The sequence below is a fragment of the Phocoena phocoena genome, chromosome 17 (assembly GCF_963924675.1).
Source record: "Phocoena phocoena chromosome 17, mPhoPho1.1, whole genome shotgun sequence".
Lineage (NCBI taxonomy): Eukaryota > Metazoa > Chordata > Mammalia > Artiodactyla > Phocoenidae > Phocoena > Phocoena phocoena.
Genome location: NC_089235.1, coordinates 74,389,306 through 74,633,098, shown reverse-complemented (window position 1 = coordinate 74,633,098; position 243,793 = coordinate 74,389,306). Strand labels below are relative to the sequence as shown.

Genomic DNA, 243,793 nt, shown 5'->3' with positions numbered 1-243,793 from the left:
TAACCAATCTAAGTCATGCGGTATCAATACTAAAATGAAGAAGTATAAACTAAGCACACTATTTCAGAGAGCACGGGGGGATCGTGGTTTCACTGCTGAAGACACGGAAGGGAGGGCGTGGGGCCGAGTCCTGAAGGATGGGCATGGTTTCTAGGGGCAAAGGCCTAGGGGCAGCAAGTGCTGGTGTGTCATCTACCACCTCCATCTATGCTGAACCACTTGAGCGTAAGGTCCATGTCCTATAGATCTTTGTGTTCCTGGTGCCTCCTTCGCATCTGGGGAAGAACTCGTGCTCAGTAAACGCTGTCAAATGAGAAGATACACGAATCCCAAGGGGGTAGACAAAGGCCAGGGGAAAGATCTGGGAAGGATGCAGGGTGTGCTCAGGGACAGGAGGAGGCTGCTTGTCTGCAAGTCCTCCTATTGAAACAGGGAGAAATGAGGCTCAGTCGAGTATTTGCCAAGTAAGGGAAGCCCTAGAAAGCCAAGCGGAAGAACTCCTGTCCAAGAGCATTCCTGGTGGTTCCTGACCTTTCTGGCTCACAACCCCCTTTTTACAGTCCAATGGAGCTGTGGATTATTTAATAAAATGAAAATAAACATAAAATTGAACAAGTCCCATGAATTAGCTCTGAAGACTATCTGGGGATTTACCCTCCAGGGACCTGTCCAAAATTTCTGATTAAAGAAACCTACGCTTACTATTCAATATGCCAATTCCTAAAAAAAAAAAAAAAAAATTACTTATTAAATAGTGAAAAAATTTCAATATAACATCGCGAATTGAAAAAATATGTGACATACCACATTCCCTTTCTGCACAAGAAGAGAAGCACCAAAAATAAAAAAAAAAAAACAAAAACAAACCCCCCAAAACAAACAAACAAAAAAGAAACAAAAAAAAAACCAGATCACTTATTTTGAGTTATGAGAGTGAAAACTATTTTCTTCCTAAGAGTAATTTAATTATCTCAGGTTAATTTTGGTGATTAAAGGGAAAAAAAAAAAGCTCATATATTTCCCCTTCATACGAAACATGCATGTTCAACTTCAACAATTAAACTCTGCATTCCTGTTATCACCTTCCAGGTTACAACACACTCTCACAACACTGCCTCACTTAATGCTCAGAGCAACTGCGAGAGATGAGCGAGGTCCTCCCTGTGCTGAGTCCAAAGCGGGTCTTGGCCAGTGTCACCCAGTGAGGGGCAGGGCTCAGATACACACACTCTTAAGTAAGATTCTCTGGAACGTCGGGGCCTAAGCAGTGTTTCTGATGGTGTAGGCAAAAGCAAGAATATCTAAAAAGTGAGACCTGATTAAGGACACCTTTCCTTCACAGATCCCTATTTTTAAAATTTTATGAAACGATTTTATAAAATACACCTTATCATATCTTATTAAAAGCAATAATCTGTTTTGCAAAACTCAAAGTAGAAAAGGACACATACACAAATCATACTTTCACAAGCTTAAGATGACTACTGTCAAAAATTTCCAGCATATCCATGTAATATTTTGCCTATGAATATATAGAGAGAGAATATATACAGTCTATTTTTTAAAATTAAAATTGGGGGCTTCCCTGGTGGCGCAGTGGTTGAGAATCTGCCTGCCAATGCAGGGGACACGGGCTCGAGCCTTGATCTGGGAAGATCCCACATGCTGCAGAGCAACTAGGCCCGTGAGCCACAACTACTGAGCCTGCGCGTCTGGAGCTCGCGCTCCGCAACGAGAGGCCGTGACAGTGAGAGGCCCGCGCACCGCGATGAAGAGTGGCCCCCGCTCGCCGCAACTAGAGAAAGCCCTCGCGCAGAAACAAAGACCCAACACAGTCAAAATTAAATAAATAAATAAATAAAATAAAATAAAATAAAATTGGGACGACAGTATCGCTAGCAGTAAACTGCTTTTTCACTTGACACTTTTGAAAAATTTTTCATGCTACCGACTAGCCTGTCACGGTTTTACTGAGGAAAGTAATGGAGTTACTTACACAGTGTGACCGGCCGAGCCTCCCACCTCTGCAGCTTACGCAGAGCTCCCTGGGTCTGACTTGCTTACATTCAGGAGGTTAGTTAGCCACAGTCACTAGTGCCGGTGGTGGGAACAGTGTGGGAAATGTTCCGCGCGCCTTCAGAGAAGCACATCAAATGACTGGAACAAAGGCACTCACCTGTGTCTGCTGGACGGACACAACCTTCCTTTCACTTTCCAAGATGGCCAACACTTCCTAACAAAAGAAAAGACCTTTTTACTCAAAGAGAAGGAAACCCCTCAGGAAACAAAAATTAAACATTTTACATAATCTACAATTAAAAAAAAGCTTAGCCAAATGATTAAAGAAAAACTTTATTAAATATTTGTCAGTTTTAAGAAGTGCCCTCAATTACTAACCAAAGAATGTATTACAAACAACTAGTTATGAGGTTTTACATTTGTTTAATAGGGAATAATTGGCCCCAATTAAACTGACTAAACTAAGGCTTTTTAGATTACTAAAACAAATTAAACTTTTTAAAATGAGAATTTAGGTGATCTTAAAACCTTTCTAAAATGGATAATGAAACTTGCTAAGTTGTAACCTCCCTGGTTTTATTAGTTATATTAAGATAAATTAAGTGAGATTAAAATCTTATTTGATTTATTTACCTTTGAAAATGAAGACCGTTTAAGGGTTACACATCCTCAGCCTTGGCGAGTGCGACCTCAATTAGTCAAGTCAGAATGTCTTTAAAAGCTTTGTGCTTATTGCTTCCAGCATGGAGCGAGGTGTTCATTAAGGTACCAAAATTCTCATAAAAAATCCAAAGTTGCACTAGTGAAAAAACGCTCAACAAGATGAAAACTGATCACATCTTTTTCAGAAAATCAGTAGTTATTTTAAAAGCAGTTTTTAAACAAGATTTGGTTTTGCGTAGTTTTTAACGTGCCACTCAAGCAGCTTGATACCATTTGGACTCTTTAAACAGCATTTAAATCTACGGTGAGTATATAATGGTACATTTAATTTTCTACCATGTTTTAAATAAGTTGTACAATGTTTAGTGTGACCCTTTTTTGACGAGCGTTGTTAAATGAATCCTTTCCCTGTTTACGACTATTTATGAAGGCCTTTTTAAATAAGAGAGACATGAAATTGTTAGCTCACACACACAAAATTTCTTTCGAAAGTTTATTTAGTATCAAGCGAGAGGAGGCTTTGCTTAACACTACAGAACATTTCAAGACTTGAGTTACAAAAGAATACCACATTATCTGCACTTGTAATTGGCTTCCCTTTTTACGCATGTTGGCAAGAGAAGAAAAAAAACTAGCATATGGCTGAAAGATAAAATAACTAAATTTCTATGGAAACCTTTAAAATGAAAGGTGAGGCTTATGTTAAAAGGATGGATTAACATATTTAGTAAACCTATCTTTTTTGTTTAACACTAGTTAATCAAAGTTATTTTTTTTCCTTTTGATGACCTATTTTTTCATATACAGACTGGAAATAACAAAATTTTACATGTCTTTTTTTTTTTTTTTTTCTGCCCAGGTTGATGTTTCAACAAAGTAATTTTAAATTCCATCCATTCAGATGTTAAGCATTTTGATTTATTTAAAAAGGGATTGTTCATAGAAAACAATTACTTTGAACAGTATACAGGACTGGTGGAGACTGGCTATGTCACAACATCAGACAGTACAATCAGTATCTGCTGTATGGCTGGTCTCTGTAGACGCCCTTTGCTGTCCTCGCCGAGGGTGCCTTGTGTCTTGAGTTTGTCCACTCCTCTTGCCCTAAAGTCAGTCAGATCAATCACAGTTAGACCATTGCCAGGGATCCCACTGTCTTCATTTTTCAGAATCTAACTTAGCCCTGAACCAGCAGTAGATGCCATATTGAAGGTATGTATCCCCCGAGGTCCTAAAAAAACCCAAGGGATTTCGCTTTAAAAAAAAAAAAATTACGAACACAATGGAAAATGGTCCTCTCACTAGCAAAACCTACCAGCCTGGGAAGACAAATAATTTTTGTATCTTAAATGGCAACCAACTCTGCAGGAACTTCCTTTCGGCCACTCATTTAACAAATGCAAACTCAAGCAGCAAATTGAACTGCCTCTTGCTAAACGTGAAGACATCTATGGATGGGAAAGAGAATGGGAAAAGGGTCACTTGGATTTCTTTTTCAAAAACAAAGAAAACACAGATAAAAATTTGTGAAGGCAAAAGGAGCGCAAAATAGAAACAGGCAGCTTGGGAGGGGGAAATGATGCCTCGTTCTCCACACGTCCTTCAAAGAGTCAAGGAAGGTTGTATTGGGTGGAGAGTTATGCCTCAAAAATACTTCCTGGATATGAAATAATCTCAATGACATAATGTCAAATTGCTTTCATCCTAATACTAAATCCATACCGAACGATGTTATTTGTAACAGAGGGACATTCAATCACCCCCTATCTCTGGGCCGTCAGTGAGCGTGATCTGCGGGTCTCTGACAACAAGCAGTTAACATCCATGCTGCAACACACAGCGATTTAAAAGCCATGCCTCCATGGAGACCAATTTAAAAAAGCTGTGAAGGAAAAAACGCTGAAAATGACCTCTTAGTTGATACAAACATGCAATCAACGTCATTCCCTCAAGCTAACTTGCATCAGTTTAAGTAGACAGCATTCAGCAAGCCAAGGTATTTCTCTTAAGCGTCTGTTACGAATAACAACAACAGAAAAACCAAGGTGCGCTCATCAAGGCTTAGGGCAGGTGATACAACAAAATGCACTTCAAAGGGAACACGGGCAAATGGTTTTTCAGTTATGTTCGGAGGAATGTCATAACATCCATTTAGCGGGAATCCTGATTCACTTGCACTGGGCACGAAGCATTCATCAGAGCTTTGCAACTGACTGAAGCTTCACATTCTCTGACCTCTGCCCCGTGGCAAAGGAGCTTCCTAGTATGGTTAAGTTGCTGCCGCCAATTCTTTTAATTAAACCTGTCGTCCTTCTGCATGTTGAGACTCTGGACATGGGTTCCCCGGCATCTCAGCCAGCTCCCACTGAAATGAGTAGGGTTTCGATGTCTCCCTGTAAGCCTGAGAGAGCCGTGCATCTCCTTCCCGGCTCAGTGCTTCCGTAACCTTTACTGAATGATTCTCACCGTAACGTTTTTAGAGGATTTGAGATTGCGAATAAATTAAAATACAAAGATGGGGGTGGTGGAATCACTGTAGTAGGGCTGTAGTCTCAATTGCTTCATTTTCTTTACCGTCAAGAAGCAAAGACACTTCAAAGAGATCCATTCTATCAGGTGTCTGCACTTTGGCACACTGTTCAATAGTGAGAACATCAGCACATGGCAATCATCCCAAACAGAAAATCTAAGTTTAGAATCTGAATTCCTGTAATCTTCTGCAAGTCTTTAGTCCTCTTTAAAAATTAAATTTAAACCTTAAGGAGCTTCTGTAGATAGCTAGATAAGCACAGATGAACCGAGAGGGAGCTGCTGTCTCAGTTTCGGTCTGTATGAGATTTCCCCTGAGTTAAGATCTTCAAGCTGTTTCTATGACCTTTTCTATTTACGGCTCCACTCTGGCCATTTACTCACCGTAGGAATCATAAGTCTCTTCACTGAGTCCGTGTCCATAATCATAGTAATCAGCACCACTGCATCGAACAGAACGAAACAAGCAGAGAAAGACGAAAACACAGTTAGGACAAACGGACTTGCCTGTGAGTTTAAATCATACTCGAGGAAGAATTCTAAAACTTAAAGATAACTAATAAAGGGCAGGGATAAACACTGAAAGGAATTCCCACAGAGAAGACAGAGGCCTGTGGCCTGAGAGGAGACGCATGTGCGGTGGACAATCACAGCCTGTGCACCCGGAACCTGGGCTGGGCTCGTGTGAGGGACGGGAGGAAGGACAGCCACGGCTTCTTTCCAACTGATGCAAAGTTCACGGAAGGCACAAACCTACGGACCAGACAACTCGATGCTGTGTGACCCGTGGGCAGTTCACTTTACAATAAAGTAACAACATAACGGGATGAAACGTTTTACTTGCCCAGCACCATCCCGTTACCATCGGGAGTGGCTGCCCAGCAGGAGGACTGTGTGTGACAGGGGTGGGAAAGGCCCCTGCGGTCCAGTCACCAGCCCTGGCCAAGTCTGTGAGGACACAGGCCAGGAATCTTTCCAAAGCACAGGCACAGCTGTATTCCAAGGCCGCAACATCCCCGAGACACCGGGAGGGAGGGGGTCTGGCACCACGGCCATTCTGTAGATGATGCAAAACAGGCTACACACACACACACGAAGGATGTGAATTAGGCATAACCTTTTACAGGAACGAATCTGTGGAAAATCTGGATGACTCGACTACGGCGGGTATGATCCAGTTTCTAATGCTATTCTGAGTATCGGAGGAGGGCTTTCACGCACTCTCTCCTGCTCTCCCCTTTCCCACTCTTCTTAATTTTGTAGGGAAACAATCATCCTGAATTTGTTATCTTGGATTGTCCTGGAAATAAACATTCTCATTATTCCAACTTGATGCAATCAAGTAAGAAATTCTAATCAAAATGGAAAATGATCCAGCTCAGCTCAGCAACACCCAGGAAGCCACGGAGTGCGTAATAAAATCCATGCTGTGGGTGTCGCCTTGCACCAGCTCCGAGCAGCCGTCACCTCAGCTCCTGAGGTGAGAAAGCAGGGCTGCCGTGCCCATCTTACGGGCAAGGATACTGCAGATCACAACAGCTGGGAGGCCAGCCTAAAATCTCACAGGGAACATACAGGCGACACGACCGGCGAGACCCACACCTGGTCCTCTCCTCCCACCTTTGGTTTCTCAGGTAAATATCCCCAGAGGCTAATCATCAACTCCACTGACTACAGCCCAAGGAGGCAGGTCCTATGAGGGAAAGGGCCCGAGGCGGAGAGCTGCGTGCCCCTCTGCCTCAAGCCTGTGGGGATGGCGCCTCCTTCTGCCAGAAATGTTCCCCTTCCCTCTCCTTCCAAGCGCCTCCCACCCACTCTTTAGCCTAACTGCCGCTTCCTCAGAGCACACTGCCACCTCCCAGGGTTGGGTGTGTCCCCATCACAGCCCTTCCTCCGTGTCTCACCCCTCTCCTGGCCCCCACGGGCCCTCGCTCTCCAGGAACTGAGTGCCTGGGTACAGAGGAAGGGGCACCTCCACCCTCTGCTGTGTCTGGACAAGACGGCGATGCCTGAGCATGTTCTGAGAGCCCTGGTGAGGCTGAAGACGGGGTGAGCGGTGGGCGCGGCGTGCCGGGCACAGAGGCGGAAGCGGGCCGCAAGCTGAGCGTCTGTAAGGAGTCGTGTTAAGCAGGGTGAATAAGCATTGATAAAAGGCTGCGCTGGGGTGTCCCTCAGCACACAACGCTTCCTCCACGTGCAAACACAGGCCAGATTCTTGTTATCCTGGTTTCATCACGTCCTCAGAAGCTAATCGATACACTGCACCAGGCCGGTGACGGTGTGAGCTTTCTGGCCTGGAGTGTGCTGGGGGCTCCCGCTGGCTGCTTTGACTGGAGCCCAGGAACAGAGCAGTCCCTCCCACGGCCGACCTATCAGACCAGGAGGCGATCTGCAATTTTTCCGAGGACAGCTGAGAGCTGGCACTCGCTCCTAGAGAACCCCGGGGAAAGGAAGGGAGCCTGAGAGGAGTGGACTTTCCTGAGCTGGACCCCTGCCGTCCTGACAGCTTCTCCACAGGCACGAGCCCACGGGTCTACGCGGAATCTCTGTGCTTCTACAGACGAGGCTCAGTGAGGGTGCCCCCCTCCCAGAGTCACACAGCTCATGGGGCAGCAGCTGTGCTCAAGGCTCAGGACGCGCCTCTGCCTTGTGCTGAGCACCTACCCACGCTAGAGGCGGACGGCGCTCGCCGTGCCCGGCCCCCTTAAGCCGGTGGTTCCTGCTTGACTCCCACCTGCTCTGCCACTCTTCCAGAATGTCCTATTCGCTCCCCTGGGGCTTACGTGATCCCTCTTCATGCTCGGAGACAGAAGTCAGGGTCCACGCGAAACCCAATGCCATACGATCACGGCAAATTCTAACTGCCTACTTCTCTCTCTGGTCTCAAATTCCTCCTCTTCCTCTCTGTAGTCCTAATTTTCCATCCAAGTATTATACACATTTATGGCGAGAAGAAAAGAGGAAAAGGAACAGAGAGACCTTCATATTCAAGAAGACCTGAAAAAGGAACAGAGAGACCTTCATATTCAAGAAGGAAAAAAATCCAGCAAAAACAAGCAACAGCAAAAAAAGACGGCATCCCTACCTCTTAAGGTTTAATAGCTTTCAATATGAGAACCGCTATTAAAGTAGAAGGTTTTTCTCGTCTTGTGGACAGAAATTTAGAAGCGAAACTTTTGATAAAATGTCATTGCCAAATACGGGTCAAGACATCTGAGTCTAAAACCTGGGCCTCCCAGGGCTGGGCAGACTTGGGGCAGCTGCCCACCCTCCCGCTGAGTCTGAGTGCCCCTCCCCCTGCCGAATCCCCCTGCGCTGGACTGCCCAGACTCTGGGCAGAGCAGCCCTAACGTTCTCCGTGGCTCATGTACAGCATCTGGACACAAGCAGTCAACATAAATTCTCATTCTGTTGAAAATAAATTGGCTATTGCTTCTGGAAAACTCAGCACTAAATTAAGTGAACCTCAGTCTTCTTTCCAAAGGTCAGAAGTTACATCATAATGGCTCCTTAGACAAATAAAGCTGCGATGCTCTTTAAAATTTTCTCTTCGTGGCACAGAAACAATGAGAGTGACCTCTTCATAGAACTGAAAAGGATTCTCTTTACTGAGACAGGTCCCCACTGTTTGACTTGGAACCGTCAGTGACAGGTACTGAGACCTATAAACAGGAATCAAACAATTGCCTTCCGACCAAACTAAGTCCTCTTTATTAAATGAAGTGAGCAGGAATGAACATCAGTGTCGACCGGAAATCCATCCATGAAGTGCTCTAACGTGGTTCAGCATAAAAAAATCAGGGGTGAAGAATGTTTCCCAATGAACAGGAGAATAAAAGGTAGCATGATTTGGTCCCGCAATGGTTTGGTGATAAGACAGTCTTAGTTTTGACAAAGTGAAAACTTTAAACTGACATTTGCTAACACTGCACCCAGCTTCTGATTATTTATTTCAAGACTGTCGTCAAACCAAGAAGCTGGGAGCAGCTGAGCCCCAATTCTCGTACCTGTCAGTTCCATCCGAACTGCTTTTGCAGCATTTCATCTCGCGCACCTCAAACGTCTATTAACCAAAGACGTGTCCTATTTCCCAAGGATAAACTAAAAACCCAACATATGGCAAAGGGGAAAAATTCTAAAAATTTCTTCATTTATGTGTACAACACTTACAATATTAATAATGTGTTAGGCTGACCACGCCGCAACTCCATCACAAGGGGTCAAGGGAAGCCCCCTCCCTCAATAGATCAAGAATGGGCTCCCCTCACTGGCACCAGGGCCACGTCTCCCCAGGCCATCGACAGGCGTTCAAGAGGAGGACAGAGACTCCGGGCTCCCACATCACCCTGTCTCCACGAACGGGATTAACAAGGGACTCCTGACACGAATCTGTCCCATATCCCTTCAACCTCTTCAAGCCTCTCCAGAATTTCTAGTTTAAAGTCGCTGGAACTAATCTCATTAGGCCCCTGCTTGTGTTTGTGTAGCTCGGGGAACTCTAGGCCACTAGTTACCCTTTATCTCCAGTACTTGTAAAGTTCTGCCCACCCCCATCTGTCCTCATCTCCATCCCGACCGTGCCCTCTGGAATTCCTTCCTGGCTCGTCGTGGGCAAAACACCTTACATATTCTCAGCCTCCTCTTTGGACATTCTCTTACCTTCTTCCTCAATGGAAACTTGCTTCTCCTCTAATGACAGCTCTTACCTGGCAGCCCCGCCCTCTTCTTTTATGCCCCACAGCCCACATACCACTGGGAGCGCGGGAAGGGTGAGTATTCTCTTTGCGACCACCGCCGCCCTACAGACACACCACTGCCACTTCTAACCACGATGCTCCACGCCGCCGTACAAACACCCAGCTCTGAACCTCCCGACAGTATCGCTGTCCTAAGTCCTGGTGCTTTCCATATGCAGGCAGACAACCCTTCAAACAAGCTGGTCTCTCGAGTCCCTGGACCACTCTTGTCCACTGATCCCGTCTCTAGTCTCCTCTAGCCACCAATTCCCAGGTCACATCCTAGACCTTGTCATACTGATGACTTCAGTCTGCCCCCACCTCGCTCCAATTTCGTATATTCCACTCTGACTACAATTTCCTCTCTCTAGTCTCACTCCCTCCCTCAAAAGGATTATGCTGACCACGCTTTCCAATACACTGCAATCATCCCCACTACTGTTCTTAAAATTTTCATCCCTTGTCAAGGTAACCAATGAACTCCAAGCTGCTAAATTCAATGGTTAATTCTCAGGCCTGTCATGTGACTGGTCCGTAGATGTGATACAGGTGATCACACACAGCAGACGCCACCTGAGGGACTGCATCCTGGGCTGGGGACTACCAAGTGCCAGGGTCCTAGGGAGGCGCGTTCTTGGTCCATCTGGGACCAGGAAGGCAGCGCAGCTGGAGCAGAGGGGATGAGGGGGAGGCAGGGGTGAGTCATGTAGGGTCACGCAGGCCACTGAAAGGCTTTGGTTTCTTTATCCTGAGTAAGATGGGAAGTTACTGGACGTTTCCATGGCTCCAGGGAGAAACGATGTTGCCACTTCCTGAGATGGGGAAGACTGAGGCAGAAAGCGCTCTGGGTGGGAAGCCATCAGGAGTCTGGCCTGGGAGAGGCCAGGTTTGACGGGCCTCCCAGACCTCCCAGAGGAGGCCACCGGGAGGCAGCTGGGAAGAGAAATGGAGAGGTCAGGGGAGAGGTCTGAACCGGACACGTGACTCCGCAGTCATCACCATATAGAAGGTACTCCAAACCACGAGGCAGGATGCGATCCCTTAGGGAACACGTGCAAAGGGACAGAGAGCTCGGATCCCGGATTAAAGGTTCACTTAGTTTTGAATCTGTTCTTCCATTTGGAAGTAGTGTGATCTTGGACAGGCAGCTGAGTCTTTTTGAGTTGCCGCTGCTACAGGCGTCTGAAACGTGAAAGGTGCTCAAGAAGAACAGTGACAGGGACGAGTGAATGAAGCGTGTGCTGCCCAGGAGGTGGGGAGTGCAGCGGCGCCTCCCGTGACAGGGCGACGGGCAGTGAGCTGTGACTCAGTGGGCTCGCACACAGTGCCCCTCGCCGCTGGCCACTTCCTCTGCACAGAATAAACGGCGGTGACTGCTCTTAACCCTGGGGTTGCAATTCAGTTTGCAAAGCCTCATTTCAGATGGAACAATTACTTCGTCAAATAAAGAGATTTTAAATGTTAACGTACGTCTGCCAGAGAATCAGAGACACGCGGTACGGTGGATCTTCCACCTCTAGCGTGAAAAACTTCTCAATCTGACCTCACTATAAAGTGCAGGAACTTACTGGTACTTGCCTGATCAAAGGGGAGAAATCGGCCTTGAGAAGTCATGTGATCCATCCTCCGGGCTTCAGGCCAAACTGTCTCAACCATCTGAGAGAATGATTCCCTCGCGCTTTCAAAGACTTCAGAAATAGAGTCTGAATAACCTGTCACAGTAACACACGTGGACCGGCCTGCCAGAAAGTTCCATGTTTAACCTTAATCTCTCATGAGACACTCAGAATCCTTTTCTCGTATTCTGTTCTCCTCAGAGCTCGAGAGTACCACCTCCTGTGAGAGACCACTCAGGAAGACATCACACAGCAGTTTGAAGCACGTGCCTCGGCAGCGACTGGCAAACCTAACTTAAAGGACCTACGTCAACTACCAGCATCGGGTGGTGGGCAGAGGCATGCAAGCAAGAGCTAGCTGACATAATACTAATAATAGACACTATCATATAGTATCTATTAGATATTATCAAAAGCCTAGTAGGAGCCTTCTATTGTGCGAGGTACTCCACACAAATTCTCTCATGTTTAAAACAAACTCGCAATCTGGTATCATCTCTATTTTATAAATTTAGGTTAAAACCAACATTTTTGCACCATTTAAGAGAGAAAACTCTCACTTCTTACACTCTCTTGAGAAGGATGCTCTCGGCAGGGATTTATGAAGTTCGGATATCTCCTTGTTTCAACATCCGTTCAGCAGATATTTCTGGAACACCTACCATGTGCTGGGCACGGGGGCTGCAGCAGTGAACAGGATCTGGTCTTTGTGATAAAACACGTTTGGTCTAGCGTGCAAGTCAGGCAGCCGTAAATAGGCCAGTGGAGTACTGTGACCCCGAGAAGCCCGGAGTTCTGAAGGAACTCAGGGGTGGGGTGCCTGAACCTGCTTTGGGATCTAAACTGCCACCTAAGAGAAGAGCCAGACAATAAGGAAGAGAAAAGCATCCCAAACAGAACAACACTCCGTCTGCCTCGGGGACGGGAAAGCAGCGACTGGCCACAGTGCCGGGGAGTCAGGATGCGAGGCTAGTTTCTCCCACTCCCCCAGGTGACTTTCACCACTGTCTAACTTAACTACCAATCACTACACTCGCCACTGTCTGTCTAACTTAACTACCCATCCCTACACTCGCTGGAATCGCTTTCTTGGTGACGTGCGTGACTCTGGAAACATTCACTCAGCTACGTACGTGCTTCAGGTAAGTGTGAATTTATGCTCTTTGCTGTACGTACATTATATTTCAGACAAAGGAAAACAAATCTAGAAGAAGAAAGCTAACATATATGTTAAAAGGGAAGGATCAATGTGCAGTTGTTGCCTCTTTAGTGAGCACTTTCCCTTTCTTTCTTACCAAAAGACTCCTTGTAAGACTGAGGGTGAAGTGCTAGTGATAACATATCAATCCACAAAACCCCGTTTCTCGCCCATTTCTGCAGATGAGGCCACCAACGAGACAGGAGTGAGCTTCAGGAAGTGAAGCTTCCAGGAAACTCCCTAACAGAAGGCTGACCTGCCCAGGAGGTATGGCTTCCTCTTCCTCTTCCTTCCTGCCTGAACCCCAGCCTGGTGGCTGGGGCCGTGACAGCCACCCTGAGACCGAGGTGAGCCTAAGGACACAAGGCAAGGGTGAGCATAGTGAAAACAGAGGGAGAGGCCTGGGTCCTTAGTAACCACAAAGAGTTCCCCATTAGTCTGCAGCTGCTAACATTCTTGCACGAGAGACAAAAACCTCTAATTCGTTTGAATTTATGGTTAATTCAGAGCTTATCCCAGTCCTAAAAGGTGGTGCAAGAATTCTGAAATGAGGGATGCTGAGTATCTGTATTTTTTTTGCTGCAGAGATATCCAGTTGCGCTGACTTGAACAGCACTCTGGAAGCTGCTCTTCTCTAGCTGGAACACTCTGTCGTGCTATTTCTATCAAAAGGTGCTTAGGTGTTGCAGATGGTTCTATACAATTTTTAAAAACTATGAATTTTGATTATATTCCAAGCAAAATGAAAGAGTAAAAGGAAAAGAGTTTTGTCTACACGAGTCTCTTCAGTTCACTCACTCTGTGTCTTTTTCTCCTTCCCGCACACCTGAGGCAGGCACACACGCAAAGAGGCCTCAGTGATGCTCAGGGTGTGTGTTTCACAGCGACACGTACCGAGGCTGTGATGTGATGTGTATGCAATGCTCAATTTACTCTGTACACTCATCTTCACTTTCCAGCAGTTTCTTGTCTTATTATAATAATTTTGGAGGACGATATAGAATTAATAGTTAAGAAGCAGGCTCTGGAGTCAGGCAGACACATCGTCAGACTCTAGGCTCCAGCATGGACCTCTGTGTGTTAAGCTTGGGCAGCGTGAACTCAGTTTTCTCATCGGTAAAACAGGTTTAAAAATAAATCTTTCATGAGATTGTTGTGAGGTTTAAATAAGATAACGTGTTACATACGTATATTAAGCTCTTATTCACGGACAGCCGTTACCAATATTATTGAAGTAGAGGTTCTTTCTAAATGAGTAATATTTGTCCCACAGTCTTATTTGGATGTTATGCAATCTATTTCTGCTTATTTGCTAGAGTGAGGAATGCACCTTCAGGGATACAAGTCTAACAAAAATACCAACAGGAACTAATAATTTCCTTCTATTTGCACAGTTCTCTGCAATTTCATAATTTTAACTTTCAGGAAAGTAAGTGCTATTTCGTCCACTCACTTTATTAATTAAACACAAGGATCCACTGGGTTCACTGGTGGCTGGCTCCAGGTCACACGCTACATGACCGAGCTGCGATTCAAGGTTAGACCTGTCTTTGAGTCAAGCTTCAGTATCTCTACTATAGCTGTTACTTTCAACAATGATTTAATTTCTCTGAAACACCAACATTTAGAACTAAAATTTCTTATGAAAAAACCAGAAAGGAACAGACCTATTTTTTATAACACTTTTCTGGCAAAAAGATAATTTAAAAATTTCCCAGTAACATATATCATCACTAGACATCCCAAGAAATTTTATTGAGAATTCTTTGCATGGAGTATCAAAACTGCAAATTGGAACGTGACAGAACGTGACTGCCACCACAGACTGCCGGGCAAGTCTTGAGAGTGGGAAGGGGGTCAGGGATGAGTCACCATTCAGAAGGAGGCTAGGAAGGCTGCTGAGATTTAATCTCTAACCAATGAAATATGTACCTACAAGTTTAAAAAACATAAAAAGATTTTTGGACAGAGAATAAAATGGACATTGGGTTCACTGGCCTATTTATTGGTACTTCTCTCTGTCCGTACCCAAGTCCAACTACACGGGGTGCCAAGGCATGTCAGCTTTCAATACTGGATTCTTAGTCCAACGACACTGAGTGCCAAGGCGTGTCAGCTTTCAATACTGGATTCTTTGGCTCTTTGAAGAGCATTTGAAAACAGCCCATCAACACTTCATGAGCAGTTTACAGTATTTCATGGGATCATTTGTTAATGAGATTTATTTGTGGCATCTTGAATTTGTTTTTTCAGTCAACTTCTCCACCTGCTATATTGAGGTATCCTTTCTGGGAGATTTCCGATCGATCGGTTAGCTAGATTTTGAATAGTTAGATTTCAAAGCCATTGTCTATTACTCTTTAAGGATATTTGACTGTGATCTACACTATTTATGTATGTGAAATACATATATGAGTGTGGAAGGAACCCATGTGACTTTGTAGGGGACGGTCAGCACCCTTGTCTCAGTGCTTCTGGAGACCGCGGTGGCACAGTAACTTGCATCAGTTTGCATATCAAATGATTCAGTCTCACTCTTCAAATAAGCAGAATTAAAACGATTTAAACTATACTACCTATAGCAACTGTATATAAATTCCAATTCAACACTAGGAAATTCAGATAGGAACACCTACTTTGTCTTAAAATTACTGATGTGAAGTAAAATTCTACCTCCCCATATTTATTCAACAAATATTTATTGAGCTTTTTCTATGTTTCAAGCCCTGGGATAGGAACCGAGGGTTATGACAGTAAAGAAATTTAAATTAGACAGACATTGATCAGAGAATTACTTCAATATAAAATTGCAGTTATGAAGGGTATTATGGTATTATGACAGCACAGAATCATAACACATTTGGGGGAAAAAATCATTCTGGCTACAGTATGAAGAAATGACAGGAAATGGCTCCAAGTGGAGACGGGGCAGACTGCAAGCAGACTACTGGCGCTCCACGAGTTAAGGGGGCGTTGGGTGGGGCCCCATGGTGGTGGAGGGTACGGAGAGCACCCTGGTCTGTAAGGACAAACTGGCTTAGGAAACTCTTGAGCCTGGTATCAGGCTCACCCTCCTCAGGCAACCCAGACTGAGGCTATGGCCTGCGCGAGGGACTAGCTAGTACCAGCACATACCAAGTCAGTTCCCTTCATGGGACCGTTCGACGTTGTTTGCTCCCTTCTCCTCCTGTTTCGCCTACTAAAACGTTCACGTACTATTAGCGACAGTTACGGGGGTAACTACGAAACGATAACTCACTCACACGGAAGGCCTTGTAGGAAGTATGTTTTAAAAGTTTTCTTATGGTTTCATCTATGTTACCGCAGCGACCACGACTTTATTCATTTTTATTGCTGAGTGGCATTCCCTCACATGAATACATCACAGCTCATTCCCCTGTGGAAGGGCATCTGGGCTGTTTCCAGCTTTGGGCGGTTACACATAAAGCTACGCTGAACACTGTTACAGAAAGCTTTTCCTGGATTCACAGTCTCACTTCTCCTAATAAAATTATTAGGAGTGGAATTACTGGTTTACAGGGTAGATATACGTTTAACTTTTTTAGAGAAACTACCAAATTTTCCACAGTTGCGGCATCTCACGCACGTATGAGAGTTCTAGTTGCCCTGTAACTATGCCAACGTTTGGTGCTGTCGACAATTTCGTTTCAGCCATTCTAGTGGGAGGGCAGCGTGTCCGGATGAGGTTTCAACTTGCATTTGCGCTTCCTTGGTGACCAGTAATTTTGAGCACTTCTGCATATTCTTCTTGGCCATTTGAATATATACACTTTTACGCGTTTCTTATTGAGCTGTACAGTTTCTTTATATAGTTTACATAAAAATCATTTGTCAGATATGTGTGTGTTGCAAATATGTTTTCCCTGGCTGTGGCTTATCTATATTTTTTCATGATGTCCTCTGATTACATGATGTTTTAACTTTTTTTTTTTGAGATGTTTTAACTTTTGATGAAGTTAAATTTGTAACTTTTTTCTTCTGTGATTTGTGTCTTTTTCGATATGCTCTTCTTGGAGCTTTATAAATTTAACTTTTAACCTGAAGTCATGAACCACCAAAATCGTGTGAGGGTGGTGCGTGTATTTGGCGGGGGGCAATCAAAGCTAACCTCACCTACACATACATCTAATTGTTACAGCATTACTTATTGAAGAGACAATTCTTCACCCACTGAATTGCTCTGGAGCCCTTGAAAGCAATTAAGTGCGAGTCCATTTGTGGATATTCACTGACCTGTGATCTATCCTTTCATAGTACCACAGCGTGTTGATTCCTGTGGTTTTACAAATCTGGAAGTCAGTATAGTATTCCAAATTTGTTCTTCGTCATCAAGGTTGTTTTGGCTATTCCAGGTCCTCCGAAGTTCCACATATTTTAGAACCATCTTGTCATTTTGCACCAAAAGAAAAAAAAGCGAGGGAGAGAGGGGATGGGGTGGGGGGGGAGGGAGAGGGAGGGAGGGAGGGAGGGAGGGAGGGAGGGAAAGAGGGAGAGAGAGAGAGAGAGAGAGAGAGAGAGAGAGAGAGAGAGAGAGAGAGAAGCCTGCATGGGTCTTGATTAGAATTGTACTGAATTTACAGATAATTTCAGGGAGCATTGATATCTTTATGAATATTGAGTCTTCCAATTCAAAAACATGGGGTATTCTCCATTTAGTTTGGTCTTCACTACTTTCTATAAGCAACTTTCTTTTTTTAAAAAATTTGTTTATTTTTGGCTGTGTTGGGTCTTTGCTGCTGCATGTGGGCTTTCTCTAGCTGTGGCGAGTGGGGGCTACTCTTCGTTGCGGTGTGCGGGCTTCTCATTGCGGTGGCTTCTCTTGTTGTGTAGCACCGGCTCTAGGCACATGGGCTTTGGTAGTTGTGGCTTGCAGGCCGTGGAGAGCAGGTTCAGTAGTTGTGGCTTGTGGGCTGTAGAGTGGAGGCTCAGTAGTTGTGGCACACGGGCTTAGCTGCTCTGCGGCATGTGGGATCTTCCCGGACCAGGGCTCGAACCCGTGTCCCCTGCGCTGGCAGGCGGATTCTTCAACCACTGCGTCACCAGGGAAGCCCACAATGTTTTATTAATAGTTGTCAGTATAGAGGTCTATGAACATTTTGGTTAAAATTATCCTTAAGAATCCTCGTGCACCACTGGTGGGAATTTAAAATGGTAGAACTACTTCGAAAAACAGTTTGGGCAGTTTCTTAAGAAGTTAGACATACAATTAATATTTGACTGAGCCATTCCACTCCTAAATATCTATCTAAGGGAAGCTAAAACAAGTCCACGTGAAGATCTGCACATAAATGTTCAAAGCAGCACTATTCACAATAGCCAAGCAGTGAAAAAAACCCCAGTAACCATCACCTAGTTAATGTATAAACAGAACGTGGTAGACCCATAAATGGAAAACCATTCGGTAATAAAGAGGAATGAAACACTGATGAAAGCTATAATGTGGATGAACCTCAAAAACATAATGCTAAGTGAAAATACCTGATGTAAAAGATCTTATATTTTGATTACATTTATATTTCTTTTTCCTTTGGTTGCTCTCAATCTTTTCTCTTTGTTTTATAGCAATTGGTATATGTTATACCTTCGTGTGTTTTTATTCATATCTATCCTGCTTAGGATAGTTCTCTGCACTTCGCGGATCTGTGTGGTGGTGTTTTTTGTTAATTTTAGAAACGTCTGTCGTTATTTCTTCTACCCTGCACTTTCTTCTCATTCCGCAATTCCAATAACATGTTAAACTGTTTCACCTCATCTTGCAGATCTCACATGCAATTTTCCTTTTACTCTTCATTTTCTTTTTCTCTTTGCATGTTTGGATACTTTTTATTAATTTGTCTTCGAGTTCTCTTACTATTTCCTTTATGGTGTACAATCTGTTAATAAGCCCACTGAAATAATTATTCACCTCTGACACTGTAATTTTTCAATTCTAGCATTTCCACTTGGCTCCTTTTTACGAGTTCTCTTGGCTAGATTCTGATTTGTTCGCTCACGCCGTCCACCTTTCGCACAATATCCTTTAGCATACTGAACATACCAATTTTAAGACCCTGTCTGACAATTCTAATATCTGGGTTGTTTCTCTTGACTGACTATTTTTTCTCTTGACTCTGGGTCATATTTCCTTACTGCCTAATTTTTATTCATAATTGAATGCTGGCTGTTCATGAAAAAGAAGAGAGAGAGAGAGTTAGATAAATAAGATTTACATCTGTAAAGGACATCTCTCTTCTTCCGTCAGGCTGTTGGTTGCCTATTAATTTTCTATTTCTGCTGTCACAGATGACCACAAACGTAGCAACTTAAGCAGCACATACTTCATAATGCTATAGTTCTATAGGACAGAGGCTTGCACACAGGTCTTCCTGGGTTAAATCAAGGTATTGGCGGGCCCACATTCCCTTCTGGAGGCTCTAGGGGAGAATGTGTTTTCTTACCCATCCTGGCTTCTGAAGGCGGCCCACATTCTTTGGCTTACGGCCCTCATCCTTCATCATCAAAGTCAGCAACACTGCATCTTTCTGTACCTTTCTTCCATAGCCACCTCTTCCTCTGACACTTCTGCCTTCCTCCCACCTCCATTTTTGAAGACCCTCGTGATTACCATGGGCCCGCTCAAAAAAGAACCTGGAGGCTCTTAACTTAATCATACCTGCAAGTCCCTTCTGCCATGTAAGAGAACATATCCACGGGTTTGGAAGATTAGTCTATGGATATTTTTGAGAGCCATTATTCTGCCTACCAAAGTTGCCACAGGCCAAGATATCAGCATGTACAGGCCACAGTCTTCTCCTGTAACTTCACAGTTTTAAGTTTGCAAGCTCCTTTAATCATACTGGGATTAACTTTAGATAGGAAAAAGTTATTACAACACATTCCTGAAATGCTAAAACATTTTCTTCCAAACTGTTCAAGAATACCTTACTCCAAAGGGAAATCTCAAGTTTTCTGTTAGGAGAAGTTGAAATTACAAATTCAAATGGAAGAAAATGATAACTTCAAGGATTTCAGAATACACGAGACACACGCCCATCTGACGGCTTTTGCACAGACCACTGCTCCCACAGATATACCCTTAGGCAAACCCTTTCACCTCCTGCAAGTCTTAAATCATCCTCTCAGAAGGCTGAACACGCCTGCCATATTCAAACATGACCACCACTAGAACGTAAGCTCTACAGGGGCACATTCTTTATCCGTTTTTGTTCACTGGTACTTATCAAGCACCTAGGATGGTTGCTGGCACACAGTAGGTACTCAGTAGTTTGCTGAATGAACGAATGGAAGACATGCCAATGATTTATTTATTGGGGAAACAAATATTTACTTAGCGATTATCTGCTAGGCACTCTGAAAAGTGCTTTATGTATAATATCTCATTTGCATAGTACTTACTGGTCAAGAAGAGTAGTTCTCAACCTTGGTTGCTCATAAAAATTGACTGTAGAGTTTAAAAATTTTCAGATAGCTGTGCTATACAAAGACTCAGATTAAAAACAATAAACAGGAGACTGGCTTGGGCACCTACTTTTTTTTTTTTAGGCCGTATAAGTGACGCTTCCATACAGCCCAAGTTGAAGGAGGGCTACCTGCATTTTCACATTAGATGTTCAATGGTATCAGACTTCTTTTTAGAACAGATGCAGGATTCTTGAATGTTATCAATTTAAGTGAAAAACACAGACAGGTCACTTCTCTGATTGGCACTACACTAGGTACTGGGGATAAAAGGATAAATACAAGAGGGTTTCTGCCACTGAGGGCCTCTCTGTATAAAAAGGAGAGAGGTTCTCCAGTCCAGCAGGTACTACTGGCCAAGAGAGGCAAGCATACAGTATTGTGGAAACACAGAAGACTGGCTGAGTACTTAGTAAACATGGGAGGGGATGGGAGGGGCAGAGAGAGCATCAAGGAAGCTTGTGGGATGAGGTTAACTACCGAGTCAAGGAACCTCTGCTCTGCTGCAAGCAATCTAGCAAGCACTAAAATGGAAAGAAAAGCAAATTATCCTGTTTGCACCATTGTGGAAAAGTCTAAGAAACACTGCGTGTAATTTTTATAGAAATGTGTCGAATAACTGCAATGTCTTTAAAAGGTGTAAGCGAAGAAAATGATTGAAGGGGCCAGGAAGAATCTGACGGAATTAAATTTACTCTCATAGTTATGCCTTGAGATCTACTTTGTGTGTAACTGAGCAAATTATAAATGAGTCATGACCGAAAAATTCGATATAAGGTTAGATTGTATGAGTGGGTGACTTGACATGAGGTAGGGAAAGATCAGGGCCAGATCAACAGAAGCCCTGCTAATGTGATGGCTTCTAATAGAAGGGAGAGTCCTGTTATTAATCCTTAAATCTGTACTGTTTAAAAATTAATTGCTAGCACTAACCATTTGTTGTACTTGGTAGGATTACAAACTGCAAAGGCTGAACACCAACCACCCTCCCCTTCAGAAATCCCCTTGTTTTTCAATTTGCCATATATGCTTTCCATCCCTCTGTAATCACATCTTCCTTGATCATAAATGTCAAATAATCCAAGGGGCAATCACTGTCCTGGAGAACCACAAACAGACACCCACCCCCCGCCCAGAGTTGTATAACACGTGGAATGTAACACACTATCTTTCCAAAATTCAAAAATTCTACGTCTAAGACACTTATAGCCCCAAGGCTTTTAGATAATATACTACAGAATTTTAATGATAGCTCATGATAGCATATACAAAGTGCCAGGTGCTTTCCACATATTGAATATTAACTCATTTAACATGACAACAACCTAAGAGGTGGTTACTATTATCATCATCCCCATTTTACAGACGAACAACCTGAAGCACAGGTAGAGTAACTTGACCGCAGCCGCACTGCTAGCAAGTGGCAGAGCTGTGATGCAAACCCAGGTCTTCCCGCCCTTCAGGCTCATTTAACCAAGTCTGGATTCAGCCTTAATTGAGGTGCTGTTTTATCTACATTACTTTGGCCAAGACGATACGCATAGGTTGCTTTTTTTCCCCCATATCTAAAGTGCCATATTACTTTCCCTGAACTTTGCCAGAAACATTTTTAAAGAGGTCTTAAATATGTTTACACTGTGAAACACTCGTTATATACTAAGTTCAGACACTTATTGTGCAAATACTGGGTCAAAGGTTACAAACACTTTCAAGGGTCTTGATGGACACTTGTAAATTACTTTCCAAAAGAACACATCCCTTCATGATGTCAAACAAAAGGGAAAAACACCATCCACATCCCATGCGAATTATTTCTGCTTCTGGAGTTGTGAGTCCAGTAAATGAGGTTTGACTAGATTCTGAGAAATTCAAGCACACTGACGTTCTCTACTATAAATCATTCTTCACAAGTTACTTCAAGCTTTGACCTCAAGTCTGTGCTTCCAAACATCTTAGAACTCTAAACAATCTAAATTAAAATGAAGCCTTTAATACGTTTTTATTTCACAAATGGGGAATCAAAGTGGCATGTATAATTTTATGCAGGTTGTTTCTGTGTTGAGATTTTATTGACTCGAGTCTTCCTCAGGAAAAGACTGTACAAGTTGCTAGATGGGATAACTAAACTGATAAGAACAGGTTACACGGAGAGGCAGTACTGCAGAGGGCTTAGACTGCCCGCGTTCAATGCCAGCCCCAGCATTTACTCTCCAGTAACCTTAGGGAAATTCCATAACCTCTGTGCCTCAACTTCCTCATCTATAACATGGGATGATAATAATAGTAACCTACTCATAAGTAAGGCTGTAAAATGCTTAGAACAGCGTGCGGCACCCAGTACGTTATCTTTCCAAGTTTACTGAACTTCCACTATGTACACTACATCTGCTATCTCATTTAATCACAACCTCACAAGTCAAATATTCTTGCCGTCATTTTACAGATGAGAAATGAAGACTCGAAGAAGTAACCCGGCCAAAATAATACGGGTGAGAAAGTGACGCAGCTGGGATTCAAATCCAGGTTTGTGTGGTTTCACAGCCCACAAGCCTTTTTAACTAAATCACGTGACTAACTGTAAGAGTCAAGAATTATACAAAAGTTCTATCATTTTCTTTCACTAGAAAGAGGGCAGAATTCGTCAGGAAAGTTATTCTAAAGCTAATAAAAATGCGTTTCAAGAACGTATGAAACATGGGGAAAGAAAACACGGGAGATTCACCAAGTAGATCCTTATCTAACAGAACTTAAAATTCTATAGTGAAGATTTTAAACTCGTGGTGTGATAACCAACAATCGCACTTATTAGAAAGCCCCTGCCACACAATCTACACTGTGGTGAGGAGCCTCGTTTCCGGGAATGCTTACTCTACTCCCCGCAGCATCTGTCACCGCCATGAGTGGGTGATCATAAGCACCACTGTCGTCTTCTTGATGCTATTAAGCAGATGGCAGCGCTAAATCCAAACGATGGAGGACATCTCCCCGGTGGACTCTGTTTTCACATACTACCATTATTCCACAATCCTCAGTGATCAATCTCATGTATTCTCAAGAACATGAACGAGCGAACCGACAGTGGCAACCGATTTACTGCCATTAGCACGCCTTGGCCCTGCTGCTGTTTCATCCACTTGCGGAGATCATGTCTGAAGATTCCACGTGGCCAATTCAGGCGTTCTGGTATTCTCTGTATTTGTAGGGACCTCCCCCCCACCCCCCATCTTAGTTGCCTTCAGGTTAAGCAAAAGAACTTGATCTTAAAGAGAACTGGATATGAGGCCTGACTGCTACTTATTAGCTATGCGACTTTGGTCAAGCTCAAACTCTCTGAGCATTAGTTTCCTTATTTGTAAAACTAAAAACTGATAATCTTGCAGAATTAAATAAAATGATAGGCATGAGAGCATTTAATATAGTAACTAACACTTGATAAGCACTCGATAGATATCTCATTCCTTCAAAATTTGTTAATGAATCTTGAAAAAAGAAAAGTGCTGAGGGCGGTGTTTGCCCAACTTCAGCCCTTCATGGACCACTTCTGGGACTTTTCCCATCCATGTCCAGCACTCATCCTGTTAGTGACTTCATATTACTCCCTATACTGATTTTAACTTAAACCTACTGTAAGTTATTTATAGCAATACTATTCATAAAATCATGTGCTTGATATGGTAATCATACTTTTCCAGAAACTTTAAAATCTAGTTGTTAAAACTGTAAAAAAAAAAGTCGGCCACGTACCACCTGAAATCACGTTGTGAAGCCTCAGTGATAGGTGTACGACTCTTTGAGAAGCACGACAACAGGAGAAACAAAACGGACTGAGATGAGTAATGTCACTAAGTGTGTAACTCAGACCACTTACTAAACCTCTCTCTGTGCCTCAGTTTTCTCAAGAAAAAAATGGGGATGAGAATATCCATCTTTTAGAGTTAAAATTAAGACCAGAGGGGATAATACATGCTCGTGTGCACACACACACACAGAGACATGTACACACACACACAGACACACACTTATCTAGATACAACCAATGCTGCAGTAGATGTGGTCAACGCACAGTAATTATTATTAACAGCAATACTTATACATGTTAAAACTTTGGCCCTTGGGCTTTTCCCTCCCTTTTCCCTTTTAGGTTGTAGCTTCGTTTTCACTATAGCCATCTCCTTGTTTTTTCTTAGCATATGGTCCTTGACTGAGAATTTAGATATTTACAGTTTTACAGTATAATCTGGGTTGCTGTCTCTGTTATTTGGTCAACGTCTTTATAATACTGTGTTAGAAGTAACTGTCTGTCAATAGCGATACGGCTTAGTTTGTGCTAAGAGACTCCTTCAGCACTTGTGCTGCAAGTAGCCAAAAACCCAGGCTAGGTAAAAGTATATTTCACAAAAATATTGCAAGGCGTGGTTAATCCAGGCCAGACCATTACTGCTTTTAAAAATCCAAAACAGCCAACCCTGATACAACACAGCAATATCTTCCAAAAGACAGTTTTACTGATGTTTAAATGTTACATCCTAAACTAAACACCAGGTCATCATTTCCAAAGTGAAAATTCCAAACTATATTCAGACCTCTACAAGTCAGCTTTTGAGAAGACATTACTGCACATACAGTGCTAAGGCTGCCGACAGAAGTAACAGCAAACTAGACAGCTGGGCATACGGCAACACTAATTTCTGTCTCATTGCGTTCCTTGGAACTGGCACCTGAAAACACACCAAGAGTACTCGTAGCTTCTGACAGTTTCCATTACTCTGCCTATTTGGATGAAGGGGCTGAGGTGTTGTTTTGTCACAAAAACAAGTCAATGATTTTACATTTAAAATTTTTTTAGCTGGATAATGGTTTTTAGTGTCAGACAAAAACCTAAGCTTCAGTACTCTTCAGCAGCGTACTCTCGGGAAAGTCGCTAAACATCACATCTTCAACTTCTGTACATGGAAAAGCTTAGCACGTAGGGCCACTGTGAAAACTGGAGATAATGTATAGAAAGGATGCAGATGGCTGAGTGCTAGACTTAACAGGCTCTCCAAAACTAGCAGCTATTATTTCTAATTCCCTTTTTCAGTATTTCTAAGTGTTTTCAGGAAAATCATAGAGATTCTGGAGGATGAAAGGAAATAGGTACTCAAAAATACCGTCAAGCCACAGAGTGCTACGGGAAATTAGCATGTCAACATTAAACCCGCAAGAAAATAAACTTTTTATTACAGAGCCATCCACTTATGCTCAGGGGGTTATTAGCACTTTTTGGAAACCCTTTTTGTTCTACGTTCTTTATGACTGATCATCAGAGGAATCAAATATCTCCTTGGAGAATTTACAATTATTTGGAAACACAGATTAAAATATTGTGAAATTTGGGGGCTTCCCCGGTGGCGCAGTGGTTGAGAGTCCGCCCACCGATTCAGGGGACACGGGTTCGTGCCCCGGTCCGGGAAGATCCCACGTGCCGCGGAGCGGCTGGGCCCGTGAGCCATGGCCGCTGAGCCTGCGCGTCCGGAGCCTGTGCTCCGCAACGGGAGAGGCCACAACAGTGAGAGGCCCGCGTACCGCAAAAAAAAAAAAAAAAAAATTGTGGAATTTGAAATAAAAGTTGTACATAAGATACAAAAACATAGTGAAATGATTATTACAGTCAAGATAATTAACAGATTTTCTCACAGTTACCATTTTCTCGTGTGATGAGAGCACCTGAAAGTTACTCTTAGCAAATTTCCAGAACGCAATACTGTATTATTAAGTATAGTCATCATGCTATAAATATCAAATGAAAACTAATTCCACTTAGTTTAGAATGAAATAGATACATTTACAAAGGGTTTCCAGGAGTCAGACTATGATCTCTGTGAAGGCTCTAGTCATGTCAGGGCAGGTGCGACTGAGGCCATTTATCACCTGCTCTTTTTTAATTCACCGCAGCTACTCCAGAGCGGTGTGCCCACAGGAATGAATCAATAACTATCTCTGAGCCAATGTATATTAGAATAACTCCAGTATTGTAAAGAATAGCTCATATTTCTCCTCACAGTAATAGATGACAGCTTGTTACTCATTAAATGTGTGAAGTTAGATAAACAATGCCTTGTTTTACATTTTGTTTTACGCTATGGGGGCCATCACAAACATCGATGGGGAAACGTAGCTGAACTATGCTGAATTTTCTATTTTCTATGTAGGGCGGGCACTGGGGCTCCCTCAGCGCTACGCTAACCGCCTGGTGGAATGTGGAACTACGCCGCCGGGGAAGGTCTCATTTAGTCCCTCACAGAGAAGACGCTGGGCAGCCCGCCTACCTCCAGGCGGTTCACTAGGGCTGTGGGCTTTCCTGTCTCGTTCAACCTTCAGGTCGATCCTCCAAAGAAAAAACCAAGTTACACATTTTACAAATGGAGGCTTAGAGAGGTGAAATGACTTGCCCACAGTCACGTAACCAGTAAGCGTTAAAAGTGGGACCTAAACCCAGCTCCGTCAGACTCTTACCCCGTGGCCTGGGTCTGCAGACGTTTCTGATAACACATCTGCATCACAAAGAAATGGTTTTTGAGCTTGTAACTGAAACTATTTATGGGTAACATGTGTGCTATAGTGGTAGTAACATAGTACAAAACTTTAAAATAGAAGTTTCAAAAGGATCAATGTTACTGGACACTCTCTACTTCTCTTTCTGCTCCTGGTGAGCTGACTTGCTTGCCCCGAGGGTGCACTGTCCTGAACCTGAGACACAGCTCCTCTGTGCTGGTGCCAGAGACACCGCCATCTTTTAACTCTGCGCTGTCCAAGGGAAAATTGTAATTTAGAGTTTTCTAGTAGCCACGTTTAAACAAAAAGTAAAAATAAACAGGTGATGTTGATCTTAATCGTGTATTTATTTTGCGCCCTTTATTTTGCGTCCTTTACTTACTCCACACCGCCTTTGGAATCGGGTATGTGCCTGACACCCCCAACACATCCCCCTTTGGACTAGACACCGTTCAAGTGTTCAACAGGCGCGTGTGCTGGAGGCTGCCAGGGTGGACAGTGCGGTCCTAAGAACTTCTGCTCTGTGCTCTTTCCACTACGTCTTGACATGTCAAAGAACATTTTCAGAACAGCTTGTAATCTAAAAGGAGACCAAGTAAAGAATTCGGCAGTAACGCTGAGCTATATAACTACAGCACAGACAGTACTTTCAAATTCTGAATTGAGAGAATTACTGAAGTTTGAAATAAATTTTATAGAACCTGGACTGTAAAAACCAAGAAAATTTAGACCCCAGAATATCAAGTGTTACATGGTATTATCTGTTAGTGGATACTAGGTTGTTTGCTCCTTGAAAGTAGTGGCCGTGAATGTCCTTTGCTGAAAGGATCTCACGTAAAATTGGAAAAACCAAGTTCTTAATTTCAGTCGTCTTAGCCCGCAACATTAATATGCAGGATAAATGAAATTCTTAGGTTTGATTAAGGCATTGCAGTCTGATAAGGCAACAACAGTTCCAGTTCAGATGAAGGCATGATTCCTAAGGGATTTAAGCAGCATCACAAAATATCAGGTCTTTGAATACTGTATATGGAAAATATTAATAGGAACCAGTTTCAGTAACTGAAATCAAAACCATGACAAAAGGAGAGTTGAAAGGCAACGGAAGTACAAACGAGGATGCTTGGGGCCAATGTGGATCTACCACTGCTCAGCCTTCTGAGTTTGGATAAGCGATTTAACCTCTCTGAACCTGTATGCAAGGGAATGGCGTGTTTAGACTTGAATTTTGCAATAGTTCAGGGCATGCTGAGGGGGGAAAGAATCTGTGTGAAGCCCATGGTATAGTACACCAAGCACACAGCCAACGTTCACTGCTGAACATGATGTGATGGTGACTTCCTGGTCGACACCCACTACTCAATCCTGGGGATGATCTCAAAAAAATCTGCTCTAACTGGTTTATACTAGATTTCTAATTATGAGATACATAGTGTTGTACTTAAACCGATGCTATAATATGTGCATGTTATAGGCTGAACGGTGTTTTCCCCCCAAATCATATGTTGAAGCCCTGACCCCCAGTACCTCATAATGTGTATCTGGAGACAATCAATCATCTTTAAAGAGGTGATTAAGTTACAATGGGGCCTTCTGTGGGCCCTAGTCCAATCTGACTGCTGTCATTACAAGGAAGGGAATTTGGACACAAAGAGAAAGCAGGAATGCACGCGCACAGAGGACACAGTGAGAAGGCGGCCAGCTGCGAGTCAAGGAGAGGGGCCTCAGAAGAAAGCAGATCTGCCAACACCTTGATCTTGGACCTCCAGCCTCTGTAACCTTGAGAAAACAAATTTCTGTTTCTTTAAATACAGTCTGTGGTATTTTGTTATGGTAACTCTAGCAAACTAATACAGCACCTGGCACCATTTCTTCACGCTGCTCCATAATATAGCTGCTTCGTTGTGATTTACAGTAGACGGTGAAGAGGGAGACAGACAGACAGACCGAGGTGCTCAGTCGGGCCCCTTCGCTTGTAAGTTGCATGATCTTAGGCAAGTTACCTAATTTTTGTAAAAACCAGTTTTTCTTCTTTAAAAGGACTGACACTTATTTCACAGGTTATGAGGATTAAATGAATATTAAGAGTAACCGACCAACAGTGACTTCCGCACTTGCCAACGTGTGGCATTCTCATGCAATTCTCTGTGACTCCTTCAGGTAGCACTGAAAAGATCACTTCCGGGCAGGTGGGCTGGCTGTCATGAAAGGTGTTTCTTTCACGTGAGTCTTCCTGACATTTAAAGGGCTTATAATTCGGAACGTGCCAGCCTCCTAATGGATCTCTGCCTCCAGGCTCGCCATCTGCCAACCTGGCCTCTCTACCGCCTTCTAATCCATTTCTCTGAATCCAGGTGTGAACACACTGCTCCCTTGGCTCCCCGCTGCTGCCCACGGTCCGGAGCCTGCTCCCTGAGACTGGGGAGGATGCGGTCACTCCCTCTCCTGCCTCATCTGTCCCGTGTGGCACGCCCTCCAGCTCAGGCAGCACTTCTTGTGTCAGGCTCTGTGCCTTGCTCTGGCTTTGGGAAATGTCCTTCCCTGCCTGTACCCTGGTGACCCCTACTTGCCCTTCACTTTCTCAGTGAATGTCCCCAGTGTTCCCAACCAGACTTGAGCACTGTCTTCTTATGGAAATACTGTGTTTTTCCTCAGACTCTCACGTGATTACCACATTACATTGCTTTTAAATATTTGTATTTCATTCTAGCCTGTGAACTTCCCAAGGAGAGGGTCTCTGTCTCAATAATCTTTGTAATCCAACATCGAGCACAGTGCCTACGTTTAATACACGTAGTGGACATTTAATAAATGTTGGCTGAATGAATAAATGACCAAAGGAACGAGTGCGTGTGATCAATCATATTAATACGCTATCACAGCTTAAAGTGGGAAGACTACAAGCTTTCCAAGTCTGGTTCACATTCTGGGTGAGTTATTTACTTCTCTGAGCCTCAGTTTCATCATCTGTAAAACAGGCACATTAACTCCTGCTGTTGCCGTTCAGATTAAATGAGACGTGTGAGTCTTTAAAGGATTGCACTCCATGTGTGATTTCCGGCTAATTACTTAATCTCATGCTCTGTGCTCCTTCCCTTCATCTGTATAACGGGAACAGCCCCACATACTTCGTGACACTGCCGGGACAGCTATACAGGGTGAGACACGTAAAGTCCTGTCTAACGTCCACTGTGTGCCAGTCACCCCCGGGGCGTGCCAAAACCCGCAAGGATGCAAACACCACGCACAAGGCTTCCCGTAAAGAAGACCAGCTGGGAGTCAAAGTTTAAAGGCTACTTAATTGTTATAAATTATATAAGTAAAAAATCTGGCATGAACAAAAAGAGAAAAAATTATATCCCTGTCAACCTCAGCACCAGGGTGCCCGTCTGTTCAAAGCTTGCCTGGCTCCGAATGAGTTCAAAAGTGAATTTATGCTTCATCGAAGTAACCACGTAGTCCATATTTATTTCTGCTTCATAAAGCCAGTATTTGGGTTTGCGTATGTCTGTCTTTGTCTACCACTCAGAATTTTAAACATAAAACAAGAGGTTTCTAGGCATTCAGGAAAACATTCTGAACGGAACACGGATTTCATGTATCAATGGACATCAAGGTCTACTATCAGAAGACGTAACTATGAAGCTGTGTTTCCCTCTAATAACACTCATTTCTAAGTCAACACTTCTTTAGAAGACAAATTAGAACTCACTCATTTTTCACAAACAGGAATTTCAAGTTGCTAGAAAACAGAAGCACTGCTGCGAAGAAACAGCAATGATCTATGAACACCGAAAAAAACTTTTGTCACTTCCATCCCCAGGCACTGACAATGCGGGATATTTACGCATTTCTGATATGACTCTGGGCCTTAGGACTTGAAGAGCCACAGACTTGGTAGACACTGTTCTTCCTTAGAATATACTGAAAGCTTAAGTTAAATTTTTAGAGCAAATAAAATTTCAACTTTTATTTTCCAAGACTCATTGCTTTAGCACTACAGTCAAGTTGAGAGCAATACATGCTATTCGGTAGGATAAGATAGTGCTTCTCCGATGAAAACAAACAAAACCAAAGCAGGCCGAGTCAAATCACCGTCACTGGCCAATCACCACCCTGTTCCCAGAGTACAGCAACTGTGGAAGGGCACAAGTGTCTGCTATGGAGTCTGGCCATAAAGATTGGCTCTTACCTTTGGGCTGGGGCGCTATAGCTGTTATCATAGGAATCATAACTCTGTTCATCATAAGCAGTGCCATATCCATCATCATAGTCCTAAAATATAACAGGAGAAGACAAAAAAGTTCAGAGAAATTTCTGGAAAGGAAGACGCATTCTGCTTTCGGTGAATTAATTCGGCGACCATTTAACTATATATCCAATTATAATGTAAGGAAAAATATAAAAGTGACATCAGTGAAAATGATAAGAGTAAGAACCTCCAAAAATTCTCCTGAAAAAGCAGAGAGAAACCGGCAAAAATGGTTAGAATCAACATTTTTAGATGCCTGGAAGTTAACCAAAGGCTTGCAGAGATCTAGGGAGCATTTATATTTTAAAAAATTGGCCGCACCTTGGAATGAAGGGTGAGCTCGGTCCTATTCCCACCCCTCACCCCCCGGCTCTGCAGGAGCCGCAATCCAGCATGCAGGAAGCCAGCAGGCTGGAGGTCACTGGAGGGGGCAGGGCAGGGTGGAGGCTTTCAAAACCCCAGCCCCAGAGGACTGCCTTTATTTGACCTGACCGGGAGCTCCTCCAGTGAGCAAAGTCTTTTCCCTCAGGGTATCTGAAGAAAATAATCAGAGGCAATTGTTTATGAGATTAGCTGCTTGAAGTGGTGGAGAAAGACTGGAGCAAATAACAGGCTAACCACAAAGCTTACAAGGAAAAGTGGGGGAATGAGATGTCCCTACCAGCTCTGCAAAGTTCTGACATATTTCTGGAATCTCAAAGGCTACAGTGTCAGGTACTTGCCCAGGACAGACCTGAGAAGGCCCTGAGCTCTCCTCTGGCTGACCTTGAGGTTCAGTATAAGAAGGAAAGTCAAGGCTAAGCCAGTTAGTTGTAAACTGGTTGGCTCAGTGTTGAAGACAAGCTCCAGCAGGTACCCACGGCCTCTTGGTAAAGACTACACACTTCATTTCCAAGCATTTGACAAAATCTCTGTCCAACCATTAGCTGACCACCAAGGCAAGAGAGAAAAGACACTTCTGAGGCAACACATGATAAGTATCCACTTTACAATATCAGTTTGGAAAAGTAATTAAAGCAAGAAAAAAACAAATCCTAGGGAGGAAGGAGAATTTGATTTTCGCACAGACACACTATAGTAAATGTCCAGTTTTAAACAAACAAAAACCATTATGCAACATGCAAAGAAAAAACAAAAGTATAGTCTATACACGAGAAAAAAAAAGTAGTCAGTAGAAAAACATCCCTGATGAAGCTGAGACACTGAACTTACTGGACAAAGACTTTATTTATTTTTATTTTTTATTGGGGTAGAGTTGTTTTACAAGGTTGTGTTAGTTTCTACTGTACAGTGAAGTGGAGTTCCCTGTGCTAATACGGCAGGTTCTTATTAGTTATCTATTTTATACATATTAGTGTATATATAGGTCGATCCCAATCTCCCAATTCATCCCACTAGACAAAGACTTTAAATCAGTTATTTGAAATATATTCAAGGAACTAAATGATAGCCTGTATCTAAAAAGCTAAAGAAGGGTATTAGAACAATGCCGCACCAAAATCGAGAATATTAATAAAGATATAAGAAATACAGAAAAGAATCCAAAGAAATTCTTGAGGTGCAAAGTGTAACAACTCCAGTGAAAAATTCACTAGCCAGGTTGAACAGCAGAAACACAGGTGTAACTCTTTGTGACCTTAGTTATTAGTTTCTTAGATATGCTAACAAAAGCACAAACAACCAAAAAAATATATAAATAAAACGGACTCCAGCAAAATTAAAGACTTCTGTGTCAAAGGACATCAGCAAGAAAGTGAAAAGACAATCTACAGTACGGGAGAAAATATTTGCAAATCACCTATCTGACAATGGTCTAGTGTCCAGAATATATGAAGAACTCTCATTACTCAACAATAAAAAACAACCCAAAAAGAGCTAAAGCCATTCTCCTAGTTCTACGAGGACATGTTGCAGATGTGATAACAAGTACACTATGGTTATTTTAAAGGTATTTTGAAACTGAAAAAGGTCCAGAGAGATGATCATTCTGTAAGATCAAATTAGATACGTTGCTCAATGACATTTATATCTATGAAAGTGTGAAGCCTACCCTACAACTGATTTCTAAGTTTCTGGGGATAATCAATTACATAGTGACTTTGGACTTACTGGTATCTACTTAATATTTAAAAGAGCCAGGAAATAATCTAAGTATTTTGGAACATCAGTTTTATCAATGGTAATCAATTTAATGATCATCACCAGAGCTTTTGAAGTGGAGAAATGTGGTCAAGGGGTAAGAGAAAAGATGTGGAGTCAGATGGGCTTCTGCGTTTTACTGTCCCTGATCTCAGTCAAGTTCATCCACTTCCCCAGAATCTGTTTCTTTACCTGTAAAATGTGAATCCTTAATAAGTATCCTGAAAGGATGAGAAATTACATATACATACGTATGTATTCCAGCAAAATGCCAGATATGTATTAAGAACTTTATAAAGAATAGCTTACATTGTTAACTATCCTAGTAAAGCATTACCCTTGCCGACCTCTCTCCTGGATTTCTAAAATGATGAGACTCACAGGTGATGAACGTCAGCAGCCACTACACACAAGGGGAGGAGCCAAGTGACTGATTTTAAAGTGCTGACCTTAGCTACTCTCTTTTAAGAAGCATCTACTAAATAGTATATCTCAATTTATTTGATTTAGAAAAGCAAAAGTATCTGAATGGCAAGGTATATTGTAATGTGCTCCATTTTGTAAGACAACTATTAATCTGAAGGGATGATACTACCTTTGCAGGGGTAAGGCTTATACAATTTGTACGTGACCACCTTAAATTTTTAAAAATGTTTTCTCATAAAGGAGGAACTGAATATTTGCTGAAGAGCTATGTGTTCAGAACTTTGAACGTGGATAGAATCTAAAAGGAATACTCATTAAATAGGGGCAGAGGAAGACTAAAGGTCAAGAATATCCTTAGAACATATTGGTAAGCCATGGTATCCCTTGCAGTAGCTGAAGGCAGGTTACTAATATAGCTATGATCTTCCAGTGACCAACGCAAGGAGGAGAAAGCTCTCAGATAAGATTCAAACAAACAAAAATATTTGAGTTGATTTTAGTTACAAGTAGCAAACTGCAGGTATTACAATTCTGGTGAATTAACAAAAGCAGCTAGCATCTCAACAAAAAGAAAGTAATCTTACCGCGTTAAAAAAAAAAAACAACCCAAAAAACAAAAACCAAAAAAAAAATCCTTTACTTAGCCCCCTACCCTGTGGCTGGCACTCCTGCTAGACACCGTGGCGGGAAAGGGGTGTCCTGTCTAGTGAGGTCGCTGGCGGGATGGAGATGACAGGCGACTGAAGAGAACTATCAGGCAACGTGTCACACGCTGTGGCGAAGGGAAGCACCCGGCGTGGCACCGGGAAAGGGAAAGGGGAAGAAAATTTCCCAGAAGTGTTGAAAGCAGAGAAAAGCAAAAGCAGCTGGGAAAATTTATTAAAAATTCGGCGGAATGAACAGCAGGTGCAAAACAGTGGAGGTACAGACACAAGAACCCTTCTCACCCAGGGTTCAGGTGAGCACACTGTGGAATGCACACGAAAGGGGAGAGCAATGAGCCGGAGACACGCATATACCAGACCATGCGTGGCCAAGTTACGGAGTGTGGATTTAGATTCCGCACTTCGGGACTGTCTCTGGAAACTGTGGGCATGGAGCCGGGAAGGTCAGTCTGGAGGGCGGGACTTGCAACTAGGTCACTGCCTTGAGCACGTAGCTTGGCAAAATGCAGAGCCCACGGCTGCTTCAGTCATTTGTTAGTAGCTGAAAAAAATATGGCTTCACCCATGCAGAGTTCTCTTTCTATGCTTATTTAAAAGAATCAAGACTCTTTAAACTCCAGTAAATGACTGGAATCTCCTTAAGTAACTGAAATGTAAAGTAGCAGACTATTTAAAACCTACACTTATGTCATTCATTCCTTGTTCAATTATTCTGTCAGATATTACAATGCTAGTTTATTTGAATTTTCAAATTGTTTAGGCCACTGAATTATTGACTTTCATATTTTACAGTGAAGACTTTAAAGATTAAAAATGCAATTTTCACAATATTTCTTTCATGACGATGATTTCACAGTTGGATTTGGCCTTGGGGGTGCAGCCTCTTCCATCACAAGTATTGTCTGTTCAATGGACAGGACGTGAAAAATATAGGAAAGCATAAAAGCAGACTGGGACCCGACAGAAGAAAAAGGAGTGTGACTGTGGATGAATGTGTACGTTTCTGGGAGGGAGTGGAGGGGATTCTTGCTGATGACCTGCTATTTTATTGCAAGAAGGAGATGAGGTCATTGGCTAAGAACAGCTGGGGAGGTCAGCCAGCAAAGGATCAACAAATGGTTACTACAGGGAAGGATGAGGGTGGCGGGCTGCCTGAGGGCTTCTGTCTGAGGGCTGGGGGATCTGAGGCAGAGCAACCCTGTCTCTCTGTCCCTCTTCTCCTAATGCTCTTATCTTCCAGTGTCCCCAACAACTGGCTGCTTCCCTTTAAATAATCTGACATTATGAAACTCCTCTTCGTATTTTTCTGAGGCTAGTTAGAAATTTTAAACAAGAGTGAGTGCATTCTTTGTCACAAGTTCACAAATAATCGAGTGGAATCATCCATCTAGTGTAGCGGGGATGCTGCTGACCTATCAATAATTCCATCACAGAGAAGCTCAGAATCCACTCCTAAAAGGCGCCAGGACCTGGGACGGGGACTCAGGACTCCACTGTCGGCAGAGCTCAGATGTGCGGAACGATGTCTTTTTACACTTGACGTCTTTGCGTAACTTCTCGTATTTCCATTTTCTCCTAGAGAACGCTCCCCTTCACGACATGCCGCAAAGTCTCTGTGTCGGCCCCCTGCTCTGCAGTGAGTCCGGCGCTTCACGTGAAAGTTCCTTCCAGTTCACATGCTGTTGCCTGTGAGTCTCTGCACCTGCCTTCTCTGCCTAGTCCATTTTTCACGATGAGGCTCCAGTGAACCTCCTCCTCTGTCTCTCCCACAAACGCAGAGTCCACCACACCTGTTACGCCAACAATGGACCAACATATGCCGCTGTTACTGCACAGAAACGACTGACTGGCTCTGGCCTCACCTACTGTTTTTTATGAGCACGGACTGTGGGGTACTGATTCTTTTGCACAGAGTAATGGCAGGGCCGGAGCCTGAGGAGGACCACTCAGCAAGTGCTCGTTGGACGGCTGGACTGAACGCTGCTGAGGAAAGCGCGCCAAATCCCGCCTGCACCGGGTCCTCTCAGCTGCCCCGAGTTTGCCTCCGCCTGTCTACACATCTCTGGAGCCATTCCTCAGACGACCCAGAGTGAGGACACTGGGCATGATAAACTCCTTGATTCTAAGCAACTTAACTGAATTTCCTCTGGAAGAAGCTTAACAGAGCTCCTTTATGTTGTTAAAATGCGCTGCAAAGATCCCCCTTCTTTGCACTTTAAAAACAGGGTCCTGTACCTGTGAGTGAGGCAGTTCTGCAGGCACGCCTCTCTAACCAAGTGCTAGGAGACCATCGGTCTGCACGAACCTCTGAAGGACTCCTGTCCTAGACAGAATCCATGCCTCCACTTTCCCATCTCACCACCATTCCACCTGCCAATCTTTCTTTATCTCCTATTTCTCTCTCGTATCTTTCCTCTACATTCCCAACGTGACTACATTAGAATCACCCAGAAGCTGCCTAGTGCTTCTTCATCTAACCCTTTCTCCAGAATTATCTGCTAAAATGCAAACCTAAGCTTGTTGCTTCCTTGCTTACAAATCTCCACTCCTCCCTCCTGGCTCCTACGAGAGAGACAGTGCACTGTAAGCTTCATCCACACGTTAAGGGCCCTGAGGAAGCCTGTCTGTTTCATGCTGCAGTTTCTCCGCACATGCTGTTCCCTCTTTAGGTCTTTCTCTGGGAGACTCCAGGCTGAATTATCACTCCCTTCTCTGTGCTTCCCTGATAACTGATAACTTGCACGTACTCAGTGCCCACAATTATTTCTCTGCCTCCTTTCTCTCCCCCTGGTCTACAAGGTCCTTAAGAGGAAGGAACAGACCTTGTTCTCCTGTGTTCTCAATGTCGGGAACACAGTAATGAATAAAGAAAGGAACTAATTAAAGACCAAGCGGCAGGAAACATAGCAATAGCTTCTCTAAGATGAATGCGAATTGAGGAGATGTGCTAGAGTAAAATGCAATATTTACTCAAATAGTGTAAATTTTGATAGGGAGACCTCACCTGAATTCTTTTTGCAAACGTTACCTATCAATCTTACATTCCCTGCCCTCAGGAAAAAAATTTCCCAGTAAAATTCTGTATTCGGGACTTCCCTGGTGGTGCAGTGGCTAAGACCCGTGCTCCCAATGCAGGGGACCTGGGTTCGATCCCTGGTCCAGGAACTGGAGCCCACGTACGTGTCTCAACTAAGACCTGGCACATCCAAATAAATAAATATTAAAAAAAAAACACCTCTGTATTCTATTCCTGAAAGTCAGAACATTATTAAAAAGAGTGAACAAAGATGGACAAGAAATAAACATGTATTAATAAACATTCTTGAATCATTATAAGAGACTTATTCATCAAGATCCACTTCTGAGTTTTTGTCTTCGATAAGGAAAATGTCTAAATGGAACTGACAGGGTGACCTGGACACTTGATAGGTGTCAGGGGGGGTCACATTATGGCAAAACATGCCCTAACACAGGCAGAGGTCCTTCATCTGCCATTCCCGACCTGAAAACTCCACCGACATATGGCCCAGCACCAAAGAAATCTTGCTCTGAAGAGAAAAGATTTTCTAGGATAAAGGAAACAGCGTTTAATTCTATTTCTGTCACAAGTAAAATCAAGCATAAAATTTAAGCTGGGAAAAACCATTTTAAACAGAGAATTTACAAAAGTGATTTGAAAATAATGTTTAGGTTTTGAGTCCTTTTAAAAGGAGACAATTATGCTGACTACACACCACCTCACCAGGGTGAAACCTGGTCATTTCAAAATGTAAAAAGTTTTCACATAAAATAGAGTGCTAAAAGATTATTTAAGTTTATTCTTACCATGATTATTTTGAGTTTATAAAACACACACATTAGCTAAAAATAGTCTTTTGAGAAATTCATTCTTGCTGGGGTTCTGAATAAACTAATTTCCTCGTTGAGTACCAGAAATGACCGTGAACACATCACATAACCAAGTTATTTTATAATTAAGGACAAAACCACAACATTAATAACAATGCTAAATAAGAATCTGTCCCCCATAATCACTTAAATAAGACATCATTAATTCAACAATCAAATTGCATCCCCACGTGCTGGTCTATGGCTGTGAGGAGTATATTATGCAGCTTCTAGACTCATACAACTTCTTCATCTCGGTCTTTGGAGTCTGATGCCCACGTTCAAATTCCAGCTCTGCCTCTTAACTGGCTATGTGGCTTCGGGGAAATCACCTACCCTCCTTCCACCTCAATTTTATAATCATAATCCACATCCTGGCTGTTTCCAATGGGTGTGGGAGGATTAACCAAAAAAAATCTATGAAAGCTGTTTGGCACAGTTCTTGCCCAATAAAGCTAGTTCCATTTTGTTGAAGACCTGTTCCCTTTAACACTCTCAAGCTATTAGGCCAGAGAAACATCAGAGCTATCCAGGTATTTTTCTTTTATTGAATGTGATAAATTCTTAAACTGTGATGTCTACATTTTCATTCTGCAAATACTAGTATTAACGACTACTGTGGTTTTTAGATAAAGGAACGGCTGACCAACAGTAGTTGTAATTCTATCCACATCTGAACACAGCTTTTAAAAACACATCTACATCAATTATTCAAAGTCTTCTCTTCTCTCAGTTTGTATCTGAGATAGAACTAGATTTATCTAGATTTGACAAGAAATACAATATAATACAATACAGAAAATAACAAAGAGTTTAACCCAGAAATCCCACAAAGGGAAGGGAAAACTTGTAAATAGAAAATTAAAGAAAATAAAATTAAACCAGAAATTCCACAAAGATGAGAAAAAGGGGGATAACTAAATTTTATTAAGCCCACATTATGTAACTCATGCTAGGGATTTTGGTATCGGTTTTGCCATCTTCCCCAGGAAGCAGGCATTTGTTGAATGCCTACTGCTCCGAGCCCTTGGGGATATCGTGTTGAACAAACAAAACAAAACGAACACCTCTGTCCTCATGGGGCTTACATTCCAGCGGGGAAGCAGACAAACGTCAATGCTCACATACACAGCGCGTGACACAGGGAGAGCAAGGAGGAGCTGGAGATCTCGGACAGCTGCCAGAGGCGTCCTCACAGAAAGGACCGCAGACAGACGTGAGCCAACGGAGCAGCGAGCTATGCTGGCATCTCAGGCAGAAGGAACAGCGGACACAGAGGCCTGAGCGGGGGAGCCGGGGGAGAAGTACAGGCGCCGCATCACACCTTTGGGGCTTGAAGGGAATGAGGTGCCGCTGGAGGCTCTTGTGCCTCACGCGATCTTCTGTGTCGTCCAGGTTTCTGTCTTTCTGTTTCACTGGTTTAACCTCCAGTACACTATTTCTTCCCTTAACTGTGTCTAGTCTGCAACTAAAACCATTCCGTTTTTTTTTTTTTTAGTTCTAAAATAGCTGTTTTCTATATTTTCCAGTTGTCTGCTTAAATCATCAACTTTATCTTCTAATTCCATGATTATAAAGAGCATAGTTATTTTAAAGTTTGCGTCTGCTATATGAATCTATCGTGGTCTGTTTTTTACTGTCTCCTCATCTTGTATGCCTGTAATTTTTGATTAACTGCCATTACATATGAAAAATTAAGAGAAATAATTTAAGGCCTACACTGTTCTATTTCTCTAGAGAGACTGTGTACCTGCTCTTGGTGGGGGACAGAAGAATTAGCAACCTGCACCCCACACAGGACTGAGATGATAAGCCTTCCTCTGGGAGTATAGCTTTTCTGGGTTCTGATCCAAAGCCTAGGGGATTAATCAGCCCCCTAAACCCAAACTTGGGGAGCCTTAAACTCCAACTATTTTGTTTTATCCTTCCCAAATTCTGGATTTCTTTTAAGGCTCAATTCAGCTTCTCAGCTACCTCTTCAGGAATTGGCAGAAGCGTTCACAGCCTTTCTCAACCAGGGTTCCACCAGAGAGTGAAGCCCGGTGCCCTAAGGTGTCCACTCTGTATGAAGTGAGTTCACGTCTCTCCTTGGCATCTAGAACAGCAGTCGTTTGTACTCTGCTGTACAGAGCTTCCTGGGAAGCTCAGGAAATAATTATGCACATCATTTTCTGTGTTCTGTGGGCTCTGGAACCCCAGTTGAGAAAGGCTGCCCCAAGGGAAAATCAGCCAGAAATGCTAAAAGGGTCTGACAGCTGATTCCTATCAGCACCCAATATATTTGATTATTACCTATGTCCTCCACTGGAAATGCAGTCTCCCTGAGAACAGGGGCTTCGCCTACCTTGTTTACTACTGTGTCCCCAGTGCCTGGCACAAGAAAGCATTCAAGAAGCACTTCCTGAATGGATGCCTGGCTGGCAGCGACGGATTTATATGGGTTCACTCATCCTTCCAAGTGTTCTTATGTGACTGGCCAGGAGAGAGGTAGCAAGTGCTTCCAGTCCCGTGACGAAGGGGAAGGGGCTCCTGGCCCACCTAGGTGCACACCTAATTCATGGTGCAGAGGTTTCTCCACAATGAAAACATCAACTATCAGAGTTTCATAATGTTAGGATTAAGATAACTCCTTGCTCAGCTTTTAGACTCACCCAGAAACCTTCAGATTCTCATCTGGTTTAACAGCAGAGAGACCAGATGTGCTGAAGGTTTGTTCGGCTTGAACAAATCTGCTTGAAGGAAGACGTGCTGTTCTGTTATAAACAAGAGTATCTGGTCTGTCTAATACAATGTTTTTAATACACAGACTGATCACATTTTTAAACTTTTTATTCAAGCATAAAATAATTCATAGAAAGGTACAAATCCTAAGTGCACAGCTTAGTGAATTTTCACCAAGTGAGCACAGCTATGTAACCAGCACCCGGATCAAGAAAGGCAACATCAACAGCCCCCAGTAGCTCCCCTTGTGCGCACCCTCAGTTATTATTATCTCCCCCACAAAGGAACGCCATCCTGACTTTCAACACCACCAGGGAGGTTAACTTGCTCTCGAGCTTCACAGAGATGGAATCAGAGTGGCTACCCCTTCGTGCCAGGTTTCTTTCAGTCAACTGCGTGCCCGTGAGATCTGTCCACGGTGCTGCAGGCAGCAACCCCTGGTTCCTTCTTGCTGCGTGAAAACTTGGTCTGTATGGTTGTACTACCACTTCTTTATCCACCCCAGTTATGAATACTTTGCTTCTTTCTAGTTTTGCCTGCATGCCTCTTAGGCACGTCTTATGGTGCATCCACGTATGAGTCTCTGTTGAGTGGTTCCCAGAGCAGAATCTCTGGCTCTTGGGGAGGCATGTTTTCGGCTTTAACATGTGGTACCAAACATTCTTCCAAAGCAGTTGCATCGACTTACATTCCCACAACAGTGGATGAGAATTCCTATAGCACCCCATTCCAGCTAACACCTGAAACTATCTTTTTAACTTTAATCTTCCTGGTGGGTGTGAATAGTACTGTATATTTTGTCTTTCAAATATTAATGTTTGGGGCACAGTTAGCAAGAGTTGGCCCTGAAAGTTGGAGCAATACTGGTAAACTGAAGAACTAAATATTACTTTTAATGTGCCAGGCGCTATTCTAAATACTTTCCATATGTTAATTTACCTAATCTTCCTAACAACCCCATGTGATAAGCACTAATATTTCCATTTACAGACTAGGAATCGAGGCACAGAGCAGTCAAGCAACTTGCCTAAGGTCACACAGCAATTAAAGGCACAGCAAGGATTGCAAACTAGTGAGTTCGGCTCCTGACTTTGCTTTTAACCACGGATATTCTGCCCGACCCTATAAAACTGAGGGTCAGACCCTGTACCTTAATGAACTCCCCAAGATAATGTCACACTAGGAGGACATATCGAGATGGCCAGCTGGTCTTCCACTTGTATCACCCAACCTGATGATGTGGTTTTACTTTAAACTGCGTTAGCCCTAAAGTATCGTTCAGGATTCCATGTACTGCTACGTACCTCAGCTCTATTCTACCTATGAACAATCTGAATAGAATAAAAATAAAGGTATAAATAAAAAGACTCTAGTAAACCTCATCAGTCCTGTACCAGCAGTGTTCTGGCTGTCCCTGCACACGCCTGCACCTATGCCTTTGAATGTCATGTGAGCCTTCATGCAAAGTGCCCCCCCGCACCGCCCCCCAGCTCTCCCTGTCTGAGTGCTGCCAGCCCCTTTTCCTGTTTGGTTTACACAGTTTCCTCTGGAAAGTCTTCCCACGTTAGCCTTCCTTCCTTCCTCTGTCCTCCCTAAACACTCTGCATGTAAGTCAATTGCAGGTGTTCCTCTCCTGAATAATCACTGGGCTTTGTTTCTGAATCAAGAAATCAAACATTGATTACTTACTCAATTCTGGGCTCTGTGGATAAAAAGGGATGGCCCCTAGCATCAGCTTAAAATATAATGGGAAAGAGTAAGACAAATAAAGGAGCGATCACATCACTCTAAGGTTAAGTACCCCAAATAGGATGTACACACGTGGATCCAAATAATGACCACCTGACGCTTCCAGGGGATTGTGAAAGGCTTCAGAGTGAGGGTGATAACTGTTCCTTCGTAGACTCTGGTCTACTTGCAGGCGAGGACTGAGTTCTACACATGCTGGTGAAAAGCTCAAGGAAAACAATAAAACGAAGATGGCAGGTTCTTGTGGGAAATCCACTGTAACAGAGGACTAGTCTAGTGGTTCTCAAGTTCCTCCCGGCCTCTGCCCTGATTCACCCAAGGGATGTGACACGCCCCTCACATTAGCTCAACTACAATCGCTCGCTCACCTTACTTGGATGGGCAAGCCTAGTTAGGGAGACAGAATCTGCTTTCCATGCCTTAGAGACATTGCCACTTCAGAGTCCTCTACTCCCTTATTAATAAAGCACATTTTGGGGGGTTGTTTTTGCTTAAAGGAGGAAAAACAAAAACAAAATCCCTTCATATTCACAACTTCAAAATCTGAAATTATTTCCTAAGGTTTTACATTTCTACCAAAGAGGTCAACTTTTCAAGCAATTTAGGAAAGAGATAGACTCGTGAAGCTCCTGATAGACATTTCAAGTAAACTGCCCACTGCTCTTATTCTTGCTTCTGGTAAAATGGATATAAAAAATTACAGAACCTTCATCTTTTTATCTAAAATAAAAATTTTAGATAAATTTTTATCTAGGCTTTTCAATCCACATTTAAAATGCATTTTCATAAATAACCTTTTCACAATCTGTAACTGTTTTAATTAAATTTCTCACTGTGGAAAACAAGATAATTGAAGCAGTTTAGAGATCACTTGTCAAAAAAATTACGCCAGCAGTCACTGCAATGGGAAAATTTGCTGTTAGTACAACTCTCACCTGGACCGAAACTCCCAGACTAGTCATACAATTAAAACTTCAGGTGAGCTCTCAGAAGAATGACAAGGAATGTGACTTCCCTGAGTCTTTAAGCAAAGTCTACATTACAGAATTACGTGTACATTTTAAAGATATATTTGGTTTTCCCCTACAGGCTTTCACTGATGTTACTAGTTGACAAAATTTCAGAAGAGTTTATTCTTAGGGCCGACGGAGAAATGGTGGTCCCCGTGGAGCCATTTTTATAGACAAGGACACTGTTGATGGCGGTAGCAGCGTTTTTCTTGAGACAAGTTTCTTTTCCTACAGCTTTAATGAGTCTGATGCTACAGAACAGGCAGGAAAGGCATGTCTTTGTGTACAAACACAAGGTATAGATTTCTGCTCCCATTTAAACTGTCTCTTTGACCCTTCACACTTGGGTTAGGTTAACCAATGGCAGAAGTCCTATGAGGACACACCCTCCAGTAGTTGCAGAAGGACTAGTAAAACCAGCAACTAACCAATCATGGGCCTCGTGCTCTAAGTTTCGCATAGGAACCCTCATGTCTGAAGTGATGAAATAATTTTTCCCATTCACTTGTCAGTTTCTCTGTCCGCAAGCAAACAGAGTTTTAAATTAGATGAGACTGACCTGTCCAGGAAGCACCAGATCCTGGTTAAGAGCGTGGGCTCTGGAGCCAGACTGCTGGGCTTTAAGTCCTAGCTCTGCCCCAATCAGTTGTATGACTTCTAGAAAGTACTGATATCTCATGTGGTGTTTTAAGGATATGACAGATCCACGTAAAGCGCTGAGCAAAGTGCTGGTTAAGAAAAACAAGGGCATGTGGGTTTCATTACTTACTAGAAGTGTGATTTGGGAAAAATTAGTTAATCTCTCTGAACGGTCTGGTGACCGTGTTTACCTCACAGGACTGAAGTGAGGGTTGAATAAGATGATACAGGAGAAGTGCGCGGCACACTATGTTCTGTAAAGTAAATACCCAACAAACGGCGGCTGCCTTTTCTTCCATCAACTTCTAAAAGTTGCAGAGCACACTGTTCTCCTGTGGTTACGGAATCAGAAAAATATGAGAGGACTAAAACAGTCAGGAGAACACTGTCCTACACCCTTGTGATCGCTTCCAAATGAAGCCATCTCCTTCAGATACTGTCCTTCCAAACATGTAATAAATTAAAGCAGCAACTTCTGACCTTAAGACTGAAGTTGATGATTTTACAAAGAAGCACCTAGGAAGCTCAGGATCCTCTTCAGTCAGTCAGACAGACCAGACAAGGGCATCAATCTGGAAGAAAGGTCCATGGCTAGGGATGCCTCCGCTATACAGTTACGATTGTGTCTCTGGCTCTGGTTCTTATACTCTTTCCTCACTTATTTTCTCACTTCTTCTAGGTCGTAAACACTACACAAGCTAGAACACTGTGAATAAAAGCTTTAGACCCCGGGTTAGGGAACCTGGGATCCAATCTCAGTTCACCCACTTCTCATCCCGCAGGCCACTGGACGGGATGTCCACCCTTGCACAGGGCAGGCTGGGTTATCCCGTGTGTCTGTGGCTTAGTGACCTTCCTTCCTTCCTTCCTCCTGTCTGGCAGAAGACACCACCCGGCAGCACTGTGAGGGCTGGGGCAGCAGCGTACGGGGAAGCACGGGGGGAACACGTGCTCCACCGCACACCACATCTCCCGTGGGGAGGCCCTGATCGGAGGATCTGAAGAGAAAAGCGCCTGGTGCTCTAGTCAGATGTACTTGGCTCTGCTACTTCCTACGGCCCAGCAGCCTACGGCCCAGTGCACATCCTTCTCTAAAACGTGTAAAAGTCCTTCGTGTGCCCAGCCATCCCCTGCCTGGCTCAAGTAGGCACTGCCACACCAGATGGGGTGGTTTCAGGACAATTCCACATTCTGTTCAGTAAACATCATACAGCTGGATAATCAGAGCATTTTAAGGACCTGAGAGAGCTTTCATACTCTGATGAACTCCTACGACTTCATCTAGAACGCCCCACTGCACGTATGTTTAAGGTGATTAACCCATCAGCTCAGGCTCAAAAGCTTAGAATGATTACACAATATTAAGATATCAAGGGATATTAGTGAATGGTAAATACCTCCCATGAATAGAAGGCTGATGCAACCATAATTAAATGAGTTAAAAAATAATATGATTAAAATTTCTAAGACAATTCTAGTTTATACATCTTGAAAGGTGAGGTTGCATTCTAAAAAGGATCTCACTTTTAAAATTATATTTCAAAACTTGTTTCAGAATTCAAAACATTCAGAGCCACTCACCTTTAGCTTGTTTCTCTCATTAGAATGTTTGCTTTGTTTATTTTGTGACTTTCCTTTCAATATCAAGATTTCTATTTGATGAAAATACAATTTCTTATTAAAAGAACATGTTTAGGGTGAGTGGAAACTAAGTAAGTTTCAGAAAACAACCAATTATAAATTTTAAAGTTGGAAAAGAGGTTAGAACAGCATCTGGTCTAACCTGCTGATTTATAGGTAAAGTACCACCACCTGCACTTTGCAGATGAAGAAACTAAAAAGGTTAAATAGTTTACAAAAGAAAAAAAGCAGACATCATACAGACAATAAGGAGGATTAGAAACCAAGTATTTTACATCTCAGAATAATAACCTCTTTATTAAATTGCATTGTCTTTCCTATTTATTAGGTCACTAAATGTCTGCTAAAATTGGCTTTAATTTTATTTCACTAAGTATGTTTAACAAGGCACACGACACACGGAATGACAGAATTAGCTGGCATTAATAAAAGCCATCCTCCATATGTTTATTTAGTATCTCCAAAATGTCAGGCCCTGTGACAGGCTCTGGGCAAACTAAGATTTAAAAAAAAAAAAAAAAAAAATGACATAGTTCCTGCCCTGAAGAAATCCAGCCTACAGGGGACAAAGACAAGTAAGCAGACACTGAGGCAGGCACCACGTGCACCCAGGGGTGCCTGAGTAGGACCAGGAAGGCTTCACAGCTGAAGAATAAATAGTAAAAAGAACTGGTAGGGACAGAACTAAAAAAGGCATTAGAAGAGAAGCAATAGTACATACACAGATAGCCACACAGTCCTGTTATGTTTAAGGAACTGCAGTATAGGTACTGATTGAAATAAAACGATAATGTGGGGAGAGCAGGGGGTTAAGAGGCTGAAGAGGGCAGTCAAGAAAGCCTTCAGACATCACTCTGCAGAATCTCGACTTTATCCTCCTAAACTTCTCAACTAGCTCTTACGTTCTGGGGCTGGCGGGGCAGTAGCATCATCAGACTTTGGATACCAGAAGTGATACGAGTAATACATCATTCAAGGGAAGGACCCAGGGTTAGGGCAGGGCCACAAGCAAAGGTGGGACTAGGGAGGCTAAGGCAATCATCTGTCTGTGTGTCTGTCCATCCATTTAAACAACCAGCGTTAGAGGGCAGACAGCAGAAGCAAGAAGAACTACAATCCTGCAGCCTGTGGGAAAAAACCCACATTCACAGAAAGACAGACAAGATGAAAAGGCAGAGGGCTACGTACCAGATGAAGGAACAAGATAAGACCCCAGAAAAACAATCAAATGAAGTGGAGATAGGCTACCTTCCAGAAAAAGAATTCAGAATAAGGATAGCGAAGATGATCCAGGACCTCGGGAAAAGAATGGAGGCAAAGATCGATACGATGAAAGAAATGTTTAACAAAGACCTAGAAGAATTACAGAACAGACAAACAGAGATGAACAATACAATAACTGAAATGAAAACTACACTAGAAGGAAGCAATAGCAGAATAACTGAGGCAGCAGAACGGATAAGCGACCTGGAAGACAGAATGGTGGAATTCACTGCTGTGGAACAGAATAAAGAAAAAAGAATGAAAAGAAATGAAGACAGCCTAAGGGACCTCTGGGACAACATTAAATGCAACAACATTTGCATTATAGGGGTCCCAGAAGGAGAAGAGAGAGAGAAAGGACCCGAGAAAATATTTGAAGAGATTATAGTAGAAAACTTCCCTAACATGGGGAAGGAAACGGCCAGCCAAGTCCAGGAAGTGCAGAGAGTCTGAGACAGGAATAAACCCAAGGAGAAACACGCCGAGACACATAGTAATCAAACTGGCAAAAATTAAAGACAAAGAAAAATTACTGAAAGCAGCAAGGGAAAAACAACATATAACATACAAGGGAACTCCCATAAGGTTAACAGCTGATTTCTCAGCAGAAACTCTACAAGCCAGAAGGGAGTGGCATGATATACTTAAAGTGATGAAAGGGAAGAACCTACAACCAAGACTCCTCCACCCGACAAGGATCTCATTCAGATTCGATGGAGAAATCAAAAGCTTTACAAGCAAAAGCTAAGAGAATTCAGCACCACCAAACCAGCTCTACAACAAACAAATGCTAAAGGAGCTTCTCTAAGTGGGAAACACAAGAGTAGAAAAGGACCTACAAAAACAAACCCAAAACAATTAAGAAAACGGTCATAGGAACATACATATCAATAATTACCTTAAACGTGAATGGACTGAATGCTCCAACCAAAAGACACAGGCTTGCTGAATGGATACAAAAACAAGACCCATATATATGCTGTCTACAAGAGACCCACTTCAGACCTAGGGACACATACTGACTGAAAGTGAGGAGATGGAAAAAGATATTCCATGCAAGTGGAAATCAAAAGAAAGCTGGAGTAGCAATACTCATATCAGATTAAATAGACTTTAAAACAAAGAACGTTACAAGAGACAAGGTAGGACACTACACAATGATCAAGGGATCAATCCAAGAAGAAGATATAACGATTATAAATATATATGCACCCAACACAGGAGCACCTCCATACATAAGGCAACTGCTAACAGCTATAAAAGAGGAAATCAACAGTAACACAATAATACTGGGGGACTTTAACACCTCACTTACACCAATGGACAGATCATCCAAAGTGAAAATAAATAAGGAAACAGAAGCTTTAAATGACACAATAGACCAGAGAGATTTAATTGATATTTATAGGACATTCCATCCAAAAACAGCAGATTACACTTTCTTCTCAAGTGCGCACGGAACATTCTCCAGGATAGATCACATCTTGGGTCACAAATCAAGCCTCAGTAAATTTAAGAAAGCTGAAATCATATCAAGCATCTTTTCTGACCACAAGGCTATGAGACTAGAAATGAATTAGAGGGAAAAAAACGTAAGAAAGACACACATGGAAGCTAAACAATACGTTACTAAATAACCAAGAGGTCACTGAAGAAATCAAAGAGGAAATCAAAAAATACCGAGAGACAAATGACAATGAAAACACGACAACGCAAAACCTACGGGATGCAGCAAGAGCAGTTCTAAGAGGGAAGTTTACAGCAATACAAGCCTACCTCAAGAAACAAGAAAAATCTCACATAAACCATCTAACCTTACACCTAAAGGAACCAGAGAAAGAAGAACAAACAAAACCCAAAGTTAGCAGAAGGAAAGAAATCATCAAGATCAGAGCAGAAATAAATGACATAGAAACAAAGAAAACAATGGCAAAGATCAATAAAACTAAAAGCCGGTTCTTTGAGAAGATAAACAAAATTGATAAACCATTAGCCAGACTCATGAAGAAAAAGAGGGAGAGGACTCAAATCAATAAAATTAGAAACGAAAAAGGAGAAGTTATATGGACACCGCAGAAATACAAAGCATCATAAGAGACTACTACAAGCAACACTATGCCAATAAAATGGACAACCTGGAAGAAATGGACAAATTCTTAGAAAGATATAATCTTCCAAGACTGAACCAGGAAGAAATAGAAAATATCAACAGACCAATCACAAGTAATGAAATTGCAACTGTGATTAAAAATCTTCCAACAAAAGTCCAGGACCATATGGCTTCTTCACAGGTGAATTCTTCAAACATTTAGAGAAGAGCTAACATCCAACCTTCTCAAACTCTTCCAAAAAACTGCAGAGGAAGGAACACTCACAAACTCATTCTATGAGGCCACCATCACCCCGATACCAAAACCAGACAAAGATATCACAAAAAAAGAAAGTTACAGACCAGGATCACTGACGAACATAGATGCAAAAATCCTCAACAGAATACTAGTAAACAGAATCCAACAACACATTAAAAGGATCATACACCATGATCAAGTGGGATTTATCCCAGGGATGCAACGATTCTTCAATATACGCAAATCAATCGATGTGATACACCATATTAACAAACTGAAGAATAAAAACCATGTGACCATCTCAATAGATGCAGAAAAAGCTGTTGACAAAATTCAACACCCATTTATGATAAAAACTCCCCAGAAAGTGGGCACAGAGGGAACCTAGCTCAACATAATAAAGGCCATATATGACAAACCCACAGCAAACATCATTCTCAATGGTGAGAAACTGAAAGCATTTCCTCTAAGATCAGGAACAAGACAAGGATGTCCACTCTCACCACTATTATTCAACATAGTTTTGGAAGTGCTAGCCACGGCAATCAGAGAAGAAAAAGAAATAAAAGGAATCCAAATTGGAAAAGAAGAAGTAAAACTGTCACTGTTTGCAGATGACGTGATACTATACATAGGGAATCCTAACGATGCCACCAGAAACCTACTAGAGCTAATCAATGAATCTGGTAAAGCTGCAGGATACAAAATTAATGCACAGAAATCTCTTGCATTCCTATACACTACTGATGAAAAATCTGAAAGGGAAATTAAGGAAACACTCCCATTTACCACTGCAACAAAAGGAATAAGATACCTAGGAATAAACCTACCTAGGGAGACAAAAGACCTGTATGTAGAAAACTATAAGACACTGATGAAAGAAATTAAAGAGGATACCAACAGATGGAGAGATATACCATGTTCTTGGACTGGAAGAATCAATATTGTGAAAATGACTATACTACCCAAAGCAATCTACAGATTCAAGGCAATCTCTATCAAATTACCAATGGCATTTTTTACGGAACTAGAACAAAAAATCTTAAAATTTGTATGTAGACACAAAAGACACCGAATAGCCAAAGCTGGAGCTGGAGGAATCAAACTCCCTGACTTCAGGCTCTACTACAAAGCTACAGTAATCAAGACAATATGGTACTGGCACAAAAACAGAAACATAGATCAGTGGAACCAGATAGAAAGCCCAGAGATAAACCCACACACCTATGGTCAACTAATCTATGACAAAGGAGGCAAGGATATACAATGGAGAAAAGACAGTCTCTTCAATAAGTGGTGCTGGGTAAACTGGACAGCTACATGTAAAAGAATGAAATTAGAACACTCCCTAACACCATACACAAAAATAAACCCAAAATGGATTAGAGACCTAAATTTAAGACCGGATACTATAAAACTCTTAGAGGAAAACATATGAAGAACACTCTTTGACCTAAATCACAGCAAGATCTTTTTTGATCCACCTCCTAGAGTAATGGAAATAAAAACAAAAATAAACAAATGGGACCTAATGAAAGTTCAAAGCTTTTGCAAAGCAAAGCAAACCATAAACAAGACAAAAAGACAACCCTCAGAATGGGAGAAAATATTTGCAAACAAATCAACTGACAAAGGATTAATCTCCAAAATATATAAACCGCTCATGCAGCTCAATATGAAAAACACAGACAACCTAATCCGAAAATGGGCAGAAGACCTAAATAGAGATCTCTCCAAAGAAGACACACAGATGGCCAAGAAGCACATGAAAAGCTGCTCAACCTCACTAATTATTAGAGAAATGCAAATCAAAACTACAATGAGGTATCACCTCACACCAGTTAGAATGGGCATCATAAGAAAATCTACAAACAACAAATGCTGGAGAGGGTGTGGAGAAAAGGGAACCCTCTTGCACTGTTGGTGGGAATGTAAATTGATATGGCCACTATGGAGAACAGTATGGAGGTTCCTTAAAAAACTAAAAATAGAATTACCATATGACCCAACAATCCCACTACTGGGCATATACCCAGAGAAAACCATAACTCAAAAAGACAGATGCACCCCAATGTTCACTGCAGCACTATTTACAATAGCCAGGCCATGGAAGCAACCTAAATGCCCATCGACAGACGAATGGACAAAGAAGATGTGGTACATATATACAATGGAATATTACTCAGCCATAAAAAGGAACGAAATTGGGTCATTTGTAGAGACATGGATGGATCTAGAGACTGTCATACAGAGTGAAGTAAGTCATAAAGAGAAAAACAAGTATCGTATATTAACACATATATGTGGAACCTAGAAAAATGGTACAGACGATCTGGTTTGCAGGGCAGAAATTGAGACACAGATGCAGAGAACAAACGTATGGACACCAAGGGGGGGAAGCGGCAGTGGGTGGTGGTGGTGGTGTGCTGAATTGGGAGATTGGGACTGACATGTAGACACTGATGTGTATAAAACGGATGACTAATAGGAACGTGCTGTATAAAAACATAAATAAAATTAAATTTTAAAATTAATAAAAAGAAATAAACAACGAGCATTTACTGAGGGACTACTATATGTTAGGTGGTAGTATGAAAGAATAAACAAAGACTTAAAGTTAGCGAGAAGTCTGACGTGAAAACGATATACAAACAAGTAACTACCAATTGTGGACAGTGCAGGCACTGTGAGAGGCCATCATCAGAGCACAGGAGTTGGACACGGGGAGGTTGACAAGAATGTTTTCTAAGACGCAGGAGGACAAGCGTCTTCCCTAAAGCAGCTGTGACGTAGATTAACTGGAGATCAAGCAGTTATTCATGAAGAAGTGAGCCGTGTTTACCGTGTGAATGCAGGGAATGACGATGAACGAACGAGATCCTGGGCGCCTGGGTTCATGGAGATGCTGCTCCCTCAACAAGGGCCCTGGGAGGAACAAGGCCCCTGCGGGCCACACCACAGCCTGCACGGAGCTGCGGGCCTGCCTGTACGGAGGGACTCAGGAAGGGGCCCTAGAGAGAGCTCGGAGGAGCGGCAGATCTAGTAGTCACTAACACACAAATGTCACGTGAAATGACGGCAATGGACAAGATTTTTCAGAGACAGTAAAATAAAACAACCAGACTGTGTGTTTGGGGAACACGCAGCTACAGTCGTCCCTCGGTATGCACGAGCGATTGGTTCCAGGACCCCCTCGGAACCAAAATCCACAGACGCTCAAGTTCCTATACAAACCGGATATGTAGTTATATCTGCATATAACCTACGCATCCTCCCTTGTATTCTAAACCGTCTCCAGATTATTTATAATAGCTAATACAATGCAAATACTATTTAAATAGTTGTAAATACAATGTAAATACTATGTAAATAGTGGCCTGCATGGGGCAAATTCAAGTTTTGCTTCAATTTTGGAACTTTATGGAACTCTTTAAAAAATATCTTCCGTTTATGGTTGGTTGAATCCGCAGATGCCCAACTTGCAGATAATGGAGGGCCGAGTGTACTTTGCTTGTGTGTTTTCTTTGTATGTGGAGCCTGAAGCAATTTATAAAAAATGACTTCACTTCAGAAATTCATATGTAAGTTGGGCTCGGCCAGCAAGCATCAAACATGTCCTTTTGTGTAATTACAACGACATTTTGAATTGTTAAAGTGCTCTCATTGAATATATTCTGGGTTACCCTAATTATTTGTCAGCTATTTAATGATTTGGACATAAGTAATGAATGAATGTCATTCTGGGAAAGAGGTGCTTCTTATTCTCGAAAAAGAGATGCGAAGTTACTGTAATTATATCCAATTTTACTAAGTTAAAAGTGGAGCAGAAGGTCCCAGTTTGTACTCAAATGGTTGAAAACACATCCATTATCTGTTTTCTTCCTTTTTGGAAAAAAGCTAATCGTGTTGAATTGCCTTGCATTCTTAGAGTTATTCTCAGAAGACTAGTGTTCATAGAGCGGTGGTGAGCCTATACTATTCAAATGGCTACTGTGTGTTACATGTACTTTTGTGATAATAACGTTTCTCACAGTGGAACAGATTTGCTAACAGATGTTCTCCTCAATGACACATACTTAGGGATATTCTGTGACAGTGACTCCGATGAACAGCTGGCTCAGATGACATTGTAAATGATCAAGTTATCTTCACCAACTCACCTTGAGAAAAATCAGTCCAATTTCAATAGGCACAACATTCCGGCAAGAAAATACCTTTAAGTTATCAGGCTTTCTTGCTTGGGCTAATAGAGAACATTTTTATAATGGGCAGATTATAACTATTCACTAAAAATAATATTAACATATACCATACACTGAGTTTTTTCTTGGGCCTACAACTGTATTGAAATACCTTCATTTTAGTATACATAATCTGAAGAACACTGAGTATTTTAAGGGCTGAAATGTATACTTTCTCAAAAAAGCACCAGTTGTGGCAGGATTTGAAAGAACAGGTTTCATCCCCTTTTTTGTTTAAATAAGCAACTGATATGATTTCTTTGCATCTTTTATTCTGGAAATAATGGCCTCAGATACTAAATGTTAAATCAGAGTTAAAATAAGTAAACTGAATTGGTTAGATATAACCAACAAGTTCTATAGAAACAGCACATTTATTACGACGAATGTAATTCAAGGAAATCATTAAAAATTATATTTTTGAGTTCCAAAGGAATGACGAGCCTTTTTCAGAGATACAGATGCTTGGAAATTCTTAAAACAGCGAAAGCGCTGTTTCATTTTTTTTTTTTTTGCCTATCAACGTAATAATGCTTTGCTTATTATTATTTTTAAAATCCTAACCCATCCCATTCTTCCTAATGGTTCTCAGTTTCCATTTCCCTACTTAAGGCAGCTTTCAACCAGAGAATTATTAGACTGCAAGGGACCACAGCGGTTACATAATCTCCACAGCGGTTACATAATCTCCACAGCGGTTACATAATCTCCACAGCGGTTACATAATCTCCACAGCGGTTACATAATCTCCACAGCGGTTACATAATCTCCACAGCGGTTACATAATCTCCACAGCGGTTACATAATCTCCACAGCTGCACTCCCCCAAAGGCGAGGAGATCTTACCATCTCAGCTCGCAGAGCAGAGCGCTGGTTTCAAACAAGCACAGGCTGTTCAAGATAGAATACAGGCCTCGCGTCGTGAATCCCGCATCTGCTCCTTCTGTATCACCCTTGTGACGTGAGGAAAGACACTAACTTCCCACACCTGAAATTCTCACCTGTACAATAGGATCACAGTACCTCCTCTCTGAGTGGCTGTGAGAACAGCATGACATGACATATAAGAAAGTGCCTCATGGAGAGCAGTTTCTCATTAAATGTTACGTCCTTCTTGAAAGTTCATTCTCATACTGAGATCAGACTTATAATGCACGACTCTGTTATTTTCAGGAGCTACACAGAATCGGTCTTACGTCTTTGTAACCTGCAACTGCCCTCTGAGCACAAGAATAAGGAAGGGAAGATCTTGTTTCAAATGCCAACTATCATATTCTTCCCACGGGATGGTTACAGTAACCGACTTAGAAAAGATCAATGGCAACCTTCGTTAGGAAAACTTACCTGGTCCCTGTGCCGGGTTGTCTAGTCCAGTAAACATTTACTAAGTGCTTGCAATGTGCCAGAAACCAGGCTCGTGGCTAGAGACTAACTACGAGACACAGTGCCTTTCCTGACAAGTCTACAATCTTCTGAGAAACAGACGTATACTAAGTGAAGATTGCACTACGCGGCGACACGCTAATAAGTTAGATATAAACCGCTAAGTGACTAAAAACCACAAAGCACACAGGAGGCATTTGGGGTGGGTTCTCCACAGGTGGCAATTTTTAAAAACTCGGTCTTGAGAATATTCATCCACTCAGCAAACATGTACTAAGGACCGACTATGTGCTAGACATTATACTAGGTGCTGAGAATATAAAGGTGGGTGCAGGGCTGGGGTCGGGGGTCCCTACTCCCATGGAGTTTAGAGTCTAATTTATGATTATTCCAGTCCGATGGAATAGGTATTTTAGCAGACTCTAAGAAGACCAGCTTCAACTTTCCCGCTTGCCACGTGAATGAGTAACCACTCTGGGGGGTTCCAGGACCCAGGCTAAGTTGGATACTTTGTAGTATGCCCACGTGATCTAAAACCCTAGAAATAAGCAAATAAAGAAAATAACTTTTTAAAGGCTTTCTTTCCCCTTCCCATGCTGCAAAGCTAAGCGTACAGTGTGAGTAATCTTTAGAATCTCAGACGGTGAAGACGAATGGCAAATGCTAAGCAAAACAGCCAACGTGGCCGTCTACGATTTGAGGGCAACGCTGTGGTGTGGCAGAATGCGGACGAGCTGTGCTGGAAATGCAGCCTCAGGGACGACGCGCGCCTGGGGAGTGCCAGGCGTGGAGTGTGGGCTCACGCGATGCAGGCTGCCTTTCTGCTTAGAGCCCTCCAGCCCTCGTCTGCTAATGACAGGACACACATTCTTCTGCACGGCCACCATCCCACTAGCCGTGGTAGTGGATGGGAAGGGGTGCTATTAACTCGACAGAATACTTTGCAAATCGACTGTTTTCAGGCCTTTGCCATCACATACCAATAAAACTCAGAGCTAAACACAGAAAAACCAAGTGCCTTGAATTTCTCTTCCTTTTGCTCCCCTCGACTTTAACCTTTCAAGAAATTTTTATTTGTATTCATCTAATTTCGTTCAAGACTCACCGGGGTATACACACTGAGACAGAGGATGTGTGTGTCTGGTTCACACTGTAGGAATTCAGTCGATCTCTGCTGAGTGGAAAGATGAATTAATGTATGGAAAGAAGGCACTAGCTCTTTCTGAGACGGGTGGATTGGTGGATTTAGCCAAAAAAAGCTAAGTACCTTGCCTGACTCGTACCATGTTCATAGCACAGGGGGGCCTAGGATCCAGGTTTCCCACACCCCCTGCCTTGGCGATTACGGCGACACCATCCAGCCACATCTACAGCACCCAAACCTGAGAGAACTCAAGGCAGGCCGAGGTGGGAAAAAGCAGACACCGGGCCACCTCAGAGGAGTTTCACAACCTTTCCTTTCCCTCAGTCTCTGCTACTCTCATGAGACTCAGCCTTTGTGGATGAATCTGAGGCACCACTGCCAGCTTGCTAAGAACACTAGTAAACAGGACCACGTCCAGCTGTAAAGAACACAGAGCCGAGACACAGACACAGCCTTCCCCAAGTGAACAGCCAAATGGTGAAGCTGTCCACATGGCACTTATTTTCAGAACGTAATTCGCTGAGCTCCCAGCGTGCGCTCTGCCAGCGCAAAGGGGTGCAGCTCTCCGTCCCTGCCCCGCCAGCGGCCACAGTCAGGTGGGAGACTGCGGTGATGCTCAACAGGCCAGCTCTTGCCGCCCATGAGTTGCCCTAGTAACAGCTGACCTAAGTCTGCAAGGACAGACAGGAAACAGTCGGATGAGGGGGAGGAGCCCTCGAGGCCGAGGCTGCTACACGAGGAAAGTTCTGGACGCCCAAGAGGACGCAGCACATTTAGGGAATTATGAGAAGTGCAGCACGACCAGGACGAAGACTCAGCTCCTTCGGGGGCTGCAGACGACACCGAAGAAGTTGTCTGTGGCCCAGGGATCACTGCAAGTTCCAGAAACTGTGCAAAGAGGTGCTGAGCTCCTGGCAAGAGACCTCCATTAAAGGGAGACATGAAAAGCTACTGGTTCTGGCATTTTAGGCCTGTCACTGCTTCCCCCTTCTTTGACAACAGTTCATATACTCTTTCCTTAATACTTTCGATTACTAATACGAAACATCTATCCAGGACTCATCTTCCTCATTTACGTTACCCAGAGAGTTACAGTAAGAATCCCAGGGGTTCTGTATTCTTGGTAAAGATTCCGCCCTCCCCACCCCCTGCCGCCCATTTTCCATGGATGTATTTTCTTTCTCTGATGCTAAGTAAGTTTATGAACCATATCAAAGAGTTATGGAATGATAAATGGAAGAACTGATAATCCATTAATTAAAAAAACTGGGAACTTTTATTTTCTTCACTGAAAAGAATTTCCACTAAGAATCGGTATTCAGCAGCACAGCTTAAGAGGAAACGCTTAAGGGTAAAAACAGCTTGGTATATGTAGGCAACTGCTTTTTGAATGACTGAATCACTCAGAGGCAGCCTGGAGAGGACCGTGGCCGAATGCTACGCTACACGCCTGGGGGGCTTGCCCGCACGCCTCCTTGACCCTGGTCCTGAACCTCGCCACCACCCAAACTCATCTTCCATATCTGAGGTTTAAGTTATTTGACGAAAGAGGTTATTTCTTTCACATTTTCTGTGCCTCTGGTACCAAGTACTTATTTAGCACTCAATAAACGTTTGCTAAAGAGCTAAAGCAAGGTGAGGGATATCGGTCACAACACCCGACGCTGGGTCACAGATCATCAGAACACCTCCACTTACATAATCTCCATAGGTCTCTTGTGTTGGGGGCGGCGGTGGAGGTCTGTACCCAGTTGGGGGGACGCCTCTTGCTCTGGGAGTGAGAAGTCCTCTTCCTCGACTCACTGGCCCTCGGGTGGAAAGGATTCCTCTGGAAGTCGGCGTCCCTCGCGGTACCCCGACTCCCACTGGCCGGGCCGCGACTCCTCCCCTTCCCCTGCAAGCAAGAGGGTCAAATTAGCAATACTCGTGGTATTCTCTAGCATTCCACTGTGCGCAGGCATTTATACCTCACAAAAATCGGTGTCCCGTAATTCTGTAAAAAGAAATAAGGAAACCACATGCCGAGTGAAAACTAAAAGCAAATGAGAAACAGGCACCTACCTAAAGGAAGGAAATTAAGTCATTTAGGCAGCTCGTCCAGCAACAATAAATATGGTAACATCAAAGAAACCCCAGGAGTCAGGGTCTGTCTGGGACACAGGATAGGAAACTGATGTCTGGGGAGGCTGCACCTACCGGGCACTCCTCCATCACGTCCTGCCAGGGTCACAGCCAACCCGCACTCCAACACTGTGACCTGGGCCTTACCTGGCTTGTCTACGGACAAGGAAACGGAGGCCTAAACAGATCTTAAGACTGTCTGAGAACACACAGCTGGCACACCCGGGACCAAAACATATCAGATTCCACGAGAGAGGGAATAAAATGAACCTTCCCAAAGAGTGTACCTACTACCTAGGGACTGAAAGCATCATTCTTAGGTTAAATAAACACATGTATTTTCTGAAGTAGAATTCAACATATTCATGTATTTCTAACACAAAATATGAGACATCCAAGTCATAAGGTAAAACTTGAGGAAGTGTGCAAGTCCCATGAAGAAATGAGGACAGAAGTTCGGCTCCACCAGAAAATAAAGGCATAGCCTGACCCACCTCCTGTGGACAATGTCCTCCAAACAAGGAGAACCAAGCAGACAATGAGGCCGCCTACAGACCAGTTCTCTCTTCTCCTCTTGTTTGACTGGGATAGCAAATACACAGCTGAAAGCTCCAATTTCACAAACAACAGAGAAAACTAACAAAACCAAAAGCTGGTTCTTTGAAAGGATCAATAGAATTAATAAACCTCTAGACAGGCTAAACAAGAAAAAAACAACAATATCATAAATGAAAGAGGGGTCATCACTACTGACCTCAAGGACATTAAAAGATAAAAAAGGAAGATGATGAACAAGTCTAGGCCCACAAATTTGTTAACACTGATGAACTGGACTAGTTCCTTGCAATATACAAACGACCAAATCTCCTACAAAGAGGATTAAATAATCTGAATAAACGTATGTGTATTAAAGAAATTTAATCAATAATTCATAATCTTCCAAAAAAAGAAAGCACCAGACCCCGAGGTTTCACTGGTGAATTCTATCAAATATTAAAGGAAGGAATGATATCAGTTTTCCACTCTCTTCCAGAAAATCAAATCAGAGGACACATTTCCTAACTCATTCTCTGAGGGTGGCCACCGGACGTGCCTCCTGAAAATTATTTCTACATTACTAGTCAGAGGCTGAGACTGGCCTGGGCCACCGGGGAAGACAGAAGTGACCGGCTTCCACTTGGTCTTGAGCCGTTATGGGGACCTGTCACAGGAGGTGCCTCCCAAGATGTTTCTTCTAAGTCCACCTGTGGAAGCCACAACTGGTCAAGGGGCTGGGAGACAGAGAGGCCGAGGAAGAGTGGCAGGGGGGCTGAGCAAGGTGGTCTCTGACATCCCGAGGAAGAGACGTGTGGTCCAAGGGGAGGCGAAAGGCATTAAAGACATTATACAATGAAACAAACAAGCAAGCAGACCATCAATCAGTATCTCCCATGAACAAAGACACAAAAATCTTCAAAAACAGCAGCAAATTGAATTTAATAATGTATTAAACACATCACGACCAAATGGGATTTGTTCCAGGTATGAAAGGCTGCTTCAGCATTAGTGAAGATCCATGTGACCAGCCTGCCAAGAAGGCTTACGAAGAAGAATCGTAAGGTCACATAAAGCAGAAAAGGCGTTTAATGAAATGCAACGTCATTCATGATAAAAACTCGGCAAACTAGGAACGGAGGTAAATTTACTCAAGTTAAAAAAGAACATCTAGAAAAACCTACAACTAACTTCATATTGAACGGTGAGAGACTGAATGCTTTCCCCTTAAGACTGGGAACAAGGCAAGGATGCCCAGCCTTACCACTCCAATTAAAACTGTACTAGAAGCCCTACCTAATTCAACAGGACAAGAAAAGGAAATAAAGCTTTTAAGATTGCGCAGGAAGAAACAAAACTTTGTCTGCAGGTGACATTTCCATGTAAGAATTCCCAAAGAATCAACCAGGTCAAAACAAGACAAAGCAACCATACGAACAAACAATAAACGAGAACTAATAAGCACATGAAACAGGTCTTGGAATACGAAGTTAATAAGTCAACGGCTTTCCTACACAGCTGCAATGAATACCTGAAATCTGAAATTTTGAAATTAGTCACTAAAACCAACAAGATGCCCTTTGTTCAACAGGTGAACAGATAAGCAACCTGGGGTACATTCATATAATGGAATATGATTCAGCAACAAAAAGCAATGAGCTAATAGTGGTAAGTCATGTGAAGAGTATGTTCCCATGATATGATGTAATAAAAATAGCATTTTATTTTTTACCTCTGTGGTTTCTGTCCCCCAAACCTATAACCCTGGGCTAATCGTGAGAAAAATATTAGACAAATCCCAAACGAGGGACATCTTACCAAAAACCTGACTGGTACTTCTCAAAACTGTCAAAATCCATGACTTTCACCTTTAGGCAACTTGTGTTATCCCTTTTTTGAGCACTGTAAGTTAGATCTTTTTTGTGTGTGTTTTCCTACTAGGTCATAAAAGTCGGTGCAGTAAAACTGGTGGTCTAGAGCAAGGACACTGGATTCAGATCGATTTCCTGACTGTACTTATTTACCTCTGCCTTCCAATTAACATTCAAACTAACCGAGAGTCTGAACTTTCCAAGACAGTCTCCTCAATTGTGAAATGGGACACAGAACCCATTTCTTAGTGTTATGGTGAAGGAAAAATGGCAGGACGTACACGGTATTCAGCCCATTGCCTACTCAATGTGTATCAGCAACTTAGATAAATTTCAACCTCTCTGAGCTGTACTGATAGACACTGTAATAGCTATAGTCTCACTCACCTTTTTATCTCTGGTATACATCTAGAAAAATCTTCAATGTGATTAAAGAGTAGTTTCTACTTATGGTACATCTAACTCATCTGTGACATTTCAGTCAATCTGTGTGTATTCAAACTAAATAAGCCTCCGGCTTCTTTATCTAATACCCCATCTCTGCCGCCCAAGGTACTATATCGATCACAAAATATTCAGTATTTCGATAAATTCATGTCTTTTACCACACTGAAAGACATTATATTTAAGAAGCTCACCATTCTTTCTTATCATCATCGACATTGTTAGGTTATGTGCCCACTGGGTATATGGAATCATACTAAAGAATCCGTTACAGGATTTTAGACAAGTCATTTGATACATGTAGCTTGGGATACTTGTCTACAAAAGACACTTTGAAGATTCGTTTTTAAGAGTTTCAAATCCCACGGGAATGGTGCCGAGCAGTGCGGTCTTAGTACTGCCGTTCAGTGGTCTCTGGGGAGAGGAAGGCACGACGCAGTGACAGGCCAACGTGAAGGTCCCGCTGCACTGCCTCGTGCTCACTCAACGCCACAAATGAAGTTCCGGGTAGAGCTGAACAGCAGGGCTCATGACATGGGATGAGAACAGAAAAGTGTCTGCGAGATGACATTTATAACGACAATCAATGGGAACGTGCTTATTTTTCACTTGTAAAGTTGATTCAAATTGATAGGATTGGGTGCTACACCGCTCAGAACGGGGATAAGGGAAAAGCAGAAACGTAACACATCTGAGTAGAAAGTTTCATAAGCAAAGGGGTGTGACTGTAATGGTTCCTTCTGTTTGCATTTTTCGGCAGGGTGACCTTGGTTTCTGGTTTTGAAACTCAGATGTGAAAATAACTGAGAAAAGTTTTTTCCATGGAAAGGGTGCTTTGGATGATCAATAACTTCTTGCATTCAATTAGGAACTAATTATTCAGTTTATATATTAATAGGAGGTTTTAGGCGATGATGAAAAAGCATGGGATGTGGGTTCCAGCACACCCACACTCAATACACAAACCTAGTCCTGTCACCACTGGGCTACTGAGCCTTGGTTTTCCCATCGACAAGTCCAGTTAATAACATCTAGCTCTTGCAGAACAGTTGTGAGGTTTCCAACTACATCAAGTACCTAAGCTAAAACGGGCGCTCAGCAAGCGGTAATTACCACGCGGACTTCTACCTGGACTCTGTCCTGAACGCTGTCCTTCTGGCTGCTAACCGAAGGGTGAGGAGAGAGAGGAGACAGAAGGTACAACTCGCATTTGTGCTCATCTCATCCATTCAGCGGCAGCACATTTATGTACATTTCATACATGTAGCAACAGTGATGCAGTGTGGTACAGAGTAAGGGTATATATACCACATTGTTTGGCCTTTGTCTATATATATATATTTTTTGTGGTACGCGGGCCTCTCACTGTTGTGGCCTCTCCCGTGGCGGAGCACAGGCTCCGGACGCGCAGGCTCAGCGGCCATGGCTCACGGGCCCAGCCGCTCCGCGGCACGTGGGATCCTCCCGGACCGGGGCACGAACCCGCGTCCGCTGCATCGGCAGGTGGACTCTCAACCACTGCATCACCAGGGAAGCCCTGTCTATATATTTTATGAGAAGCAAAAGTATATGACAAAACAATGAATTTCGTGGAATTAGCTCAAGCTAGCTCCAGCATTATCAGCTGGGTGACCATGGGAAACACAGGGGATGCCTGGGCCTCAGGAAGAGAAAGGCCTACAGCTGATCACAGAGGGGGTGCCTGCCAGAGCCAGTGTCAAGGTCTAGCCGGTCTCACAGTAAGAATAAGCTTTCCAAGAGATCCATCCGAGGATCCATGCTTGATGCACTAATGGACTGAGGGCTAATTTATTTTCCTATAGGATCCCTAAGACTTGTGACAACTTTCTTTCACCTCTCTGAAAACTTAATCAGAGATATTTTTTTTTTCTTGACAGAGGTTGACAAGGGAACGAGAAGTTGGACAGAAGGGAAAGGCAAACGCAGCCTATGGTCATAATCCCTCAGAACAAACGTAAGAAGCCATCGGGGCTGATGGAGACTAGAGGTTCTGAACAGAGGACTCTGGCAGCTCTCTCTCTCACCACCTTTACAGATCATCTGAAACGCGTGCTAGGGCCGTGCTTCTCCTCTCACACGTTTTTGTGCACGCACATCACCTGGGGCCTGGTTTCGGGGCAGAGTCTGCATCAGTACATCTAGGCTGGGGACTGAGACTCTGCATTTCAAGTGCTGCTGTGGGTAGCTTGGATCCAGAGGTTATAGACTTGTTATGAAACCTGTCAGTTATCTCTTTATTCTGCGAACCATCCAACCTTCAATGCAATTAAAAAAAAAAAAAAAGACTAAGTGTTACGTTATCCTACATTGTACACAGTCTGTAAGAAATCCAATGCAATCTGTTTCTTCTCCAACAAGTTACAAACTGGTTACTAGTAAAACTGTTGACCACATAAGACAGTGTGAGAGAGTCCACCCTCTTAAAAGTACAAGAAACTTACCGTTTCATCCAGGGACGTAGCCCCTGAAAAGAGACAGCTCGCTCCGTACTCTGAAGCCTGTCACTGTCTTCCAATTCTGATTGTTAGCGTGTTTTTACTTTTTTTCCTTATAAACAAAAATAGCAAAAACCTTTATCATTTCTAAGTATCAGCCTTACTTCTGCCTTCTGGGACTATGCCACACAAGTCTTCTTCCTCTGTGATGATGGTGAAATTGATAATAAAGGAGTGAAGAAGAGACGTGCAATTTGCCCAAGGACTGATCAAATATCTGTGCTACAGGAATTCTATTTTTAGTGAGGGATCATTTTGAGTAATCAGAAAAGGAATCATGCATGCCACAGTCTGGGCTCCGATGGGACATTTAAAAAATTAAGTAGGATATGGATTAATGTGTGCTCAACGTCCTATCTCCATTTTACAGACGAAGAAACTAGGCTTAGAGAGGGAAGTTCCCTGAGACCACGCAGCCGGGAGGGGCTGGGGGTGACTCTGATGTTCCCATAGCCACACCCTAACTCCAGGCAGATGGCCCCATTTTTCCTGCTTTCAAGCCTCTGCCCCTCTGCGCAGGATGACTTCCCTCTGGCACTACCCTGCCTTATTACTCTACCTTCATCCTAAGTGTGTTTGTACCCACGCTCCCCATTCAGGATGATCTGTGCTATCGTTTCTGCTTCCGCTTCACTTTTCCTCATAACCCTCGTGCTCTGTTTCAGCCATTCTGCCATAACTACTTGTTTCTCTGACTTTCCCCTTAAAAATCCCAGAATGGCAGGACAATGACTTGGTCATCATCTCTGCAACTTCAATTTGTCAGAGAAAGAGCTCAGGAAAATGTGTGACATTAAATGACCTAACACCAGAAACTGACTGATGGCCAAAGAGGAAAAAAATTGATTAAAACTTCTGAAGAGCCAGGGTGGGGAGGGGAGGGGAGGGGAGGGGAGGAGACGCCCACTGCACAGGAAACACTCACTGGGCTCCTTCCACCCTCCAGGGCTGCAGCCTGACAGCGGCGCTTGCTTGACATTATTCTAGGAAAAGTCAGTTGGCCTGATGGGTATCCAAGCCTTCCTTCAGCCGGCACTAGGGTCGACAGGAGGACCGGGAACCCACACCCGGCTTCGGGCTGCGCGGATGCACCGTAAGCAGGGGAACCGTGCTCAGCGGCTTTTCTCACGTGTCTGTTCCAGGCTGCACTTAAGTTACAAGTTCTTGTCAGAAGTTTTCTCGCTGTTTGGCACATTCTTTGCCCCAGTTATTGCCTTCCCAAAGCCCATTAAGGTGATTTTAAAAGAAAGCACACGTTTTTCTCCTTTTGCCTCCCCTTAATCAACTCCAGCGTGGCTGCACTAACACACACTCAGAGAGCACGTGGACCCAAGGGAGTGAATGCTGAGGACTGAGGGGCAGTCCGGGTCTTACGGCAGGAGAAGCAGAGAAGCTCGTGTCCAAGAAAAGTCCTCCAGTGTCTGCGCGGGGCGCGGGGCACGTGTGTGGTCAACCACTGTCAGGGTTTTAAGAAAGGCACGGACAGCAGACACAGGGTTGGAAGGAAGGAGAGGAGAGTGACTGTTCTGACAGGTCAGGTGGTACAAGGTCCTCAGAAGGTAAATCCAGGAGGCAATCATATAGTTCACATAACAGCCCAAATTAATGGGTTTTTAAAATTGGAAATCCTTATAATTTTGGCTAGTAGAAAAAGAAATACCATTTTCCTATATCCAGCCTTTCCTTAATGATAAAGAAGGACTTTTTAATAGAGATTGGTAGAATAATATAAATCATATCATATGCTGGTGAAATATTTATGGCCCATATATTAACTATTCAGCTTTCCCGATAACATTTCTCACATACTGCGGAGAAGAATGGATCATTTTCTGTCATTAAAACAATCTTTAGCGTCTATGATACTATGCATAATCCGTTTTAAAAAGAGAATAGGTACCATGTGAAAATCTGTGTGGATGAGAAAATGAGAGTGACCGAGTCCCAGTTGATCCCCTGGTTTGGGGAAGTCACGTGCTCTGCCCAACAGGCAAAGCAACTGTGGCTACCTAATATGTATCACAGCAGCGGCTGAGATGCCGGTTTTACGAAGATATGACGTCGCTGAAATCAGTGGGGCGTGACCTAGTGTTAAAACAATAAATGATTAACTTAAGCTGATAGCTCATGCAGTGTCTGGAAGCTGCCGGCCACTGCAGTGGTCCCACGAAAATTGAAACTCTCCACGGCAGCCCTGTGAGTGTGAGGCAGCATCCCAGCACCCTGGCATACAGTCTGGGAAGTGCAATCGTAAGATCTAACATGGGGTTGCAGTCCAAGAAAAGAAGAGATAAGGGGAAGGCAAACTCTTTAAAGGAACTGTAGCTGAAAATTGTCCCCATCTGATGAAAGCTGATAAAAGCTGCGTGAATGGGTCAGCCTCATGTCCTAGGTTGAAACAAAACCACCATGTTCGGCACCCAATGCTGGTGAATGCGTACTTACTACTCAGAAAGACAGGCTTCATCTGCTTTGTTCACTTTTTCTTCCTGCTCTTTCTGGTAACACATGCAGGGAGAGAACACTGCCTGCTACTTGGGGAAAGGGCCAGATGGGCCAGACAAGGCCAGTGGAGAAGCAAGACAGAACTAGCCAGCTGTTCTGAAGAGGGGAAAGGAAGGGAGCATCCTTGAGGTCTCAAAACTGTCCAGCCCAGACGACCAGGGCAGCAGGCAGTATATGCGGTGGAGACCCTACGGGGAAAAACCAGAGAGCTAAACAGAGAGTTTGCCTGGAGTGGCGTCAGTCCTAATCTTCCCTGATGTGTTCTCTGCTGGGGTCCGCGTGGGGAGTTAGGGAGGTGACGTACCACAGGGCTGCACAGGGCAGAACGGAAGTAAAGAAACTTCCTTATCTCCTAAGTTAAAAAGGAGTAAGTTTAGTCCTCTCATTTGAAACTGAATGAAAAGGTTTTATTAAAATACTTATTTCTGCCTTCTGCAGGATTTACTTTTAGATCATTTACATCCTTCAGCAGAAAGCTACCCTGAAGTGATACCAGTGGGGAACACTCATGAAGATTCCAGTAATGACCTGTTCTGCTGTGAAATTCTAAAGTGGTGCTGTCCATGTGACCATTCCCGAAAAGCTAATCCCCTGGTAATCTAGTCACGTGACAGACAAGAACTACACTAACAAAAAATGTTGTAAATGGTCAACACTTGATCAGAAGAGTCTAAAGAATTTGCGACTGTATTGTATTCACTCAACATGTATTTACTGAGTGATTCCTATAAGCCAAACATTAGGGACACAAGTGCCCTTAAGGTTTTACGTAATACTGAGGGGTAACCAATGAAAAAGTGAACAAGTCAGAAAGGTAAATTCAGTTTGATAAGTGCCACCATGTAACCAAGAAGGGTGCTGTGGGCCGGCTTCTGGGTTATGGGGGCGGCCACTTCAAACAAGGCAACCAGCAAAGGCTTCTCTGACATGGTGCCTGTGTGTGTTGAGAACAGGATGCTGAGGGGCAGGCAGGCAACTGCAGACAGGCCTTCCCAGGAGGAGGAGTGAAGGCAAAGGACAGGGAAAGGAACGAGCTCGGCCTGTTCAAGGAACAGAAGGGAGACCAGTCTGGCTGGAGTGCAGGGTGGAAAAGGTGATCAAAGAAAAATAGGTTTAAGGCTTATTTCAGAGCTAAAATCAAAATGACCTACTGAGGGACTGAGTGTAGCGAGGATCTACCTATGACCGTCCAGTGGTCCCAGGACTAGAAAGCGCTAGGCTGCAATAAGTGCATTTGCCTTTTGTTTTATGACTATTTTTAGCCATTTAGATGCTGTGAATTCTAAAACCATATTTTCCTCCGCTTTGGCCACTAGAAAGCTCAAAGCATAATCTGAAGACCAATTTTGCCAACCCTACAAAATAACATGTACCTTTTTGTGTATTAATCTCACCCTTAGGATTTTTGTAAATTTCTATCCTAATTATTTTCCATATTAATTTATTTTTCTTCTGGTAGACGGACATTAACTTAGCAAGTTACTATATGTGATCTGATGAGAAAAAGTAGCAAAAATATGTCTTTTCATCGTAGTTTGTATTAATTGTGCTGTAATATAAGAAAAGTGACAGAATGAAAGTTCTATGGAAAAACTGCAAGAGGAGAATGAGTGGAAGAAAAAAAAAAAAAAGATTCTGGATAAAAACAGAAGGGAAGGATCAAAGAGAGGGAGAGGCATGGTTTCTGGAACCAGACTGCCTGCATTCCAGCCAGGCTCTAAAAATCCCCAGCTGAGTGACTGGAGCAAGTAACTGACTCCTCTGGCCTTGGTTTCCTCATCGGTGAAATGGTGACTTTAGCAAAACAGTGCCCGCCTCACAGGGCTGTTATGAGGCTTAACCTAGTTAATATCTGTGATGTGCTCGGAAAGCACTCAGTCAGTAGTAGGCACAATGTGAGTGTCTGTTAAAGTAAGTTTCAGTTCGGGATGTAAAGACAAGTAGGACTTAAACAGGTGAGAGAGTTAGAGAGCGGAACCACAGACTTGCAGACACAGGAGCAGTGTGAGCAAAGGTTTGGAAGGGCAGAGCACACCCTTTAACCCCGTGGCGGTGTCGGGGGGAGGCAGGTGCTAAAGCAGGAAACCTGGCAAAGTAATGAACAAAGACCAACTGGGAGAGAGGTCTTAAGAAAAAGAACAGAAGGGCAACTGAATGCCTCTTAGAGGAACATGAATTTCACACTGTAGAAAACAGAGTATTTGAACGATCTGGTGCCATGCAAGCCCACAATCACATGGAGGGAAGAAGGCGGTGCCTGGCTCCTTGGCACGTGGGGAGCGGAAGTGCTCCGCGTCAGGTGCTGGATCAGCACGAACCAGCCATTGCTCCACAAGCGAACCACTGGGTCTGAAGTGTGACCTGAACGGTATTTCCATCCCAAAATACCCACTACCAAGGCAACGGAAAAGCTTAAAATGGCAAGCAGGGTATAGGCTGTCACCAAGAGGAATAATTTTTCATCTGGGCAGATGGAGGTATCTCTCCAGATACTACACTCCCTCAAAACATAAAGTTTCTGCTTTCCTTGTCGATTCACAACACAACATTTTCAACTTAACTGAAAATGAGACAACTAGATTAGAAATTATCTTCAGTAAAAATGGAAGACCTGGTCTAAGGAACAGGGCATCCCCTAAATGATGGCACTGCACGTGCTCTATTATCTATATTCTCTATCCAAGGGATATTCATTCTGTGAATGTTGCCTGATTTAGAGAAAAGGGCCTTTGCAGATGTGACATTAGGTCGAGAATCCTGAGATGGAAACACTACCCTGGATCACCCAGGTGGACTCTAAATACAATCCCATGTATCCCTATGTGAGGGAGGCAACTGGAGATGCGAGAAGGCAGCGCTAAGAAGGAGAGAGAGCAGAGTGCGATGGCCTCAAGTCAAGGACCGCCTACAGGCACCAGAAGCTGGGAGGGTCACCACGACGATTCCCCCCTACAGCCTCCAGGGGGAGAGCGGTCAGTACCTTGATTTTAGCCTAGTAAAGCTGATTTCAGACATCTAGCCTCCAGAGCTATGACCAATTTCTATTGCTTAAAGCCACCAAATTTGTGGTAATTCATTTTAACAGCCACTGGAAACGAATATAGCAAATATGTAATTTCCTATGATTGCAAGTAAATTATTTAACAGGAGAAATGGAAATGATAGAGATTTACCGTTTACTGAACAGCTACATAAATTATTTCATTAAATCATCATCAGCAATCCTATTATTATTAGCCTGTTTTTTACAGAGAAAACCCACCTGGTACCATGCCCAGATCTGTGTTCCTTTTACATTGCAATGACACCTGTCTGCAACTGCTCTGACAGCGTGTCGATTGGCACTCAGCAGGGGGACTCGCTTTTTATTCCTCCAGAGGAACTTGGATAAGTGGAAGAAACCTATTTTAAATTATTTCATGCAAAACTCTACCTGAAAAAATATATACAGTCACCAGTGAAAAAAAGTCTGTGTTACTAACTTCCACTGAGTTCTTCTGGGGGCAAAAATGCAAAAGTTAAAAATAATTTTCAAATAAGTTTGAGAGTCACGTCTCAATTTATAGTTTGCTTCAACTGACTTACGAATTCATTAACATATTTTTCATGATAAAAGCAGTCATGACTCCGAGACAGAAATAAAAATTCGGTGTGCCTGGACAAGCTTTGGAGTTTCAGATACCACAGAGCATTTACACGGCACGAAAGGACAACAAGCATCGGGACACTCACCCGGCACCTGACACTGCTCAACACTGGAGGTGCGGCAATGAACTAGCCTGGTACTGTCTGCGCTCACTGGGAAAACACAAGCTTCCACTATCTCCATTTGTGCATCAAAGCTACGACTTACATTCCAAGAATTAGGGGATTAATAACGCGAGGGTGATTAAATAAACTGATCTACAGTCATTAGCTAGTAAGTGGTACAGGTTATATTTAAGCCCAGGAATACCTCGGTCCACAGTGAATCCTCTTAATACGACACCATATATTGCCTGAATGTATTCCTATAGGCTTTGTACCAATACACCGGTAAAGTCGCCTGCCCGTTAAAAAAGGAAACATTAAAACTGTTGCCATGGTACCCTATTCTAACAACAAAAAGGTGAGTCAATTAATCACACCTACCTGGTTATTGCTGGGGTTGGTACACCTCTTGTACGCAAGGTAGGTTTCCCTCGAACAACTGGCACATCTGCGTTTTCTGAACCACCATTCAAATATGTCAATTCCTGGAGCTGTGCTTGCCTGATTTCATCATTATAGTCCTACACAAAAGACAGAAGATAACAAAGAATTCAGGACCAGAAGCAAATAATTTTTAAAAGGAAAAAAAAAAGGTAAGGAAAATAATTAAATTCCTAAAAGAAGACTTGAGTTTGTTGAAATGAAAATTTACCAATAAATTGTTGTAAAAAGAAAAAAAACAAACAGTATTCTCCCCCTAAACTAGAATTTTCTACAGTCAGCCATATCTCCTTCTGCTGTGCATACTTTCCAAGTGAAATATTTATAATAAAATTAAAATGGCACGTAACTGATATATGGGCATTATTATTTACAACTCAATCAACTAGTAGTTACGGAGAGCCTAGTTTAGCCAGAACTATCTAAAGAAAGAAGAACAAAGTTGGAAGACTGGTATGAACTCATTTCAAAACTTACTATAAAGCTATAGTAATGGAGAATGTATGGTACTGCCTTAAAAGGTAGACACAGAGATCAATGAAATAGAATTGAGAGCCCAGTTATCCATTATAGTCAATTGATTTTCAAATAGTCTCTAACAAATGGTGCTGTAACAAATAAATATCCCCATCAAAAAAATAAGATGGGCCCTTTACTTTCTGCCATACACAAAAATTATATCAAAATGGATCAGAGACCTAAATGTAAGAGCTAAAACTGTAAAACTCTTGAAAGAAAACGTGAAAGTAAATCTTCATGATCCTATAGTACATAATGATTTCTTAGCTAAGATACCAAAAGCACAAATGAAAAAACAGTCAAATTGGACCAAGTTAAAGTTTAAAACTATTGTGCCACAAAAATACCATCAAAAAAGTGAAAATACAGCCCACAAAATAGAAGAAAATATTTTGAAATCCTATTACCTGATAAGCAACTTGTATTCATAATACATGAAGAACTCTCACAGCTCAATAGTAAAAGGACACACAACCTAATTTTGAAAGGATGAAGGATTTGAATAGGCATTTCTCTCTAAGAAAAACAGAAAGTAAGCCCAAGAAAAGAAGCTCGACATTATTAATTATTATGGAAATGCAAACAAAAACCACAATGAAATACCACGAACATACTCCCTAGCATAGCAGTAATCAAAGAGATAAGCAATATCAAGTGTTGGTAAGATTGCAGAGATATTGAAACCCTTACAACTTTCTGGTGGCAATGTAAAATGGTCCAGCCACTTCGGAAAACCACGTAGTAGCTCCTCAAAAATGCTGAACAAAGAGCATTTGCCATATGACCTGGCAAATCCATTCCTAGGTAATACCCAAGAAAATGAAAACATATATTCATGCAAAAATGTGTGCATGAATGTTTACAGCAGCATTATTCATAATAGCCCCAAAGTAGAAACAACCCCAAAGTCCTCAACTGATGAGTGGACATATAAAATGTGGTATATTGTAAAATGGAATATTATCCAGCAATAAAAAGCAACTTGAATGAACCTTGATAACAGTATGTTAAGTGAAAGAAGTCAGGGCAAAAGACTACACATACTGTACGTGTTTTATATGAAATGTCAAAAAAACCCAGGGAAATCTAGAGAGAGAAATTAGTGGCGATGTAAGACAGAGGAGCGTGAGAAGGGAGGCGAGCCAAGTGGGAGGGACTGCTAATGGCTATGGAGTTCCTTTGGGGGATGATAAAAATCTAAACCAGTTGGTAGTCATGGTTACAAAACTGTGACTATACAATAATCCAGTGAACTGTATACCTTATGGGTAAACTGTATGGTATCTGAATTACATCTCCATAAAAGCTGTGTAAAAAGAACAAAAACTAATTAGTGGTTGCCGAAGGTGGGAGAAGAATGGGGAGTGACGGCTGTTGGTTACAAGGTTCATTTTGGGAGGTAATACAAATGGCCCAGCTGAGATTAGGGGGACAGCTGCAGAACTCTGCGGATATACTAAAAGGCACTGAACTGTATACTTTATATGAGTGAATTTTATGCCGTGTGATTTATATCTCAATAAAGATATTAAAAGGAAAAAACAACACACTGGAGGCAGAAACACCAGATGGAAGCACTTAAGTAATCCCAGTACGTGGTAAAGATGGCCTGGAGTAGGGAAGTGGCAGGAAGGATGGTGACAGGTAGATATGGAGTTATTTATAATGCCTAATTTTATTAGAAATGGTAAAATATTGGATATGGGGGTATATGAGCAAAGTCAAGAAGTTTGACTGGTTTCTGGAAGATAAGGAGAGTAACAAAGTGACATCATGATTTAATCAACTTTGTACAGGTCGAGTCTGCAATGGTCTATAGCACACAAAAATTGAGCTGTTGTAGAGCAATCAGACACAGGAACTAGAAATTCAGAAGTTAAAGATATGGATACAGAAGTGGGAAGGAAGGCCCCACACATTACAGAGAAGGGTGTGTCATCACAGCTGGCCCTTGGCAGGCTCCTGGCAGATAACCTCTGAATCCGTGGTGGGTTCTGCCTACTAACAGTATGCTCCTTACCATTTTACTAAAAACGTGTGATTAATAAGTTATTTTTAAAGCACATTCTAAATAAAATGTGCTACCTAAATGCTGAATATTGGCCCTGTTGAAAAGTGTTAGGAGGCAGGACATAAAATTGTATGTGGTTAAAAATTGATTCATGGGAAAAGAAGATAACTGAGGCCCTATTCAAAAATACAATTAAAAATTTAAAAAGAAAAATAAAAAAAAGAAAAGCATTGCTCTAAGTAAAGTTAGGTGATTTACAATGGTGCCACGAAAACTAGAATTAAAGCCTATTTTAAACATCATCTGTGTAAGAGTACATTACAGCAGATAGTGTAGTTAGGAGGGGGAAAAAAAACCCCAAAAAGCAAAAAAACGGAATCTGAGTCAATCGCATCTGAGGTTAAGCCTGAATCTACCAATCGGGCTGACCAGCTACGTGATTTTAGACAACTTCTTTAAATGTGAGGTAACTGTTTCTTCTGATGTCACATAGACACTATTGACATACACACTGTAGTTACAATTTTATTGGTCTTTGAAATAATGTTTTTAGATCAGCAGGGAAACCAAATCACATATGGTAGCTTATAGATTAAATTATTTTTACAATTTTACATTTTAAACTAGTCACTAGTAAATCATCACTTCAACTCCCCGCCTGAAAAGTGAACCTATTATAACATTAACACCAACACTGTCACCAATTGTGAAGAGTAGAAAATTGATTAGAATTCTAATTAAATGTGTGTAAATGGGATTTCTCTAGCCAGTAAGTTTAGGATCTATCTAAATGTGTTAGCCTGGAGAATAGGAAAAAAGTCTTAAAATAAAATCATTAAAAGTAATTTATTAAAAATTCAGTGGGTTCTCTAACTAGCCAGAGATGTACTCTTCAGACATATTTGCCCAAATATGCTAATATTTATGTCCAAGGTTAATCCTGGGATCACTGTTTGAATTATAATCTATAAGAAGTAAGTGTCCATTATTTGAAGACTAATTAAATTCTGGAACACGCATATAATGAAATATTATGCAGACACGAAAAAGGATGAAGTGAAACTTTACATATGCTCGTACGGATAGAGATCCAAAACAACCTAAGTTTAAAAAAAAAAAAAATGAAAGGTTATGAGAGAGCACAGGACTTTCAGGATAACTAAGCAAGGAGCTCAGCAAAGCCTTTCCATAAAAAGCAACAATAAAAGCTGACCAAACAGTTAAAAACGACCGCTTCAGGACTCTGGAAAGGAGAGTGGGAGTCTGTGGCAATCTTGTGCTCCCACCCCTCCTCCCCAGCCCAGATGACGCAGAAGTTCCACTAGGATGGGGAAAGCCGTGAAAACCAGTGACGGATGTTCACCTGATTCTGAAGAAAGTGTGAAATGACTCCATGCCCGGCAGCGCTGTCAACATCAGTAGCAATTCTGATAGCAAATGAATAGAGAAGCCCAGTCAATCAGCAAGCCGAATAATCACGTTCTGGGTGGGGCAAGCAACAAACAGACTGGCCAATTAGCCAGAAATGTAACAGCCAGGGAGAGGCTCGATAAGCTCTCTGCACGTCTCCGGCTGAATGGAGGGCTACGCACACGCACAGCAGAGAACGGGAGAAAGCTAAAGTGCCCCGCACCTCCTCGCCTGACAGTGCGTCTGTGTATGTACAAAGGAGACACAAGGATTCCTGGCAGAAAGGAGAAGCCAGGGCAGACTGGAAAACTGAGTAGCCTTTGGATATGCTCCCCAGTGCACACCCAGTTCCATCAGCAGACGGGGGAACCTTACTGACACAGGTGTTTGAGCACACCCTCTGACCAATCACTGGCTGATCTCTCAGCAATGCTGACCCAGAGAAAAATCCTAGCAGGCCAGGCTTCAAAATAAAAGTGAGAAGGAAAACAATTAACAAAACTTTAAACCATGAAGGAGACAGACTTTGCAGATTTAGTCCAACTAAATTATTAAAGAAAAAAAAAAAAACCTGCAACAATAACCCTCTGGGAATAAAGTGAATCAGAATCCGATTTACTACAATACATTACTTAAAATGTGGTGTTCTCAACAAAAACCTAAGAGACATGCGCAGAAACAGGAAAACGTCACCTATACCCAGGGCAGGAAGAAACTGCCTAGGAGAGGGCCCAAATCTGGACCAGCAAAAAAAAAGAGGTTAAAAAAACCCACAATAACTACAATGTAAAGTTAATCAGAGGAGCTCAACAGCAGATTTAAGATGGCAGAAGAATGAATCAGTGAACTTGAAGTTAATTAAAAGTATTCAGTCTGAAAAACACAGAGAAAAATGGATGAAGAAAAATGAGTCTCAGAGATCCGTGGGGCACCATCAAATGTACCAACATACATATAATGGGAATCCAGGGGTTGGGGGTGGTGGAGGAGGAAGAGAAAGGCAGAGAAATTTTAAAGAAACAATGGTTGAAAACTACCCACACATTTGAAGAAAAACACAAGCCCACATATTCACGTATTCGCTTGAGATAAACATGTACGCCACAGTCAAATAGTGGAAAATCAAAGATAAAGAGAAGGTCTGAGCAACAGCAAGAGAAAAACAACAGATTACACACAAAACGACAAAACAATTAATGACTCTTCACATCAAAAACAGTAGAGGCCAGAAAACAGAAGAATGGCCTCCTACCACATAAAAGAAAAAACCATCGACCAAGAATTATACACAGGTATACTTTGGAGGTATTGCAGATTTGGTTCCGGACCACCGCAATAAGGCAAATATTGAAAGAAAGCCAGTTATACGAATTTTTTAGTTTCCCAGTGCATATAAAAGTTATGGTTAACACTACACTGTAGTCTATTAGTGTGCAATACCATTATGTCTTAAAAAAAAAAGTACTCACCTTAATTAAAAAATACTGCTAAAAGATCTAACCATTATTTGAGCCTTCAGTTGAGTTACAGTAGTAACATCAAAGATCACTGATCACTGATCACCATAACAGATATAAAATTAGTAAAAACATTTGAGATACTGTGAGAATTACCAAAACGTGGCACAGAGACATGACGTGAACAAATGCTATTGGAAAAATGATGCCAACAGACTTGCCTGACACAGGGTTGCCACAAACCTTCAATTTGTTAAAAAAAACAACAACAAAACAAACACAGTATCTCTGATGCACAATAAAGTGAAGCGCAATAAAAAGAGGTACGTTTGTAAACTAAGCTTCAGGATACAGGTGGAATAAAGACACGCCGAGAAAAAAACTGTTTTTGCTAGCAGACCTATGTTACAAAAAAGACTAAAGGAAGTCCTTCAGGCTGAAAACAAGTAACACCATATGTCAACTCTATCCGCATAAAGAAACAAAGAGCACCAGAAATGCCAGATGTGTGCTTTAATAGAAACGTCTATAAAAATACTGTACTACAAGCCAATATCCCTCATGATTATAGATGTAATAATCATTAAACTATTAGGGTTTTTTATATGTTTCCAGCAACATATAAAAGGGATTACATATCACGACCAAGTAGAGTTTCACCTGGGACTGCAAAGCTGGCCTGACATCTGAAATCACAAATGCAATACGCCGTTATTAACAGAATGAAGAAGAAAAGCCACGTGAGGGGCTCAATGGACTGAAGAGCAGTTAGCACAGCCCAACACCCATTTGTGACTAAAACAAACCAACAAAACCAAACCTCTTACCACCAGGCACAGAAGAGAACTTCTTCAACATGATAAAGGGCAGCAAAAGAAACCCCACAGTTAACATCACACTTCACGGTAAAAGACTGAAAACTAGGAAAGGGTGTCTATCCTCACTGCTACTCAACAATGCACTGAAAGTTCTAGTCAGTGTAATAAGGAAGAAAATAAAATTAAATAAAAAATTAAAGGCATCAGATATGAAAGGAAGAAGTAAAGCTTTCTTTATTCACAGATCACATGATTCTGTATGTAGAAAATCCTGATAATCCCATTAAACACACACACACTGAAACCAATAAACACATTCAGCAAAGTCACAAGGTACAAACAAGATCAACTGCATTTCTATACACAAGTAACCACCTGAAAATGAAATTAAAAAAAAAACAATTCCGTTCACAATAACATCAAAAAGTATATAATACTTAGAAATAAATTTAACAAAAGAAATGCAAGCCCGGTATCCTGAAAACTATAAAACACTGCTGAGAAAAAATTTTAATATCTCTTTAAAAAATGGAGAGACATTTCGTGTTCATGGACAAGAAGGTGCAATATTGTTAGGACGGAAAATTACCCCCAAACTGACTTATAAGTTCAACGCACTATCAAAAGCCTAGCAAGGTTGTTTTTTTTTTTTTTTTTGGTAGAAATTGACAAGCTGAATGTAAAATATACATAAAAATGCAAAGGAGCCAGAATACCCAAAACAATTTTGAAAAAGAAGAACAAAGTTGCAGAACTTACACAACCTGGATTTCAAAATTTGCTATAAGGCTGAAGTAATTAAGAGTATGGTACTGGCATAAGGACAGGTATATAAATCAATGGAACAGAACTGAGAATTCTGAAATAAATTCATACATTTATATTCGGTTAATCTTCAACAATGGTGCCAAGGCAATTCAATAGGGACAGAATTGTCTTTAACATATGGTGCTGGGACAACTGGATATCCACATAGAAAAAGATATATTTAGATCCTAATCTAACACCATACACAAAAAGTAACTTCAAGTGGATCACAGAGTTCAATGCAAGAGCTAATACCATAAAACATTAAGAAGAAAACACAGCAGAAATTCTTTGCGACCTTGGGTCAGGCAAAGAGTTTTCTGGCCAGCTCAGATTCAAGGTGAAAGAAGTTGGAGCCTACCTCTTGGTGTAAGAGTGAGAAGTGATGGGGTGGGAGGACGGCTGCTGCTACCTTTGGAGAACAGAGTCTGTCCGACTTGGCTAAGCTGGCACTCCCTCGTCCTCAATGAATGACCACAAGGACATTAAATCTCTCCTTGGTCTTGTCAGAGTTACAATTTTAAAGTCATTTATATAAATATCTGATTCTTACCTGTCTCTCCCATTATATAAACTCCATAAGGGCAGGGGCCATGTCTTTTATTAGTCCACATGTGTCTATCAAATAGATAGCACTCAAAAGCTCTGTTTTTAAACTAAATGAATAATAGGATCATCACACTGGCTTGAGGGAACTACTGAAAACTCTGTTAAGCTCCCAAGTTAAAACACTTAATACGGTCTTATGCCCTGGCTTTTCCAAGACAATCGTGATTTAAAACGTCCTTTCCCTATAAATATGAGTCTTCCTCACAGATAACATAATCATGACACATGCTACAGTAGGTAAGTCAATCTGCTACACCACTGGGAATCGCTGAACACAGTCTTATCCCAGACAGCTGTTTGGCAGATGTGACAGTTTCTCTAAAATAAACTGTCTGAAGAACCAATGTGTTCAAGTTTTTGTTTTTTAAATCTAGAACATGCAAATTATACAAAAGACCGAAATTAACTTTTGTAATGGAAATAGGGACAAATTCTCTTCAAATTATCACATTCTCGGCAATGTCAGCGTGTCTGAAAAGGATTAAAAAAGACCATCAACTGCTAACAAAAACATAAACACCCACACAGTGCCTTCCTCTGTGCCCGCGCTCCGGCACCATCAAGCACTCCTCACGCTGCACAGAAACCACGTGCTTCCGCTCCCCTAAACCTCAAAAGCCTCCTGTGGGGCTGCGCTTACTCACGCGACACACCAACACTGAGCACAGCGCTCGGCACGTGGACCGCACCAACGAGCTCACGCTCGAGAGCAACGAATTTGTGAAGTGACTGAGTGTCACAGCAAGGCTCAGGGCCTGAGACCCCAAAGGCACACCAGTGACTGTGCTCTTCAACTTTCTTGCAGTATTACCCAATCTCTTTACAAATCCCTGGCCTCACAGGTAAAGAGGGAATGATGCCAAGTAATTCACAGGGACACTGTAACAGGCAAAGCGCTATGCAAATAACAATTACTGATAAGAACTGTCAAGGATTAAAACAAAGGGAGGACTTTAAAGTACAAATTAACTATCAAGAAAAACTGTACTGACCGGAATGAGGAACTTTTTGATTTCCTCCAGAGCATGTCCCATGCGGGCATAGGCTTCTGCTGGCGGGGCAAACACTTCAATCAGAACATGGAGATCATCATTGAGGTGGAAGTACTTCGCTTCTCCACTTTTCCTCAACTCTTCTTCCTGAAAAAAGAAAAATCATGTTTAAAAGGGTGCCACTGTAAGAAGAGAAAAAGAAAAGGAAAACTACCTGAGCTTATCTGGCATGTGGTTATCACAAGAGGTTCACCCAACAGCAAACACCACCTAAAGGAAGAAAGTTTAAAACGTAAATCTGATCTTGCTGTCCCCAGGCCTTTATGGAGACCCCAAAGGCTTCCTGCTGCTGTGGGACGGGTCTCAAGTCCTGCCTCCGGCCCAGGAGTCCTCCGGCCATCTCCCGAAGGCCACGCGCTCTGCAGACGACCCGGCCCAACCCCTCCAGGCGCTGCAGAGAACCGCTTCGTATTCCTCAGACAGGCCAAGCAACCAAGCTCACTTCTTCACTGGCTACCCTGTGGGCCCCTGAGCTGTCACAAAGCATTTACCACTATCTAAAATGCCTTACTTTTTGCTCGTCTATTTTCTAATTTTTCTCACTTAAGGTGATCACCATGGAGCAGAACCCATGATTGTCTTGTTTGGGGCTGCATGCTCCTTGTCTAGAAAAGTGCTTGGTAGGTAGTAGATGCTCAACAAATATTTTTGAATGAATAGGTAAATATTATTTATTCATTTCTATGTTCATTTGCTCATTCATACAAAAAACCATTTCTACATGCCAGGCACTATGCTCTATCTGAGAATAAAACAATGAATAAAATAAATGAAAGATTCTGTTATAGGATTTTATATGATTATGAGAAACATTTAAAAAAATTTTGGTGGATATAATGAAATTCAGGGGGGGAAAAACCCCAGGTCATTAAGGGACCACTAACTTTGCTCCATTATCTTTTTCTAACAAGCCTTTGTTAGAGTAGCAATTGCAGAATCGGGTTCTTTTAACAGTCTTTGTTCTCAACATTAAAATCAGACACAGAGATTAAGATTAGTAGGAACCTACACCTAGAGTGATTTCTAAACAGCAGGAAACCTTCCTAGCCTCCCCAAAAAACCCACCACGTAAGAGAGAGAACCCAGGAATTCCTGGCAACAGCACCTGTTGATTCCAAAATTAGCCAAGAGGATGAGGAGGCACACAGGCCCTTGACTTCACCCCTTAAGGCTTCAACTTTTGTCACTTAACTAATCTGAATTTTTACAAAGAAAAGACATATCAAAATAAAGAGCATGAACAGGGCAGGGGATTTAGAGTTAGATAAACCTGAATTTTAGCCATGGTGGTCACCAGGTGTGTGTGTGAGTTTGAACAGGTTATATGTAATCCAACACTTAGTCTGCAAAATCAATTTGGGGTTAACACATGTATATTAATGTAGGTCCACTGAGAAGACTACAAAGGCAGCTTGTGTAAAGGCCTGGCCCAGGAGACAGTATATATAGTGCCCAGGACACTGCCTTCTACGTGGCAGGCACTCAGTAAATGCTAGTTTCCTTCATATTTATGGAAAGTGGGCCAGAAACTGAAAGAAAAGAAGAAAAATATTTTTGAAGGGAAAGCAAACATAAGCTACCACAATATCCTACGCATTTCCTTCAAAATTTGTCAAGTATGAAAAGGACTATTGGGACTTCCCTGGTGGCGCAGTGGTTAAGAATCCGCCTGCCAATGCAGGCAGGGGACACGGGTTGGAGCCCTGGTCCAGGAAGATCCCACATGCCGCGGAGCAACTAAGCCCATGCGCCACAACTACTGAGCCGGCACTCTAGAGTCCGCGAGCCACAACTACTGAAGCCTGCACGCCTAGAGCCCGTGCTCCGCAGTAAGAGAAGCCACCGCAATGAGAAGCCCGCGCACCGCAACAAGAGTAGACCCCGCTCGTCACAGCTAGAGAAAGCCCACGCGCAGCAACGAAGACCCAACGCAGCCAAAAAGAAATAAATTTAAAAAAAAAAAAAAAAAAGAAAAGGACTATTCTTTCATGCCAACGGTGGACTAGTTCTTGTTCTAATCGGAACATTTTCAATCATTTGCTCTGACTCTGCCTTTCACAGCTGAAGTTTTAGAAACTGGATTCTATGCACAGTAGTTCATCTTTGAAAGCATGAACTACTGAAATGAACACTTCTTATCTTTTTCTAATATGGCACCAAACTAATGCTTTTAATGAGAGATTGTAATTGTTGATTCATAGGCAAACATTCTCATTGCTATTACAAACCTAAGCTGGAATAGGAAGGCCTTCTTACCATAACCACAGCTGTCACGCAGCTCCATAGACTGAGCAGTTATGAATGGGTTACTTCTTGGGTTAATGATGAGAGGCAATGCAGTGTTTGGGGAAGAACACAGACTATGTTTGAAGTGCTGCTTTCAAACCCCAAATCCAATGACTGGTGACGTTACTTTATCCCCATCTTGAAGAGGTGATTTTGAAATGGATAATAATAGTGTAGTACCTACTGCTCAAAGAGTTGTTGTAGTAATAAAGGAGTGATTATAACAGTCATTAGGAGTTATTAGTAATAAAGGAATTGGAGTAATTCGAAAGACACAGGAAGTCTTTAGAATTATGCCTACCACGTAATAAGCCCTCAAATGATATAGTAATGACAACTATCATTACATAACAACGGTATTAATTATTCTATTATTCTATAATGTAGATGAGGTGGGCAAAATGTCTAGCGTGTGTGGCACAAACTGAAGGCTCCACAGACCGCTGCATTATAGTGATTATGCTACGTAAGCACCTGGTACCTGTCAGTAATGACTCCTATAATATCATCAATGCAGCAAATACAAGAAGAAAATGGATTATGTTCACATTAGAATTTAAATGGTGAACACTCTGAAAATCTAAAAGGATGAGATTTTAATACTAAGGAATGGAAATCTCTTTAGAAACAAACACTGTTAACTGAGAACTTTCTGTAGACTAAAAATTAGTAAAAAGGATCAACTGAAATCAGTATTCAAGAGTTCAGGCAGTGAGGATCTGATTACGATACAGCAGATGGGACACCTGTCTACTTAAATTATCACCTGTGGTTACTGTCAGTGAAATGCTTTTGAAGGTGTAACTGATGGACCACCTGGCACAGCATGACAGGCGAGAAGGAGACACGGTGGGCCGGGTGGGGTGAAAGGGGCCGTTCCTACTGTACTGAAGAACTTAAAGAAGGACACGACAGACTCCGCACGCGGCATTATCAGTCCAAGACCCACAGAGCCAGAAGCATCCCGGAAGATTCTACTGCTTATTATGGCCACAGGCTGATGGGGTCAACAGACCAGGCAGAGTTCAGGCGTGTGCTAACGACCAGCACGCTGCCTGGTCATCGCTATGGGAGACTTAGGACGGTGTCCGGAGGACAGTGAAAATCTGAGAGCTGGACTGGCAACATTTGGAAAGATTCAAATAACTCTGAGTATACGAACGCTAAAGTCCCACTGAGCCTTCCACGCTGGCAGAAGCCTGTCTCGAACAGCCAAGGTAGTTCCTTGAAAGGAGATGACAATTCTCATGCTTTACTACTGCTACCCTTTATCACCTCCTGGCCTAAGATCAGATCCCTGCTTGCCCCAGAGATGCAGAGAACAAAAGAGCTAAGCTAAATCTAGAGGAGAAGGCTGCGTGAGTATAGTAACTGTAACGTCCCCTGGTGTGTATGCACTGGACGCTTCCTCCCAGTCTTCCCAGTGAGGATCTGGGACCTTTTACTAGAATGACTGCACACTGAGATGAAGAAACACTCATGCAGTTTGAGGATTCACAGACTAGGCTCTGAGCAAATGCTGCCCCACTGAAGGCCACCGATGGAAGTGGGGTTTAGGGGCCGAGAGGTGAAGGGCTTCTGCTCCTAGGCCGTTGACCGTGGGCCCAATGGACTACGCTACTTCCTCAGTTTCTAGGTGTCTTGATGGAACGTAAATGATCAGCCACTTGCAGAATCCCCCGTTGACTTGCTGACCCAAGGTCAAGGACAAAGAAATGAGAGGATGAGTGAAGGGGTGATAAGTGGTCTGGGAAGAGGCCCAAGTGTGTAAGAACAGGGAGCGCCATGTGAGGCAGAGTATGCACTCAGTGACCAGGCAGCCAAGGGGACCCACTGTAGCAGATGTCGAAGCACCTCATTCCCCAGCCACCTCAATGCTACTCAAAGGACTCATGAACAAAGTACCTATGGTGACAGGGAAAGAGGTCTTGTTTCTGTTTGTTTTAATTTTTATTGGGGTACACTTGCTTCACAATGTTGTTAGTTTCTGCTGTACAGCAAAGTGAATCAGTTATATGTATACATATATCCTCTCTTTTTTAGGTTTCCTTCCCATTTAGGTCACCACAGAGCACTGAGTAGAGTTCCCTGTGCTCTACAGTAGGTTCTCATTAGTTATCTATTTTATATGTAGTAGAGGGTATACGTCAATCCCAATCTCCCAGTTCATCCCACCCTCACAGGGAGAGCGGTTATGCATTACTCCACAACACGGATTCCCCTCAAAAAGGATTCCAGGCTACTGCCACTGCTGACTGTCTAATACGCCAGCAGCAGAGAACCACCACCAGCCCTTAAAATAGCAATATGGTCTGGGAGGACCACCCAGCCCTGCTATGCTATTTAGGATCCCTTTCGTTAAACGCACAGCCAGGCACCTGCTATTTTTGGACACATAATCTGGTTAAAGACTTGCCTTCCCTGCTTCCCTTCTACCTGTAAAAGGATCTTTGGGGGCCCTGATCACTGCCGCCAGAGCACAAAATGTTGCTTCTCACCAAGGAACTCCCTTAATAACAAACAAGAGCAGCACAAAGTCTATGGGCTTCACTGGTCATATCATGGACCTCATTACCAGATGGCCTTCCTGAAAACTTAATTAAGATATCAGCAAGGATGGGATACTTTCCAACAAGATACACATAATTTCTGACCAACTGACCAATATACAGTTCCACTTGCTCCTACTGCCAGAAGAGATGAGTCAGGGAATCAGAGTAACATCATTTGAGACAGTGGTGTTTAGTGAGCAGTCAACCTAACCTGGCCATGCATTAGACTCTTAAACACCTACTGGAAATTCATTTTGAGGTTTCACCCTAAACAGGTTGGTGCATGGGACTCACTCACTCACTCTCTCTCTCTCTCTCCACACACACACACACACACACACACACACACACACACACACACATACATACATATATATATATTTTTTGGCCACACTGGGCAGCTTGCGGGATCTTAGTTCCCCGACCAGGGATCGAACCCATGCCCCCTGCAGTGGAAGCGCAGAATCTTAACCACTGGACCACCAGGGAAGTCCGGGTCTCTGTATTTTTAAACAACATCCCATATGAGTCTGACATATAGCCATGTTTTAATCAAATAATATAATGAACTTCCCTGATTAACCCAATAATATATTTAGTTTCTCTGAATCTCACTTTTCTTACATAAAATAAGGAAAATATTATGTATCTGTCACCATTTTTCCAAGGATAACATGGAGTAATGCATGTAAAATGTCTCACAGAGTACGTGACTCACAGTGGCTGCTCAATAAACAAATGGTGGCTTTTTTTTTTTAATTATAAAAGCTACTGTTAAGTGGACTTTTTGTGAGGAGGCTGGATTTTGTCTAAATAACTTTTGTCTGACAATCATTTCATGGAAAGTGATCACTCAACGTGGATTTTGTTCTCTGTAACGTAAATCTTTTTAATAATGAGAGAACAACAAAGTAATAATAGAACAACATAAGCGACAGCACATTATGAAATGTGAAAATTTCTTTCAGAATTGGTATATTTAATCAAGTGATCAATAAAAATAACTCAGTAATTGTAGCTTATTTAGAAGAGGAGGCAGTTATGTGAATACATGCACGAAGAACAACTATGTGTTAGAATTGGAAGCAATTATTAAAACATTTACAATCAATTTTAACTTGGTAAAATGCATAGGATATCAAAAGAAAGGCAAAAAGGGCAAATAAAAGCATATACTTTACAAAGTCAACAATATGAAACACAGGCATAGAAAAAAAGACCTGAAAGAACTCATCTAAAATGCAAATAGTAATGGTGAGACTATAGATAACTTTCATTTCTCTTCATGATAATTTCAATACCACTGTACTTTCTAGAAGGTATTGCTTCTAGAATCAAAAGCACAGGTGCTACAATTTCACTCTATAAATAAAAATAATAGTTACAGATTTGGTTTAAGATACTACATATTCTGAAACTGGCCAGAGTGACCGAATTTTCTAAATAGTACCACAAATATATCACTCTATATAGCATTTCCACATAATTTCATTTGAGGTCCTAGTTAGCTTTTATATAACATGTACGGATGATCTAAAAGTACATTATATAACTTGACTAAAAAAGTAGCCACTGTTTATAATAAGTATTACCTTTGCCTTGTCTCTCATGGAGCCTTTTCCAAGGATGGACATTTTTGTCAAGGTTTCTTCTTGCAAGCGCTTCAGAGAATTGCCACGTGGCCCCAAAAGTTTTCCCACAAAGTTGAACTAGGAGAAACAAAAGAACAAATTTGTAACATTCATATCTGAGGAAAATAATTTATTTCTTGAATTTTAGGAAACACTGCAGTCAGTATGCTAAACATCATTGACTAACGACAAGTATTGAAGTTACTGCTACATGCATCACCCTATAATGTTTCCCACAAACCACATAAAACAGGGCTAAAACAAACAAACAAACAAAGGATGTATTTCTTTCTACCAAATCACTTCAGTGATGGCTGTATTTTACAAATTGTATCAATAAATGAAGTTAATTCCCAGAATTCCTTAGTCGCCATCCTGACAATTTCAGCACGCATTCAATATCAACCACGAAGAGTGCTGGAATTAGACTGTTGGTGAGGAAAAACGACACCAAGTGTCCTGTAATGTGCACTAAACTGGTCACCATGGAGTGTCTGGGTTCTTCTACCTGGTCAGCACTTAAGCCTCGGTTAATCAACCACTGAGTGCACTGGCCTAGATGAGTGCTACGCCTTCAGTGGCTGACCAAAGCTTTATGACAAAATCCACCTATCTATTTAGCCGAGATGAGTGCTACGCCTTCAGTGGCTGACCAAAGCTTTATGACAAAACCCACCTATCTATTTAGCCTAGATGAGTGCTACGCCTTCAGTGGCTGACCAAAGCTTTATGACAAAACCCACCTATCTATTTAGCCGAGATGCGGAGGGCTCTTTATTCAGCATGCAGAGTACCAGTGAATTAATTAAGGGTGCTACGGACTCTGAGGATAGACTGCCATGGTTGTAAAACCTGGCTTTTCCATTTTCCTGCTGAGTGACCCTGGGCTCGGGGTCACTAGGCCTTGGTTTCCTCATCTGTAAAGTGGGAATGATGAACGGCAATAGGACCTCCCCTTGCAGGGTATTTTGAGGATTAAATGGGTCAACATAAACAGATCATTTAAACAATGCTTAGCACATTAAAAGAGAATGAATACATACAACTGAATGAAATAATTATTGATAGGAATTTCACACAACTTCTAAAAGCCTTACAATAATTATGAATTCTTCTTGCTTCCAAATAGAAAGTCAGCCCTATTTACCACGAGAGAAACTGTTCTCTTTGGCAGGATTCTTGATCACAAACTCACGTAGTTGCTGCTGTGATATCAGCCACCTTCCATGAGCCATGCCACTGCTATGCCGTTGCTGTTTTTAAGACAAAATCGTTCCTCGTGTCTCTAACTATGGTAATTAAAGTAATTTTCCTGAAATATGTACTTTTAAAAAGTCAAAATGGTATTTTTTCCTTGCCCACTTTCCATTTTATTGGTCTTCAACAAAACTAAATTGTCTATTTTTAACCTTTACATGTCATCTTTTTTTTGCTTTTTAAAATTTAAATTTAAGTAAATTACTTTTAAAAATATAGAAGTGAGGTCTACAGAGTTTACAATATCAAATACTACTACAAGGTGCGGGGGGGGGGGGGGGGCGGGGAATCAATGTCTCAACCCACCCTCCCTCATTCTTGTTCCCTGTTTTCTCTGCTTTATCTTTCTGGAAATCCTACTATCGGATATTGAGCCTCCTGAGTTGGATCTCTAAGTTTCTCTGATTTTTCCTCCCTCCTTCACCTCCCTCTGTCTTACTTTCTGGGAGATTTAATTACGTTTCCTACATATCTACTGATTCTCTCATTTCTGCTACCACATGTTTCACTACTAACAGCATTTTCTTATATCTGTCCCTTCCTTATGGCACTTTGGAGACATTTCATGGAAGTAATACAAATTCTTATCCTCCTGAGGCGTCAAAGGCGGTAGCTGTCCCCTCCCCGACGCCGTGGAGCTCACAGAGCCTGCTACTTTCCACAGATTCCCCTTACCCTCCACGTTCTCAGAATCTGTTTCTTGCTACACTATGGCCTTTCCTCACATGACTGGTAATCCTCAGCTATTTGTTTCTAAAAATTTTAAATTGAGGCTCAAACAGGCTACCTGGATGTTCTGCTTTCATACATGCAATCTGACAACTGGACATAACAATTCACTGCGACACAGCAGCCCACTTTTTTCACCCAAAGCTACTCAAATATCAATATCTGTGTTTCTTTTTCCTTGTGCTAGGCATTTCCCTGAATAGGAATTCCCCAACTTCCTAGGAGGAGGTACATAAGCCTGGCTGCCAGAATACGAAGAATCCCATTATGAAGCACACACACCTCTATTTAAAGGAAATAATTCCCACATTTTCAGTGTGGCATCTCACTGCAGCCCTCAGCTGTATCCATCTGGGTCTTAGAACCTAAAGTTTCTCTTATTCAAGCTCTTCAGGAAATCTCTCGTCTGTTGCTAGGTTAAGAAGGGCAAACGCCTGGTTTTCTCAGCTGGAGAGAGGATCCAGGGGTCTAACTACTTCCATGCACACTTTCCACCCAGTTCCCTCTTGTCGGTTCCACCCCATAAATTCACGTGCAGCTAACTGGTATCTACAATTCCCGAGTCTTCCCGAGGTTTTCCCACACTAACAGGCATGTTTCTGGTTGGCTTTCTCTTGCCCTGCAAGCTCAGGATTCTGCTTTCTCTGGCCTTTACCAGAGAAAGTCATTACCATTTATCCATGTATTTTGCAGCCACCAAAATTTTTTTTTCTTTTTTTTAAACACCTTTATTGCAGTATAATTGCTTTACAATGGTGTGTTAGTTTCCGCTTTATAACAAAGTGAATCAGTTATACATATACATATGTTCCCATATCTCCTCCCTCTTGCGTCTCCCTCCCACCCTCCCTATCCCACCCCTCTAGGTGGACACAAAGCACCGAGCTGATCTCCCTGGGCTATGCGGCTGCTTCCCACTAGCTATCTATTTTACATTTGGTAGTGTATATATGTCCATGTCACTCTCTCACTTTGTCCCAGCTTACCCTTCCCCCTCCCTGTGTCCTCAAGTCCGTTCTCTACATCTGCATCTCTATTCCTGTCCTGCCCCTAGGTTCTTCAGAACCTTTTCTGTTTGTTTTTTAGATTCCATATATATGTGTTAGCATACGGTATTTGTCTCTCTCTTTCTGACTTACATCACTCTGTATGACAGACTCTAGGTCCATCCACCTCACTACAAATAGCTCGATTTCGTTTCTTTTTGTGGCTAATATTCCACTGTATGTATGTGCCCCATCTCCTTTATCCATCCATCTGTCAGTGGACACTCAGGTTGCTTCCACGTCCTGGCTATCGTAAACACAGTGCAGCACCGAATTTTACTAACATCGTTTGTCCATTGTTGTCTCACACTCCCATTCTTATCTTCATAGACCAGTGCCTTTTTAATTCATTTATATTCATTTTAGCGGGTGTCAAGGATAGCATAAAAATTAATTTGTATTCAAACAACCATATTTATATCACGTCTGTAACAGTTAAATATCTCCCAATTAATAAAAATTAAGAGACCTTAGAAAACATCCAGTCCAAACCTCTAATTTCATACTGAGGAAACTGAAGTCCACAGAATGATATGATTTACTCAAAGTCACTTGATAAAACATAAGACCACGAGATTCCATATACGAAGGAAGAGCATTTTATCTGCAGTTTTCTTTCTCCATTTAACTTCTATGAGTCTTTTGCTCACAAAAAGTACACACACGCGCATTGTGACCATCGGAAGCACGTCTGCTCTCCTTTGTCACCACACACGGCGCATCAGCTGCATCGCGCTGGTCAAGCTGCCCCCGTGAACTGCAGACGCCTCATCCACAACACAGGGGTCAACCGCGTACTGCGGGCGCCTGATGAATTAATACGGAAATGCACAAAAATCACCTAGTAGAGCAGTCGACAGGCCGTGCACTCTCTGTGCTGACAAATCAGCAAGTAACGAATGGATGAATTTAACTATCGTGAACATACATAAATTGGGGTGAACAATGCCCACCTTGTACGTGTACAAGGCTGCCGAGAAGCCACCACCTGGAACAACACGGCCGCCGCACCCAGGCCACCCAGGTGGGTCGAGGGGCTGAGCTCTGTCTGGGAGTCGGGGTGTGAGGTAGGACCAGGCATGTGGATGCTGACCGTCTGCACAGCTGAGCCACACAACGGCGATGGGCTTGGTTGCCTGACGGGGGTCTCCACCCAGGCTGTGTCGCCTCCCCGGCAGGCGTTTGGAGATGGCCAGAGTACCTGGTGACAATGACTGTGGGCCACCACTGCGTTAGTGGTCAAAGGCCTAGCAGTCACACGTCAGCGTGGATGGGGCCGCCCTTCAGAGCGAGGAAGGGGCCTGTGTAAAACGTCAGTCGTGCCTGTTCAGAAGCCCTGCTGGCTGAAAGGAGGAGCTACAGACCTGTTGCTTACTCTGCTTCTTCGGCTCGGAGCCCTTGCTGCTGTCTCCCTCAGATCACAAGTTCAATTCCTCCAGGGGTTCTAGAAGATACCCCCCCCACACACGCACCCCTGAAGCCCACCACGGCCTGTACCTGCGACAGGGCCTACGGGCTGAGCACGGTTCAGACTTTAAATGAGCAGCTGAGCAGCACAGCCCTCCGACCTGCCGAGTTCTACGACCCACCGAGGGTCCGGCCACCTGCTCCCGACCTCTGAGGCGCGTCGAGGGCTCCCTCTCGCCCGCAGTGTGACCCCAGCAGTGTCCTCGGCCCCACCGAGTCTACCATGGCTGAGGTTCACAGGGGTCATTAAGCTGAAGGGGCATCATGAAGACGAAGAGGTAGCACCTCCAGCGCTGAGGGCTGGGACCTGCTGAAAGTCACCTGAGCCCACACACCCTCTGCACTCCTGCGAACGGCTCACCGCAGAGAACTACTCTTCCCCAGACGCGGGCGACCCCCTTGCTTCTCTAGGCCGGACACAGACCCTCCTTTCTCTGCGCCATGAAAGATTAGCTGTTCTTTTTGTCCACTGATCAGTCAGAGAACGTCCCTTAACCTGACGTGATCAAACTCCAGTTAAGCTTCTGTCCTTTCCTCACACAGGCAACCTGGGCTGGCACAGGCCTCTGCGACAGGCCCTCTGCTCCCAGGGACCAGCCTTGGGCGAGACGCTCTCTGCCGCCTGTCCCTTCCTGCCCCCCGTCCTGTCCTCCACCCATGTCCCTGCACCTTCCCGGCCTCGCCCACTCTCTCTCCGTGGTCTGACCTCTGAGACACCGACAGGCCTCAGGCTCAGAGTTCTCCCTATAGCAACAGCAGCCCCTTTCCCTGATCTTCCAGAAACCCTTCCAAATACAAAGTCTGTCCTTCCTTAAGCCAGGATTTGTTTTCTATTTGATGAGTGCATTGGCAAGACAGACAGTAAGAACCTAATACATTTCAGCCTTCATTCTTACTAATGATTTCATTTGTGCGCAGATTTGAATCAAAGGTAAAAGTGTTATTTCCAAGACCAGTGATTTTTCTCCAGGTGCCAATTATTATATGACAAATATACTATCGTATTACAAATGTTACAACTGTAAATAGGAAACTTTTCAAATGATTATGAAGATGGTAAACCAACATACATTATATTTGAGCTTTACCACATAACGGATAAGATCCAATAATGATGTTCTTCCCCAGTAAAGATCAAGGAAGAACTCGCTTTAATTGATCTAAACTACATTTGTGACATGACACTGTTCCACGGGGACAATTAAAGTTAAGCTGTCATTTCATAAACAACTAAGCCTCAATCAAGGACACGTCACTGTCTCCGTTAAAGCGTTTCCCTTAATTGGGTGCTCACCAAAAAGTTGATTAGTCCAACAAAGGGATGCTTTATCGACCTCTTGCTCAACACTAAAACTGAACTTGTAATCTCTGCCAACGTAGCAGCAGCAGATACGTTATTCTTCCCAGCAAATGGCACTACCGTCCAAGCAGCAGCTCAAGCCAGAAACCTGACACTCATTCCATAAGGGCAGTGACGAGGCCTTTTGCAGTCACTGATCCAACACCTGTGCGGCGAGGGCATTCAGTCAATGTCCAGTGAATCAGTGAATTGTATCGTAACAATGTTACCTCCTAGAGCTCTCTTAAACCTGCCCACTTTCCTGTAGCCTCACCACAACCACTAGTCCCGCCATCACCACCCCTCACCTTGCCCACTGCAGAATTCCATCTCTGCATCCACTTCTATCTCCCTGGATCAGCAGAGAGGTCTTAACCCAAAGGGGACCTTGTTACATCTCTGTTGCAAACAGGACTGTCCGACTCCCCTTCGAGGAGTCCTCATGCCCTGGAACTGCCGTGCAAGGCCCTCTCCAGCACCGCCCTTGCTCACCTCCCCGGCCTCACCACTCTCCTGCTTTTGACTTTAGCCATTCTGGACTCATTGCAGCTTCTCAAAATTACCGTGTTCCAAGAACTACCCATTTCAGCTCAGATGTAGAGCTTGTAAAGAACGTCAGTCTCACCCTTAAAACAGGAAGAAAACGGAACAGAATACAAACTAATGCTGAAGTGCCAAGGCAAACACTAACCACACAGCTGGAGAGAGTACAGACACCTGCGGGGAGAGGTAAGACTCAAGCACCTGTCTCTTTGGACGGGGGATGAGCATGAGAGCAGAGAAGACCAAAAGCCCAGAATTAAGAAACTTGATACCTTCTCAAAGGTTTTTCCTGCAGGAACTCACCACCACCACCACCCCCAACCCCCAAGTGCTCACAGGCAAGATCAGGGAAGGATCCTGAGACCACCTGCCCTGGCTAGTGGGGGAGAGGAAAACAGCCTCTACTGAAATCTGCTCAGAGCCGCACCCCCTACCTCTCCTCCTAATCTGCAGGAGGAAGGGCAACAAAACCCACTTTGCTTTGTTTCTTAAAATATTGACAAAATCAACAACACAGGTACTGACATCAGTGTCCAGCCCTCAGGAAGTGTTATTCTCGCTACAACACTGGTGAAATGCAGACATGTTCTAGGTGCTGGGTGAAGAACCGAAACAAGCAATGGCCGCGTCCGTACTGAGCCCCATATGCTCACAGAAGAGCCGGATGACAAACAAGAAAAACAGGAGCGCAGACACAGCGTCTGTTAATTACTGCTAAGCGTCTATGGAGGTGGGCAGAAGCCAACTACTGAGAGCGTGGGTAGTCATGGAGGGCTGGGCAACGTCAGACCAGGCTGGCCTGTGATGGTCAGCTCAGCTGTACCCTATGCAAGGATCTGGAAACAGACTTTCCTGCACTGTGAGTAGCAAGTGCAAAAGCCCTCAGGCACTACGGACCTCCTCTGAAATAAGAAGACGGCCAGCCTGATGGAGCAGAGCAGCCAGGGTGGGGAAGTAAGGGGCAGAGTCATCCATCCAGGCTAAGGGCTTGGACTTAATCTGGGGTCTAAGGGGCTTTCAGTTTTTCTTTGTAAAGGACAAACGCAACACAGCCAGCCTTTCCCGGGCTCAGCAGAGTCTGGCAGGCCTGGGCGGCTCCTCCAGGCACCTCGACCCTCTTAGTCCCCCACACTCCCTCTCCTCCTGCCTTCTTTTCTTCCACTTACCAAACTACGGTTTAAAACATTTCCTTTCAGGTTGTACTCCTTGGAAGAGGAAATGTGTTTTACTCAACTGTGGAATCTTCACATCTTAACCCCGGTCGTCAGTCTTAATACACACAGTAATACTCAGAAAAAGAAAACTTGTACTGGATCAACAAAAGCAAAAGAACAGGTTAATAAATTCTGGGTCCAGGAACCTAGTCTTCTGCCTATCGTTGCTTTATTTTAAAAAGGCCACGGCTGTATCAGCAGTGACATAAAGTGAAAACACTCTTTGGCACAAAAGGAAAGGAATTTCAAAACATAAAGTCCTCTCAATGGTAGAGTCCCTCCTGTTCACTATGGCAAAAATGCTCAAAAGCGCTACGGTATCTTTCCTGACTATAACATGAACTACTTAACGCTCCTTGTACATTAGTTATTTTTCTTAAATGTACTTCACTATTTCATCGACAGAACAGTCTGGGATAAATCTCATATGCGCTAAAAGCAGCTTCCTTTGGTCCATTACAGTCCCTTCTCCCCCTCAGCGTCCTCCCACCTGACCCTAAAACCCCAGTCCAGCCGACATACACACAGCCGCACCTGCCTTGGTAATTAGAAAATGAGGGACTAGGTTATGCTTTAATGACATCTTGGGCATCTACTGTTGCATAACAAACTAACCCAAAATGTAATGGCCTTGAACAACCACCGTTTTATTTATTTGCTCACAGTTCAGCAATCTGAGCCCTGGGGGGAGTTCTATGTGGCAACAGCCAGACCAACTGCAGCTGGAGGACCCACTTCCAAGACGGCTTATTCCCATGTCTCTTAAGTTGGTGGTGGCTGTCAGATGGGGACCTCAGTTCTTATTGGTTTGATTCTCCTCCTCCTGGGTATCCCAAGCTTCCACCTCCCATGGTGGCCTCGGGGTGGTAGGACCTTTGCATGGTATATGTCTTCCAAGGTCAGAAAAGCAGAAGCTGTCAGGCTTCCTTAAAGCTCCAGCCTGGAAGTTCACATCTTGTCAGTTAAAGGGAGCTGCAGGGTCAGGACAGACTCAAGGGAAGGGCACGCACGATACAGGTCATGAACGCAGGGAGTGGCCACTGGGGGGCGCACTGCCCCAGACAAAAAAACGATGAAGCAGTCATTTATCAAAAAGTTTTAAGAGCCTCAAACATCACGGTCTTTTCTAGGCCTAGCAATCACCTGCCTGCCTTCCCTCCCTTAAGAGGGGATGGAGGTGGCACTCTCTGAGGGCAGGGACCCGGACTCACCCCCCGTGTGCCTCAGCCACAGACGAGAGCCGCACTAGCTCCCAACAGGAAGCAGCATTTCATGCGCTGCGAGTGACTGATGAGTACCAACCAAAATCAATGTCCAAAATGTACCAATCGCTACCCAAGATTTAACTAAAACGAACCCTAAAGTATACCACACAGGCACAGATGGAGGGAGGCGTATTTTGGGTACATGGTCCTAACTGTCTAACATCTTGTAATTGAGCGTCATATAAAATCTACGTGTTTATTAAAAATGATTAAAAAGGCATCTGACAAAGACTAAAATAAGGAGGTACTGTAATACATAAACAATGTAATTCATTTCTGTAGAGGTAGGTCTGAAGTAGGATGTGAGAAATGAGAGGATATAAAGAAATAAAAAATCCTTTGTTTGCATACAGTATATGTCTCAAGTTTAATGAAGAGCTAATAAATTGTGAGAAAGGAAGGAGGTGAAAGGAAGCAGGTCCACCGGTGCAATCCACGGCGACTAAGTGTTCCCCACAGACTATCACGTCCAATGTTAAGATCACGTCCAGATCTTAAGTTAGGCAGCCAAGAAGGATCCCTGGCCCCTGCACTACAGTTTATATGCACATAAAATGGATGTGAGTGTGTGTGCATATATATGTATGTATACATTTATTTTAAAATGCTACACCTGATCTACCATCGGGTAATAATATTTCGATCCTTACTTAGGTCAAGAGATTCATCATTAACGATACTGGATGTAAAAAAACAGTCCCAATTTGAAAAGACTGTTCTTCTTGCGCCCATCTGGACGGGAGCTGCTCTCCCCCTGTCCCGGTGCCGAGCCTGCGGACGGAGCGGCTCTGCCGTTTTCCTGCTCATTTCGACTGCATCTACAGTGGCCCTGAAGTCGCAGTCTCTCTTGCAACAATCTTTGTCCACTGAAAAAGGTAAGTGAACTAAAACTAGTAGATGCAATCCAAGAATCCATACGCAGGCACATACACAACTATCTGCCCCAATTACTGAAAGCAAGTGAGCGATTAAAACTTGGGAGCTTCTGCCTCGGAGAATCCCCTCTTCTCCTCCAGCATCCTGTCTCACTGTGCACACAACTGTCCTGGACTCACATGTGCCGGGTAATAGTACGAGTGTAACCTGTGTAACAAACATTAATAAAGCTTAATCTCTTGAACAGGAGCATGGGCTCTGGAGCCAGACGTCTGGGGTTCAAATGCCTGTTACTGTGTACTAACATTTAGCAAGTTACTTCACGTCTCTGTTTTATAGTTTTTCATAAGTGAACAGGAGATAATCATTCCTTCCTCCTAAAACTGTAAAGATCAACACGTGAAAAGTTAATACATGTAAGGCCCTTAGAACAGTGCCTGAGACGCAGAAACCATACGCTACATACAAACATTAAAATAGAAGTTCTAGCATGTTCTTCTAGCACCCAAATGTAAGGTTGGACATAACATCCCTCTTTGGAAAACGTCACCCCATATTCTCTTTCTAGACCTTACTGGAGAGAAAGAATTAAACTGTCAGGAAACACATTTGGTTCATCACCTCCACATTCACCTAATTCCTGCCCAACGGCAAGAATGAAAAGAAAATAAATGAGGTTTGTTTTACCTATCTCCTTCTCTTGAAAGGAAAAGACCAGATCACTACTTTCACTAGCTTTACGAGCCATTTTAGGTCCCAATAATTTAACCACTAACACAATGATTAATTAAATAAATCCACCTCTTAGTTGGTATTCAGAATACTGATCTCATTTGAATTAAGCCAATGTCATAAATGCAAAACTCCAAACAGTAGTAAACCTAACAACAGACTTGGGACCATGGCATTCATATGAAATGGAGCAGCCTCTTTGGTAACAGACCGTTTCTCAGGATCGTTAGTAACTGAGTCAAGCTTTGGATTACTGACAATAATTTTCATGATTCTGATAATCACCTCTAACGATAACAATCACTTTTACATGAGAACTTGAATTTCCAGGGAATAAAAGTCATTCCAACTTGTGTTTAAATCAATCATTCCTAAATGTTGAGGACTCAAAAAAAAGGGTAAGATCTTTTATAATGCAGAATATTTCCTACTATATATTCTACTTGTTTATTTGTATCTGTCACAAATCTTTCAGGGCTCCCTAGGCCATATAAAAATCTAATGTGCAAGTACAGCACTTGAAGGCTTTCCACGCTAGTCATCACCATTCCAACGAATGCTACAAACTACCATTCCCCATAATTAAATCATTCTGGCCCAAGAGTTACTCTGTCTTTCCCCCTGATCTCTGCTTGTTAACATCCTGAATTTATACTTAAGGACTACATTTAATTCCACCTGTAGTTCTTTCTCCAGAAATAACTCTTCCTCACTCTTTTAAAATCTTGCAGTGTCCATCTATTTCTCTTATGTTAGTTCAGTCTTTACCCTATATTATTTAGTAAAATTTACTGTGGTTCTCCTGTTAGACTATAAATCCCTGGAGAGTAATTAGGACCCATATTTTATTCATCATCCTTCCTGCATAATGATTTCTCAATACATACTTGTGAAACTAAAGTTTATTTTGCCCCAAACCAGATGGCATTAGTCAACATAGTTTTTATTGATTTTCTTTGCTGCCGAAATTACTGCAACATATTAGAGCTATATAAATACTATTATTTAAATTTATTAATTTGCCAACCAGAAATCACTAAGCATTATCGGTAGTGGTTGAGATTATTTGGTATTGCTCCACTGACTGTAATTTTAACACAGTTATCTACTTTAAAATGGTAAACAACCCTACTTATTTAGACATCAGCAACCCTGAAAATCAATCAAGTAAAGTACACAAGTAACTTCTTCAGGAGATGACATGGGCAAAATCACACACACAGTAACACACCATCTGAAATCATCTACTTTATGTACTTTTTAATCTCTATATGCTCAAAGCTGGATTACATTCTTTGGGCGGGGGTGGGGGACTGGGTGGACAGCAAAACAAATAAAACAAGCAATGTAGCCCATATATACTTAAGTTTGAAAATGTTAATCCAGAAAATCCCAGACTGCAATAGTCTGGCTTCAAGTGTGGAGAATGGGATGGAGGATTTGAAACTGGATAAGAGGCTATTACAAAAGACCAGGTGATGTATGATAGTGGTCTAAAGTAAGGAGTGGCAGTGGAATGCAGAGATAGAAATAGATGTGAATTACTTTTAAAGTAGAAGTAATAAAATGTATATGTCATTGTACTTCAAGAATGGAGGGGGAGAGGTAAATGAAGGAGAAATTAGTAGACAAAAATGATATGCTAGTTTTAGGCATGGGCTCCTTAGATACAGGGGCTGTCTGTCATTCACTAAAATAGGAGCACAGGGAAAGGTCCAGGTTTGCCAAGAAGAGGTATGAAGTTCACTTATGGACACATCAAATATAAGAAGTCTGCAGGATATCCAAGTGGAGGTGGTCCAGTAGGTGTTTAGCCTGATGAGATGAAGGGGGGGAGGGGGGGAGGGGGGGGGAGAGAGAGAGAGAGAGAGAAAGAAAAGAAAGAAAGAAAGAAAAAAAAAAGAAAGAGAGAGAGAGAAAGGAAGGGAGGGAGGGAGGGAGGGAAAGGGAGATGTGACACATCTGGTGTCAGAAAGCTAGTAAATGGCAGAGCTAGTAGGCATAACAAAGAGGGGCTGACTTCTAAACCTGACTGCTTTCCCCTCTGTAAGTGTCTCAGTACCAATGTATATACTAAGTGCCCTCTGTTTCATGTAACTGTGTGTCAATTACTTGTTTTGATAAAAGTTCACAGTTTGGGCCATTTAATGAATTTCTGCCATTTTACTCCACTGCGGGGGTGGGGGGTGGAGGTGAGGTGGGTGGACTCCTAGAAGAGAGGGGTTAAGCTTTGTTCAAATTTCCTGTGTCCAACAGTACAAGCTGTGCAATTTTCAGGTGATCCAACTGGGAGGTCTTCATGGGGCCCAGAGCCAAAATAAGCCGTCCAATAACATTTAACACATCTAAGCCTGTAATATATCGCTAAGCACTAAAGTTGTTTTACCTTTTGGCTCAGCGACACACTTAAGAGACCGATCCTCCATCACCTCTCAAAAATAAGCAGTGACGTAACAAAAGATTTACACAGAACAATATTCATCACGGACTTTAATTTCTAAATGTACTGCATTGTGACCAAAGTACATCTAATGGTAGCATTTCTACTCTTTTAAATGTAATGAGATTTTGGGGGACCTGTAGATAACCAAATTTTGTAATTACTCATTTGACTCAATAAAATAGTAATAGTAATAACAATAACACCCCCTCCCAAAAAAACGTGAGCAAATTCTGTCACAAGCCCCTTACTATATGCATTGGCTGTTTCTGAAGTCCACTTAACAACTTTAAGTTCAAGGGCTGCTTTCTGGGTCAATAATCAAGCATTTTAAAAGAGAAGAAGGGAAAAGTCACAGCATAAGGTTTGAAATTCCTTCACAGTGTTTTTTGAAAGCTATCATATTCACAAATACCAACTTAACTTTCTAATTCTCGTGACATAGGGGCGTGTATCACAAGACCTCAAGGGTCCAGAGAAGACCTCTGAGAAAAGAACGAAAGTAGCCTCGAAGAGGCTCATCTCTACTTACAGCTGCACCTTCCTCCCGCTCCCACTGTAAGACATGGGTTGTCAAGGTGGGAGAGGGCTGGCCTGGAAGGGGACTTGTGCTCAGTGAAGCAACGGACTGCGGGCCAAGACATTTCCCTAAGGCTCCGTGTTCCAGCGTGGCCTTTCTGCTTCCCCAGAGGGTCCAAGATGTCATGGATACCAGGAGGGACACCGACCATGACTTGTCATAAACACATGTGTCTTTAAGTGATGATTTTTATTATCAGGCTTCCTCGACACCAACAAGTTTCAAAATCCCCCCTGGACAGCATTGTGGATTTCGGTGATGGCACGTAAGGACTAACAAACAAGTGCATTATCATTTTATTTCTACAGGTAAAGTATCAACTGGACACCAAAAATAAAAAGGATTTTCACATGAATCCTCTTGAAAAAACATTATTTGCCTCCAAAAATTAATTAAGAGTCACAGGAAAGGCAACTTTTAACATACCGATATGACTGTCAAATATTTACCATTCTAGGAAAATTTTGATAGCCATGATGATTTCTATGGAATAGGCTTCCTTCCACCCAGTAGTAAGTTCGTGGGTTTTTAATTGTCTGCAATTCACTACAGGGGAAAAATGCAAGCCAACTTTAAAGAGAAAGCTTCTCGAGCTTTAATTCAAACTCCAGAGGAAACATGTTTTATAAATACTTCGCTCTTCTCTCTCAAAGACTCTTAACCAAACAACTTCTGTGAGCCAGCAAATATATCAAATTTAAAATATGCACATAATAGGAAAATATTTAATGTAAGAACCCATATTGCCTAATATAAAGTTACTGAAAATAATATGTAAGCATTAGAATGCTGAGAGATTAGACAACAATTACCAAATTATGAAAATTAATAAATCTAATTTAAACCTGTAGAATCTAACTCAGTACACTAAATCTTAAAAACCATAATCATAGTACACAGGTATCTCCTAAGTTAACAATCTCGGGCACTTTTTTTCCCCCAAAATGGGAATCTTTTTTTTTTTTATACTAATTATAAAAGTGACACCAAGTTATTATTAAAACATTAAAGTACAGAAACATGTAAAGTAGAAAAGAGCACATGATCCTTACCCTCCAGAAAATAACTGCTAGTAAGATTCAAGTTAGTTTTTCTTAAAATAAATGTTCAACTAGGGTTTTATCTGTCCTACATGTTGCTTTTCTTTCTTTTATTTAACAGTATAATAAAGACAATCTTACCATAGCAGTAGAGCATGTATGCATAATGATATATACAGATATAATTCAATTTCATATGACAACTGACTTTTTAAAATGGTGCATAAGCCTTCTTTTACCCTAGCATGACTTTACATGTGGCATTCCATTTCCTGAAACAGTTTCCAATAATTAAACACCTGGAGAAACCCACCTCATACTCCAAAGCAGCTCAAAGGTCACTTCCTGTTCTAACTTTACAGCCCCGCCTTGGCCAACCCTACCTTATATAAGTAAAGTGATGAGGGATCAGCCTCCATTCACTGCTCCCTTATGACTTTATTTATAAATCCTCAATAAAAACCTGCACATCTTATTGAAATTAACCTGCTTAGCCAAGTACAATGGCTGGTAGTTTCTCAAATGCCCTCTGCCCTGTATCCCCCTGTCATGGCCACCCCTCCATCTCACCCTGTCTTACTTCTGACCCCTACCCAGCCAGCTCCTTCAGAGCCTTAGGGAAGATTTCTCTGACACTGTCAGCATGATCCTCTGTCTTTCTAGAGCACCCCAACATTGAACGTCTCACACTGTATTATACGAAATTAAGTTATTCATCTGTATTCCCCACAAAACGGAGAGCTTCTTGTGACAAAAGGACATGTCTTAATCAGTTTTGTTTTCCAGGCACAATTCCTGGCTCAGAGAAGACCCTCAATAAATGTTAGTATATGAATGGATACATGGGATCAATGATGAAGGAAACAGTGAATTAAAAAAAAAAAAAAATCAATGTAAAATCTAAAGCACAAGGCATTTAAGGTCCTCACAGATAGGGTGCCTTGTTCCAATGTTGATTTGGCACTTAGATTAACTCTGTTACATCGAGTCACTGCCCAGAACCAAGGGTTAGGGTTTACCCATGGGGAAACTTTGGAGGACAATTTCTATAGCTTAAAGTCTTTAAAAAAAAAAAATCATGAAACAGTGTTTATTTGCGTTTCACACTTTGCAAGCTCGCACATATGCTCAAGAGAACAAATATATTTTGGGTTTGAATACTTAAAGACTCATGTTCGGTGTTTTACCATTGAAAGAGCGCTGAAATGGTTCATTGAGAGAAATTACTCAATTAATGGAAATCATTTTATTAGTTGGAGTTTCACAAACAGTGCTTCTCTCTTGCCCCAGAAGCTGAAAGTGTACAATAGCCTCAATTCCACACCAAGCTGCCTCTGCCCATTGCTATTCCAGAGGGGCAAGTACTGCCAGCTTCCTCCATCTCAGCCTATTAACGGACACCAGCATGAAAGCTTTTTCTTAGAACTGATGCAAGTCCTGTATTAGCCTTTCCACAAGGCTGGCTTAAAACTCAAATGCTCAATTTGCTAAGCAGAAATATGCTTTCCAGCCTTCTGAAAGCCGATTTCTAAGCAGCCTACTTCAGACATCACGAGGACTTGACATGGACTCTGCTCTCTGTGAGACGCAGAAATTATAATTCGTCTTCCCCTACTCTCATCAAAGCTGACACTGAATAACAACATTTGAGGTCTTATTTCACATACTTAACTCATACACAACAGAGTATTAACTTCAGATTAATTATCTACCAGACTATGAACTCTTTAAAGTTGGGGATGGTGTCTGTGCATCTTTCTACCTACTGCATGTTGAGCATATCAAGCCTGGTCAATCAATTTATAAAAGTTCCCATAATCCATGCTGTGTTTAGTAATTAGTGTGTCTACAAAATGCTCATAACAGTTTTCTGTTTACTAAAATGTATTATATATCTTCAGTTTTGTAAGTATGGCTGAGTAAGTTCCTAACAGGCTGACTGTCTCTAGGTAGACAACTATAAACTCTCAAACGCTGAACAAAATACAAAAAGCAAACATCTAAAGCCTCCGCAGAATGCTCAAAAACAAGGAGGTTCTACAAGGAAGTCAAGACTTGGAAGAAGGGAATGGCTGGGTGAATTCACTGATTGTAGAGCTTTTAGCTGCATAGCAGAGTCTGAGGCAACCATAGTGCTGAAATGTGTGGGAGGAATACTAGAAATGAGAGTTAGACTTGAGGAGCCCCAAATTTTGTGTATAAAATCTGTCAGTCACGTATGCCAAAAATAAACGCCAAAGTCAAACTGAGAAGTAAACTGAGTTCTGCACTCCTATCCGACAGAGTCTGCATCTGAATCCAAAAATATCAACACCCTTCAAAGAAACATAACAGAATCCAATTTCCACAATATAACGCAATGTCCAGTATACAATCCAGAATTACCCAACATATAAAAAATAAGAAAAATGTGACATTATCAAGATAAAAGAGTATCAATTCACATCAAATCTAGGATGACTAAGATTTTAGAATCAGAGACTTTAAAGCACCTATTTTAACTGTGCTCAATTACACAAGATAATATAACACCTGCAATAAATGGAAAATCCCGGCAAAGAAAAAAACATGTTTCCAAATACATATATTTATATATGAATCACATATAAATTCTGAAACAGATAAGTACAATACCTGATACAAAAATTTTATCTGATAGGCTTTACCAAAAAAATAAAGATAACATAGGAAAGAGTCAATGAGTTTAAGATACAGCAGCAGAAATGATCCAAACTGAAGAAGAGGGGGAAAAAACTAATAACAAAAGTGAACAGAGTCACAGGAATCTTTTCGAGAATATCAACAGGTTGAAAGTACCTGTAATTAGAGTCTCAAAGGGCGGGGAGTGAAAGGATCAGAAAAAGTATTTAAAGAAGCAACACCTGAAATATTATGATGAAATGGACAAATCCTTTGAAAAACACAAAACAATTTTCACAAAAGATGAAATAGAAAATCTGATTAGTGCCTTATCAATTAAAGACATTGAAGAACTTATATCTGATTCATATATAAATATATGTATTTGAAAAGAGTTTTTCACCACCAAACTCCAGGCCCCGGACAGCTTCACTAGTGAATTCTATCTAATAATAAAGAAAACAACAGCACCAAACTGACATACATTCTTTTTTTGGGTGGGGGGGGGGGGGGGAGGGAAAGAACACTTCTATATGTGTGTGTGTGTGTGTGTGTGTGTGTGTGTGTGTGTGTGTGTAAATTATAGGCCACTATCACTCATGAATACAGATGTATTTGAATCCAACAATGTATAAAAAGGATAATATATCATTAAGTAGGGTTTAACCCAAGAATGCAAAACTGGTTTAATTTAGCCAAATCAATCAATAAAATTCACTATATTAACAGTATAAAGGAGAAACATCCTATGTTCATTTCAATAGATGCAGAAAAGGTATTCAACAAAATTCATCACCCAGTCAGGATCAAATCTCTCAGCAAAACTAAAATAGAAGAAAACTTCCTCTACCAGATACAAGTCACCTACAAAAAAAACCTCACAGCTTTACCATGCTTAATGGTAAAATACTGAATGTTTTCCACACTGCCTGAGAACAAGAGAAAACTGCCTAACGTCACCACTTGTATTCAAGCATTATACTAGAGATCCTAGCCAATACAGTAATAAGATAATAAAAAGCATAAAAATTGGGAAGAAAGAAGTAAACTGTTTATGCAGATGATATGACTATGTACATAGCATATTCTAAGGAATCTATAAAACAACTTGCTAGAACAAGTGAATTTATTAACAAGGTAGCAGAATACAAGGTTTATACTAGAGGCAAAAGGTTATAGTAGAGGCAAAAAAATTGGAAAATAAGATTTCAAAATACTTTACAAGAGTGTTCAAAAACCATGAAACACTTAGGAATAAGTTCAACAAAAGACAAGACCTCTACCCTAAAAAGTACAAAACACTACTGACAGAAATTAAAAATCTAAATGGAAAGATATACCATGTTCAAGGAAGGGAAGACTTAATACTGTTAAGATGTCAGAACTCCCTAAACTGATCAACAGATTCAATGCAACTGCAATCATAATCCCAGCAGAATGTTTTGTGAAAATAAAACAATAAATTTATATAGAATTGCAAAGGATCTATATGCAAGCAATCCTGAAAAAGGACAAAGTTGAAGGGACTACATTACCTAACTTCACGTCTTACTATAAAAAGCAACAGTAATGAAGATGGTATGGTACTGGCATAATGATCCATAAATAGATCAATGAAGCAAAATAGAAAGTACAGAAATAGACCCTCACTTAACACAGTCATCCAATTTCCAACAAAGATGCCAACACAATCCGTGGGAGGAAAATATCTTTCAGCAAGTGGTACTGAAAAAACTGGATATCCATATGAAGAAAAAATGAATTTTGACTGTCTTTCTTACACCATACACAAAAACTAATTTGAGATGTATCATAGACGTAAAATTAAAAGCTATAATGGTAAAGCTTTTAGGGGAAACACAGGAGACTATAAGTTATAAAGGACTCTAACATTTCCTTGAGGTTGGCAAAGATTTCTTAGTTGACAGAAGGTAAAATCATAAAAGAAAAACTTGATACATTAGACGTCATCAAAATTTAAAACTTCTGCTTATCAAAAAACTCTGTTAAGAAAATAATAGGCAAGCCACAGACTGAGTCACATATTCACAAAACGTATATCCAACAAAAGATCTGTAGCCAGGATATATTTTAAGAAAGCTCCTACAACTCAATGATAAGAAGACATACAGCCCACTCAGGGAGCGGCAAAAGATCTAAAAAGAGACTGCAAAATTGAAGATATATAAATGGTCAATAAGTGCACGAAAAAGTACACAAAATCATTAATCAACAGGGAAATGCAAATTAACACCACAAGAAAATACCAATACCCTATCAGAATGGCTAAATTAAAGAGACTGACAACATCAAATATGGATTTAGATATATGGAGCAACCACAACTTTACATGCACTGTTCTAGAAATGTCACAAATACAACCACTTTGGGAAAAAAATTATGGCAATTCATTATAAAACTAAATACACAGCAATTTAAACCCTAAATATTTACTAAAAATAAATGAAAACGTATGGTCACAAAATGTACGAAAAGGTTCCCAGAAATTTAATTATAATAACCCCAAACTGAAAACTGCCCAGGCAAATGGATAAATACATTGTGGTATTTTCAGGTACTGGATTATTGTTCTGCAATCAAAAGAAATTAACTACTAATATATACAACAGTGTACATAAATCATGTACATGGACACTCAGAGGAAAGAAAAAGGAAAAGCAGAGTAAAAAGAAGATCAATTTAGGCCAAATCTGAGATGATCAAGATTTTAGAATTAGACTTTAAAGCACCTATTGCAACTGTGCCAAATGTCATAGAATAACACTTGCAGTGAATAAAAATCAAACTTTTTTCTAGAATAATTAGGGAATATTTTAAGCATTTATGTGCCAAACCCTATGGCCAAGCATTTAACATGGATAATCTTATTTCTTATCAATCCAACCTTATCTTACAAACGAAGAAAACTACAGCAGGAAGAAGTTGAACAGGCTGTCCAAAGTCCAAAATGTAACTCAGAAGAATAAATTTTAGGGGTCCGCAACTCACGCCAAAGTCAAACAGAAGGGACAGAATCACCAAATAAGGTTTCACCTGATTGTAAAAGTATGTGTGTTGGGGCGTCGTGCTAAGGGAGAACACCTCAAGAACACACCAAACAGAACGTAAACGGAGCGTGCGCTCCCTTGTGATAAGCTCTGACACACCTGCAGTGCAGGCTCACGGTCTTACCTTAGGGAACTGTTTTACAGGAATCAACACTTTCTGTCCCAGCTTCATGTTCTTATTAATCACCACATCAATGTACTTTTCTTCGTCCTTGCCTTCTCCTTTGTGAAACTTTTCTATTTCTGTGGAAGAAAAACAGACAACTGTGAAGTGTCTGACTTAGAACTCCAGAGGCTGGGGGTTCTCCTTAGCTCTATGGTGGCAAGAAACCCAATACAGAATATGGACTTCAGATGGCTACAGTTTTTTCAAGTAATGACATACGTCCCATCGCATGGATGATTCTCCACCAGTACAGCGGGAAAACGCACATACCAGGGCACTACAACGTGAAATCTCAATCGCCCAAGCTAATGGAAGGGAACCAACACAAACATAAAAATAGATTCTTTGGGGCCTTTTGGAATCCTAGGAAAAGGCCGATCAAATGGCAAAGAAAAGCCAGAAACTATTCTCAGCTCACCGTTACCAAGCACCGACATCCCTATTTATCAAACCCCGCCTGGCTCTCCAAGGCGTTTCCCATCAAGAACGGGTTCTCCAAGATGGCATTAAAAGCCCTGGACAACCTTCTGTCAGTCGACCTCCCCAACCAAATCCTCCCTCCTCACAAGTGACAAGCCCAATTACAAGCTCATGGTTTTGTTAATGCTCTTTTCTCTTCTTGTGATGTTATTCTGATGATGTCAATTTCACACATCTCCTTCCAGATTCAACCACACTAAATACTACTTTTCGCGTGTTACGGTCCCTCTCCTCGACTGGGCAGCAGCAACAGCAGTGGGAAAATCAGTCCCTCCCACCACGATACCCACAAAGCACTTCATGCACAATTCTACTACCATTTCTAGCTTAGCTCTGCAGCTTCCGACCAAAGCTTCTAAAAATAAAGATAATTACTGAGTCTCCAAATGAGCTGATCATTTTGTTTCCTTTCTTGTATTATCCTAAGTTTTGATCCTGTAAAACTGATCATTCTATATAGAATCTGCATGGGAACAATATACACTGAAACAGAAGGATGTGAAATGTAAACGTTTACATAGATAATTCTTGTTATTGTTGCTGGAAAAAATTCTTCCAGGGTACTTTTAATGTTGACATTTTTCTATAAAAATAAAATACACATATGGTGAAAAGTTAAAACACTATCATAGAATATAAAAGTAAAAGAAAGTTTCTCCTATACCCATACTCCAGAGGTAATAATAAAGAATGTTATATACTCTTTCAGAAATTTTCCATGAATAAATCAGCACATGGGCATGCACATATACAATGTGTTTGAAAATTGTAGAACTAACGGTGGATATGAGCTAAATTAGCTTTGTTTTCCTCAGTAAAGAGCAATAAGTCACATGTCACCTGCTCCACTGACTTCAGCTTTAACCAGTAGAAGAAAATAAATTCCACATTTTATTTTTATTTATCCATTTATGCTATAATTGGGAGTACCTTTAGCGAGTTAGAAGACTTAACAAAATTAGGTACACTGAAACTTACCAGAAAAAAGGATTTTTAATGTTATGTATACATTTGTCAAAATATTTAACTACCTATCTTCTTTTTAAATAACAAAGCATTTTTATAATTTTGAGAACTTAGATGCATAATTTAATATTTAATTCCCTAATCGGCACTCAAAATGTTATTCCTTGCATCAGTGACATTTAACATTTGAAGTAACATGGAAAGTCATAAAGGTAAGATTAAAAAATGAGAAAAAATTATATATTTTACCATATATTAAAGTTTGAGATATGTCTATGATTTTAAAGAGGAAAGTAAAATTTAAAAGAAAAAATATATAAAATACCTCATTTCCTCTCCAGTCAACTTTGCAAATCTTATATTGCTAAAATACCCAGTTGTTACATTAAGTAAGCTTTGAAATATGTTGAAATATATAATAATTCACTGTTTAAGATCTATTTAAGAAAAAAGTTTAAAGCCCGATGTCATGTTCAAGCATGTAGGTTTGCATGTACTGGACCTAACACACCACACAGCAATGGAAAGAGTCCCATTCCTGTCACTGGCATCAAACAGATCTGGTTTTCAGCACAGCTCAGGCCCCTGTGACCTCCTGTGGTAACATTCAAAACTGCTCAAAACTTCTGTTTTTTTAGGCGTTGTTCAATCAACAATTTTGCATTTTCTGCTTGACTGAAGATTATAAGTAGGTTGATGTTTTTATAAAGTCCAATAAAGTAATATGCAAAGTAACAGAAGTGTACAAGATGATTTAATGAAATCTTGAAACTGTCCCTAACTGGGAGTTTCATATTCTAAAACTCAGGCTACTACCCCTCCGGTCTTCCTTAGGGAAGGGAAGGCACTGGACACCTACCAAGGTGGATTTAACCTTTTAGTAAATTGGAGCATATGAAGGTCAACCATAGAAAATCCAGCCAGATGTTCAAGGTGGAACACATAGGCGATTTGACTTTCACTAATCCCTAGATTACATTTGTTACATATATTTTAAAATGTACCAATGCCATCTCCCAGTGCAGAAATAATAAGCAAATGTGTGATTAGGTTTTAGATGATGGAGGGGATTAAAATGCTATGCTTTCAAACCATGGACACCAAATTTCTGTCAACCTGGAAATCTAGTGTCAGTTATGTCTTTTTTGGCTTTTGCTTTTCCATTTCTTTTTGTTTTTTGTCTTGGTCCCGTACGGAGCCTCCCTAAGCAATGGCCACTTACATTTTAGCCTACCAAATATACTAAAATCCACTAATCCTCTAAAACACAGCAAAATAATCTTTGAATTTAAATAAGTTAAATTTCCAATATAAGAAAAATTAGTGAATTTTCATTAAAACTGCTTAAGGGCTTCCCTGGTGGCACAGTGGTTGAGAGTTCGCCTGCTGATGCAGGGGACGTGGGTTCGTGCCCCGGTCTGGGAAGATCTCTCTGGGCCCGTGAGCCATGGCCGCTGAGCCTGCGCGTCTGGAGCCTGTGCTCCGCAATGGGAGAGGCCACGACAGTGAGAGGCCTGCGTACCGCAAAAAAAAAAACCAAAAAAAAAAACTGCTTAAATTCTCTCACAGAATCAAGCACATCTAAATTGACATTTTCCTTTGTCCCAGCAACTCCATTTCTACAAATTTACCTTACAAATATACTTGGATAGATTATAAAATATTACATACAAAATTATCCATTTAAAGCACTGTCTTTAATAGCAAAACACTGGAAATCATCTAAATGTCTATAATTAAGAACCTGGTTACGAAGCTAGGGCACAGCCATACAACGAAATCACATACAGCTACTTTACAACGTCAGGAAACTCTTTATGTTCTGATAGGAAAAGGTCTCCACCAAATAACTGTTTAGTACACGTACACACATACACAGTGTAAAACAGTGTAAGAATATATGTTCATATTCATTTGTATATGCACAGGAAATAGCTCACTTCTTCTATATAAGAAACAAGTAACAGTGATTAACTGTCAAGGGGGAAATGCAGTGGATAAGAAACAGGAATAGGTCTTTCACGGTATCTCTCTTTTACATTGTTTTAAAATTTTGAATTATGTGAATATTTTACCCTTCAAATTTTAAATCTTTAAACACTTTGGCAGAATTTTTTTTTAAATATTGGAACAGAATAAAATAAGAATGTCTACAGAGATTGCCATGTTTATATTTTGCGTCTTGGCTGAAAATCCAGAGCTTGACTCTCTCTTGATCATTCATTTAAGCTCTTCATTAAAATATTCTTTCACTGAAACTGTGATGAGGAATTTACCTGGACTGCCTATCCCACTTGAAGCAGCAGATGTGTTTCTGGAAACTACATGCACAATATTTTATCTTGAGAATCCAATAATACTTCCAATGCAATGGGGTTCACACAGTGAGGGAGAGAGGAACAGGTATCTATCCAAAAAACACTGACTGAGGTCTGATACACTGGAGAAACTGTACTGGGTGCTGGGAAGAAAATACACAGAATCTGTGGCATGTAAACAGACGAATTTAATGTAATGTACACAGTGTTGCAGAAAAGGGACTAACAGCTTTGGAACTTGGAAAATTATTCAAAAAGCTGGCAAATGCGTGCTAAGTTCTTAAAGGATGAGGAACAGAGTTTGCCAGGCAAAGAGCCGATGAGTTCTTCAGTGAAGTAAAGTAACCCTGGGTAACACCAGTTCACATTCCCTCATCTGACCAGTTAGACTGTACAGTTGATACATGGAGTTTTACTCCCCCCGCCTTTTTCTCCTTTAACAGTACAAAATAGAATAAATCACACAAGTAATCGTGACGAGCTCCTGCCACTGCAGAGCCAGTCAGTGAACAAGCTGAGACATGGACTCCATTTCCTCACCCCACATCCTGGGTTCCTGCAGAAAGAACCAGGGTGTGAGAAGAGGGGGTAGTTCTCTGCGGCCAACACAGAGGAGAAATGAGGACAAAAGCATGAAAAGGCAGGCCAGGTTCTTAAGGTCAACACTGATATACTAAGGGTCCAGTAACAACAGGGAGATAGTGAGAGCTGTCAGCTAAGGAGTGAGGTGATGGGCACCAGCCTCAAGGAAAGGGGGGCCTGAGCAGAAATGGATGGAGTGTGGAGAGAGAGCGCAGATGACAGCACAGCTGGATGATAAGACAATCTGTCCCATGAACAGCGCATGAGGGATGGAACTAGAAGGCTTATTTCTAAGCCCTCTAGTTTGGACAGAAAGCCATCAGAGAGGCAAACCCTTCGTATTCAGAGGAGGCATCAAGCCCACAGGACACCCGGGCTGGAGCAAACACACAGGCGTGCCTGCACACCTCTCCCCTCCCTTGCCCTCTACCCCTAACCTAATGCCCAGCTTTTCACGGCTTCTAAAGCACCAGCTCACTGAGGTTCAGGCTTCTGCACTTGTTCCCCAAGACTGGAACACTTCTGGGGACTTTTCCTGGAATACCAGCCTTCTCTTTGGTGCCTCTGCCTAGATTCCACTTCCTAGAAAGACTGTCTTTGAATTCCCAGACTAGTTACCCAAAACAACGCAGCATTCCAGCAGGATACTCACCACAGGTGTTAACTTCCTACTAAATGTCTGTCTTCTCCAACAGACTGCCAGTCCCCTCCCCACACTTAACTCCTTTCGTGGTCCTAACAAAACTGGGAGGCAGGAAGGGGCAAGGAAAGGGAACGAGAGACTGCATGGAGAGGGCAGCCTGGCAGGGGTTGCAACTTCCCCAGAGGAAGCAGCCAGCCTGTGCTAACCTAACAGGGGGGAAGCCAAAGAGAACACACACTGGGATCTCACTTCCTCCTGCAGACCTGCTGCTGGTGGCTCCACGGGGGAGGGGCAACCCAAGCAGAAGCCAGAGGGTGACAGTGTCTGCTGATGCAGCCCTCAGGCACCCACATCAGCCCCGGGCACAGAGCGGAGGAGGGTGAAAGAGGAACTGGTGAGGCAAAAAACAGCAATCCAGCCCCACATCTTTGGTAACTGAAGGAAGCTTTAAACAGTGTCTGATGCCTCCGATACATACAAAAGTTTCCTTTTGGGCTTACACCACATATAATATTACACAGCAAAATACTGAAAAGTAACGAAAATCATTTTAGAGATCACTTATTACGACAGTACTAAGTAAATAATAATTATCATGACTTTGTTGACAATGATTCACCAGGTTAAGGGCTGCATGTTTGACTTAAGGTCTCTCTTTATTCTAATGAACTTAAGATCTATCACCTTCATTTTACAGAATAAGACCCTGAGGATTCAAATGGGTTCGAAGCTTGCCAAAGGTTGGACAGTTCGTAAGTACCAAGGCAGGATTCACGCTAAGATTCAGCTAACGTTAAAGCCTGTTGCATTAGCTGTTTAAAAGCTATGTAATAAAAATTCACGAAAGGTTCAGATAAGTATAAATAATACAAATCAGCCTGCACAATTAACTACTAGGGCAGACAGTAATATGGTCAAAAGCCGCCCCCCGCCCTTTCCCAAGGACCTTAACTATGTGTGAACTTACTAAAGGACAGGGGTTAGCCTGGATCTATAATGAAACAAGAAGTCCACATAAGCAGAATGATAATACCTACATGCTCCACATTCAGACAGCTATTTCAAAATAACACAAGAGCCTAGTTGGAGGATTTAAAATGATCTTAAAATATATATAGTGTTCACAGCCATTGTAAATTCTGTTTGACAGATTACTAAAATGTTATTATGCCTTCTGGTCAGAAAAGATATTCCTTAACCTCCAACATGACAAATGTTTTCACAACGGAATTATTTTATTTAAGCAATCCAAACCTAACAGAACACCTATTAGATTCAAACCAGAGCTGAGTACACTAAAACCTGCCCAGACTAGACTGATTCATACAGCTCACGATCTTGCAAATAATCTTCCATAAACAGAAATAAACAGCACAGCAGAATAGAGATGCGTATCACTATCTGGTAAGAATAAGCTCATCATAAACACACAAAAATACACCATCCGGGGAGCAAAACACAGTCAATACTTTAAATATTAAAATGCTTGGAAGTAAACCTCTTTTTATGAAGACAAGACAGTGCTAATAGTTGTATGCAAAGTCTCCTTAAATACATACACAAGGCATAAGATTAAAACATACACACAAGGAAATGACAGTCAAATTCCTCCAGGGAGGAAAAGGAAGATTGATAAGGAGGGAGGGAGAGAGGAGGGAATTACAGCTGACCCTAGAACAAGGAGGGGTCGAGGGCGCTGATCCTCCCCACAGCCCAAACTCCGTATGTAACTTATAGTTGGCCCTCCGTATCCACAGTTCCTCTGTATCCACGGTTCCGCACCTGCGGGGAAAACCATTATTTTCTATTTTTAAAAAATCTGCGTAAAAGCGGACCTGCACAGTCCAAACCCATGTTGTTCAAAAGTCAACTGTAATTCTACCCATCATGGATAATTAACAAGAATATAACAATAATACTGGCAGCTGGAATTTATTTACTGACTATTGTCCAGGTATTTAATCCTTGTAACCATGCAGCAGAGTAGATGTAATCTTCATTTTACAGAAAGGAAACAGCTGCTTACAGAATCCAGTGATTTAGCTAAGATCCCAGAGTAGGCCCGGATCTAGGATTCCAACCCCAGTGTATCTGATTCCTAAAGCCACGCTCCCCTCCAGTTTCTTAGTATCACTGTAGTAAAGGGATCTTGATTTTGAGTGAGAAAAAATTCTTTGGATTATTACTTAGTTTGGGGGGAAACTAACCAAGTTATTACAAGTATCAAAAGAAATGATGTTTATCAAAGTGCTTTGAAAACTATAACACATAATGCAAATACAGGTTATTCTTGTTTACTCAATACAAAGCCTAAATTGTGATGACTGATTTACACGTATCTCACTGTAGAACGGATTTCAAGAAGAATTTGTGAAAGCAATATGATTCTACAAATTCAAATCAAGGTTAACTAAAAAATTCTGAGCACTACTCAGAATTATTATAACGAATTTTATCAAATTATTTTTAAGAGAAAAAACATGCTTTCGGTGTACTGGCCCCTTTTCATCCCCTTAAATATATGCAGTCATTCACCAAACAAAAGGCATCACGGCAGAAAAAAAATACAAAGATAAGACATGTTGATCATTCAATGCCCCAGTGAAATGTAAATTTACCATCTAAACAAGGGGAACGACGCAAAGACCTTCGGAGATGAGGAGGTCACTGGAGTTTGGTACTAAAGTCTAACAATTTTCAAAATAAACTTCTGATTGCAAATGGTTTTTTTGTTTTTTTTTTTTTTAAGAGAGTTTGAGCCTTATTAGTAATGGCAATGGGAAAGCTTAAGGATTTTTTTTTTAATTAATTAATTTTTTTGTTGTGCTGGGTCTTCGTTTCTGTGCGAGGGCTTTCTCTAGTTGCGGCAAGCGGGGGCCACTCTTCATCGCGGTGCGCGGGCCTCTCCCTATCGCGGCCTCTCTTGTTGCGGAGCACAGGCTCCGGACGCACAGGCTCAGTAGTTGTGGCTCACGGGCCCAGTTGCTCCGCGGCATGTGGGATCCTCCCAGACCAGGGCTCGAACCCGTGTCCCCTGCATTAGCAGGCAGATTCTCAGCCACTGCGCCAGCAGGGAAGCCTGCAAAGGGTTTTTATAATTTTAAAACCATAAACACCAAGGAATGTAAATCAGAGGTGAGATGTTCCTTAAAATTGGTAGAAGGAATCTAACAAGTTGAACAATTACAGTATTCTAGACACTACCCTGGTTGCACACACGAAGGCCACAGAACTTCTCAGAGCGCTGGGACAGGAATTACCACCCCCTTTTCTCCTGTACACCTAGTAAGTGGCAGAACTAAAGTTTGACTGTAGGATTGTCTGACTCTCAAAAGGTTTGCGTCTCCCTCAAAATACTCACAACTGGCTTCTGTGAAATAAAATTCATATTTTATGGCAAGAAAAGAAAACTTGAAACATAAAAAGGTTTCTCTGCCCTTTGGCCTCCTCTCTCCCCTCTACTGTGCATTGTGGAACTGCATTAGGCATCAACCAAACCTCCCCACTGGCAGAAATACCTGCTCAACCACGAGGAGCAACATTCTAGAATCCACAGGACAACTCCTTAAAAGATACCCTTCCTTCTGAATCTTGTAAGGGGTCACGCTGACCCATGACCCACTACCTGCTTTGTAAGCTTAGATCTGGATTGTGTAAACTGTCATACATCATTTAGAATACAGCCCTCTGTCTCAAACACGTATATAACTGCGCTTTGGTTTATATATGTGACCTCTGGAGCCTGAACCGGCAGAACAGTTCCCAGAACTTTCTGAGAGGTTGTTCCTGGGTTATAACCCTCAATTTGGCGCAAATAAAATTTCAGATTGACTGATTAATTTCTGTCGACACTTCAAAACAAAACAAAACCTTCTGAGCCAACAGGTAACATAACAGATTAAATTCCACCTCCAATATATGAACAGAATGTTATAGGAATAGTCAGTCAACTGCATTCACTGAATACCCGCTGTTTACTGAGAAACATAACAGGAGCAACAGAGGAAGACGAAAACATAATAAAAGTACAACAGCGCAAACTAATTTCCAGGATGCTTCTAGGCACAACAAAAGATCAGGGTTCAGGGTCCCCCAGTTTTACCAGTCCTAATGGTTAACACTGGCAAATTTCCCTCTTGACTCACTTTCATCTGGTAGTAAGGAAAGTTCTGAAATAAGTATTTATTGAAACTGGTTGCAAAGAAATGTCTCAGCTTCTCCTTTCACCCAAACGAGGCAGAAAGATGAACCTAGACAACAGAGAAAGAAGAGGCTAGGAGTTCTTGCCAACACAAACTGACCAATTCCAAAATATTCAGGATTACTCTTTTTTTATTTTATTTTATTTATTTTTGGCTGCATTGTGTCTTCGTTGCTGAGCACGGGTTTTCTCTAGTTGCGGCAAGCAGGGGCTACTCTTCATTGCGGTGCGTGGGCCTCTCACTGCAGTGGCTTCTCTTGTTGCGGAGCACGGGATCTAGGCCCGTGGGCTTCAGCAGTTGTGGCCCACGGGCTCTAGAGCACAGCCGCAGGGTCAGTAGTTGTGGCGAATGGGCTTGGTTGCTCCGCGGCATGTGGGATCTTCCCGGGCCAGGGCTCGAACCCATGTCCCCTGCGTTGGCAGGCGGATTCTTAACTACTGCGCCACCAGGGAAGCCCAGGATTATTCTTAATGTATCCCAATGCATTTGTCAAATGAAGATCTGGTAAACCCACAGACTAAATGAAGACAACAATACATCAGGTTAATTGAAGTCAATAATGACTTAAGTCAGTAACTACTGGGAGGAGGAATGGGATTAACTACTAAAGACAAGAAAAGGAAAATCTACTGTTTAGTTTTACCTGCCTAAGGGTTAAACCACATTTCTCACTTTTAATTGCAAACATCATTAAGTATACTGCAAAAGACCAGCTATCTTAAACAATTATCAGGCTCCAGAGGTCACCAATTAGAGCCCTGCAAGGATTTGAATTAAAAAAAGGTTTTATGATTAGGTGAAGTAATGATCCAAGAAAGAGATTAGTTCTGTTCAGACTGCACTCATTATAAAACCCATTTCCTTTGTGTGAAGAGTCAATGTCTTTCTCATTTATCCCGCAGGCATTATCACACTTTGAGATAGAAATATGACTGTACTAACGATATTCTATAACAGCCATATAATACAAGCATTTTGCTCTCCTTTACTTTCATATCTAATAAGATTACCAATGAATATTTTCTATTGGTTAGAGATACAATAATACAAACTCTATGGGTGTGACAGACTGTTCAAAATAAATTCAAAGTAGGATACAATCATGCTTTGGCTCTACATTTTTAGGTCAGTTTCAGAATCATAGCCAGTCCCTATTTATGCAGCAAAGAGTTAGAATAATTGGGGGAAAATAATCCTTAAGACATTAAATCATATTTTTTCATATAATGATTACTTACAGGTTCACCTTTATAAAAATAATTCTAAAAATAAATAGCATGATCAACGATTACAACCAGATCCCCAAGAACACTGACTCTGATGCTGTTTAAAAGGCATATTGACGAAATCATGAGAGATATGCTAGAATAATAAACGTCACTAAAAAAAAAATGCAGCTTAGTATTAGTACAAAACATACAAGAGGGCTTCCCTGGTGGCGCAGTGGCTGAGAGTCCGCCTGCCTATGCAGGGGACACGGGTTCGTGCCCCGGTCAGGGAGGATCCCACATGCCACGGAGCGGCTGGGCCCGTGAGCCATGGCCGCTGAGCCTGCGCATCCGGAGCCTGTGCTCCGCAACGGGAGAGGCCGCAACAGTAAGAGGCCTGCGTACCGCAAAAAAACAAAACAAAACAAAAAAACATACAAGATGCCTAGAATACTATATTTCCCTCACAACTCAATGCTCTTCTAAGCTACCTAAAAACTGCCGAACAAGCATAAAACACTTTTTAAAAACAAAATACAATTACAGCAGAAACATATTTTGTCACTTAGATTTAATCATCATAGAAAGTTAAAACACTGATAAACAATCCAGCTGTACACACTATTTAATAGTCACAGCCTCTGAGGACAGGATATATCTCTACACAGTTACATACAAGTATTGAAAATGAGGACACCTTCCCACATCAATTTAAAGCCAGGATGTGTTACCCGTACTAGGTCATTCTCCAGTCACATTTCATATTTTCCTTCTCCTTACGAGTCAGATGCTATCTCTCCACGGTGGACATTCCCACTGGGGGTTTTCTTAAAGGGATTTGTCAAGTTATATATAGATCTTCACATTCTAGACCAAGCTGTACATTAAAATCATCTAGGGTCTTACAGAAAGATAACTACACTGAGGCCAGTAAACAGCATTCTTCTGTTTTCATTTTGTCCTTCAACCATGCAGTATCTGGTTAAGCAATCATGCACTCCAGTGGGTTCCACTTGTCAAATCTACTGACAACTGGGCCATCTATTTTAAGGCTGAAAATACAGATAACTTTTAACTTCATAGAACTGCACCGCATGGCCTACCCAGGCAAATAAGACACAATCAAAGGATAAATACAGAGCATTACTTTGACTAAAACTGACAACTAGCATGTTAGGTTAATGTCTGACTGTCCTCTATTCTCTTTTCTTAAACAGAGGTGGGATAATTTATTGATCTATTCTATGAACGAGTAACAAACTAAGATGAGAACACAGAGACTAATAACATGGACAGGAATCCAGAGAAGTGTTCCCCTAGACTTTCAAGAATCTACCAATTTTCACAGCAACAATGGTTACTGGCTCACCAAATGGTCCCCACACATAATGAGATATATAGTACATGTAAAGTATCACTATTTCATTGGGGAAGGGGGATGACAGGAGGAGGAGGATTAGAGGGAAAAAAGAAGTCTAAAAGGCTCTATAAGGGAGGAAATAATGGGGAAAATTGAGAAGTACTATCTAAAAAAACCAACTGAAATGCTTATCCTAAAGGATAAATGATTCAGGAGAGAATCATTAACTTATATACAATTATTTCTGCATGTCATACAAAAGAGAGATTAGATTTGGTCGGTAAGAAGGCCAGTGGCATAGAGTTAAAACTAAAAGGCAGAGATAGAGAAAAGAGCTACCACTCATTTTAGAGATGAAGATTCTAAAAACAGCATTTTCTGAAGAGGGAACTAGCTACCCTGAAGAGATTTTAAGTTCATCTATAGAGGCCTGACCAGCACAGGCTGGACCCACTTGGCAGGAATGTTCTAGAGAGGATTCAAACGCCTAATGGCAAGCTGAACTTAAGGTTCCTCTCGACCCTGAGATTTACACATGTCCCTGTCATCTGTCTCACTGACTAGCTCTTATACAAATAACACTGTGTTATTAATCATCACATGCCCAGTACCTGGTTCTTCATCATTAATATAACGTGCATTCAAAAAATATTTGTTGAGTGAGAATGAATGATGATATTCTTCACGGAAAGGCCCAGTAAGACTTGATGAACTTTTAAGAACACCCAAGGTTCAAATTAAGCAAAACGGAAGTCATCTATCTTTCATTTCCATAAGCAAACCATCTATGCCAGTTACTAAGCTATCATCTCTCAGCTCCATACACACCATCGGGAAGGCTGGGCAGGGAATCTACCAGCCCCGCTTCTCCGCTGCCAGCGCTTCCCTATAGCTTCTGCACCTGGGGTGCCAGAGGAGGGGGGCAGGGGCACCATCCCTTCCGTTTTGCTCCAGGTTCCTGGCAACATACAGAACAGGGCTTCCAAATTCTGGCATGACTGATTTCCACATTTCCCCCACATTCTCTGCACCTCCTCAGTAAGCCAGGACCCTCTCCTCAGAGGCCCGAGTCACAGCCCTCTGAGCTCCCTTTACAAGCTCCTGAGTAACCAGACTCAACGGGCCTTGGTCCCAGCTCCAGAGAACACTTCCTCCTACGTGTCTTCTCTTTGTGTCTCCAGCCCTGATGGTGCTGGCTCGCGGCACAGCCTGTGTTACTATTTCTGTTACTTCAGTATTCCTCATTTGCTTTTTCAGTCATCTAGCACCTCCCTGACCAATCCTTTATATTAAATCTCCTTTGTTAAAATGCCTGCTGTGATTCCTGTTTACCTGACTAGATGCTGACGGACACACCACCTTGGTAAGTTCCTGGAAGTACAGTGGAAAGTCCCTGGACTCCACAGGCTGGACATCTCAGTACTATGTGCCAGGCGCCATGCTGGGCCCCCATCAGCCACAAACCAGGCAGGCAGTGAAGTGGTGAGGAGGACACAGGGGTCGGGGGGCAGCCCCAGCCTGACCACAGGAGAGTCTCTGGCAAGTCACTAGCTTTGCTGAGCTCTCCTTTCTTCGTGTGTAAAAATGGGGGGAAACCCAGGTTTGTGTGACCTATCCCCAACTCTGGGGCGTGGAAGTCACTAATCTAATGGCATCAGCACCTTCTAATTTGATGCTTCTAGTTCATTATTACTTGGAAATAAACATTTTCAGACCAGTGATTTATGAATGGTAAGAAGGCCTTCCTGGGCAGCATCTCTTTCACCTGCTGAGAGCGCTTCCTCGCTTGCTTCCTGGGTCTCAACCACATCTTGGAGAGCTGAGAACAGGAGGTAACTCAAGTACTGTGGGAGTGGTGTGCCTGTTACTCCCCACTCCCCCTGCAGCATATACCACCAAGATCATCAGTGTGTGGGAAAACGGCACCTACGTAATGACATTAGCATAGACGGTCTCCATTCAGGGTAACGGAATGAATATCCTGGAGGCTGAATTATCTGAGCTACATCTCTGATTTCCCTTGTGAAAAGCACAGGAAGACAATGTAATCTGGGACTAGGCAACTGCAGGTGATGTTTACCTTGAGAAGCAGACCTATCGGCACCCTAATTTGAGACGCATAGAGTAAACTTCCACGAATATATAACCATTCAACACATTATTCAGGGGGAAAGTGTTTATCATCTTCAAAACATTTGCTATTCCAAGAACTAATTAAGTTTACAAACTAATTAAGTCTGGTACTGTGAATACCAGAAGGCAGGAGATGTACAAATCATATTGTTAATTATGCCTCTGACAAAGAAACTGTATTACAGGTATTACATACAAATGCTACAACCAGCCAAGTCCTTTAAATTCCATGATCTCAAGCTTGGGAACAAATGGAGCCAAAACATGAGCATAAAATGAATGTAAAATTACGCTGCTTAGAGGAGAGTTCAAAAATAGCCCGAAGTGAATGCTTCATCGAGTTATTCTCTCACCTGTTTTTGCTCATGGCACTCCCAGAGCAGCCCATTAACCCACAGCCTGCAGACAAGCACGACTGTCTAGCTCTCTGACACCTGCATTGAGAGTGTATCATTTAATGATAATATGGAAAGAAGAGCTTAATTTAGTGAGACTTGAAGTAATAAAAACATGGGTTCAAATGACAGACCAGCACTTACTTACACTATGACACTGGGAAAAACTAAGCAAGTCAGCGGGCTCTCAGTCCCCTGGACTATCAATTAGGGATACTGAGACCTACGTCTGGAGTTGCGGGGATTGATGATACACCTCGAGTGCCCTGCCTCGACGCCACACACAACAAATTCTCGCCTCCTGCACACTCCAGATTTCTGTATATTAATTCAAACAGAGGCATATATGAAGAGAAGGCTAATACAAATTTAATGAAAATTTAAATATTAATATAATTAAAGCAAAGATCATCAGACGAAATCATAGTCACAGTCATCTAGATCCTCTCGTAGTGAGAAATCTGGTCACTCGTGGTCGTGCCGCCCCTGGGCAGGGTCTGGGCACCAACGGTCAAATCAGGAGCTCTCTGAACATGAGGTCGGAGGGCCTTAAGTCCTCTGTCCTAACTCACTCCTTGCTTAGGATTCACTTGGGTGAGTTGCTCATCCTCTCTCTGAAACTCAGTTTCATTGCCTGTCAAATGAGGACTCCCTATTACCTCACATAGTTGAGGTGGAAACTGAGACCACCGGAAAGAGCTACGCAAACATCAGTGGGACCACAGCAAGGGCCCCGAAGTGATTCCTGTGTGGGAGGGAGGGTCCCTCTAAGTGGGATAAGTAAGCAAGCTACAGGGCCATCGGTCCTTAACTGCAGTTAACAGAGGGCTGGCATGTTAGACCTTCCCTTTGCCCTTCAGGGCTCGGCCGGCTCTCTAAACTCAGGGCTCTGTAGGAAAAGCAGATCTGCTCCCTCCACAGAGCAGTGAGGGTGGTGTGCTGGGTAAAGGACACTTTCCCTGCAACAGCTCACAGAGCCGTGCATTTGCACAAGGTGTGCAGAAATCTGTGCTTCTGGGATGACTCTGACACAGGACACTGGTCTGCCACGTGACTCCCAGGCTAGAAGCACGTCACACAGTCATTCCACATGTGCACAGGGACCACTCAGACGGGAGTCAGACCCACCTGGACCAGCACCGTCCTGGGGGAACCTCTGTGAGGGTGGAAACGGCACCTGAGCACCCGAGGTGCAGCTTGTGTGGCTGGAGAACTCAATGTTCACTTTTGTTTCATTGTAATGAGTGAATGAATTAAAATTTAAATGTAAATAGCCCCAAGTGGCTAGAAGCCGCCCCAGCACAGATCTAGAATGCAGCTAAACACTAGACAGGACGTGAAAAGGCCTGTGACAGCAAAAAGAGGTGCCACGAGGTTCGGACACTTCTTGGTCATTCAACAACCAGTTCCTGAGTGCGGACAACATGCCAGCCGCGCTCCCTAGCAAACACCTACCGTCCGCGGGCGGCAGGCAGCTGGACAAGCGCACACGGACTCTGGAGCCAGGCCGCTGGGCTCAGTAAGCGCTGGGCACGCTACTGTGTAACACGATACCGACCCTACTCTCAGGAAATACTCTAGGAAAGCCTACACGTGGCTACTCACAGTGTGAAGTTTACATTTTAAGTACAAATGAAGTATTACAAAACTTAAAGGACACAGTAAACACTTCCAGGTCAGCAGATTAAGGGGAACTTCTGGACAGGCGGTCCCTCAGCTGGCCCTGAACGAACGGGCCTGGCTCCGTGCAGGGGAGCCCTACGCAGGGCGGCGCACGAGCCGCCCCGTGCACACAGGGCCGTGGTCATGTCTGCAAAGCCACCGAGCAGCAGAGTGCGACAAACCCACGCGGTGCAAAGGCGGGAGCGCCTGGTGATGTGGCTGAGAAGGCGGGGAGAGTGCAGACAGACTCCCAGCGCTCTGCTGGGTGAGCAGCTCTCCTGTCAGGACTGGAGCCTCAGGAGGCACTGACACGGGGCAGGAGCAGGAAGGCCTTCACGGTCCAGAAGAGGAGAAGCGGCCTCGGACGGCAGTGCCCCACGGCGACTGTGTCGGAACTGGTGCTTGAGCGTCCACAGCTGTTTGTGCCAAGGTTAAGCTACTTTCACAAACAAAGATGTCACATAAAAGCTGCACAGGAATGAAAAAATATGATAAAGAAAACGTGGGTCTTGAGACCCTCTACAGGGCCTTGCAACTACCTACATCAGAAGAGTGAAGCAAATTTTCAAACTTCAATAATTCATGCAAAAAGTGCAAGATGTGCTGGTATGAATTTCAGTGAAAAAACTCACACATTATACGTTAAATCTGAGGCCATGGGCGGAACACCGAAAAAAGTGAGAATTACTACACGATAGCACCCGCAATGCCTTCTTGTAAATACAAGGTCGTTTTACTCTGAGACTAAAAAATAAGATATTAAAGAAAATTCCGTTATATAACATCTCTGAGAGAACAACCAAAAAATCCCTACACTACAACTTTTCTACAAGACAGGAAGAAAAGGAGTGATAAGCGACATGTTTGGTAAACATGATAAGCTATAACTAACTGGTAAAACAGATATAAATCGTACTGAATGATGGGTAAAAATGTGTGACTTCGTTTTTCTTTTCCTCTAATCTACTTCTAGCTTAAATCTGTTGAATTCATGCCTATTTCCTTCAAACGCATTCAGATCTCCTAAACATTCTCTGATACCTTTTAAGTTTCTTGCTCAATTGCTACACCTGACTCTTCCAGAGATGATTCTTACAAGTCACAGAAATAACATGTTAAAAGAAAAAAACTTTGCGTGAAACAAGAACCAACAATGCCAAGAATCATGACTGATATTATACATGGGCTTTCAAAAGTCTGAATGCCAAGGAATCACACCTTTACGTAGCCCTTTGTTCATGTTTCTGAGGCTAAGTCTCACCTGCCTTAGCTGCAGTGATTTTTTACGATCAATGATATAGTAATAAAAGAGATATAGTATCATTAAGTATGAGAATATGATTTTCTATTAAAAAATCCTGAAAGTCATTGTAGCCATCAAATAACAGTCTTAATTCTATCATAGAACTAACAAAGGTAAACTTTAAGTGTAACAATTCTTTTTCATTTAACTTTTTGGCAGCATAAAAGGGATAAGAACTCTAGCATGAGCTCTATTTACAATAGCCAGGACATGGAAGCCACCTAAGTGTCTACTGACAGACGAATGGATAAAGAAGAGGTGGCACATATATAAAATGGAATATTACTCAGCCGTAAAAAGAAACAAAACTGAGTTATTTGTAGTGAGGTGGATGGACCAAGAGACTGTCATACAGAGTGAAGTAAGTCAGAAAGAGAAAAATACCGTGTGCTAACACATATATATGGAATCTAAAAAAAAAAAGAAAAAAAGGTTCTGAAGAACCTAGGAGCAGGACAGGAATAAAGATGCAGACGTAGAGAATGGACTTGAGGACACGAGGAGGGGGAAGGGTAAGCTGGGACGAAGTGAGAGAGTGGCAATGGACTTATATATACTACCAAATGTAAAACAGATTGCTAGTGGGAAGCAGCCGCATAGCCCAGGGAGATCAGCTTGGTGCTTTGTGACCACCTAGAGGGGTGGGATAGGGTTAGGGTGGGAGGGAGACACAAGAGGGAGGAGATATGGGGATATACGTATATGTACAGCTGATTCACTTTGTTATATAGCAGAAACTAACACACCATTGTAAAGCAATTATACTCCAATAAAGATGTTTAAAAAAAGAAAAAGAAAAAGAACTCTAGCATGGGAGGAGAACAAGATAAAAGGAAACTATTTAAAAATATTTTTTCCTTGCCACCTAATATAAAAAGTCTCTTTGATCAAATAAAATCCAGAGTAAATCTCCTCCCGCCAGGCAAGGTTAAAAACTCAGGAAGAGAAAGTAAGTAAGATAAATGAGTTTAAGGCCCTCTGATGTGTCTCTGGAGTAAAAATTAATACTTTTTAAAAACTAAGATGTGTAGACACTATGCCATAACAAAAAGATGACCTGCTGGCCATATCCTGTATCTAAAATTTTGTATCTTCAGAAACGGGAAATTATAATGAAAGACAAAGTTAGAGATAAGAGCTGCAATTTCCTTTTTGTGTAGATATACACAAATAGCTAAGAATTCAGGAATTTTAATAGCAAGAAAGTGGATCAGTAGAAAAATCAACTTAACAATAAGCGTTAAGTGGACGTGAATTATATCTCCAACACAGAAAGCTGCATGACTGTGGTCAAATTACTTAATCTCTGACAGTCTATCTTTTAATTGGCAAAATGTAGATAATAAGGTCTAATATGCACACTGTGGTACGCAACTGAAACAGAAAACAAATGTAAACAATGCCCGACAGGCAGCAGATACTTATGTTACCTATTTATATTGCTATTATATTTCATTTAGGCACAGCTAAGGTGATACCCCTCCCCCCCCAAAAAAGACACTGTAAATATCGACCCTTCCCAAACACAAAGCTCTTTGCCATCTTCCAACTCTTTCTTCCAGCACAGTCAGGTGCCCGCCTGCTAGACTAGGCACCAAAACTGACCTGTGGGTTGTAGGGTAAGAGAAATAGGAAAAGCAAGTCAATTCTAAGAGTAAAGCACAACGAACAGAACCACTCTGAAACAGAACTACCCCAAGTTTATGATAATGAGGATTCTTTCAAATACCCTGGCCAGTCCAGCACAGAGGGAAACAGGTGCGCCGGAGCCCCCGCTGTGACGGCACTCCCAGTAGCGTGTCTTCTCCCAGCTCCAGACCCTGCACCTGGGGACAGGTTAATAATGTCTTTCTTACCTCTTCCATACCCTCTACACCTCAGAGTAAGTGCTCAATGTATTTTAGACGACTAAATGAAGAAATGATTAATACATGTGTACTTATATTCAAAACAAACAACAGCGGAAGAAAACAAGTATAATCGTTACCTACTCCCTCAAAACCATTTCCATTCACCTATGTATGGAATGCCTGTTGCATGCCAGGGGCTCTGCTGGCTGCGGAGTTCTTCCAGAAACAAGACAGAGATTCGGTGATCCCGAAACTTAAGGCAGAGCAGGGAAGGCAGGCATCAGGGAGACAATTGCAGCAAAGGCGATGAGTGTTCTGGCTGGGGGTCCACAGGCTGTGAAAGACAAGCCCAAAAGCTCAATCGAGACCGCTGCAGGGTCAGCGATGGACAGGCAAGTTAAGACTTGCTGAGAGGTTTTCAGCACAAGAATTATATGCTCAGGTCTGGATGTTAGGAGATCACTCTGGCCGCCCTAGAGAGGAGGGTCTGCCAGGGAGGAACAACTCCGTAGGGCGGATGAACCACTTAGGAGATGGCTGCTGAGACATTTCTTAATGACCAAAAGCTCTCTTTATCATCCCCCCAAAACTCCCAAAGAAAGTGTGTTTTATGTACTATGGCTTCAATGCCACAGAGCAATACAATATGGATAGAACACAACCAGGTTTTTTTCATCTTTGAGTTTGTGAACGTCTTGAAGCCCATTCATTCCCTTCACAGAGACATGAAATATCCTTAAATGAACACATTAGCCTAAGAATCAAACCACAAACCACAGCGCAGCATAAAGAAAAGGTACACAGTTTCACGGTGCCATGGTGATTCAGTGGATTTACCATCACATGTAAATCACCTGACAATGACCTGATTACTAACAGAATAATAATATATTTTTGAGGAGTTGGATAGGATAGTACAAAATGAATGGCCAATTTCTACCCTCATGACCTCAGGTAAGTTCGTTATTCACTTGGTTACAATTTTACTCACTTTTAAAAACAGAGAAAATACTACCTACTTTTCATGATGATTGAAAAAAATAAGTTCAGTGTATAAAGGAATACCTACTATTTGGGGGAAAAAACAACTACTAAGCACAGTATCTGACACACAGCAGATGTTAATGACTGTTGCTTTCATATGCGTTTCCATTAAAACATCATCAGTTTCTTCCGATGGGTCACTTCATCTGTATAGACTTGGCCTAATAAACTTACAGGACGTGTGCCTTTCATTCCCTCTCCCAGCCCAAGAAAGGACCTTTCACATATGCTGCTTCCTATTAGTAACAGACCACAAGACGCTTATACTGAACGTAATAAGGTTGAATTCATGCAGAAAGCAAACATTTACAAACCTTGGAAGCCTCCAAAACAGCCATTAAAATGTAGCAACAAAGACGAGGAAAAGGCATGCAGAAGGGTTGCTGCTCAGGTCTTGAGAAATACTGTCCTCTCAGAAATACCCTTATAAATCTACCGTTAGGACATATGGAACACTTCCGCCACATCCACTGGTGACAGCACAACCGATTTTCTGAAGCCCCCAAAGGACACTCAGAGCTAAGTATGGGAGTGAAGAAGGAAAACCCTAACTGGACCGTGCCGTGTGCTCTAGAGAGCAGCGTGTCCTGTAAAATGCTGAAACCTTGTTTGTGCTCATCCCAGTTCAAATAACGCAGATGACCGCGGTATCTCTGCTACTCCGCCCATGGAGAGATGGGGGGCTAATTCGTTCCTCTTCAATCTGGGCTCACTTCAGTGACTTAGTCAACCAACGGAATGCAGCAGAAGTGGCATCCCGGGACCTCCCAGTCTAGTCATAAGGAGCGCTGCAGGTCCTGCCCGGCCTCCTGCGCTCACACTCCCTCTGGCAACCCCGTCCAGAGCTCTGAGAAGCCCAAGCCACGCATGGCGAGGCTGTCAGTAGGCTAGATGGCCGACAACTCAGGCTAAGCTCTCAGCTGAGGTCCCAGCTACCAACAGCTGGCGTCGCCTGCCAGCTGCGGGAGGGAAGCAGCTGGACGTCCAGCCTTCAGATGACCGCAGCCCAGCCACTCTACCTGCCACGACATGAGATGCTCCACGGGAGAGCTGTTCAGCCAAATCCCGCCACTCACACAACTGTGCGAGTCCACAACACACTGTTCTAAACCACTTTAAGTTTGGGGTGGCTTATGACACGGCCTGAGATAACACATGTATCTATCAGGGTGTGCAGGTGTGAAGTTGGGGACTACTCCCCCAGCAGTCCCTGGCTGCAGTATGAACTAGCCTCCGCCAAGTTCAACATGGCAGACATTTACTTTTTTTTTTAACCCTGGTACTTGTTTTAAAAAATGTTTCTGAAGAGTTTCCTTCAATTCCTTGATCTATCTTCTTGAGGAGCTTTTTTTCTTTTTCAGCTTGACCTTTCCATTTCCCTGCAGTTTTCCTCCAATTCCTGCTAATAGAGATCAGTGGTTAAACACGCCCCTCAGCTGGAGGTTGCCAGCTCTGTCCCCAACCTGGCCCTTAGCTTCTCTGCAGAGTCTACTTTTATGTCCCTAGGAAGGAACACAATTCTCCATAGCACATATTTACATTTCAAAAGGAATATTTACTTGCTTAAACTATACATTCTAAAATATTAAAAATACCACACATCTGCACTTAAATCACAAGTAACTACTTCTATATCACAGTGACTCATTCCCCAAATTCTCTAATCACCTCCCTAGAGGCAAAAATAGGCTTTTCGCACACGGCCCTTCTCCCCATCACTCACATGTTCAGGTGCCCCTTCATCCTGCTACAGTGACTGCCCAGGTGCCAGGACTGTGCTCCAGCCAGGGAAACATTACAAACGTATAACTATAGAGAAAAAAAATCAATAAAACCAAAAGCTAGTTCTTTGAAAAGCTCAATAAAATCGATAAGCCCCTAGCCAAACTGACCGAGAAAAAGAGTGAAGACGTAACTACTAACATCAGGAATAAGAGTGACATCACCACAGATCCTACAATTACTACCCAACAGTTTTATATTAATAAATTTGATATTTCAGATGAAATGGACAATTTCCTTAAAAGACACAAACTACCAAAGATCACTCAAGAAGAAAAAGACAACATGAGTAAGCCTCTATCTATTAAAGAAACTGAATTCACAGCTTACAAACTTTTCTCAAAGAAAACCCCAGGCCCAAATGGCTTCACTGGTGAATTCGACCAAACGCATAAGGCATAAATAATACCACCAATTCTAAAAGAACTCTTCCAGAATAGAGAGAGGAGGTGAACACTTCCAAAATCATTTCATTAGCCTAATATAAAAATGAGACAAAGATTTTAGAAGAAAACTATATCTCAATATCCCTCCTGAAAAAGGATGAAACAGTCCTTAACAAAATATTAACAAATTGAATTTAGCAATATCTAAACAAGAGTAGACAAGATCACCAAGTATGGATCGTCCCAAGAAGGTAAGCTGGCTTATTTAACATTTGAAAGTAATTCAGTGTTATTCACTACATTAACAGACTACAAAAGAAAAACCTCGTGATTGATCATCTGAAAACTGTTGAAAAGGCATTTAAAAATATTAAACCTTCATTATGATAAAAACTCTCAGCAAATAAGAAAATGAAACTTTCTCAATCTGATAAAGAACATCTATGAAAAATCTACAGATAACATCACAATTAATGGTGGAAGACTGTATCATTTCCCCCCCATAACCAGGAACATCTACTCACTGACATGGATGGACAGAGCCAGCACAATAAGAGAAGAAAATTAAAATAATTCAGATTGGAAAACGAAAAGTACCTTTATTTAAAGAAAGAATAATCTAGAAAATCCCAAGGAATCTACAACAAAGCCACCAGAAGTAACAAGTGAATTTAGCAAAATTGCTGGATATAAGTACTACACAACAATCAACTGTATTTCTAAGAGCACATGCGTTAAAAAAAGAAACTTCAAAAATAACATTTCATTAGCATCAAAAAATATGAAATACTGAGGGATAAGGTGAACAAAATATGAGTAAAACCTATACATTAAAAACTACAAAACATTGCTGGTAGAAATTTTTAAAGATCTGAATAAATTAAGACAGAGTCATGTCCATGGATCAGAAGACTCAATATTGTTAAGATGTCAATTCTCCCAATACTGATTTATAAATTTTATTGTAATTCCCTGTCAAAGACCAGTAAACTTTCTTGTAGAAATTGACAAAAGCTGATTTTAAAGTGTATATGCATGTTCAAAGCATCTTGCATGTATAAGGTCCTTATAAGTATAGGGAAGAAAATTCTGAAAAAGAACAAGTTGAAGGACTCATTTGATTTCAGCAACTTAGTATGAAGCTCCAGTAAGTAATACAGTTGTGGTGTTGGCTCAAGGAAAGACATACAGAACAAAAGAACAGCGTCCTACATATACACTAGGTAAGCCATACATATGGTTAATTGATTTTTGAAAAAGATTCAAAGACAATTCAGTAGAGAAAGGATAGTCATTTCAACAAGTTGTGCTAGAACAATTAGATATACATATGCAAACCAATTAATCTCGAGCTCTACCATATACAAGAAATAACCTGAAACGGAACACAGACCTTTTCCCTGAATATTCCCTTTTTGCTTCCTGTTTTCTTTGATGCTTAACTCTTTCTCCATACATAGAGCTTTCTATAACTGGATTAGTTCAACAGATACACAAGTATTTTAATTGCTGTCAAAAAGTAAATGAAAAATGCATTTTGCTTTAAGATACAAAAAGTTCAGGTGAAAAAATATAAAATGGAGCAAAGTATTACAACCCACAAGTGTAGTGCTAATAATCCCATATATTTGTTCAGCCTAATCTACTACTCAAAGTGCTCCCGTATCCATTACATCATATGACTGCATCATAGAAATCCCTGACTTTTGGCAAATGGTTATCAGCATTTCATTTGCTACTTCCAGTCTTGAGGCTTATATTTATCTGGTTACCAATCTATATGCTTGTCAAATAATCATAAATTGGTGATTGTGGGTAGGGAAAGTATACAGTAGGTACTAAAACATATCCTTAAAAAATTAGTGACTTTTCCTGTTATCAAAATTCTCAAATGTGCAAAAGAATTTTAAGAACAGTCTACTTTATTACATTAGAATAGCAGTTTATAGCAGTAAATAGCAGTTACTAAATAGACAACCATAACAACATCAAACAACGTGTTAATAGCTACTGGTCAAGAAACACTTTACTCATGGAACAAAGTTTTCTACATTTCCCTGCAAAAGTACAAAGCATTATTGTAGATGTGAACCATGATCTCACAAACCCAAGAGTTTTCCAGCGTTTCAGTCTCAGGAGCCCTTTCAACTTAAGACTCATACAAAATTTTAAGAAGCCCAGAGAACTGTTTGTTTATGTGTTACAATCTATCAGTATTTACCATATTGTAAATTAAAACTGAGAAATTTAAAAACATTAATTTAAAAATAATTATTTGGTTCTAAAATGTCGTTCAAAATAAGTATGTGGGGCATCCCTGGTGGCGCAGTGGTTGAGAGTCTGCCTGCCGATGCAGGGGACACGAGTTCGTGCCCCGGTCCGGGAAGATCCCACATGCCGCGGAGCGGCTGGGCCCGTGAGCCATGGCCGCTGAGCCTGCGCGTCTGGAGCCTGTGTTCTGCAACGGGAGAGGCCACAGCAGTGAGACGCCCGCGTACCGCAAAAAAAAAAAAAAAAAAAAAAAGTATGTGTACCTAGTGGCATATAACATATACTAAATAAATATCGAATACATAGAGTCAAATGCTAATCGGCATTTTTCAATGCTATTATTGTCACTGCCTGTTTTAATAATCTGCATTTAAACCTAAAGGTGTTAAACAAAGAAGTGTTTTTTTAAAAAAATCCAATTAAAAAAAATAAAGAACAATTCTCCATCATTCACTAGTACTAACGTTGGCAGACAGTGAAGTCCAGAATTTCAAGCTCCGGTAACACTGCCTTTTCTAAACAACATACCCTCGGTCTGCTCCTTGGCTTTCCTCTTAATACCTGACTACACAATGCATTGTATTAGTCACTCAGTTTCATATTATTAATCTTTTCAAACCTAATTATATAAAAGATGTTGACTCCCACACCTGTGTTTTAATAACTCTAATAGTAACAGTGATGGCAGTAATGATAATACTCTGGCTTTGTGTTGCAGCTTACAAGCCTTTCAGATTTTTCCAGTTTATCTCAACCTACAGCTCTATGGGGTGAGAAAGCTAGACACCACTATCTCCACTTTACTTTTTTTTTTTTTTTTTGCGGTACGCGGGCCTCTCACTGTTGTGGCTTCTCCCGTTGAGGAGGACAGGCTCCGGACGCGCAGGCTCAGCAGCCATGGCTCGTGGGCCCAGCCGCTCCGCGGCATGTGGGATCCTCCCGGACCGGGGCACGAACCTGCATCCCCTGCATCGGCAGGCGGACTCTCAACCACTGCGCCACCAGGGAAGCCCCTATCTCCACTTTAAAGATGAGGAAGCAGAGCAGGGCAGGGAAGTCATTTGTCTGCGGTCACAGGGCTCCAAGAAGGGCACTACACCATCAGACATGCATGTAGGTGTGGAGCGAGGAAGGGCAGGCCTAACACCTCTTGAACCAGAACACTGCACTTAACAAAGTGTAGTCAATTTTCTACGGTAAAAAGCTACAAACCCAAACTGTAGACAACATATGTCAAAAGTAAGTGACGCTGGGTAGACGTGTCCTTTTTCAGAGCTGGAGGGGTCATCAAAACAGTCATTGGCCTTGGATTATAAGGCACTTTCCCTCCACGTATAGATACAGATCCATGGCTTCTCTTTTCCAAGTAAGAACCCCAGTCTCTCCCAGACACAAGGGGTCCATCTGGAGGGATCGGGACTGTGACAAGTGCTCTGTAACGAGGAAATGCTAAAGTGTTTCTGTATCTATAACACAAATGTCATTTATTCCACAAACATTTGAAGCCCACTATGTGCTAGGAAATCAACAGTGAGCAGAAAGAGACATATCACATGCCCTGTTGGACCTTAAGTGTTAAATATATTAACCACCACTGACAAATGATGTCAAATGATAAATATACTCAGACATTATACAAAAATATTTAAATAATTTTAAATGTTGAGAAAAATTAAAGAGAAACATAAAGAATATTGAAAGAAAATTTGTTTTACATGGGTCTAAAGGTTCAAGGTCAAAATACCAGAGAGAAGAGAAAAATCATTTTGTCCAAACAGGTGAGCTCGCATTACCCTCTTCTAGAAAAAGAGAGAACATAAAAGAGAAGAATCAAACTGCTGTCTTTCATCAGAGATGCTTGTGAAAATGAGGATTTTTGTGCAGTACTATTCATGTTTGATCAGATCTGATAACGGTATTTCCACGAATCAATTCCTGTCACAATTAAGCATGCCAACTTATAAATGAATACACACCGTATAAGAGTGGGTTTTGCTACACAGGTAAACATGACTGTCATTATGAGTATATGCTCATATACTGGGAACATCTGGGAGAAAAAACACAAGACATGCATATCTAAATATGCACATATTATATAATAAACTATTACTATTCCTTTCTAATGGAGCTGAGAAAGCCGTTCAATTGCTTTGGAGGGACCTGTGTTTGAGTAGTTTCTGCCACCTGCCTACCATATAACCCAAGGCAAGTTATTTAACCTCTCTAAGCCTCCGTCTTGTCACTCAGAAAATGGAGGTAACATCCGCCCTGACTACTAACAAACCTCTAATTTGTGGGAGGAGTCTAGACTTCCCCAATCTCCCCCTGACCCACGAACAGGAGCTCAGACAAGGGCCAGGAACAAAATGGACTTCTGGTAGACAATACGAGGCCACCGCCCATTTACTATTCATCCATCCAAAATGTTTACTGAGCATTTTCTATGTACCGAGCACTGCTTTGACTGTTCGGCATCAGGAGTGAATAACAAAGACCCTGCCCTCATAAAGCTCACATTCTGTGGAAGGGATGATGCCTCTGGAGAGAAAAAATTAAGGATTATAAATGGTACTGGAGAGGGACTTGGGCTCATCAGCCACAGTCTCACTGACCTCTTCTTTTGCCTTGCTTCTCACACTCAAGGTCCACATGCTGGCAATGAGCCCTGGAGTCCCTCGGGACCATGAGCATCCCCACCCTTGGAAAGCTTAGGGCGACACCAAATGGAGCACATGGACCAGGCTTCTGGGACACGTTGCTCTTTACCCCCGGGGGCCCGGGTCCAGGACTGCAAAGGTGAAACAAAGACAACACGTAGCACTCAGGAGCTAAGGCCTCTGGTAATAATAAAAGGATGTATTTCAAAGGCCTAGGCAAATGAAAAAAATACACAGATCCAGGATGCTACTCAATCTTGCACACCTCATCGTGCTATCGAGAGGCTTAGTGAAGTAACACGTCCAAGTCTTTGGTAGAAGCACTGTAAAGTGACCTGCAAACGCCGCCATCATCATCATCATCATCTCCACGACCTTTACCAGCATTACTTCGTCCTATTTGTGCTCCATTATATCACTAAGGAATAGCTAATATTCTAGAAATTAACTTCACCCAAAAAGATGAAGCTACCATATGAAATCTTACACAAACAATTTCCTACAATAAGCAAAGGAAGAGTTTAGTATTGAAAACTAAGTAACCAAACAGAAAATGAATTCCTATAATCTCCATGCAAACTACCCATCAGAGCATCCGATGTGACAACAGGTGTGAGTCATTCCTCTCATTAACACACCAGAGACTTTCCTATCTTTAAACCTCTGCTCTTCTGGCTGCAATGCCCTTCTCTGCAGTACCTGTAGACAGCTGGCAAACTCCTGCTCGCCCTTCAACGCCCAACGTAAAAAGTATCATCTCTGTAGTTTTCCTTGTCCCATCCGTACTAATGCACTGCTTTCTCATCAGGGCTCCCAGGGCACTTTTGGCATTCATTCATCCCGTATCTTTTACTGAATACCTACTATGTGTCACTCACCATTACAGGTGCTGAGGATACAGCCACAAGTAGGCAACATGCTGTTTACAAGTTTACACTCTAGGAGGGAGAGACAGATCGTAAATGTATCAGTTGCCAGAAGGTAAAGGAGGGCTCTGAAGAGAAGTGAGCTAAGTGAGGAAGATAACTGGGATGGGGGGAGGGTATTTCTGTGCACAGCTTTCATCACGCTGCGCATATTCTAGTAGACTGTAGCTCCTCCTTTCTTATTCATCGTCACCTCCCCAGCAGTTAGCTCAGGGCTGGACAAGTACAAATTGTAAAAATAATAATAATAGCAGCTGACATTAATTGAATGTTACCACCTACCATGTAATGAAAGCTTTACGTATATTAGCCTATCTTCACAACAGTCCTTTAAGGTAGAATTTTTACAGTATTCCACATTTCACCTCACTGAGGAAACTGAGGTACTGAAGGGTTAAATTACTTTCCCCAGGCATAGAGTCAGCAAGTAGGAGTGACAAGACAGACTTAAACCTAAGCCATCTGATTCTAGAGGCCTCATTCTTAGTCACAATCCACGACTGTCTTCCAAAATACTGGACGTTCAAAGTCATCTCACATCCAAACAGATTGGAATTGTACATTTGTGCTCTGTAATATATCTAAAATGTCCTGTACTGGCCCAGAAACAGAGTCCTCACAACCCTGGCCAGGGACGAGAATGGGCAGGTCCCGACTGGACCCCAGCGCTCCGAGGTCTGGATGTGGGAGAGTGAGCGCGGCTCCGCAGGAGCCAGTGGGCGAGCAGTGGGCAAGGCAGCGCCGGGCGCCTGGACACGACGGCCTCGTGGCACGGTGCCCTGATAATGGCGAGGGACAGGATCATGTAACTTCAGAGTATGAATCTGATTCACATACTTTATACCTTTTAGTTCCAAAGACTAATTAGCTTCAAAGATTCTAAAGTACAGAAAATGCCCCCCACTTCCCCTCACCACTGCCATGACAACGCCGCACTAGCCACAACGTGACAGCACTTAGGAGCCAGTGTGGGCAGCTGCAAACCACAAGCACACGCGCTAACGGCAGCCGCATGTGTTTCCTCGCCACAATCCATCATCTTCGGGCTGCGTGCCGTGCGACAATGCAACTATAATATAATCATTACTGGATTGAGAAGATGATGTTTTCAGACAGGTCTGACCATTGTGCCACATGTTTAATGTGGAAAAAAAAAAAGAGTCCATAAAATATAATCAGCAACTTTCAAACATGAGCTAGGCGCAAAGAGGATTTGATTAGTAAATACAATGTTTCAATAGGGAAAACCCAATAGTCTTGACCTTTTTTTTTATTGGACTGACTTAGGGAGAGAGGGAGACAGAGAAACAAAGGGACGAAAGAGACTTGATGTCTAGGAATGCTACGGGAGAAGGAAAAATGCTGTCATTCCCAGGGATAAGCACAAGAACAGTCACAAAGCAACACCTATTGTTCAATGCACTGGGTTCTTTTCTGGATGTTCTGATGGGAAAAGCCTCATGAGAAAGAAGGGAATAAACTAAACGCTGGCTGGGCACCTGCTATGTGCCAGGCACTGGTTAGACCCCTCACGAATAGTTCCTTTCCCTCCCCGATCTTCACACGCATCTTGTGACAACTCGGCTGGCTGGGTGGGTGGTGTTTACCCCTTTCACAGAGGAGCAAAGTGCTGCAGGGAATATACCTGCCCACATCCTCGCGGCTAATAGCTGGCCCAGAGCCCATCTGCTGTGCGTCAGACTACTTATTCAAACAGTGAAATCGGAATCTCACATAGCAAGCTTTTCCCAGGCCCTACAGCCACTTCCCACCCATCCCAACACACAAACACCCGATCAAAAACTTAGAGAAAGAAATAGTGAAGGAGAAAAAAGACGGCACCGGTTACATTGGGGACTATGGAGGTATACGGACAATGGACATATAACTGATAGAGAATATTCTTCCACAAACTGGTCTGGTAACCAAGAGCTCAGTTCCACCACCCCTTTTCTCTAGTATTAACCCTTATAGACCTAACCATTTCCTATTTCCCAAAGCAGCACTGTGAAATGCTTTGTAATTCTATTGTGGATGCAAATCCAAATGCTATATACATCATTGCTAATTATTTTTCTCTCTGCCCTATGGACAACTTCTAGCCACTATAAGTTCATCAGCCCAACCAGCAGTTCTGAACCTATATATTAATATAATACTCAATGATACCATAACACTTTTTTGTAACTCTGAAAAACCATAGGGAGATCAGACAAAAGTGCTTCTCCAAGAGTTTCTCCAAATTCTGAAAAAGCATTAATCCTGGCAGTGTGCCTATTACTGTTTTGATCATTACACTGAGTGTCAAAGAAAGCTCTCTGCCTGTCTACAATATCAAGGAGCAACAAATTACATCTGAAAGGCAACCATACAGCAGAATGGGAAATGGAAAACCAAATACCCAGCTTTCCAGTTTAGTACATTATGCCTCCACTACCAATTACTCATAAAAGGTGACAGGCTGAGAGCCTGCCAAATAACACTTTCTACTTAGTATCTCCCTAAACAACCATGCCTAAGCAGAAACAACACAAACTATCCAACATATCTTACCTCAAAATAGGATTCAGAAGGTCCCATTTAAGTATATTCACAAACACTACTGGCAGAAAGTTTAACTGGTACATCTCACCTATAAATCAATTTGACAACGAGGGTTGTCAATGTTGATGAACTCTGACCTAGTTAGTAAACTTGTGGGAGGCTATCCTAAAGAAATTATCTGAATGGCCAGTGCAGACTGATGTGCAAAGAGGTTCCCTGCAGCATTCGCTGAGTCCCTGTTGTGTTCCAGGCACAGTGGATACAGCCCCTGCCTTCAAGGAGCTTACCCTATTAAGGGGAGACATAAGGAGATGACAATCCAGGGTGATAAAGGCTATGACAGAGTTATGCAGAGCGTTCTAAAAGATGAGAACAGAAGGGGGTACTCAATCCAAAATTGACAGTGGGTAGCAAATTGGTTTCTTCTGGGTGGTGACACCTGAGTTGAATCCCTAAGAACATAAATGGATTAAGCACATAAGGGGGGAGGAGGGCATTTGTGTTACACAAAACAGAACGGAAGAGCAAACAAAAGGCCTTACAGAAAAGAACAACTGGCTTTCATGAATCAGACAAGAAACCCAGCATCACTGTAACCTCAGGATCAAAGAGGGGACTGACAGATACGAGACTGGAGAGGCAAGTAGGAGAGTGAACACCATCCTGAGAAAGATCTTGAGGATACAAGTTACCTTGAGGATATGATATACTACTGAAAACTTTAAATAAAGGAATGACTTTATTGGATTTGCATGTTTAAAAAGATTTGCATTTTGTACTGCTTCTTTTTAAAACGCATATCTTGAAAGAGAGAAGAACACTAGTGGTAAGGAACAAATTCAGGCTCTTGCAGAGATCTAGGTAAGGGCAGCAATGTACAGAATGTAAGGACACAGAAGAGACGAATCAGAATTACCAATAATTCAAAGAGTTGGAAATGCTCGTTAGTGAGGAATCAGCTAAGTACAGGATGACATACATACCATGGAGTACTACTAAGCCATGAAAAACAGTATTTCCAACATTCTGATGATCTAAGAAAATGATAATAACAAAACATTAAGCTAAATGGGAGAAAATATTTGCAAATGAAGCAACTGACAAAGGATTAATCTCCAAGATTTACAAGCAGCTCAATAATAAAAAAACAAACAACCCAATCCAAAAATGGGCAGAAGACCTAAATAGACATTTCTCCAAAGAAGATATACAGACTGCCAACAAACACATGAAAGAATGCTCAACTTCATTAATCATTAGAGAAATGCAAATCAAAACTACAATGAGATATCATCTCACACCAGTCAGAATGGCCATCATCAAAAAATCTACAAACAATAAATGCTGGAGAGGGTGTGGAGAAAAGGGAACCCTCTTGCACTGTTGGTGGGAATGTAAATTGATACAGCCACTATGGAGAACAGTATGGAGGTTCCTTAAAAAACTACAAATAGAACTACCATACGACCCAGCAATCCCACTACTGGGCATATACCCTGAGAAAACCATAATTCAAAAAGAGCCATGTACCAAAATGTTCATTGCAGCTCTATTTACAATAGCCAGGACATGGAAGCAACCTAAGTGCCCATCATCGGATGAATGGATAAAGAAGATGTGGCACATATATACAATGGAATATTACTCAGCCATAAAAAGAAACGAAATTGAGCTATCTGTAGTGAGGTGGATGGACCTAGAGTCTGTCATACAGAGTGAAGTAAGTCAGAAAGAGAAAAACAAATACCGTATGCTAACACATATATATGGAATCTAAGGGGCAAAAAAAAAAGGTCATGAAGAACCTAGGGGTAAGACGGGAATAAAGACACAGACCTACTAGAGAATGGACTTGAGAATACGGGGAGGGGGAAGGGTTAAGCTGTGACAAAATGAGAGAGTGGCATGGACATATATACACTACCAAACGTAAAATAGATAGCTAGTGGGAAGTAGCTGCACAGCACAGGGAGATCAGCTCGGTGCTTTGTGACCACCTAGAGGGGTGGGATAGGGAGGGTGGGAGGGAGATGCAAGAGGGAGGAGATATGGGAACATATGTATATGTATAACTGATTCACTTTGTTATAAAGCAGAAACTAACACACCATTGTAAAGCAATTATACTCCAATAAAGATGTTAAGAATAAATAAAAATAAAGATCCAGCACTAAAAAAAAAAAAAATTAAGCTAAAAAAATGAAATTATGAAATTTTCTATGGAGAAGTCAACTGTCTAAAATATTAACAATGACTATCTCCAAATGGTTGGTTTATGGTGAGTACAACTGTCTTTTATTTTTTATACTTGCTATTTTTTCCAAGCATTCATTTATCAAGTATGTAAAGAACACTTTCTATGGACAAGGCATGTGTGCAGGTGCTAGGTACACAATGGTCTACAAAACAGATATGAATCCTGGCCTCATGAAACTGATAGTCCAGTAAAGTATGTACTATACGTATTATCAGAAGAAATATTCAATTTTAAATACAAAAGGGAAGGGAGAGAGGAACTCGTTTGTTAGTTTTAATAGATTTTTAGTGGATTCCTTATGCTCTTCCATATATGAGATCATGTCATCTATGAATAGTTAACTGTAATTCTTCCTTCCCAATCTGGATGTTTTACTCCATTTTCTTGCCCAAACCCTCCAGAACAATGATGAGTACAAGGGGTGAAAGCTGACATCTTTGCTTATTCCTGATTTAGGGCAAAAGTCTTTTAAAATTAAGTACGATGTCTCCTGTGGGTTTTTCACAGATCGCACTTTATCGGGTTTTGGGAAGTTCTCTTCTATTCCTAGTTTGTTGAGCATTTTTCTCACGAAAGGGTGTTAGAATCCATGAAATGTTTTTACTGCGACTGCTGAGATGATTATGTGGTTTCTGTCCTTTATTCTACTGGCACAGATATAAAATTAATTGATTTTCAGATGCTAAACCAACCTTGCATTCCTGGGATAAATCCTATGTGATCAAGGTGTATCCTTATATGCTAACTGGATTTGGTTTGCTAGTATTTCACTGAGGATTTCTGTGTCTATATTCATAAGAGATACTGGTCTGTAGTTTTCTTGTGATGTCTTTGTCTGATTTTTGGAATCACGGTAATACTGGTCTCATACAATGAAATGGTAAACATTCCTTCCTCTTCTAATTTTTGGAAGAGTTTGTCAAGAATTAGTACTAATTAGTGTTTTAAATGTTTGATAGGATTCACAAGTGAAGCCATCTGGACCTGAGCTTTTCTTACTGAGTAGTTTGGTTATTTATTTTACCAATTCAATCTCTTTACCATTATATTCAGATTTTCTATTTCTTGAGTCGGTTTCAGTAGTCTGTATCTTTTTAGGAATCTGCCCATTTCACCTAAGTCATCTAATTTACGAGTATACAATTGTTCACAGTATTTCCTTACATTTTCATTTCTGTAAAGTCAGCAGTTATGTACCTTTTTCATCCCTGATTTTTGTCATGAGTCTTCTCTTTCTTTTAGTCAATGTAGCTACAATTTTGGCAATTCCGTTTATCTTTTCAAAGAACCAATTTTTTTTTTAACATCTTTACTGGAGTATAATTGCTTTACACTGTTGTGCTAGCTTCTGCTGTATAACAAAGTGAATCAGCTATACGTATACATATATCCCCATATCCCCTCCCTCTTGCGTCGCCCTCCCACCCCTCTAGGTGGTCACAAAGCACTGAGCCGATCTCCCTGTGCTACGCAGCTGCTTCCCACTAGCTGGCTATTTTACATTTGGTAGTGTATATGTCCATGACACTCTCTCACTTTGTCCCAGCTTACCCTTCCCCCTCCCTGTGTCCTCAAGTCCATTTCTAAGAACCAATTTTCGGTTTGTTGATTTTCTCTACTGTTTTTCTATTCTCTTTTTCATTAATTTCCATTCTAATCTGTATTACTTCCTTCATTCTGCCTCTTTTAGATGTAATTTGCTCTTCTTTTCCCAGTGTCTTAAGATCGAAGGTTAGGTAACTGATTTGAGATTTATCTTCATTTTTAATATAAGTGTTTATATCTATATGTTTGTCTCCAAGTACTGCTTTAGCTGCATTCCATAAGTTTTGAAATGTTGTGTCTTTATTTTCCTTCATCTCAAAATATTTTCTAAATTCCCTTGTGATTTCTTATTTGGCTCATTGGTTACTTAGGAGTCTGTTAATTTCCACATATTTGTGAACTCCCCAAGTCTCTCTCTGTTATTGATTTCCAATCTCATTTCATTGTGGTCAGAGAACATCCTTTACATGATTTAAATCCTTTAAAATGTACTGAGGTTTGTTTTATGGACCAGCATATGGTTTGTCCTGGAGAATGTTCCATGTGCACCTGAGAAAAATGTAGTTTCTGCATGTTCTATAAATGTTCCTCAAGTCTAGTCAACTTATGGTGTTGTTCACGTCTTCTATTTCCTTACCAGTTTTCTACCTAGTTGTTGCCTCCATTATTTAAACAAGGGTACTGAAGTCCCCAACTATTACTTTGTTAAGCGGTTCATAATTATTTAAGGACATTGTATTCGTTTCCTATTGCCACTGTAACAAATTACTACAAGCTTAGTGGCTTAAAACAACAACATAAACGTATTATTACCTTACAGCAGCGGTCCCCAACCTTTTTGGCACCAGGGACCAGTTTCGTGGAAGACAATTTTTCTACGGACCAGTGGCGGGGGGAAGGGGGGATGGTTCAGGCGATAATGAGAGCGACGGGGAGCGGCAGATGAAGCCTCGCTTGCTTGCTTGCTGCCCACCTCCTGCTGTGTGGCCCAGTTCCTAACAGGCCGCGGACCGCTACAGGTCCGCGGCCTGGGGGTTGGGGGCCCCTGCCCTATAGTCCTGCAAGTCAGAAGTCTAAAATGGGCACATAAAGGCAGCATTTCTTCTAGAGACTCCAAGGGAGAATCCTTTTCCTTGTCCTTCCCATCTTCTAGAGGCTGCTAGCATTCTCTGGCTTGTGGCCACATCACTCCAATCTGTTTCCACTGTCACACTGTCTTCTGTCCGACTCCGACTCTTCCTCCACATTCCTCTTATAAGGATCAGTGTGGTTACACTGGGCCCACCCAGATGATCAGGGATACTTTCTCCATCTCAAGATCTTTAACTTAATCCTATCTATAAAGTCTCTTTTGCCATATAAGGTAGCATTCACCAGTTCTAAAGCTTAGGATATAGACATATTTGGGGGCCACTCTTCGGCCTACCACAAACATTAATTGAAACACACTGCTGAATCAAGTCCTAGTTTATTCCATGTCACTGAGCTCATCAGGGTCAATATAAACCAAGCACTTTTTAGCCCTACTTTTGATATATAAACTTGTGCTCTTCGGGCATTCTTTACCTATTTAATTACTACTACATCAGTCATTTTTAGTTTTTTCTATCTATATTTTCCTCATATGTTATGAAATTATTTCAAGTGATCATGTTGAATATGTAGGACTGAAGCAAAAAACTGTAAATGAGATACACCTTTTTATAGCACAGGCTTTTGAGTCAAAACAGAGCTTGGTTTTAATCTTTGTCAGGCTGTTTCATTATCTATAAAATAGGAGTATTAATAGTTATCTGTAGAAGGCTGCTGCAAAGATTAAATAAAATAATGTATGAAACAATATGGAAAATCGATGGGAGGAATGGTAACCGAGGAGGAGCTCAATAAATACTTACAAAAGGCTGTTATGGTCTAACAAAGGGATAAAAAGTTGGAGCGGAGAGGAAAGGAAAGAGAAGTTGTCAAGTCAGTCAATTAACTACCTGGTCATTGTGATATGGGACACCAAATAATCTTTGACAAATACCCTAAGAGGTACTGTGAATGTTATCCAGACAAAAACTTCAATATGAGGTGGGATGCAAGAGAAAGAAGGTCCATAAGGCCCTTTTATCTAAACCCATGGTAACTTAACAGAAAGAATATGGACTTGGGAGTCAGACTGACAAAGTCCAAAGCATTCAGTTACAAGCCTGCCATGTGACACTGAGCCAATCATACTTCCACGAAAGCCTGTTTTCTCGCCTATAAAGTAGAATTTATGTCATTCATCTCAGAAGGCTGTACTGAGAATTGAGAAAAATATGTTCTGTAAATCTCCTGACACAGTGTATGACACTTAGCAAGAACTCAACAAAATACCTCATTATTATTAATACTTACACGACACGAACAAATTATTTTAACATCTCTAAAACCTCTGCTGTATAATTTGAGATAACGTCCTAATATATGAAAATCCCTGAAACCAGGCTGAAGATACACTCGGTACTTGATGAACATCAGTTTCTCCTGCCTCCCCAGTCCCTCTGTGCTTGACACAACAGTGGCTCCCCAAAGATGCCCACATCCTGACTTCCAGAACCGGAGAATGTTAAGTTGCAGGCAAAGGAGAATTAGTGGTTGCAGAGAAAACCAAGTTTCCTGATCAGCCGACCTGAAAATGGGGAGATCATCCTGGATTATCCAGGCGAGCCCAATATAATCACAAAGGACCTTACAAATGGATGAGAAAAGTAGGAGAGAGAGAACCACAGAGAAGGCAGTGTGAACAGACACAGCCAGTCTGATGCTGCTGGCTCAGAAGCCTTGAGTCTGGTTACACACAGTCTCAGTGTTTGTCACTGAAACCTCACAGGAAGTCTGGGTCGTAGGTAGTTTCATGCCCGTTTTAACAAACTGAAGCACTGGTGTTTAGAGAGGTGAAGGCGTGTGCCCAGATCCAGAAACTCTTAAGCAGCCCAGGGAGACTCGCCACAGGTCTGACTGAGTCCCACACTGCCAGGATGTACACGCCTGGCACACCTGCCTGAGAAATGGAGGATCTCCCCTGAAAACCAGCGGCCAGAAACTCAAGCAAAAGGAGAGCAGCCTTTCTCGGTTTCCCTTCACCAAAGCGTCCCGAGATAATGAATTCATTGCCCTAATGCACAGAAGAAGAAACTGAGACTGGCTGACCCTTCGTTCTACAGACATCTCCTGGGCACCAACCATCTCCCAGGCACTGTGCTCGGCACTAGAGAAGGAATTGAAGCTAAGAAGGCAGGTCTCCTGTCTGTAAGGAACTGGGACTCTCGTGGGAGAAGTAACTCCCAACAAATCACTGTAATCTAGAGTGTGACAAACACAACCACGGCTGCAAAGACGAGGGGCTGTACTGGGCACTGGGAATGAACACGGAGGGGGAGGAGGGGGAGGCGGACAGGCACAGAGACCACACACCAGGCAGCCAGGCCTGTGCTCCGCAGCGTGGCCTCCGTCTGGCACACGCTGCAGCCCGGCCCCCTCCTCCACCACCACCACGTCAGGACCCCGCCCGCACCCCGGGGACGACGCGGGGCTCCTGGGCTTCCGCAGAGCCCTGCGTGACCGTCTTGGTACAGCGCTCCCCGCCTCACAACGTAAATGTCTTCTAATTTGGCTGCTTCCCCACTGGGCTGAAAACTCTTTAAGCAGGAATGAAGGATTACCGGCCCTGTGTCCCAGCACCGAGCCCAGCCTAAGAACTCGATCCTTGATGAAAAAGAACTGAACACCCTCCAGGGTCCAGCGGGGACAGCTGCGGAGAAATACACACCCTACCGGCCTCCTCGTAAGGCTTTTTTTCCCTGGAAGCTGGGCAGTGGTTTCCGAGAGTCTGCAGTGTGATGTGCAGACTGTGCTATTCCTGCCAGGATGCTGACTCCCAAAGCCGACAGCACTACTTTCTGTCGTGCACCCTTTGTGGAAAGGAACGTGGGGCCCGGTACCACAAAGACCGGCAGCCAGGAATGCACACACTGTCCAGGGGTCGGCTCCACGGGGACAGGCACAAGGTGCAGCACTCTGCTGGCCAAGGGCCCCGGAGCAGAGCGGACTGGCTGTGAGGACCTGCAACCTGCCAGGCGCGAGACACAGATGCTCTCGTGCTCATTTCATACATGAAGAAACCTAAGCCCAGAGAGCTTACTGTTACCCAGAGGAGTGCACCCATTTAGCAGGTAAGGAGCACAGCCCTAACGGGGGTGAAAAGGAAACTAGAAGAAAGTACAATACAGAAAATAACCAATTACTGTGTTAAGCCACATGACCTGGATGTTTCTGCCCCCTTGCCCCCTTCGCCACCGCAGGCCACATCAACAGGGCGTGCAGCCCCGGCTCCGCACTGATGGCCTCAGCGCACTAAGGGAGGGGCCGCGAGCCACAGAGTGGACAGAGCCCGGGCTCCGGCCGAGAGTCCGTCACTGAGGTACAACTTCCTCAACAGCACTTTTCACACTTAAAACAACAACAAAAAGTAAAATCCATTAAGCAAATCAAAATCGTATGAGGCATCTCAGGACCTGGAAGACAAAAGCCCAGGGGGAAGGAGACGTGCTCACCTTCCCCTTTCTCACCAGACAGGACCGTGAACTGCTCTGAAACACAGAACTTTAAAACCACTTTTTGGGATTCTAGAGAAAGGATGGAGCAAAACTTTGTGCTGCTTCTGATAAACAATGAGATGGTTTGGTGACAAACAGAAAAACTGCTCACCAGCAAGCTTACAACTGACGGAACTAAAAGTCTGATTGACTTAGAGTCATCAGAGACACTTAACCTGATTTAATCCGCACCTTTATGCCAGCGCCACTGCTCTCTGTTGTGATGCGTGTGGTTTCCTTCCCAGTGTCCACACCACCTTGACCACAGTCAGGTGGTCTTGCCTAATGACACAGTCTTCCTGAGAAAGGGCTCACTCTCTCATAAAACCCATTTGTCACTGCTGTAATGAAGTCTCTTTTGGAATAAATTCAAGCAATAAATTACATAAAGAAAACTGCAAAGAAATAAATCAGCTCTGAGACAATCAAAGGAGTATAATTTCAAGATTTTTCGCCCACCTGATTGGTGCTGGAGTTCTGCCTTGCAGCTGAGACTACAGGGGTGACCGTGACATCAGAGCAGAGCAGGGCCTGTGCTAACGCCTGCGTGTGAAGGCTCTGCCTTGACATGCTTTCATCAAGAAAAAGGTAACTTTTTTACCGTGACAAGAAAAACACCCTCAGGAGTTCTACAAAATTATTTTTTCTCAGTACTGCTTTGTATATTGTGCATATTATGTTTTAAAGGCTCTCATCTTGCAAATAAGGACCTCAACAAATTGGCAAGTCACGAGAGATCGACATCCAAAAGATCTGTAAGAGAAATAAATAGTCTGTGATACAAAGAGCTAACAGTCATGAATGCGTTCATCAAAGAGCTTTGTGCGGGTATGTGGACAGCACTGGTAAGTGGAGATAAGGCCCGGTCCCTACTCTCTAGTAGCTGAGAGCAGGGAAGGGCAGCAGGTTACAGCCCAGGGCCAGAGCCAGCACACTGCCTGTTTCTACAAACAGTGTTGTCAGAACACTACCACACTCGCTCACTTACATATTGTGTACGGCTGCTTTTCTGCTACAACAGCAGGGTTGAGTAGAAGAGAGAGCCCACAAAATATTTACTATTGAGCATTTTACAGAAAATGTTTGCTAGCCCTAGGCTTAGAGTTTAACATGAAGACAATGGTGACACACCTACAGAAACATATCCGTTTTCTGGCTCTGTCTGGTGAAAGGCCTAGAAGCCACGACACGCCAACAGCCCAGATTGTGGTTTTTAAACACCATTCCACACTAAAAGAAACCAGGGAACCTTGGAAGAAGTGGCCAATTCCAGAGCTGGGGCAGAGCAAGTACAAGATGAGCCTGGAACAAAATGCTGTTAGAAAGTATAAAAAAAAAAAAGAAAAAACTCAAAAAATGTATGGATCCATCCTGTCAATAGGACCCAGGAGTCAGGGTAAAGGGCTCCCAATGGCCAAATCTGGAATGAATTAAGCATCAACTTATATAGTGATAGTAAAGCAACCAATTGAATTAAAGAAGAATCCCTGAATGTATACCGACAGCTGACGGAGGGAAGGAGAGAGGTAAAGAAAGAAGGAAAGAAAAAAATGAAAATGTTCCCTTTCAGCAGAATGTCAACCAATAAATGTAGATGGAATATCTCAGTTAGAAAATTACAATTTTACAACCATCATGGTAATAATTCAGATAAGAAACATTAATGGATACTAAAACTTGTGAGGGAGAGTTTAATAAGGAGTATTTACATAGTCTCAAAGCATCTCCCCACAAAAGTACTAATTAATTACAAAAGGAAAATGGTAACTTTACAGTGGAGAAAACTGGCACCGCCTACGCCAGTGATCAAGCTTCACGTCCTCAATAACGGGATAAAGTGACACCGACCCTGTGTGCCTCCTGATACGATGTACTGAGGAGGACACACCATCACCTCAGTGGAACTCCTGCCTAAAGAGTGCACAACACGAATCTAAATTTAAGGAAACATCAGACAACCCAAATTGAGAGATATGCCACAAAGTCCTGGCCTGTGCAATATTCAAACGTGCATGCCACAAAAGGCAACGGAAGGCGGAGGAGCTGTTCCAAATTAAGCAGCTAAAAGGCTTGACAACTAAAAGCAATGTGTGGTCTTGAACTGGGTCCTATAAAACAGGGGTCCCCAACCCCCAGGCCACGGACCAGGAGCGGTCCGTGGCCTGTTCGGAACCGGGCTGCACAGCAGGAGGTGAGCGGCGGGCGGGCGGGCGAACGAGTGAAGCTCCATCTGTATTTACAGCCGCTCCCCATCACTTACATTATCGCCTGAGCTCCGCCTCCTGTCAGACCAGCAGCAGCATCAGATTCTCACAGGAGAGAGCCCCCACTGTGAACTGCGCATGCGAGGGGTCTAGGCTGCTCGCTCCTTATGAGAATCTGTCTGACGCCTGATGATCGGAGGTGGAGCCGAGCCCCCACTGTGAACTGCGCATGCGAGGGGTCTAGGCTGCTCGCTCCTTATGAGAATCTGTCTGACGCCTGATGATCGGAGGTGGAGCTGAGGGGCTGCAAATACAGATGATCACTAGCAGAGACGTTTGACAGCACAGAGACCATGATAAATCAAGCGCTTGCAGACTCCTATCAGTGAGTGGCAAGTGACAGTTAAGCTGCATCTTACAGAGTAGACTGGACATAAGCAACACACTTCGGGTGTCACTGTCTCCCATCACCCCCAAATGGGACCATCTAGTTGCAGGAAAACAAGCTCAGGGCTCCCACTCATTCTGCATTATGGTGAGCTGTGTAATTATTTCATTATATATTACAATGTAATAATAATAGAAGTAAAGTGCACAGTAAATGTAACGTGGTTGAATCGTCCCGAAACCATCCCCCGCACCCCAGGTCCGTGGAAAACTTGTCTTCACGAAACCAGTCCCTGGTACCAAAAAGGTTGGGGACCGCTGCTAGAAAAGACAAAACGGGAACAACCAGCAAGAGGAGCACACGGACTGCAGGTTAGATAATAAAAGTACCGAAACGATGACTAACTTCTGTCATCAGCGTTATCTGCAACTGCAGTTATGTAAGAGACAGCCCTTAGTCTCAGGAAATACACACCAAGGTACTCAAGTATTTAGGGGTGAAGGGGAGATAACACACACACCTTACTCTCAAACGAGTCATGAAAATACACAGACACAGAGAGAATGGCAAAGCCAATGTGGGAAAATGTAAACAATTGGTGAATCCAGACAAGTGAGTATACAGGGCTTCTTAGCACTACTCTTTTAACTCTTCTGTAAGTTTAAAGTTGTTTCGAAATAAAAATTTTAATGCCAGGAAAAAAAAAAAAACGGGAGGGGGAGAGGAAAGGAGAAGACAGATCAATACCTACAACATGCCATGGCACGTAGGAATATGAAGAAGTTACGGAAACATGGGAGACGGAAATGAATAACCTGGAGGAGTCAGACAGTTTATCCATCCCTGCCCAAGTCCTTCGCCCGGCCTTCGCAACGATGTCTGCATCCAGCTAGTCCTCTCTGAAAAAGCCTCCTCCATAAAGCCTATCTTGGTCCTGAGTGAGAGAGGCGGCCTTCTTTTATCACAGCGCTTAACACACTCTTAAAATTGTTCCCCCCATGTTTATCTCCCCCGTTGGATTACAAATTCCTTGATAAAAAATGAGGACGAGGAGGATGATGGCGGGAACAGCAGCTACTCGCCCTGTACTTACTAAACATCAGGCACGACACTAAACAGCTCTTAACATGTATCTCACTTAAACCTCAAAAAACTGCAAAGGGGATTTATTAATTTTTTATCGCCATTTCTCCAGCACAGAAACTGAGGCTGAGAGGGGTCCATGTATCCAAAGTCACAGCCCAGAGAAGGAGAAGTGGCAGTGCTCAGATGTGAACTCAGGTCTGTCTGATTTAAAATTATGTCCTTAGCCACTCTCGCCTGAGTCTTTAGTTAGCTGTGGCTTGCACGTAGGAAGCAAACAAAAGGTGAGAGGGATTTTTCTAAGCATTTGTGTTCGCTGAGCACACCCAACCAGAGAGCAAGGGACAAGGGTGGCAAAAGGTGGCAGGAGAAAGCCAGCCCTCAAAAAATTACTGGCAGATAGTCCACTGCACTGGTAGGTGACCAAGAGTTGATGTATGAAATTCAGATAGAAAAAATAACATATATTGGATGTAAAAATATATTCTAATTTTTAAAATTTTAGTAAAATTAAACAAATACATAATCACTGTCATTTCACCCTAATGACACGTGCAGAGAGGGGAACACAGGCTCCGAGAAGTAAGTGGCCCAGAACAAACAGTTCAATATAGCAGTGCAGATACTCAACAAATATTAAATAAATGAATGGAGTGAAGGAAACCTCAGTATAAATTTCTGAATTCCTATGGACTCAATCCAGTATTCAGCTCTGCTAAAATTACTAAAAGTAGAATCATGGCTTTGTCCAAATTTCCCCATGGTTTTGTTCCTGGTACTGATCAAGTCCCTTGGCCCACTCAAGTCAGTAGACAAGGGAAGGCAAGAGGAAGCAGCAATTTCCACACCAGCTGACAAAGCTTTTGTTACTATTGCTTGCTTCTTTACACATATCAAAGAATTTGACTTTTATACTCCAATGCAAATAACTGTCAGGACTATAATTTTCCCCAACAAAATAAACAGATTACAATGGCCGGTAGCCATAAATCAGACGACCCTAATACTTTCCTTAAAAACAATTTCAATTCAAAGCTTCTGAAATATTTTTTCTTTAGGGCACAATAAACCTTATAATGTAAGTAAACCCTATAACGTAAGTTAGCTGCATGACCTTGAACAAGCTATGCATCTCCCTCACCTCCATTTCTTTAGCTGTAGAATGAGAACCATCGCACGACTTCCCGAGGCCCCAGGATTAAAGGAGGTATCGGGTGGAAAAGAACCTGCAGCAGTGCCAGGCACAACTTAGGCACAAAACAGAAACAGGCCGTAATGATTCGCAAGCGCTGGCTACAGAGTATGCCTCTTAAAATGTCAGAAATATGAAAGGTTAATATCAGTACGTGAATTTCAAAAGCAATGCAAGCTTGTTGATGGATCAAGACTAACACTGATTCAGGAGAAGCTACCTGTGTGGAGGAAGAGGGTGTCCTGGCTATGTGGAGCGCCATCTAGTGGAAGAAGAATAGGGCACAAGTGGCATAAGTAACTGAAGTAGAGCAGGGAGAGTAAGGAAAAATGATGAGGATGCAAACTGTCCCTTCTCCCTCCTCCTCTCCGTTACAATTTCTCCATAGGAGCTTGAACCAACAGTGACCCCAAGTGTAAGATTCATATCAAACACACAGATCAAAAAGGGTGCTCTCACACACTCATGCTCTTTATCGTACCAAGGAAGAACATCAATAATAGGCCAGGAACACCTTTTAAAGTCCTTAATATAGCAGCAGGGGCTGATGGGTGAAAAATTATGGAAATGTGAAAAATTATGGAAATATAAAGCTTACCAATTCAGAGCAAGATACCTTGTGCTTGTGGAGAGAGGCTGCTGAGTGCCCAGACATGTTTTAAGATGTGCAGTCATACATCTGTTTATGGAAGCCTCATTTGTTCATGGAAGCTTCAGGTGCTGTGTCGTGAATAGCATAATAAAAATCAATCAGAGCTGCTGCTAATTTTGTACATGATACTAATGAAAGAGGCTTCCTAAAGAATGAGTTTCCCCTTCAGTATCTGCAGGATTGGAAAACTAAAATCATTCTAAAACATAAAATTAACCTGAGGAATGAAACTGGATAATTTATGTATTAAGTTCTCATTATATACTTTACTCTGCAAAGTGCCACCAGTACGCACACACCTGTCTCAGGCAATTCTCTGAAATGAGCAGGTAATGTCTGTCTAGCACTCATTGCATGTCAGACACTGTACTTACCTCACGCCTAACACAACCACCCCACAAGGCAGGTATAAGGTCTCCAACTTTACAAATGAGAAGCTGAGGCTCCGAGAAGTTAAGTAACTGGCACAGGGTCACAGACTAGAAAGTTGTCGCCTCCCATAATCCCGCGGCCCTTTTAGAAGCTCTTCCGGGAACGCATCCACCAGACATTCCGCGCTGCCCATGGTCACACAGCTCGTACCCCACGTGGTCGCACCACTGTCTGCCCCTCTGTGCAGTCGGCTCTGCTCACGGATGACCAGTCCGACGCCAGGCAGTGCATTTTAAGAGCTGCGTGACAGAGATCTTCCCGGGGGGTCAACATGAAAACCCAGCCACGACGAAAGCTCCCACCTCTGCCTGGAGCTCGCAGGTAAGCTATGCGGTACAGCGCCCTGGAGGTGATCTGAATCCCGGCTTACCACTTGTTAGCTGTCTGACCTTAGGCAAATTATTTAGCCTTCCTGCCCTCAGTTTTCTCGCCTATAAAATAAGGTAAAGTGATTTACTCTTTTAAGACATCTGTTAGAAGAATTAAATGAAATAATGTACATAAAGCATCTAATCCAGAAAAGGTTCTTGATTAACAGTAACTATGATTATTAACAATTGCAATCAAGTATATTCAAACACCACTCCCCTTCAGAAGGCCAAAACCATTATCTGCAGGAATATCTTCTTGTATGTTCCAGCACTTCTTTTTTCCTTTCATGGACCTATTTTTAGAAGATGGAGAATTTTTAAACATACCATAAACTGACTATAAATCCCTGATATCATACCAATTGTGTCTGTGATAGAGTATTAAAATACCAATACAAAGAGCCCTGTGTCTCTGAGAGATTCCCTCAAGAGAGACTGAACTTTATCAAGAGATGCTTGATTAATTTTCCATACAGGAAGTTTTCCATTCCCTCCTTGACTACTGAAATATACATAATTAAAAATCCTTACCTTGAATGCTTACTGAACACTGAAAAGTACTGCCGGAGAACACAGAAAAAAAAGGAGCTTGCCTTTTTTGGTAAAACACATTTTCAGGAACCTCTTTTAAAAATTCATCATCACAAATGGAAAGTCCGAACTGGCTTCTACTACAATGAAACCCTTATTTAAAAACAAACAACCAGGGCTTCCCTGGTGGCGCAGTGGTTGAGAGTCCACCTGCCGATGCAGGGGACGCGGGTTCGTGCCCCGGTCCAGGAAGATCCCACGTGCCACGGAGAGGCTGGGCCCGTGAGCCATGGCCGCTGGGCCTGCGTGTCCGGAGCCCGTGCTCCACAACTGGAGAATGGGAGAGGCCACGACAGTGAGAGGCCCGCATACCGCAAAAAGAAAAAAAAAAACAAACAAACAAACAAGCACAAACAAAAAAAAACAACAAGGTCTTACTGTATAGCACAGGGAACTATACTCAATATCCTGTGATAAACTGTAATGGAAAAGAATACGAAAAAGATTGAATATATACGTTTAACTGAATCGCTTTGCTGTACAGCAGAAATTAACACAACATTGTAAATCAACTGTACTTCAGTAAAATAAATTTAAAAAAAAAAAAAAAAAAAAACAAACAACCATGTTGGGTTCCACCCCTCTGCCTCTTAAAGTATCCGATCAAAACACTGCAGACTTGACTTAAAAGTTCAGCCTGACTACTTAAAGCTGCACACCCAGACTGGGCAAGTTACTTTACCCTTTTGAGCCTCAGATGCCTCACTGGAAAAAATAAAGGAAGTGGGCAGGGGATAAAACCACCTACCTTGCAAGATCTTGTGGGGATCAGAGACAATGCACAGGAAGCACTTGTCACAGAGGCCCTTGATTTGGCAGCTTTTATTATAATCATATTCCAAAGCTAAGGAACACGCTACTTGTATTTTCTGATGAAACATGAAAACCATTCTATCTCCACTCAGGGGGAGCCATGACAACAAGCAAAGGGTCTTGTGACGTCCAAGTTGCTGCTGGCGTTGCATCTGTGACCCCAATTGCTCCTTGGGCTTTGGGTGTCTATCTGGCATCTGAGATTGAAGATTAACTCCTTCAGGTAAGAAGGCTTATTCGGCAAGTGACCAGGGCCTCCAAATTTCTGGTTCAATCCTGCCATAAGAAATCTCATTAGGAGTTTAGGGAGGGAGAGCTAATTGTGTTACAGTGCACTGGCTAACCAGTTCCTCAAGAAAGAATAAAAGTAAATACGCATCTGACTCAAAGCAGATCTGATAACATCTTCTCATTACCTTCTGAGAAGGACCCCTACTGTTCCACCACCTGCACGGAGCCCTGGGATGTTCTTCTGCTTGTTTAACGCTGCATTTCACTTAGAACTTCCCTTCATTTCTGTCTGCAGAGCTGCTGGTGACCTCCTCCTACCCCCAACTCAGGGGCTCTGAAGTAGTAAAGAGTCAAGCCTTTAATGACTGCCAAACTCCAAATATACTTTCTAACACTTCTACCGTTATGAGAATTAAAACACAACACTGAAACGAAGACTAGAGTTTGCCAGGGATACGTACCAAGAATTATATGAGGTGCTGAAGACACAAAGACGTGTAAGACCAAGCCCTGCCTCCCAAGCACCCCACACTCTCCCAGGGAAGACAAAGAGATCCAATCAGTACAGTGTGATGACTATGACCCCATCAGAGACTTAGGCAGTGGCTGCTTCGGGACCAGAAAATAGGCGCTCTAACCCATTTGGTGGGGGAGGTAAGTGGTCAGAGGAGATACCTACAGCAGAAATCGGAAGGATAAAGTATAACAACAGATGCTACATAACCCATCTTTCAATTCCGGCACAGGCTAGGGAGAAAAGAACAAACTGCGCCTAAGAGGCCAGAGTTTGAATCCCCCTTCTGTCATTACTAACTGTACCATCAGAACTTGACCCTTTATATGTCCAAGGCTCAGTGTGATACGGTAAAGAACAATGGGCTTGGAGAAGAACAAAGCTTGAACCTCCACCTGGACATTGTATAAGTATGTCACTCTGGGTGACTCAACTTTATTGTTGGAGTCTTGGTTTCTACAAGTGAAATATTAGGCTAATAGCCCCTACATTTCTGGGCTGTTCCCAGTATTGAGATTATAGACCTAACCGGGCACAGAGAAGCACCTCGAAAATGTTCCTAGACTGAGAGTTAAATCTAAACTGCCTGTCACTAAATATTTCAAAAGAATAGCTGAAGGCTAATAAAACATTCCTTAGGAAAGGAGAGGGCATCTATAAACTTAAAACTCACTCTCAATCTAATGCAGAGAGAGCCGACGTTCCTCAAGAGCAGAGACTCTTTTTCCCTCTCCACCTTCAGGACCAGCACAAATGCCCCGCGTGGCAGGTTCTCAATAAACCTGCTACTAACATCCAGATACCAAAACACGGTAACTGACAGTCACTGGATCCCTTTGAATCATAACACACTATAAAAAATTCAAAATGGTTTATCTAAAAATGTGAGTCATGCATCCATTTTCTTACAAAAAACAAAACCTGATAACCCTAAGAAAAACTATTAAAAACGTAAGTAACCACATCCTTCTCTGGATGAAGCAGAGAATCACACACTATGGCATGAAGGCACCACAGCTAAATATAACTCTGTAATTTTCATTCTCATTCTTCTCTCTTACTTTAAATGCCTGACAACACACAAGCGATCAAAAACATTTACAAAAAGGATCCCCCAAAATGAAACTCTTAAGCCATTGAGTTTTGTTGAACAAAGAGATGCACTTAAGGCAAAATAATGATCCTTCCTTTATACATGTTTACCCCTCACACATATCCTGAGTAATGCTGAGTCCTATTATTAGAGACATTTATGTAATACGAAAAACACTTATTTATCTTGACATGAATAGACCACCATAATCTGGAATCCTTTGCTCCACTTCCTCTTGTAACCAACCACTAAATATAACTCGGCAGTGAACTAGCCACCAATCCATATATTACATCAGATAATTAAAAATACAGCGTTATGTAATCTTATTTAATGGTTACTTGGCTTGAATTGAAAAACATCCAAAGCAATACCAGAGAACTGTATTAAATTATAAGCGTAAGACATTTCTGAAGATGATTTTTAGTAAGAGTCAGCACACCCCCTACTAGCAAATATAATATTAAACATGCAATGCTACTTTCATCTCCAATTAACCTCCTTGGCAAGAAACTGCAATGTCAACTCACTCTATAGGCAGTGGTGTTTGGGGGGAGGCAGAGAGGCGATTAAAAAAAGTCTATTTTATTTGATTCGGTTTAACATCAAGTAAACATTACCCATTACTATTGGCAAAGAAACAAAAGCATTCGATATTCGAGGGGTGGGGGGAAGGAAAATCAGTTATCCTGAGAAAACAGAAATAAAAGTCAGGAACTAATGTCCGCTACGAAACACAAGCCTGGAAAGTGTAAAAGCCAACCTATGTTAGCAGAGAAGCACACATCTTGATGTGATCCCAGCTCAAGTTCTTACTTAAGCATTATTAGGAAAAAAAAGTAATTCAGCTAGGAAGTTGAACATGTTTACAAATGCTGGATTTTTTAAAAGAATGACCACACCTCATTTATCAACTGTTTCATTATCATAGTGTGTTGATTACTGAAATCATATATTGGTCTCCAGAGAGCTTTAATTCAAAAATGCCCCTTAACCTGAGCACTAAAATCCTGTAGGATAAATCCACCGTGAATGTTTGTTTCTTCAAAGAAGATCACTTAGACAAGCACAGAAACAAACTTTTTAACAAAATCGACGGGAAGCCGACAGGAGTCGACAGGAAACAAGCATATTAGTTATATCGATTTCTGCAGGTAATTTAGCATGTGTGAAGTGTTTCAGAGCCATCTTTTGAGGGAGGCGTAAGTAGGGAGAACAAGGGCCTTATGAGACCAAACACCTGAGTTCAGATTAACCTATCTCAGTTACCTACGAGCTCCCATAGCTGAGGTCCTCAGCTCCCTCCCCTGAAAAATGGAGACATCAAAGGCTGCCTCACCAGCGTGCAAGTGTGAGAACACAAGTAGACAGCATGTGCCTGAAAGAGCCTCAGAAGCTTTAGAACACTGTGCACACAAAGGTCCTGTCAGCATTTGGAGATGTTAACCATCATGTCTGTTACATGTCGCTCCATAATAAAGCAGAGGTGTGCACTGCTGACTCACCAACACTGTACAAGTTAGTGTCCGAATCTGGATACCAGTATCGAGATTCAGAACAACATCGGAAAAACCAGGGCCTCCTTTAGATGCAAACAGTCAAAAATACAGGTAAAAAAGAATAAAAATGCTCTCAACAGCCACTCACAAGATGATTATCAGATTTAAAATCAATTTCCTAATAGCCAATTCAGATTTAAGACACCGTTTTAGCAATGCACTTGTAATTCTGAAGTTACGTAACAGAGCGTAATTAATATTTTAAAATGACAGGGTTCTGCATTCCAGACACCAGCCTGTGATTTAAGGGGGAAACATTTTAGTCTGAAATAATCTAAATTAACAGTAATAAAAGCACCTGAGCAGTACCTCTTTCTTCCTCCACATAACTGTTCAGTGTGAGAAGCGTACTTCTTACAAGAACTACATTTTTGATGGAAAAGCAAGGTAATCCGGTTTAAGGTCTTAAAAAAAAAAACTAAATGGCAACACTGTCCAAGATCTGTTTCCAATAACTGGAGGCAGTTACCACAGGCACAAGCTCGGAAACCAGAAGAATTCTGAATGTGTGAGAAAATAATTCTGACTTTTAAAATAAAATAACTTACTACACTTTTGTTAAACTGCTTCCTTAATTGAGTACAGCGTAACTTTGATTCAGCTGCTTTATTAAGAAAAGTGCACTCATTCTACAATCCAGAATATTTCTAACGCCAGTGATCTCACACGATGTACAAAGAAATACCTCTCAAAGAGCTGACAGCCCAGCAGGCAACAAAAGATATATGTAAATCACAAAGAGCAAGGAGTACAAACCTAACTGTAGGGCTGTTCGGAAGAGCACGGCAATAAAACTTAAAATTCTCTTACTTTAATGCATGCCCATTACTTCTTCACAAGCCCATGTTATTAAAGAAATAAAAATAAGCCTACAATTAAAATAAAATGGGGAAGCTCTGTGAACCAGTCTCCGTTCAACAAATTAAATATCAAGCTGAAATTCTTGGAGACAGTGAGTCTCCACCACCACCCTCAGCCAACAACACGCACACCTTACTCGGAAGAACTGGTTGCAACACGCAAATACTGGAGGTTGCTGTTTTAAAATATAGATATCTAAACACAAGCAGAATATGTCTGCCTCATCTTTCACTTCCAACAATAAGAGAGCCAGGGCCAGCCTTAAGACCAGCAGACCCGCCTAAGTGAGGAAGCACAGACTGTCAAGGCACAGTGAGTGATTCAGGCAAAAGGTAACAGATCCGACCAGATAATGTTTCTGCCATCACCCAGAGAAACAGCAGACCAGCGGCACCCAGAGAAACAGCAGACCAGCGGCTCCCAAACCCAGCTTTCTCTGAGACACGTATTCCAGATCCAGGAGGAATAAAGGGCTGGTCCCGGGAAGGCAGGCTTAATTTACCGTCCATCCCAGAAGATTACTCAGGAAGCCTGAGGAGGAACAAGCCTGGGAACACTGTCCTGGGCCCGAACGCCTCCTGTACCCCCTGCACCCCGTGGCCTGCATTCCCCAGGGCTGCTCACACCCTGAGCTGGCCTGAGTAGTGCTAAGATGGCACAGGCAGCAGAGGCTCCGCGGCCGGCGTTCCGAATCCCCAGCCAGCCCCCAAGGAGGGCGGCCCAGCCAGAGCCTCCCAAAGAGAGGACCGGCAAGCCAAGAAGCGGGCTCCGGTGTGGGCCTCTTCTCCCCTAATGGCCCTCGAGGGCCAGCCTGCAAGGCTTGGCATGAGCTGCCCACCCCCAGAGAGGGCGGCTAGAGCCTGGACCCGGGACAAAGAGGGGATGCGACAGGAGACGGGTCTCTGCCACTGGGACCGCTGGCCCTGTTCCTCCAAAGTGCTTGAGGTCGGACCCCAAACCTCCTCCAAAGGTCCTCAAACTTCACCAACAATCCAAGCACCTGCTCCCTTCACCTCTTCTGCATTCGATCCCCTCAAATCCTTCCATTTCCCTCCAGCTTGCTCCAGTTCCTTCCCTCCAGACAAGCCAAACGCACTAGTTCCCCGAGTCCCCCGCCCCACTCTCCCCCTCCAATGAGATCATTCAACCCCGCCCTGACGAAGCCCCCAGATGTTCGCCGTCCCCCACTCATAAGTTTCCCTTGGGTATCCTCGAGGCCCCAAAGGTTTCCTTCAAGTCCCAGCCAAACGCCTCAGCTTCCTTCCTTCCCGAGTCTCCCCAACGCGCACACACACCTCGGCGCTCCCCAGGTGTCCGGTACGCTCCCAGGTCCCTACCCGAACGCCCCCAGGTTGCGACCTGCGTCCCCTCCAGTCGCCCCAAGGGCGACGGCCAGCCAGCCCCACGCTCCCGCCTTGCCCGCCGGTCCCGACCCTCCCGGTCCCCGGCCCCCTGGCCCGCCGCTCCCGGGTCTCCAACGGCCGCGGGCCGGCGCGCGCCCCTACCTTGGTTCACCAGCCGCAGGGCGTGCGTGAAGGAGGGGTCCAGGGAGTCCTTCTCCGCCATCAGCTCCGGCAGGTACTTCTCCTCCATGCTCGCCGGCCGCCCGGGCCCGGGACGCGGACTCGAGGCGGGCGAGCAGCGCCGGCCACGCAACCTCCGACCCCGCCCGCGCCCTAGCGGCGCGGAACCCGGGCCGGACGCCGCGGCCGGGGCGCGGCGGAGCCAAGCCGGGCGGTCGGCCTGGCGGCGGCGGCGGCGTCGGCGGCGTCGGCGACGGCGGCGCCGCGAGGCGGGAAGTGGCCGCGCAGCCCCGGTCCCCAGGGGGTGGCCGCCGACTGCCCCGCGCTGGCGGCCACTGCCTCCCGGACGCGGTCCCCGAGCTCCCGCCACGGGCCGGCGCGGTCAGGCGGGCCCTGCTGCCGGGCCGGCGGCACACTCTGCGAGCCTGAGGCAGTCCCGGGCGAACCTCGCCAGCCGGCGCCAGCGCCAGCGCCGAGCTCAGCCGCCACCCGCACGCCGCGCGCCGCCCCGCGTTCTCCGTGCTGCCCAGCCGAGCGCCCCGCCCCGCCTTCCGCGGCCCCGCCCGCCGCGCCTGCGCGTTGCGCCCGCGCCCCGCCGCCCGCCGCGGCGCGCCGCCAGGGGGGGCCGCTCTCGGCTGCGCGGACGGGCCGGGGAGGGGCGTGCCGGCGCCTCCCGCTCTCCCACGGCCGGCGGGGCGCGCGGGGAGCTCCACGGCTCGGCTACCGCGTGGCCAGACGCAAAGACCGGGAAACTGAGGCCCAGAGAGGTGAAGCGGCTCGCCCAAGGTCACCCAGCGAGGGGTTCCGGGAGGAGGCCTGCGCGCTCGGCCCCCGGGTCGGGTCAGGGGCCGGGCGGGGAGAGAGGACGCCGAGCAGCGCCCGCGCTCGGCGCAGCGGGCTCTGGGGAAAGGCAGAGGGGCGAGCCGCCCTGCTCTTTAAGCTCCTTAACTTATCTCGCGTTGCTGTCCCCTCCTATGTGCTAGGAAATAACGTGGGCACGCCGTCCTCCCTCGGCGCCTCCCGCGCTCAGCGCCGACCCCCGAGACCCTCGGTACCGAGGTCGATTACATAAAAGCGCGTGCCCTTCAGGTCGGCCTTGTCATCCCGACTTGCCGCCGGGTTCTCATTCTCTTCGCGCAGAAACCTGCTGTGCCCGGATGCGGAGGAGGGGGCTGCGCCCCAGGCCCGTCCCCTGGACACACGTGGGTACTGATGTCCTCGGTCCATACACGCCCCGACCCCCATCCCCGATAAATCCTCCGTCAGGCCGTTTTCAGATTTCCCGTGTAGAGTCAGTGTTCCCCAGCAGGCCAGAGACTCCGCATCTGTCCTGCCTTTGCCCCACCAAATCCCCACTTCAAGTCCTGACCTCAATGTCACTGTCCCTGGACAGCCTTCCCGGACTTCCCCAGCAAAGCTGGTTACTGTTCTGTGTCCCACCAGCGCTGATCAAGCCTCGCTCACAGCTGTAACTCTGTTTCCATCAGACCACGAGCATCTCAGGGACAGGGCTAGAGTTTTGTTTTATGGGGAAAGTTCCCAGCGCTTAGTGCACTAGGACAGATGGAGAGGCACCAGAAATACCTGATGAAGGAATAAGCCATGGGCATGCCACTCCTCCGGGAGTGACACTCCTCGGGGAGTGAATCTTCCTCCCAGCCCCCCAGGCAACCTCCTGTACTCCTGATATAAACAGAGGCAGCTCTACACCCAAAGATGCTGGGAGTGGAAATCAAGGACCTCTAAGCTGCCCCTAAGTCCCAGCCGGACTTCCCTCATTCTTAAGCTCCACCCCTAGACAGGCCTGGCTCCAGGTGAGGTGCCATTTCAGAGTCCCCAGTAAGAAGCTTCTTCACGTCTTTCTTTGGGCTGAACTTGCAAGAGCCAGTCAGGTGCGACAGTTAAATGTGTGGCCTCTGGGCCCAGACAGCCCGCATTTAGAATCATGGCTTAGCTGCTCACTAGCTATGTTATCTTGGGCAAGTTACTTCACCTCTTGATTTCCTCATCTGTAAAGTGGAAATGATAATAGAACCTATTTCCTAAGAGAATTGTGAGGATTAAGCATATCAACTCTCAATGAAATCCCCAGTCTCCAGCACATAGAAAGTGCTTAGTCGTTCTTTATTGAGTTTTTCCCCTAGGCATGGCTGCTCTCTGGGTTTTCTGAATCAGCTTTAGCTCCTGGGGGCACTTGCATCGCCCCAGCAGACTGAATGAAGGACCTGGGACCACACATCTCTGTTTTGCACCAGGAGCCCAGAGTGTAGCTGGGCAGACACTCTGCAGTCCCAGATCTTCCAGGACCCACTGTGCACCCTCAGTCAAATAACCTGTCTGAGCTTCGGAGCCCACCTCTCCAAAACCCAACTTATGCTGGCAGTCCTGGAGGGCAGTTGGAAGGATCTGAGGGGAAATGTTTTTTCCTTTAACATTAGAGTGGAATGCACAGACCTTTGGCTTCCATGCCTTACAACACAGGATTTACATTCTAGGGTGTGATTCCCTGGCAGCCACTTTTCGAGGGAGGAAGGGAGAAGGAGAGAGTCTGGGATCCGTAAGGGGGACCAGATGCTCAGCTGCTCCCCTCACTACTTGGTCTAAGACCCTCCTTTCCATTCCAGCCTTCTGCCCCAGTGACAGTCCAGCCCTGGAGTAGTTGCTGTTTTTATTAAGCATTTACTACGTGCTAGGTGGGAGGCCAGGGTCTTTGTACCCACTACTTTCAGTTCTCTCAACACCCTGTAGGGAAGATACTGTTTATCAGCACTTACAAATGAGGAAACCAAGGCTTAAAGCAGTTTAATACCTTGCTTAAGTGCCACCGCTGTCAGCAAGGGATCCCAGGCCCATGGGACTCCAAAGCCTCCTCTGCCTGCCCTCCCTGTCCTGCCCTCCCAGGTAGCAGTCTGGGACACCCCACCCCTCCCGCATCCAAATAGTTGGCAGACATGTCTCGCCAGCAGCTGGGGAGGAGGGCTGTACACTGGGAAGCTGACAGCAAAGCACTGAATCTTCTGCTCCGGCCCCTCCTTCTCACAGAACCTTCCAAGAGGGCAGGTGCCCAGCACCGCAAGTATCCATGTGGGACTCTCCAGGGAGAAGGGAGAAAAATGTCTTTGTGAGATGCTCATGAAATTATCCCCAGCCACCAACCTGGCCAAGCTGTTGGCTGTGGGGCACCTCCACGCCTTACTGACCAGACTCTGCTGGTCTTCCTGAGATGGCCATCCTGCAGGCACTAACCCTCTGATCCCTTTGAAGATGAGAAAATCAGGTCTTGGGAAAGGTCGTGGATTTTCTTCAAGCAACTATAGGTAGTGCTCCAAGTCAGGTCTAATGACTGCCGGGCCAGACAGAGATCTCTCCAGGCGCACACCAGGACTCGCTGAGCACAGGCTTGGTGCACGCACCACTCTGGGTACAAAGGACTAGCCGTGCACAAAACAGGCTTCTCCAAAGCCGCTTCAAGCCAGAGGCACTGGGCCACTTACTCCATCTGCATGGTTTGTGTCTGCCCTGGACCGTAGGCCCAAAGCTGCAGTAAGAAACTCCAGCTGCCCTTTCTCCTCACATCCACAAGTCAGGAGACAACCTCTCGGCATCAGAGACAGAGGGGCACTTCCCAAATCAACCTCGCCAGGTGACACTGGGCCATCTCGGGCATTGCACTGCTCCCACAGCAAGTCCCTCCATCTCCAGCCAGCCACCACACGGCAGCGTGTGCCAGAGCCCCCGCCTGTCACCCTCTCCACCACCACGCCCACCTCTGGAGAAAGATGGCCAACACTTCCCCGGCCTCTGTGACACTAACAGCAGTGGGTCAGACACAGCCAAAGAAACTCCATGTCGTCAGAGGATAACAAACGTGAAGAGAGTCTGTGAGGTCACTGTCACGTTTGTACCGAATTGCTGCTCACACTACAAGCTTCCTATTCCTTTTGTTTAAAAAAGGTGAATCCTATCCCAGTTACCACGAGACCCGGCAGGGCCATGGGTGATGGTGTCCAAATCTGACTGGCCTGAGGGATCTCGATTGGGCCCCCGGTTTTCCTGCTTACTCGCTGTGTGACCTTGAGCCAACTACTTGATGTCTCTGAGCACAGGGAGAGGAAATACCAAGCTCCCAGGATTCTGTGAGGTTTCAACTGAAGCATTAAGCTTGTCATATGCACTGATGGCATTTAAAGCGTTTTGGGTCTCACTCCTCTACGCTCCACCAGCATTTAAGCAGTCAAGGGCTCCTGTTCACACTTACCACATCAGTTTCTGGGCACCTGTGGACCGCTCTTGCCACCACGCTGTCCTCGGAGCCTGCTCACCTCCACAGCCCCAGTGCCCAGCCGGGTGGTCAGTTCACAGCCAGTACTCAACACTCGTTCAAGTCCACTTCTCCTGAAATGCAGTCCTCCAACAGCACCGCTTCCCAGCGACCAGAGATAAATGAGTTTGTCGTGTAAGACAAGCACCAGAACATGGCACAGCCTTACCTAGAAATCAGTCATTCATGTGTCAGGGAGAAAGGCACCACAAATGTTCACTGTGATCCCGGCTCCAATCAGCTACAGCAGGAAATGCATTTTCAAACCTTGAGAATGACTGAAAAGGCTTAGCACACGTGGAGTAGGGCACAGAGAAACTCTTCAAAGTTGGGAGCCTTTGCAAAGTTCAAAGTCCATCCATAAATCAGGAACGCCTTCACCGAGGACTGGCTAGTCTGTTGGCGGCTCTCTCCTACTTTATTCAACCAACCTTCCATAACCTCCTGCATTCAAGATATAGAAATACAACTAGAAGGAACCACAGAGATCTGCTAGCTCACAAGTCACCAGTTTTTAGAGATGAAGAAACAGTTGCTCAGAACATTTAAGTGACCCAAAAGTATTCAGTGGAGAATTGGACACACACACACACACACACACACACACACACACATATACACACACACACACACCCTCCAGCCATGTCTAAGGATGAATGGGATCAAACCTTTCAGCCCAGTCACTCACATACCTGAAGACTCCTATCCTGTCTCTGTATCCATGTTCCCTACAAGCCTGTTTCCTTCCCTTGCTAGCTGGTGGATGGAAAATCCAGTTCCTCTAGTGGCTAGAGTCCAGCCACTTTCTTCTTTCTCCAGGAAGGGAGCCATCCTGGTACTTTCTTGCAGGAGCTAATAAAACCACAGATATTGCGCAGGCCCCCCCTAGTGGCTAAGTGTGAACGCACATGCCCCCCAAAGTTAGTGTTGAACCAGATTGACAACCCCCGCGTTGAACCTGGTCTCCACCAAAAGGGAACCTCACATAGGATTTTAATTCGTTCCCAGCAAAGGGGACAGAGAAGTATGATCTTAGGTGAAAGAGAGTGAAAAAGGTAGGAGGTAAAGAAAAAGGGGAAAGGAGAGGGGAAAAGGGAGAAAAAGATGAAGAGAACAAAAAGAAAAAAGAGAAAGCAGAAGACACATAGAATAGGAGACAGAGCAAGAGAATAAGGAAGGCTTAAAGGAGGGACATTTCTCTGTGCTCAGCCTTTCTCTATTTCGAAGATAAACACTCAAGAAAATAGTAATGGAAAATAAGAATTGACATGCCCAGGGTCAGTTGGCTGCCCTGTGGCACCATCAGGCGGGGACAGAGGAGCCAGGGAGAAGAAGGGACAGGGACAATGTAGTTGACCCCATCACAGCCTGACTTGGCAATCTTTTCAAAATCCAAATCTTTCTCTGTCTCTACTTTTGAGCTTCTAAAAGGTGCGCTAATAGCAGCTGTCCTCTTCCTGTTTTATTGAGATCTGATGAGAACAATAAAGATTTGCAGAGAAAACCCCAAAAAGTGCTCTGAAAAATTCCCAGATATAACCATCACAGAAATGTGTTTTATTGTTTTCCTCTATGCAACAGCAGCCCTCTATCCTCTACTTCCTGGACCCAAAGTGTGATATGTGATGCTGGACTGCCAAAGCACTTGCTATATTTCAACAATGCACCAAGTTATCACGACCTCTGGTACTTTATAAGATGCCATGATTTGAAAGGCGCTGTTGAAATGTAAAACATTACTGCCACAGTAGTAAAAAGATCTATGTCCATCTCCTAACCCACTCTTTCTTCTCAGTATGCATAGAGATACACGCAAAACAATTCCGTCCACGTTAGCAGAATACCTTGCAATAAAACTGCACGTGTCTGAGTTTGGCAAAATGATCACAAAACACAATATTTTTGGAAGTGTCAAGGTACCTTTAGTGTCCAAACAGCTACCAAGGGGGTGATGACATTTTTAGAGTCCACTGCAAAAGTAAACACATCCTGGTCTCATATAAAAATGCCAGCTTGTGTTTGTGTTTTTCTGTAGCTAAAAAATGGAGAGACAATCTTATCAAAAAATGGCTGTGGAAGAAAAACGGACATAAAGTTGAAGTTGTATACTCATGTACATTGAATTACATGAGAAAACATCTCTTCTCAAAACAAATGTGGACTTTTGTCAGTATCCCATCTGCGGACTTCCTAAATGTCTCTGGATTTTTTTCTTTGGGTTCTGTGTAACATGGCACTAGCCTTCCCACAAATCTCATCCCTCATTGCTACCCTGTCTGGGTTTATACCGGGGTGATATGGAACACCTCAAACTCTCTTATTTGCTCTTGATAGGGGAGGGGAGTAGGGTGCCAGGTGTACTCAGGCAATCTTGGTGGACTTGATCCAGCCTCAGATGGCAGCTGGTATGTGGGGAAGTTCCAGCTTCCTCTGTCAGATCTTATCCTGGTAATCAATTTTCTCCTGGTCTTCCTAGCCACACTCACTGGTAACAGGTCTGCCAACCTGCAGCAACTTAGATGTACAAACCACAGTGATCCATGCCCAGTTCGACGTGGCAAGTTACCCTTGAGCAGGTAATGGTTGGAGCCACCAGCTGAGCAACCGAACAGAGGCTTGGGCCTGCCCTTAGTCATCTGGGTGCTCTGGGCAAAGCTGCCTCTTCCGGCCTCTCTTTCCCCACTTGTGAAATGAAGGGAATACCTCTCATCACAAAGAGTTCCTTTAGGATCTCCTTGAGATGCATGTACGTAAAGTGCTTACAGAGAGCTGGCACTCAGTGGGCACAGAATGGATGGAATAGCCATAGAGCAGAAATATAACATGAGCCACAGGCATAACTGTAAATTTCCTAGCAGCCACATTAGCAAAGTGAAAAGAGACAGGTGGAATTTATCTTAATAAGACGGTTTAACCATACACATCCAGAATACTATTTCAACGTGGGATCAATAATTTTTAAAATATTAATGAGATACTTTACATTAAAATTTTTTATACTATGAAAACGTGTGTATTTGCACCTACAGCACATCTCAATCCAGAAGCAGAATTCTCAGCAGTTAACGTAAAACGTGGTCCTGCATTTTAATGAAGAGTTGTGCTTAATGGAAAAACATTTAACACTGCTTGCATTTTTAAATTCAAATTCAATTAATTAACATTAAATAACATTAACACTGGCTCTTCATAATGCTAGCCTTAATTCATGTGCCTGTTGGCCACATGTGACTAGTAGCTATGGTATCAGGCAGTGCAGAACAGAGGAAGGTATTCAGGGGCATGGAATAGAAAACGTAGCTGTCGACTGCTGAACCAGAGAGATGTGTCCTGGTCTCACCCCACGTGAAGCCTAAAATAGGCTGCCCGGGGCTGGTGCAATGGCTACAAAATGTCATCAGTGAGCCAGGCTCCTTCAGTCTTTCTGCTCCACCCACCTTAGGATGGCAGGATGGGTTATCCCCATGACACCCTGGGCATCTGACCTCACTCCAGGCAGGGAAAAGGGGAGGAGCAAAGGGGCTAAAGGGAAAATGACCATCACCTGTCGAGTCTGCTCAGCTGTTAAGGAGTTTTCTTGGAAGCCCCAACTAATGGCTTTTGCTTAAGTGTCATTAACCAGAACTGTATCACACACGGACACCCTTATCTGCACAGGGCAGAGCTGGTAAACATAGTGTTTTACCTGGGCACATTGGCACCTCCAACAAAAGTGGAGTTCCTCAATATGGAATAGGGGACAATGGATATTTGGTAGGCATTTGACAGCCTCTACCCGAAGTGGCACCTGCAATTATTATTACTCATGCCACCAGACTCCAAGGGGCACTCACAAAGAATCCTTAAAGAAAATAAGAGTTGTGTATTTTTTTTTTTTTTTGGCTGAATAAAGAAAACAGAAATACCCTTACTGCATCACATCTTAGAATGCAGCTGGGTAAGGTCCAGGGAATCAGGATAGACAGGGCAGGGAAGGCAGGAGGACTGGCCGCTTCCCTGGCTGGGCAGAACGAGGGGTGGCATGGGCAGAAAACAACTCCTTTGTGCAGGTGAGGCAGATGCTACAGCTCGAGAGAGTGTTGGAAGGAAATGTGCCTTGAGCAACCGGGAGGGTCACTTTATGGAAAGCAAGTGTAGTTCCTGTTGAGGGTCCTTCTCACGGACACTAAAGGTGCTTCTGTGGGCTCAGCTGCAGCTTGGAGGGCTTTCTTGGGAAGCTGAATTCCTGTCCCCCAGACTCCACACCACACCCCTGCTCATCGCTGAGCAGGAAAAGATATACTACCAACCTCAATGTCACCAACGTGATGACCTTGTTTGTTCTTGGAGAGTTACTTAAAATCTAAGCCTCCCTTTCATCCTAAGCCTCCCTTTCATCCTCAAATGGGGGCAATAATAGGACCACTTAATAGTCCAGTTGTGAGGATGAAATGAGCTAATGCATTCAAAATGCTTAGCTCAGCCCTTACCACATAGAAAGTGCTCAATAAATTATTATTCTGAGTTTTCTCTTATCATGCTAGAGTGAGTTTTGTGTTTCCTTTTGTCCACCCTATCATTTTGTATATTGGTTAGAAGGCTGGCAAGAAACAAACAGTGCTCTCAGAAGGAGTCATAAAGAGAGCTTCATAAAGGGGCTCTTTACAAGGTATGTGCAGGGCAAAGGGAAACTAAGAAGGAGGAGTTAAGCAGTCTGGGTAACCTTGCCAATCTACGCCTGGGGAGGCAAGAGAGAGGACAGGTCCCAGAACCTGCAAGAGCTGTAGAAGTAGGAGAAGACTTGCAGTAGGAGCAACAGCTGCAGACAGAGAGCATAACCCCTGCCAAACGGTGATGTGACCCGGAAGGAGCCAGGGAACTTCACACCTTGACCTCAGTCTTCTACCCGCTCATGTCCTGCAGGTGCCCCTCACCGACTGAGTCCAAACTGAAGCCAGAGACTGGGGAAGCCCAACTGATGCATTCTCTAGATATCAGCCTCCCAGGGCAGAGAGCTGTGTTGAAAGGGGTGGAGAATGGATCCAGAGGCGCAGAAGGAGAATGACCCAATTACTTTGCAATGTGCTACAGTAAAAGGTTTCACCTTAACTATCTGGAACTGACTTGCTGGATTTGCGCTCCGGTTAATTCTCTTTTCTGCTTGGGGTGTTCGGTATCCACGTTCAGGTTATGTGAACACATGGTTTCTGTTGAGAGTCCAGAGGCATCATGGTGTTAAAGGTCTAGAGCCCCTTACCCAGAATTTTACACCATGCCTCTCCCACTCACTAGCCAGTGACCTAGTGCAAGCTAACAGGCCACTCTGAACCAAGCTCTCTAATCCATATCATGGGAGGAAAAGCAGCTGTCTCGCTGGCTGGTTACGAACATGAGATGAAGCGACACAAGGTCCCTACGCCTTTACTACTCTGTGGAAGCACAGTGGGCTGGGAGTGCAGGTTCTGGAAATGGAATGACTGGATTCAGATCCCAGCTCTGCTATTTCAAACTCTGTGCCCTTGGACTAGTTACTTAACCTTTTAGCATCTCCGATTTCTCATCCACACTGCAGAGGAAAATTGTCCCCACTGTATAAGGCTGTTGTGAGAATGAAATGAGCTATTACATGAAAAGTGATTAGAACAACATGTGACTCTTATCATCAACACCCTGTTATAAGTAAAGCACTGAGATGCAGTTGTGCGCTTAATACATACCGAGCTCCCTTCTGCAGCCTTCCTACATGATCAGCACCGAGAGCATGGACAGCGCCCTCCCTGGACTCCTCCAAAGGGAGGGTGGGAATTTCCTCCTTTACCCTGTTAGGGTAGATACAACAGAGCATCTGACCAGGAACAAAGTATATGACAGGTTTCATGAGGGGTGGCTCCCTGTTCTTCAGGAAAAGGAAAATCAATACAGAAGCCACTGCTCCCTGCTTCTGCCCAAGAAATATCCAAGCCTAGTTCAAGTACAGGGCTGTTTAGTATAGTGGTTAAGACCATAATATAAAGAGCCAGCTCCTCTCTAGCTGTGTGACTTTGAATTAGTTACTTGACATCTCTGTGCCTGAGTTTCCTCACTTGTAGAAAGGGGATTACAATAGTGCCTACCTCTTCGGATTGTTATGAAGGTGAAATTAGTTAATATTTGTAAGTGCTTAGAACAGAGCCAGGTACATAGTATGTGCTTTATAAAGCCTTCTTGAATAAATAGAATAATCTCAGTTCTGTAAACAAATTTTGACCAATTGATTTCCTTTGTGATCAGTACTGGTCTGAGACACTGTTTTCCCTTGGGAGCTAAGAGCAAATCAAAACTGTGTTTGTTCAGGGGAAAAGATAGAAAATGCTTAAGTCAGCAAAATCAAGAGGTCCATTCATTGATACAAGTCACTGACATCACTCTTTGGCATTCGATAGCCTGAGAATGCTTTGATTTTTCATCTTGTGAACAAAACAAAGCTCTGCCAATACCTCCTGATCACCAACAACAGATTTAGCAGACAGGAAATGAAATTCTCACTCCTTCCCTTACTACCCTGTGTGTATGACTTGGTCAAGTTATTTCATCTTTCTTTGAGCCTCCATTTTCTCATCTGTAAAATGGGGATGTTAATTCCTATATCAAATATTCCTTCAGTTACACAATAGTTACTCAGTCAATGGAAGAGTTTTCCGTCTACCTTTCTTTTTTAACAGTTGATTTTTTAAAAATTAATTTATTTTTTGGCTGCACTGGGCCTTCGTTGCTGCATGCGAACTTTCTCTAGTTGCGGCGAGCGGGGGCTGCTCTTCGTTGCCGTGCGCAGGCTGCTCATTGCCACGGCTTCTCTTGTTGCAGAGCACCAGCTCTAGGTGTGCCGGCTTCGAGTAGTTATGGCGTGCGGGCTCAGCAGTTGTGGCTCGTGGGCTCTAGAGCGCAGGCTCAGTAGTTGTGGCGAATGGGCTTAGTTGCTCCGTGGCGTGTGGGATCTTCCGGGACCAGGGCTCGAACCTGTGTCCCCTGCACTGGCAGGCGGATTCTTAACCACTGCGTCACCAGGGAAGTCCCCCTTCTACCTTTTGTATCTCTAAGTCTACAAACGATGAGAAAGTCTGAGAGAGAACTAGTTCGGGAGACTGAATTTCACAGCCGGTACCAGCTAATTAAGTGTTAACAGATTTGAAACCAAGTATACAGCACGGTTTGTCTTTTTTCTCACTAAGCAATGCACAATGCCTGTGCTAATCTGAAGAAGGCTCTGGCTCTGTTGTTCTACTTTGAATGAAAGAAGGGCTGAAGCCTCAGAGGCACGGTAGGAAGAACATAGACTTTGGAACCCAGCTTTTCAACTCCCTGATGTGTCCTAGCCTGTAGCAAGTGGCTTAAATTTTCTTCGTTTTTCCTTCTTTTTTATCATTAAAGAGTCTTTTAATTTCTGAAGAGTCAAGACCACTGACAACTTTTCTAAGTCTCAGTTTCCTTGACTGTTAAATACCTACCTTACAGAAATACTGAGATTGATTAACTAATACTATGCACACACCCACACACACACACACACACACACACACACTGTCTTACACACCACTCCCCAGACTATAGCGCCTAAACCAGTGCCTGGACTCAGTGTGGTCAGAGACAAAGCAGCTATTTCTGAGTACAGAGGAAACACCTCCTCACCACTTAATAACTCATCTATGTTCTTTTTCCTTAGTATTCATCTCTTTATTGACTCAGTGTTTGCTGACTGTATATTATGTGTCTGCTTCAGGCTTTGGAACAGGGTCTCTGCCCTCATAAAGCACAGAGTTTAGTGGAGGAGACGGACATGCTACTTATCAGCTCCATGACCTTGAGTAAGTTACTTAACCTCCCACGTATCCCAGTTCCGTTATCTGTACAATGAAAATATTAATGTCGCCTTTACAGCACTGTTATGGAATAAGGTAAAGTAGCGTGTGTCAGTTGCTTAGTGCTGGCTTCATAAGACTAATGTGAGAGATAATGAGATAATATAAGAAAAGTGCTTAGAATCGTATCAGGATAATATTTCTTCAATAAATGATGGATTCATCTTATTATTACGTGAACAGAGGAGCACAGAATTGCGGACTGGGATCAGCTCCCTGAAGGGAGGAGAGCCGGCACCGTGACAAAGAATGACGCAGCGGACTTACGTAGGAGGAGTGGCCGGGGAAGGCCCCTCTGAAGAGGTAACTGCTAGGACGTAAGGAATCAGCCTTGAGGGTCAGCAGAGGCAGAACCAGTGCGGGCCTCCTAGACGCCCAGATGTGGTTCAAGCGCCTTCTCTGTGGCTCTCCAGCCCTGTGTCCTCGGGAGAGCCTCGTCACTTCCCTGAGGCTCAGTCTTCTCATCTGCAAAATGAAAATTACAACGTCAATAATGAAGAGAATGAAGGTGATAGGGATGAAGAAGATAAAGTCAGCGTGGTAGATTTTAAATAAGAGCTCACGTCGGTCACCACGCTGAGAGCTTGCGCGTCGGAGGCCTGTTAATAAACGCTGGATTGCATCTGCTGCCTGGTGCTAAGCGTGCTCCAAAATTTCAAACTGCCTCCTTGGGATCATTCACACAGCCAGTCAGCCGGGCTTCAAAGCCAAGCAAACCCTGGGTCCTTCCCACTTCACCACTCGGTCAAATCCAGAACAATCACAGTAGCTACCACGTGAGTGGAACGCTTGCCCTAACCCGGGCCTTTTTTGTGAATGCTCTCTTTACCCCTCACGGTGTCTCGGTAGAGGGGATTCTATTCTCTGCCCTCATTTTACAGGGCAGAGGGGCCCTGAGGACGGGCGGCGTGTCCAGCAGTATGTTGCCCAGGCATCCGCAGCCTGTTTTCCAAGCCCCTGCCCCCCTGACAGACCTCCTTCTGGAAGGGTGTTCTCCCGTGTCCTTAGGCTCCCTCCACCTATCAAGATAATCCTGCTCCCGATTAGTTCACCTCTTTCCTTCCTTCCTCCCTTTTCATTCTTGTTCTCCTTCATCTCCTTTTGTGCATTGCACGGGTCTGGGGATTTGCTAAATTGGCAAGTCTGGATGATGTTGGATAAGAGGCGAGGGGGAACGAGGAGAGAAAAATGATGCCCGTGATTCTGGCATGTGTGAATTGCTCTATTCTTCACAGCCAGAAGTAATGTCTGAATAATCTCGGAATCAAAACAGTACTTTTCCAGAGGAGGCCATATTTTCTGGAATAAGAATCAGGATGCATTTCGGAGAAGGAAGGTTAGGAGATGGCCAAAATGTTGGGATTCTTCAGATTGAGGTGGGGGAGCAGCTGAAATTAGTTTTTGTGGAGTAGCTACCAAAGGGTGTTATCATTCCTATTTCACAGAGACAGAAATTGAGGCCAAAATTCATTTAGCTTCCAAGCTGCTGGAGGTGTTGAACTAAATGGTGAAGCCCTCCTCCTGAGAATTATTCACTCTGTGTGTTCACATCTTATCCTGCGAGGTCCATTGTAAGCCTTCCGTGGTCCACAGAACTGATGATGTGAGCCTCAGTCTACATATGGCCATGACTTCTCATCACATTTCAGAGCCCATCCCAGACTCTGACCTCCCCCATCAAAGCATTCATCTTGTCTATTTACTTGTCCCTATCCCCTTGGACCGTGAGCCCATGACAGATTGTCTGTCTCATGTTTGTGCTCCGGGATCCGGGACAGCCACGTCCTCCTGCCCTTGTTCTATATCCTAAAGAATCATCACTTCTCCTGTTTCCCAGCCCTCCTCCCTCCGCTGCCTCCTCGCTTTCATCCTCGAGAAGTCCTCTGGATAGCACGCCCTTTCTGGGGAGCTGTCCCTCCCCTGGGCTCCCAGAGTGAGGGGCTTCCACATTGTAGAGCGGCCTCCTCCAAACACTCATCCTTCTCCCACCTGGGCCGTGTTTTCCTGCTCCGTACATGTGAGCTGGATAAACAGACAAATGACACATTACTGTTGTAGCCATGCGTCTGGGGCAAGTCTCTCCAATGTAATCGGTTAAAAAACACTTTTTCATGTGTGCTACTTAAGCGATCTGCATACGTTTCATATCCAACAGATTTGTACTAGGCTGATTTGTTCTGTGATGTGGCAGCTTCAAATACAACAGGAAAAGTTACTGCTTATGGATAACCAGTTTCAGCATTTAGAAAAAAAATTCCTCTAAGTATTATCTAGAAAATTTTCAAGGAGGTGGAGGTGGGGAGGGCTTCAAATACAGAGCATTTTCCCCTGTACTTATGAGAAGCATCAAGTTTCTGTGTTTTTAGCAGCTAAGAGTGTAAAAAAGAGTGTTAAATTACTTAATAGTTTGTTGCATATCAGGTCTAGAAAGCCAATTATGTAAAAAAAAAGTCTGCATGTATTTTAATAACATTGGATTCTATGTGAGCCAAAACAGCTTGCTTTTCTTTTTTCTTTAACAGCTATTCAGGAAATTCAGGTTATAGTCTCTACCTCCATAATGATTAGCACATTTTTCAATTGTCCATTTGCTTATCCATTCAGTACATCACTGGGTACCATATGCTGAGCACTGGGGAGCACCAGGGAGATGGCTGCATCCTCACTGAGTTATGGTCTCTGCTCGTCCCCTGAGGAAGACATGTATTAAATAAGCTCACACATCAATATGGAAATTACAAATGGTGATAAGTGCTCTGAATGAAGAACAGCAGGTGACCCACTTAAATCAGGTGGTTAGGGAAGTGACAGGCTAGAAGGAGAGCACTTCGTCCTGTCCTCGGTTTACAGTTGGGGAGATAGAGACCCAAGGGTTTAAGACTGTTGTACAAAGCAAGGGACAGAGATGAGGGAAAACTCGGGCCTCCTCTTTCCAAAGCTGAGCTTTCTCCACTAGTCACGGTCCTCCCTTACCTAACTGATTCATCTTCACAAACACAGCATAAGGCTTGGTTATTTCTAAGATCTGTCCACCTCTAGCGGTCAGTGATCTTATTCAACTAAATCCACTCAAATAGACACCCTTTGACTATTTCCCTTTTTTCTGATCCTATTATGAACCACTGACAGTAAAACAATCATAGTAATTCCATTATGGGATTATGTTTATTCCCACCCTCCTTTTAAAAAATGTTTTCTCATAATATCTGAAAACTGTTTTCTTCTTACACAACTTAACTCTAACTTTGTGTTAACAGGTACAGACACAAAACAACTGAATGAAGATCCACAAAGGTGAAATTAGGGGAAGGAAAGATATAACCAGGGAACCCATGCTTGTTCTGATATCTATGTAATCAGACTGTATATGCAGAAGACATTTTCTAACATAGTCTGAAATAATCTGTATTTCATTAGATGGTAGTGTTCATAGAACAAAGTCTTGTTACAAAATAAGTTCTCTGCAATCTGCAATTAATTAAGCAAAGGGACAAACTGTGTTTAAAGATCTGTTGAAAGGATAACACCATTATTTTTCTGATACAAAGTGCTTTTTCCCATAATGCATCTGACCCCTCTTTTCTCTCTCTCTCTTTTTTAGTACTTGACTGCAGTGAAATTCTTAAAATAGGCAGAGTTCTCATCAGAGTATTTTCGTTATCTTTGGAGTGTGTCTCAGATCCCCAAATACCATCTTCTTCCACTAACTGTTCTCTGAGATTTCACCACAGTGGTTTCATTCTTTCTAGCTAAGGCTTTGTTTTAAATTGAACAGAAATTCCCTGGTAGAGGTAACTCACATTTTCCTTCCTTCCTCCCTTTCTTCCTCTCTTCCTCCCTTTCTCCTATCCCTACATCTTTCCATCCTTATCTCCATTCCACCCAAATATCAAAATATCTCAGCATTCCTGGTCGAAATGGAAACCGAATCCCCTCTAGCACCCTTGCCCAGACCTTGCCCACTCAAAGCCAGCAAAGCACCTATAGGCTCAGGATGAGTCCAGGGCTCCCAACTTGCCTAGACCATATGGCAGCCCCAGAGGAGGGTCTTCCTCGCCTCTGCACAGTGCACGGAACAGCATCTGACACCCTCTAGTTGCTCAAACAATGAAGCTATTGAACTGAATTCAATCTAGACTGGCTGGCTGCGAATTACAGAATTTGAATCTGGTTCTACTGTGCTCAGCTGGCTGATGAGAAAATATTTATTCAAGTGAGAACAAGTCTTTTCTTTTCATGGTGTGATTAAAAGTGTTGGACAGACTTGGGTTCAAGTCCTGACTGATTCACAGCAGTGGTAAAACTTAAGTCAAATCATCGAACACTGGCAGGCTCAGTGTCTTCATCTTAAAACAGGGATAATAATACTTCACTGGATCACTGGGAGAATTAGAGAGAAGGTCATAACCAGGTCTGTTATAGGGTCTGACACCTAATAGGTTTCCAATGCATGTTTACAATCAGAGCCTTAGCACCTCTACCACCTGGAGGGTAGAGCTGTGAGGTGCAACTTGAGGCTCCGCGTTGTTCTCTGTTTGCTGAACAAACAAAATTCTACTGGCGTATGTGTAAAGCACCTGCTCTACCTACACAGGTGTGCTGCTATGAGGGATAAAACAAAAAAACTAACACAGGGCTCTAGCCATCAAGGAAGTAATCATTATGTTTGACTGGATCATTTAATCCATCTCATTACTTGGTAACAAACCAGGCCAGCTGCAAACTCCCCTGGATGCAGATGGAAAGAAGGGTTTAAATAATTGACTCCAACAAACTGCCTTCTCTCTGTCTGAAACGTTGGATGAGAAACAAGAACAATAGCTGCCTTGTCTTTCTGGCCCATCGCCAAGCTAGACAGGACAAGCAACTCACCAGCTACTTTCCCATTTTCTTACAGGTTTAAAATCTCCATCAAAGTGATGCACCTTTGGGGGCTTCCCTTCCCTTCCCTTCCCTGGTGGCGCAGTGGTTGAGAGTCCGCCTGCCGACGCAGGGGACACGGGTTCGTGCCCCGGTCCGGGAAGATCCCACATGCCGTGGAGCAGCTGGGCCCGTGAGCCATGGCCGCTGAGCCTGCGCGTCTGGAGCCTGTGCTCCGCAACGGGAGAGGCTGCAACACTGAGAGGCCCGCGTATCGCAAAAAAAAAAAAAAAAAAAAGTGATGCACCTTTGGGTGGATTATGGGATGAACTAGGAATCAAAGTTTTCTACAAGTCCCAGTGTTTTTAAATGCATACTAAAAAGTGAATGAGTGAACATACAGTGTCCATAATTCTGGCCTTTCCTACTTAATTATCAAGCCCACAGGTATTTCACTTGTTCAAGCACTTATTTCGCTAACATAAACAAAGCATCTCCTATGCATCAGGCACTGTGCAAGGTATTTTTCAGATTATTGCCGATCCATACTACAAACCTGTAAGGTAGTTATTATTATTCCCGTTGTATAGATGAGGAAACTGAGGGTCAAGAGGTTAAACAATTTAATCATATTTATACCATTAGCAAAAAGCAGAGTCCAATTCTAATTCCAAAATAGTCCTCATGCACATAAAAAATGTATTTATTAAGGGGTATAAGGGACTTGCCGTCCAAAACTTCACTTCCTATGGTTTTTCCCACTTCGTTTCAATGATGAGTCCTTTTTTTCTGTTTCACAGGCTGAAATATTTTTTCTCTGATGCTCCACACCCAATCCATCAAAAACTCACGTTGCCTTTACCTTCCAAATAAAACCAGAACTGAGCACTTCTCACGACCCCTCTCTGGACTCTCGGTGAATTGCTGTGGGTCTCCAAACCCCTCTCTGGGGCTTCGCCCTTGCTCCCTAGACTGTATTGTCATCTCTGCAGCCAGGGGGAGCCTTTGCAAGTAGACATTAGGTTGTGTCCACCTCCGATGGCTCCCACCTCAGTCCGAGTGAAGGCCCAAGTCCTAACAAGGCCGACGAGGACCTGCCTGACCTGGCCCTCTGTTTCCGTCCCGTTCCTACCATCCCACCCCCCGCCACAGTCTCTGCTCATCACACCCTCCTGCTCCTGGCATTTGCACAGGCAAAGTTTTATTCACATCTTATGTCACCTTATGACATCTTATATAGTTTACTTTTCTTTTCTCCATGTAGTGCCTTTCATCTCTCTCTAGAATGAGGTTAGCAATTTTCAACTTCCTGGTTCTCTGATGTATTTCAAGTGCCTGTCACACAGTAGGTGCTCAATAAACGTATGTTAAATAAAGGAATAAAGACTGGCCTGGGGTGCTGTTCAGTGGTATCAAGATGATATAATGGCCAAGGAATACAGGACCATCTGAGTCTTAGTCCAAATATAGACGTCCTTCCCAGTGAGATCCATAAGGAAGATATATAGCTGATCCTTGAACAACACAGGTTTGAACTACACAGGTCCACTTATACGCAAATTTTAGCCAATAAATAAGACAGTACAACACAATCTGAGGTTGGTTGAATCCACGGGCACGTAATGGCAGATACAGAGGAATCACAGATACAGAGGGTTGACTATAAGTTATACTTGGATTTTCAACTGCATGGGGGACTGCATCCCTAACCTCGGTGCTGTTCAAGGGTCAACTGTATACACAAGAAACAATATAAGGCAAAAATTAATGTAATATTTTATTGTCAGCTGACCTGGGTTCCAACCCCAAAGGAGCACTCTGGGAAGCTGGACTAGAACAGGTGGCCTCAAGTAGGAGCCTAAGAGATCTTCTACCACCTCAACCCAAACCAGATTTCCAACCTTATCACACCTTGACTATCACCTGCAAGTCAAAGCAAGAGAATCTCTTACTACTTCCGCCGTGGGTGTTAAGAGAGCAAGAGAATCCTATTAAGTAAGGGCGAGAGAGAAGAGGGGGGTCACACGCATGTCCTGACCTTCAGGGTGCAGTCACTCAACAGCCTGGAATCTGACCAATCCAATTTCTGAGAGCTACACCCTGAAAGAGGGGTCTAGCAAAGATTCCTGCCCCTCCTCAGGTCTTAGACATCACACTGTATGTAGACAATTTTTATTGCTTTTTTATACTTTATGGAAATATAAGCATTTTCCTGTTTACTAAAGACTACGTAGGCGTCACGTGTGATAGCTGTTGAATGTTCCATCCTAAGGGGTCAGGGGCTTCCCACTGGACAGGAGAGGGACCCTCACTGACTGACAATAGGCATGACCCTGCTTGGTCCTACAGCCCTGGGCAAGGATTGTATCCAAAACGATTCACTTTATATTCTTGCTCCTTTTAGTCTGGTATGGAAAGTACAGATCAGTACCATATGATCCAGCAATTCCACTCCTGGATCTATACCCCAAAGAACTGAAAGCAGGGACTCAGACAGGTACCTGGACACTAACGGGCACAGCATCATCATTCACAACAGCCCAGAGGCTGTTCCTGAAGCGATCCAAGAAGGCAGGCAGCCTGTCCTCGCAAGGGAGCCAACGAGGCAGCATGGGCCCTAAGACCCAGGAGGAAGAGCAGAATGGAAGTTTCTATGTGTATCTCAGCTCTTAGGTTAAGGCAGCGGGGCGAGGTGGGGCACAGGAGGAAATGGGCTGGGTTGGGGTTACTGGGCTCATCAGGAGGCAGGAGGCCGCCCTGGGCTTTGCTCCCAACAGTTGGTAAGGAGATAAGGAACAGACCCGAATGAACACCGCGAGCTCCAGTGAAAGCCTGATTCTGAAACGTTTATCCCGAAGTTCATTGGGGTGCCTCATAGGGGGCTGAAGAATAAAAGAATTTCTGCCAGTGGAAGCCGGTAGCATCCACCCCTCAAAATGAAGCAAGTTGACAGCTAATTTGATCAGTGTAGATAAGACAAGAGAAGAAAATGTTAATTCAGAAGGGAAATCTAATCAAGCCGCCCTGTGCCTCCATCGCTCACACCGCTGCTCTCAAATGGGGTCCTCCGCAGTGTGCTGGGCAGGATACGGAAAACACAGATGCCCTCCTGCAGTGGGAGTTGTGCTGAATATTAATGAATCTGATGTTGTGGTTAACTTAAAACAAGCAGTGAGATACTTTAGTCTAGCAAGCAAACTTTGAATTGTTCAGATTAAAGTTGACATTTACTAGCCACTTACCACTGTGGTGGGGGGGGCGGTTGGTCCTGAGCCCCTTAAGAGGGACTTCATGGGGAACATTTGGGGAGCCCTTCCCTGACCAAGTGTGTGGTGCCCTGGCCACTGCCTCCCTCTCAGTCCAACTCAATCCAACTAACCCAGTTCAACAAACATTTCATGACTAGCTGGAGGCAGCCCTGCCATGGTAAAAACACAGGCTGCATCCTTGACTAGCTGACTGACCTCGGGGTGATCCTATTACTACCTGGGTTAGCATCTCTGAACCTCAGTTTCAGGTTTTATTTTTCCTAAAACTGGGATTAACAGCAATACCTCCTTTATAGGTTGTAATGAAGAGTGGAGAGTAATCAGCTCAATAAATATGAATGATTGACGATGATATTCTAGCATATATTCTATAATGATATTCTAGCATTATGCTCTTAGCCTTCTGAGCCTTTGCACATGGTGTTTTCTCTGCCTCAAACTCCCTTCCCTACCTTCTCCCTAACCTCCCCTTAAGTCTCAGGCCCTGTGTCATGTCCCCTGGGTCACTTTCCCTGACCTCCTCCTTCAGACACTGTTTCCCCGGGACAGTTAGGTCAGGGATTCTTTCCCCTGGGCAACCCCTGTCCTTTGGCTTTCTGCTTTCCTAGCATGTAGCCCACAGAACGGAGGACAGCAATCATTTTAAACATGCACACACATGCATGCACACGCATACATACACCCATCACACCCACACGCACGCACACACACACACACACACACACACACACACACAATTATCTTGGGCTTCAGGAGGCAGGAGACCCTGTCTTTGAGAGTCAGTAGAGTAAATGTTTGAATCTTTGGAACCAGCCTGCCCGAGTTCAAATCCTGCCTCTGCCTCTTCTTAGCTCTGTGACCTTAGGCAAGTTACTGAATCTTTCTGTGCCTCAGTTTCCTCATCCGTAAGAATGGAGACAATGATAGTAACAGTACTGCCTTAGACCAAGGCGACCTGGCTCCTGTGCTCTGGGAAGACCTGCTCTGGCCTCCTCCAGCCACCTCCTCCCCAGGAGACCAAGGGGACATTCCACTGGCATCCTCAACTATCCCCTCCACACTGTGTTCTGGGTGCACCGGACTCCAGAATTCCCAGCCCAGGCAGCCTCTAACCCGTCCACTCACCGGGCCTCCAGGACTTTTTACCTAGTCTGTCTTCCTTTGGGCAGACAGCACCACGGACACTCCCAGGCCTGAGGGGTGGCCAAGCGGCCACTGTATGGGAAAGGTTTCTGGACTGAGCCTGAACGTGAGACTAAGGATAGAAAGGGAAGGGGACGAGGAGCTCTCTGTGTACGCTGACACTGGTCTGCAGGAAGCTGTGTATGACGCTAGCTAGCCCTTCCTGCAGCTGCCAAACCTTCAGAAAGGTTTACCAAACTCATACATACTTCCTGTGAGAGGAGTGCACGTGTGTGTGTGTGTGTGTGTGTGTGTCACGCAGAAGTGGGGAACAAGCTTGCTTTCACGTTGGGGTCAGCACGGGGTAGGTAAGAACAGCACAAACAAAAAGTTAAGAGACTTAGAGGCTGAGGAAAGTCAGCCTCTTGGGCTTAGCAGAAATAGCACAGGTGCATGTGGATTTCCGTGGGCCAGGGAAGTATCTGAAGGTGGCTGACATTTTTGCACCGGGGCCTCCCGGGGGCAGGGGACCACGACTGACATTTGGGTTACGTGACCTGAGAACAAGTACTTATGCGAAGAGTCAGGGGACCCTCAGAGCCGGGATGAGAACAAACCACTGTCTTGAGATAGTACAGACTCGCTGGCTAAAGCAGAGAACACGGACGGGCTGCAGACTGCTCTGGGGCAGGAATCCAGAGACAGGATGGTCTATAGGGTGGGGAGGAGAAGAGAGGCAGAGGGGGAGCCTCGTCATGACACTGGTTTCCTTGGTTCGTCTCCCCTCACTAGAGCCTCTGCTTCTTGAAACAGATGCTGGGTCACACTTATCTCTCTGTTCTCAGGGCCTATTATGTGCCTGTCAGCAACAAGGCGCTAATAAATGTTTGTTGAATAAACAAATTAATAGAAATGTTTTTGCATATAAAACATGATATGTTGCTTAAAAATTCAATTTGTGCTCAGCTTTGCAGACGCACATCAATAGTTGGTTATTTTAATTACGTTCAGCTTTTCCTGTGCAACGTTTATGAAGTGGACTGTGGCAGTAATATAACTAAACTAATCAGTGTAGAAAGCTAAATAGGGTTATCCAAGGTCGATTTTGACCCTCAATTATATGATATGGCGACCAATATTTGGGACAGATTAAGAGGCAGTGTGGTCCAGGGGGATGATCAACTCCCTTGGACAAACCTTCAAGGTTTGAATCCTTGCTCTGTCCCTCACCATCTGTGTGAATTTGGGCAAGAATCAAATTCTTCCTCTGCCATACGAGGGAAATAATATTTACTTTCTAGGACGTGCCATTTATGAGTGACGGCATGAGGATGTAAGTGGAATATTCAGTAGAATTACTTTAATTTCAGGTACTGCTATTCTTGAATGCAAATCTTTAATCATGGTGAACCTGAGATGGAGACAGGTAAGTCGCTTCAGGCATCAGCTCCCAGCTCAGGATCCAAGTACCATGAATGACAGAACACCTGACTCTGCCTGGCTTTAATCCAAAGCCTGTGACCCAGCATTCATTGAGATTCAATATGAAATCTGATCCCAAGCACCGAAACAATATTTAATATCAGCCCATCGTGCCACTGAGTTCTGCTGTAATCTGTTTTCAGATTTGCTGAAGTTTTCTTTTCGATTTTATTAGCAACTATTTCAAATGAAATTGGCACCAGACAATTGGATTACTGAATTGTTGACTCTTATATCCTACTAGACAGTGAAAAGCAAATGTAATTTTCACCAGTTACATGTCAAGCCTTGGCCTAGAGAGACATAGTGGGAAAGGATCTGAATGGATGAGAAACCCGGATGCGGGCTCTTCCTCTGAGCATTGCTTATGTTCGTAAAACAGGAGTCGAAAGGATTAAGGAATCAGCTCCTTATTGCTTCCACAGTACATATTCATATTCATCAAACTTCGTTCCTTTAAGACAACATTTTAGCACGCCTTATCCTCCAAGTAATTCTTCAAGGAAAAATAGATCAGATGAAGGGCATGGACGTTAGGGCCAGAGAGAACCAGATTTCATTCTTATTCCAGCATGACGGTGCTTCGTCTGGAGACAGAAATTATAAGACCTCCTGGCAAACTTGTTAAAAAATTAAAAGAAATGGTCATATACAGGAATGGGCCAATCATTCCCGATTCTCCCCTCTTTTTACAGATGGCAGCTCATCTACTCATTCATCTATCCGGCAGGTAATATTTTTGTCAGATCCTAAGGGGGCAGAATGTATTATTATTGTCGATTATTTGCTTTTTTGCCTTTGTCTGGGTCTTTGAATGTGAAAACACATGGGACAGACCTGAATTCAATCTGCAGCATTGAATAAAACAATGCAACTCACTGAGGTTTGGCCGGTGTTTGTTAACACATTAAATGCTGACTAATATACTACGTGCTTAGGGTAAAAGACTGAACAAGACAGACCCTGTTTCCAACTCATGGAGGTTATAATCTAAGGAGGAAGCTATTAAACAGTAGTTATATGTGGACCTAGAGTCTGTCATACAGAGTGTCAGAAAGAGAAAAACAAATACTGTAGGCTAACGCATATACATGGAATCTTAAAAAAAAAAAAGGTACTGATGAACATACTTGCAGGGCAGGAATAAAGAGGCAGACATAGAGAATGGACGTGAGGACATGGGGTGGGAGGGCGAAGCTGGGGTGAAGTGAGAGTAGCATCAACATATATACACTACCGAATGTAAAACAGTTGGCTGGTGGGAAGCAGCCGCATAGCACAGGGAGATCGGCTTGGTGCTTTGTGATGACCCAGAGGGGTGGGATGGGGGGGTGGGAGGGAGGCTCTGGAGGGAGGGGATATGGGGACACGTGTGTGCATATGGCTGATCTGCTTGGTTGTGCAACAGAAGCTAACACAGTATTGTGAAGCAATTATACTCCAATAAAGATCGCTTCAAAAAAAAGTAGTTATAATAAATTGTGCATAGTGACCCATGGTGGACAAGGGAGGGGCCATGGGAACGTGCAGCCGGAGACCACATCCTATTTATGGGGTCAGTGGCCACAGATCAGGCTACAGGCCTGGGCAGTTTCTTGGCTTTTTTAAGAGCTGGGGTGTGGATCTCATGGAAGGTAAAAGAATGGCATCTCAAAGATGCACATGTCCTAATCCCCCAGAATCTGTGGATACAGACGTGATACAGCAGGAGGCTGTTAAGACGGCATTAAGATCCCTAATCAGCACACCTCAAAATAAGGAAATTATCCTGGACTGTGTGGGCGCGCCCAATGCAATCACAAGGGTCCTTTAAAGTGGAGAAGCAAGGCTCAAGGGTGATCCTCAGGGTCAGGAAGGGACTGGGAGCTGCTACTTGCTGGATCTGAAGATGAGGGAAGCAGCTCCAAGCCAAGGAATGCAGAAGCCTCTAGAGACTGGAAAGGCAAGCAAACGGCGGATTCTCCCTCAGAGCTTCTAGAAGGAACGCAGCCTTGCCAACACCTTGATTTTAGGCCAGTGAGACCTATTTCAGACTTCCAACCCTCCAGAATTGTAAGATAATAAATTTGTGTTGCTTTAAGCCAATACGTTTGTGGTCATTTGTTCAAGCAACCACAGGAAACCAATACAGATCCAACTCTGTCTCCAGAGACTTTGGTTCCTGGGGTATTAACTTCCTGTCTCCTATCCCGTGTGCTCTGAGCCCCTCTAGTCATTTTAACTCGCTTCAACACCAACCCCAGAGGCATCGGGGGAGCCACAGGGGGTCGAACCCATCAGCCCAGTGTCCGGTTTCTGGTAGCGTGGCCAGGGTAGAGGGCCACTGGGCATGGGAGGTGCAAGGGGCACTTGAGGGTCACCCAGTCCATCCCCTCATTTGACAGCTGGGTGACTAAGGTTCAAAGATGGGGAGAAACTTGCCTAAAGTTCAGAGCCAGAGGGAAGCTGGACTTCCAGGATGAGATGCTTCCCTCATAAACACAAGGCAAACCACATTCCTTCCCCAGGAGCTCACCAGTCATGGTGCCACGTGACAGTCACTCTGACATGGCGGCCATCATGAAGAAGATGGAAGGTCTGGGGGAGGGGGAGAGTAGGGGGAGGTTTCAGACACTGCCTTCATCTGCCTGAAGGGCTGCATAAGGAGGATAAATTCCTTCGGAGCCTGGGAAAGACGGGGTGTGTGAAGGAGCTGCAGCAGAGGTGTGATGCGCTGGATTCCACCGTCTTGCACTGGCCCCGGCGGCAGCATCCTTGCACCGGCTGGTACCAAGGTCCCTTCCAACCCTGAGCTCCCTGTCCGGGCAAACAGCGGTGCAGGAAGGCTGTGCTCCCCGACAGCACCTGTAAAGCTCAGGGTGGGCTCTTCCCTACCTCTCCCCACCCTCCCTTTTGCCAAAACCAGCAGGAGCAGCTTTCGACTCTGTGCTTTGTCATCCCACTCTCTGTGCCTCTTCCCGCTCCTTTCCAGGCCGCTGGGAGATATATTTGTCTGACTTCAAAATGCCCGTAACAGCCAGTGGCTGTCGGGTGAAGGCACCACGCCAGGGCTGAGCTCATTTGCGAGCAGCCCTCTCTGAGGTTCAGACCTGGCTCGCCCAGCGCCGGCCAGAGCCTCCTGCGGCTGCCCGGCTGCCTGCTGCACCCGCCTCGCCCCTGCTGCCTGCCAGCCCCACCTTTCTCTTCTGTAGAAGAAAGACTCCCAGTGGCCCCATTACCGTGAGGCCGGGACAAACTCAGGTATCATCGTACCTGGGCTCCAAAGGATCATCTCCGAGCCCCGGAAAAGCCTCAAAGCCGCTTCTGAGACCTCTGTGATGTTTCTGCCAGGGGGCAGGCAGCGTTAGGGCCCGGAGAGTTTAATCCCGAGGTTCAATTAGCGTACCCACCACCCTTCCCGGGCACCACCCCCAGCCTAATCTCCCTTTCCCCCAAATACCAGTAACACATTTAAGGTGTTTTCACATACCTCTGGAAAACAACATTATGGCCTTATTATCCTACTTTTCTGTGAGAGAACTGTGTCCGGGCAGGGCGTGAAGGTGGAGTGCTGACGGGGAGGGAGGGGGTGATGACGGCACATTCACTGCTCCCCGGGGGGCCACAGCAGATTTCCATAAAGCAGCGCCCCCCGTTCTCACCCTCCCATTGAGGATCCAACTTGGAAAGAAGGTCACTGACCCTGGTTTAGATTTCACTGTGTGTGTTTGCTGTCTTACATTCGGGGCCTTTCCTGATGTGTAATTTTCCTTCTTCTCTTTCTATGTCACCTGCATGAGAGAAAGGAAGACAGAGGCAGAAGGAGGTCACAGCAAGACCCTCGTTCCTTCTTATTCCTAAACAAAGTCTCTGGTGGGAAGGGAGAGCTTTTCAGATTTATCAGTTGCAGCTGAAAAAAAAAAGTCCTGATGGGTAGGGAGGGATGTGAATATGATTCAGGAGCAAAAAAGGAAAAAAAGGATTTTATTTTTCAGATATTTTGAGTAAAAAAAAAAAAAAATCAAACCGGGATTCTTGAAGGTTCATGTAAGACAGGATGAGGGGGCTGAGGAAGTCACCTGAGACCTCGATATTTTACATTTTATTTAGACTTGACATTTTATTGTAGGACGTTGTTCTTCTCAAGAACAGTTATAATGTAAATAGCCATCTTTTCTACATCGTTAAGATCACACTGGGATGTGAGGGTTTCTCCATCCTCACCTAAGGCCTCAGTTGATACTGTTTCTTTAGTCTTACAGGGAAGACGGAGGTACAGAGGCTCCGCTGAGTGCCTCCGTACTGGGAATACTGGGTCACATGTCCTCAAGAACTCTCCACTTTCTAAATGAGGAAAGTGAGGCTCAGAGAGTTTAAATACCTTGCCTGGGTCTGCACGGTGAATGAGTGAATGAAGGAATGAATGAATGAAGTGTATCCAGGAGCAGTCTGAGTGTGCCAGGCGGTGCTTCCCCACCACTCACAGCTGCCCCGACACTGACGAGGCCCTGGCACCTCGAAGCCTCCCCTGCAGCTCCAGATTCACTTCTCTGACCGCCTTGTTCAGGACACTAACCCCAAGCAAGAGTTTACAAGTCAATTCTTGATTCTCTCGCCCCGTCCATCCTCCAAGTCCAAAACTAGATCCCCCCAACAGTGCTACGGTTATGTACTGCTGCGTAACAAACCACCCCGAAACTCGGTGCCTTAAAACAACTATCATTTTATTATATCTTATAAATGTTTGGCTCAGGAATTTGGGCAGGACTCAGCTGAGTGATTCTTCTCTTCCATGTGGCTTTGACAGAGGTCACTAGGGGATTTTCAGTTGGCAGATGGGCTGTTCTGGAGGGTCCACTCACACGTCCAGTGCTCGATGGGCATAGTGGGAAGGCTGGATTTAACTGGACTTCCAACTGAAGACTCCATATATGGCCTATGGAGCCAGCCGGGTGGTCTTAGGTAGCCAAACTTCTTACATGGCTGAAACTGTGTACTTCCTACATGCAAAACGTGGAGTCTAATTACCTCTCCTTGAATATAGGCTGGTCTTAGTGCCTTGCTTCTAGTGAACAGAAGTGATGCTGTGTGACATCCAGGGATAGGTTAGAAAAGGTGATAAAGTTTCCACCTTGCTCACTGTCTTAGGAAGGGCCTTGCAGTACTGGGCTGATACATACAGGCTAGGCAACCTGGAAGCTGCCATGCTGGAGGGAACAGGTGGAGAGACTACACAGAGTTACAGATGCCCAAAGGGCCCAGGCTGCTCTTGTCCCCAGCTGTTCAAGTTTTCCCAGCTCAGGCACCAGCACTATGAGTGAGAGATCCTTCAGATCACTCCAGCCCCCAGCCTTCAAGCCACCAGCATGGCTGAGTGGAGACAAGCCTTCTTCACTGTGTCCTGTATGAATTTCTGACCTTCAGAATCCGTGAGCATAGTATGTGGTTGCTTGACACCATGAAAATTTTGTGTAATTTGTTTTACAGCCAAAAATAAGGGGGACAGTGACAACCTAGGGACCCGAGAGTGTGCATATGGTCCAGTTAAGAAGAGGGACACTTCCTGGTCTTTTATGACCGGATCTTGGACATCATAGTCACTTCTGCCATACTCTATTGGTCAATGCAGTCACCAGATTCGAGGGGAGAGGAGCCAGGACCTACCTCTTGATGGCAGGGAGGTAACAATTTGCTGCAAGATTTTTAATATCTCCACAGCCAGTGTTCACCATCTCAATAAATGACAGCCGCTTCTACCCAGCAGTTTAAGCCAAAAACTTGGCCATCATTCTGCATCGCTCCTTCTCCCTTACCTCACACCCAATTCACCAGCAATGGGCAAATCTGGCTGAGTTTCCCTCCACAATATTTGTCTCTCCCTCTCTCCTGCTGCCCTAGTCAAAGCCACCATCATCTCTTGCGTGGGGTATGTCCAGAGCTTCCCAACAGACCCCCTGCTCAAAGTTCCTCTGTAATACTATCCATGCATCACCAGAGGGATCTTTTAAAAATATACAAATTGGGGCTTCCCTGGTGGCGCAGTGGTTGAGAGTCTTCCTGCCGGTGCGGGGGACACGGGTTCGTGCCCCGGTCCAGGAGGATCCCACATGCCGCGGAGCAGCTGGGCCAGTGAGCCATGGCTGCTGAGCCTGCGCGTCCGGAGCCTGTGCTCTGCAACGGGAGAGGCCACGGCAGTGAGAGGCCTGCATACCGCAAAAAAATATATATAAAAATAAAAATATACAAATTGGATCCTATCGTTGCCCTACTGAAAGCCCTTCAATATTTTCCACTGTAGTCAATGAGAACTTAATGATCCGCTCCTTGTTTACATTTCCAATCCCACGTCAGGTCACCCTCCTACTTCCATCTCTTTGGCTCATGCCAAGCTCTTTGCCACCCTAGGGCCATTCTATATGTTGTTCTCTTTGCCAGGAATCCTTTTTTTTTCTAGGTTCTTTGTGTGTCTGGCTCCTTCTTTGGGTCATCGCTTAAATGTCACCATCTCAGTAAGACCTGCCCTGACCACACTAGCTAAGAATGTCAATCTCCCTTTCCCACAATCCTCTTGCTCAGCGTCTCGCTCTTGCTGTTGTTTACGTACAGGAGTTGAAATTTACACACTACAACTCAGAAATGCAAAACAATAGCTTAATTTTTTCTCTGTAGGAGATCTCAGTCTTCCCTAGAGTCCTCCTTATTCGGCTGTTGGAACCAGTAACGGTCGTAGGTGATGGGGAGAATATAAACTCACCCTCCTCCGTTCTAAAACAGCTTATTTCAGGTAAGTTCAGCCTCTTTTGGGAAAATGCTCCATCCATTCTAAGTCCAAGCTCTCTCTCAGAACAATCCCCTTCCCCTTTCCATTGTTCTCCTCTCTCCATCCATTTTCCCAGATACTGTCTAGGTACTCAGGGATGCTTTTGCCAGAACTGGGAGAAGGTGGTCTCTGTGTGCTTCATCTCCTGATGTTTCCACTGTAGTGTGGCCAGTTTGGTCTAATACTGGGTCACCAGTGTGCGTCCTAGTGTCCTCTGAGGTATGCCTAATCCTGTCTGGTTCATTTGGATGTCAGGTGGGACAAGCTGCTAAAATCCCCGCCATTTCACTCTAGCTACGGTGACGCAGCTCTCTGTGGACTCTTTCTCTAGCTTCAAACCTCTGTGGGTCCACTGTCCACTCAGGACCTCAGGGACCAGCCCCTCCCCCAGTGTACTTGGGGACTTCTGGACTGCCTAAGGATGAGGGCTGGCAGCACCACCTTGGGGCCATCCATCAATGAGCCTCCCCCTGCTCCTGCTGCTCTACTGGCTCCACTTCACCATGAACATGCAAGAGAAGGTGGAGAAGAGGGGCACTAGCTGGACGTTGTCACACCTGCTGTCACTCACATGGGGTTCTATCGCATTGCGCCATCTTGTTGCTGACTCAAGGCTCTGTGTGGGGAAGGTGCTTCTCAGAGGCGAAGGCAGCATCTCCAGCCTGGATGGGAACCCTCCAGGTCTCTTTGCTTCCTCCTGCTATGAAGAGTAGTCCACTTCCTCCCCTTCTCAGGTGGGAACTTGCCTTGCCCGACATCGCCAGTCTCTTTATGTTTGGGGTGACTATTTTGGAAATCAAAAGTTCCATATGGAATCCTTCTCAGCGTTCCTGCTTTCAGTCTCCTAACCCTCCCGAAAGCAGTGGATTCCTCTGGCTTAGTGTAAAGATGGTGTAAAGAGAAGCACTAAAAAAACATACATGTGAAGGAGCACGTGTGAGAGTTTGTGAGTCTGCGTGTGACTGGTGCCTGCGCGTATGTCATCTGTGTGCATATGTATGTGTGTGTCATATGTGTGCCCATGTGTGAAGAATGTATAAACATGCACTTATGTGTATTGACTTATGGAGATACATAAAATTGTCCCTATTTATCTACTTCAAGATACTTAACATGATTTGTTTATTGTCAGCTTTTCTCACTAGAATATAAGCTCCATAAAAGAAGAGACTTGCCTGTCTTGTTCATCACTGTATTCCCTGTGTCCTAGCACAGTCCCTGACCCATAGCTGTTGCTCAGACAGCATTTGTTGAATGAACGAATGAACGAATGAATTGGATCCATATGGCTTGAGATCCATTTAACTTATGATTTTACCCTTGTCACTAAGGTCTCTTAATTTCTGTAATGCTCAAGAATTGAGTAAGTTTATGAATGAAGAAAAGTACCAATACGTATTGATTATGTCCTGTACTGTGCTAAACATTCAGATGAAAATCTCCTTTAATCCTTGCAATTATCCTGTGAGACACGAAGCATTATCATTTCCATTGCACATAGGGTAGATTGGAGCTCAGAGAAATGAAGTGACTTTTCCAAGGTTGAAAAGCCAAATGGTGGCAAAGCTGCACTGGAATTCATATTCGTCCGACACTAGATCCGCTACATTACTTTGGGAAAAGAAGGCAGGGACAACGAGGCTGCCTGCTCACAGCGCTGTGAGGATCAAATAGGTAACGTGGGACTACAACAACTCCTGGCACAGAATACACGGCTGACCCTTGAACAGTGGGGCATTAGTGGCTGACCCTCTGTACAGTCTAAATTTTGCATGTAATTTACAGCTGGCCTGCTGTATCCAGCAGTTCCATATCTGCGGATTCAACCAACCGCGGACCCTTTAGTACTAGAGGATTTACCACTGAAAAAAGATCCTCATATAAGTAGACCCACACAGTTCAAACCCGTGTTGTTCAAGGGTCAGCTGTACTACTCATATTAGTGGTCCTATTGTTTTAGCTGTCCTCTTCATAGTTTCTATTTTCCTTTCAAGAGAAGAGGAATAAATAAAATCCATATCTCGAGGCTAAAGGGCACTGGCAAACCACCTTTTTACCTTCTCTCCTTCCTTCTTTTCTCCTACTTTCTTCTTGACAGAAACAGGCAGAACCAGGTAAGAGCTTCACCTGCAGGTGTCACAGCTGAAATTGGAGGGGGTTATCTGACACTTTCAAAGGCTTATTTCAGGGGTGGAGAATGAGAAAAGCCGCACAGAAATTAAGGTCATAGTTGTGAAGATGATACTGCATGTCTTACTGGAAAGGAAGGATGGGACAGAGCCTCCATAGCTGGGAGGGCTCCAAGTAGGATAGATGCAGGGCGGGTAGGGGAGGGCACTTAGGCTGTGCCTGTAAAGAGGTAGCAGAATCCAACATACATGGTGCCCAGAATGACTTTGGGGAGGGGTCTCGAACTCTCTAGAGGACCAGGGCACTAGTTTTGGGCTGCTTTCTGTAGGAGTGAGGAATAACGCCATCGAGACCAGAGCCAGTGTCCAGAGCAGAGCTGGAAGTGAGAGTCAAGGAGACTGCAACCGAAAGCAATATCCAGAAAGAGGAAAGTCAGACCTTCGGTAGCAAGAAGGAAGTAGAGATGCAGTCAAGTGGGCTTCAAAGAGGAAGGTTAATGATGGGACCTGGCCAGCATCCCCACCCCTCACAGAGCCCCCGGGGCATTCTGTGAGCTGTATCTGTGGATCCTCTACTAGGGGAAGGGGGGTGGCCTGATCTTCTCTCATCCTTTTCCATATTCTTAAACTAAATAAAGGCTTTACGATGACTTGTGTAAACTACAAGTACTATAAAACCACAGGAGATTGTTCATATTATAATCTTCATTGTCTCTCCAGAGTGGAAGAGGGAGAGAGGTAGGAACTCAGGAACAGGAGCTGGTCTTGAGTTGTTAAAGACCATCTTTCCAGCCCCTTCAAAGAAAAGAATCCCATCTTTAGATTTGAGAAAAACTGACCTTTGGGAAGCAAGAACCATGAAAGTAGGCAGCTTGGGGTCCCACTATGGGGGGAGCCTCACATTATAGAAACTGGAGAGTCACGGAATATCAGAGCTCAGAGGGACCTGAAAGATGGTCTGTGCCTGAAGCTTTCAAGCCTTCTCCTGCAGAGCGCAGGACGCTGCAGAGCTGCCGGGAGGGGTGGCCGTGGAGCGTCTCTCAGCCCTTGTTCCTATTTCAACCTAAACACTGTTACTTTTACGCTCTTTGTGTTGGATTTCTGCATAAGGTTCTGCTGTTGCTGCAGGAAATGTGCGAAGCTCTGCTCTATTCTGATTCACCCAGTGCATCAGAGGAAGAAAGGAAGTCCTCGTGTGAGCAGAACACTCCCAGAGCACACAGCTAGCTTGGGGCAGACAAGGGACTTCAGCCTGGCACCCTTCCCTAGCGTCCAGAAGGAAACAAATGGGATGAGTTCCTTCCAGGAAGAATTTGTTTCCCCCCAAGGTATTTCCCGAGTTCCAGCAAGTGGCCTGGTAGGGACCCAGCTGGCTGTCTCTCCACTGGATGCCATAACTGATAAACAGCCCTAGGACAGGACCAAGCTGCCTCAGTTGTTTATTATCTCAGCCAAGGAAGGCTTGACTAGGAGACAAAACACCTCTTCATACATTTGCATCAAAATGCTCTGCAACCTTTGACTCCAGCACTGCCTTTGTTAGCCCAAGAGCTCTATTATCAACTCTATAAATCTGGCAGTGGTATTTGCATATGCCTCCATAGGCTCTATAACATTCCTAGGCTGTCACGACATTCAGAGAGGTGAGGCAGGAACAACATGCCACTGGGGTGAGAGGTGAGCCTCTTCACACCTATGCTGATGAACCAGTGGGTGCAGCTTGGGTGAGGGAGGCGCACCGTTTACTGGTCACAGGCAAGAAGTTAGGCACTGCCCTAGGCGCCCTGCGTGAACATCATTCGATCCTCATGACAGCCTGAGAAGCGAGTATCTATTGGTTAGAATGGGCTAGGCTCAGATCAAAACTACAATGAGGTATGACCTCACACCGGTCAGAATGGCGATCATCAAACAGTCTACAAGTAATAAATGCTGGAGAGGGTGTGGAGAAAAGGGAACCCTCCTACACTGTTGGTGGGAATGTGAATGTGTGCAGCTGCTGTAAAGCACAGTATGGAGGTTCATCAAAAAACTAAAAATAGGGGCTTCCTGGTGGCGCAGTGGTTGAGCGTCCACCTGCTGTTGCAGGGGACACGGCTTCGTGCCCCGGTCCGGGAGGATCCCACATGCCGCGGAGCGGCTGGGCCCGTGAGCCACGGCCGCTGAGCCTGCGCGTCAGGAGCCTGTGCTCCGCAACGGGAGAGGCCACAACAGTGAGAGGCCCGCGTACCGCAAAAAACAAACAAACAAAAATAAATAAAAATAGAGCTCCCATATGATCCAGCAACCCCACCTGGGCATATTCTGGAGAAAACTCTAGTTCATAAAGATACATGCACCCCTGTGTTCATAACAGCACTATTGACAATAGCCAAGACATGGAAGCAACCTAAATGTCCATCGACAGATGAATGGATAAAGAAGGTGTGGTACATCTATACAATGGAATATTACTCAGCCACAAAAAGGAATGAAATAATGCCATTTGCAGCAACAAGGATGGAGCTAGAGATTATCATATTAAGTGAAGTAAGTCAGACAAATATCATATGATATCACTTATATGTGGAATCTAAAAAAAGTGATACAAATGAACTTATTTACAAACCAGAAATAGGCTCACAGACTTAGAAAATAAACTACAGTTACCAAAGGGGCAAGGGGCGGGGGAGGGATAAATTAGGAGTTTGAGATTAACAGATATACACTACTATATACAAAATAGATAAATAACAAGAACTTACTGTAGAGCACAGGGAACTATATTCAATATCTTGCAATAACCTATAATGGAAAAGAATCTGAAAAAGAATACATAACAATATATAAATATCATTTTATATATATACACACACATATATATAACTGTATCACTTTGTGTACACCTGAAACTAACACAACATTGTATTATGAATCAACTATACTTCAATAAAAAATTTTTAATTAAAAAAATTTTTTAATTAAAAAAAAAAGAACGGGTTAGGCTCTGTGATAGTAATGCTTAAACCCTGGAATCTCAGTGGCTGCACATAATGAAAGTTTACAAGTCATGCAAATCCAGACTGGGTTGTGAAATGGATGCATTACAGGGTCTTCTTTCTCTTGGCCAGGTCTCTCCTGCTATATCTAAAATCAAGTTCATCCCGCTACCTCTAGGATTGATCCTTTTCTACTAATTTATGGTCTAGACCACACAAGACATTCATAGCTTTCCTATTAATGAAACCTATACCGTATTTCTTGGGAAATAATACAATGGCCTCGTGATGCCAGGGGAAAGGCAGCCCCTTCCTGCCCAGACTTAGATTAAAAAGCACTCATTGTACATGAAATTAAAGAATATCACACTGGAATTCCTTCTTTTTATTACCTAGGAAATGAAATTTGGAAGTCTCATTTCACCCCACCACGAATATAGCTGTTTCATGAAAAATGACAATACTGATTTCATTCATGACATAATTAACGGGGTGAGAAACAAACACTTAAAACCCAAATATGGGGTTTAGTAGGCTTGGTAAAACTTTTATGATTAGCTATAAACAATCAGATTTAATGAAGCAATACATCTGCTCATACAAAGTATAAATGATTATTAGAGTTGCAGACAAAACATTCCTACTCACAGAAGACCTAATGGTATGAAAACAGTAATTACAATGCCAAAAATATTGTTAAGTGTTAAAATTGACACCGGGAAAATGAAACACTTTGCTTAATTTCTGATAACGTTACATGTTGAGACATGACATGTCTGGCATTTCAATTGACATAAAACCTTGTTTTTTAGTTCAAACACATTTCAGACTTTCACACTCTGCTTTGCAATATGATTTCCCAAAGTTTGGCCTCGCTCCCTCAGATTGCAGGGTGCCATGGGTCCAAGTTATATTTCCTTTCTTCTTGTACATTACCTAAACTCAAGAGTTTTGTTTTGTTGCTGTTTTCCCTTTTAAATGCAAGTCAAATTCTGTGATCCGGAATACCACTGCTTGCAAATGTCAGCTCCCCTCCCAAGAGAAGAAGCACGTGTGTGGACAAAATGTATAACTCAGGTCCCACAGAGATCCAGGAACCATATTCTACCTCTGCTCATACGACATCTGATACTATAGATAAGCAAGATGTAAAGTGGGGACCATTTTGCATTTTATCTGATGTCTCTGGACAAGCAAAATATTGCCTAGAAACGGTTTACAATTTCTATTTGAATATATTCCCTGTAATATATGCAGGTTTCTACAAACAAAAGGAACCCCACACATTTCAGCAGGCCGACAGTCTGAAAGCGCCCTCTCCTCAGAGCGCTGAAATCAGCACCATTTGAACAAAGCAGCCTGTCCTTTTAAGAAAAATCCCTCTATAGAAATGCTATAATTTCCCTGTTACAAAGGAGCCTTTTTCAGAGCACGTAAAGTGCCAGTTTGTTCAGTGTGACCTCTGCTTTCATTCTATCAAGGTTGTATCTGATTACAATTTAAGACAGATGAAGGGGATGCCTTTCGAGGCAAAGAAGAAAAAAAGTTTTAGTCTTGGGTCACTTGCAAAAGTGGTTCATCACTTTTATTGGCAACGTTTTCAATAACATTTTGGGGGTGGTTCTCCTATGTCAGTCTGAAAAGATGTCTGGGATACATTTTCAGGGCTTTGATGTGCTTATTGGGAGTTGACCCACATGGGAAATGCCGTGCTGCTGCTTTCTTTCTGGAAAACAAGGTGGCTGAACCGGAGAGGGTCTCAGCGGACATCACATCTGCATGGGGCCTCCTTGTGTGTCGGGCCATTCGGTTGCCTAAGCCTGCACTGGCCCACAGTCCAAATCCTACAGGAGCTGATGTGACTTCAGAAGGAGCTCTGTGAACTGTGAAGAACAATGCAGACGTTCTTTGTGTATTACTGGAGACAGAAAACCATGGTGGTAAAGAGTCCAAAAGAGCTGGGTCTTAAAGCCTGGCTCTACTACTTACTAATTCTTGCAAACATTCTATATTATTCATATAATTTGGGCTAATCAGCTCCCTGAGCCTCAGTCCCATCCTCTACCTCACAGGGTTATCAAGAGTTAAATGAGATAATGTCCATCATTCTCTGGGCACAGTGCCCAGGACATAGTAAGTGTTCAAGAAATGTCAGATGTGATTATTTTTCGTAGTTCCGGTACTTTGAAGAAGAGATAAAGCCCTGGGAAATCTTGCCCTCCCTGAAAACCGTGGGAGGGAACACAGTTGAGTGTAATAAAAGTGGCACAGACATTGGAGTTAGACTTGTATCCTGTCCCCCGACTGAGACCTTGGCTTTATCTTCCTGTCATCGAGTTTCCCAAGTATAGAAACAAAGATACTTTCTACTTCGTAGTGCCTGGCCTATGGGATAGGTCCATACATGTTTTATGAATGCAGGGATGAGATAACAAATGGAAAGCACTTTGTACGTAGCAGATGCTTTAAAAATGTCACACTGTATTTACGGGTTGGATTATCTCCGCCTCAACGGGTAAACTGTGCTCCTTTCAGCGCTACCTTTGAAAGTACATCCAGCCCCACCGTATGCCTTTGCCCAAACCTCAGCCCCTACTGGGAGCAGCCAACTCCTCCCTAAGGTCCCTACAGCCACTCAGACTGCCATCTGTCCCCTGCTCAGCAGTCTGGAGGGATCTTTCCAAAAATATGGAGTAACTCACGATGCTCCCTGCTTGGACCCTCCAGTAATTCCTGTTGCTGTCAGAGTGAATCCACCATCCCCACCCGGGCCCCTCCCGGCTGCCCATCTAGCCTCACCTGCTGGGGCTCTGCCCTTCACTCTTTCCCACCTGGCAACGCTCTTGTCCTTCTGTTCCTCTAACACAGCAAGGACTTGGCCGTGCCCTCTGCCTGGACTTTTCTTCACCCAGATTTTTCCTGGCTCCTCTGTCTCTTCATTCATGTTTCGGTTCACATGTCTTCCCTCCAAGAGGCCCCTTGACCACCTAGTTTCCCCTCCAGCCCTATCACCTCTTGACCATGACCACTTTACTGTCTCCCTGGCAGCTCTCGCTCCCAAACATTCTCCTCTTTTTTGTTTTTTGTTTTAATCATTTTTCCTCTCTCTCTCCCCGACTGAATTAAACCTGAGATCAGGTGTTTTTTATGTATCGGCCACTCTTGTATCACCAGAGCCTAGGACATGTGCTGGCATACAGTAGGTGCTCAATCAGTGTTGGCTTAATGAATATTGATTGCTCACTGTGTGCTGGGCACCAGTTAAAGTGTCCAGGATTCAGAGAGATGAATGGCTGTTTTGTTCTCAAAACAGATAAATATTGCAAGAGAGATAAGCTTAGGATATTATGGGAGAACAAAGGATAGACAAAGACATCCATATATTGAATAAAATGGGGTGACGATGGGGGTGGCAGAATCTTCCCAGGGTGGCCAAAAGCACCTGAATCTCAAAGACCACGTACTAAATTGTAATGTCCCCCCAGCCAAACTGCTGTACCAGGTAAAAATGGATTACATATGAAACGGCTTTGTAAACAAATTTTTGCTCTTAATGTTGTTGCTAGTAACCTTTGTCTAGGGCTGTACATTGGCCCTTGCTCCTCTGAGCCTCTAATTTCAGGATGGTCTGTTTCTTTTCTCTACCCATGCAAAGAAAACCCCAAACCTTCAAACTCTAACCTCAAGCCTGAGACCATGGGTAGTGGGTTTAGAAGAATGGAGAAGCCGGCTATGGGCAGAGCCTTGGAAAATAGCTGCTTCTGCAAAGAAGGATGACTCCCATTGTCAGACCAGCCCCTCACAGTGTTGTCGGGGGAGAGGCTGGCGAGAGGCTCTCACAGAAAAACACAAGAAGAATTGCTGTTAAAAATATTGTGACAAGTTATATGAAGCACTGAGGGATATTCCTGAGTTTCTCAAGAGCGAGGCAATCGTTCCCACAGTCATAAAAGTGCCTCGGCAAGCAAGGACAGTAAATGTAATAAAAGGGGGGAAATGCTGTCTGAGCTCATAAAGGAGGAGTGTGATTGTGTAGTTACAGACCTTCATAAACTCCTTCAACACAGTAGAGGGAGAGAAATTGGGTCAGCAGACGATGCCTCCATCACGCTTGCTAACCTAGACAAGATGGGCCAGCGGAAAAACAATGGGACCATGTCATTATTCTAGTGAATAAAGGCAGGGCCTCGGGGGAGTGACTTGTCATTTTAGAGTCAGCACAAGACATATTCCAAAAGTAGAAAACTTACTGGACCCGGGCTCTGGACCTGTTTTTTTTCTGAGTTATTGTGTGGCTTAAAATAGTCACTGAATATACTAGTCAGGGTAATTAGCTCCAGATGCTGTAACAAACAAATCCATACTCTTAGCATACGAACACATTAAACATGCATCTCCCTATGATACCATCATGCAGTGTGGGTTAACAGAGGGCTTTGCCCGACATGGTCATTCAGGGGCCCAGGCTAGTGGACACACTGCCGTTTTTAAGTACATGATTCTCAAGATCACCCTGGTATTAACCTCTAACCTGCCAGTGGGAAAGAGAGAAAGGGTGTTGAGGACCACAAAGGATATCAGGAAGCTTGGGACTTATAAACTAAAATTACAAATTATCTCTTTCTCCTGATGTACGATGGTGGAGCAGCAACAGAAATTCCACAGTAAAGTCTCACATTCACAAAAGAAGGCACCTAATAGTCATGGATTCATAGCAATGTGGGAACCCTGTAGTGCAGACACTGCGAGCTTCCTTGTTTTAGGACAGGCGGAGGCTCCCTAGACTTCTGTTCTGCTCTTTGGGCAGAATCATGATGTCCACTTTTCCCAGTGGTCCAGGCTTTACCCCCTAGGGAGATTTTTCTTTGCTCATTCCTTTCCATGACCACTTCTGATGTGTGTTGGGGAGAAGCTCTTCTTGGGAACTGTAAGTTTCTGGAGCCTGATCTCTCCTTACGGAAGGTTGGAGGACAAAGTGTTGTTTTAAGTATTAAATCATCAAGGATCTTTTTAGTCTGAAATTACGGGTTCCTTGGTAATACAATCCTCCCCAAACCTTAGTAGACATCTGATGTTTTTGCTTCCAGTCAGTTCGAAGAGCCAGTAATGATACTCAAACATCTTTCCTGGATATATTTTTCAAATCTACTTTATTTCTTTGCTTCCCCATCCCTATGTCCTTCTCTCTCAACTTCATGGTACATGAGGCTGTCAAGGTTAAGTGGGAAGACCACATTTTTTTTTTTTGCAGTACGCGGGCCTCTCACTGCTGTGGCCTCTCCCGTCGCGGAGCACAGGCTCCGGACGCGCAGGCTCAGCGGCCATGGCTCACGGGCCCAGCTGCTCCGCGGCATGTGGGATCTTCCCGGACCGGGGCACGAACCCGCGTCCCCTGCATCGGCAGGCGGACTCTCAACCACTGCGCCACCAGGGAAGCCCGGAAGACCGCATTTTTAATCTGATCTTTGTTGCAAGGTTTGTTTGCTTGTTTGTTTAGACAAAAGGCTTTCTAATTCTTATTTTCTACCATCTGGAGTCTAGAATCAGTCGGCTTTACTGATCCTCAAGGTCCCACATTTCTGGACTCTCTCTATTCCCTTTTATTCTTGCTTAGAAACCACCTAATGGTCCCCTGAGTGCGTCTTGCAATGCCTTGTCAAACAGCCAACATTTGCCAAGCGCTTCCAACATTCAGTTTTCCACCAGAGATGAGACCATTACTATTTTCAGATCTAACCCACATCAAATGTCCTGTTTCTTGGATCCATCCCTGTACCAAATACGAAAAGAGTTGTGGTTTGTCTAAGGAAAAGAGAAATCCCTCCAGGTATTCTGAGCAGGAATGGATTTAATAATAGGCAGTGAGAATTTTGCCCTGTCCTTGTAAATGCTAGGGATGAAAGGTCATGAAATCCACTGCACCCTCATCCAAACCTTCAGAGGGGAGAGGCAGATGTTAACTTGCAATTGTATTTATTTGTTTGATATTATGATGCATGTTATATAAAAAGAAGTTCTGGGGTACTCTGAGAGGGTACAGCTGGGTGAACCAGTGTAATATAGGGCATAAGGAATAGACTCCTCTTAATTCCTTTGTTTAGGCTTCAGTAGCATGAGAGGGACGAGCATTCCACATTTCCCCGACATGAGGGTATTGTGAAGACTGGCTCTTGTAAGCCACACTGATTAGATGCTGGGTAGCAAAAATTCATAGCATTATGATTGAAGTACAGTGTCTAGATTCAAAACTAATAGGTAGAATGCTTTCTACTCCATTACTTCCAAGATACAAGCTGAACTCTTTAGCACATGGCACGTGAGGGCGCTCAGGATCTGACTTCTCACCTCGTATCTTGCCTCTGGTTGGACACCACTTCATATTCTGCACCTATAATACAAAATTCATCTTCATCCTATGAACTTGGCGTATTTTCTCACTCCTCCTTGGTAGGCTGTGTCCTTGATTCAGAATGCCCTCACCTTAAGCGCTCCCCTAATCTGCAGAGACACTTAAAAATATTTCAAACTAAATTAAATGGAAAATAACACTAATCAAAAATCATTTGATGTAGTAAAAGCAGTGCTGTAAGATGCATTTATAGCAATATATGCGTGTATTAAAAAGAACAAAGATCTAAAATCAATAAAATTAGGAAAAGAAGAGCTGTTTAAGCTTAAAGCAGAAGAAAAGAAGTAATAAAATTAGGAACAGAAACTGAAGAACTTGAAAGCAAAAAAAAAACAACAACAATAGAAATAGCTGGTTCTTTGAAAAGATTCTAAAAACTGATAAACCTCTAGCCTGGTTAATCAAGAAAAAAAGAGAGAGAAAGAGAGAGAAGACACAAATTACAGTATCAGAAATGATGCCATCACTACTGATCTCATGCACATTAAAGGATAAAAAGGAATACTATGAATAATTTTCTTTGATGACTGATGAAATAGGTCAATTTATTTAAAAAGATATAAACTACTAAAACTCATACAAAGAGAAATGGATAATCTGAATAGGTTTATATCTATTAGAGAATTTTAATCAATAATTAATAACCTTCCATAAAAGATGACACCAAGGTCAGATGGTTTCATTGGTAAACTCTACAAACATTTAAGAAAGAAATGAAACCAATTCTCCGTAATCTCGTCCAGAAAATAGAATCAGAGAGAATACTTTCTAACTCATTCTCTGAAACCAACATTACCCTAATACCCAATTCAAAGAATTATAACAAAAGAAAGTTGTAGATCAACATCTTTCATGAACATCAATGTAAAAATCTTCAACAAAATATTACCAAATCAAATTCAAGAATGTATAAACAGAACTATACACCATGACCAAGTGGAATTTATTCTAGATATACAAGGCTGGTTTTACATTTCAAAAACAATCGATGCAAATCACCATATGAACAGGCTAAAAAAACGAAAACTCATACGATCAAATCAATTTATGCAGGAAAAGCTTTTGACAATACCCATTCCTGATAAAAACTCTCAGCAAACTAGAAAGAAGGGACAACTTCCCCATCTTGATTAAAAAAAAAACATCTATAAAACACACACAGTTAACACCAAACTTAATGGAGTGAAACGAGGTGTTTCCCTCTAAAATCAGGAACAAGGCAAGGATATCCTCTTTTCAACATCGCATTAGAAGTCTTAACAGTGGAATAAGATGCACACACACACACACACACACACACACACAAGACCCTAAGAAGGAAACAGAAGTTATACAGATTGGAAAGAAAGAAATAAAATTTTCTTTGTTCACAGATGACACATTTCCTATATCAAAAATTCTAAAGAATAGCCAAAAATTTTCTGGAAATAATAAGTGATTATAGCAAGATTAATATAAAAAGTGAAACGTTTTCCTTTATACCAACATTGAACAATTGGAATTAAAAATTGAAAATTAGTATCTTTTACAGTAGCACCCCCAAAATGAAATAATTAGGTATAAAACTAATAAAATAAGTATAGGACCTGTATGTGGAAAACTACAAAACTCTGATGAAAGAAATCAAAGAAGATCTAAATAAATGGAGATATATTCCATGTTCTCAAATTGACAGACCCAATAGTACTAAGAAATCAATTCTTTACAACTTATTCTATAAATCATTGCAACCTAATGAAAATCCCAGGAAGGTATTTTTTATATCTCAACAAAATAATTCTCAAGTTTATATGGAAAAGCACAAGATCAAGAATAGTCACCACAATACTGAAGAAAAAGAACAAAGTTGGAGCACTAACAATATCTAATTTCAAGGTAAACTATAAAAGCTACAGTAATCAAACAGCACAGTATTGGTGAAAGAACAGACACATCAATCAATAGAACAGAATGAAGTCCAGAAATGAACCAACACAAATACAGTATTTGGTCTTTGTCAAAGGAGCAGGGCAATTCAATGGAGAAAGAAAGGCCGTTTTAATAAATGGTGCTGGAAAAATTGGGTGTCCATATGCAAATAATAATTATAGTAACCTAGACACATGCCTTACATTTTTCACAAAAAATAAACTCAAAATGGACCAAAGAACTACATGTAAATGCAAAACTATAAAACTTTTAGAAGAAAACATAGGAGAGAATCTAGATTTGCTTCTGCTCTGTGGAAGATACTGTTAAGATGTTGAAAAGTCAAGCCACAGAAGGAAGAAAATACTTAGAAAGCACATACCTAGTAAAGGGCTTGTATCCAAAGCATTCCAAAAACTCTTAAACCTCAACAATATAAAAGCAACAACTTAACTGTAGAACGGGCAAACAACTCAATATCTAAGAAACAAACAACCCAATTAAAAGATGGGCAAAGTACTTGAGATGACATTTCTACAAAGAAGGCATACAAATGGCCAACAAGCACTAATCATTAGAGAAATGCAAATCAAAATCACAATGACATACCACCTCACACTCATTAGAATGATTACTGTTAACAAAACAGAAAATAACAAGTATTGGTAAGGATGTGGAAAAATTGGAACCCTTGTGCATAGCTGGTGGGCATGTAAAATGGTACAGCCACTACAGAAAACAGGATGTTTCCTCAAAAAATTAAACATAGAATTACCATACTATGATCCAGCAATTCCACTTCAGCAAGCCCAAAAGAATTGAAAGCAAAGACTTGAAGAGACCCCATGTTCATAGCAGTATTATTTTTAATCACCAAAAGTGGAAGCAAACCAAATTTCTATTGATGGATGGATGGATAAATGAACTAAGACACATACATACAATGGAATATTATTCAGCCTTGAAGAGGGAGGAAATGACGAGACATGTTACAATATGGATGAACCTTAAAGACATTATGCTAAGTGAAATAAGCTAGACACAAGAGGACAGCTAAAATAGTCAAATTCATAGAGACAGAAAGTAGATTGGTGGTTGCCAGAGGCTATGGGAAGGAGGGAACTGGAAATTATTGTTAAATGGGTACAGAGTTTTAGTTTCAGAAGATGAAAAGTGTTTTGGAGATAGATCTTGGTGATGTTTGCACATGAATATGAATGTACACTTAAAATTGTTAAAAAGGTAAATTTCCTGTTATGTATATTTTACCACAATTTTAAAACATGGACAAAAAAATCTGAACAGATACCTCACTGAAGAAGATATATAGAAGGCAAATAAACATGTGGAAAGATGCACATCATTTGACTTCAGGGAATTACAAATTCAACCAACAATAAGAGACTACTCACACCCATTAAGTGGTTAAAGTCCAAAAAAACTGGCAATACCAATTTCTGGCAACAAGCATACCTACCACCCAGATCGTGGTTGCTAATATCATTCTCCAATAAAAGGAACCAGGATTCCTTAGAGAAACAGATGATTCTAAGACTGGGTCATGAAATATACAAGATGAGCCTTGTAATCCTGGAAAGTTAGGAAGTGTTAAAAAAATAAAGTCACAATGATGGAGAGGCATCTATCAAAGGGATGCAGGAGCCAGCTGAAAGAATTCCCGACTCCCAGTGGCCAGAGCTGAAACACTTCAAGCAAGACATTAAATGCTACTGGATTATAACCTAAAGTATAAAGTAAATATTCATGGGTCCATCCTGTTATGAATAAATGGTTCAATAAATAAATAAATGGGGGAGAACAGACAATTCTTCAGTGCAGAAGAATTCCAAATAATTTGTGTAGATACTCTGCCCTCAAGGAATTAGAGGGTAGCACCTCACTCCTTAAGTGTGGGCTGTGCTTAAAAGTACAATAAGGAAAAGGGGGAAGAAAAAAGTAACTGTGGTGGAGAAAGCTGACAAGCACTGTCTCAGCCAGGTGATCGAGGCAACACCAGCTGTGGTAAGTCATGTTGATGGTATGTACCCTTGGTACAGTGTGAGGAAAATGGCACTTTTCCTCTGTGGTCTTCCTCTCAAAAGCCCATCACCCCAATCTAATCATGAGGAAACTCTCAGACAAATTCCAGTTAAAGGACATTCTACAAAATACATGACCAGTACTCAACAAAAACAAGGAACATCCAAGAAACTGTCAGTCAAGGAGAGCCCGAGGAGACAAGATGACTAAATGTGGGACTTCCCTGGTGGCACAGTGGTTGGGAATCCGCCTGCCAATGCAGGGGACATGGGTTCGAGCCCTGGTCCGGGGAGATCCCACATGCCGCAGAGCAACTAAGCGCGCGAGCCACAATTACTGAGCCCGCGTGCCACAACTACTGAAGCCGCGCACCTAGAGCCTGTGCTCCGCAACAAGAGAAGCCACTGCAATGAGAAGCCTACACACTGCAACAAAGAGGAGCCCCTGCTCACCGCAACTGGAGAAAGCCCGCGCACAGCAATGAAGACCCAACGCAGCCAAAAAATTAATTAATTAATTAATTTTTTAAAAAAAGATGACTAAATGTAACGTGGGGCCTTGCTTGGGATCCTGGAGAGAAAAAGGTCATTAGGTAAAAACTAAGGAAATATGAATACAATATGAACTTTAGTTAATGATAATGTAACAATGGTTTAATTGTAACAAATGTACTATACTAATGTGACATATAAATAAAAGGGAAAATCAAGTGTGGTGTATACGGTAATTCTATGTATTATCTTCACAATTTTTCTATTAATTTAAAACTGTTCTAAATTTAAAAGTTTAAAAAGTGAAAAGATCGCTTATGTTTGAAAAATTACATGACAAAGTTGAAGACAATCAAATTACTGAAATAAAAAATTATAAATATTTTCATCAACATCTGAAATATGTAAAGAATTATTTTAATTGTTAAGGAAATGAAGAAGAACAATAGGAAAATGGGCAAAGTCACAGAAGAAACACATACGGCCAATAAACACGTGAAAAAATATTTAATTTCTCCAATTACTAGAGACAGTCAAATGAAAATAAGTTAACATTTTTTACCTCTCAGTCTGGCAAAGATTAAAGATTGAGAATCCTGGGCTGGGAAGATGTGTGGAAATACGCACTTTCATATGTTGTTGATGGGAGATGAATTGGTAAAGACATTTTTAAAACAAATTTGACTACAGCTATCAAAATTTAAAATGTACCTTTGGCCCAAGAGTTCTACTTCTCTGAAAACATCTTAAATAAAGATTCATTCTTAGGCACAAATATGTTAACTCTAGAATATTAACTGGAAATCTATTTTTGACACTGAAAAGTGCAAACAACCTGAAAGCCCATGAGAAGGGAAGTGGTTAAAACAATTCAAGGCATGTCCAGAAAAATCTCTTCATCTATTCGAAAAGAGTCAGGCACTACATGGAATTATTGCTAAGAAATATTTTAAGTGAAAACAGGAATTTTCAGAACCATGTTTACATTATTATCTCCTGGATATATATATACAGATTTGTGTGTGTGTGTTTAAGGGCTTAGAAAAGAACTAGAAAACCATGCAGTAATATGTTGAATCTGTTTCTTTTGGGGAGGAGAAAGGGTAAAGGAGACTTTCTTTTTCTGTTTGTTAGAAATATTAACGTTTCTTTCTTTATTGAGATATAATTGACCTATAACATTATGTTAGCTTCAGGTGTAAGACATGACGATTTGATATTTGTATATATTGCAAAATGATCACAATAATAAGTCTAGGTAACATCCAGCACCATATAATTAACAGTTGTTTTTCTGGTGGTGAGAACTTTTAAGATCTACTCTCTTAGCAACTTTCAAATATACAGTAGAGCCTCATGAACTATAGTCACCATGCTGTACTTATTTATTCCCCAGGACTTAAGTTTGTACCTTTGACTCCCTTTACCCATTAGACCTACCCTCCAACCCCCGCCTCTGGCAACGACCAATCTGCTCCATGTAGCTATGAGTTTGTTTAGATTCCACACATAAGTGAAAGCAGACAGTCTACCTCTGTCTGACTTATTTCACCCAGCCTAAGGTCTTCAAGGTCCATCCACGCTGTTGTGAATGGCAAGATTTCCTTCTTTCCTAAAACTTAATAATATTCCACTCTATATACAGCTGACCCTCGAACAACATGGGTTTGAAGTGTGCAGGTCCACTTTTACGTGGATGGTTTTCAATAGTAAATACTACAGTACTACACAATTCGTGCTTGGTTAAATCCTTGGATGTGGAACTGAGGACACAGAGGGCCGACTGTAAAGTTCTACACAGATTTTCCGTTGTGTGGAGGGTCGGCACCCCTAACCCCTGAGCTGTTCAAGAGTCAACTGTATAGGGCTCCCCTGGTGGCGCAGTGGTTAAGAATCCGCCTGCCAATGCAGGGGACACGGGTTCGAGCCCTGGTCCGGGGAGATCCCACATGCCATGGAGCAACTAAGCCCGTGTGCCACAACTACTGAGCCTGCACTCTAGAGCAAGCGAGCCACAACTACTGAGCCCGCATGCCACCACTACTGAAGCCCGCGCGTCTAGAGCCTGTGCTCTGCAACAAGAGAAGCCACGGCAATGAGAAGCCCGCGCACCGCGGCGAAGAGTAGCCCCCGCTCACTGCAACTAGAGAAAGCCCACGTGCAGCAACAAAGACCCAACACAGCCAAAAATAAAAAATAGATAAATAAATAAATTTATAAAAAAAAAGTCAACTGTATATATCACATTTTCCTTACCCATTCATCCATTGATGGACACTTAGGTTGCTTCCATGTCTTGGCCATTGTAGATAATGCTACAGTAAACATGGGGGTACATACACCTTTCTGAGTTAGTGTTTTCATTGCCTTTGGATAAATAGCCAGAAGTAGGATTGCTGGGTCATATATGGTAGAAGTACCCAGGAGTATATGTAGGCTCCCTAGGTTCTGAGAACCTGTGGAGTTGAGATGGGTATAGGAAGGGGTTAGATTGATGCATCAATGTTCAGTGCCCAAAGGTGACCGCCATCTTTCCAGCCATGGCCAAACAGACTAGGTTTGTTGACAAGTCACGTGACCTCTCAGGGACTTTGTAAAATGAGGTGGGTGGGCAGCAGCAGCGGCTTCCCCACTTTTGTTCACTGCAAAACACTTCCTTAGATGTTTGCTCAAGAGGCTATTGAACAAAAGGGAATTAAAGCATAGCTTTCCTTAGAGTGCGGGGCCCTTGAGTAGACTTGGTGGTTTTTCTTGTGATTCTCAAAGCACACCTAAAGCTTCTGGACCAGAAAGTGTCAATATTCCTTTGGAACATTGAGAAATTTAGAATCGACATGCTAGAAGGGACTCTCATCTGCCAGTCTACCTTCTAAAGCAATTTCTGCCCGTCTGTGGGGAAATGAGAAAATAAGGGCAAAATCAGCATAGTTCTTGAGAACGGCACTCCCGACCCTGGAGTTGTGCAGTGCACAACCTATGCGATTATTCCCAGCAGTCCTGAGCAGCATGTGCATTTGTCTAAGTTCTTGTCCGTCTTGTAGAGAATGTCCTGTATCTGATGTTGAGTGCTTCCTACTTGTTTGGGGTTTTGTGGGAATGCTGAAATATCCTTTCTTTGTAATATTATATTTTTTAAATTATATTTTGTGTGTATCCTCATTTTGAAAAATACAAATTGGCCACCCTATGTTTGTCTTCAGAATATTCTTTGAAATTGCATTGACACATCAAATTCCAGAGCCTGGGAGCCCATGGGTGGAAGCCATGCTCCTCCCTCCACACAGCATCCTTAGTGGAGGGAGGCCATGCAGCTGCCAGCTAGCAGCAGCCGTGTGGACTATGAATTCTCTTTAAGTTGAACACGAAGTAGCCTGGATTTTGTCTGTACTTTGGGAGATGAAGGGATATATTTATACTAAAAAGATCTTTAGCCTGAAGTGTGGAGAGTCTTGTTCATGATTCAGCTCATCACTAAACAGGTCACATAAATGGTCCTCAGTTTACAAATCAAAATAGGAAAAATGAGACCAGCTTCTGCTCACTAACATGGGTAGGGTGAGGTCCAGACAAACTAACAGATGTAAGTGCCCATTGACAGTAATCCTAGAAATGTAAGTTATGACTCACTTGTCCAAAACAGCAAAGATGATAATGCTGAGATGATCACTAACGGGTCCTTCCTGTGGGTTCCAGGGTCACCTGTTGCAGGAGGCCCCTGTGGAGCACCTCTCTATTGACCATGATCCCCGAAGGGTCCTATGAGGCTGGATCTGCCTCTGAGACCCACTCAGAGCCCCTGTCTCTCCCTCTGCAAAGTCAAATGTTAATATACCCAGCACCTTTGCGCTCCTTGTGAATAGAAGTCCTTGTCTTTCAGCAGTGACCTTGCTTGCTCTCATCAAACAGGGACATGTGGGGACATTTTGCATTCCTGCAAGTGACAGGCTGGAAGCATGTCCCTCTCCTCACTAGCCTTGAGGACACTTTCTAGTGACAATGGCTCTAAATATGAGTTTCAGGACTTGCCTTCCATAACTCTGTCCTCCATCACATGGCCCTGGGACAAAATAAACAGGCCAAACGAATGAACCAACTGATGATTATGATGACGATGATAAAGAGCACTTACCAGGTGCAAACACTGTTCTACGAGCCTCACGTGTTTTAACCCATTTAATTCTCACCCCACTCTGTGAGGCAGGAACGTCGTCATGTCCGTTTTACAGATGAGGAAATGAGACATCATGAGATCCATGTTCATAAAGCCAAGAAGCTTTGGGGCTGAGATCTGAGCCCAAGCATTTTTTGGGTCCAAAACATGGCCACTTAGCCACGAAAATCTATTATGCTGCCGTATGTTTTTTAAACGGCAATGATTTTGAAATGGATCAATTGCATGTTCCCTCTCTAAATCCTTCTGGTCCTGCCTCATCAAACATCTCACAGTACCCTGAATTTAATTACTCTCTCATACCCTGGGTCTTTGCATGTGTTTTTGCTTTGTGTAGAGAACATGTGTCCAATTTCACCCAGAAAAAATCTAGCCATCCTCATGACTCAGCTCAAAGGTCCCTTCATCCAGGCAGCCTTCCATGAACACCTCCTTCTCTGGGTTCCCAAAGCCTCCTGAGCTTTGGGTCTCATAGTTCATCACAGTGCCCTGTCTTTGTCTGCTTACCTACCTGGGGATATCTTGTCAGGCTAGACTCTGGAGCCAGACTCCCTGAGACTGAATCCTGGCTCTGCCACTTGTTACCTGCGTGACCTTGGGAAATTGACCTAAACGTCTCTGCCTGATTTCTTTTTTACCCATAAAATGGGGATGATAATGTTATGAGGACTAAATGAATCCATTTCAGTAAAGAACTTGGAACAGTGTCTGGCACATGGTAAGGGTTTTCCAACTATTCACGTCTAAACCCCAAACACTGTTAGAGCTGAGACCACATCTTATTTTTGAATCCCCACTGCTGGTATAGTATCTGGCATATAGTAGGTGCTCAGTAAACAGTCGTGGACTAAATGAGTACACATGCAAACAGCTCTTGGGAGAAGGTGCAGGGACTCGTAGGCACACCTCAGAGACCAAGAAAAGCTCCTTCCCAGGGATAGGAGAGGGATGCAGAGGGAAAAAATATTCCCAGTTATATCCTGGACAAGCAGACTGGGATAGGGAAGAGTGGGAAGCAGCACTATGGAAGAAAGTAATTAATAATACATATTCTTATAACGATCCTGGCAGAAAGGAATGGGAATGGCTCCTGCCCAACACAGTGTCGGGAAGAGCACGCAGGTGGGAGTGAGAAGGCCTGATCTGTGATTGGTGGGCGGGGTGGCTGTAGGCAAGCTTATCACCTTCTGCACACCTGAGTCCTCCTGTCTGCCAAGTAGGGGGACAGGAATTCACAGTTGTTATGAACTGATTATTTGTATCCCCCCAAAATTCATATGATGATGCCCTAACCCGCAATGTATTTGGAGATGGGGCCTTTGGGAGGTGATTAGGTCATGAGGGCAGGGCCCTGGTCTGATGGGATTAGTGCCCAGGAAAGGCCACATGAGGATACAGAAAGAAGGAGGCTGTCTACAAGCCAGAAGGTGAGCGCTCAGCAGAATCCAACCATGCTTGCACCTTGATCTCAGAACTCCAGCCTCCAGAACTGTTAGGAAACACATTTCTGTTGTTTCAGCCACCCAGTCGATGGCATTTTGTTACAGCAGCCAGAGATGGCTAAAGCAGCAGCCCAGCCTTGGTTGCCTTTTTGTAACTTGCTTTATTCTATCAGCGGTACACTTAGAGCTGTGCCCGCATCCCCACTTGAGTATCAGTGTATTTGTTTTATCTTCTGTGTGTATTCTACTGGCCCACAAGACCACACAGCCTTGATACAGTCATTATGAAAGGTCAGTTGGGGAGTTTCCAATGCGTTTGCTTTTATAAAACTTGTGGCTGTGAACTCCTATGCGCATGTCTTCTATGCCCACATTGGAACGTCTCTCTGGAGAGTCCACCTACAAGTGGGTGGCTGGGAATTGCTTATGCATATGTCTTATTAGCGGTTGCCAAAGGGCTCTGCAAAGTTGGTTGCACCAATTTACACACCCAAGCTGGGAGGATTTGAGGATGTCTTTGAACGCTGATGTTCTGTGAATTTATTATCTCCTCCCTTCCCAATAACTGTCTTGCATTCTCCTGGAAGGCAGTGAAGTACTCTGGGACCTTGGGAGGATGCAGCTGTACATTAAGAGTGCTGTTGTTGCCAGAACCCAGAGAAGAATACAGCTTAGGAAGGACAGTCGTGACTAATGAGGAGGGCTTTGTTTCCAGCTCTGCCACTAATCCCAAGTTACTTTGGGCAGGTCTTCACCTCTCGGTGCCTGGGCAAGTCAGGCAGTTATTAATTAATGAGTACCGGGAGCTGTAGGAGGTGGAAGATGTTACTTACAGGCTGAACACATTCACTGAATCCTCACGACGCACCAGCAGCTGCAGAGTGCTGGGGGACACACCTATTCTGCCACCTCTGATCCTCCCTCTATAATTCACAGATCAGTTAAATGGATTCTAGAGGTAGGTGATTGCTGCTGTTGGTTTGGTTGCTCAAAGAAGCCATCAGAAATGCTGGCTCTTTTATCATCAGTCTTTTCATTTCCATGCTTGTCACTTCATGGTTGCAAAGTGGCTGACACAGCTCCAGGCATCACACCATGTTTAAGACAGTAAAAAGGAAGTGGAAGCAATTCCAAATGGTAAGGTCCCTTTCATTAGGAAAACAAAAGCTTCTTCAGAAATCCCCAGCAGTCTTCCCTTAACATCCTATTGGTCAGCACCAAGTCTCACTGTCACTCTTAGCTACAGGGGAGGCTGCTAACGTGTGGGGCTTTGAAAGGGGGGTGGGAACAGCTATCGGGCTGGCCCGACTACATGCCCACCATGTATGCTCTAATAGCATCCAAACGTTTTCTCTGCAGCACTTACTACAACGGAATTTAGAGGTGATTTGTGTTAAGTTTTAAAAAGATGGATGTTCCTCTGTGTTTTAAAATGTTGGGTGCCCCATGAAGCCAGGACTGAGTCCACATTCATACGCAGCACAGTCCATGGCCCAAATTACATGGTTAGTGAAAGTCTCCTGTGAGTTATGGGACACTTTCCACACTCTTCCTCCTCTTCTTCCCATTCCACAGCCCACTCACTCCCTGCAGCTCTCATTAGCTCTCCCTTGAGAGCACCCAGCACTTTTCTCCCCTCTCTTCCTGCCCCTCTCCCCCAGGCTACCCCCTAAGAACAATCACCTGTGACCCTTTGATGGAGGGGGAGAGTGGACTGTGCGTGGTCCAGCCAGATGCTAACTGAGGAGCTAGAAAGTGGATTTGGTTTCTCTGATCTTGGCTGAGTCCGAGGGAAGCTGGGAGCTGGAAGGGTGCAGGGAAGTGGTGAAGTATGCAGTTCGGGGGAGCTCAGACTCAAACTGGTGTTTTGGGACGGGAGAGGGGATTGTCAGAGCTGGGGACGTAGCCTGTGACTGCAGAGTCATGAGTTTAAGTCCAGTAAGAGACTAGGTTTAAGTACAAGCACATCAGGAATTGGCTAGAGGATTGGGGCCATTGTCTAGACCACTGTTTCTACTCTGCGGGTCAGTGATTGTGTCAATACAAATGGGCGCTTGCCATCTGCCTCTACAAGGATGAAACCATGTGCTGCTGCAGCTGCTGACCCTCGACACCCCCTGGAGGGAGCTCAGGGTGGAGAGCAGAAACGAGGCCCTCTGTGCTCTGGGAGAAACTGGCAGAACAGGTCTTCAGATAGTTAGATATTTTCAGAAGCTGATTTTATGAGCCCAATTCTTGCATCTCCTCGTATCTAGAAAAAGCACCTTCATGGTGACGTCTGCTCCTCGTGACTAGGAGAAACCCTCATGAGACTAACAGAAACCTTCTGCCAAAAGTATGTGCTTGATCGCAGGTACTCCCCCTTCACCAAAATCACGTATATACCGACCTTCCCCCCCACTGCTTTGGAGCAGTTCCTCAGAGCTATCTGAAATGCTGTTTCCTGGGCTATAGTCCTCATTTTGCCCCAAATAAAACTTAACTAGCAACTCTCACATTGTCCAGTTTTTTAAAAATCAGCAGTTACTTGGAGCAAGTGAGGATGAAGCTGGGTGGGAGGACCATAAACAGTCCAGAGGACGCCTGACATGGCCTCTGCTCCTGTGGGGCTTGTGATAAATGAAAAGAAGACTAATGAAAATAGTATAAGGTGGGCCATAAGGGGAAACTGCAGTGTGTTCTGGGCACCCATGGTAGCAAGACCCTTTAGCAAAAATCACTGGAATTCCTCCCTGGACAGAGGAACAAAGAAGGACAGGGACCCTGGAAACTCAGGGACCAGAAGCTCTGTAACAAGTAGAATTCAGGGTGAGGGGCCCCACATTATCAGCGTGGGTCCCATCCTCATAGGATTCTCCAGCGTTTCCGTAGTTCTGCCATAGAAAGAGCCAGTCTTGGAACAAGCTGAAGGTTCTGGTCAGGCCCCATCATACACCCCCTCCAGGTCCTGACCTGAATCATTATCCCTGTTCAATTACATTCAGAATTGTGGCAAACCTTCAGTAAGATAGTGTAGGGCAAAAACTGATGAGCTGATCCTAAAATACCAAGGAAATGCAAAGTTCTAATAATAGTCAAAAGAATCTTGAACAAAGCTGAAGGACTCACACTTCCTAATTTCAGAACTCACTAGAAGTCTACAGTAATTAAGACTGTGTGGTATTACCATAAAGAGAGATATATAGATCAATGGAAGAGAATTTAGAGTACAGAAATAAGCCCATACATTAATGGTTAATTGATTGTTGAAAAGAATTCAATGGGAGAAAAATATATTTTTAAAAAAACAGTGCTGAGACAACTTCATACCTTATACAAAAGAATGAATTTGGACCCCTACCTCACACCAGACATTAAAAATTAACTAAAAATGGATCACAGACAAAATAAATCATAGATCAAAATGCAAGAACTAAAACTGTAAAACTTTTAGAAGAAAACACAGGTGTAAATCATCGTGATCTTGGATTAGGCAATGCTTTCTTAGATATAACACCAAAAGGACAATGAGACAAATTTAAAAATGGATGTATTAGATTTCATTAAAATTAAAAACTTATCTGCAAAGGACATTGTCAAGAAAGTTGAAAAGACAACCCATAGGAAGAAAACACACAAATTGCAAAAATCATACATCTGATAAGGGACTAGTATCCAGAAAACATAAAGAACTCTTACAACAACAGTAAGACAAGCACTCTATGACATAAACCACAGCAAGGTCCTTTCTGACCCACCTCCTAGAGAAATGGAAATAAAAACAAAAATAAACAAACGGGACCTCATGAAACTTCAAAGCTTTTGCACAGCAAAGGAAACCATAAACAAGACAAAAACACAATCTTCAAAATGGGAGAAAATATTTGCAAATGAAGCAACTGACAAAGGATTAATCTCCAAAATATACAAGCAGCTCATGTAGCTCAATATCAAAAAAACAAACAACCCGTCCAAAAATGGGCAGAAGACCTAAACAGACATTTCTCCAAAGAAGATATACAGACTGCCAACAAACACATGAAAGGATGCTCAGCATCACTAATCATCAGAGAAATGCAAATCAAAACTACAATGAGATATCATCTCACACCAGTCAGAATGGCCATAATTAACAATCTACAAACAATAAAAGCTGGCGAGGGTGTGGAGAAAAGGGAACCCTCTTGCACTGCTGGTGGGAATGTGAATTGGTATAGCCACTATGGAGAACAGTATGGAGGTTCCTTAAAAAACTACAAATAGAACTACCATATGACCCAGCAATCCCACTACTGGCATATATCCTGAGAAAACCATAATTCAAAAGGAGTCATGTACCAAAATGTTCATTGCAGCTCTATTTACAATAGCCCGGGGACGGAAACAACCTAAGTGTCCATCATTGGATGAATGGATAAAGAAGATGTGGCACATATATACAATGGAATATTACTCAGCCATAAAAAGAAACGAAATTGAGCTATTTGTAATGAGGTGGATGGACCTAGAGTCTGTCATACAGAGTGAAGTAAGTCAGAAAGAGAAAGACAAATACCGTATGCTAACACATATATATGGAATTTAAGAAAAAAAAATGTCATGAAGAACCTAGGGGTAAGACAGGAATAAAGACACAGACCTACTAGAGAATGGACTTAAGGATATGGGGAGGGGGAAGGGTAAGCTGGGACAAAGTGAGAGAGTGGCATGGACATATACACACTACCAAACGTAAAATAGATAGCTAGTGGGAAGCAGCTGCATAGCACAGGGAGATCAGCTTGGTGCTTTGTGACCACCTAGAGGGGTGGGATAGGGTGGGTGGGAGGGAGGGAGATGCAAGAGGGAAGAGATGTGGGAACATATGTATATGTATAACTGATTCACGTTATAAAGCAGAAACTAACACACCATTGTAAAGCAATTATACTCCAATAATGATGTAAAAAAAAATTAAAAACAAACAAACAAACAATAAGTGCTGGAGAGGGTGTGGAGAAAAGGGAACCCTCTTGCACTGTTGGTGGGAATGTAAATTGGTACAGCCACTATGGAGAACAGTATGGAGGTTCCTTAAAAAACTAAAAATAGAACTACCATACGACCCAGCAATCCCACTACTGGGCATATAGCCTGAGAAAACCATAAATCAAGGAGTCATGTACTACAATGTTCATTGCAGCTCTATTTACAATAGCCAGGACATGGAAGCAACCTAAGTGTCCATCGACAGATGAATGGATAAAGAAGATGTGGCATACATATACAGTGGAATATTACTCAGCCATAAAAAGAAACAAAATTGAGTTATTTGCAGCGAGGTGGATGGACGTAGAATCTGTCATACAGATTACTTACAGAAGTAAGTCAGAAAGAGAAAAACAAATACTGTATGCTAACACATATATATGGAATCTAAAAAAAAAAAATGGTTCTGAAGAACCTAGGGGTAGGACAGGAATAAAGATGCAGACGTAGAGAATGGACTTGAAGACACCGGGAGGGAGAAGGGTAAGCTGGGACAAAGTGAGAGAGTGACATGGACATATATACACTACCAAATGTAAAATAGATAGCTAGTGGGAAGCAGCTGCATAGCACAGGGAGATCAGCTCCATGCTTTGTGACCACCTAGAGGGGTGGGCGATTTGAACAGACAGTTCTCCAAGAAGATATGCAAATGCCAATAAGCACATGAAAATATGCTTAACATCATCAGCCATTAGGCAAATGAGATTCCACTTCACACCTACTAGGATGGTGTAATGGACTGAATGTTTATGTCTCCCTCCCGAAATTCATGTGTTGAAGCCTCGGTGTGATAGCATTTGGAGGTGGGGCCTTTGGGAGGTAATTAGAATGGAACCCTTGAGAAAGAGATTAGTATCCTTATAAGAAGAGACATGAGAGAGACAATCTCTCTCCTCATGTGGAGGAGAAAAAGTCCAGTTAATGAATGGATAAACAAATGTGGTATATCTATACGAAGGAGTAATATTCAGCCATAGGTAGGAATGGAGTAATGGTAAAATATGGATGGATCTTGAAAAAATTATGTTAACTGAAAGAAGCCAGACACAAAAGGTCACGTATTTTATGATTCCTTTTATACACAATGTCCAAAATAGGCAAATCTACAGTGCCAGAAAACACATTAGTGTTTGTCAGGGGATGGGTGCAGGGGGGAGGAGAAATTGGAAATAACTGCTAATAAGTGCCAAGGTTCTTTTACAGTAGTGGCAATTTTCTCGAATTAAAAAATGGTGGTGGGGCTTCCCTGGTGGCGCCGTGGTTGAGAGTCCGCCTGCCGATTCAGGAGACACAGGTTCGTGCCCCGGTCCGGGAAGATTCCACATGCTGCAGAGCGGCTGGGCCCGCGAGCCATAGCCGCTGAGCCTGTGCTCCGCAACGGGAGAGGCCACAACAGTGAGAGGCCCGCGTACCACAAAAAAAAAAGAAAGAAAGAAAGAAAAAGAAACCTTTTTTATCTGCTACTGCCACAATTGTTTTTTTAAAGGGTGTTCTGATTTCCCACATCAGAAAGCGGGAAGGACATACTCTTAGAACAAAGCTCACTTCTTTAAATTGACTAAATTTACTTTTATGAAAAACGTACTATATTCATTCATTCATTTATTCAAAAAATGCTGATAGAGCATTTAGCCTACATCAGGCACTGTGCTTGGCTGTTGGGCAGAGCTGGTTATCAGCCGTAACCCACTGGTACAGTGTACTGACTCATTGGCTCTGACTGGCAGGACCTGCGTGCCACACCAGCTGTGACATATTTTGAAAATCATCCTTCACACTGGACCTATAGAGGTGAACAAGACAAAGTCCTTTCCTCAGGTAAAATCCAGGCTTTTAGGGTATTAAATAGTCAAACCCACACAGAAATCTACAGTTAAAAATTTCAACAAGTGCTCTGAAAGAGTACTGAAATCACAGAGGATGCACTTATGGTGCTAACAGGGCAGGGCTCTCAGAGGCTTTTTTTTCTTTTCCACCTTGGACTGGTGAAAACATCACAGATCTGCACGGATCCAAATCTGGGAAATACTAGAACAGGTGAAAGGGCTCTATGAGAAATATGCGAAGTGACAAGTGTTGCATGAGACTGTAGGATTATGACAGCAGCTGTTTGCACTGCAGCGCAGAGGTACGTCTTTGTCCAGTGCCGCCTGCCTGGGGAATCTTTCAAAGAGAGAAGCCAGTCTGGTGGGAACAGTTGGACAAGAAGGTGCGAGCTGTGAGCTTGTTACATTTCTTGTCACCCTCCAAGGGAAGCCAAGAGACCTTGCCTAACAGCCATCACTTCTCTCCAATCAGAGCATCTTCTGGACAGGCAATGTGTTCCTCCAGCTGATAATGGGAGGAAGAAGAAAAGGGGATGTGGACAGATTTCCGCCAGGGTGCCAGGTACCCTACCAGCACTTCATATTTGCTCTCAGCCCCTCTCTCGACTACCATCACCTGAGCTCCCCTCCGATGGCCAGGGGCCGTGGGCTGGGCCTGAGCTAACAAGCCAGAAAGGAGATTTGGCATCTCTGAGCTGGAGCCTTGGCCTAGAGTTTCTTCCTGAGCCGAGAGGAAAGCTAACAGCTGAAAGGGTGAACCAAGGCCACATCTGCGAGGAAAGCTGAGATCTCAATCTGCGCAAAGCACAGAGGGACACCTCTGTGCTTAGCCCAGATTGAGAGTGTCAGAGGCTAAATCAAGAGATATGAAGTCTTCATTTTACAAGGGATTAAATAAACCAATCCTTTATCCGGTCATCCTTGTAGACCTGATATCATTCAGCAAAATAATTGGTTGACACTGTAAAAAAAAGTCAAACTCTAATACCAAACTCAATAACCAAACTCGTTTGTCCAAATTAAAGAGAATTCTTTAGGCCAGGGTGTCGGCAACCATGGCCTTTGGACCAAATCCAACCCACAGCCTGTTTTGTAAATAGAGTTGTTGGCACCCGGCCATGCCCATTCATATCTGTATTGTCTATGGCAGAGTTGAATGGTTGTGACACAGACCATATGGCTCACAGAGCCTAAAATATTTATTATCTGGCCTTTCACAGTGTAAGTTTGCCAACTCCTGCACTAGGTCTTCAGTGCACTGAATTTTATCTACCCAGACATGATGCATTCATTCACTCATTCATTCTTTCATGCAACACATGCTAATTGAAAGCTTACTATTTATACTGAGCAGGACCCTGTGGGGCTCCTGGGCACAAAAACCTTTCTCTGTCTCCCATTTCTTGATTACAGGAAATAGGCCTCATTCAGCCTCCAAGACCTTCCCCGAATTCCAGCGGGGCAGGTTCAAACAGCTGCTAGTTAGGGAAGGGAGGGGATGCAGAGACAAGGGAGAAACAATCAAGAAACAATAGTGCAGCCTTGGGGCAGGGTCCTGGCTCTCCCTCAAGGGATACACACAACAACATCTTTGAGCTGTTTTGCAGACACTGAAACCCTCACCAGGTGGGAGAAGTTAACTGTGCGCTGCCCACAAGCACGCAGACCCCAGACCGGGTGGAACCGGAAGGTTGATGATGCCACCTCCCACTACATCCCCACCAACCAATCAGAAGAGTGTCCACGAGCTGATCACGCCTTCTTTGAGCCGTTACTGTAACAGTCCTCACTGCCCCCTCCAGGTTGGGACACAGAGTCTTGAGGGCGTGAGTCCACCGTGGCCCCCTTTGCCTGGCAAAGTAATAAAGCTATTCTTTCCTACTTCACCCAAAACTATCTCCGAGATTTACTTCGGTGTCGGGGTACAGAGGCTGGATTCGGCTTCACTGCGAAATGTGCAGGGGCTGGGAAGGGCGAGCTAGAAGACCCAGCTCTCGCCTTCAGAGAACTCTCGGTTATTGCTACATAGGTGGTAATTGCTATGAAAATGGTAAGCAGAGCAGGCTGCCTCGGAAGTTTCCAAGAGCACACCTAGCCCAGAGGGGATGGGGTGGGAGGTCAGAATGGGCTTCCTGGATATGATCCAGGGCTGACTTTGCCTGAGAATAAATGGCAGTGCCGCTTGTCTACTCAAAGTGAGGGCCTGGGCCAGCAGCACCGACATATCAACCGGGCGCCTGTTAGCAGTGCAGACTCTTCACCCCCTGCCCACCTTCCCTTCAGGTAAGAATCTCCGAGCTAACAAGCGCCTCTGGAGATTCATCTGCACGTTAAAATGCAAAGAAGCTTTGATTTGGGCGAAGCATTGGGTTGGCCAGAAAGTTCGTTCGGGTTTTTGTAACAGCTTACAGAACCCCGAACGAACTTTTTGGCCAACCCCAATATGTTCCAATTACATTCACTTGTGTCCCCACCAAACAGTTCGCACGACTGGCCATGGCTTTTAGGGAAGGTCCTGGGTTACTGGCCGAACGGATCTTTTCCCACTGGGGTGTCTTTGAGGACCTGTCTGATCACTGATGGGGGCACCAGTGGGATGGGCAGGGCTCAGGAGGTGGGCTCACCAAGGAGGGAGAGAAGCCGGAGGGTTGTGCCTGAGCCAAAGGCCTTATAGATGCTGCAATTCAAGCTGAGAAGACCCTAGTCATTGTCAAGTTTAGAGGCCAGGAATGAGGCCAGATGTGGGAGATGAAATCAAAAGTGGGGAGCCTGCGGACCTGAACAGGGATGAAGAGAAAAGCAAGGCAGAGTGGGACAGGATGTCCACTGCCAAACCCCAGGAACCTGAGAGGGCCTGTTTGATGATACACGGGGATGCATGGGCTGCTTTTAGGAGAGGGTCAGGCTGGACAGTGAGAGACAACAGTGGCCTTAGGAGTCCATCCTCAGCAGAACGGACTTAGCTCATGCTGAGCCTCTGACCCCAGAGATGGGGCCCAGGAGGACTCCTTGCTGCTGAAGAGGGTCCCAGGTCGACCTGCATTGCCCTCTCTAAAGTTCCGGATGTTTGCGGTGATGACTTGGGGTGATGGAGGCCTCCTCTTGGAGGAGCAGCTTAGATCCTGGAGGGATCTGGGAGGGGCCCTGGCACTCTCCTCCTGCCCTCTGCCCGGTCTGACACATCTCCCCAATCCTTTTCTCCCTTCTCGAGCCACTCAGCTTTGGGGTGAGGCACTGTCATTTCCCATCCCTGTGTTTCTGTCACCGTCTGGACCACTTCAACAAGTTTTCAGTATTTTCCCCCGTGTTTTCCAAACTTCCCTGAGGATAAGCATCACCTGGGGCTCCTGTAATAACCCACAGGCTAGTAAAACTATCAGACTTCTGGAGGTCCAGCTGGACCTCAGGTGATTTTTATCTTCAAGGAGAGTTTGGGGAACACCGGGCCCCAGGAGTTAGGAATGCGAATGCTTTAAAGCGGATGTGTCTCGGGCTTCCCTGGTGGCGCAGTGGTTGAGAGTCTGCCTGCCAATGCAGGGGACACGGGTTTGAGCCCTGGTCTGGGAAGATCCCACATGCCGCGGAGCAACTGGGCCCCTGAGCCACAATTACTGAGCTTGCGCGTCTGGAGCCTGTGCTCCGCAACAAGAGAGGCCGCAATAGTGAGAGGCCCGCGCACCGCGATGAAGAGTGGCCCCCACTCGCCGCAAACTAGAGAAAGCCCTCGGACAGAAACAAAGACCCAACACAGTCATAAATAAATAAATTTTAAAAAGCAGACGTGTCTCATTTGCATGCTTGTGTGCACAGCAACAGATGTGGCTCGGAAAACACCGTGTCAATCAATCAGACGTGGGCGCTAAAGCTTACGTGCGATCTGAGTCCCAGACTTCTGGATCCAGGATGGTCTAAGGAGTACGTCCAATTCCTTGAGTTTTCCTTTCTTTTTCCTCTTCTTTCTCCTTCTCCTCTTCCTCCTTTTTGTTCTTTTCTTCTATCCTTGCCCCTCTCATCTCCCTTGTCTCCTTCCCTTCTCCCTTTCTTCCTTTTTTTCCTTCAAAACAGGAGTTCAAGTAAGTTAAATGACTTGCCCAAGGTGAGCAATGGAAGCTAATGTCCCTACATTCCAGTCTGGAGTCTTTTGCACATTTTGTAGGGTCGCAATTTGAAGAACATTAAGCAAAATCATTTATAAAGCAAAAACCCCTTTTGCAAAAACAAAAAAAATCTGTCCAGCTAATATTTTTAAGTTGTATTTCAATACAGAGTTTTGATTCCAAGGGAAGCCCACCTGAGCTGGGTTCCATTTGACTTTCAAAGGTCTCCCTCCTGCCACAAGGTCCACCTAGCTGGAAACCCCACCCTGGCTGGGTGTTACAATGGCAGCCGTGCCACTTGGTAAAGGTATTAACCATGTTGGGTGTTTGCTAAAGGTAATTTGTGTCACAGCAGCAGTTATTATAAAACAATCACAATTACTGTGGGATTCAGGAAAAGAAAATAATTTGAGAGAGAAGGCTTTCAGGGAGTTCATTAATCACGGGTACGTTTTAAGGGCCGACAGTCAAAGGAACAAAATGACAACCTTTTCTTACCACAGTATGCCCTTTCTTTCAATTAAGTCACTCCTGCTGTTCTTACCAAGACTCAAAAACTCCCGTGTGGTGCGGGATGAGGACTGATTGGTGCTACCTCTCGGATCTGCTTTCAGAGAGGATGCATGGAGGGAGCAGAAAGGGCTCTGGAACTGGGCAGAGGGGGTGTGGCCGCTGACTGGCCGTGGGACTTCAGGCATCTCTCTCAGCCCCAGTGCCCTCACCTCCTACGGATAGGTAACCTACCTCAGAGAGTTCTTGTAATAAATAAGAGGGGTTCATTTGCGTGGTCAACACAGAGAAGAGAGCACCCAGACACATCGTAATAGCCCCCACCTGACAGCCGTATCATGCTTGCCTACTGTGCGCCTGGGACTTTACCTGCATTATTTCTTATCTTTATAACAACCCTGCGAGGAAGGGGGTGTGAGTGGGAGGTATGCATTTGGAAAGTTAAGATCCATATTAGAGGCTGTAGTGTCTCAGTGACATACACAATCAACAGCCTAGGGTAATAAGCACCAGCTGATTTGTCTTGTTGAATCTTGAGGTTAGGAGGGATCTTAAACACCTTATTGTGCAACCACCATTAAATGTGCAAAACCTCTCTGCAACACCAGGACGAGGGATACACGGCATCAGCTTGAATGCTCTTAGGGACTGAGAAATTGCTCAAGCAGACTGTTTCCTTGCTGTTGCTGGGTTTCTTTGTTGTTGTTGTTTTGTTTTTTGTGGTACGCGGGCCTCTCACTGATGTGGTCTCTCCCGTTGCGGAGCACAGGCTCCAGACGTGCAGGCCCAGCGGCCATGGCTCACGGGCCCAGCCGCTCCGTGGCATGTGGGATCTTCCCAGACCGGGGCACAAACCCGTGTCCTCTGCATCGGCAGGTGGACTCTCAACCACTGCGCCACCAGGGAAGCCCACTGTTGAACATTTTTGACCATTAGAAAGTTCTATATAATAAGCCAAGATCTGCTACTCTTCACCTTCTATACTTGATCGTTGGGTTTATGCAGAAAAAAGTCTAAATCATGTTTGGGCTGAGTTTATGTAGCTAGCTGTTAGATAATAGACCTATTTAACCGAAGGACAGGCTTGTCCCTTTCCTCTTGATTTTTATATTTTGAATGCATCTAAAGTAAAGTGTATTTAAAGCCTGGGGTTACTTTATAGCTAATAGTTATGTTTTGGTAAGAAGTGGGATAGTGCTGTGCTTAACAGGGTGGGCTCTGGAGTTCCACAACATGGGTTCAAATCCCAGCTCAGCTGCTTACTGGCTGTGTGACCATGGGGCAAGACACTCAACCTCTCTTAGCTTTAGCTTCTTCACCTACAAAATGGACATGATGATAATAATACCTACCTGGAAGGTTTGTTGTAAGAATTAAATGAATTCATATATAAATAATGCTTAGAATGTGTCTGTAATATAGTACGTGCTCAATAAACACACAATACTTTTCTTGAACACCTGCTATGTGGTAGGGAGAATGTTAGGGGCTTTCTGAGATTATAATAACCAGCACATCCATTTACAGCCTACAGCATCCATTTTGCACATGAGGAAATTGAGGCTGGGTTGCTCAGCTTACTGAGCTAGTAAGTTTCTAACTTTACGTAGTATCTCTTAATACCTTATTTAAAATTAAATAAGTTAATATGTGCTAAGGTGTGGAGAAGAGAAGCTTTAGACAGGAACAGAATGACATTTGTCCCATATGAAGGTCTTCATTTGGGTTCTCTTGGAGAAGACAAATGACATTTGTCCCATATGAAGGTCTTCATCTGGGTTCTCTTGGAGAAGGAAGTTGATTCAAAAAAGTGCATTTTTGAATCAACTGCCGTAGCAGGCACTGGAGCTCAATCCCATGGGTAAACTCTGGACAATGATGAAGAACACCTTTGGGAAGTGGTGATCATTGGGGGCCCTTTATTGGAGACTTGCTATTACCCTGGGCAATAAGTGTCTGACAGACTGGTTTTGGGGAAATTTCAAGAATCCTTTACAGGGGAACAATTTTCATGTAGGAGTTGGAAAGGAGGTGCTGTGATGCTGTGACAATGAAGGTGGGTGCCGTTGAGCCAGTGGACAGCTGGACTTGACTCCAGCAGGCAGGATTATGTCTTTTTTCCTTCTTATGCCCATTACTCTCCTTGGCACACATTGAAAAAGAATTGGTGAAAAACTGAATTGATTACAGAAACATTTCTCCAAGATACTTCCTAGTCCAAGGAGAAACTGGCATTTGTCAAACATTCTCTGGGTACTAAACACTTTGCAGCCATTATTTCATTTAATTTTCATTCTATGAAGCAGGTACTATTTAATCCCCATTTTACAGGTGAGATGTTGAGGTTCAGAGAGGCTGAGTGACTTATTTAACATCACATAGCTAAAAACATCTAGGCTAAGACCTGAATGAAGATTCTCTGCTCTCAGGTTCTAGGACTTTTTCCAATTTGACATTTTTTTCCCTTTATGGTATTTGTGGTAATGGAGATAATAGGATAGATGCAAAATCACTTTTTTTTTTTAAGAGGTAGATATATTCTAAGAGAAATACCCTTAGAATGAAAATGTTGGCCTACCAAATTCTCTCTTTGCGACTGAAAATCAGGTATAATAGGGGCGAGGAAGTAAGAAAGAAGAGCGTGCGGTTGAAGCTGTGTCAGTTGACAGTAAAATTCAAGGGATGTGGCTCTTTAAGTCCCTGGTGTAGATGCATGAATGAATGAATGAATGAATATAAGAAATCCAGAGGCCAAAAGAATATCAATTTCTACCTCTTTGAGACTGTCCTTTTCCTGCCATGCCCCCATTACAGTGTGCCCCAATTCTGTGTACCCACAGGTGTGCACCTGTGACTAGCACCCATCCCCTTGCCAAGTAATTGACCTTCTGCTTGTCTGTCTCCCATGGCTTCAAGTGGGCAGCAGCTCTGTCTCATCTGTTCCTCTATCCCAGCACCTAGCAGGACTCTTGGCAAGTAATAGGTGCTCAATACATTGTTGAATGAGTGAATGAATGCGCCATCTACAATCCATCAAACTGACTTGGAAGTTTTTCACACTCCCGCAGATCAAATGAAAACCACAGCTTTAAAAAAATGTCTTAAGGAAGTATGGGTGCGGCTTTCCACCTAGAGCAGTAAGGACAGAGCTCTACTCATTATGAATAATGTTCCCATCTAGCTTTACCTACTGCATGGAAATGAGTCCAAATGCTAAATTTGGGGTGACCTATGTGCTTCTACCGGTAGAAAAAGGAGTGCGCCCTGCTAAGAAATCAGTTTGTGGCTCAACTGGAATCATCACGCAGAGCTTCGCAGCACGCTTTTCTGCCAACAACTTTTTTTTAAATTGTGTTTTCATCTTATTATTCCAGCTTATTTTCTCTTCGCCCTAGTCTTCTAATTTTTTTTTATTTTTTTTACCTTGCTGTGCTATATGTAAGAACTTCCTCAATTTCTTCTCAGAGTGAGGTCAGGTTTAAACAAACACACAACAAAATAATATGTGTCCTTCTGAATTTACAATGACAAGCATTCAGGTGTGTCAGCTTCTCATGGCTTCCACTCCACCACCACCCCACCCCCGCCCCGGAGACATTAGTTAACCTACTCTTGTCATTCCAGATAAGTTCTTTATACCAATGATCTGATCTGATTGCCATGATAGATTTTCAAGTCTCTTGACTTTACACCAGCCATGAATTGGCTTATGACAACACCAGAAAATGTCAACAGGAGGCCTGTTTCAGACTTCTAAAGCTTCTAGTCCCAGGGACCTGAAGGAATTGTCCAGCTATGAATCTAAACTAAGGGACTCAGAGCCTTCCCTTCATCATGAATTTCAAAATATTTAGAATTTTCTATAGAACTGCAAAATATGATCGTTTTTCTCCTTTAAATTTCCTTGAAAACAAAGTAACAAACATCATTTATAAAAATCAAACATTTAAGATTTATTTTTATTGTTTCTCCTGTAACAACATTCTTATGGCCTCTATCATGGAAGAAAGGGGTCGTATGTCCCACAATCAAATCATGTCACTGTCAGCCTGTCAGATATAAAAGGAAACGAGAACAAATCCCTTCCTTATCAGGAGGGTTTCCCCTGGAATCTCTCTCTTTCCCCTCTATTAAGGCCCTTTGTCCATTAACCTCCTTATTACTCCCCCAAGCCCCACACCTCCCAGGGCACGTGACTTCTCGTGTGGACTGTCATTTATTTAGCTGGCTGAGGGTGCCGTGGGCTCTCCAAACCCTCCGGTACAGGAGGGGCTGCCCACCCCTTGGTCTGGATCTGGATCGATGAGTTAAAAGCCCATCAAGACCTTCACTGCTCCAAAACAGCCCTCTCCAACATTGTCCTTTATGATGCTAAAAGTTCTTTTGTGTCCTTTTGTTCTAATAAACTTTGTGCATGCCAAACAATGGGAAATGTGGAGAGGGAGGGAGAAGGAAAAAAGAAAAAAATTTACTGTTTAATTTCCTTATCTCCTGGATTTTGTATATATTATTATGAGATTTTTAATTAAAAGCTCATCTCAAATTCAATTCCTCTATTAAATGGGGTAAAGGGAGATGGGAAGGGTGAAAAACATGACTTAAGTTTACGAAGATATGGGTTTCATTAAGTATTCCCTTCTCTGCTAAAGCATGGTAACAGCACGCATCAAATACTGGGAAGGATCTTTGGCTTTCGGTATTCCGACTTCCTAAGGAGAGATCAGTCTGGTAATGAACTGAGTTGGACTATTTATTCATTAAATACTCTGAAAGCAAAGAAGAAGACCCAAATCACTGCTGCTCCTGTGTCCCCACTGGAGTGATGGTGGGAATCCCCCCCATTCCCCTTCTCCTGTGTGTGTGAGGGTATCTGGGCTGTCTTCCCACTGGGGCTCTCTCCCATTCCACGCTGGGGTGGAATCTCTCACTCAGGTGAGTTTTCACTGTAGATGCCCTACTGGTCACTGCAGATCTGGAAGCAACAACCTTTGTTGGGTCGGTGCCTTCCGGGGAGAGAGAAAGAAGAACGCTTTTCCCTTCTATCCCTCAATCTCAAGCCAGGTGGTTCTGTGATCTTTAACAGAACCTGTCCGCAGCCTTGAGTAATAAGGAAATCATAATTCGGAGGTACTTATACTGGGTAAAACCACCTTCAGTGGTGGAGCCTCCCCCCAGGGGCTTGTGCAGTATGAAGTGCCTTGTGACTGCTCCAGGCTCCCTTCACTAAGCAGAAGTCAGTTTTGCCTTGTGCACCACTGGGGTGAGGTGGTGAGTACATCTCTGTCCCTCCACAGGACAAAGTGTCCTCTCTTTCCTGATCCAAGGTCTCCAGCAGATGCTTCTCCGTTTTCAGATTTGCTCTTTCCGGAGAACACCCCTCCCTCCTGGAAGCCCCACCTCCTTCTGGTAAGAGTCGGCCTTGTGCTGTGTCTTCCAGCAAGGCAATCCCATCAGAATAGAGTCATCCAAATGCAATGCAATGCAAGGCACTTTGCTGCCCATCTTCATTCTGGAATCGCCCATCCTATTTTACTATGGGTGGGACGTTAGCAATCTAATGTGGGCTCACTGCAGGTTCTCCTTTAGCTGGAGATGGTGCTTGGGTCCACATGTCATTTCTGCATCTTTAGGGGCTCAGTTCCTGATGTCCTGTGAGAAAATGGCCACACAGACACCCCTCTACACACACATCTAAGAACGAATGAAAAATTTCAATTCTAATTCCACATATAGAGAAGAAACCTTTCTCTAGGAACCAAAAGTGGCAGACACTCAGCTCTGCCCATGATACACACCCCTTTTCATAGAGTCAGCTGCTGGGATCCAGAGCACCCTAAAACTCTCAGCGTGAGAAGACGGCCTTTGCTCTGTGTATGCATAGTCATAGGTGGCAAGGAAGCAAGGGGTGAGTTTGAACGGTGGCACTCTTATTTTCCCACCTGAAAGGTGGTATTCTGACAACAGAAGAATGGTTTGCTCCAAAGGTGGATTCAATTGTCCACCTGTTATAACACAGAGACTTCCTCAAAGCTTTGAAATGAGAGATTTCAAAGACTTTAGGATAATGATTTAGTTGGAACTCAATATATAGATGTCTCTCCTCCCTACCTCTCTACCCTTATACCATCATCTCCGCAAGATGAAACTTCCAGCCCAGTACTAGCCTCAGAGTGGGAGTTCAACTCTGAGAAGTGGTATGAGGCAGGTGGAGGCTGGGCTTCCCCCTGTGTTAGTCCGCTCAGGCTGCTATAACAGAATACCATAGACAGGGCTGCTTAAGCAACAAACATTTGTGTGTCACAGTTCTGGAGGCTCAAAGCCTGAGATCAGGGTACCAGCATGCTCAGGTTTTTGGTGAATGCCCTCTTCCTGGTTTGCAGATGACCACCTGCTTGCTGTGTCTTCACATGGTGGGAAGAGATAGTGCTGGCAGCAGCAATCCCATCATGGGGCTCCAACCCCTTGACTTCATATAAACCGCATCACTTCCCAAAGACCCCACCTCCAAACACCACGGCATTGGGGATGAGGAATTCAAGATACGGATTTTGGGGGGATGTAAACATTCAATCCATGTCTCCAACTAGATATTGCTAGGAGTAGCTTTCTCTCCCTCTCTCCCTCGCTCGCTCTCTCTCTCCCTCTTTCTCTCTCTCTCTCTCCCTGTCTCTCTCGCTCTCTCTCCCTCTCTCTCTCTCTCTCTCTCTCTCCCCCTCTCTCTCTCTCCCTCTCTCTCTCCCTCTCCCTCTCTCTCTCCCTCTCCCTCTCTCTCTCTCTCTCCTCCTCCTCCTCCCTCCACCCCCTCCTCTCTCTTTGTATGTAACTGTGTGTGCAAATGAGAGAACAAACTGAATGCAAATTTCATCAAGCATCCAGATGTCTTCAGAAATCTGTCATCACATACTTGATTGAAGGACATTTTTACCCAACACCTGGTTTTTGTTGCTATGTCAACTCAGGGTAAGATGAGCCCAATTTTCAGAACTGGAAGGCAATATTTTGATTCTAAGCCTTTGAGACATTTCAAGATTACTTGCTACATACAGCGCATCAGATCCTTTCATGCCCATGTCCTCTCAACCTTATTTCTGGTCCCAGCCCCAGCAGGTGCATGCTGCCGTGCAGGACTAAATGCCCCTCACGCTGGCGCTTCTTCTCCTGAGCTCACGTCATGCATCTTTCTTGGTCACTCTGATGCCCCAAGACTGGCTTGTTTCTATTCAGCAAGCCCCCTCCATATAACTGGGAAATGCAGTGTCAGCACCCACAGGGGCAACTCTCAACAGTGGGGCTTCTACTTCTGCTGGTTTGTCATTGGGTGAAAAGCCCTGAGAAACATTCTGGACACTCTTCAGAAGTGCCCAGAAAGGATGGAGCCATGCGTGCTCATAGCACTGAGCCCAAGAGCACAACCAGATGCTGACTTTTCCTCAGATGAGGAAATTGAGGCTTCTAAAAGATTAAATAAATATCTAACACCTCTTATTAAAAATACCAGGATTCCAACTCAGGGTCCTCCTTCTAGTACAGTCTCTTCCTTCTGTACCTTTAACAGAAACCAGAGAGAAATGACATTAATACTAATGATAGCCCTTTGCTGAACAGTTGCCAGGCTCTAAGCCTAGCACTTTCTGTATGTTATTACTTTAATTCTCACATGAACCCTATGAGGAGGGTTTTATTAAACCCGTTTTAAAGATTAAGTATAAAGATGGGAAGAAGTTTGCAAAACTGAAGTGCAGAGAGTCTGGGACTCAAACCCAGGTCTGTTTGTCTGTGGAATCTTAACATTTTCCACTTTTCATCCAGGAAGTCAGTTTTTAAAAAAAACTTACTGATGATAGTTTGATCGTTACCAAGAATCATAACATGACACTGTTGATCTTTCTCCTACTATAAACAATTGTTTATTGTACATTTCCTATTTCATACTTATAATAATAATGTGTTTGCCACCCGCTGGGTACTTTGTTTCGTGTTTTTCCTGAATTATTCTTTTTGATTCCCGTGGCAATTCTAGGAGAGAATTGCTATTATCGGTCAAATTAGCAGATGAGAAAATTAGATTTCAGAGTGTTTAAGCCTCTCGCTCAAGGACATCTCTGATTCCAAACTGTATCTCTTTATCTGCTATGTTACACTGCATCTGTCAGAAGCTTTTTGAAAGGAGAAAGCAAGCCTTTAAAAGAAAGCACATTGAAAGGACTCCCCAAAGTGGAGTCTCTGGGATGAGAGCTGAACACCAGCCCCAGGAACGTGGTAACCTCACTGAGTACCCAGAGTATGCGGCTATGATTTATCCCATTTTCATAGGATGAATTGTGCTTTCTGTGTCACTATTGTGTCATTCTTGATTCCATCAGGAGCTCTGCTTTCATCTCCCTCTTAGTATTTTCCCCGAGTCTTGTTGTTTGGGTCCGAATCAGATCTGAGAAGGCAGAGTTATAGAGGGCACCTAGTGCATTCTGTTCTGTAGACAGCCGGAGTTGGAGCTCATAGCTATTCGAAGGGCAGCATATTTCCTGGATGGAGCATTCTGGGGGCTGTAGTTCAAAGAAAATGACAAAACTGCGAAAATAAGACATCTGGCCATTTCACCTTGTTGACAAGTTTTCAGGCAAGATTGATGGCTCCAGCTCCGGCCCCAACATACGTATGTGCCAATACTGTGAATTCCTTTATAGTCCATACATCTTGATTAAATCCCCGACACTGCTGATACACTTGGTGAACAAATATCAAACACAAGGTCTGAGGGAGGGGAGCAAGTCCAGGGAAGTAATTTAAGTTGATGCAAGTGAATGAGGCAGATGTCTCCACAAAGGGACTCCCTGATGGGCCCATGGCAATTGGAAGATGAGACATGTGTTGGGGACCCCAGAGGCCTCAGCAGACCTATGAGGCAGGTGGAGCTGCATAGTTCGAGGATGGTGGGGAGGGGCCTCCAGCTCCAACGTGCCTCAGACTTATTCTGGTTCCCATTTCTTCAAGCACCAAATGTCCCTTGAGCACCTACCCTGTGCTTGATTCTGAGCAGATCTGGAGGAAACACCATCTCTGCCACTGAGACGAGAAAGACTCAGAAACAAAAACCAACCCAAATTCTATCACAGGAGGGCAATCCAGATGCTGGGAGGGAAAGCAGGGCAGCATCACTTAGGTGATGAGGTTTGAAGGATGACGAGGACTGACCAAGGAGAAAGAGGAGGAAGGATGGTCCGGATGGGAGGGAACAGCATGCAATGGCTTGGGAGACCTGAGTGTCCTGGAGTGTCCAGGGCTTAGGGTTCGTGGAGAAATGGGAATGACGAGGTTGAGAGACAGGAAGGAAGGAAGCAGGTCATATCAGCTGTGAGACTTTATCAGGCACAAATGCTTGTTTTCCAGCTTCCTTATACCCACAAACATCCAAATGACATGTCCTCCTAACATCACTGAAAATTGCAAGATGAATTAGGTATTGTTACTAAAATACGATGGAAGCAAGAGTATGAAGCATGGTTTTGTTTTTCCAGATGTGGTTTTGAAATCCATTGTTAGAGGCCACAGGGAATCACTGAGGGTTTTGAGCATGTCACACAGGCGTGCCAGGGCTCTCTGAACTGGGCTGGGGGAAGTGCCTGCCTTCAGCTGTGCAGCCCAAGGAGACTGTGGTGATTACATGCTATGAATTGAATGCTGTATCTCCCCAAAATTCACAACTTGAAACCTAATGCCCAATGGGATGGTATTAGGACGAGGGGGTTTGGGGCGTGATTAGGGCTTGAGGGTGGAACTCTCATGAATGGGATTAGTGCCCTTATAAAAGAGACCTCACAGAGCTCCCTCACCCCTTCTGCCATGTGAGGACACAGAGAGAAGACAGCTGTGAATCAGGAAGCCCTCCTCAGACACCAAATCTGCTGGCACCATGACCTTGGACTTCCCAGCCCCCAGAACTGTGAGAAATAAGTGTTTCTTGTTTATCAGCACCCAGTTAATAGTATATTTGTTACCGCAGCCTGAATAGACTAAGGCGTTATGGCAACAGAAGAGATGGAAAAGGGAGAGCCTGGCTTGGTGAGGCCTGATGAGGAGGACAGAGTCCCCCAGCAGAGGCCACCACATGTCAAAGTCCAATCTTAGGTTAACGCCTGAGATTTCTAAAATGCTCTTAAGCTTATCTGAAGCTCCATTTAGAAATGGAGTTTACACAGAGCTCATCCATTCTTAGGGGGCCTTATGGGTACTAAACCAACCATAGTGATAGACAAACAGATCAACAGATTAAGTTTTAATGAGAATATCTGCTTCCTCACCAGGGGTCCAGATTACAAGTGGATTTGTTTGTCCTGGCCTTTGTTTTTTCCCCTTTCCAGGAGGAGATGATCATGGAGAAATGAATTATTCTCAGGAATTTGTTTGGTAGACTTTCATCCAATCTGGCAATGTTTGCACCAGGAACTCTATAGGGTGTGTGTGTGTGTGTGTGTGTGTGTGTGTGTGTGTGTAAAACAGGGCACATACCATAATGCTGAAGGCAGAACACTTGCACCAAAGTTGCCTGAGGTCCAATGGGGGAGATGCTTATCAATAGGAATTGAGTACAAGAAAGAAGTGTTATAACACAAGCAGGATCTGAGCAGGCCTAAGAAGGGCATGGCCCCTCCTTCCATTTCCTACAAATAATATTTCTTCGGGAAACTGGTCATATCTGATCCCTGGTACAGCCCTTGGCAGGAAGTGGTAGTGTTTTCAAATGAAGTCACTAATCGAAATTTAATAGTGAGGGATTTCCAATGAAGTAGATAATAGGCAAACTACTTATGCTCGATGACTAAACACGCTCTACAGTGTTGGAGCCTGTATTCATTTATGAGGAACACCACAACAAAGTATCACAAATTGGGTAGTTTAAAGAATAAAAACGTATTTTCTCACAGTTCTGGAAGCTGGAAGTGTGAGCTCAAGGTGCTGGCAAGTTTGCTTTCTTCCAAGACCTTTCTCCTTGGCTTGCAGATGACGACCTCCTTGCTGCTCTTCACGTGGTCTTTCCTCTGTGTCTGTCTGTGTCCTAATCTCCTAGTCTCATAAAGACACTGGTTGTATTGGATCAGGGTCACTCCAGTGACCTAATAATCTTAATTATCTCTTTGAAGACCTTATCTCCAAATACAGCCACATTCTGAGGTGCTGGGGGTTAAGACTTCAACATATGCATTTGCCGGGGGACAGAGTTCAGTCCATAAAAGGGCCATATTGTGTGTATGCTGAAGTTAATACGGGGAGATGTGAAAGCAGGATCACTGCTCTAACTGGAATAGAATCAGGATGTGTATGAAAAGACAAACCAAAGTGGTATAACTCTAAGTGTAAAGGGGCAATACAGGGGTCTTGATTGACAGCTGTCTGGACCCTGGTCTTGTTTAATGCAATGCTGTCCTGCATCCTGGCTCCCGTGGCCTGGGATCTGGGGGACTGGCTGAGAGAGGAGGTTCAGAGGCAGCAGGGGCCCCACACTGGCTTGGGACAACAACCTCTTTCAGTCTTTACTCTCAGTCAGTTGGAGTTGTAAGATGCCTGTGACTTCAGTGAGGTCAATGACATTGTTATGACTTTGACAACAGAAGGGAACTCTGTTAAACAGCCTGAGATCACATGAATGCCTCTGTCACCTGATTTGGCTTCCCTGTTAATTGACTGAACGCAAAGCAAACTAAAACCTAGAGTTGGAGGCGCAAGAGGGAAGAGATAGGGGAACATATGTATATGTATAGCTGATTCACTTCGTTATAAAGCAGAAACTAACACACCCTTGTAAAGCAATTATACTCCAATAAAGATGTTCAAAAAACCAAAAAAACCTAGAGTTGTTTTCCCCACGTACCTCTTCTAAGCTGTATCTCCCCTAAGCTTCACAATTATATTTCGGGGACTCTTTTCCTTCCTCTATCTTTTCCTTTCTTCCAGAACCTACCATGTGCGGGCATTGGGCTAAGCAATCTTCTAACATTCACAGCATCTCCTATAGGATACTGTTCAGCTCCTTCTGTCTATATCCACTGATATGGAATGATGGAGAAATGTGCTTTCCTGGAACTCCCAGCCATTGGCCCCAGTTCTGCCACCTGGGAAATCAGAGCTGAGACTGCCTTCCAAATGACCACCCTTCAGAACGGGAAGTGAAATTTCAAATCCTACTGACATCACCGTGCAGATCCTTTTAAGGGCCTCTTGCCCTTCTCCCCCACCTCTGCCATGCTTTCTTCCATCATTTTTTCAGTCCTTCCTTAAACATTAATTAAGCGGAATTTGTGCCAGAAACTCAGACTGCAGTGTAAAATAAGATTTCATTAAGCCAGAAGTTCCATGAAGGCAGGAGCCATGTCTAGCCTGTTTCCACTGTATCCACAGTGCCTATTCCAGTGCCCAACTCATAAAGGGGATTGGTCAATATTTGCTAATAGGAGGCAGGAAAGAAAGCAGTTGGGAAGGCAGGAGGGCAGTCTCTGCCCTCAAGAAGCTTACTACATAGTCAGGGAACAGCAGGGGAACAAACAGTGTTTATCCACCGTGGTGGGTCTAAAATGCAGGCGTGTACACAGGACAGCAGCGCACCACGGAAAGAACACCTATATCTGCCTGGGGAAGTCAGAAGACGCTTTACATGGAGAAGGTGATCCTTGGACTGACGTGAAGAATAACTAAACGTTTGCCAGAGGGAAAACTGGGATTTCAACAACAGAAGTAGGGCACGCACCAGGGCACAGAGACTTGCAACATCAAATAATGCGGAAACCACCAGTATGTCAGTGTTTAGTGAACCCCTGTTATGTGCCAGGCATGTTCCCCGTGCTTCAGGTATGAGAGATTACAGAGTCCCTGTTGCCACGTGAGTTTTAATTCCCAAAGCAGGAGAGGATCAAGGAAATCCGAGTTGTATTCCCACCTAGTCGTCGATCTGTTAATAACCTGTTATTCGTTATTCTTCCATTTTAAAAGGCACAGTCAACTGCACAGCTACTGAGTAATGCATCATAAAATAGCGAGTGAAAAAATAATTACATGTCTCTGAAACTGCTTGGTGGTTATCCTTGAAATATCAAATCACTGCGATGAATTACTTGGTAATATAACTTTTCTTTTTTTAATTTCATGTTAATGCTCCAATTTACTAGTCACAGAAATCCTGACATCACTACTGCACCAGCAGGGTGGATATTCTAAGCAGTTTTGACAATATAATAATGGTGATTACATGGATATTTGTTTCCATCAACTAAATAATAACACCTTGTCCCGAGAACCTAGGTTTTTTGGAAGAATCTCAAAACGCTTTATCAACAAGCATTATTTTTCAGGGGGGTGTGGGTCAAAGGCACCCAGGTCAGGGGGCTCACATTCCAGGTGGAGCATGAGGCCAGCGGTGGTTAAAGGAGGCCCTAGTCCAGGGGTGGAACTCAGGAGGAGCCAGTGGTTGCGACCCCACCAGCTTCACCTCACCAAGGAGCCTGGCAGCAGGGAATGTGGTCCCTGGACCAGAGGGCCTCAGGGCTGAGATTCTGCCCTGCACTGCCCCCGACAGGTCAGGAATTTGGGCCCCTACAATTTCTGAGAAGCCAGTATTAGAACTTAGTATAACAGGTAGGTAAGTTCCTGAAAGTCTGCTATGTCCCAAAAAGTCTGTGCCTGACATATTACTTTGGCAGTCCAACAAGCAAACAAACAAAATAACTCTCACCTTAAGTGCACAGCCTCGTTAGCAATTAAGGTAACATTAAGCAGAAGCAACTTCTAATTTACCACAGAGCACCTACTGAATAAGCAGTAACAAACAGATGCTGTCAGGGATGCAAAGAAACATGAATTTACTTTGCGTAATCTTTCTGGAGAAAGGCAATTCAACGGGATTCATGAAACTATTTTCTTTGACTTATAAATTACTTCAAATTACTTCTAATGAAATCACATAAATGAAGGTCTGAGTACACTGCCTGGCACTTAGTAGGCTAGCAAGGAAACCATGTCTTCTTCCCTTTGGGTAATGCTTTAGCTCAGTCTCCTAGAAAATCAGCCTGAGACACAGCCTAAGTACTCATGTTTATCAGAGGATAAAATATCAGGGTAGCAAGAGGCAGGTGTTTTATTTTTTATTTATTTATTTAACATCTTTATTGGGGTATAATTGCTTTACAATGGTGTGTTAGTTTCTGCTTTATAACAAAGTGAATCAGCTATACATATACATATGTTCCCATATCTCTTCCCTCTTGTGTCTGCTTCCCTCACCCCCCCCCCATCCCACCCCTCTAGGTGGTCACAAAGCACCGAGCTGATCTCCCTGTGCCATGCGGCTGCTTCCCACTAGCTATCTATTTTACGTTTGGCAGGTGTTTTAAAATGAAAGTTTTACTCTTATTCAGGTATGGTGAGGCCAACAGATCAGGAGATGACTGCCAGTTTGTTACTCCCAGTTCCCAAGGGGAGGGACACACAGTGCCATGTAGTGGCACACGGCAGAGCACCAGGCTGGATCTGGGGGCAGAGGCAGTGGGGGTATCAGGGGTAGGGGCTTCATTGTGGTTTCTCAGGGGAGAAATGGGTGAGGAGGGTGAGCAGGCTCAGGATTGGCTGCTGTGGATAACTTCAGTGAGCTGGGGCACAGGGGCTGTCTCTGGGTGTCGTACCTGGCCCTGGGTTGCGGAGAACCCGCCCAGAGGGTGGGCAGTAGGCCTGAGTATGAGAGCCTCATAGAGATGGAGGAAGCAGGGGGCGGCTCGGGATTGGTTGTTTGCGTAGGAAAGGTAAACTCACAAGTGAGTCATTTGCCATCTCTGGGAGTTGGCTGACCCTGAAGGGGTCAGCAAGATCCCAGATGTCGAAGCATCAGAAACACTCATGGTTCACACAGGAAGAAAGAGTTTCCCTTTCTTGAGGTAAGAAAAATGGGAAAAAAAGTACAAAGTGGGAAGTTACTGAGATAGATGTATTTTCACACACAAAAATGCAGGTGGATTCTGTCGTGTGGGATATCCCCAGACACCGTGGATTGGAATGATTTATTGGGGTGGGAAAAGAGAAGGATTTATTTGTTAGCACCTTCCCATCTCCTATCGCTCTATCTGCAAGGGTTACCCCCTGGGTATATACCTCTCCACTCCCAGGTCACATCACAAAGGCACTGAAGGGCAGAGGGCAAAAGGCTGTGAACCAGGAGACAGCCTGTCTGCTCCAGACCTGAAAACTCAGAAGAGGAACCCAAATGAAAAAGAAACTGCTGTGGGCTGAGCTGTGATTCCCCTAAAATTTATATGTTGAAGTCCTGACCCCAGGACCTAAGAATGTGTCTGTGTTTGGAGATAGAGTCTTGAAGTAATTAAGATAAGATGAGGTCAGGACGTCCCTGGTGGTCCAGTGGTTAAGACTCTGTGCTTCCAGTGCAGAGGGCGTGGGTTTGATCCCTGGTCAGGGAACTAAGATCCCACATGCTGCGGGGCGTGGCCAAAATAAATAAAATGTTAAAAAAAAAAAAAGGTGAGGTCATTAGCATGGGCCCTATCCAACATGACTGGCATCCTTAAAAGAGGAGATCAAGGCACAGATGGGCACAGAGTGAAGGTCACGTGAAGAGGCAGGGAGAAGACAACCATCGACAAGCCAAGGAGAGAGGGCGCAGAAGAAACCTACAAGCACCTTGATCTTGGACGTCTAGGCTCTGAAATTGTGAGGGAAAAAAAAAGTACTGTTGTTTAAGCCACTGGGACTTGATTATGGCAGCCATGGAAGACATACAGAAGCCACTGTACAAACACACACACACAAGCTATGCAATTTACAACAGTAGACTCCAGAAAGGAGGATCATAGAGAAAATCTGGTAGAGCAAAATAATGAATAATAAATATCTAACCATTAAAATAAAAATTCTCTAGAGTAGGCAGACAATTGTGAGCATTGAATGATGGTGAATAAAGAAGGCAGAAGGGAAAATGGAATGTATATGCTGATTACAACTAGGTAAAATAAATGTAACTTTTTATGTTTATTAAGATCAGAAAAGATTTTGGAGTGATGGGAAGTTAATTCTTTTATCCCCACAAAATTGTTTTAATTAAACTACCTATATAATGATACTGCAGTTAAACACAGGCATACCTTGGAGATATTGTGGGTTTGGTTTCAGGCCACTGTGATAAAGTGAATATTGCAATAAAGAAAGTCACACAAATTTTTTGGTTTCCCAGTACATATAAAAGTAATACTTGGATGGACCTAGAGGTTATCGTACTAAGTGAAGTAAGTCAGACAGAGAAAGCCAAGTATCATGTGATCTCCCTTATATGTGAAATCTAAAAAATGATACAAATGAACTTACTTACAAAGTAGAAATAGACTCACAGACATAGAAAACAAACTTATGGTTACCAAAGGGAAAAGCGGGGGAGAGGGATAAATAAGGAGTTTGGGATTAACAGATACTCACTACTGTATAGATAAAAAAGATAAACACAAGGACCTACTGTATAGCACAGAGAACTATATTCAGTATCTTGTAATAACGTATACTGGAAAAGAATCTGAAAAAGAATATATATAGGTATATGAATAACTGAATCACCTTGTGGTACACTGAAAACTAACACAACATAGTAAATCAACTATACTTCAATAGAAAAAAATTTTAAAATTTATGTTGGCACTATACCGTAGTCTATTAAGTGTGCAGTAACATTATATCTTAAAAAATGTACATAGCTTAATTTAAAAAATGCTTTATTGCTAAAAAATGCTAACCACCATCTGAGCCTTCAGCAAGTCATAACATTTTTGCAATAGTAACATCAAAAATCACTGATCACAGATCACCACGATAAATACAATAATAATGAAAAAGTTTGAAATATTGCAAGAATTCCCAAAATGTGAGACACGCACTGAGTGAGCAAGGGCTGTAGGAAAAATGGCGCTGACGCAGGGTTGCCACAAACCTTCAATTTGTAAAAAATGCAGTATCTGTGAAGTGCAATAAAATGAAGCACAGTAAAATGAGACACGCCTATAAATATGTATTATGTTCATTAAAAATTTTTTTTATCCTTTCTTCACACAGCTTTTACAGGAGAAAAATATGTTTAAGTCATACAGCCTTGCTAGGTCTGTTGAATACGCTGGTGTGTTGAGAAGGATTCTGAGGCTCTATCTCAATTTAGCAGGGCAGCAATTTTCTGTGAGTGGCACAGGAGGGGGAAATGGCAACGCGTACCTGCCCTGGATGATCTTCAAAGGCCTGTTCAGCTTTTCCTCTGTGATTCTAAGATAACATCAATGAGTCTTTGCAGGTTAGAGTAAAACTGAGTTCAAGGCTGCTTATTGGCTAAATAAATAAGCAAAAAGGGTTATTTCTGGTGTGTGTCACACAAACTTGTGCATCCTTGTTCCAAGGCATATCTGGCTAGGGTTCTTATTGACATCCTGAGTAAATATCCTGCAGGCTTTTCATTAACTAGACTTTGTTTCTCATTTAGATTCAGATTTTTCTCTCCCAGGGATTAGGATCTCTAGTCACCAGACTGCTATTGTTTTCCCGGGTTGATATTATGCAGCTTAGCTCAAGTTTTTAAAACTAAAGTCGATAATATAAAAACAAACAACCAAGAAAACCTGAAATCTCTCACCTAACTCTCACTTGAATGTGTTTTTTGAGTTATCTGAAAACAGAAGTCAGTACGACCACTTCTGTAGCCGTTTGCTGTTTGCAAAGCATTTCCCCATGCGTTTGATCTTCACATACCCACCTCCGAGAAAGGCAGAGTCATTATTCCCCATTTACAGCGGGGTCTTGTCATTATCCCCGGGGACCACACAACTACATTCTTTAACTGGACTTGGGTCTGGCTGACTCCAGCTTCAGGCTCTTCACAGCTCGTAGTGTGGTGTCTCTGCTTCTAACTATAATGACACCTGGCTGACGCTAGCCCAAATTCAGTCCCAACGCGTTCCTTGTGAAGTGCTGAACCAACCAGTTTCCCCTCCGCTGAGACGTGTCAGCTCTCATGCCTTCTTCACCATTCCCTCACTGACTCAGAATTTCTACAGGGCATCTCCAGTGGGTCTGTTTGCCCTCCATGCCCTCAGTCCCGGGGAGTTTTGGGACTAGGGCTTTCCCAGCAAGTGAGATTTTTCACTGCTAAAACCGGGAAAGTCCTGTCAAGCTGGTCACCTGCCTGAGAAGGACTTTAGCATCCTTCAGGTGGGGAGGAGAGGACAACATAGTGGATGGGGCCCAGGATGCTCTCTTGGCCAGCTTACAGCGCTGCCAACCGTCTAGCAGGATGGTCTGGAGTTCACTTAGAGATCACCGAGTCCCATCCTCTTGTTTAACTGGAGAGGTCCCGAGGCTCTAAGAGAAGGGCTTTCCCCAGGGTGTCCCAGCTTGTGAGTGGCAGACAAAGGAGCCAGCCCAGGGCTCCTGAGTCCATTCCTTATAACAATGGAAGCTTGGATACACTTCTGCCGTTTGCTTGCACTTCCTCATTTAAGTCTCCCACTCCTGTGAGATAGGCATTCCTCTCTAACTCATTTCTACTCAATTTATGAGGAAACCAAGACTCGGAGAGATGGGATCATTTGCCCAATGTCACACTGCTTCAAAGTGTCAGAGATGCAGCTGTTAGCCCAAGGCTTGTTCTGCTGTAATCTCCATAGCGACGAGCTACACACTGCAGAGTTTACACTGTGCGAAGTCCTACAGGAAACGCTTTAGATTATTTCACATAGGAGGACTGCCCAGCAGAACTGAGAGCTAAATGAATGGTTGGTGTTTTAGATCACTGGATTGTGTGTGGTGTGTCATACAGCAAAACCTAATTGATGCAGTGCATTAACTCACTGGTTTCTAACAGTAACTCTGCACTGGCTGTTAATAGTTGACTCTTGTCAAATGAGGAATCTAAAACATAATAGAGGGAAAATGACTGGAAAGTGGCCGAATTGGGATTAGACCCATGTCTGTGTCACCCCAGAGTCAGTACTTTCATCAGTGTGACAGACAAAAAATTTGACCTCCAAAGATGTCCACATCCTAATCCCCAGAACCTATGAATTAAGGTTCCAAATAGAATTAAGGTTGCTGAGCAGCTGGACTTAAAATAGAGAAATTACCTTAGATTATCCAAGTGTAATCTTGAAGGTCCTTAAAAAGGGAAGAGAGAGACAGAACAGGCAAATCTGAGAAGGTGTGACTACAGTAAAAAGGCACAGAGAGATGAAACGTGGCTGGACTTGAAGATGGAGAAAGGGGGTCAGGAGATGAGGAATGTGGGAAAAAGCCTCTAGAAGCTGGAAAAGGCCAGGAAGCAGATTCCACCCCAGAGCTTTCAGAAAGGAGAGCAGCCACGCCACGCCGTGATTTTAGCCTAGCAAGACCCACATCAGACTGCTAGCCTCTAGAATTAAAATAGTAAATGAGTGTAGTTTTAAGCCACCAAGTTTGTGGTACTTTGTCACAGCGGCAACAAGAAACTCAAACAACTGCTGTAGTCTACACCCTCCACACTTGGCTGTTCTCCTGGGTCTGAGCTGTGTTCATGTTCGCCCCCTCATGGTGCCAATCATACTGGGGGGGGAGCTCCAAAAAGTACTGAAGTACTAATTATGGCCATTTATTGAGTACATACAGTGTTCTAGGCACCAAGCTGAGTGTTTTATAAAAATATTTTATTGAATTACCATAACTGTGGTATGGCTACTCCATTCTACTAGCGTGAAAACGGAGGCTCAGAGAGGTCAAGCCTTTGCCTAAGGTCATACGGCTAGAAGTCATCCGGGGAGGATGCGAACCTCTGTCTGTTAGCTCCACAGCCTCCCCCTTTCAGTCTACTGCGCTGACAGCAACGTTGCTGTTTGTGGAATTAAAGTGAGAAAGAATTTGAAAAACCTAGTGAGAAAATTTCATTAATTTGGAGAAATGGTACCTAGGGAACTAATGTTCCTCATTAACTCCTCCCTCCCTTCCCTTCCCTCCCTTTTTCACTTCTTTCTCTCCGCCCTTCCACACACATCTACTGAACCCCTGTCCTGGGATATGAGGACAAATAAGACACAGCCCCTGCCCCGAGGAGCTCCCACATAGCAGAGGAGTTGAGACACAGGCACACACAGTACCTGGGGAGGCTGCTGCCATGAGAGAGGAAAGTCCTGTTCACCCCGGGAATCGGCTAGAAGAGAGAAGTGACATTTGAGCCCTGGATCTGCAGGTAGCCAGGCTGTGTTCCAGGCTTTTTACTGTTGTAACTTGACTCCAACTCTTTACTCCTCTGAGCTTCATTCATTCAAACAATAGTTTTCAAGCACTTATTATATACCAGGCAGTGAGCAAGGCAGATGCCACGCATCAGGCAAGAAAGACAAGTGTGAGGGGTCTCATAAAACTGCTCCTGTGAAGTCCTGGAGGAGGAGAGCTGACCTGGCGGGGGCCAGCGAAGACCCTCTGAGATCTGCGGATGTGCTGAGACCTGAGGGGTCAGAGCTGGACAGGGGAGGCGGCCACGGTGGTCGAAGGAAGTCCGGGCAGATGGAAGGCCCGGAAACAGGTGGAAACCTGGTAGGTGCGAGGATTGGAAGAATCCTGTTGGCAGGGTCTAACCAAAAGACACTTGTAAACTGGAGCTGATGGCCCTTTCATGGAGCTGCAGGATTGATTACCTGAGATAATGTGTGAAAGAGACATGCTTTCCTGATAACCTGTATGCGTTTTTATTTTAGCATTTATGAGGTACTAATTGTTATCACTAATTTTTTCTCCCCACTAGATGAAAGCTCCTGAGGATATACCGATTAGGATAAAAAGTTAGGTTTCTGTAGCAAAAAGACCCAATAAAAACACGTGATTTAAAGACCAACACCTCTGTTTCTCTGTCACTCAGCAGTTCTGAGGTGAGCCGCCCAAGAATAGGAGGCAGCCCTTGTCCACTCGTCATTCCAGGGTCCAGGTTCCTCCCCTTCTGGGGCCCCTCCTTCCCCTGCCACATAGAGGACCTGAGTCACCAATCAACTGGTGGGAAGTGGCCAGAGGCGGACCCTGAGAGCATCTGATGTTAGTGGTTTATCTGGGAGGAGTGGAGAAGAGAGACCAGGAAGACTAGGCAGGTAACACTGGGTGTACCATCTATTCATCTACCACTGTGTGGGATGCAGTGCATCCTACAGAAGGGCTCTTGGAGCTCGCATGAAACACGTATCTTGGAGTTTTCTCACACAAGGGCCCAGGGCGCTGGGGTACTGACACACCAACTCCTTCTGGCCATTGGTTGAGAGCTACTCCCAGAACATGCAAACTCCCTAGCACTTCTGCCTTCCGTGCCAGCAGGAAAGAGGGCTCCAGCAGCAAGGAAAATCTCTCAGGAAAAGAAATGCAGATGCTGGCAGTTGGAAGGGAGGCAGTATGAACAGAAAAGATAAAGGGAAGAGATAGGGGCGGGGCTCTCACAGCATCCGCCACACTGGGTAACGAGCAGTGTTTGCCAGAAAGAGAACGGCAACATTGTGGTCCCCTCCTTACATCCCTGAGCATCCTCTAGGTCGTAACAAATGCTCAATGAATGTTTATAGAATGAACAAGGTAAATGAGTGATAGGTAAGTACATTAATATGTCCTGTGATGATTTACTTATTCCCATGGTGGAAGAGAACAAAGATCTACAGCCATGGCCATAGCTACTTCTATATCTGTATCTATGTCTATGTCTATATATCTATATCTATATATTTATTGATCTAGATACAGGTACAGATATAGATTGATAAATAATATGTGTGTGCATACATATGCATCTCTAGGACTGTGCCAGGCACTCTGTGTGTGTTTGTGTGTATATATATACATATGTATGTATGTGTGTATATATATGTGTGTGTATATATATATATATATACACATATATGTGTGTGTGTGTGTGTGTGTGTATGTTTAATTTTCACAACAAAATTATGGAAGGTGAATTTTCCTGCATGTATTGATGTGGAAACTGAGACAAAGAAAGGCCACATCACTTGCCCAAGGTTGCACGTTTAGTTAGAAAACAGCAGAGCAATCGAACACAGCTCAGTTGGACTATTAAGTAGGGGCTCCTCCGGCTGCATCCTTCCACATTCCTTTCTCTATCACCCAATGGCATTAGCCAAACCATCAAGCTGATTTGAGTTTTGAGAAATTCTCTTTGAAGGGAATTTTCAAACCTGATGTTTCTACAGAGACCTGTAGAAGGATCCTCACAATTGACTTATCAACCTGGATAGATAGTGTTTGCTACAATCCCAGTTGAGAGAAAATTAAAAAACAGGTTATTTTATGTGCTGACTACATTTCTAAGAGATCTAATTAAAACAGGACAACAGCAGAACTCTGATTAAAG

The 243,793-nt window shown here is 43.4% G+C and overlaps 1 protein-coding gene across 1 annotated transcript; it reads right to left on the bottom strand.

Moving 5' to 3' along the window:
- Window positions 1–3,161: 3,161 nt before the first annotated feature.
- KHDRBS3 (KH RNA binding domain containing, signal transduction associated 3) lies at window positions 3,162–158,737 on the bottom strand. The gene is made up of 9 exons (XM_065895464.1): window positions 158,648–158,737; window positions 105,978–106,096; window positions 85,579–85,695; window positions 79,089–79,235; window positions 70,406–70,545; window positions 57,982–58,177; window positions 30,967–31,049; window positions 5,596–5,654; window positions 3,162–3,786 (listed from the first exon to the last, which is right to left on the bottom strand). Exons 1-9 carry the CDS (start codon window positions 158,733–158,735, stop codon window positions 3,695–3,697), a joined length of 1,041 nt encoding a protein of 346 aa, XP_065751536.1. The 5' UTR covers window positions 158,736–158,737; the 3' UTR covers window positions 3,162–3,694.
- Between the last annotated feature and the right edge of the window lie 85,056 nt (window positions 158,738–243,793).

Bases quoted from the DNA above. Each gene is read 5' to 3' on its own strand.
- KHDRBS3 (XM_065895464.1), bottom strand. From the start codon at position 158,735: ATGGAGGAGAAGTACCTGCCGGAGCTGATGGCGGAGAAGGACTCCCTG. The intron at 106,097-158,647 runs GTAGGGGCGCGC...TTTCTTCCACAG, and splicing joins CCTGCGGCTGGTGAACCAAG to AAATAGAAAAGTTTCACAAA. The intron at 3,787-5,595 runs GTGAGTAAATGG...GACTGACTTTAG, and splicing joins AGAGACTTATGATTCCTACG to GGCAAGAGGAGTGGACAAAC.